We start from the raw sequence: 288,358 nt of genomic DNA on the forward strand, positions 1-288,358 counted from the left end.
AACAGCCCAGTGCACTCACAACAAAACCTCCGTGCAATCGAAAACGATGTACTAATTACACACAGGCCTCGGCAACGTGCTCTTCTCCCGGCTCTTCAGGGTGTTGTGTTTGCATTTTTCTCACCCTCAAGACCAGCATTTGCATCTCTCCAAGTCTCTCCGGGAACGAGTGTGTGTGTGTGTGTGTGTGTGTGTGTGTGTGTGTGTGTACGCACAAACACCATAAACTCAGAGGCTGCAGAATAGGCCCTGAAATATCGTCACAGGAATTATTTCTCTGAATCTACAATAATTCTACAACTCTAGTGTGCACTAGATTTATCAATATGCAGTTGTTTACGTGACTGTGGTTTTCAAGTCCCAGGCCCCATTCTTACATGCGCTGTCTGTCTGTATAAGACTTGTAAGATTGGGCTGTCCTTGAGAGCAGGGTCTGTGTCTCCCCTGTCAGGCTAGAGGCACCCTGAAGGCAGGGGCTATCTCTGCCATCAGATTGGACGCCCTCTGAGGGCGAGGGCTGCATCTCATCCTTAAGGATCCTCCACTGAGTGCTGGGTCTGAGGCTGTGGGCCCAGACACAGTTCTGACGTCATGGAGGTATATCGGTGGTTTCCCAGCACGCTCCGTTGAGATGTCAGATTAACAGATTATCCTCGTTTGCTCCTTTAGCGGCCGAGAGTGGAAGTGTCACCCACACACTTTGGGACATGGGAAAGAAAAATAGAAAAAAGGAGGTACAACAAGGGGAAAGGGACATGGCATCCTCAGGCCAAACATCAATTCCCTACCTCTAGGATGCATTGACTCTGGACTCCATGTCAGCCCTGAACTGCTTTTATCCCCCAGGCCACAGCCCAACCCTTTTCTCTCCCCTGGGCTGGATCTAAAAGCACACAGTATCTGACATCTTTCCCTCGATTCACCCTTAATCCCTCAACTGAGAATAAAAGAAAAACAACCAAAAAACCCTTCCATGGCACAGCTGAGACATTCCTTTTTCAGAATCCTTATGATTTTCATACCCTAAAAGGCTGATGAGGGCAAAGATTGTGTCTCTCTCATTTATTATTTCATCCCCCAGCACTTACCACAATGCCATTCCCTGGTAGGTGCTTGAAATTTTTAGTACAAATAAATGAATGTAATTTTCAGGAAGGAATGCAGGTGGATCTCCTCCTTCTGAGACCTAATTCACCCCTAGGAAAGCACCTCAACCCAAAGTCTGCACTATCAGCCTGTTGTTGGAGAAAAGCGATGTTCTGGGTCTTGGGGCCAGGGGGCAGTATTCACCCATTGGTACAGCCAGAGCATGTGCGTGTGTGTGTGTGTGTGTGTGTGTGTGTGTGTGTGAGTGTTGGTGTGTTGACGCTGATAACTGGACACTAATAAGCTCCGGCTCCAGAGAGAATTCTAGAAGTCCCTCAAAACAACTTAGCTCATCTTTCCACGAGTACCCGCTTCTTAAATATGCCCAGGAAATGTTATTCTGCATATACGCTACTGAACAACCAGGTTTATTTGAAGATTTAAGGTTTTTTTAATCCAGTAAACTTTATTTATATATAACAACAGTACAAATTGTGTCCTTGGCTTGCAAAATAGGAGTGTTTCATATTTACAATAGGTACACAGTAATATATTAGAATGACAAAAAAACCCCAGTTTATTGGAACATTTTAAATACGTAATTTTCTTACAGTTTTTATTCCACAACACCTGTAAAAACAACAAAACTGAACAGCTATCATTCTATTTTCTTAAAAAAATATATAATACAGATTCCAGTGTGTCAAGAGAGTGGGTTTGGGTAGGAGAAGTTGAGGGGAGAGGCAGGTGGGCTCAGGTCCTTAGTCTCGTGGTACAAAGAGCTTGTCCCTCCCTCCCTGACACACTTGGGAACATCTGCTCTGTAGGGGGAACTACGTTCCATTATGTTCTCCACCTGTAATGCCAACGCAGAGAGCACACGAGGCCTGAGTCAGGGCCTTGACTGAAATCCAGACGATGCCTCCCATCTCCTTGAGGTGAGGACGGGAGGCACGGGCTGCACTGCAGAAAGGATAGAGGGGCGAGTCCCTTTAGGGTGAGGGCAATGCGATGGGCATGTCCATGAAAGGCCCAGAATCTCCAGTTTGCTGACAGGGCTGAGGCCCTGGCCCCCAGGTCCTCCCTAATACCAAGGGTGAAACTTTATCTTTTATCCCTGGCATGACGGAGCCCCCAGATGCTAAAACTTCACTCTTGGGGAAACCAGAAGAAAGGAAAGGGACAGGGAACAGAGACTGGGGTGATGAAGAGGAGGCCGCCGTCTTCTCAAAGCGTGTTCCTGAGACAAGGCACCAGAAGGCCCTGAACTTCACCTCCCAAGTCCCCCCAGAGGACCTGCTCCCACAGCCCTGTGTCCACTAAACTCCTCTGCATTTTCTCACCCACAGAGCCCCCATCACTGAGGCTCAGTGCTTTCCTGCCCGTGGCCAGGGCCCAGGAACCTCAGGCAGGACAGCGTGGCTGGGAACAGTGGCCTCCTCGAGGGCAGCTGCCCGCTCAGTATCTACTGGCTGCAGGTTAATGGGGGCAGTGTGGCAACTGGGATGCACCTGGGGACTGATCAGCCAGTGGCTTTCAAACACTTTCAATCTGTGCTGCCCAGACCATTGTAGTCCAGCTCACCCATCCGTCGCTTCTACTTCATGCTCAGCAGGGCCAGGGGCCTCCACTGCTATTTCTTGTCCTCGTTTGGTAGAAATAAAGGGAGGCCAGGAGCTCAAGCAGCAGGGGAAGTACCACCAGAAGAGACAGCGGCAGTGGGAATGAGAAGGGCTCTCATGGCTCTCAGGACTGTCCCCAGAACAAGGTAAGGCAGCTGGGTTGGTCGGCTTTCTTGCTTCTTCTGGCTCCCTTTTCTACAAAACTTGTGCCCTCTGCAGGTCTGGGAGTTGAGCTATGCGGGCTAAGTTGGTGGCAGGAACCAGCAGCCCGAAGAACGTCAGTTTGCTAGAAGAAGGCCCTTCTTGGTCTTGTCTGTTGCTGTTTCTTAGCACCTGGAGCAGAGCCTAGCAAACAGTGTTACGCAGGAATGTTCTCTGAATGAATGAATACAGAAAACAGCTCCCTCCCGCGAGTGAGGTTCCCAGTGGATCCGTGCTTCTAATGACTGAACGTTTCAAGGAGGGGGAGCTCTCTGCCAGTAGTGGATCAGGAATGGTTCTGAGAGATGGGCTGTGGAGAGCTGTAGGAGGGCAAGCACAGAAGCACCTGAGCCCTTGCTGGGCGGTAGGCGGCAGCAGGCCAGCTGGAGGGACTCACTCCACCAAGATGGACAGCTTGTCCATCTCTGTCTTGTGTGTGAGCACCCTCTGTCTTGCCAAGCACATTTCTGGGGTGCTTTTCCTTTCCGTTTTCCAGAAGATTGTCTCTTGTGCAGACCAGTGAAACAAAATGGAGCTGGATCAACCTTCGAGAGAGAGAAGTCCCTCTCTGCCTCCCTCCAAGACGGATGACTTCATGTGGGGGAGGGAACGTGACTTTAATACTTATCCCTTACACAAGGTCAAAATACCTTCACATCATATCGGATAACAGTGAGGACAGAGGCCAATTAACTCCCTCCCCTCCCATCCCACAGGGCATGCGCTCTCGGTGACCCAAAGCCAAGCAATGCTCTCCATCCTTTCACCCTCATGGCCTGACTTGAGTCCAGTCGAGTTTTCCTTTCTCTTAATTCCTTCCTTAGGGATGGCCCTGTGCCACAACCTTTGCCAGCCCACATTCCCCAGCTCTCTCATGGAATCCTGAAAAATGTGGTCAAGCTTCTCAGGCCAGTTCTGGCGCCTCTCCTCTCCACTGTCCAAGCAGCCATGCCTCCATCATTCTCCCACTCCTCCAAAACCTTCAAGGAAGCATCCCCAGGGGTGGTGAATGGTCACCAAAAGTAGCTGCTGGGAGACACCCGGGTAGATGCCTACAGGTCGCAGTTGAGATGTCTAACTTTTACTTCTTGGTGGGGCAGAGCCCAGGATGCCAGTCTGAGCAGTGGTGTGATCAGAAAACCTTCATTCAGAGCTCGGAAGTAAAAGGAGAGTGGGCTGCACTTTTCTGTGGGCAGCACAGAGTCCCCTGCTCGCGTTCCTCTTGCCGTATCGCCTCGCCTTTCATCTCCATAAATCATGGGCTCTGAGCTGGTAAGCTTTGGGTATATGAAGGGCAAACACTTTGGCTTAGTGCAGAAGGCCAGTCATTAGGATTTCTTTCAGGCTATTAATAGGGCCCAGAGAAACGTTAACAGAAGTGGATTATCAGAAGAAAGTGGCCTTCACATGGCTGGTTGTGAATTATAATGAAAACAGCGAGTTTCCTGAGTATTTTGCTGAATGCTTTTCTTCTCCCATTTGTCGGCTGCATTCAGGCAAGAAACTGGAGCTGAGGCCAGGACCGGGCAATGTCTGCTGTGTGGTTAGCACAGTGATGCAAAGCCACACCCCAGCGATGGAAGCCAGCCCTCAGAGCTACCCCTCCTCCGGCCCTTTCCTGGCAATCCAATGTGGTCAGCAGAGCTTTTGGAAATTGGAAGTGTTTGGAGGTAAATCAGGGCCCAGAGAAGCCAGGGCCCAGAGTTAATTACAGCGGAAATGACCCTGGTCTGGTATCGCTGGGGGTGGCTGGACCCGATTCCCAGCATTGCAGCCCCTTGTAAAGTAGGAGGTGGGAAGGGTGGGCTGGTCCTCTCCTGCTGCCTCCCTTCCCACCCCTTTGCCTTTCTCTTGTCCTCCTTCACACTCACTCCGACGCTGCCTGCGGAGAAGTTGGAGCTGGCTGGATTCTTGCCAGGGTGGGAGGCCCGGAAACTCCGGTGGCTGTCCGGTCACTAGGGTCCTGCACCAGCGGAGGTGTCTTCCTCTGGATGCCTCCCACTGCCTTCCATGGGGCCTCAGGACCAGGGTGTGGAACTTTGGTCTCTTTATTTGGAAACTACACTCAGGACGGAGGGTCATCCACGGATTTAGGTGTCAGCAGGAGAGAGAGAAGCTGCCCACTTGTCCTTCAAACTCATAAGGACATGAGAGGCAGAAAGAGAGGCCGAAGAAGACATAACATGGGGATGCTACAGTCATCTCTACCGAGGCCAGTGCTCAGACAGACGATCAGGAGCTTCCGCATACGAGCGAAGGGCTGTCTCCCCTCTCTAGGCATGAGAGAATAAAAGACAGAAAGCACAACAATAAATACTGCAGCTTCTCGAACCTATGCTCTTCAAGTATTGCTTGCTGTAAACAGTGTTTGAGTTTTGTTTTCTTTTTAATTGCAAGAAACCACTGGCGGATTGGAGCAGAATCCGAAGCCAAACACCCACATCCCCAGGTCAGCTCTCAGACGGAATCTCCTGGAGGCCTGGCCCACGCGCCTCCAAGGCCTTTCCCCAGGGTGCCTGGTTTATGACAGCGACGGATGTAAGGCAGAGCTGCCCAGCATCCTCGGGAAGGCCAGGCCTCTGGTCTCGGAGAGGCCCACCTCTGCCCCACTTCTGGTAGTAACTTTAGGGAAACCCAAAGGAAAAGTACCAAAATCAGCTCCTCATTTGTGGAGGTTCGGGATTAAATAAAACAAAACAACCGAACAGTAGCAAAAAGCACTGGTACTCTACAGACACATATGTCCTCTGGAGATGAGAATACACAGGTGTGCGTATGTAAAGCTGTTTCCAGTCAGCCAGGTGGAGCCGCTCGACGGCTTCGCCAGTTGTGCAAAGGCTAGTGAGTCCTTCCCCACCTCTTACGGCTGCCGGGATAATTTCGGGTTTCACTGGCCTCTCTTTTTGCGAAGTGTTTGGTGCCAACTTGTGCTCATTCTTCTCCTCCTCACTTTTTTAAAACAACAATTCCGAAGTTAAGGAAACAATCATTTTTCCCTCTGCTTTCTCTCAGCATCTCTCTGTAGGCTTTTTCCGGCATTGGGAACCAGGAGTTATACGAGGAAGGAGGGACAGGGGTAGAAGAAGGAAGGGGGACAGAAATCAGAATTAAACGAAAGTTGGACGGGATGAACAGGGAAGCTTTTTGTTTTGTTTTATTTCTGGTTTTCCTTTTTCTTAAAAAAAATTAAATAAAGTTCTCATTATTTCCCCAATATACACTGAACGAGTTTTCATGCAAAGCAGCAGTCACAGAGGCAGAGCCGCGCTCAGTCGTGCCTCTCAGCTTGAAGAGCCACCTCCTCTGGGTCCTGGCGTCCCTCTCGTCCTCGCCGCGGGGAGATGGGGCGGATGACACCCCCGGTCTCTCCCTGCAGGAACAGGCTGTGACGGAACTTGGCTGGCGTGGGGAGACGGGTCCTCCCCTCTCCCCGGTAGGGGGTCTCAGGGGACAGCAAGTGCTGGGGCCCGATCCCCTTCACTTGTCCTTCCTTCTGAGATGCCCAGTGTGACAGCTTTCACGGGTCCCTCTTCCCAGGAACAGGAGACTCCATCGCTCAGCTCTCAATGGACATGGCGTTTATGAGCTGTTCCACCTTGTATGCCAGCCGCTGTCGCCGGGCCTGCTCGTCCTGCTGGAGTGCCCCAATGAGCTGAGGAACAAAAGCAAAGTGGGGGGGCAGACTCAGCATGGAAGAGGCCATTTTCCAGAATCCTATATCCTTCTATCTGCCTTTCCATTCTGCCCTCATGAATATAACCGTAAATAATTGAATGTATGTATGACATACAGATGTCATACATACATGTATGTGTGTGTATGTACATATCTAAAGTATTTAAAATGACATTTAGCATATAGCAAGTGCTATGTGTTAGCTATTATTATTACTACGATTATGTTCAGGTACAGTGCTAATGCATGACTTGTGAATCCTCTGGAGCTGTCCTCTTCAGGATCTAGTCATGTCCACCTGTCTGTCTGAAATGTAACTGACAGCATCTTCCCGACTGCAAAGAAGAGTCTGATTCGTTGTTTAAGAATGGATGAAATTAATCGTACACTTTGCACGGAAAAACAATTACATTATCAAATAAAGGTGTTATGTATTGCATGAACAATGAAGGCAAGACAGTGGAAGGTGTAAGAAAGCACTGAATGAATCAGGAGAGGATAGGTTGCCTTCTAAAAGCACGGTGATGACTTTTTGACTCCGTGAATGTGTTTTCTGAATTACCCTCCGTTGCTGTTATTAAAGGATGGAGCCCTGCTTTTTGTTTAACCTGCTTTGCCCCCTGTGTGCGCCCTTCCCGGGGCCCTGACTCACCTCTTCGCTGTACTTGCTGACGTAGGAGTAGATCTCGTTGAGGGCACTCAGCATGTTGAACTCCACGGCGTGCAGGCGGGATTGCTCGGCGAGGTAGGCGTTCATGTCCTGGTCACTGATGGCGGGGAGCTTGGCGATGTCTGCGTAGTATCTGCCGTACAGAGGACAGGCTCCTTGGTGGGGACTCAGCAAATACTGCCTATACCTACCCTGGCCCCAGAACCCTTGAGACCACAGTTGTCCCCAGCTGCTCCTGCTTCCCTACTTCTCTTCTGACGAAGCTTCCTCTGGCCTCTTCCCTCAAGCTGAGGTTGGGGCCTGGAGGCTGGTTTTCCCTAAGGTTGGGGCCTGGAGACTGGTTCTCCCTAACTACTAACTTTCCAGGGTAGTTAAAAGCCCAGACTCTGACCAGACTCCTTGTATTCAAATTCCAGCTCTGCTACCTGCCAGCTGTGTGACCTTGGGTAAGTTATTTTGCCTCTCTGTGCTTCAGTTTCCTCCTCAGTAAAATGGGGATGATAATAATACCTACTTTACCACTCTGCTGGATACTTTAGTGAGGTGATACACACAACATCTTTAGCACAGTGCTGGGTGCTTAGCGTGTGCTCAGTAAATGGTAATTAGAATGCTAATGAGCTGACTTGAAGGGTACAGAGCTTCCCTTTCTTCCCCCAGCAGGAACTTTGGACAAGAGAGAAAAAGGTGATCATGAGGTCCCAAAGGCACCACAAACATGGTTTTGAGTCCTCGGTCAGTGAAACCCAGAGGAGGGAATGCAGCAGGCATTCAGGGCCACGGGCCTGTCCTGAGGGCGCTACTGACCTTTCCACCCAGCTCTTGTAGCTGGGGATGTCCTTGGCATAGAGCAGCTTGTTGGAAGGGGAGTCCTTGCCCAGCCGGTGCTCTGATGTTGAGCAAGAGTCCATGAAGGTCTGGGCCACCACAGAGAGGCAGGCGTCCGTGATGCTGCCCTTGTGGATGTCAAAGACGAACTGGGGGTTCTTGATCACGTTCACCCAGAAGCGCAGAGGGAGGCTGTAGGAAACAGCAGAGCAGAGTCTCAGGGCTGTACCTTGGCCGTGCCCCATGCTGTTCACTAACATTCCTCCCTCCCCCACAATTCTCTCTCGAAGGGCAAGAGAATGAAGTCACAGAAAACTGGTCCAGCCTGGGCTGCCAATTTAGGCTAAGCTGTTACTGATGCTGGGAGAAAAGGAGAGGCACTATTGCGCCCTAATGGGGTGCTGACCCTGTTCTCTAACAACTGAGAGGTGGGCGTGGGTGGCTTTGTTCCCTCATGGAGGTCTTTTCCAAAGGCCTCTGTGTCCCCAGGGAAGCCCAAGTACAGAGGGCTGCACAGTTTTCCCAGAGGTTCAAACAAAGCCCCCAGGCTCCCAGAGTCCCTTCCCAATGCCTGTGGCCATTATCCAGAAGGATGCAGTGGCAGCCCCAGCACGGGCTCCGAGTGGGCACAAAGGGCGCCACCTGTGCTCCCCACCCAGCCCGGCTGCCCAGCCGCTTCCCAGGGCTGGCCCGGCCTGGCTGGGCTGAGGAATGGGCTCCCCTGGGGGCAGCTCTTTCACGACTCTCCCCGGGGCCGTCTCGGATCTGGTCAGGGGCAGAGGAAGAAGAGGAGGCCATTGTTGGCACGCTGGGAATGACTCACTGGGACTCCGAGTTTTTCCCACCCCAAGAGGAACTGATCAGTCATTAGGAGAGTTCTTTCTGCAACTTGGGAATTTATAATCGGAGGAGAATGCTTTTTCTCTGCTCCTTAGGCCATAAGGAGGATAAGCCCATTTACTCCCCTTCAAAACCAGAACAGCTGCTGTTTCTGCTGCCTTTTCCAACTTGGCCCTCTCCTCCAGCTGCCTGCAGGCCCTTAACTCTTTTGGATCCTCTGTGGAATGAGCCCTGTCCCCGGCTTGTCCTTCGGGCCTGAGATGTTTCAGCCATCCAACCTACCTCCCCCGTCTCCTTCATTTTCTCTTGATTCTCCTGGACCCCAAACTTTCCCAAATGTCTCAGTTCACGCCAAGTCTTGGGAAAGATCAGCTGTGCCCACTCCAAGTCCTTCCATTATGATTTCTGCTTATCCTTCCAAATGCAACGGGATCACTCACTTTCCTTAACCCGGAGGGAGTGGCCTGGGCTGAGAGGTGACTCCTCTCTTCTACCTCCCCTTCCCCCGGCAGCTTTGGAAGCTTCTAATAGTCTTTCCTGGGACATTAGGGACCTGAGGTCTGGCTAAGGGGACTCTCCCCACCACAACTCCAGAGTCTGCTCTCCAGGGTATGACTTGGGCCTGGCCAGAAACAAAGGGCACAGAGATGGGGATAATCCAGAACGTTCTCTTGATTCCCTTGAAATTGCCACTCCCAGCGCTGGACTGAGGATCCGCCTAAGCAAAGGGAACAGCCATGGCCCCGGCCCTGGGAATGCAGATGAATGAAAGGCCTGTCCCAGTGACCTGCACTGGAGGCTCCTCACCCCACGACCACCAGAGCCTCTTCATTTCACTCCACTGTGATCAAAGCTGCAGACTTTGGAGCGCTTGGCAACCACAACACCCCGGAAAAGAAGGAATATATGGGGTTCGGGGTTGGGTTTTTCCAAAGTGTTTTGCTGGTTGCTAGGACTTTTGATTCCCAAATAACAGCCGGGGCCCATCTGTGCCGGCTCTGTTTTCCGAGGAGATGGCTGACTCCAGACAGCTGTGTGGGCTGCCTGCCCAACCCAAATGCCTGGACCCCCTCTCTCCCCTCTCTGTGCTCTTTTCCTGAAGGAAGGCTTTTACTCTGGCTCTTGGCCAGGCCCTTTGTGACCTGAAAGTCGGTCTTCAGTGTGGTCTATGGTCCAGGTTCAAAACCCAGGAGAGAAACGTCTTGCGTGAAGAGCCCGCAGGAGCTGTTTCTCCCAGTGCTGGGTTTGGCTGCAGAGGTTACCTTAGGGGAGACAGTCACGCCTGCAGGACGTCCTGCCTGCTGCTTCCTGAAAGCCATGGCGCCGGGGTAATCACTTGGCCTTAAGGGATCACGTTTGCAATGACAACCTCGTAGTTGGTGGGCTCAAGTCTACAGCAGGTGCAAGCTCTCTCCCAGCACTGGCCAACTTCCCCAGGGTCTAAGTTTAATTCAGGGCTTCCCCATTTCAGGAAGCGCCTTAGGTTCTGCCGTGCTTAGAATGCCCCACAACGCCTGTCTGTGAAGCTCTGCTGCTAGGTCTCAGATGTGGCTCTTTGTGTAGGTTCCTCCAGCTCCCTTTCCTAAGAAGTTAGGGAGGACGAGGCACGTCCCGGAGAAGGCTCTGAGCCTGGAAGGGCAGAGCTCTGTCCTGGTGCCAGGCTCTATGCCCGGCAGGGCCCACTTGGCGCCTGGGGACCACATCTGCTCTGCGGAGCATATGTTTGTCCCAGGAACCTTGGATTACTCAGCCACAGCAGAGAACAGGCTCTGCCCATCTCCCTGGTCCCTGCTAGTTCTCACGCCCCGCAGCTTGCAGCCTCGCCAGGCTGCAGCTCTCCCTGGGCTCCCCAGGGGGTTACCAGTTGCTCTTCCAGGTGTGCCGCACATCTGTGTCGTGGATGCTGTGCCTGTCCGCCTGCTCATCCAGGAAATCGAACATGTACTTGATGGCCAGGGGGAGAGCGCTGCCCCGGTGCACGGTGCTGAACAAGGTCTCAAACAAGTCATCCACGAACTTCTGCAGCGTGCCCTGGCGGAGGGGTGGTGGGAAAGTATGAGGTGGGGGAGGGGAACGGGCAGCAGGTGGGCAGACCAGATGGTGCCTTGGACCGATCCTGCCTTGGAGATTTGTCTGCAACGCCAGGCTGTGCAGAGTGTGGTGGGAGTGGGGGTGGGGGTGGGTGTTAGGCAGGTGGGAGGGACTGAATGGGCTGCAGATTCCTGGCCAGAACCTCCTCCAACCTGCGGCCACATGCCACATTTCTGCTTGTGTCCGTGGCAGGCGGGTGTGGGTGTGGGGAGTCTGACTGAAGACAGCAAATGCTCTGAGCCCAGGCTTCCAACGGGGAATGAAGGGCACAGGCCGGTACAAGAACAAAATGGAGGGCTGGACCTTTCCAGCGGGAACAGGGCAGGACTGCAGAGGGTCTCACAGGAAGGTGTGAAGGGCCCACCATGTGAGTGGCCAGGGATAAGCAGTGTCTGGAGTGGGGACTGGGTGAAGGGTCCAGGTCCAAGAACGCTGAGACACAGCCCTGATCACAGGGCCTTGGAGGGAACCTGGGGCAGGGACAAGGCTGGGCCTGGGGCCCACAGTTTGCTGATTCAAAAATCACCTCTGAAGGTCAGGAAAATGTCCAACCTTTTGGTGTCTCTTTGTTGGTCTCTTATTAGCATATTAGGCAAAGCAAAATTTGAGACGCATGGTCTGATGGTGTATTTCTGAGGCACTTCAGGGAGCAAATCTGAGAGGCCACTGTATTAGAATTTCAGCCACATTTTTGTGGGGTCAGTGGGGGACAGTACTGGCAAATACGGGCTGGATGATTGCTATGCATATATAGGCAAACTTTTCTCTGCTAGGGAGGCTAGAACACAGCTTTAGATCATAGCTTCCAGCACTGCTGCTGCCTCGCTTCCATGAGCATCTGGGGTTAGATGAGATGGGATGGGGAAAGGGAAGCCTTCTCTTGGATACCAGAAGGACCAGGCCTTCATGCTTTTCCTCCCACTGTGGCCAGAAAGTGGGTAGAAAAGACACTGATGGAGGAAGTTGGCATATCTGTCCATCTAATACCAATAAAAAACCCCAATGATTTCCTAAGGGTTGTAGAGGCCCGAGGTGAGACCGTCGATCCTCTGAGGAGTAATGGCGGTCCTATAGGGTGAGCTAGGAGGAAAGATGTCATTGTGATTTTTGCCAAAGGGTAGAGAACAGCAGTGGCCTGATCTCCTGGGAAGCCTGCCCCAGACCTGGACCTCCTTGTCCAAATGTGTTACCTTGAAGGACAGACTCCATGCTGTCCTTCCTATGCTGTGGGCTGGGTGGGGGGTAGGACACACCTCTGAGGAGGCCTTCCCTGGGCTGGGCAGGGCAGGAATTACCTTGGTGGCCAATAGCCGGGTCAGGTAGATCTCGGACACCATTTTGCTGCCCCGGTCACCCTCCTTCTGGTCCCCATGGTCGTGGTTCTTCACCAGATGCCACACCTTGACCCCACTCTCCAGGTCTGGGGTGATCATGGGGGCCCGAGACCGCAGGCTGTCGGGACTGCCTGTGTACCTGAAGGAGGAGTCTGAGGAGAAGGGGGCAGCGGAGGCCTGTGAGCGACTAATTGCATCATCCTGGCTTGTAGAATCCTTCTAGAATCCCTGCCCACCTGCTGCACTCACTCAGAATAAACCAGTTTCAATTGGAAGGGGACCCTTGGGGTTTCATATTTGGTGGGTTATTTTATCGATCCTTGGTTGGCATGAGAACAGCCTGAAATCTCTTTGTCAAAAGAGGACCTAGAAATTCTGTGAGCTGGAGTGGCCCTTGGGAATTTGGGAGTCCCTCATTCCCGGATGCTTCCAGCAAAGAACAATCAATAGGGAAAATGTCAACCAGATATTCTCATAGAGGCTTGAATAAAAGTCTGGATCCTAAGGGCTGTGAGTGGAAATGCTCCCTCTCGGGAGTCGACGAGCTCCTTCTTACTTGGGGCCCAGAATATAGAATTGTCTGAGCCCCTTTTGGAGCTGCCAGCTTCAGTCCTGAGGTGTCCTTTAGCTGGACAGCCCAAAGCCTAGTGCTATACAGAACCAGAGGAAACAGAGTCAGAGAGAGTGAAACACCACAACCTCATTGCCCAGAGGGCACTGGGGACCCTAGCACTCCTCAGGGGTGGAAGGGCTAGGATGGCCAATTGACTGCCCAAATTGGGACATGACTGAGAGCTAAAGGGGGCACTGTTAATAATTCAGTCAGGACGATAGCATAAACTGGGACTGGGTTATGTGAACCCCCCCATCCAAGAGCCTCCCTGAGTGTGGGCCCTTCAAACTGCTTCATCAGACCTGGGCTCTCAAAGGAGGGGTGCCGGGTACCACCTGCTGCCACAGCTCTGAGGAGACAGGCTGCTCCGAGGATGACTGGTCCAGGGAGAAAGGGAAGCCTTTGACTGCAGGCTGGCAGCAGTACGGGGCTCCTGCTGTCAGAAGGGACGGTGAGTAGCCCCTGGGGGTCACAGAAGACTCCACTGGCTGCCCAGGCTACCTTTCTGGTCCTCACCGTATCTGCTGATGGACGTCCGGGAGATGCTGGCAGAGGCAGGGATGTTGTAGGAGGAGGTCTGTTTGGGGACCAGAGCCACCACCGATCTGTCTGATACCTGAGAAGGGTATGAGAGATACAGTTCAGGTGAATGTTGGTATCTTGAGGAATAAAACTGTCAAGTACTTCTAGAAAGCTATGGAATGGGTTTAGGTAGAGCGTAAGGAGATCAGAAATGCTACAAATAACAATTCCTGCTTTTCAGTATGGTAGCTACTTGCCACCTGTGGCTATTGGGCTCTTGCAATCCAATCAGTCCAAAGGGAGATGCCCTGTAAGTGTCTGAGCTCAGGTACGCTATAAATATACAATACACACTGGATTTCAATGACTTAGGATGAATAAAAGTACACAAACTGTCTCATTAATAATGCTCATATTGATTACATTCAAATGACAATTATTTTAGTTCAGTTGTGTTAAATAAAACATTAACATTACATTCATCTGCTTATTTTTACTTTTTAAATGTGACTAGTAAAACATGTCAAGTTATACGTGTGGCTTGCACTGTATTTCTATTAGAGGGAGCTAGTGTAGCCCAGCCTGCCTTGAGCTCTGTGAGTTACATACAACTATCCCCATCTTAGAGATGAGGAACTGAAGCATTGAGAAGCTAAACGACACCTTCAAGTTCGCACAGCTAACACACGATAGAGCCAAAATTTGTCGCCCGGACTGTCAGGCTCCAGAGCACATGTTCTCCTCATTGCATCCTAATTTGGGATTTTATTTCAAGACACACTGGTCTGAAGCCCATTTTCCCTTTTGGTTCTGATTTCCTTCTGGCCTGGGTCCTATAATGGCCCAGTCACCTTGAAGGTCTTCACCACAAGACAGCTGCTCTTGGGGAGTCAGCAAGAAAGAAGGTGTCTTGCCTGTAACCTGTGAGGTTGCCCAGGCTCAGCACCCAGCCTGCAGGGAAAGGGCTGATAAATGAGGAGCCATATTGAAGACATTTGGGGCCATTTTCATTTAAGGTTACCCTCCATCCAATAAAAACAGAGAATCCCCAGAATTGTGGCGATCCAATTAAACCCCTAATGCAGAGGGAGTAAAACAGCTATAATAATGTTATGGGCCATAAAACATTCCTATTAAACCATTTTTTACTTTAACAATTTTTATGAACTTTATAAGTTTGATTTATGGCTGCACCAGTCGTAAAACCATCTTTCTGGGTCTTAAATTGTCAGTCCCTCTCTCCCACCAAAAAAAAAAATTAAATTTTGGGAAGTCAAACTGTAAGTGACCATTAGCACTAACGAGATTCCCCGATAGCCCGTTTTAGTAGTGCTGTTTAATTTCACCCTCCCTATAAATCTGCGGGAACCCGGGCAAGTTTTTAAAAATCTCTTTGTTAATTAAGATCATGCAGATTTCTCTCCTGTAGGGGCTCCAAGGACCTTTGACTCCTGGGAGGGTAACAAGAGGTTGACGCTTTGACTTGATGGCATAAAGCTGCAGGGGCCAGGGCTCTTCACAGTTGCCAATGCGTAGTTACTTCCCAGTTGGGGCGGCTCCCCAGACTGCAGGCAGCTTGTACCATCAGCACTAGGTCTGTAAAGGGGGGGGCTCCCCTGGCGGCGCAGTGGTTGAGAGTCCACCTGCCGATGCAGGGGACACGGGTTCGTGCCCCGGTCCGGGAGGATCCTACATGTCGCAGTGCAGCTGGGCCCCGTGAGCCATGGCCGCTGAGCCTGCGTGTCCGGAGCCACCTGTGCTCCGCAATGGGAGAGGCCACAGCAGTGAGAGGTCCGCGTATCGCAAAAAAAAAAAAAAAAAAAAAAAAAAAAAAAGGAGGAGGAACTCCCCACCTAGGACTTTCAGGAACTCTCTTTGCAATTGAAATGATACACGAAAGCCTGGCAGGAGCAAGGGTTTATTCTCCCAGGGAGAACAGATTATGTTATCATTTATGGCTTGTCGTCACCTAAAGGGAGATTCACAAGGTGACTGGAATGACCACAGTTCAACTGAATTCCAGGTCTCATCACTAAATCTCCCTTGTCCTTAGTCTCCAGTCTTTCTCTTGACCAACAGGTGATGCAAACCCGTGGGCAAGATGCCTGGCTGGGTCTGACCTTGCCTCTGCACTTCGTAGCTACATGACTTCGGGAAAGTCACTTAACCTCTCTGCACCTCAGTTGTCTCATGTGTCAAAGGGGATAATAATCGAGTCTAGGTTTGTTGCGAGGATTAAAGGCATTAGGACACGTAGAGGCTGGGAGCAGTGGTGCCTGGCGCCCAGTGACACTCAGTAACTGCTGGTATTACTGTTGCTACTATGAACATCATCATCATCATTGTCTCCCAAAGGGAAGAATAATCCCTCTTGTCCCCTGTCACTCAGGGCTAGCGTGTGGGAAGAGCCTTGCACAAAGTAAAGCTCGGTAAATATTTGAGGAATGAATGAATACATGAATGATAAATGACATCGGGGAATTCAAAGTGCTTTGTAAGATGAGCACTGTTAGAACAGAATATTCCATTCTTCTGATTGGGAGTCATAGGACAGACAGACCAGTAACAAGCATTAGAGCACCAAAGACAGGAGAGCGGCCCCGTTCCTGCCCTGGAGAAACTAACAATTTGGGGGCATAATGCTCATTTCTTTTGCACTTTCTTCTTCGGTTCTAATTGGTTCATTAAAACTGTTCTACGAAGCCCAGTGTGAAGTGGGGTTGGGGGCTGGGGTGGAATCAACAGAGTGATTATAGCTACTATGGAGTGGTATATACATCCTGGTATACCTCACCTGTGGTTTCTCATACTTCCAACCACCTTCACAATTTGGGGTCATATCTCCATTCACTGATGAGGAACCCAAGGTTTAGGGAGATTAAGTCACATCACCAGTGAATGGGGAAGCAGGGGTTTAAATAGAACTCACAAATTCTTTTCTCTGCCCACTATACCACACTTACTCCATTTAGGGAGGGGGTCCAGGCAGAGTGTCAGCATGGGAAATGCAGGCCAGAAAGGGGGATGGAGCCTGGAAGGGAGCATTTTGGGGTTTCCCCAGTGCCCCTCTCTTTCCTCTGTGCCCCAAGAGGCTCCCAGGCAGGTCCTGCTGACTGTTAGGACCCCCAGCCTCCTGGTCGTTGGCAACTCAGTGCTTAAGAACCCAGCCTGCCAGCCCCTCCGCACCCTCCCCGTGTGAGGCAGGGACAGAGGATGATGTTATTAACCAGGCAATCCCACAGGGTCCTGCTGCCCAAGGCGCTTCCTCTGGTTGGTTTAATTTCCCTCACTGTCGCTCATCTCCAGCTTCTATTTTAGTATGTTTTTCGAATCCCAACCAGCCTACCCGTGCTTAATCTTACAGAGACCCCCAGCTGTGAGTGGTTACCATGAGAAGCAAGGGGGGGTGAGAGTAGATACCTCTCGGGATCTTTTGTTCTTTTGCTGAGATTTTTTTTTTTTTTTGACTGTTCCATTCAATGTGTCTGCCTGTGTGCTAAACACTCTACCTACTATATTCAATCTATTCCTCACAATTTTATGGGGCAGGGATCACCATTAACTCCATTTTAGAGATGAGAAGAATGAGAGCTTAAGCAACTTCCCCAGGGACACCAGCTAGTAAGTGGCAGAATATAAGACCCAAGTCCCTGCTTCGTTGCAGGTGAGACGTGTAAGCCGCGTTAGTAAGAAAGCAAAGAGAAAGCAGCAGGAGACTATGCAGCTGTCTGTGAAAGATGCTATGTTTCTGCAGGCGAAGAGCTACACTCTGTACAGGATAGGAATGTCCAGCCCAACCCCACACCAGTTCAGTCAGTTTCTCAGGGTGAGTCTAGACACTCGTGTTTTCGACAGCTTCCCCCAGTAATTCTAATCAGCAGCTGTGGCTGAGAATCACTGCTCTAGACTCAGGCAGGAGGTGGAGAGGGGAGAGAAGAGAACCCTTTTAGGGCTTTGAGGGCCTTAGAGCAAACCTTAGAAGGAGGGGACATTCTGGGAGGGCAGGGGTCCCTGACGCAAAGCCCTGCCCTCACCTGATAGTGCATCAGCGTATTGAGCCGCTTCCAGTCACCCTCGATCTTGGTGGTGATGTCCTCGTCCTGCAGCACGACCCGGGCAATCCGGCCTTGACGCCACTCTGGGTGGAGGGGTGGTGCAGGAGCAGTGTGAGGGGCGGGGGCCGGGACTGCCCAGTCGTGGGGTCCTCTAGGGGCCTGGCAACCCCGGCTCCCTCAAGCTGGTGCAATGACAGTGTTTCAGGCGTCTGGGGCTCCGGGGGTGTCAATGCTGGCAAAAGCATGGGCCTCCCCAGAGGTGGCCACATCTGAGTGGGCAGTGTTTCAGGCACGCATGTCACCTGGCCCCTCACCTGGACGGGACCCAGTCATGCCCCGACGAGGGGCTGTCTGCGGGGCAGGGCTTCCCCCCCACACCCCTGCCGTAGCCCAAATGCCCTCCTGGAAGTTGCCCTCACACTCCAAGGCCAGGTTTCCTACCCAAGTCCATGTCAACAGCCCTCGGCCGCTGGGAGTAGGGCACGTTCTTGTAGACGGCATCGAGAATCTTCTCTTTGACCTGCGTGATGGTGTCACAGTTCAACACCTTCACTGGGATCTCCGGACTGTTCTCGTTGTCAGGGTTGACGCAGTTCAGGATCTACAGATGGCGATGGAAGAGGGACAGGATGCGAGTTGAAGGAGCCATTTGGGGGAGAGGGCGTGAGGCCCTGGAGCCTTCTCTTACCCAGGCTCCCCCTCCTCACTGGAGAAACGGGAGTCCCTCTGTCTGTGTCTCAGTTTCTCTCACCTTCTAGCCATCTGCCAATGACAGCTTGAGTCCTTCTGCCCACCTCTCTTTCTCAGAGAGACAGGACTCTACTTTCTAGCCCCTGATGGCTTAGGGGAGGCTGTCATCCTGGGTGGAGACGTCCTGGGGGATCAGGGGTGCCTCCAGGTGTTGCAAGGGCTGGCCTCCCACTTCCCCGAAGCCTCTATATTAGAGATCAGCAGACTTCTTCCCTGTCATGCTAATTTCCCCACAGCTAATGCTGAGTGATCTAGGGTAAACGCAGGCGATGCAAGCTCTTTAGGCCCAGCCAATGAGATAGGGGAGGAGGGGCCCAGGCCTGTGTGTCCACCCTTGGAACACTTGGCATGCCCCCTGGACTGGCCCCCAGGCCGGCCTCCCAGCCTCTTTATTGACCCCTCAAACTGGCTTTGTGGTGAGAAGGCAGAGCACAGATTAGAGGCAGGAGGTCCGTGCTGTCCCCTGGGCTTCCTGCCTCCTCACCAGGGTCTTGTAGTCGATCTGCTGCCGGATGAGCTTGTCCTCGCTCAGGGAGTAGCGGGCCTCGCCCGTGATGGCATCGATGGGGCCCTTCTCCATCTGCTGCTTGATGGCGCAGTACAGCATGAAGAGCGGCTCCCCCGCACACTCCTGTGGGCGGACGCAGGGCGTAGGTGGCGGGGCACCAGCCTCCTTCCCTCCCTCTCCCGACCCTATTTCTAGGCCCGCTTGGCTTTGGGGCACCCAGCCAGGTAGGTTTCTGTTCCTAAGGGGGGGTCCCCATGCAGCCCTGATGGCCAGGCTCAGAGGGGCAGCCCCCCATCTTGCTCTCAACTCCCAGTTCCTGTCTCACTCCCAGTCTCACCTTCAGGAACTTGTGCAGGAGGAAGGCAAACCAATTGGTCAGCATCTTCTCAGCCACGGACTCTGTCCTGGGGAGGCAGAAGGGATAAGGGCAGTCCTTTATGGAGGGGTCTAAGGGTGGGGGTGTGCCTAGCTTGTTGTGTGGACCAGGGTTCAAGAGAACAAGGGCATGAAAGAAGCCAGGGCTGGGGGCCAGGACACTTGTCCTGTCCCAACGCTACCAGTAATGAGAAGTGAGACCTTGGGCTAGAGGCTTCTTTCTGGACCTCAATTTCCAGCAAAAATGGAGTGGTGCTATGGGTCTGCAGACACAGGGACCAAGAATACCATCCTCTTACCCTCTTCCAGCCTCAGGGTGATGGAGTTTCTATGTCCCTTTGGGATTTCCTGCATGTCTGAATATCTGCATGTCCACAAGGTCCCTGGTACCTTCCCCTCCAAACAGAGTCAGACTGCCTGGGTTCAAATCCTGACTCTGCTGCGTACTGGCCTGTGTGATCTTGAGTAAGTCATTTCCTCTCTCTGGGTTCAGTTTCCCCATCTCTAAATGGGGATGATAATAATAATAACCATCATCATCATCATCATCATCTATCCCACAGGGTTGTTGTCAAGGTTGAATGAATTAATGTATGTAAAGTGCTAAGAATAGTGCATATACCTGCTCGCTGTCATCACTGTCCTGCGGGGTCGTGGATCCCAGACCCTCAGGTAAAGAGCAGTGTGTGCAAGTGTTTAGCTGACAGGGGATCTGCCTCTGTAAGCACCACCCCTTCGTCCTGCCCCACCCCCATCATCCCAGGCTGCAGATCTGGGGACCTGCGGAGGAACGAAGTGGCTGTGACAGACCCGCAGTGATGGGGATGCCGGAGGGGTATTTTAACTCGCTGGACGTGGTGCAAATAATACCTTCCGGTTGCCGTAAATCCCAGGCATTTGCCAGGGCTGCTCAGCAATGCGGGCCTGGGAGAGAGTGACAATGGCAGGAGAAATTGTGGCTCTCTCCCTGGCCCCTCCCAGCACCCTCTCCCTGCATTGTGCCTGAGATTAGCTCTAATTTAAATACAACAGTTCTTAATGAGAGTTTCTAATGCTCAGATTGGCAGAATGGGGGCTCTGTACTCATAAAACAAAGCTATTCTTTCTCCCTCCTCACCCCACATGGGGTCTGGAAGCCTGAGATCTTGCAAGGAGAAGGCTGCCGGGAAGGCAGTGAAATGGAGGTGGCACATTCCAAGCCCTGCTGCCAGCTGAGCTCCAAAGCTGTGCTGGGCTCCCCAGGGCCCCCAGAGAGGGTAGGCTCAGGGATGGATGGCCAAGGTCTCTGACCCTCTTCCCTGCCAGGAAAATGGCAACCGAGGAGGGAGTGGTGGTGGATGCTGGTGATTCAGATCCAGGAAGCCGGGCACTGATGGGAGAGGCCACACCATATCTCCAGCCGGGTGCTGTCCAACAGAGCCCCTGCTATGATGGGAATGGCCTCTATCTGTGCTTCCGATATGGCGGCCACTGAGCACTTGGGATACAGTTAGTGCAATGGAGGAACTGAATTTTACATTTTCTTTTAAATTAATGGTCACATGTGCTACTGTGTTGGACAGTGAAACTCAGGATGCATGGGGAGGGAGACTTCAAGACAGGTATTATTAGTGCCATTTTGTTCACGAGGAAACTAAACAGCAGAGTGGCCACATCACTGGCCCAAGATCACACGACTAGCAGGTAGCAGAGCCGGGGTTCAAGCTCAGATGCTCTGGGGCCTGTGCTCCTGCATCACGCTCAGCACCTGCAGACACGGCACAGCCACCCGGACTGAAGGAAGATGAGACTCTGCACTGGGAGCTGCAGGGACACAGGCCTTCCTGGGTGGGGGCGCCTTCTCGTGGGACCCACACTAACCAGCCCTGCCCCCCCCCCCGGACGTCCCTGTTTAGATGCCTCCCCGCCCCTGGCGCAGGTCAGACCTCCGGAGAAGCAGCTTGGGGTGGTTCTTGTTCTCCAGGTTCTTATCGATGAGGTCGGAGAGCAGCTGCTTGAGGACGTCGGTGGCGTACTCCAGGCGGCCCTGCAGGCCGGTCATGATGAGCGAGGCCACGTTGCCGCGGTCCCGCATGGAGAAGCTGCGCTGCAGCTCCAGGGTGCGGATGAAGGTCAGCAGGAACACCTTGTTGTTGATGAGCTGGGCGAAGAGCTTCAGGGCCTTCTCCACGTGCTGCTGCCCGTTGCCCTGCACCTGGGATGGGTGTGATGGGCGTGGCTTCAGAGGACGAGCTTCCGGCTCTCCGGGAGGGTGTTGGCTGATGACGATGCCAGCTATAGGACCCTCTCCATGACGCCTGTAACCGCCCCACCCTCGGTGATGTAGGAATAACTGGTCCCTGAGGTCTGCAGTCTGCTCTGACTTCCCCCTGGGTTGAGAGGTTGGGCTCCAGGTAGAGACCTCAGAGAGGATGCTATTCATCTGATTTTCCCAAGGATGCAACACAATAGGAGATACTGCAGCAGACTAGCTTGGTTTACTAGTCTCCCCTTAATCTCCTCTGCCCTGATTTATTATCTTTAGTAAAACAAACTGAGAAATGAAAAAACAAGCCTCACAGAATCATAGGTCTTTCCTTAAGCCAGCTTAAATCCATTAGGAAATGAGGCAGAATCTTAATTAATTCAGTCATTAATTAAAAAATGACAAATAATCAGCTTTCCCCTGGAATCATCCCAAAGAGCCTGGGTGCCCCCCCCGGCTGTGATTTTCCTGGTTGGAAAAATCCCCGTTACGGTGATGCTTCTACAAGCTATTTCTCCTCCTCACTCCTGACCTTCTTCTGAGCACTGGGCCCCATTGGCATTTCCTAGGAAACCCAGGCCCCACGTCCCTGCTGGGCAGCTGGGCGAGGGAGGCGGCTGTTACCTCCAGCTCACGCAGGACGGGATGGTCCTCAATGCCAGGGAACAGGACTCGCATAGCATAGGTCCGATAGTCCAGGTAGGGGATTCCTGAGCGGTCCAGGTCACTGGTCAGCTCGTTGATGTCTGTCTGGAGCTCGGCAAAAGCTATGAAAGTGCAGTGGAGACAGGGAAGCTCAGGAGGGGAATGCAGGCCGGGGAGGGGAAAGGCGGGAGAAGTTCGTGGAGGAGGGAAGGGCCAGGTGTAGAGACAGGGAGGGTTATAGGGGTGCGTCTCCAGGGGCGATGAGATATCTCCAGTCTGCCTTTCTTAGGTGGTGGGACTATGGGTGATTTTTATATTATTTCCTCCTCTATGCTTACCTATAATTTTGAATTTTCTTCCTATGTATTATAAGTGTAGTTAAAACAAAGGAAGCCCATGACTTGGGTCATGCAGGTGATACAGGTGCTAGAAGCAGGTGAGAGGCAGTGGTCGAACAGATCAAACAAAGACCAGAATAGGTAGCTTTGCTCCCCTTTTCCAAGCAAGAGAATAAAGCAAGATGCAAAAACCTTGGGGGAAAATGAAAATCAAAACCACCATGAGATACCACTTCATACCCATTAGGATGGCTACTATAAAAAAAGTGGAAAATAACATGTGTTGGCTAGGATGTGGAAAAACTGGAACCCTCATATCTTGCTGGAGGGAATGTAAAGTGGTACAGCTGCTCTGGAAACCAATTTTGTGATTCCTCCAAAAATTAAACATAGAATTACCAAATGACCCAGCAATTCCTCTCCTACATATACACCCAAAAGAACTGAAAGCAGGGACTTGAACAGATGCTTGTACCCTCACGTTCACAGCAGCATTATTCATGATACCAAAAGGTGGAAACAACCCAAATGTCCATTGATGGATAAATTGATAAGTAAAATGTGGTTTATATACCCAATGGACTATTATTTAGCCTTAAAAAGGAATGAAGTTCTCTCAAATGCTACAACATGGATGAAACTTAAAGACATGATGCTAAATGAAATAAACCAAACACAAAGGGACACATACTGTGTGATGCCATTTATATGAGTTTCCTAGAGTAGTCAAATTCATAGAGACAGAAAGTGGGAGAGGAGGATGAGGGATTATTGTTTCATGAGTACAGAGTTTCAGATGGGGAAAATGTGGAAGTTCTGGAGATGGATGGTGGTGATGGCCACACGATACTGTGAATGTACTTAATGCCTCTTAATCTCTTTTTAAATAACCAATTAACTTCTGTGCACAGAAGTGGAGAGAGCACTAGGGTGCAAAGATAAGAAAGTTAAAATGGTAAATGTTATGTTATATATATTTAACATTCACACTCACACATGAACGAAACTGAGAACACCACCAAACCCAGACTTAGGGAGCCCTGACCACCAGGCCCTTGGCCAAACAGGGGCTTCCCCTTGGTGGCAGACCTGTCTCCTGACGCCCTCCTTGCTCCTCCCCAGCCCTGGCGCTGGGAGGAGCCTGGCCCACTTTGCCCCAGCCCAGCTCTTCCCTTTCATCCAGCAGAGGGCTTGTTCTGATCTTGAAGTTTGCAGCAAAAGGAGAAGTCTTTTGATTCCTAATTGAGATGTTTACCCAGGGAGTCTTCCAGGTCCTCAGCCCAAGGGGACACCAGGTAGCTGTGGTTGCTTGGGAGACAGAAGAAACACTGTCTCCACCACCACAGCCTGGGATGCCCTGCAAGTGGCCTTCAGAGGCTCAGCCTGCAGTACTGGCTGAAGTCACAATGTGGGGGAGGGGATGGGGTGGAAGGGAGGGCATGTGCTCTCACCTTTCCTGCTGCTCCAAGGCAGCCAGGCAAAAGGAGCTGTCACTCCTACGTGGGGATCTAGAGTCTGAGGCAACAGGGCCCAGGAGGCTCTGACTGTGGGGAGACTGCGGTCCCGGGAAGGAGAGTAGGCTGGGCCAGACTGTGGGATGAGTCAGGGCACAGGGGGACAGAATAATGGGATCAGGTCTGGGGCCTTACTGTGGGCATTTTAAGGGCAAAGGAAGTTTAAGAGAAAACAGAGGTCAAAGTGGAGCAGGGTGGCTTGTGGTAGAAGAGATGGGAGCAAAGATGAGAGCTATTTTAGGGAGGGGGGTAATAAGGCTGGTGAGGAAAGAGGGTCCCAGAAACGAGGGAGTGCCTCCACTTACCTTCCTTACACTCCAGGGCCACACGGGACTCCAGGTTGTCCATCTGCATTTGGAGCCGCTTGAGAGTGAGGTCATTTTCTCGAGACTTGCGCTTGTAGGCGATGAGCACAATGATGACGATGATGAGCAGTAGGCTGCCGCCTGCCGCGATGCTGACGATGGCTGGCAGGGTCAGCAAGCTATCTGAGATGACACTCACCGAGCCGGGCGAGAATACCATGCCACCCACGTGGACCTGTGCATGGCACACACACGGTCACTGTAGAGCCCTGGCATCCAATCCTTCTTGATTCAGAAAGGGCATGAGAGACCACAACCACACAGTGCAGTCTGGATACAAAACAACTTCCTGCTTATCATCTGCCTTTCTTTTCTTGTGTTCTTAGCTCCTACCCATTTTAATATAGCACTTTGTGATGAGGAGATATGGAGGAGGTTGAAGACCCTTTCTTTATGACAGATTATACATGAAAGATGAGAAGGGGAAGAATAATAAGACGGTTCACTCACCATGACCTTGTGCTGCCCAGTGAGGTTGGGAGGCTCGCAGAGCAGTTGTGTCTCGGACACAGTGACAGTGCATGGGGTCTCTCCAATCAGCACAGTGTAGTTGAGTTTGGCACCTCCAGAAGCAGGAGGGCAGAGGTTTTTGCCCTGTAGGTAAGAGCAATCTTAATAGGAATAATTGACACATGTGCACAGAAGTTAATTGGTTATTTAAAAGGAGATTAAGACCAGTCCCTCCCATCAGGAAGCTTCCACAAGCCTCTTAGATAGCCTCATCCACCAGAGAGCAGACAGCAGAAGCAAGAAGAACTACAATCCTGCAGCCTGTGGAACAAAAACCACATTCACAGAAAAATAGACAAGATGAAAAGGTAGAGGGCTATGTACCAGATGAAGGAACAAGATAAAACCCGAGAAAAACAACTTAATGAAGTGGAAATAGGCAACCTTCCAGAAAAAGAATTCAGAATAATGATAGTGAGGATGATCCAGGACCTCGGAAAAAGAATGGAGGCAAAGATCGAGAAGATGGAAGAAATGTTTAACAAAGACCTAGAAGAAATAAAGAACAAACAAACAGAGATGAACAATACAATAACTGAAATGAAAACTACACTAGAAGGAATCAATAGCAGAATAACTGAGGCAGAAGAACGGATAAGTGACCTGGAAGACAGAATGGTAGAATTCACTGCTGCGGAACAGTGAATGAAAAAGAAATGAAGAAGAATGAAAAGAATGAAGAATGAAAAGAAATGAAGAGAGCCTAAGAGACCTCTGGGAAAACACTAAACGCAACAACATTCGCATTATAGCAGTCCCAGAAGGAGAAGAGAGAGAGAAAGGACCCGAGAAAATATTAGAAGAGATTATAGTCAAACACTTCCCTAACGTGGGAAATGAAATAGCCACCCAAGTCCAGGAAGCACAGAGAGTCCCATACAGGATAAACCCAAGGAGAAACACGCCGAGACACATAGTAATCAAATTGGCAAAAATTAAAGACAAAGAAAAATTATTGAAAGCAGCAAGGGAAAAACGACAAATAACATACAAGGGAACTCCCATAAGGATAACAGCTGATACCTCAGCAGAAACTCTACAAGCCAGAAGGGAGTGGCAGGATATACTTAAAGTGATGAAAGGGAAGAACTGACAACCAAGATTACTCTACCCAGCAAGGATCTCACTCAGATCCGATGGAGAAATCAAAAGCTTTACAGACAAGCAAAAGCTAAGAGAATTCAGCACCACCTAACCAACAAACACTAAAGGAACTTCTCTAACTGGGAAACACAAGAGAAGAAAAGGACCTACAAAAACAAACCCAAAACAATTAAGAAAATGGTAATAGGAACATACGTATTGATAATTACCTTAAACATGAATGGATTAAATGCTCCAACCAAAAGACACAGGCTTGCTGAATGGATACAAAAAACAAGACCCATATATATGCTGTTTACAGGAGACCCACTGCAGACCTAGGGACACATACAGACTGAAAGTGAGGGGATGGAAAAAGATATTCCATGCAAATGGAAATCAAAAGAAAGCTGGAGTAGCAATAATAATATCAGATAAAATAGACTTTAAAATAAAGAATGTTACAAGTGACAAGGAAGGACACTATATAATGATCAAGGGATCAATCCAAGAAGAAGATATAACAATTATAAATATATATGCACCCAACATAGGAGCACCTCAATACATAAGGCAACTGCTAACAGCTCTAAAAGAGGAAATCAACAGTAACACAATAATAGTGGGGGACTTTAACACCTCACTTACACCAACGGACAGATCATCCAAACAGAAAATTAATAAGGAAACACAGCTTTAAATGACACAATAGACCAGATAGATTTAATTGATATTTATAGGACATTCCATTCCAAAACAGCAGATTACACTTTCTTCTCAAGTGCGCACAGATCATTCTCCAGGATAGATCACATCTTGGATTACAAATCAAGCCTCAGTAAATTTAAGAAAATTGAAATCATGTCAACCATCTTTTCTGACCACAACACTATGAGATTAGAAATCAATTACAGGGAAAAAAATACACAAACACATGGAAGCTAAACAATACGTTACTAAATAACCAAGAGATCACTGAAGAAATCAAAGAAGAAATCAAAAAATACCTAGAGACAAATGACAATGAAAACACGATGATCCAAAACCTATGGGATGCCGCAAAAGCAGTTCTAAGAGGGACGTTTATGGCTATACAAGCCCACCTCAAGAAACAAGAAAAGTCTCAAATAAACAATCTAACGTTACACCTAAAGGAACTAGAGAAAGAAGAACAAACAAAACCCAAAGTTAGCAGAAGGAAAGAAATCATCAAGATCAGAGCAGAAATAAATGAAATAGAAACAAAGAAAACAATAGTAAAGACCAATAAAGTAAAAGCTGGTTCTTTGAGAAGATAAACAAAATTGATAAACCATTAGCCAGACACATCAAGAAAAAGAAGGAGAGGACTCAAATCAATAAAATTAGAAATGAAAAAGAAGAAGTTACAACAGACACCCCAGAAATACAAAGCATCCTAAGAGACTATTACAAGCAACTCTATGCCAATAAAATGGACAACCTGGAAGAAATGGACAAATTCTTAGAAAGGTATAACCTTCCAAGACTGAACCAGGAAGAAATAGGAAATATGAACAGACCAATCACAAGTAATGAAATTGAAACTGTGATTAAAAAGTTTCCAACAAACAAAAGTCCAGGGCCAGATGGCTCCACAGGTGAATTCTATCAAACATTTAGAGAAGAGCTAACACCCATCTTTCTCAAGCTCTTCCAAAAAATTGCAGAGGAAGGAATACTCCCAAACTCATTCTATGAGGCCACCATCACCCTGATACCAAAACAAGACAAAGATGCTACAAAAAAAGAAAATTGCAGACCAATATCACTGATGAATATAGATGCAAAAATCCTCAACAAAATGCTAGCAAACAGAATCCAACAACACATTAAAAGGATCACACACCATGATCAAGTGGGATTTACTCCAGGGATGCAAGGATTCTTCAATATACACAAATGAGTGAATGTGATACACCATATCAACAAATTGAAGAATAAAAACCATATGATCATCTCAATAGATGCAGAAAAAGGTTTTGACAAAATTCAACACCCATTTATGACAAAAACTCTCCAGAAAGCGGGCATAGAGGGAACCTACTTCAACATAATAAAGGCCATATACTACAAACCCACAGCAAACATCATTCTCAATGGTGAAAAACTGAAAGCATTTCCTCTAAGATCAGGAACAAGACACGGATGTCCACTCTCACCACTATTATTCAACATAGTTTTGGAAGTCCTAGCCACGGCAATCAGAGAAGAAAAAGACATAAAAGGAATACAAATTGGAAAAGAAGAAGTAAAACTGTCACCGTTTGCAGATGACATGACACTATACATAGAGAATCCTAAAGATGCCATCAGAAAACTACTAGACCTAGTCAATGAATTTGGTAATGCTGCAGGATACAAAATTAAGGCACAGAAATCTCTTGCATTCCTATACACTAATGATGAAAAATCTGAAAGAGAAATTAAGGAAAGTCTCCCATTTACTACTGCAACAAAAAGAATAAAATAGCTAGGAATAAACCTACCTAGGGAGACAAAAGACCTGTATGCAGAAAACTATAAGACACTAATGAAAGAAATTAAAGATGATATCAACAGATGGAGAGACATACCATGTTCTTGGATTGGAAGAATCAATATTGTGAAAATGACTATACTACCCAAAGCAATCTACAGATTCAATTCAATCCCTATCAAATTACCAATGGCATTTTTTACAGAACTAGAACAAAATGTCTTAAAATTTGTATGGAGACACAAAAGACCCCAAATAGCCAAAGCAGTCTTGAGAGAAAAAAACGGAGCTGGAGGAATCGGACTCCCTGACTTCAGACAAAGCTACAGTAATCAAGACAATATGGTACTGGCACAAAAAGAGAAATATAGATCAATGGAACAGGATAGAAAGCCCAGAGATAAACCCACACACCTATGGTCAACTAATCTATGACAAAGGAGGCAAGGATATACAATGGAGAAAAGACAGTCTCTTCAATAAGTGGTGCTGGGAAAACTGGACAGCTACATGTAAAAGAATGAAATTAGAACACTCCCTAACACCATACACAAAAACAAACTCAAAATGTATTACACACCTAAATGTAAGACTGGGCACTATAAAACTCTTAGAGGAAAACATAGGAAGAACACTCTTTGATATAAATCACAGCAACATATTTTTTGATCCACCTCCTAGAGTAATGGAAATAAAAACAAAAATAAACAAATGGGACCTAATGAAACTTAGAAGCTTTTGCACAGCAAAGTAAACCATAAACAAGACGAAAAGACAACCCTCAGAATGGGAGAAAATATTTGCAAATGAATCATCGGACAAAGGATTAATCTCCAAAATATATAAATAGCTCATGCAGCTCAATATTAAAAAAATAAACAACCCAATCCAAAAATGGGCAGAAGACCTAAACAGACATTTCTCCAAAGAAGACATACAGATGGCCAAGAAGCACATGAAAAGATGCTCAACATCACTAATTATTAGAGAAATGCAAATCAAAACTACAATGAGGTATCACTTCACACCAGTTAGAATGGGCATCATCAGAAAATCTACAAACAACAAATGCTGGAGAGGGTGTGGAGAAAAGGGAACCCTCCTGCACTGTTGGTGGGAATGTAAATTGATACAGGCACTTGGAGAACAGTATGGAGGTTCCTTAGAGAACTAAAAATAGAATTACCATATGACCCAGCAATCCCACTAGTGGCCATATACCCAGAGAAAACCATAGTTCAAAAAGACCCATGCACCCCAATGTTCATTGCAGCACTATTTACAATAGCAAGGTCATGGAAGCAACCTAAATGCCCATCGACAGATGAATGGATAAAGAAGATGTGGCACATATATACAATGGAATATTACTCAGCCATCAAAAGGAACGAAATTGGGTCATTTGTAGGGACGTGGATGGATCTAGAGACTGTCATACAGAGTGAAGTAAGTTAGAAAGAGGAAAACAAATATCGTATATTAACACATATATGTGGAACCTAGAAAGTGGTACAGATGAACCGGTTTGCCGAGCAGAAATTGAGACACAGAAGTAGAGAAAAAACAGATGGACACCAAGGGGGGAAAGCGGTGGGGTGGTGGTGGTGGTGGTATGCTGAATTGGGAGATTGGGATTGACATTTATTCATTGATGTGTATAAAATGGATGACTAATAAGAAAAAAAATCTGATAGTGGAATGGACTTGGAATCTTTCATCACCTTACACGGTTCCTTGAACTTTGTAGGTGTCTGAAATAATATTCAATAATTCTCTGCCAGCTGTTGATCTTAATGAACTAAATAAGGCTTTTGTCTTAGCTTTCTTAATAAGTTATAACACAGAGAAAAGTGCATAAGTTTAACTATAAACTTATGACTTATGTGAGTTATCTGAACTCCCATTAGTATTACCACTACTCAGATCAAGAAACAGAATTTTCCCAGGATCTCGGAAGCCTTCCTTATACCATTTCCTCATCATGACCCCTGCTTTCTGCCCCCAAAGTAACCATTATCTTCACCATAAATTTGTTTTGCCCAGTTTTGAATTTTTAAAAAAGAAACCATATAATGTATATCATTTTATGTCTGCCTTGTTTTGCTGAATATTGCTCATGAGTTTTATTTCTGTTGTTGCTTGTAGCAATGCTCACTTATTTTTATTGTCTTCTATATTTTATTATATAAATGCAAAATATATTCTAATGTTGATGAACAAAATAAATAAATAAAAATAAAAAGAGATTAAAGAGGTGGGGTAAGGGGAGCAATGCAAAAACCAATGAGTGACTCCATGGTAAATTTTTGGAGAGGACTTCTAACAGCCACAATTTAGACAGAAAAAGAGAAAACAAAGGGAAGAGAGAATGAAAGGGAGGAAGAGAGTGGTAAAGAGAAAGGAAGCGGGGACCAAACAGTAAACAAGTGAAAGTTTGGGGGAGGATGCAGGGGATAGAAGTGAAAGTGGTAGAGTAACACACACCTGGAAGGATGGTACCAGGGGACCGTGACCTCTTCACATCTGAGGGCAGTTACTGCGGCCACGGATGGGGTCAATAAAGGACATCGTTGCTTCCAGTGCACTGCAGGACTTTTAGGTCCCAAAGCTCACAAGGACACACAGAAATACTCTACGGTGTTCCTTGAGAATCCCAAGTGCAAGATATGTCACTCAATGGGTCGATATGTATAACCAAGCTCCCTTCACAGGGAGGTGACACCCATGTGAGCCCGTGTGCATCGAAGGGAGGCCAGGCCAGGAGAGGGGTGCTCCGGCCACCCCTGCGCGTGGCAGGCAGCCATCCCACCCTCCTACCTTCAGAATGATGGGGGATCCCGGCTTTTGATCCAAGACCCCAGTGGGGCTGAGCAGTTCAAAGGTCGGGTTGGGGTAGTAGATGAACTTGGTGTCGTTGTAAATCAGCAAGGACTGGACATTGTTAAAGACGAATCCAAACTCGTCCGGCCGTTCCACGGTGTCTAGGCCGGGCCGGTAGTCCGTGGTCAGGGAGGGTGCCAGGCAGGTCAGGGTGGTGGTGTTCACAACCTTGCACACCTAAAGGGCCCAAGAGCATGGCGTTCAAACACCCAGCAGGTGATGGTGGGGGTCACACTGCTGCCCTCCCACCCTTTGCTTGTTTTGGCCGGTCTCCAGTGGGCTACTTGCTTGAGGAAAAGGGCTGTGAAATTGTTTGTTTTTTTTTCTTTTTTGGCAGGGAGGGGCGTGTTTTAACTTCATTTATTCATTCACCAACACTGAGTGAGCACCTACTTTGTGCCAGGAATGGTGCCAGTAGTTGGGCCATCCGTGAAACAGTCTCAGTCTATCGGGGAGACAAATGATTTGACAAGCATTACAGTGCAGTCCTGGCAGAGGGCCTGGAGCACAGGAGGGGCACCAGCACTGTTAAATGCATGGATGGAGGTGAGAAACGTCCGGGTTGGGGAAGAACCAGGCACTCTGCGGGTGTCCGTGTGTGTGCACGAGCCTGTGTTTGTGCGCGAGCGTGCATGGCCTGAGGCAGGGTGAGGGTGGCTCATGGGAGCTTTCCTTTGGAAGAGGTGAATGAAATTTAACCTGAAGAATGTGTAGGACTTACCCAGACAGGGGGGATGGTAAGGGATCAAGTCCCTGGCAGAGAGAACAGCAGCAAAGGTCTGGGGATGAGGGAGCATGGATGTTTGTGGAAAAAGTAGGACAGAAGCAGTCTCCCGCGCGCGCGCGCGTGTGTGTGAGAAGGAAGGAAGGAAGTTGTGTGAGATGAGCACATAGTAGGTGTTCAGTTAATGTTTATTGAAAACACTGATGGATGAAAAGGATCCTTCACCTCCTTAAATGTTTTAGTCAGGATCTCTCTCTTCTCCAACCGAGTGCCCCCTAACTCTCCATGGGGGTATAACTTTGGTATTGACACTGAGTTCATAATGTCCTTTCTTCCTTGGTGGACCCTCATCTCCCAAATAACATCCTAGCTGAGGTGGCCCCGTGTGGCATGTGTTGTGCCATTCTCTCCTCTGGTGGTTTAGTTTGAGGGCTTCCCAAGGCAGCAGCCAGATTGAAGAAAGCGCTCTAGGACCCACGTGTGATCTGGGAAGAAAACCTGGACCCCTCCCCACCTCCTCCTGTCTCGCGCTGCGTGGCTCAGTTTTGGCTCTGGGAGTCACAGTGTCCCAGCAACAGCCAAGGGCATCTGTGAGAACCCTGCTCAAGTACACACTGTCCTGGCAGGTCCACACATGTTGCGTGTCTGGCCAACACACACATACCCAGGCTTCATGTTCGGAAAACAAGACCGTGTGTGAAATTGCAAAAAAAGCTGATGCTTGCATAGAAATTATGTCAGAGCTCCAAGTCTTAACCCTCCCTTTCCAGAGGGAGTTGAAGAGTTTAAACCAACAGCTCGCCGAGGGCTTTGTGCCGTGTCGGAGGTTAGTACGCATCCCCGCCCTTTTCAGCTCACCCTTCAGCAGCCCCTTGTGAACCTAATGTCCCTTTCCCGTTCCAGCTGGGGACACCCTGGCATGAGGAAAATGGTGGTGCGGTCAAACAGAGTTGAGCTGGGAGTCCCCTCCCTGGGCTCCACGGGGCAGACCTCCCAGCCCAAGGACCGCTTCCCTGCCCCGCCCCTCATCTTCCTCCCTGCTCACTCCAGTGTCCCTGGATGGGACTCCTCTGTGAATGAGCAAATCACCCCCAGACAAACGGCCTCCATTTGCTCTCTGCCCAGCGCTGCATCGGCACTTTGCCAAACATTCCTTTGGGTTTTGCGGCCTTCGCTTTGGCCCTTCTCACGGGCTGCTTCCAAACCCAAAGGCAGGGGGTAGCCCCCGGGGACTGAGGATGACGTGGAGCCCAGGTAGGGCCTCAGGGGCAACATGGTTCTTTCTCACCACTCCTGAAACAGAGGGCATCGGGCGGAGTTTACGGGCTTCCCATGCTGGGGCCCGGCTTGGTGGAAACCTGCACACCCAGGCCTTTCCTCCAGGCTGCCTGCCAGCCTGCAGACTCCAAGCAGGTCCCTGTTGGAGTTCAGGGCCCCGAATGCTCGAGAGGCAGGAGCTGTCTCTTAACTCCTTGAAGCACTGAGGTCCTGGTGGGTGGGCTGGGAGAACTGCTGGGGAGATTCCTGCCTGGGGCTGCCAACGTGTCCTGGCGGGCGCACAGGACGCCCAGGACCCAGGCCTTCTCAGAAGGCTGCCAGGCGTGGGGAGGCCTGCCCAGCCCAGTCTTCTCTTCAAATAGCTTCCCGGGGACCAATGCTGCAGCCTTTGGAGGTTAATCTTGTCAGTCACGCACTCATCCTCCAAAATTCCCTCTGTACTAGGTTAACCACATCTTTTATTTTCTGTGTTCTGAGGCTTTAACCTCTGGGGCCTTGCTGGTCCTGGAGGGGCTGCCCCTCCCCAGGCTGGCCAACTCCTAGAGACAGCAAACAGATGGAGGTGGCCTGGGGACACTGAGCCTCGGTCTGGAAGTGGGGCGGGGGCCCCCCTCTTTCACTCATGGATCAGGCTCTACGTTGGGATCTGGAGTTGCGTGCTCTTCTAGCCCAAAGAGCTGTGAGCACAATGGGTCACTGGAGGTGTGATCCAGGTGTCTCCACGTCTCTGGCATGATGAAATGTCAAGCCCGCCATCATCTCACGTGGTCTAGTTAGAAGAGTCAGATGTTTGGGATCTAGCTTGGTCCTGCCACCAGCCACCTTCATGACTGGGGGCAAGTCATTACTGCTTTCTGGCCTTAGTTTTCTAAGCTATACAGTGAGAAGTTTGGACTAGATCATCCTTGAGACCTTACAAGATCTAGCCTTCTGGCAGCCTGTCCCTTTCTGTATTTCTCTGTTTCCTAGGGAAGCCTCAAGCATGCTGGGAATGTGTCAGGGATAAGAGGGTAGATCCAACACCATCTCGCCCATCTCCGTCTCCATCTCAGCCTCGTCAATGCCCAGAAGGTCAAAGCAGTAATTCATATGAAAAATAATGGCCGTAACAGCATCTCCTGGACTATAATTATGAATACAATAACATTTCAGAAAATATTGCCTGAAAAGAGAAGGATGGAGCCAGTAGAACGAACTAAAAAATTTATCACAACATAGCAGACATTCTGCTCTTATGATAGAGAACTTTTTTAACATCACAAAAATCCACAGTGGAAAAAAATTAAATTACATGGGTCTGCACAGAGGAATAAAGTGAAATGTTCAGCTTGATCATCTTAGCAACCAGGATGGAAATATCTGCATGCAGTGACTAACGTTTATCAGGTGCCAGCCTCGTTGCAGGTTACAGATCTGCGAGGCAAGTCTTATCATCAGCATTTCTAGCCAGGGAAGGGAGGATCAGAGACGTTAAACGACTTGATCATGGTTGTAGAGCTAATAGATGGTGGTGTTTTGTTTCCAATTCACAGATGTCTGAATCTGGATCCAGAATTTCTTCCCCCTCTCACCCTACCTCTTATCGGACCTCAAAGTGAACATGGCAGAAAACAGGAGCCCTTTTGCACCATATCTTAAGCTCAGAAGCCAGTATGTTTATACACTCATGACATCACCTTCTGACAAGAAATGATTATACTGTAATTATAAAAATCATTGTGAGGCCCAGGTGTTTGGGGCCATGATTCTGGACTCTTCTCTGGCGGTCGAATGTCCCAGTGCCTAACACAGACCTTATCACACTGCAAAACACAGACACAGCCATGTTTCCTGCAGATTGAGGGGACCCGTGGTTACTCACATTGACAGATTCTTTGCCATTAAACTTGACTCGGATCCTTGGCTCCTGAATGACATCCAGGTTGAAGCCTGTGACGGTCAGGGGTGTGTGGCCGCTGGGAACAAGCAGAGTCTGGGTTAGGTGAAAAACCCTCTCAAACTGCTACCACTTGTCCCCCTAGGATCCTCACAGGAGCTGCACTTTGGCAGAAGGGATCAGGTTGCACGGCAGCTGGGTGTATCCCCGCCCGCTCTGCCTCACCTGGCGATACTCCACTCGGGCTCGATGCGCTGCACCCGGGGGTCATCTATGTACTCGAACTGCAGGTTGTTGTCTACACGGGCTCGGTCGACACTCACAGAGACAGGGACGGGCCCCAGCCCATTGGATGAGGGGGGCGAGACACACACGATCTCATTCATTGATCGCCTACAGGGAGACCGCAGGAGGGTGGTGAGCCAAGGCATGGGCAAGAGGTGCAGCCTCTGGCCTGAGAAGGGGTTTGCCCCGGTTGGGGGGTATGGCCCAGGAATGTTCTTCTGTCCTTTTATACTCTAGACTGGGGAACATCCCTCAGCAGTGTGTATCAGTGCTTCTTTTTACCTGAGATCCCACTCCAGATGGACTAGGGAGGGAGCCAACTGGAGAAGGGGGTTAGAGAAGGTGGGGCAGGGGCGGGGCTCCTTGGGCTTTGGGGGAACTCCTCTTTTCTGGATTTTTCTAGACCATGACTATTTAGCCAGTGCTTAGTGTCTGGTCAGTCAGTTAATAACTTGAGCACCTGCTAGGCAGAGAAGCAAATACTCAGTCCTTGCCCTCAGGCAGTTTATGGTCCAGGGAGGAGGTTTACTGGGCAAGTTGGGTTCTCATCCAGGGATCCTTTCAGAATTCTCTCTAGATTCTCTACAACCCCAGGGCTTCATCAGAATATCTGACGAATAGACAAATAGTAGGTGTTCAATTTTTAGCGCATAAGAGATGCCCTGAGGATGAGTCTGTGCTTGCAGAGGACAGAGGCCATGCAATCTCCATGTTTCTCAAGTCACCATGGTGGGGACATAATGAATGCTTGATCCTGGTGGTGACTGAGAGCTCCTGGGAACCCCCCTCATCAGCAGCTCTTATGGTCCTCACTTCTAAATATCTGTAGAAGTATTTAGCCCCTATGATACTCGCGATACAAATTGACTAGTGGTATATATTTCTTACAGTGACTGGAATGGTGTTTGGGCCCAGGACATGACACATTACATGGGGATGATGGGGCAGGCACATATGTGAACATGCACGGGAACATGTGTGCACAGGCCTCACGTGTACAGTCTCCTAGGGCTCCTTTGAGCCCATCTCACCCATAGAACTCGCAGGTCTGGTTGCCCAGGTAAACAGCCACGCTGCTCCCAGCCCCGAGGTAATGGCCCGTGATGGTCACCATGGTGCCTCCGGACTCTGGTCCTCGGATGGGGCTGAGTGACAACACGGAAGGGTTCTTTGGGAGGAAGCAGAGAAAGGATCACAGCTCAGGTTTTACCCAAAGAGAGAAACCCAGGCTAGACTTAAAGACAGAAGGAGGGACTGTGTCCACGCTCAGAGTGAACCCTTTCTAATCCCAAACACTCTTTGCCTACCCTGGAGCTCAGACCCTTTCTAAGAAGAGGCTCCAGGCATATCCAGGGAAGGCAGAAGGGCCGTGTTTTGCAATTAATTAACTCCCCTGGGAGTCTTATGCTCATAACACTGTTGGGAAGGCAGAGATGACACTGACTAATCTATCAATTAGTTTGCAAATTGAGAACAATTTGAAAATGCTTCTCTATCTGGAGCGCATACTGATTTTTTTGGCACAAAATCGATAGGGCTGAATAAAGGATCCCTGCCTGGATTGGGCCACCAAGAGGATCCATTAATGGCCCACGCTTGTGTCCTTCCGTCCCTCCCTAAGCAAGAGAAGGGCACAACAGGTGCAGAGACCTGTCAGTAAATGTTAGATGCGTCTTCCCTGACCTTCACCAGGAGGATGGCCCATCGTTGGCTGGGATTTTCTAGTAAGCTCACTAAATCATAAAATTAAGCCTAAAGCCTAAAAGAAATGTCATCTGGCCTAAAATGCATCAGAAAGAAATTGCTCCTGCCTAGCCGGCAGCGGAGTGGAGTGGAAAGTGCATTTAACTGAGCACCTACACAGGCATGAACTCTAGTCCGCATTAGCCACTCACTAGTGATGGGCCCTGAAGCAAGTTTCTGGATCACTCTGGGCTTTTGTTCCCTCCTCTGTCAAGACAGGAGAGTGGGCTACATGATCTGTAAAGCCCTCCCAGCTCTGACACTCTACAGCTCTCTCCATCCAGTCTTTCTGGGTTTGCTTCTCACACGAGACCCTGTCTGTCCTGCACAGGAGATGGGGTAGGTGGGCTGCAGATATAGGCCATGGTACCCTCCCATCTGAGAGAAGACTGGTACAAGGAAAGGTGGAGATGTTGAGATAAGAAGGCAGAGACTGGAAAACCTAAAACAAGCAGTAAAGTGCTTTAGAGAGAAGAGAATTTTGTGGTCAAATAAATTTTCAATACTCTGAGCAAGGCTGGTTTGACCCCCTCCGCTGGTGTTAACACTTTTCAGTGAAGAACTTGATGTGGCAATGTTGCCTAGGTGTCAGAGAAGGGACTTTGGAGCCCCAGAAGCAGGTTGTTCAGCACAAGAAAATAAAGCCTTTGTGAGTCCACCATCTGTTGCTTGGGCGGGAAGAAGTGTTTCCAGGGCTGAGTGTGTGCATATGTGTGTGTAACCACACCAACACACAGAGCAGCTGACTCGTACATCCCACTCCCATGGTCCTGCACACAGACATGCGTTCCTGCAGGATGCCAAACGGCTCCTCTAAACTCCCACTTACAATATCCTTGGCAGAAAACGAAGTGTGTGGATAAATATAGACCTTTATAATTAGGTCCCTCAGATGATCTGTCCTCATTAGGCTGGAATTAGACAGAGATATCACATTGGTGGGACAAAGGGCAGCCCCTCCCCACCCTGTGTCTAGGATCCACTTTCTAAGAAAGGCCTGATTTTGCTTATTTAGAACTCTGACCTGTGGCTCTCTGGGACGCCAAAGTCTCCAAAGTGTTGTTGGTCATGAACTTGACCCACCCAGGAAAGACAGGCTTTCCCTTTTCTGGTCTCCTACTCCATCTGCAAGAAGCCTGGAGGTGCCGGCTCGGGAGAGGGGTGGGTGGGACTTTCCTGGGAGAAGCCTGGAGCAGAAATATGCCCTTGCTGGAAGCCTGTAGCTCAGCACTAGACCCAATACTCACCACAAACGTGTACTGTTGATGGGATTTGGTCATGAACTCTGGCTTACACTCGCCAATGCACAGGCGCACGGGCCCAGAGGTGGTCCCCACAAGGGCATGGCCCATCTCACAAACGATCCTGAGGAGAGAGCAAACCTTTCCATGAGAGACCTGGGGAGAGCTGCATCCCTGCCCCAGCTTGCTCACCCCGTCACAGTCACAGTGAAGGACTCATCACAGTCTTACAGTAGTGCTGGACCAAGACTCAGCTTGCTCAACCATGTGGCTGTGTGACCTTGGGTAAAGTACTTTCCCGCTCTGGGCTTTAGTCTCTCATTGGTACAGTGAGAGGTTGGATGAGCTCAACTCTAAAGCCCTCGAAACGCTATGCTGCCTATTTCTATGAGCAAGCCTCTAGTCCCCGGTGCCTAGTGCAGGGCTTGGCATTGGGTATCAACCCAATATTTGTGGAATAAACCTAATGTTCAACAGAGAGATCTAGGGGCAGTAATTTAGTGCTCTTTTTTGTGTGACAAGCCAACACTGCAACACTCCCGAGAAGAGGGAGTGAGGACTGATTTGCCAAGCTGATTCAATTGTGGTTTGTTTCCCCGCAGTGAGGGAACAGATAATCTGGTGAGATAGTGAGTTCCCCAAACCGGAGCTCCCAGCTGAATGGGAGGAGTGGCATCCAGTGGCAGCAGGCGAGGGGGTGGGAGGTGGATGAGTTCATTAGGACAGCAATCGACATTGGACTCCCACTTAATCAAGGGCTGAGCTCACAGAGCTGGTGGGCGAGGCGGTGAACCAGCCCTGGGGTTGGAAGTCATGTCTCACAGGAGAACTGGAGAACGGTGGCGGCGGGGCGGCGGGAGGGAGGGGGGAGGCACTCTCTCTCGTGATGTGCAGCTTGATACCCCCAGTGAGGGCTTCCCTGGTACCTGAGATAAGTTACAACAAGCACATTTACAGACGGGTTGCCTTAGCCACAGCAGACTCTAGAAAGAGTGGGCAGCTGGAGGATATGGGAGGGACTGAAGAAATCAGATTCTTGGGGGGATCTCTTGCCTGGAATTTTAAGGCATGGGATGAGTGGGAAAGGGCTCCACCAGGCTCAGCCAAAGGGAACCCAGGGGACAGATGGAAGGCTTTTCTTTCCTTCCCAATGCCATTTAAGAGTTCAGTCTGAGCAGTCTGGTGCCCTTGGTAGGTTGGTTTAGTGGGGAGTCAGAAAAACAGACCCCTCTCCACTAATCCCCAGCATTATGCAGGCACGGTGGGGAAGATCCGTGTTTAACGGAGGACGCTTATCTCAACAACTTCTCTAGGAAGGAAGGTAACTAAACAGAGATTTCATTTTGATGTAATAAAACTTGCATTAAACAAATACATGGCGTGCTCACACACACGGCATGCCACCGATCTCCAGCTCCTTCCTAACAGTTAATCCCAAATAAGTACTTTCACTCCCGGTGAATATTTACTTTACATACAATGACTGTCTTATTACGTTTAGCATATTAGGTTCGACAAGAAAGTACTGAGTGCAGGTCAAAGGACGTTCTCCTTTCCCTTTCTCTGTGAATAAATTAATTATGAACCCACAGTAAAGATGATAGTGATGATCAATTAGTATTTTACATGTAAGCGTCTCCTTAAACCTCATTAGCGGAGCATTTGAGAAGCTTAATTTAAGGTACAACGTGGGGTTATTTCCATGCTGCTACCTGCTTGGAGTGACAACTCTCCCATCCTGCTTCCTGGGCCCCAGCACCTGTTCCCGTTTGGGGTCCCTGTCATCCTGTCACATTGCTCCGGGCTCTCAAGGAGTATCAGAGGATTATCGACTCTCTACTGGGGGTCTGGGGTGTGAAGAAGAGGAGGCAGCAGATAAGTCTCTTTCTCTCTCTTCTAATCAGTGCTTTCTTGTCCCTCACTCACCCCCCCCGGCCACTGTGCTGGAGCCACCCTCGAGAAGAAAAGCAGAAGCAAATCATGGCAGGCTTGAAGTCACGGAAAGAGGAAACATAAGAACACGTGAAGGTCATAGGCATATTTGCTCCTCCTGGGGCCTGTCTAGGAGAAGAGAAGGCTAGAATGGCCTGTTCAGCTGTCTGGGGCGTCTTGGCACACTGTCTTTTCTAGAACATTTTCTTGTTCAGGGTGTGTGGCCCAAAAGATGAGCTTTGCACGTCAAGCACGTGGGAGAAGAGGGTGGATGGGAGATGGCACTGCCCAAGTGTCCAAGGCTGAATGCCTGCAGTTGGCTCTCAGTGTCCTGCTTGGAAGGGTATGATGCAGGGGCCGAGGCTGCAGGGAGGGCCTAGAGCTGGACCATGGGTTCCCTTCCTTGGCACTGCAGCTGACTCCTTTCCCTGCTGGTGGAATGAGGTTCTACTTCATCCAGTGAGTGGGAGAGGAGAAGCAGTCAGCGGTGGACTGTAGAATGGTCTGGGTTGCTAAGTCTAAGAGCTGGGTGAGAGTCCTGAGGACTCAGACCATGTTGTGGAAGAACTCTAATGACCTCTAACTCTTCTTCCTTTTTATTCCTGGGACCCAGTGCTCGCAGTGAAGGATGGAGAGGCCTCCTTGAGTGTATGTGTTATTGGCATTTGTTCTCTGAGCTCAAGGAGATAGAGGGTTAAAGGAAGAAGCAAGGGCAGCTATAGGGAGTGGAGAGGGTTATATTGAGGAATGAGGGTCAGGCCAAAGCAGATTCTGTACCTCAACAATAAACAAGAGCTACAATTTGTCGAGCTGTGTGTGGCAGGCACTGGCCCAGATAGGATCTCGTGTCATCCTCAGGCATCCTACAGGGTGGGTCTTCTCCATTTTTATAGACAAGGAAGCCAAGGCTCAGAGGTGCTAAGTGACTCATCTGTGGCTGGGAAGTGGCAGAGCCACGATTCAAATCCAGGTCAGCCTGGCTGCAAAGCTCATGCCTTTGACCATTTCACTCTACTGCCCCTAGAATCAGTGGAATCTTCTGTGTCTCTTGTGGAAGGGACAGGATGGACATGGTGGCTGTGCTGGGGTGGAGGTGATGTGGCTGTGGGGGGGCTGGGGCGGGAGGAGGGGGAGGTGGGGTAGACCTGGCTGGGTTCCTAAGGCTCTGAGGAACCTGCGCTCCCTCCCTCCCTGGTTGGAGATGACCACAGGCAGCGGTGTGGCCACCACTTCCTCCTTTAGGCTTTACAGGTCATCAAAGTTCCTGTGGTTTGACTTCTGGGGGCCTCCTGCCTCTTCTCGGTGTCCCTGGTAGCTTTAGGCTCCCTGTGTATTATCAGGAGACAACAGCTGGGGATGCCTAAAGTTTCTCCTTGTAAAATGAGAAGTTAGACTAAATAACTCTCTACTAGTTATTTAGCTTCAACATTGGGAGGCTTGACTCCTCCTGATGGACAAGAACCTCTGGATTCACATTAGTCCCACTGATAAGCTTTCTAATGGCGGGAGTTGCAGATTCCACATTGCTTCTGACATCCTAGGGCCACAGAAGTGATTGTAGAGGTCCATTTCTACATACCCATTTCCAGATGAGACATTTGAGGATCAGGGAGCTCATCAATAGCTGAGCTCCTGGCACCCAGCCCAGTGCCCTCGCCTCACACCGCACCACCTCCCATAGATTGGCAAAGATGGTGCCTTTCTCCCCGTGAGTGTGCATCCTTGGGGTGGGGAGCACAAGCATGTAACATCCGTCAGGACATGGCTGACTTCGTAGGTGCAGCAGATGAGAGGGAGGGGGTCTGAGGACCCAAGCTGAGTCCATCTCATACAGAGCCCCTGTCCCAGGCAGGGCTGAGCTGCAGCCTCAACCTGCATCTCATCACCCAGGAAACGTCCTGTGATGGAATCATCCGGCCCTCCATAGACCTGTGGGGCACTGATTGCAAGAGACTAAGCGGGGCCCTTTAACCAACATTAACCTAATTGCTGAGTGATAGATGGCACGGCACAAGCATACAGTGAGTCATCACTGTGCCCGCTAATCCTGCCCGTGCCCGGGACTCTGCACTGGGTCCATTTAGCCAAATTCATCTCTCACAGATATCTATAATGATTGTGCCTGTTGCTCACTGCCCAGGATGGAGGCTTTAATGATGTTAACAAGCTCTCAATAATGAGCCTGACACGGCTGGAAACCAGGGCTGCGTGCAGGCAAGGTGAGGAATGTGCCTGCTGCCTCCTGCCTGCCCCGCGCCTGAGGAGATGATGCGGCTGGTTTTCTAGGGTGATCACTGGCCCTGGTAGGGACCCCTGGCAACCATTCACCTCCCCAGGCTCCTTTTGTATCCTCACTTCCGGTTTTTCTTGGAACTTTCTTCCCTAGGGCCCTGGGTGAGTGTGATGCATTTGATTTCAAAGATATTGAATAGAACAATATTTCCTTACGTTCCTACGGCACGTTACGGTCCTCACGTTTTCATCTCACTGAATTCTCTCCCAAAACCCATGCAGTAGGAATCATGATTTCCATCGGGCCAATGAAGATTAGAGAGACCAAACAGTTTGCTAAGGTCTCAGGGCTGGCAGGTAGAGGAGGCAGGATTTAGAAGACCCTTGGATCCCAATTCTCATGCGATTTCCATGTCCAGCTGCCCAAGAATTTATACTGCTCTATTCAAAGCCTTACCCTTCAGTCCCCTGTGAACCCTTTCCTTTGGAGTCCTGTGGCATCTCACCAAGTTGGAGACTTGACCTGTGTCCAGTGGCCCAAGGCAGCTCCTTGAGGCCAAGGTGGGTCTGGGGTCAGTGTGACTGAGAGTCTAGCTGGGTGTGGCAGGGTGCTGGGCTCTGTAAAGCCATCTGATCTTGAGAGCCCAACAGCTCTCCCCTTCTCTTCTGGCTCAGAAGCGCTACTTATATCATTTCCCCCTTTCCTCTTCCTCATGTCTTTCCTGTAGACCCAGCCAGTCTTCCCTCCATGATTCACTCCTTGAAGGGACAAGGCTGTCAGTGAAGGGTCAGTTCTGCAGGATCTGAATGTCTGCAGGGTCAGGCAGCTCCTTCTTCTCCCCTGCTGGATGTGCCCAAAGTCGGAGAACTCACCCCTCTGACTCTGACCCTGCCCTGGCCACACTGGAATCATGGCCCCTGACCCAGAAGGCCACAGGCTGACGGATAATGGAATTTGCAGGCCACTCTTACCCAGAAGTCCTGCCCCATGGCTGTTAGGGAATGGAAAGAGGCCTGAACCAAAAGTTAGGAGACTTGAGTTCCAACTCTGCCATGGCCACTTATGCACTGAGTGAGTGGGGGAAGTCATTTCACTTCCCAAGTCTTTTACTCTCTCCTACTTTGTAAAACCGTGATAGCAATGTCTACCTCTCAGAGTCCTTACCAATTAAAAGCAAGAGAATGGATGAAAAAGAGTAAGTGCTGATGAAAGATGAAGTGTCATTTTTACGGTTGCCAGTGCCACTTTTCTGGTTGTTACTAAAGGCTGGCTCTGGGGAGGCTGCAAGGGGTGGAGCTAAAGGAGAGGAGCCCTGTTCACGGGCACGCTCCCAGTACCCCCTGCAGAGCTGTGTGCCCAGTGGAACCAGGGTGACTTGACCCAACTTTACATGATAAATCATGCAGAAGGATCTGGCTACTCTCCTCCCTTTCTCCATAGGAGGGGAAGCATCACTCCTTCTACACTCCCACCCCCAGCACACCCCTAGCTTCATGCCCACCTCCTGCCCACCAACTTCACAGCAGCCGCCACTGCCAGATGAACACCCCAAATTGGAACATATGTCACTTCTGGAGCCCCGTTCGCCTGTCCACCGCTACATGCCTATTTTCTAATTTCCAGCTGACACTTCCCTTAGTGAAATAAATGAATTTGCTCTGGCGGAGGCCCTGCTCAGATTAAGCTGCTGTCAGAGCCCCTTGAGCCAAACAAATTGTTGCCTGCAGCCCACCGAGCGGGATGCATTCCAATGGGGGCTATGGAGGGAGGGGCGGGGGGAAGCAAGGAGGAGCAGAATGGACTGGCTGGGAAAGTGGCTCAGTTAGCCAGTGCGCAGGAGAAGACCAACTGCACGAGAGCATTGCACCGGGAGCCCTGATGCCAGAGGAGCCAGGGAATTGGGAATCAAAATGAATAGGGTATTCTAAGAGTGGAGGTGGGCTAGGAGAGGGCCCTGGTAAGGCTTCAGGGAGTGGGGTCCATGGGAGGAGGGACATAGGAGATGGAGGGAGAGGGGAGAGTTCCCCCTACAAGCTCCGGGGTGGGGAAGAGGGTGGGCCAGAGCGGACTGGACTCACTGCTCAGCGATGATATAATCCCCCGGCAGGGGCGTGCAGGGCACCCCAGCCACCTGCACGTGGTGGGCGATCTCGGAGAAGTCCAGGCCCAGGTTCACGCCATGGATAGTCACTCGGGTCCCTCCTTCAGGGGGTCCGGACACCGTCAAAATCTGCGGGAGGGAAATGGGATGAGCAAAGCTGGTCGGTCACAGGAGTAGGGGCAGTGGCACCCATTTCCCTCCCCACGGGAAGGCTTTGGGACACCTGGAATCTGGGGGAACTGGGTGTGTTTTCTCCGCTTTTCAACTTATCTAGGATCCCGACATTGTCATGATGTAGCTATTTCATCGGTTCTTAGGACATTCATCCAATGATTCATTCATTCATCCACTTATGAAAAAGAAATTATCAGAGAGTACTGGCTCAAGGCAGTACTTTTTTTTTTTTTTTTTTTTTTGCGGTACGCGGGCCTCTCACTCTTGTGGCCCCTCCTGTTGCAGAGCACAGGCTCCAGACGTGCAGGCTCAGCGGCCATGGCTCACGGGCGCAGCCGCTCCGCAGCATGTGGGATCTTCCCAGACCGGGGCACGAACCCGTGTCCCCTGCATCGGCAGGCAGACTCTCAACCACTGCACCACCAGGGAAGCCCTCAAGGCAGTACTTTAATTCACTAGCCTGATTGTGATCAAGTCACAGAATCTCTCTGAACCTCATTTCTTCTTAGTTGGTAGGAAGGATAATCATCTCTAACCAACCTCTCCCTGGAAGCTCCCGAATGGAGGGTGTCTGGGAGCATTCTGTAAACTTGAAAGGGCTTTGTCATTGTGACCACGCTATGATTTGCCACTCCTGGGTGCTAGCCTCTGTAGAGTTTACAATGATGAATAGAACAGGAAATCTGCCCTCGAGGAACTTAGTGGTCAAGGAGGAGGAGATAAGGGAGCCATAAATAATGCTGATGCAGGGTACACAGTGATAAGGTGAAAGAAGAGCTGTGGGAGCTCAGAGGAGTTCCAGATTAGGGACTGCTGTGGGGGATGACCAAAGATGGAAAGTATGTTTGACATTGTTCTGCAAAAAAAAAAAAATCCTGTGACACGTGCTAGTACCAAAGAGAAATAGCTTTCTGAGTTTCCAAATGTTGCTGGCTTCCCAGCAGCAAGGATCGTTTATTTATTCATTTCTTAATTCAGTCACCAAATGCCGACTGCCTGATTTTGTTTTGACCCAACAGGAACTGCAGAATCAGGCAGCTCTAAGGTATACATTTCTGTCTGGGAATGGATCAGGCTCCAGGAAAAATGCAGCTCTTCAGGATCCAACAGATCCCAGGGAATAAGCTCCTACTTCGAGGTCCACAGTTATCCAAAGCAGGAGGAAATTAGACATGAACCCAACTGAAGGCAGGAGCATGGAATTTCAGAACTGGAAGGAGATACGGGGTGTCTTATTCTAAGATCATCATACAACATGTATACAAGGTTTTAAAAAAGTCCAGGACTCTTTTCACTACACCATTAGAAGGGCAAGAAGGGAGGGAGAGAGGCAAGGAGGGCTGCTCAAGGCCAAGAGTCCACCAGAATCTTCCAGATACGGCCTCTGGGCAGAGATTGGAGGTGAGAGTACAGGCGAAAATGCTATCGAAGGCTCTGGAGACTCTTCCCCGCTCCTGTCTCCAGCAAAGGGGCACTGCTCTCTTCCAGTAATGTAAGCACCATGAATGCGGCCTCCAACTTGGCCACGAATGCCCAGGTGATAGCAGACACAGAAGAGATGATGGAGGGGATGAGGCCCCGGGACAGGCCTCCTCCCTCACTGCCCACTGACTCCTGGGCTCTTGTGCATTGGCTGCACAGCCAGGTCAGACCTCCTGATCTCCCACCCTCTTCTGCAGACCTTAGATGGTGCAGCCTCCTTCCCTCCTTCAGGCCCAGGCTGGGAACTATCTTATCCGGGGGCCCATTTCACCCAAGTCACCTTGTCTGTGGCTCTGACTCCCTTCTCTGGGAAGAAAATATCCCACCTGATGAATAAAAATAAACAAGATTCATGAGATGAATCAAGGGAGGGGATGGCGGTTCTCAGAGGCATCTTTGTGCACTGGGCCTTGGCGGGTCGGGGGAGGCAGGACAATTTGGAGAGAAAGGAGCTGGCATGAGGAACCGGTAGCCCCATAGCTTTTCTGTCCCTGAGGGTTCTAAAAACAACTGACACTAGATCTTGGCTGTTACACTCTCCCCTGGTGCCACTTCCTCAGGTCCCCAGGCCTCTTGGGCTCTGGGAGATGGATATTCGTAATGAGGAACAGGAAAGGGGTGGCCTCCATGCCCCTGCAGGAGAGATTCAGGAGGAAGGAAGTAGCTTTGAGCAAATCTAAGCACCTGGTTCTCCTCTGATCCCTTGGAATGAACATCACTGGTCCCCCTCCCCTCCTCCAGCCACCTGGATGCCAGGAACCCACCTACTGAAAACCCTGACAGAACTGTGGTGATCAGCTTGCTCTCTTTCTTCCACTTTTATTTTATTTATTTTTATTTTTATTTTTTGGAGTACGCGGGCCTCTCACTGTTGTGGCCTCTCCCATTGCGGAGCACAGGCTCCAGACGCGCAGGCTCAGCGGCCATGGCTCACGGGCCCAGCCGCTCCACGGTATGTGGGATCTTCCCGAACCGGGGCACGAACCCGTGTCCCCTGCATCGGCAGGCGGACTCTCAACCACTGTGCCACCAGGGAAGCCCCTCCACTTTTATTTTTAAAAATACATTCTCTTGCTCACTGCGGTTAATTACAAGCTTTAAGAAAAACTGAAATGAGATCTTTCTGGAAAGTCTAAAAATATTTCCGTCTTGCAGGTAGCACGCGGGGATTGTACTGGGGATATTCAGTGGAGTTGGCAGGCCCACGGGGCAGCCTCCTCCTGCTGGGAAGTCTCTGCACTGTCCCCTTCTGACATTCGAGGGTCTATGGCAGAGACACAGTCATGGCACTTGGGGGGCTGCAGGGTTCATTTGTTAGCACAGAGCTGCCCAGAAACATAAACCAGCTTATACTGTTTAGAGAAGGAAAACTTACAAAAATATTAATATATGCAAGCATTATAATCTTGGCATGAAGACACATGTCAAAGAGATGGGTCCAGCTAACAGCTGGGAGAATTAGCATCCTCATGGGTCACTGGAAAGTGCCTGGGCAATACTGGGTCCACGTGGATCTTCCCCACACAGCACACACACTGTGCTGTGCCACGAGCACCTGGGGAGGTGGTGAAGGAGTTTGGGGGTCAAAGCACTCAGCAGCCCCCATGCCCTGGGGCTTACATGGGATGTAGTTTCCTCTTTCTTGCTTAAGACAAAACTGATGTATAAAAGTCTGGATTTCCAAAACATAGATGAGGTGGTGAGCACTTGATTTGCAAGAGGATTCCCAAGGTCTCCATTACTGATGCCTTCTAAACCTATATCGCTGGCTCAGACCTCTCTCTTGAGCTCCATAGCCATATATCTAATTGTTACTGGACATCTCGACTTCCACACGTATGTCCCTCAGGCACCTCAAATTTCACCATGTCTAGAAACGAACTCTTAATTTTCCCTCCTTCCACCCCCAACCTGATTATCCTCCCAGATCCTTTCTCAAGGTTAATGGAACCACCGTGCACCCAGCCAGGAATCTTGCAAGCATCTTCGACTGCTTCCTTTCCCTCTCCTACCATGTATAATAAATATAGGGACCATTGGTTCTTACTCCCAGGTGTCTTTTTTTTTTTTAAGATTTAATTAATTAATTATTTTTTTGGTTGCATTGGGTCTTTGTTGCTGTGTGTGGGCTTTCTCTAGTTGTGGTGAACAGGGGCTACTCTTCGTTGCGGTGCTCAGGCTTTTCATTGTGGTGGCTTCTCTTGTTGTGGAGCATGGGCTCTAGGTGCGTGGGCTTCAGTAGTTGTGGCACGCGGGCTCAGTAGTTGTGGCACATGGGCTCAGTAGTTGTGGCATGCGGGCTCAGTAGTTGTGGCTCGTGGGCTCTAGAGCGCAGGCTCAGTAGGTGAAGCGCATGGGCTTAGTTGCTCCACAGCATATGGGATTGAACCCGTGTCCCCGGCATGGGCAGGCGGATTCTTATCCACTGTGCCACGAGGGAAGTCTCCCAGGTGCCTTTTGAATCTGTGCCCCACTCTGGTTCCAGCGTAGGTGATAAGCAGGGCTGCATCACCTCTCACCCACACTAACTGCAAGGGCCTTTGTCTTCCTCCATGAGATCTGACTTCTTCACATGGCCAGGTGGGCTTCATTAACACATACCTGCTCTGATTACTAGTCACTTGCTCTAAAGGTCTTCAGTGCCTCTGACCACTGTCCCTAATTCCTGGCCTGGTCCTCCACATTCTGATGTTTGTTACTTCTTCAGCCACATCTGCCGTCTTATACTATATCCACCATGTGCTACCCAGATCCCAGCCGTTTCTATATACACAACACACTTTAAAGATCTGTGCCTTTGCCTGTGTCATTTGTTCTCCCCCAGCTTAAAAATCAGAGAGAGTCAAGGTGGAGGTCTGGGTTCAGCGCGCAAAGGAACAGAGGGAGGAGTCCTCTGTGACACGCCCCGTGCCACCTGAGGGCTTCCAGGTGACTGTGAGGAGGAGCATCAGGGTCTACCAAAGCCCTGCCTGTGTGGTGGTAAAATCCAAGGCACACTGCTTTCCTCATTTCTCCCCAAGAATTGAGGAGAGGCTCTAGAAGGGAGGCTTGAAGGAAAAGAATTTATCCTCCAGAGAGGGAGTGAATAGGATTCTTCAGATACCGCTTCATACCAGGCAGGGCTCTACCCTGGAGACAGCCTCCAAGGCTCTCTCTTCAAAGCAGTGTTAGATTGCAGGGCACCCAGCATGGCACCCAGAAAACTTGGTTTTCTTGGGGGCCACGTCTGTCCTCTCCACGTGGGTCTATAAGGAGGCAAGTCGGTGGAGTCCCATACTACTGCTTGCAGAACTCCCAGGAAGGCCTTTCAGCTCTGGAAGGAGTTGTGGGGCCATAGGGGAGGGAGAGCTAACCTCCCACAGAGATGGGGGTGAAAGGGCAGGCTGCAGTTACAGACGTTCCCCCACAGACAGAGGGGAAACCAAGATACGGCCAGGATGACAGCCAGATCCTCACGTCTCTGCTTCTAGTTTTAGATGGTCCTCGGGCTGCTGGCTGCTCTGTGGTGTGGAAGGGAGACCTTCTGATGCTTGGGCAGTGTCTGTAGCAGGAAGAGAGTAAGCTCTTGAGTGAGACAGACTTGAATTTGAATTCCAGCTCTGATACTTACGAGCTAGGTGACCTTCAGTCTCAGTGTCCTTATCAGAAAACAGATAACAATGCTTGCCTCACAGGGATGTTGTGAAGGTAAAAGAAGACATTTGGAAAGTCCCTAATATGATAGTGGTTTCGAAGTAGGAAGTAGGTCTTGATAATTGGCAGTTTCCTTCCTTGTGTTCCCCCTGCACCTGTTCCTTCCTAGATCACAAAAACATGCGATGGTGGTGTTGGAGGGAGCTTAGAGGTGATGGGGATCTTCCTATTTATCTGGAAGGAGGACACCTGGTTCAGGGATCTCATAACATAGATGGTGTATGGTGGGGTGACCCAGGGCAGAGACAGTCGCTCGTGGGTTGACTGGAGAAAACCTGAGCTTGGACGGGGAGTGGCCGTGATGCCCAGGGCAGGGTCTCAGCGTTGGTGGCTTCTGGGCTCCGCACAGAAGCATATTCTGAACCAGACATCACCCTTTCACCCAGAATAAATTTGGGAGGACACTGGCTGTGTCTAAAATCATCTTCATTCCTCCCTCCCTCCCTCCCTTCTTGCCACTTCTTTGCCCCCAGCTATTAGCCATTCTGGGATAAGGCGCAGCATTTCCCAGTGAACTCAATGGATTCTTTCAGGAAAGTAATTCTGAATGAGACGGCCATGCAAACAAATGGTTTGACAGTTTGGGATGTGTGTGAGTGTGTAGTAGGGGTGTGGAGAAAGGGGGAAGGGAGCTGAAAACCTGTGAAATCAGCTGGGAAGATCTTTCGATATGGCCGAATTTCAGCCCCGTGTTTTTCAGCACATACTGTGGACCTGAAATCTATTTACATTCTCCTCTGTGGACCTCAGAAGGGAAAGCCAGAAGTAGGGGATGAGGGAGAGAAGAGCCCAGAAGCAGCTGCTGAGTTGGGGTGCAGGGGGTGTCTGAGGGTCTCCCCTAGGCTCTCTGCTGACTCTCTCTGTGTGCTCCCCCTTGCCCCCTCCCAGACCTCCGGTTCCCCTCTCTTATGTACTATGCAGGCTCCCAGGGGGAGCTGGGGGTCCCCATGGCTATAGCAGGTAACGCCCATGTGCATTTGACCTGTGGTTCCCTCTGCTGGTCAAGCATGACGCTGACAAATGCTGCAAGGGAATATTTAGTAGCCCCTTTGCCTACACCCCAAGACAGCAACAGCCACCGGACTGTAATTGCGTCTTTTCTCAAGAAGGCACTAACTATATGGGGATAGGGACCTTGCTTTCTCTTAGTAACCTGATACACAGCACACTGCCTGGGACACAGCAGCTGTCAAGAAATATCTCCAGTTCTCTATTCCTGGGAAAAGCTGGTCTCAAGAGGATTCTAGTACAAACTGTGTTCTTGAATGACCACAGTAAGAATGGAGATGCCTACGTGTCGCTTGGGAGTGATGCAGTATTTTCACATCGGAAGCATTAAGAAGTTCTTCCTGCAATCTCTCTTATTTTAATTTAAGCCAGTTTCTTCTGTGATTCCTCATCGAATGGAGGACTCAACAGCTGCCTCCTCATCAAACCTCTTTCAGATACTGAAGACAGCAATTAAGTCGCCTCTGGTCTGCGCTTCTGCAATTCTGTTAGCCTTTTGTTGGAAGCTCTTGTTTTCCAGGTCCTTTGATCATTTCAGATGCTTTTCTTTGGACCCTTGGATATCCATGCATCCTCTGAGAGTGTAGGGACCCCAAGCAGGCTTGTGGCTTGAGCAAAGGTCTGCGGATTTGCAGCAAACGAGGTCTGAGCCAACCATCTCACTTAGCGCATCCCACAGGCCATCAACCAGGCTGGCCCTGGGCAAATCCCAGAGGGAGGGTAAGCCCTTATCTTTCCCAAGTGCTTTTTTTCACTACCTGGAGTTCCTTCCCCCATTTTAGTCACCTTACACTCTACTACTGTCTCTTCTCTAATGAACCCTTTATTTGCATTTAATGGGACATTAAGTTGTTATTACCTTAAGAGTATTGGCTTTCTAACCGGTTGTAGAATTAAAAGTTTGTCTATTCGCAGGATTCAGAAGGGAAATGTGGGAAACATTAGCACAGAGGGCTCAGTCCAGCAGCCCCTAAGCCCTGTCCCAGAAGCAGTCACAGACCACGCCCGGGTAGAGGTGGCTGGTCCCAGTCCAGGCCATGTCCCTGATCTGGTCACCTTAAGCTCGGGTGAATAGGCCAGTAGGATGTGGGATGAGGCTGGCACGTGCTGACGGGAGGGGACTAACCAGGAGACTCCTATCTCCTGCTGGGTCCTCTCAAAGACGCCTGGAGCCCCTGATTTGGGGAGCCGCTTCCCCATCTCCTCAGACCTCACCTGTCAGCGGCACAGCCCAACTGAGCCTGACGCACGCCTGAGCATCCCAGCCAAACCTGTATTCCTGCCAGACTGTGTCATGTTTGTTTTCCACCGTGGGTGCCTTGACCTGGAAAACAGCCGCCGTGATGCTGCACTCGCCCTGATTCTTGCAGCCGCTAATTGAACAGTTCGGAGGGAACTGTGCCACAAAGCCGTCCAAGGGCGAGAGCAGATGCAGCGATTAATTACAGCTGGGGAGCTCCGAAGGGCTGCACCAGGGAGCAGAGTGGGAGACGCTGGAGGCCCAGGGGCTTGGCAGCCTGGGGAGTGCCATTCCTGAACTCAGGCAGAGCCTTGGAGAGATGGAGTTGGGGCTTCCTACAGGGTAGATGGTTAAGGGGTCAAAGGAGAACCCCTTCATGGTGGGAGCCTCACGAAGCCCGGCTCCCATCCTAGAGACCCTGTCTTCCTCTGCTTATATCTCCTGCCTGATAGATGTGATGGCAGAGAAGACAGAAACGGGCATTGGCTCCAGGTTACTGAAGATTCTGATAATGATGCCTACCATTTTCTTTTCATTTATTAAGTACTTATCATGAGCCAGGTATTGTGCCAAGGGCCTTATATATTTTATCTCATTTAGGGCTCACAACAAACAAAATAAGAACAGTAGTATTCTCATTTTACAGATGGGGAATAGTGTCCCTGAGAGGTGAAGTAACTTGCTCAACGTCGCACTGTGAGTGGTCTATCTAACCTGTGCCTCAAGCCTCATACCACAATGCCTGAGTTACTATCCTGCCGGGGACAGCCCCGAGATCACCAGCCATGAGAACTCATGCTCCAGCCTGCCTGTGGGCCCCTCTGCGCAGGTCCTACAGCCCCGCTCCCATGGCTAAGGTCAAGCTTGCTGCTTTCCAAGGAGTCCTGGATTTGGCTTTGCTGGGACCACCATCTCTCCGAACTTCTCAGCTTCCACCCTCCCTCCTCTCTGGCCCTGCCCCTGTGAATGCCCACACACCCCTTGGCCTTGCCGCTGGGTCATCTCTCCCTGTGCATCCCAGTCTCCCCAAATGATGCTTGGGGTGGGGATTACGGCTTGCTTCCCATCTCTGCAGCAAGGCTTGATGAAGAGCTTGGTGCCTGCGCCATTTCCTCCTCCAGCCCTGTGGATTGAGAGTTCTATTTGTCTAAGCGAGCCCAGGAAAGAGATGAAGGATGCTATATGGGTCAAACATGGGAGTTCTAGAGTCAAGTAGCTGAAGGTTAACTCCTAGTTCTAAAACTCACTAGCAGTGTGACATTAAGAAAGGTATCACACTCCATAGTGCCTTAGTTTCCTCGTCTGTAAAGTGGGACTAATGATAATAGCTTCCACCTCATAAAAGTTGTTGTAAAGTCTAAATGAGATAATATACATGAGGTGCTAAGTTAGCAGTGCTAGGTGCCAGGTAAGCATTCAGTGAACGTTATCTATCATTTTTTCTCATTACTATTTTATGATTAAGAAATTTGGACAGAAGCCAGGTCAGTTGAGGTCCAGAGGAAAAGTGGCTTCATTTTTATAAGCATCCCAGGAGGGTGGAGACTCTGGGTATCGTTCTTGGTGGGGCTCAGGGCAGGGGCAGAGAGCCGACCTCCGGAGGGGAAGTGCCGGGTGTGGAGGTTGCCCAGCACGGTTTTGGCTGCCTCTCGGACGGGCCTGTGCAGCTCTTGCCATGTCTCCAGCAGGCTGTCAGCACCCTAGGCTGTGCTCTTAAGAGGAGATGGGAGAGACTGACGTCAGATCCTCCCAGAGCAGCCAAGGGAGGGGGGTCCCAGAGTAGTCGCCCCAGGGTGAAGTATCCCCAACTGACGGTCACGCTTTGTCTGAAAAGCTCCTGTGTCTGAGATTGGGATCGAGAGGGTTCTGCCCTGAGCATCGCCCTAATCAGGACAGGCCAGCGAGGACAATTGTGGGTATGTAGACAGCTAATCCTCCCCTGACTAATCCAGTTACTCCTTTCCTGTTGCTTAGAGTTTTCCTGACTTTAGAGCAGTGATGCCAACTTTGTGCCTGCAGATTTTGATCTCAGCCTGGCTCCCAAAGGCACCTGGATGCTGGATCCAAGATGGCAAACTGTCACATTCTTTTCCAACTTGGTGTGTGTGTGGGTGTGAGCGCGCAAGCACATGTGCATGAGAGCAAGTATGTGCACACTCTTCATGGCAGGCTAGAGCCCAGTTGACGAGCCCTGCAGGAATCTACAGCATCGGCGACACCAGCTCTCCTACCCGGCATGAATCCTTGCTGGCTCTGTCTTAGCCGATAGTACATTCAAAACCTAATTGTTATCTCAGCAGAGCAACTCCATTATTCATCCTGACACCATCCCCCGTTAGCTGTTTGTTGCAGTGATGTTATATTAATGAGCCCTGCAAATAAATGAACGGGAGATCAGAGGGCCGACTTGTTTCTCAGGAAAGCTGGCTGACTTATTTATTTATTTATTGGGAACTTCGCAGTGAGTCACTCTGGCCCTGGGCAGGTGGCTCCCGGCTTTTCCTGCCAGATTCAGTGCAGTCTTATGGATAAATACCTGTAAGCTTCCAGCTTTCCAAACAGTTTCACAAATCCATTTGCATCTGAGAGAATCCAGGAAAAGAATCTACTTTAAAATATTTGGTATACACACTACAATATATAAAATAGATAACTAATAAGGACCTACTGCATAGCACAGGGAACTCTACTCAATACTCTGTAATGGCCTATATGGGAAAAGAATCTAAAAAAGGGAGTGGATATATGTATTGCTGTACACCTGAAATTAACACAATGTTGTAAATCAACTCTACCCCAGTAAAAATTTAAAAAAAAAATTGGGCAAACGGAGAGCAGGAGAAAGCAAGAGCAATGGATCATCTCAAACTACCATCGCATCAACGATTATTTATGCTTGATTTTGGAGGGCAGTGTTGGCGGTTTTCTACAATTGGTTTTCTTTCCTGGTTACGTGTAATTAAGAGAATGTTAAACAGAATCAGTATTCCCTAAACATGGACAAGTGAGGTGTGGGGGAAGTTACTGAAGTTAAATTTATACAGTAAAAGCTACAAGGTGGTCCTAGGTCCCAGTACTCCTAGGACCTGGCAACAGTGTGCTCTTACTGCGCATTGTGTTAGGGGACGTCAGAAACACACAGGAGCGTTTCTTGGTAGCCAAAGGGTGTAGGTTCCTGGTCACTCCCTGAGGACCCCTACACTGGGGATTCGTCCCTTGCATCCCAAGCCTGCTTTGCCTTTACTGCACCCTGATCTCCGTTCTCACCTGCAGGCATGAACCACCTGGGCCTCATCCTTTGGGCTCTCCCATCAGGCTGAGATGCTTGTGAGAGTAACTTTCACTGTAACCATCGTCCCATTGATAGACACACCCAGAAACCAACCAAACCGAGTCTGATAGCTTTAAGAAACACATGTAATTAAAGTAACACATCCCCTGGACAGGCAAGAAGTGATTGCCCTAAGCTCAAAAGTGCCCCCAAATGCTCTTCCATTTTTCTCCCCCACTCATAGGAATAAGTGTGGACTTAATTATCTTTAGGAAGACAGGTGACGGTTATTTTCAGACTTGAAAGAGTAGCCCATGTTCTCAGTTTGTCTGGCATCTCCTGAGACCTTCCAAGGGGATTCAGATCCTGGGCACAGATGTTTTGGGGGTGGGGTGAGGTGGGAAAGTGTATAGCCAGGGAGTACTTCTCCATCCATCTGACCAAGAGAAGTAGCATCAAGTGGTGGAGCACGTCTGTATTCTGGAGTCAGAAGGGTCTGGTTCTGAATTTGTTTTGTCACCAACCAGATTTGCAACTTCGGGCAAATTACTTACTCCCCTAAGCACTGTTTCCCCAGCTCTTATAGCCATCTTGCAGGATTGCAGGGAGGAGTAGGTATGTGGAATCCATGGGTTCTGGCACAGAGTAGTGTCTTGTAAAGAAAAGCTATTAGTATTAAGGCTCCCAGAACTAAGAATATGGCTTGTCTGTTCGTGTCCTTGGCCTGAGGTTGGTGTCCTTATCAGGTGTGGAGGCCTTGGTCCCTGTTACAGTTCTCTTTCCTAATAGAAGACAGCTGCAAAGGGTGTAGATTAGAAATCTCTGTCCGAGGCCCTTTGGAAGAAACAGAGCCGCCTGCAGGGCAATCAAGTTCCAGCCTCTTCCAGGTGGCCAATGTTCAGGGATAGGCTGGTTGCATCCCCCTGCCTCCCCACCCAGGACTAATTTATCCACGTGATAACTTCCAATCTTAGCACAGTGCAGGGCATAGAGCAGTCACTCATGACATGAATATTTAATGGATGAATCAATTCCTTAGAACCATGGCATCTCCTCCTTTTGCTCAGAATGTCCTGTTGCGGGTTGAATTTTATCCCCCACAAATTCATATATTGAATCCCGAATTCCCATTACCTCAGAATATGACCTTATTTGCAGATAGGGTCCTTAGAGAGATAATCAAGTTAAAATGAGGTCATTAGTGTGGGTCCTAATCAAATATGACTGGCATTCTTATTTAAAAAAAATTAACTGGAGACAGACATGCACACAGGGAGAACACCATGTGGACACGAAGGCTTAGACTGGGGAGTTGCTTCCACAAGCCAAGGAACACCAAAGATTGCCCCAAACCACCAGAAGCCAAGAGAAAGGCATGGAACAGATTCTCCTCACAGCCCTCACAACCCTCTGATACCTGGATGTTAGACTTCTGGCCCTCAGAACTGTGAGAAAGTAAGTTTCTGTTGTTTAAACCCCCCGTGGTGCTTTGTAACTGCAACCCTAGCAGACCAATACTCTCACTTTGAGTGGAAACCTCTTTCACGCGAGCTCCAAAGCCCCTTGGTCCTTTCTAAATTTCTTTTCCCAAGAACATGTTCGATCTCTTTCCCCTTTCTGCTGGATGCTGCCCACTCACAGTTTCTTGGGAAATGTTTTCTCTGGGTTTTCCTTTCTCTCTAGGGGATAGCTCCTAACATCCCCCACTTTGATGTCGCAGCAGGTCCTGAAGCACATGCTGGGAAGGACAGAAACATGGCTTCCTGGCATCTCACAGGCTTTCCAAACCTCTGCACGTTGTCTCCTGTACTGGGGGTTGAACAGGTGACAAGTGCACAGACACCCGGGATGACAGCTGGAATGGGAGCAGCCTGGGATGCCTCCCACAGGGACAGCGTCATTATCACACCAAGGGCTGGCTGAGAAGCAGCAGACGGTGAATCCTGAGGGGGTCCTAACCTGAAGATTATGCAAACTGGGAAATTCAATCTGCTGTAAGACTTGTCCTACATGGAGCTGCCATAAGAGATGGGTCTCTAGGGGAGGAATTGGTTGCTATGGAGACAGTTGGGTTAGCAGGGGTTAAGAAAGAACACAGCTGTTCATCCAACTGAGCTTGAGCTCACTCCTTTTCCTAAAGTAGAATTCCTTTGAGGTCATCTCATTGATTTCCCTGCCCCTGGGCAGGACAGCACCATTCCAGTCCCTACTGGTTTCCAGCACTGGACATCCTGCTGCTCCCAGTAGCTGTCATGGGCCATCAGAGAATCCTTCTCCTCTCCCTCAGGAAAGATCTTTGTAGTCAATGGCTTCTGTTTGCACGTGGGCATGCACTGAGGGGGCTACACATTTTGCAGATAAGGAAGGGCCAGAGACAAGAGGGAGGTATGTATAAAAGGGCACAGAGCTCACAGAATTCCCTGTCCCCGGGCAGGACAGCACCATTCCAGAAAAATAAGATCTATGCCAACATCAAGGAATTAACCAAGAAAACTGAGGTAAAGAAAATGAGTTGATTCTTCTTAAAAGTTACTTTTAACAAATTATACATTTTTGGTAACAAATGCCATAGAAATGAGGTTGTCTTCTTCTCAGCGCATCCCACGGAGAGGTGCCTGAGGTTGATTCTTCCCGTAACTGGTGGTTAACTTTGATCACTCGGTTAAGGAACCTTAACCCTTTAACCACTGTCTACCGGGTTTCTTCACTGTAAAGGGTATATGAAAGTATACTGAACTATTTTTCTTGTTGTAATTAATACATATCTTGTGGGGAGATAGCTTGAGGCTATATAAATGTCCTATTTCTCATCATACTTTCACTTGCTAATTTTAGCATTCATTGGCCATTCTTGCCTGAAACAATTATTACTGTGAATTTTGCCAAATGGTGATTTTCTATTTCCCTAAGTCCTTCTACACTTATGAGTTGGAGTTCTAGTATAAAGAGGAGCTTCCTCTCTCCCACGTTAGTTATTAATTTATTATATCAATAAGGACCATAGATTCTTATATCATTCTCTTGAGTATAGTCCATTAGTATTATAATTTATTTTCTTGCTTACATTGCCCCAGATTTGGCCACTAGGGCCAAATCAAGTTGGCTCCTGTGTCCTTTGGACATGCACCCTACAGTTTTTCTGGTGTTCCTTGACAAAACTATATAACCTGAATTTAATCATGAGGAAACATCAGACAAATCCCAGCTGAGGGACGTTCTACAAAGTAAGGGTCCCGTGCTCTTCCACAGTATCAAGGTCATGAAAGACAAAGACTGAGGATTATAGCACTGCGCAGCCATGACAATGGAATGCCACATGTGATCCTGGATTGGAGCCTGGACCAGAAAAAGGACATCAGTGAGATGACTGGCAAATGTGAATAAGACATGTATATTAGATGGCTTTATTCTATCACTGTTAATTTCCTGATTTTGATCATTGTACTGTGGTTATGTAAGATGTTAATTTTGGAGAATCTGGGTGAAGGGTATATGAAAGTTCTTTGTACTATTTTTGTACCTTTTTATAAGTCTGAAATTATTTCAAACATGAAAAGTTAAAAAAGTGAAAAATGACTTTTATAAAGAGAGGAGGATAGATTGGGGGTGGGAGGTGCAGGATGAAAGTGAAGAAAACATTCCAGCCCTGTCTCCTCCAGCTCACATGTGCTGTCCAGAATGCTGTCCCCCAAGCGTCTGGAGACACGGTGTGGGTCTGTCTCTCTCCCAAGATACTCTTTCTTTCTCCACAGCCTCTACTTGAAAAACACCAAGAGGAGACCCAACTGCTCAGGGCCTCCAACTCCTGCTGCTATGTTCCCTGGGAAAATCAATTACAGCCTAATTACCTCAGGGGGTTAATTAGCATCGTGTAGCCTGGGTGTCCTCTGCGAACAGAGCAGCCTGTCAGTCCTCGGTCAGTGAGCAGGGGTGGCGGAGGCAGAGGTTTCTCAGGGAGAAGGCTGCCTCCTGGCTGGGCTGGGGCCCCTGCCAGTCAGAGAGGAGACAGGGCTGGGGCAGCAGCCGGTTGTCGGAAGTGAGAGGGGCTGATGGAAGCAAGTCCTTGCCTAAGCTCCCCTGTACCAGAGGTGCAGAGGCAGCAGCAAGAAGAATTACAGAACAGAGCAAGTTCTCAAGGCAGCCGTTGCTGGAAATCACTAGAATCAGGGAGAAGGCATGGAGCCCTGAGCTGCTCAGGGAGCTAGCTGTCTGAGGGCAGGGAAAGGGACAGTGCATCTGCTCAGGGAAGAGGTAGAAAAGGAGCAGCCCCTTCTGCTTTTTTTTATAAATTTTTGGCCAAACTACATGGCTTGTGGGATCTTAGTTCCCTGACTAGGGATCGAACCAGTGAAAGCCCGAGTCTTAACCACTGAACCACCAGGGAATTACCCCCTCCTACTTTCTTAAACATGCAAATCACAGTGATACTTGCCCTGGCCGATATTCCTAGTCACCATAAGGAACATGCAAGTAGTTTCAAAGCACAAGTGACAGTCGGTGAATAGGGAGCAGCAGAGAGTGATGAGCACATATTGCAACCGAAGTTAAATACAACTATTCCTCTCCCCGGCCATTCAAACTCCAAGCAGCTGCATGTTCATTCACATTACCTATTCATCTTCCTTTGCAATTGACTATTCAGGAAACATCATTTTTTCCAGGGTAGCTAATTACCTATTTCTTTCCATTAAAATGCACAAACAAATTGGGACCGAGGGTAAACCCGGGGAAATGGCACAGTGGCTAATGCAGTGCCTGCTTTCACTTTCTTCCTCCGTTTTCAGCTTTGCAATTCTGAGCTAACTGCAGCTCCTGAAAGCCCATTTCTGCTGAGAAAAGCTAAACCTGTTTTCTGAAACGTTCATCCGCCGTGCAGCTGATTTCTCGTCCCCACCTGGCTCAGCCAGCCTGGCAGGGAGGCTGCACTGGCTGTGCCTCCTCGGTGCCCACTGACGGGCACGCACATTCGTGCACGGGCGTGAGGACACACTTCCATACGCTTGGCATTTACGCCTGGACACAGGCCATCGAGACACCCGTGAGAGGCTTTACACACCCTCACATTAAACTCACTCTATGCCAAGAATTCTTCCGTAAAGGCTCAACTCCCACTGCCCTGGGGTCAGCTCCCAGCCATCCCATCCCACTCTGGGAAACTGGGACACTCACCTCAGTGATTTGGGGGTTGGAGCACTTAACATTGTGGCTGGACCAGTCAAGCCAGGGGCTGGAGGGGCTGCTACAGTGCTGCTGGAGGGTGCACCTGCGCTCACCGCTGCACCAGCCACACTCGAACTTCCGGTCGGCCTTGAGGCAGAGGCCACAGCTCTCCCGCTGGGCTGCACACTTGTAGAGGTGGACTGCAAAGAGAGGAGGGGCAGTCACAGATGGGGTTGGAGAGGACGCCTCACAATTTACCCCCTTCTTGCAGGCGTGATAGAAACCGCCCCCCATCCATGGATAACACCCATGATCATCATTATCCCTGCAAGAATAATTGATGGGGAATTAATAATAAATTGAGCCTCTTAGCAGTCGTTTAAAGGCACTACAAGAAAATATTATTTAAGAGTTCTGGCTCTAGATTAAATTGGATCAGGGCTTTAATTGTGGCTTCACCACTTCCTAGCAATGTGACAAAGAATTTAACTTCTTTCAACGTTCAGTACCTACTCTATAACACGGTGATAATCATTGTTTTTTGTGAGGTTTGAATGAGATGTTGTATATTCAGTGCTTAGCACAGTGCCTGTAACATAGCTGATGTTCTGTACATGCTTATTATCTTTTCTTTGAACTCAAACTACATTCTTACGCTGCTGCTTCTCTTTCTGCCACATACGGCCCTCGCTGAAAGATGTAAGGACTGATTTCCCCATTTCAGGCAAAAAAGAAGCTCAAAGAGAGATGTAATGACTCTTGGAGTTTACTAAGGTTAGTGCCCCAAGCTGGGATTCTGCAGATCCAACTCGCTGTGCCGCTAGCACGCAGGTCCTGAGAGGAGAGAGGCACACAGGGGACTGGGTGGGTCTGGGAGAGGCATCAGCTGGGGCTTCAAGAAAGGCCACATGCCTGGCAGAGTGGAGGCAGAGCTGATAAGGAACGATGGTTGATGCCATCCTGTTCATGGCCCTGTGGATGGAGCGGATATCCCCAGAGAGGGCAAACTGGCTACTTAACAGGTCACTTTTGGAGTCTGCAAATGCTTTTGCTTTTGTCTCCTACCCACTTAGAAGCCCTAGACAGGCCAGTCGGCAGAACCGTTTTGTGAGCCCGAGGCTTGGTAGTTGTCTGCTGGAGTTTTGAATTCAGAGTCCCAAGTAGAAGTCTTCAGAAGCAGAATACTTAGAAAGTCATTTTTCAACTCTTCTGGTCAAGCAGACGTAAGCCCTCAGGCCTGGGCAGCATGCCTCTGGAGCTCAGGTACATGCCCCAGGCTAGAGGTATTTTTTATTCTTCCATGCGGCCCCATTCTACTCCTCTGCTCTGCCAAACATTCCTCAGTCTCAGCTGCAGGGGCTGTACTGAAACATCCTCATGCCTATGGCTTCTTATGGTAGAGGGCAGGAAATGGGAATCTTAAAATGAACAAATCCACATGATGCATTTATTAATATGCAAATGGTCCACATCTAATTTCTCATTTGATCCTCATGGTGACCCTGAGAGGTGGGCATCTTTTCCCCCATTTCCCAGATAATGAACTTGGGACATTGAGAGGAACAGTAATAAGTCTGAGTTCACATAGCTATTGGTGAAAGAGCCAGGATTCGAATCCCAGTTTGTTGGATTCTAGAATCCGCGTCCTTAAGCACTGTGGCCTCCTCCACCCAACACCGTGCCTAATCTCCAGGAACAGCTGGGATCTGGGTGGGAGGTGAATGTGAGATCGCCATGGCCTGTGCATTCAAGGAGCTGCTTAAAAGTTGTCAGGCGTCACAAGGGAGGGTTCCGATGCCACAGCTCGGATGTGGCTGTTTTTTCTCTAAGCTCCAGGTGCAAAGGCAACCTCTGGGAACTAAGCCCAGATCCTCAGCAGGGGAAATGTCTATCTCTTAGCACTGAGAAAATTTGGCCTGGGTACGAGGGGAAATAGAAAAAATCTCCCAGCCTAAGTAGCACTGATTTTCACGGCAGCATCCGGGACAGGGACCGTAGCATCTGGAAGAGATGCTGAAGCGCTTTCAGGTCCTCCTGTGGCCTCAGTCCCTCTTTCTGTGCCCATGGGGTGACCCTTGGGCTGAAGGACAGGCTTGTGACAACCCTAGCTACTTGAAATGTGGTGGAATGTGGCTCATGGTGGGGGGCGGTGATAGGGTTCTACGGGAAGGAGGTTTCACATCCCACAATAGCTGGAGCCACTGGGAGGGAGGACAGTGATGTGGTTAAGCATGTGAACTCCAGAATTAGACTGTTTTGGTTCAAATCCTGGCTCTTACTATTTGACTCTTGGTTCATTTTTTTTCAACTTCATTGAGATGCAACTGACAAAAAAATTGTACAATATTTGAAGTGTATACTGTGATGATTTGACATACATACAAAGAGTGAAAAGATTCCTCCCATCTAGTTAATTAACACATCCATCACCCCCATATCTACATCTATATGTGTGTGTGTATGTCTATATATGTATATATATACACATATATATGTGTTAAGAACATTTAAGTTCTACTCTCTTAGCAAATTTCAATTATGTAATACAGTGTTACCAACTAGAGCCACCATGTTATACATTAGATCCTCAGACCTTATTCATCTTATAGCTGGAAGTTTGTATGCTGTTACCAACCTCTCCCTATTTCTCCAACCCCCCCAAACCCCTGGCAACCACTCTTCTACCCTGGTTCTGTGAGTTGGACATTTTTTTTCAGGTTCCACATATAAGTTATACTACACAGTCTTTGTCTTAAAAACATGGAATGCTTTGTGAGTTTGCAGCATCTTTGTGCAGAGGTCATGACCTCTGCATCGTTCCAATTTTAGTGTATATGTTGCCAAAGTGAACAGTCTTGGTACATCTCTTAACTTCTTTGCGTCTCAGTTGCCTTATCTATAAAATGAGGATAATACTGGTACATACCCTTCAGAGTTGTTGTGATGATTAGGAAAATAATCTCAAATAAACCACTTAGTGAGTGCCTAGCCAGAGTGCTCATCAAACTGGAGTCACTTTTGTCATTCTTGAGATCTGGGAGGAATGCTGCACTGGGGGCAGCCTGCCTGCACCCAGGAGGACCTCCACATGGGTGTGTAGGACACGAATGAGGTGGCCTCATGGAACACCCCCTCCTGCATCAGCCCAGCTCCTTCCTGAGCTTCCTTGCAACAGCTGTGCCCTCGAGTCAGCAAGCTGGTCCCTCCCGTCCACCTCAGGACCAGGGGAGCCGCCTTTCAAACCTCCCTTGTGCAGTGACTGGGGCCAAGGACAGGGGAACCAGAACCTGATTGGAAATAATATCTCCATTTCCAGGGAAACTGGCAGGACATTCCTGCCTGCTGCTCTCCTGGTCCGGTTCCACAGACACTTCAAAGTCTCCGGGAGCCGAAGGAAAACGTGATGAACCGGCAGCCACCCAGCGGATGCTCTGGTTGTAATAAAACAGGTTCCCAACAGGACTGCTTTGATGGCGCCAAATGTTGCTTTAGGATCCTCTGAAGAATTACGCTGACAGAGGCAGTGTATTATTCACGGCACAGCAGCTGGCCGGCTCTGATCCTTCCAGCCCCAGTTTTTCCCAGGGTCACGGAAAGATCAAAACTCTACCTGGGGGCTTCCCTGGTGGCGCAGTGGTTGAGAGTCCGCCTGCCGATGCAGGGGACGCGGGTTCGTGCCCCGGTCCGGGAAGATTCCACGTGCCGCGGAGCAACTGGGCCCGTGAGCCATGGCCGCTGAGCCTGCGCGTCCGGAGCCTGTGCTCCGCAACGGGAGAGGCCACAACAGTGAGAGGCCCGCGTACCGCAAAAAAACCCCAAAACTCTACCTGGAAGTAGCTGCTTACCTTTCAGGTCCTGAGGGTTGTCAATGATGAAATTGCCGTTCCACACCACGGCAAAGTCCACGGCCAGGTTGCTCATGTCCATCCCGTCGTACTGGTACTGTGGGGAGAGGGGCAGAGGTACACGCTCATGAGGCTTTCTATCACGGGGGGGCGGGGAAGCTGCTTCTATCTCAGGGGACCAGGAAAGAAACCAGGGCCTCTGGTTCCCTCTGGGCTGAGAGAGGACCAGAGGGAGAAACAGGAACCCCGTGCACCGTTCACATTATCCCTATGGTGTCTTCCCCCCGACTGCTAGTCACTAATGCCCACAGGATCCAGCTCAAACCCCTTAGTTGGCATTCAATACCCCCTATAATCCCATCCAAACTTAGTTCTCCAACCTTCTCTTCCACTTCTCCTCCAGAATCTTTGAAGCACCTGTCTCCAAGCACACCCACCCAAGCCCCTCTCTGTATGTGTTCAGTTCACGTCTCCTAAGTATTCTTCCCTCCCCCGACAGCCTCCACCCTTCACCACCTTTACTCTCCTAGTCTAGCTCAGACTCACCTTCCCCAGGTGTCTTCTCTGCCATTCCTCCCAGCCCTCCCCAACCTCTCCATCCCCTGGTGTTTCTGTCTTTAACCAGGCACTTCCCGGGAGCTGCTTTGCATTTTTTCACACGGAAGTCTAGTCTCTTTAGAAAGTCCACATGCCGCTCTGTAAATCCCAGAGCCCTGAGCACAGCATGTGTGTAACACAGTGGTGCCTCGGTTGGTTGGCCAGGCCCTGTGGTGGCCCTTTCTTTCTGCACGTGAGCTTTACTTTGGTCAACAGTTCACTAGGGAAAGTGCCCAGAGCTTTCTGGGCACAGATCTGATCAGCTCTGCCATTTAAGGGCCCCAAGCTGTAGCTGGGAGTGGACTTTCTCCCATGCTGATCCCACCGAGGACTCTCAAGCCCTCAGACACATCAGAAACAGCCCCACTGGTGGCCCAGCCCCTGAGCCTCTGTGGGAATCCCCTCTGTGGGGACTGCCCAGCCCGGCCACTTAGCTCCCAGGGCCCGTCACTCCGGCCCTTCCTGCCACCTTCCTCCCTTTGTTGTGCTCCATTGCTTTCTCATCTCCCACCCTCCCCGGGTGCTTGGCGGCCTTCTACCGATTACAAATTTCATCAAGTGCCCATGACCGGGAATCTGACAGCTCTGTGATAAGAGGCCCAGATTCTCTTTATCTCTCCCGGGCGAATTACCTTCCCTCAGCACCTCTGTCACCTTTGTCACATCCCCCCCATCTCCCAGCTGACCCCCCAGGGAGACAGGGAGTTAGCAGATGAAAAGATCTTCTCTGGGCTAGTAGTATAATTAAACACCTCGTGCTTTCTGTCTGGCATTCGGGATTGGTTTAACCCTTGTTGCTCTTGGAGTTCACGGCTTCCTCCTCCTCCCTTCCCCCCTCCCCTCATGCCACTCTACTTCCACTTGCACTGATCTCTTCTGCAGCTCTCCTCCCGCGTGGTGCCCTGCCCTCCAGCGGATCCACTCCCTGAATGCGGACAGGGTTTGGGGTCAAGTTGACTGGCGTTGGCTGAAGTTTCACCAAAGGCCAAGAAGTATTCTTTCAACTCAGAAAGGGCACAAAGCTATCAGCTTATGCCAGGAGACTCCTTTGTCCCTGGAGACGTGGGTCAGCCTGTGGGCCCGGAGGGTTCTGGAAGCCGGGGCACGTCAGGCTGAGGCCGTGGCTCAGGTGTGAGAGAAAGCCCTGCCCTGGTGCTCTTACCGAGCTGTTCTGGCACTGGACGCTGGAGCTGTTGAAGCGCAGGGCGGGGACCCGGTGGACGGCTCCCTGTATGTTGAGGACGCACTCATAGCCTCGCTGGCCGGACTGAGGCTGGGGCAGGTTTCGAGCCTTGAGGGTGATTGGTTTTACTTCCCCGACGGGTATCAGGATCTCCTCCGTGGGCACCAGCTGGGGACAGTCCTGGGGAACAAGCAGAGAGCCTCCGTCTGGTCTGTCCTGGCTCATACCTCCCTGCTCCCCAAGCCCAGGCGGTGGACAGGCCTTCCATGCCAGGCCATAGCCTCTTGCATCCAGGCGGGCTGCCCACAAGGATGTACCTCATTTAAGGGGCACATGGAGTCAGCAGGGAATATGAAATCTATCTCTTAGCTCCCGGGCCTCGATATCATCATCCCCGTCCCACAAGTTGTCCTGTATCTGCTGTGTGTGTTACAATTTAGGAATTAATTTTCAAGCCCCGCGTGGCAGGTTGTGGATTTTATCTCCTGAGACACAGGATAAAAGATGCTCCACGCGTCCCTGTCCCCAGCCTGGACCCCCCACCTCTGGGTTTCATCTGCCCCCCAGCTCCTCTTGCACTGTCCGTGCCCAAGGTGATCTGTTATCGGCAGCCTCAGCTTCCCAGCGCCGATTGAGTGGCCTTTCCAGGAGGTGGCTCAAGCCCTCCCAGCAACGCTCTAAACACTCGCTCTGGCTTTTTATCTCACTTCATTACCAAGCCTTGCATGAAGACCATATCGCTTTGGGAAACAAAACAGAAAAAATAAAGTCTTGGTGTGGAGGCGTTGTGGGAAGGACCATGAGAGAGGGAGGAAGTGAGGAGGAGAGTGGTGCTCCTTAGTTCTTCTTCTAGAGGCTGCTTCTCCACCAGAGGTCAAATGACCACCTCTTGACAGTTCCACCCCCTGCCCATATTCTCCCTCTCCAGGAAGACATTGCCCAGTGGCCTCTGGCAATGAGAACACACAGCCTCCTCCAAGTGCAATCATTTCCCGTCTCTGGGGATCAACTGGGCAACGTCTTGAAGGCACCCCTTTCCCTGTGCCCTTCCCCTCCGTGGTGGTGGCGGTTCTCAGAGGGAGCCTTTGGGAAGGTGTGTGTGTGGGGGGGTGTTGGTACGTTGCTACCCTGCAGAGGGCGCTACTGGCATTTACTGCCGGGTGTGGGGCAGGATGCTGAACTTCCTCAAGGTGTGGGACAGTCTGGAACAATAAATGGTCCCTCTCCCAATGCCAGAGGCATCCCTGGTAAGAAGCCTTTGGTGCCACAGGAAGGTGAAACAATGGACTGCCTTAGCCGTGGGCTTCTCGCTCAGTGTGGGCTTAGGCAGGGGCCGCAGGAGCAAGCCCTTCCCTTCATGATTCGGCCCCTGCCTCCTTCTTACCCTGTGATTCTTGGACATCGTGGTCCAGCCATACCACGGAGGAATTTAAGGTTAGTCCTGAGGGACCATCTCTCTCACTTATCAACCTCTGATCCTTTGAAGATGCTTTTCTCTCCACCAGAAACACTCCCCTTCCACCCCCCGAATCTTCCTCCTGGCCCCTGACTCAGCCCTCTTTAGCTGATTACCTCTTTATTTTTTTCTTTTGCGCGGGCCTCTCACTGTTGGGGCCCCTCCCATTGCGGAGCACAGGCTCCGGACGCGCAGGCTCAGTGGCCATGGCTCACGGGCCCAGCCGCTCCGCGGCATGTGGGATCTTCCCGGATCGGGGCACGAACCCGCGTCCCCTGCATCGGCAGGTGGACTCCCAACCACTGCGCTACCAGGGAAGCCCTGATTACCTCTTAATTAGCCTTCAAACTCAACGCTGCAGCTCCTTCTTTGTAAAGCCATCCCTGACCCTTTCCCTGCACTGGCCCTCAGGATGGGTTACGGATACTCTCCCCGATCGCATTTAGCCCTCAGAATTGCAGTTTCTCATTGACTTGTCTTCCTTATTGGTCTGTGAGCCTTGAGGATTAGGCTGCGTCTTATTTGCCTCCGTATCCCCAGGCTTTATCCAAATTCCTGACATGTAGTTGTTGCTCGTGGGAGGGTAAATGGAAAATAAGAAAATAAAGCAACAGACAAAACGATCTCAAACTTTCTATTTGGCTCCAACTTCCTAGATTTTTTAGAGATGAGGTAAAGTCCTGCCTTCTGAACATCTAGAGACTTGAGCAGGAGTTTGATTCCCGAAGCTGGGCTTGGAAATGGTCATTGTTTCTGGAGTCACAGGATTACTAAATTGGAACATCTATATCTATTAAGGAATCCTGAGGATTGATGAAAAGCTGGGTCCAGGAGAAATTTCCCACAGAAACCTACTCCCACAGAAACCTATCTAGGAGGGTCAGGCGGAACCTCACGGGTCACAGTGCCATCCCTCAGTGACTGCATGTGAGGATATCAAGCAGGCGAGTTTTCCACAGGAGACAGGAGCATAAGGCAACCCCAGAACAGATGGGTCCCTGTTTAGAAATCAGTCACTCAAGCTGCCAACTCATAAACTTGCTCTTTACTGCACTTTTACTTTCAATCCCCACGGGCACTCTTGACAGTCTTTCATACATTTATAGCCAAGGGAAAAAAAAAATGAACACCACTTTAGGGAAACCCAGGCTTCCCTTTGAAAAGGAGATACTATTTCCTGTTAGTGGCTAAAAAACTCCCATTGAGTCTAAAAAATTAGAATTTAAATTTAGACTAGAAATAAGGCTGAGGTATGATGAGGGTGTGTCTGTGTGTGTATGTGCATGTGTGTATGTATACCTGTAGGAGAGAGAGGGAGAGAATAGATATTCAGAATCAGAACTAGTGGATAGGGATTTGGGGATTAATGGGAAAAGTTTTGGCAGGAGCCTGTGGGACGGCGGCGGTGGCGCGGAGGGCAGCCAGGACAGCGTTGCGTGGTGTTTTGGGGTATGCACGTGGTACTCACGCAGTGGCTTCTGTTCACCGACAGATGAGGACAGATGCACCAAGGAGGCGACACAGGTTCGAGCCACGGTCCGGGAAGATGCCACATGCCGCAGAGCAACAAAGCCTGTGTGCCACGGCTGCTGGGCTTGTGCTCTAGAGCCCGAGAGCCACAACTACTGAGCCCGCACGTCTAGAGCCCACGCTCCGCAACAAGAGAAGCCACTGCAATGAGAAGCCCGCGCACTGCAACGAAGAGTAGCCCCCGCTCGCCGCAACTAGGGAAAGCCTGCGTGCAGCAACGAAGACCCAACACAGCCAAAAATAAATAAATAAAATAAACAAATTTGTTTAAAAAAACTATTAAGAAAAAAATTGTTAAGGACCTCAAGAACTTTTGTTTACTGTATTAGAAATTAAAACTGAGGCAGTTTTAAAAATTTTAAAAAAAAAGAACTAGTTGATATACTGTAAAGGGTGACCAGTTGTTTTTTCATCTCTAATGAGTTCAGAGAACAAATTCAAATTTCATGAGCGGAGTCTTAAAGATGTACTTTTGGGAGTACAGTGTCTTAGGTTAGTAAACAAGATTGCAGAATCCTTTTAACTATGACATAAAATATATATATGCATGTGTATATACACGAACACACAAATACACACTCCCCACACACCCTCATCCTTTGGGTTGTGCTGTCTGGTCCAGCCTGGAACTTGGAGAATCATAAGGAGACTTTATGAGTACTTTTATGAGTTTTTTAAAGAGATTCTACAATTTTAGAAAAAATTCCCATGGTCAGACTTTCAGACTTTTTGGGACTAAATTGAAGGATGATGACTAGGGGCTTTCCAAACGCCTAAACAGGCTTCCAAGATTGCCCCAGGAGAAAAGAATGCCTTAGGCTTTGCTTGTTTTTTGTCTGTTTCTCTCAGGCCAGATGGAATAGCATCCTTCCTTCCCTTCTTTAGGGCAAAGGGAAGACATGGCTGGTGCCCAGGTACACTCTCTTCTCCCTAGGAAATACAGGGAGATACAGACTCTTTGGGTTGTGAGATTGTTTTGGTGAATATCTTGAGGGAGCAGCGAGTCTTAGGTGGAATGGCAGTGGTGAGGGCTGAAGGCAGGTGCAGGAGAGCCGGCAGCCTGAACATTGCCAAGCTGTTGGAACTTCGATACCTCTGGGGCTTTAGGAAGGTGATGGGTTTCATTAGCTACAATAAGGCCACTTCCAAGCTGTTTGCTTCTGTGAGTACACACCCATGCATGCACACAGTTCCTGTCCTAAGAACAAGAGAACAAATAATCATGGTAGGCTTCTTCTGCAGCATGTGAAGACTGTTGTGAGCACTGTTAGAATCTCCATTGCTTCTGCAGACCTGCCCAGTCTCCTGAATGACCTCGGTAGGTCATTTTACTCTGCCTTCTGCCTCTAGGCTAACTGGCGGCAGGATGGCCCTCCTTGGCAGCAATCTGAGTTTCTATCGAGATGAGCAGATGTCCTGTTGGGGAACATCCCAGGGGAGGGGTGAGCTGCGGAGGAGGAGACACGACCGGAGGGAGGGCAGGACCCTGGCACAGCAGCCCTGTGTACGGACCTTTGGGCCGCATGAGCCACCCTGTTTAGCTGTGCTTCTCCAGCTTTGAGCGCTGGGGACCCTTCAGCCCTCAGAAACGACTTCTCCCATGTGGAAATGACATTATCTTCACCAGCTGGACTTCAAAGAGACAGAGCAGCCAGCATCCTGGGAAGCTAATCGGATTTATTTGGTTCTATCTTTCCTCTGGGACAGGGCGTAAAGAAGATATGTGTATCTACATCTCACAAGGCCTGGTTTAGCCATGGAGGGAGATGAGCTTCTAAAGCTGAAAGCCATACATACTCCTGTGCACACCCACTTGCAAACACCATGTCACACCTTGATCCGGTCCAGGGAGGCCCAGATTTCTGGGACCCCATCAGAGATCTGCTGTGCTCTGAGTGGGGGAAAGGTTTGGCTCGTTACCTTAAAAGAGCTCAAGAGACGGTTCAATTGAAATTCAGCTTCCTCATCTATAAAATGGGGCCTGTGATACCTGACACCCCTAGACTGCAGGCAAGAGGGACATGAAGGTCTGTTGTAAGTGGTGATAAACTGGGTTAACCACGTTAACATGACTACTGCATACTTCTCGCATGTGTACGTGAACACAGGGTCGGAGGACTTCAACATCCTTAGAACCAGCTTGGGAACATTGAATCATGACTTCTGCATTTATGTGAGGATCATAGGAAAATGATTTAAACGTATCAACTTATTCATCTATAATAGAATCCTCTTCATAGAGTAGTTAAAATTAAATGAGATAAAAATGTGCATGTATAATGTTGTATATATAATAAGCACTCAAAAAATGTTAACTACTAATACTTTTATTTTTAATTGCATTCACTCTAGCACAGTGGTTCTTGGTTATCGGGACTAAGTGTGGGATTGGTCCATCAGCCCTCTGGAAAGAAGTAGGCAGATTCATCTCATGTCCTGGTTGCCTTTGTATCTGGAAGTAGCACTACTGACTTGTATTCCATGGGCAATTTCTGCATCTGTGGGGATGGATTTGTGAGGGTCCCTCATGACCCACGGTGCAGGGCTAGGTTGAGGTTAGACCCACAAGTGTGGCTGCGACCGTGGAAATAGACAAGAGGACCAGTTCTGATTTTCTGGAGAAAGCATCCTGTACTCTGCCTTTTTGGATGCCTGAGTTCTCTGTAGCCTTGGGCAAAACCCCCAATTTTTAGCATCTTGGTTACTACATCTGTCAAATATGAATTATGTGAAACTGAAGGTCTGTTGTGAGAATCAACTGAGATGCCATATGTCAGTGGTTCTCAATCTTCAGCCTAATCTGGGATGAGGCCCGAGAATTTGAATTTCTAACAAGTTCCCAAGCGATGCTGATGCCACTGGTCCCCCCATCCCCCACCCTCCTGTCACATGTGAGAGAAATGCAAATGTGTGATCCATTAATGTTACTATACACACCAATGGAGCTGATCAGTTATACATTGCTTCTAGGAAGAAGACAGATGTAAAAGTTTGATTCAAAGTTGGGGGGCCCTTACTGGAAGTGGAAAAGAGATATTCTAGGAGCCCCAGAGAGGCACCTAAGGGATTTCCAGTCCCCAGAAGAACCTGAGGACATAGGCAGGACTCTTTTTTTTTTTTTTTGCGGTGTGCGGGCCTCTCCCGTTGCGGAGCACAGGCTCCGGACGCGCAGGCTCAGCGGCCATGGCTCACAGGCCCAGCCGCTCCGCGGCATGTGGGATCTTCCCGGACCGGGGCGCGAACCCGCGTCCCCTGCATCGGCAGGCGGACTCCCAACCACTGCGCCACCAGGGAAGCCCTAGGCAGGACTCTTAACTGAGTAAGGGGAACCTCGCTCGAGCCGGCCATGTGCACTTTTGCTGTTCCCCACATTTTCAGGAACGGGGTTCCCCCCCAAAGCAGAGCTTTGGACAGGACAGAGTGGGGTCTGGGAGCTGTTTGCTGAGAAAGGACACGGGAGTGGCTGTGGCCCTGGCAACCTCCTCGGAAGTTGCGCCCTATTTCCTTTCCTGAGTAAACTCAGGAGCCCCAGAGCACCCTCGCCCACACCCAGTCTCTGGGGCCCTGCTGGCTAGTGCATGCCAGCAGGGCGAGGGGGAGGTGACGGAGACAAAGGCATCTCTCTCACCTCAAGGAACAGACATTAAGGGAGGAAATGAAAAAGGAGATGGGAAGCCTCTGGTTTTCCCCGCAGGGCTCTTTCAGTATTAATTTAATCCTGACTTGGGATGGCAACAGCTTCTCCCAGGCCCAGTCCTCTGGAATTCTTGAGTCACCCGTGGCTGAGAGGCAGCTGTGTTCCAGTGACTTCTAAAGGGTGAGAGGGAGGTGGCATGATTTCAATTAGCCTCTGGGCCTCAGCCCTTTGGCCTCCACACGGGACAGAGTTACTGGTCTCGCTCGGGCTGACACCTCTCCTGCCCTCACTCCAGCTGCCCGTTGGGCCCTGTCAGGCTTGGCTTCGGGTTTCTCTTTGCCCAGGGGAGCCGGCAGCCAGATGGAAGTGAAGCAGCTGCTCCTTCTAGTCTGGACCTGCGCATCACCCTCTCCCTCTGCACTCTGTGGTCCTCCTCGATTTATTTTATTAACAAACTTCGGAGGCCACTGTGAAGGTCAGTTTCTGAGACTGTTTACCATGACCTTTCACTGCCCACCCTTCATCTCTGCACAGCCCTGCCCTGGCCTCCTTGCCTCCCTAGGCCGATCTTCTATTGACACCCAAGTTGGGTGTCCTCTCCCACCATACCCTCTCCCACCATACCCTCGGCTCATGCATGGGTCCTTTCCTCTGGGTAAGAAGATTGGCCTGAAAGCAGTCTCATCCTCTTGCAGAATCCCAGGGCTGGGGTTAATTTCCGGTGTCCACTAAGACCAGGCTGGCACTTCCTGGTCAGCTACATCAAAGCATACAGACTGGCCAGAGGAAAAGCCTTCCTTGAAAGGTTTTCAGGGCACTAGGTAACTGGTTCCATCCTGCTGAGGCATCTGTGGTTGGGTCTGCCTTAAATACCGCCTGTGGGCACCATCTGTGTGTCTCTCATTCAAGACAGGCAAACTCCATTTTTTCTGGCTGAATGTAACACATATTGTTTCAGGAGCTCAAAAGAATTCATGGTCACGTGTGTGTGTGTGTGTGTGCGTGTGCGTGTGTGTGTGTCTGGGAAACCTTTCAAGGTCTACTTTCTTCTTAAATTAAAAATTTAAAAAAATGTAGCTTTACTGAGGTATAATTGACAAATAAAATTATAAGGTATTTAAATTGTACATCATGCTGACATGTATATCAAGGCTTACTTTCTCGTGTTTATGCATGGAAGCAACCAGTACTTCTACCCAGATTAGGAGACAGAAAAGACTCTATTTCTTGAAATCTTAGACAAGTAGCTCCAAGGAACACTTCCTATTAATGGCATTTGGGTAAAGTGGTCATTGGTTCCTCTGTGCTTTCATGCATGCCTGCTACAGACTTTCACTGAAAAAGGCACTGAGGATTTAAAGATAATATGTAATCCTTGCCTTTAAGGAGCCTGTAGCCTAGTGCAAGAGGGAGATATATAAAGGCCGTAGCAGTATTTGCAAATGCTACACTGTCACTTATTTACATTTGCGGATTTTCTAAAAGGTGGAACGAGAGGTGAATGTATATTTATACATATGTGCATTTGTGGGAATACATAAGGTCTCTATAGTTGTTCAAACTCACCTACTGGTCACTCTGGGGCATGAAAAACATTAGACACTGACCCAGTAGGCTCCGTTGTCCTAAGGCCTGCTATGAATTTGTAAGAAAGTCAACCTCAAGGAAATATCATTGGGTGTGATATTCATTGGAAAGAGAAGAAATCTGATATTGCACTGTGTTGATGACAAAAGTGGGTCTGGCCTGAGGGATGGCACTTTGACTACACAAGAAAATGGGACTTTTAGCAAGGCCTGGTTCTTTTCACCAGCTGACTGCCTCTCTCTTCTGCAAGGCCACCCACACAGTCATACACCAGAGTCAAAGAATCACTGAATTTTAGACTAGGAAGGGAGGTTGGCATGAAAGAGTGGCTAAGAGTGAATGCTCTATTGAACTAGACGATGTCTGCAGCCAAGCAAAGGGCTTAGACTCAGAGAACAAACGCCATTCACTACACTCTTCTAGACCATGGGGCCTGTTCGGTTGGATATATTTCCTCTAAACTTTCAGTCTCAACCCTCAGGTCCCCTCAAGCTTTTGAATGCACACAGTCTTAGGAGTCTAGCAAATACGGTACACTTCTCCTTCTCTGGGGTATTTGCTGCCACTTTTTTTAGCTCTATAATACCAGGGCTTTCTAACATCTCTGGGAGGAAGACCAACATGGACCAGGGCAAGGAGTTGGCCACGCCGTTGGACGGACCATCTGAAAAAGGAGGACCACTCAGATTCACTGGGGCTGCTGTTGCGCCAGGGTGAGCTATGCTTACCTCTGAAATGTTGATCCGGCCCTCCTGGAAGGAGCAGGTGGTGGGGTCATGAGTACAGAGGTTTCGGTATTTGCACCAATGGCAGCGGAAGGCGCTGTTGACACAAGACAGGCACCTGCAAGGATAGAGACAGTAAGAGGCAAAGAGAAGGCAGCAGACAGGGAAGGTAAGGGTGCCTGGTAGCCCATGCGTCATGATGGAAGTCTGTTATCCTAGTCTCACTCTCAGAGGGGTAGGTTGGTGGGGCATCCCCAGCCCTGAGAATGGTGGCTTATCCCTCTAAGATGTTCACGGGACCAGAAAATTGAGAGAAAAATGTGTTCAGAGCGGGAATCATGTAACTTAGAAACCGGTGGTGTGCTAGAGCTGGTCTGTATCAGCTCATGACAGCCAATTATTCATATTTTCAGGAATTTTACAAGCGGTTGGCATCATGATAGCAGCTGGAAATTAGCCATGGAGGGAGTATTTATGCCATAGAAATTGGAAAATGCCATATAATACGTTTTCCCCCTGATTTCTGGTGGTTAAACATTTGGCAGCATACCACCACTTATAAGACAGAATCGCCGGGGTGGGATGAATTGGGAGATTGGGGTTGACATATATACACTAATATGTATAAAATAGATAACTAACAAGAACCTGCTGTATAAAAATAAATTAAAAATAAATAAATAAAGACAGAATCGCCCAAAGAGCGCAGGGATAGAAATTGGGCAGGTCTGGTTTCAGTTTTGCCTCTGCCACTGCCACTGAGGTCACCCTGAGTAAGCACTTTACCTTCTGACTCGGAATCTCTTCATCTGTCTGTACTAAGACTTTCCCGTCCACTCCATGGGGTGTTTCGTGTCAAATGAGATAATGTATAGGACGTGATTTGGAAAAGTATTAACAATGCTAAATGTATTATTTTTAAGTGCTTAAATCACCTGTTATTTCAAGCTCTTAAATCACATTGGAGTGTTAATGATTGGTTCATACCACCTGTGTTTCTGAGTTTTGGGGGAGTAAACGGTATTAAATGATAACTTTACCCCACTCTCCAGGTAGCCAGGCATAGATAGCAACAGGCTATGTGTGTGGCTTCTGCCTTTCTCCCCAGGGTGAGTGAGCACTTCTTTCTCTCTGGTTTCCCCTGGAGGCTGTGTGTATTATCTAGGTTCTCTGTGTGTGATCAGACCACTGTCAGGCAAACAGGTTTTGCAGGTAGGGTTGTTCTTCCTGCTTCTTGCCAGATCCTCTAGTCTAGCCTCTCACAACTAGACCAACCTGGAAGGGACACGGCCAGGTCTGCAATCTGGCGCCACCTGGTGGGAGCTCTGATGACATTTGGGCGGATGGGGCTTGATCCAGGGGTCACTGGCTAATACTCCACAGTGGATTGGGTGCGTTAGCCCATCTACACTTCTTCTCCATGCCAAATATTTTTATCCCCTTCTAGATATGCCCCTAGTAATTTTGTTCCTGAACCTAGCCCAGATGGATTGCTTCTTGCTAACATCTTATGATTCAGCAAGTAAATCATGAAAATGGACCAAGGATGATGAGATCAGGGTTTTAGAACAGGTTCTTCCATTGGCTAATTTTGTGACCTTCGTTGCAGCACTTATACCCTATGGGTCTCAGCGTACCATAGTAAAAGGAAAGAATTGAACTTGACTCTGTGATTTTTAACTGTGAACGCCAGGAGTAAAGAAGGGTAAGATAGTGTTTTGCAATAAAATGGAATCTTTAGTGTCAAGGATACCTGCTTTGTTTTTCTGCTAACACTTGTTGCCTGTGACAGCATCTCCATTGCCATGGCAATATGGTTGAAAGTGGTGACATCACACTGAGTTGCCATGGAGATGTGGATGCTCTCACAAACAATGTATTCCTTCACTGCTGTGTTGTGGGAAGTTCACTTTCCAAGATGCTTGCATTTCCCAACAAAATGGGATTGGAATGCAGTGGGTAAGGGGCAATTTTGTTCATTTCAGCTTCAGCCACATACTGCCCTGCCTTGCTTCCTCCCAGGCCATTTTTACCACTTGTTCTGTCTTTCTCAGCACATCTATTGATTTGGCCAAATGGGGCTCAGGTACGTCTCTTTCCTTAGCTACTGTGGAGACCCTAGAAATCTAGAAGATGATTCTAATCATGAAAAATCAAGACCAGTAAAGAGGAGACTAAGGAGGCTCATTTGCCTATTTTGATGGCTAAATTCCTTTAGGGCTTAGCGGCAAACAGACCCTCTCCCCACATGGACTGCTGGGCCCATCGTGCCCACAGCCTAGACCCTCAGACTTGATACTGCTGGAGTTCTCAGGTTGTTCCTGCCCTGGGCAATGGGAAGGATGGGTCCATAGAATATTCTCAGGTACTGCTCCTTCTGGCGTGGAGCCGTTGCTTGATCTCTCTCCTTGTTGATTGACCAGGGTCACATGGCCCTTATGTGGCCCTATTATAGAGACGTGTTTCCCTCTTTCTAAATCTAAATCTAAATGGTGCATGAGTTTCCAGATGGTATGGAAGGAGTCTCAGTTTCACTTCGAGAGAGGAACCAGCAGAAACTAAGTATGGGTCTCTCTCTCCTCCACTCCTGGTCCTGCTTTTTACTTATGAAATGCTCCCAGCTTCCTGAGCAGCTGTTGGATCTCACAGCCAAGGGCACTCAGTTGGTAGGCATTCTGCTGCTGGAGATGGCTGGTGAGGTCAGCTGGGCTGCACTTAAGCCCCTCTGAGGGCTGGTGGTTGGGTCTGGTTTTCCCCTCCTCCTCGAAAAGTTGAAGGCTCAGTTTGGACCACGGTATAGTTTAAAGCTTCCTCTCCCTCTCCCAGCCTGAGTCTTTTATTTGAGTGCTGGGTGAGGCTATTTCCCCATCTCTGAGTCCCTTCTTCATGTGGTCATGGATGATGTGTCCAAGCTCCACTGGTTGTCAGTCTCCATGTTCAAATCCACCACCAGTCGGTATAAAATGGAGAACTTTTCTTCTGGGTCCTGAGCCATGACCTTTGTTTTTACTTCAAACCCTCTTTTAACTCTTAGTTTGAGAGTTGAGGGTAGGGTGTGTTGCAAGGGAGACCGAATGAGATCAGAGGCTGTGGAGAGTGAAGCCATTCGGTTTAATATAACTGAATAAATGGAATATAACTGAAAAGTAACCGTTATGGAGAGCTTACTCTCTTCCAGACAATGTGCCAGGTCCAACTGGGAGACTGTGAGGTGAATACAATATGATTCTTGTTCTAAGGGAACTTAGAAAAACCCCACACTCATATCCAGACCCAGGGCAAGACTCCTTCTGGCCTGGCCCTGCCGTTACCTGCTTGCTCACTAATTTCTCCCGACCTCATCTCTATAGAAGGACGTTGGTCTGCGTGATCCTCTGGCTTTGATACTGAACAATTACTAGTGCTGCGAGGGGTGTGCTTACAGTTGGTGGGCGCTGCAGTTGTAGAACTTGAACTCGGTGCCGACGAATATCTTGCCTGTCTCCTTGGATCTAAGCTGCAGCTCTAGCCCAAACCAGTCTGGAAAAAGGAAAAAAACAGGAGAGGGTTACAAATCTGGGGCACAGTGGAGAGACTGAGGGTAAATCATTCAGCTACTCCAGGGCTCCCCTGGGGCACCGATGGTAGATGGAATGTCCTTGAATCTTCTTCCAAGAGACTCCCTTTCATTCTGCTGATGACCAGCCCATCACTGAGACCCAGATGCCCCCAGCCCCTCTCTTAGGGAGGAGGTAATGGATCAGATCCCACAGAGTCCCCTGTTTGGTCAAATATGTACAGTTACTGTCAGAAATATCAGGTCACCGATACAGAATAAGAATTAAAAAAAGAGAAATAACAGAACAAAATTGGGTCATTTGTAGAGATGTGGATGGACCTAGAGACTGTCATACAGAGTGAAGTAAGTCAGAAAGAGAAAAACAAATATCGTATATTAACGCATATATGTGGAACCTAGAAAAATGGTAGATGAACCGGTTTGCAGGGCAGAAATTGAGACACAGATGTAGAGAACAAACGTATGGACACCAAGCGGGGGGAAAGCGTGGGTGGTGGTGGTGGTGGTGTGCTGAATTGGGAGATTGCGATTGACATGCATATACTGATGTGTATAAAATTGATGACTAATAAGAACCTGCTGTATAAAAAAACAAATAAAATTCAAAAATTAAAAAAAAAGAAATATCAGGTCAAAAGCTCTGAAAGCCCCCAGTTCTATGGAGAGAACCCACTGAAAACCACTGGCTGAAACCACTGACATTCCTCGAAGGGAAGGGAAGTCTGGAAAAAATCTTTATGCACTGTGCAGGCTTAACCCAAATGGGAGCAAGGGATTTCCCTCTTCCTGAATTTTGCTTTGGGGCATGACAGTTTGCTTTCAGACTCAAACAAGTTTATAAGCCCTATTGGTATCTGGCATAAGGAGACCTAGTCAGGCAACTGTCAGTCAGTCTGTGCTGGTACTTGCCACCCTGTTCCCTGGGTCCTCTTCTCTTGGCCACCCTGGTAGGGCAGCCCCTAGCATATGACTCTCCTGGCAGACACTTCTTACCTTGATCCAGAGGGATGACAGGGACAACCTTGGGCCCTGGTGAGATGCAGATGACCTGGCTCCCAGATACCTGTCCCTCTACCTCTGTCAGGTTCCCAAAGGCACAGGAGATGCCCGCAGACAGATCAGGAGCATCACTCACGACCAGGCTGAGCTGTGGGAGGAGCAAAGGGATAATGCTGTAGGAAGAGCCCTTGGGGCTCAGGAGACCTGGGCTCCAGGCCCGGCCCTGCCATTGCCCACTTGCTCACTCATCTCCACTGACCCCATCGATAAAGAGGATGTTGTTTCCAGGTGATCTTCTACCTTTGACACTGAACAATTACAGTAGCACTGCGAGGGGTGTGCAGGGCCAATGGTCTTTATTATTAATACCGTTAATTTTTCAGTCTTGTCCAGCAGCAGAAAGCACTGGGGGGAGGGGAAGGGAGGGATGCTAGGGGGAAAGGTCCCAAAACCCATCTCAGACCCAGCTCATTTTGACATGAAATCATGCAAACTTGAAAGCAAGTCATGAGCTGAGCCCTTCACAAATAAGCCTTAGCCCTGGATCATAGGAGAACACGTATCACCAGTCTGCAGGTTTATAAGGAGTTTACCGGGTTGGTGAAAGACAGCTGGCACCTCAGCCTGGCTGTCATTTAGGGTCTGCTTGCCAAGGTGGTGGGTTTCCTAGAGTTTCTATTCTCTGTTCCTCTCTGGCTCTCTGCCCCCTGACAGCTCCCCTAGAGTAGGGCAGTCGCCTCACAAGGAGTTTAGGGGATCAGAGGAAGGCAGGAAGTGAACACTAATGGCTCAGATGATGCCTGCTGTTTCTTAGGGACCCAGTGATCTAGGTCAGTGGTTTGCAGGCCTTTCAAGTTTGAACACTCTCCTTTGAATGGTAAAAATATCACAGAGTATCAGAAGAATCTGTTGATTGAGAAATCATTTAATGGTAAAACGCTGCTCTGAATTCAGTGTACTTGGAAATGGGGTTGTACTAAGTGACCACAATATAGTATCTAAGTGGTATTTGAAACAACAGGTGAGAAATGTGACTCCCAGTGGGGAGTGCCCATGAGGGTCCCTGGTGACAACACCCTGCAGCCTGCAAGTGGCGAGTCCTAGCGGAGGGAGGTCTCCCTTTGTCATCCCACCTGGCAGGGATTTCTTAGTCACAATGGCTATCACCTAGCCTTTCTATACATTTGTTTGCTGCTGAATCTCTGCCCCAGTTTCGTTTCCATGGGGCTGAGAGACTTAGGTACAAACTCTGCTGTTTGTTCCCTCAGCTCCATGGGAGCCAAAACCTCCCGGTGGGGATGAATGAACGCAAGTCTTGGAAGGTTCATTAACTAATTAACATTTGTGAATGCTCATATAACCTCCAGAATGAAATAATCCTGCAGGGCCTGAGGACACGAAGTATTTGGGGTTGCAACTCGACAGGTGGTTAAGGACCATTGTATTCTCTTTAATAGTCTAAGCACATACTGCGAATTAAGTCTCGGTCTCTCTGTGTCTGCCTGTCTGTCTGTGTCTCTCTCATATACAAGCACAAAGGCAACTCCAGGTTTCTGTGAGACACTGTATCAGGTGGACGATTGAAATACACCATATACCAAAGAATGGCATTGGATTGCATTATGTTGTAGCTGTTTGTTACTAAATGCAAAATCTAGATTTACAAAACAGATCAATAGGTAATGAATCTGCAAGGGGCATGGCGAATGACTAGGCCCTTTACAATAAGAGTTACCATAGTTTTCCTACAAAGATCAAGTTTCCTCGGAGCATTTAAAGTGTGAGCCATTTACATTGCGCAAGTGTTAAAGGAACACACCCACACTCGTGCGGGTCCCACACCCCACGCCTCCACCCTTCCGGATGAGTTTACTCACCAGCCGGCTGTGCTCAGACACGGAGATGCTGCTGGGATGTACCTCGAGGCTCATGCACTGGCTGATGCTGGCAGCAAATCGATTAGGTTCCCAGGCCCGCTGACACTTGTCCCTGCGGGAGCACCTGCCACAGACACAGATCCACAGGCGGTCAGGCCTCTGAGACCCATCTGTTGGAGGCTCCAGGGTCCCCTGAAGGTAAGTGAGGAGGCTTTGCTGCTCTGAGGCCTGTGTCCGTCTTCTCATGACAACATTCACTTATCCCAGAGGGCCTGGTGACTCCCAGATGGTCTCTATTGCAGTTAAAGTCAGACTAAGAGAAGTGGGATTGACCGCCAACACAAGAGATGCGGTTTAGACATAAAGAATAGCTCTAGAGGGACGGCACCTTTACGGGAAACTCGGTGAGTGAGGGAGGGAAGGTTGGGGACGTGAGAAGTAGCAAGCAAGAGGCTAAAAATGTGAACTCTGGAGCCATGATGCCTGGGCTCTAACCCCAGATCTACAGCCTACTAGCTGTGGCCCCTTGGACAAGTTCCTTAATCTCCCCTCGCCTCAGTTCCCTCAACTGTAGAATGCCGAGGTCAATCATAACACACTACCTCACAGGCTTGCTGTAAGCATTAAATGAGCTAGTGTTTAGAAAATGGCCTGTTCTTAGCCCTTCTAAGAACAATGTTAATGATGATGATTCTGAATATTATTATTCTCCTCCAGGGATATTTAAGAACCTGGACAGGGTCTTAGCTGTGTGGGACAGCATGCAAGTGATCTTGTGGCTGGATTCATAGCTCTCTGAAGGCAGGGACCATGTTTTATGCATTGAGCTATTCTACCTGTCCATGGTATATTTTCAATAAATGTTTGTGGTGGGAAAGAGAGAGACAGACAGGGAGTCGCAGGCAGGGTTGCCCCTGTCAGAAGGCACGTGTGGCCGCTTCTCCTCACATCTTCATCTCTGGTTCTTGGCTTCTCTGCCTACAGCAGCAGGTGGGCACTGTGATGCCTGCACACAGGGGCGTCTGGTGGCCACTTAAGTCACATGGGAACATGCTCCAGGGCTGGTGCATCTCCAACCAAAGAGCCAGTGGGGACACTACAAGATACCACAGCCAGGCTGAGATTCCCACCCGAGCTCCCCCCAAAGTCCCTCCTCCCTCTTCCTTTCCAGGCACATAATGGATCTAAATATGAATGCTGTCAAAGAAAAGAATTATTGAGGTTTAAGTGAATCCTTAAGATAGCTCTAAAGTGAGCTCTTGACTGGAGCCTTTATCTCATTGACTCACTGAAATGGCTCTTTTTTTTATCATACTATATATGGCAACAGCCCTAACAGAGATAAATAGCCTCTGAGACAATAACGCACTTGCAAGAGCAAGGCATACAGAAGACACAGGAAGGTTTCAAATCCCCCCCCGGACCCAGAGGCTCCTGAGCAATTTCTCTCAGGCCTCTGCCTCCATTAAAAGCCAGTGTGTGGGCCTGGCAGCTGGGGTCGTCCATCCACTCATTCCTGTTACCCAGGCAGGCGGATGGCGACAGGTGGGAGGACACGGCCGGAGGGGCTGGTGAAGATGAGAGGGACCAGAAGAAGAGAAACCTCTGGGTATAACCAGGAGGAAACTTGCTCCCCATGTGCTCTTGGCAAACAGAGCTGCTGGAAGGAGAGGTGTGCCCTGGCAGGTGATGACAGGGAAGGAGCTCAGACAGCAGAGGAAATCTGAGACTATCTTCATGTGGTCCAGTCATTCTAGGAGCCCCAGCTGACCTGGCCCAGGAGGATGACGGGGTGGTCTGGGGCCTCCGGGAGACTTGGACATCGAGGCTAGATTGGCAGGGAGAGCAGGGAGTGGGTAGTATGGCCGGATCTACCCACCGCCGCACAGTGAGAGGGCAGGTAGCCCAGGACAAGGCCTGAAGCTGGGAGTGGCTGCCAGATTCTGTGGAGAAAGAAATCCCCTTGAGGTGAGAGAGCCTTCTGGCTGTCAGGCCAGCCTCACTGAAGGGAACCCAATTGTAGCCACCTTTGCCATTCTGGGGGCATTGTGGGAGCAGCGTCAGTTTCTTTACCACTGGTCTGGCCTAAATGGAGACTCACTGTCCGGGTTCTGGTGACAGCGTTTCTGGCAAGACTTCTGGAGGAGGCCCTTACCTCCAAATCTATGCAGGGAACTCAGTATCTGTGGGCTCAAATCCAGTCCGGAGTTTGCATCTGTGAGGTGCCTGCTTCCCTCCCTCCCTCCACAGCCCTCCCAACACCTGCTGCAGAGGCTGGAAGCCAAGAGCTATTGTGCGGGACCCTGAACTCTGGCCCTCCGCCTCCGCCTCCACCCTAAACTCTGCACATTTTATGGGGATGCTTTGCCGGCTGGCACGGAGCCAAGGAGTTTCCAACTCCACTGGGGAACAGAATTCCTAGCCAGCTCCTGCCTTTGGAGTTTTCACCCTCTTCTCTCCCTCTGGGGCACTTCGAATCAGGAAGTTTAAGTGCGATTTTGCATTTCTATTGAGCTGGTATTCAATGGCAGGGGATGTATCTGAATAGGGATGTGAGGCCAGTTGGAGTGAGATGCAGACTTCTTGGAATCCAGAATTAATGAGGCCAGAAGGGTCCTCCCAAGGCTTCTGTGTCCATAACAATTATTTTGACTTGTGTAGCTTATCCTGAGCTTCCTTATTGCCAAAGCATTTATTATTTCATTTAATCCTCACAGCTCACCTGCGAGGTAGGCATTACCCCTATTTAGCGATGGGGAAATGGAGGCCCACAGCTGGCAGTGGACCATCCTGGGTCACACAGCAGCTAACTGGAGTCCAAGCTTCCCAACTCTAGTGCAAACTCCAGGAAGGAGGCACCTCGTTCAGGCTACACTGAGGAGCCTCTTGGGAAACCTAGAGATTCTACAACTTCCCTTGTGAGCTCTTGCAACACCACTACCCTTCCCTGTAGAAAAGGTACAGACTTCAGAGCTGGCCAGGGGGGGAGGGGGTGGGGGATCAGATTTTGGAGGTGAAATGAAAAACAGAGAGGCAGAGGCACTGCACTTAGAAAGAAAGCCCACACACGGCCTCTTTTCCTCTTCCTGTTCTCAGCACTCCAACCACGATGAGAATGACTGCTCAGAAGAGGGAAATTCCTCTCTCCCTATGAACTGATGTCACATCCCTCATCAACACTCCCAGGAAAGTACCTGGTTTTCTGCATTCCAGGCTTTTTTCCAGAATGCGCCAAACTTACATGTTGTGCAGGGCACACCAGCCACAGTGAGGGTCCCCCGAGCTCAGGCACTCCCCACAAGTCGTGTACTGTTCACAGGATTCCACAGGGACCCTGGTGATCTGGCCAAGAGGGAAAAGAGAGCAGGTTAGATCTGGGAGTGACGCCTCGCAGAGGTGCGTTCAGACTCAACTACACCTAACCACACTTGCACTGTCACCACCCCTAAGAGGTGACAGTGGGGGTGTGTGTGAATCGGTGGCCTCAGTGTTCTCATTTGTTTTCCCTGCACGAGGCAGGTACAGCTAAGAGGCCCCAGGCTTCTTGCCTTTGCTGGAGGTGGAAGCAAATCCTCCAGTTTCTCTTTGCCTGCACTAAAGTCCTCCGGAGAGCTGGCCCTGCTCCTGGCAAAGGCTGAAAATGGTTAACTCTGTTGAAAGGCTATTGAGTGCCACCAACTCGTCTCTGAAGAGCTTTCAGCTGGGCTTGGGCTGAGACATCCTGCCTGCACAGAAAACATTTAAAAAGGGAGAGAAGGAGAAACTTTTCCTATCAAATAATATTCATCTAATGGCATGGTCTTTTTACAGCCAACCAAACATACCACCTGGATCCAATTATCCCATTCTCTGATGCCTGCATTCAGTTTCTCTAGTAAATCTCTCATCCTTTGAAAAGTCTGGCTAAATGGGAACAGAGATGAGCTGCCTGTCTTGCTGGGGAAAGTGGGAATGTACAGATGAAGCCCCTGCCCCCCAGAGGATGTGGCCTCCTCCTGGCTTCCAGGTGGGGCCCTGCGGGGACACGGGCCAGGCCTGTTTGGTCATTACTCACCCTTACCTGCTTAGCAGGTGTGACATTAAGGCCAGGCAAAGGGTCAGAAGATTGAAGTCTTGCATTTGGTATGTCCTAGGTATCTGTTACTGGCTGGGGCTGGAGGCTGCTGGGCTGGGAATGGAATCTCATTTGTCAGGGCAGAGAGGTCCCCCACCTACTGGATGTGCGAACCCAAGTGGAAACACAACCTGCGGTCCAGCGGCACAGTGGTCTGCCTCTAGCAGGGGGACAAAGGATCTGACGGAGTTGCCTTCACAGCGTGCTCCTGAGAGGCTCGGGATGGAGTCTAATACTGCTCACCCGGCAACTGTTTATCAGATGTCACTATGAGAGGCTCCGGTGCTGTGTGATAGAGAAACAGCAGCGAACAGGACCCAGATCCTGCCCCCCGGAAGAGCACGCAGCCCAGTAGGAGTTGATAATTACAAACCGAGACCTGCTCTACACTGTGCTCGACATCCATTGCAGGCAATAGGCGTGTGCCCTGGGGGCCTTGGCACCTTAAAGGAGGGCCGTCCAGCACAACCTGTCTGGAGGAAGGGACCAGCCGAGTAAGGGTGAATCAGGGTAACAGTGGGCCCAATGCAGATGCCTGGAAGGGCATTCCTAGCTGAGAGATTATCACGAACAAAAGGAATCATGGGGCTTCCCTGGTGGCGCAGTGGTGGAGAGTCCGCCTGCCGATGCAGGGGACACGTGTTCGTGCCCCGGTCCGGGAAGATCCCACATGCCGTGGAGCGGCTGGGCCCGTGAGCCATGGCCGCTAAGGCTGCGTGTCCGGAGCCTGTGCTCCGCAACGGGAGAGGCCACAACAGTGAGAGGCCCACGTACCGCAAAAAAAAAAAAAATGTAATCATGGCTAAGTTCAGCCTAACTCAAGTGTGGAGTGTATACTGGATGGGCGGCTGAGAGATGAGGCTGGTGGCATGGAACCAGGGGCCAGACAACGAAAGGTCTTGGGTACCAGCCCCAGGAACCTTCCTTCTCTCTGTTGGGTGCCCCCCACACCCGCTCATTCTCCCCACATCATAAACACTTAACATTCTGAATTACAAAGCTTTTCTCTGAGTGACGTGATCAACTTTAAGCATCCCTAACTTCCCTTTAATAATAAAAATACAAAATGCAGAAAGCATAAATATAAAATCTTGCAATTCAGTGAAAAAAGTGATATTCTAAATGGAGGTTGGGGGAGTAGCTGATTTGAAATAGTTCATGCGGAATAGGTCCGAGGGTTGAATTGACTCTATGTCCAATATGACCTGACAGGGTGATGTCATAGCTAAAGGGGCTAATTCGATCATGGGCTGCATTAATGGACATGGTGTCAGGATGGAGATGATCTGAGTTCCCAGTTCAGGTCTTTGCAACCTGCTCTAAGAGGAGGGTTGTTCAACCAGAGAAACTTTCCAGAGGGTGGTCACGATGGGGTGGGACCCAGGTGTGGCATCTGAGGTACAGCTGATAGACCTGTATGTTTATTTAGGTCAAAGAAGTTGAATGTCAGGGTGGCCGTGGAAGCTATCTGCCACTGTTTGAAGGGCGGCAGTGTGGCTGCAATAAGACTCATGGGTGAAAAGTTCCAGGAAAGCTCGAAAGAAGAAAGTCAAGGTTGTCCACCAGTGCACAGACCTGGCTTCCAGCAGGGACTCCCTTCCGTGGGACGTGTAAGCAGAGTCAAGGTGACATGTGTCTGGGAGGCTGTGGAAGGTATTTCTGCCCCCGGAGGAAGGCTGCCCTCGTCCTTCTAACTCTGACATAGGGATTCTATTTCCCACAGTTTGCCTAACTCCTTCCTGAGACTGTTCATTTCTGTCCTGAATGACTTGGACAGTTCAAAGATCCAGCCACGCCACTAGCCACTGATAGCACCCCACTTTAAGGAGCAACCATTGACCCCTGACTCACGTCCTGTGATTCCTACCAGAAGCACCTTTCCGGCAGGTGCCTGCCAGACGCTCTCCCAGCATGCCTCTCCCGGGCCTGGGACTCTCGGCCCTTCAGGATATCTGTGACCCTAGCCACCTGGGGGGCTTCCGCCAGCCCCCTCCAACCCGCCCTCGGAGGCCTGAGAGCCGCAGCCCAGTGCCCGGCCTCCCTTTCCTGGGTTTCGGGCTCCGTGTGAGTGATGTCTGCATCTGGCTGGAAATTAAAACAACTGTCTGCATTGCATTCGGCCCGTCTGTCAAAACACAGCCCAGCTCTCAGCAGCTGGGGAAGGGGGCCCTGAATGGGAGCAGTGTCTCCAGCAACAAAGCCCACTTTCACGCCAAGTGCCGCAGAGATAGTGAGAAGCCTGTTCTTCTCCAAACGTGAAACCAACAGCACAACTATTTTTCCTGTTTCCTGGGCCCTCCTGGTGGGAATTTTTTTTTAAATACACTGAGTTGAAGAGCAAAGTGAAACAGGAAACTTATAAGGGGGGTGGTTCCTAAAATTTGAATTATTCTCTTCTCAAAGACCTCATAGCCATATGCAAGCCAGAGGAAAGAAATGTCACAGGGACTGGAGGGAGGCCCTCAAAGTCAGGTGTTTCCGTGGGTGCTCTGTCTTTCCTATAATCATGTGTTTCTGTATTCATTCATCAACCCATATTCATAGATCATGTCCTACAGAAAGACCAGGGCTGGGCACCTTAGGGGAATAAAATCAACAGCAACATTAAAACACAGCCATCACCTTCAAGTTGCAAACAGACTAGCAATAAAAACAAGAAAAGTGTTGTGTGTTCTAAGAGAGGTATTGAAAGAGGGCTGAGGCAATTCAGAGCAAAGAAAATACTACTTCTACATCTACGCCGTCCAATGTATGGGCCCGTGTGGTCACCAGCATCTGGAATGGGGTTAGTTCGAATTCTAGTCCTTAGAGATGTGCTCTAAGGACACCGGATGTTGATGGCTGAGCACGGAAAACAAGAATGTAAAATAATTTTTTATTGACACATGTTGAAAGGATAAAAATTTAACAAATATTGAGTTAAATAAGATCTACTATTAATTTCCACTGTCTCTTCTTACTCTTTAATATACGGCTGCTGGAAAAGTTAAAATTACATGCGTAGCTGTGTGGACGGCACTTTGTCATCATGGGAGAGCACTGCTCTAGATGGGAGTCCCAAGAAGGCTTTGTAAGGGATGTGGCCTGGGTCCGGGTCTTCAAGGGTGAATAATATTTATACAGATGAAAAGCGTCCCAGGTGGAAAGAACCACATAAGCAAACACAGGAAAGCAGAGTTTCTTCAGAAAACGTTGCATGAGGGTGAAGAGTGATGGGTATAAATATGGAAAGGTAGTTTTGGGTTAACTTGGGAAGGATGGAGAAGGCCACAGAGCTGGAATACATGATGTCTGTAAGCTCTCCAGCCTGTCACTCCTTGGCCAAAAGAATGTCCTCCATGAAGAGGTGGCCCGAGCTCTCAAACCAACATCCTTGGCATTACCTGTGAGCTTAAGGGGCATAAAAATCCAGAGTCCACTGGGTTAGAACCTCTGGGATGGGGCGGGGCCTGAGAAATTGTTCCAACAAGCTCTCCAGGGGATTTTTTTTTTTTTTTAAAGAAAATGTTGGGGGTAGGAGTTTATTAGTTAATTTATTAGTTTATTTTTGCTGTGTTGGGTCTTCGTTTCTGTGTGAGGGCTTTTTCTAGTTGTGGCGAGCGGGGGCCACTCTTCATCGTGATGCGCGGGCCTCTCACTATCGCGGCCTCTCTTGCTGCGGAGCACAGGCTCCAGACGTGCACAAGCTCAGTAGTTGTGGCTCATGGGCCCAGTGGCTCCGTGGCATGTGGGATCCTCCCAGACCAGGGCTCGAACCCGTGTCCCCTGCATTAGCAGGCAGATTCTCAACCACTGCACCACCGGGGAAGCCCCTCTCCAGGTGATTCTTATGAGAACCACTGGTAAATGGGACCTCATGTCTTGGGAAATCTTTTTAAGTGTCAGGCCCTGGGGCCATGAAGAAATAGAATCAAACTCTGCCTAGGGACTACGAAAGGAACTAGTGGAAGGAATTAGACTGACTCAGGAGGAGGAGAGATGGAGGTTAGCCTGGGGACTGCTTTATAGCCAGGGAGAAATTGGTTCTAATATCTCTGAGTCTATGGAGGCCCTGAAAGACCAAGTTCAAACTTCTGGGGTCAGGGGCCACTTCACTCTGCAGCAGGCGAAGGCGGGCACTTGCTCTAGGACCTGGTGGGCGGGGGAGGATGGGGAGGGGATGGGCATTGTCCCGGGAAGCTGGAGAAGGCAAGGGAGCTTCTCCTGTAGAGTGTCAACCGTGTGAGGCGGCTTTGTCAGGGCTGACTCAGAGTTTAATGGGACACTCAGTGGCACTTTAATTAGCGTTTGTTTATTATGATTGTGCTTTAATTATGCCCGAGGCTCCCCACCCCCTCTGCTCCGAGTGCTGGGATCGGAGGGTGGCTGCATCGGCAGAGGAATGTGGCGGTGAGGCGCCTCCAATGGAGGACGCCCTTCTCCCACCTGCCTCCACCGCCTTCTCCCCAGGACCAGGGGACCGCTCCGCACTGGATTCCCCCCACACGCTTGGCATTCTTCTCTGCTTGATCTTATGTCTTGTAATTACACCTCTAATGAATATAACTGTCCGATTAAGTCATTTACTGAAGAAACACTCTTCATGAAAGGTGACTCGTACTGTGTTCTTGTCTCCTCTGACCCCAAGGCCCCTCACCTCCAGTGCCTCCCTTGGCCTCAGTCTGTGAGGTTGACGTACGTGGGAAAGAGCTCAGCAGGGGTGCAGAGTTCGGAGTGGTTCTCTCCCCCACCCAACTCCCTCCCCTTTAAGGACACTGGTCAGCCCACAGGGTGCAGCGCCCCGCACAGCAAGGGATGTGATATCAGATTATCATCGGCTGTGGGGACGAATCACCAAGGGACCTGCTGGAACCATCCTCCTTCCTGAAGATGTTGAAGGACAGGGCACACCCACAGGGCTTGGACTACCCAGGGTGAGGCCCCAAAGGCCTCTGTGGCCCTGGCAGTTACTATCAGCCTGGAGAGTCACTACCATCAGTTGCAAACCCATCACTCTTCAGAGAAGAGTTCCCTGGTGCTGGACCGAGGGAGGAGCCCTTTTGTGCGTAAACCTGGGGAAAGAGAATCAAGGTTGTATCTCTGCCACCCTGTGTGGACTCCTAGAAGGAGCCACCTTGGTTCTGAGAATCTGGGGGCAACTATCGGAGAAGCAGCTGAGTTGAAAGCAGAACAACACAGAGGATTCTGACCATGGGTTGTGCCTGGGTGCCATGCGGTCCTTCAGTATTTACAGAGCATTTATGTTGTGTTAAGCTCTCCATTAGGCATCGGGTGACATTCTCTGTCCCCCTGGGGCCCATGGTTTGGCTGAGGACAAAGGAAACAGGATCATCTTAATACGGGAGTATAGATGCCGCAATAGAGGTATAATCAAGGGACAGTCGTGGCTCAAAGGCCAGAGCTTGAAGGTTCTCCTCAGGGAGCTTTGGCATGGGCACTCTGTTCTAGGGGCTGAAGGATTCCTTTGCAGTCATGCAAAGAGAGAAAGGGAGAGAGGGAAGGAATAAGGGAAAGCTGTTCCCCAGGCTGGTAGGGCCCCTTGGGGACAGAGCATTTAATCCCCTGCTTCTCTGGAATCTGCTCCCCCCTGCCAGATGGTACACCTGTCCCCACATGTGTCCCCTGCCTCCAGACACAAGGAAAGAAACAGTGGCCTTCTCAGTGGCTGAGAGCCAGGTGGCAGGGGGTGGGAAGTGACGGAGCCTGGGTGGAAGCATGCAGTTGGCCTGAGCTACAGCCTCCTAGTCCCCAGGGCCCGGAGCAAAGTGCACGGCAGCTGAAATGCAACTGGCTCCCCACACCTCTCTCCTTTCCTTTGTATCTTCTCTTGGTGGTCCCTCCCTGCCAGCCCAGCCTCTCTCCCCTTGGAGTTTGTAGGGTCTTAACACCCAGTTTCTCCTCTTTTTCCCAAACCAGATCTGTTTTCAAGAAGCAATCTGATGCTCATTTGCATTCACAGCTGAGGGCAGACTGATGGGAAGCTCCACCAGGGCTGGTGTGCGGGATGAGCTCCGCGGCACAATCACAACAGATGCCGATGCCCAGAGAGGGTTTTAGCACTTTCTGAGCGCTTTCACACCCCTTATCTCATTTGATCTGCACAGTTCCCTTGGGATGAAGGGAGGTTAGGGATCCATTTGTTCCACCAGGAAATAGAGGCACCCAAAGGTCTGGCTTAACCCTGGGCTCTGTCTCACAGTGAGTGGAGGTGGCCAGCTGCAGCGCGTCCTCCGTGGCCCGTGGTGATGACATGTCATAAAGGATCTTTCTGAGGAAAGGAGGGACAGGGGGTTCAGGGGTTAGTTCCAGGAGATGGAGCTGGGGCCAGAGCAGGATTCAGGAGGCGGGAAGCAACCAGAGGGCAGGTGAGGCTTTGGTTTCTCTGACTCCACTCCTCCTAGGAGCTGGCCAGCGCCCGGCAGTTGTTACCTGTTCCCATGGGTGGTGGGAGGAGTCTCTCTTTTTTTTTTTTTTTTTTTTTTGCGGTACGCGGGCCTCTCACTGTTGTGGCCTCTCCCGTTGCGGAGCACATGCTCCGGATGCGCAGGCTCAGAGGCCATGGCTCACGGGCCCAACTGCTCCACGGCATGTGGGATCTTCCCGGACCGGGGCACGAACCCGTGTCCCCTGCATCGGCAGGCGGACTCTCAACGACCGCACCACCAGGGAAGCCCTGGGAGGAGTCTCTCTTCACTGCTTACCCCGAATCTTGTCAGCCCCGTGGCGAACAGGTACAACCAGCACTGGGAGGTCTGAGAGCTTAGGGTTCTGCCTTCCCCGTACACCCGCTGGGGCCAGGGTTCACAGTCCTCCCAGGGAGAGGAACATGGGCAGATGGTCAGGGAGGCCAGGCCAAGGCCCCAGCCCTGGTCAGTTTCTCTCAGGCACCCAAGCCAAAGTGGACCCCCCGGGAACAGGCCAGGCTCCCCTGGCTCTAGACGTGCCTCACACTATGGCCCCTTTGAGTCAGCAAGACTCCACAGAATAATACCTGCATCCTGTCTCCTATCCTTTACAGGCAAAGAGCTGACTGTCAACCGGATGCCTGAAACAGCATCTTAATCTAATTCTCCCCCGCTGGGTGTGCTTGGGGGCAGAAGTGAGATCGCCTCCTTGGATCTGCTCCCCAGGGATAGGGGGAGAAGCGAGGCGGACTGAGGCCTCCTGCCTGGCACCGCCTTCCTCTGAGCCGGGAAGTTGACTGAGCTTGTCCAAGGGAATGAAGCAGCAGGAACCGTTTATCCTGCACCTACTGCACGCCAGGCACTTTCCCTGTGTCACCTCACCTAATCCTTACATCAGCCTTGCAGGCGAGGGATTAGGCCCACCTCACTTATTAGAAAACCGAGTCTTGGGTTAAACAAACTGCCCAAGTTGCGTGCCTTGTAGGTGGCGGAAGCAGAACTGGAGTCCAGGTTCATCCGACTCCCAGGTTGAGGTGGTGCGGTGGAGGCACAGGGAGCAGTAAGGAAAGGCCCCTCTCCTGGCGCTGCCCCCAAGGGCGGGCTGTCAGGGTCCCCTGGCTTTCTCCTGGAGGTCAGGGCCCAGCGCTGTAATTACGCTTCCTTCCTGGCCACTGCCTGCCTCTTTCTCACTTTTCTCTGGTTGCTGACAGCGATTCAGCTGGTGCATCTGGAGCCAGACAACACAAGGGATGATGTGAGAGAGTGAGGGAGGAGATGGGTTGGTGGGGGTGAGGATGCCCTGCTGGATTTTTTTAAAACCTGCCAGGGCCGTAACAGTAATGGACATGACTCTGAATGGGTTCCACAATCTCCATCCTGAGCCTGCTCGGAATGTCAGGGCCCTCAGTCGGCACAGAGTGGGGGCAGTGGAGGTGGCAGGGGCCTCCTGTCCTGGTCTTGCTATCTGTTCGCTGGGAGGCCCTGGGCAAGCTGCTTAACCTCCTCAAGCCTCCCTTCTTTATTTTTAAAGTGGAGATAGCAATTCCCGTCTCACCTGTCCTGCCTGTTCATCAGGGACCAGGGCACCTCTGAGCTCCTATTTTCATCTTCAGTTCTCCCTACGAATCAACTTCCCAGTAATTAATGTGAATGACTCAGTATTGTTTGTTCCCAGGGTTAGGTCCAGTTCTTTAAAAATCAATAGTCATGTGTGAGAGCACCTTAAATCTCCATAAAGTAAACACCAACCCAGCCCCACTGCCCCTCCTGGGGGCTGTGAAAGTCACATGATCAATATCATTAAGAAGGAGACACCAACACCCCCCCACCCCACCCCCGCCCCGCCCCACCCGGCCCCACCCCCAGAAAACCAGCTGGAGGTTCTGGAGCCTGTGATTGCAACCAAAGCAACCTGCAACCTTCTGACCAAAAGCTGACCCTGGGGCCTTCTCCTAAGAACTTCTGACTATCTGGAGACCCTAGGGCAGTGTGACTGTTCAAAGAGAAAATCTATTTTTAATGACTTGGGGGAGAAGAGTGGAGTGGCTGAGTAATTTGGAGTAATTAAAGCTATCTATCACTCCGAGAGTGGGAGCCAAAATTGGTTGAACTTTTCAATGATATTTTTTCCTTCTCATTCATAAAACCCAGCAGAAGGTCACGCAGGAGTCAAAGGGGAAAGGATGATGGGGAAAGAAATTTCTGGCCCCAAAGAGTGGAATTCACCCTACTGATGAGCACTTGGGCAACGATGGCTCCTCCTGTACCCTTTTGGTAGAGGCCATGTTTACTTTGTCCTCGTTAAGAAGCTGGACTTTGGGCTTCCCTGGTGGCACAGTGGTTGAGAGTCCGCCCGCGATGCAGGGGACATGGGTTCGTGCCCCGGTCCGGGAAGATCCCACATGCCGCGGAGCGGCTGGGCCCGTGAGCCATGGCTGCTGAGCCTGCGCGTCCGGAGCCTGTGCTCCGCAACGGGAGAGGCCACAACCGTGAGAGGCCCGCGTACCGCAAAAAAAAAAACTGGACTTTGAAGGAGACAGTCATCAGTTTCAAATCCAGCTGCTATAATTATCGACTGTATGACATTAATAAATGGTCCTTATTGTTCTTCTTGCACCTCAGTTTCCTCCTCTGTGAGATGCTGACAATAATGGTATTAACTTCACCAGGTTGTTTTGAGGTTTAAGTGACATCTGTACACAAAGAGGCTTGCATGCAGTTGGTGCTTAATAGTGGTAGTTATCATGCTCAGTCTCTCTGTGCAGACCCACTGAAAGCGGCAGTGTTTGCGCAGGAAGCTGCAGAGGGCCCTCACCCAGACTCTGCACTCCTGTGTAGGCTGACCTTGAGTAAGCTACCTCGCCTCTTTGGGCTGAGACTGCTGCTGATCTGTCTATCATATGGGGAGAATTAGGTCTACACAGCCACTCAAACTGTTGTCTTTATTCATGACATGATCCCTACTGGAGGCTGAAGAACACTGAAATTCAGGATTCTTGGCTGGAAAAAGTCGAATTGAGCTTAGTCTCTTAAGGAAGAAGGTGGAACTTGGGCAAGGAAGAAGTACAAAGAGGGAAGAAAGCAAATGGGCAAAGCAGATATTCCAAATACCATACCATACTTTCTCAGACAGGACTCCTGTGCCAGAAAGGGCCCTCTCTAGTGCTGTTTTTTGGAAGGTTCTACAAAGAAGCAGAGAGGCTGATACTACGTTGTCTCCATGACAACCATGGATTTATTCAGTTAGGGAAAGCAGGTGGGGTAGGAAATAGGGGACGAGAGGATTTGGGAAATACAGGGTCTATGAAAAAGCTAAATCAGATCTCTCACCCGGAAACCAGATGCCTGGGTTTAGCCAACAGGGCCCACAAAGCTCCCTACAGGGCCAACATCAACTTGTCTGCCCCAGAGGGGAAAAGTGGTGATGGCAAAGGGATAGAGTAACGAAGCAGGGATGCCCCTTCACCTGTCCATTCCCATTCGTTCATTCACACTTCTATTCCTCCAGACTTTCCAGTGGGGCCCCTGGATGCAGAGAGCCCAAGGGTAGCCTTACCACATGGAGCCTGATTTATCTGAGAGCTGGCATCTGCCTAATACGTCCTGGTTTCTGGGCCCCACCCCTTCAAATTCTGGCTCCCCTGCCCTCCAGTCACCAGGAGAGCCAGACAAGAGGGTGTGGCCCTCCCGTTAATCCCAAATCCTCTTTGAAGCATGTATGGCTCTAAAGTATGTAAACTCTAAAAGGTGAGGTTTGGGGAGGGAATCACCAGGGCCCGAGAAGAGGCTGGTCGGAGATCTGGGGTAAGAACACCTTTGCTGTTGCCTCGGTAGGGGATGGGGCTACCTTCAGTGTTGTTTGAGAAGAGGACTCAGGGAGTCGTCTAGGAGGGAAAGTGGGGCCTTCAGGACACCACTGCTCCTCAAGGGGGCCCTAACGAGTTCCCTTTAGCAGAGTTCCTGGCATCGTCTCCACACCAGGCTCCAGTTCCTGCCTTCCAGTGCCCAGCTGCACTTCCGCCTCTGATGTTGCCACTCAGGGTTATTGATGGGAGCTGGTAAGGCCTTGGGGACTCCTTGTGTGCTGATTTTCCATCCTTGATACCTTCTGTGGAATTCTGGGGTATTGAAGGGACCCCAGGTTGAAGTTCCCAGGTCATCTTGATGTAGGGAGAGCAAAATCCTACCAGATGGTGAAAGCTGGAATGGGATCTGGTCAAAAGCTCAAGTGCCCTGGCCCCTCTTCAGTCCACCCCTGTCGACAGCTGTGCACATAAGAAAGCTCTACCCACGGGCGCTGGATCTGAGACGGGCCTCCCCCTCTCTGCCTAAGCTATCGTACAATTCTGAGTAGACAGGAAGCCACTGGACCCTCGTGCTATGAATATTGGTCTCCCGTGGACCCATGGCGTACATCTTCTCCATCATTTCTCAACTTGCCTTTCTAACCATCTGAGATGAGGCCATCTTGTCCTCCCTGACACATCAAATCTGAAAATACTCTCTCTGGTTCTTCTTAGTATGCTAAGTGACTAGCTCCCCAGGGAAGGACAGAGCAGTTTCTTGTCACTCACAGCTTCCTGGGACACGTTAATAGGTAGGTAGACGAGTGTGCATGTGTGTGTAAGAGACAGAGAGAAAGGTGGAGGATATGAGTGTAAGTTAAATCTCTGCCTGAGGAAAATAGTCTCCTACACTTGTATTAAAATTTTTAAATTTCCTTTCTGTATAGAGCTCACTTCTTCATTCATGCCGTTCGTTCATTTAACCTTGGCAAGGTGGTATGAGGCAGGGAGGGTCCCATGCTTTGCTGAATCCCGGGCCTTGGTGCTGCTTTGGGAACTGGCAGAGACTGGCCAATTGAATAAAGACCATTCCACCGAGGCAGCGATGACTACAGAGCCACAGTGCTCTGCCCCCTGGGGACTAGCCAGTACAGGTTGATTGGCATGGCCTCAGGCATCTACATTCATGTAGACTTGCTTTATAACTGGGTGGACCTGCATGTGGTGGAAATACACTTGGTACTTATAAGTTGTTCATTGGTCTATTCATTCATTTACTCATACATTAGTCCATCCAGCTACGGATCCGTCCTTCATTCGTCTACTCATTTATTCAACACACCAGGTATCAAGTCCTGTGCTGTGGTATAGCAAATCCGAGTTAGTCATGGCCCTCCAGTGCCCTCCAGAAGCATCCCCTCTGGTGGGGAAGCTAGAAAGTGAAAGATGTCACATAAGAGTTTCAACGGGGAATGATCACTTCGGGCTGAAGGGACCAGGAAGGTGTCATCATGTGTAGCAGGCCTTGAAAACTTGGCGATATTTTGAGAGGCAGGAATGGAGGAAGGGCATTCTGTGAGGAGAGAAAAGCATGAACGGAGAACAAACATGAAAAGGTACAGGAAGAAGCCCAGGAATGGGCATGTATCAGGACGAGATGGCTGGTCAGAAAAGTGATTCGGGGGTAAGTCACGGAGGGCCAGGGTGGTGGAAACAGAAGAGAAAGGAGGAAGAGGAGAAGTTTTGCATTTCTTCTCTCATGATGTGTCCTAGGTCTGTCCCTGCCATGGCATGCCTGCTGCCTCCCTCCACTGGCCCCAGCTGCAGGTCCCCATCCTCACAGCGGGCTGGTGGCTGATGGCCCATTGGTCTCCCTCTCCTTCTCTCCACACTACATGTGTTCTGCACACCCTCATTTTTTCTTTTCTTCAAAAAGGTGTAGTCGTTGAGGGCATGGGCCCTAGAATCAAGCTGCCTAGGTCCAAATCCCAGCCCCTTTGCTTATTAGCTGCGTGACCTTTGGCACGTTACTCAGCTCTGAGCCCCATTTGTTGATTTGCAAAATGGTGATAATTATAGCACATACTTCTATAAGACTTGCTATCTGCAGATGAGGAAGAAACAGTGAATTTGTTGATAGTCATATAGCCAGTAAGTTGTAGAGCTGGGATTCAAACCTAGGCAGGCTGGCTGCAGAACTCCTCACGAAATTGCCTCTTAGGCATAATGGGTGGCATGGGTTAGAAAACACTTAGCCCAGTGCCTGAGATATATATCATTAATATATTAGGGACTGGCTAATTCTGTATTCTGTGTAGGCATGAAGTTCCAAGATGAACAGACATGGCCCTGATCCTGAAGTACTCATAGTATGGTCAGGAAGACAGATGGACCCCCAGATCATAACGAAACAGCACTATGACCGAGATGTGGTAAAACTACAAGAGCAAAGAAGAAGGGCAAGTCAAGGAAGGCTTCCCAGAGGCAGTGTTTTGTAATGATGGCCTCAGCTAAAAAACGATCAAAAACCAATACCTTCCCCTACAAAAAACAAAATTCAAAAACAACACGAAAAAAATGCTTCTTGGATGAAGTTTATAATCCAAATACCCCAGCCCAATGTTTCAGTCTTTTAACCTCTACTCCCCACCCAGGCTGAACTTCCCACTCTGGACTCTTCTGTCGGCATGAATCCCACCCCTGGCAGGCTGGTCTCCTCTCCTGCTCAGCGTGGTCCTGCCTCCATAACTTTCTTCGCTCATGCATTCCTGCTATCAGAATGTCCTTCCCTCCCCTACACGTGCAAATGACTGCCCCACACAGCCTTCTTCCATCAACCTCTGTGACCCCTCTCTCTGAATCTAGACTCTGACCTCCTGCCCAACTCGCAAGACGCAAACATACTGTTTAAGCTCTTCTGAGGTCTCTCTCTTTTTAGGTTATGCACAGGGCTCTGCTTTTCATTTCTTCATATGGGATATCCCTGTATGTTCCAACTCCAGTTTCCTACATAAAATATGTCTATAAATACCTGCTGAGAAGCTAATCACACTTACTCAGTGATGCAGGTTTTATTTTAAGCTCCTTAAGTAAATGTACTAAGAACTATGCAACGACTCTCTAGGTGTGGCTGAGACTGCTGGCATTCTGCTGGGATCCATTAGGTGATGTGAAGGCTTTATGTGGTTTGTTTAAATAGACGACGTTTCTAACCCAGCAGAGGCGCATGGTGTCACGGAAAGGACACGGCTGCTACCGTCAGAAGAACTTGGCTCAGCCACACTAGGTACTCAGCTGTGCTGGGTAAGCCATTTAACCTCTCTGAGCCTCACTTTCCACATCTGTAAATATTAGCGGATGTCAAAATTAAAGCATCCACCAAGGCACCGAGATATAATGAATGCAGCTTGCTAAAGTACGGTGGCCGACTGTCATGCAAGATTTCAGAGTAGATTCTTAAGATCCAAGTTCATGATTCTTCTACCCTTTATTCTAGATCCCCGACCCAGATCAATGCAATGAAAGGGTGGAAGGAACGACAAAAGGATTTTGTGAGATGTTTGGAGGAGGACCTTGGGATGCTGTGACCTAGCCACCCTTCAGTAGGACCACTTAGAAAGCCTGATGCATCCTCTGGACTGTAGGGGTCAGAGTGGACGGGAGAAGCCAGGAGGCAGGAAATCCAGAGGGTAAGGTGGCGAGCTCTTAGGAGGCAGAGTGAAGGCAGGACCGCGGGAGGCCACTGAGCTCCCCGGTGATGGTGGCAGGCCGAGGATGTGCAAGGGCTGCCTTGCATCACAGCTAGATGTGGACACCTCAGGAAGGAGAGCTGGCCTGGCAGTATTTTACTACTTGTCCAAGAGGAGCCCTGGAGGTGGGGCTAAGTCACTAGGGTGAGCATCTTCACGTGAAGGCTAATGGAGGCAGAGGAGAGAGTGGAGGGATAAGAGGAAGTACTGCCCGCCTGATGGGAGCAGAAGCCAAAGCAGCTTGGTAGAGAGGTGTCCACAGGCCCAGGGAGGACTCAGCCCCGAAAAGGTCAGAAACGCCAGCCTGCTCGGAGAGCATGAGGTTGTCTTGCGACAATTCCAGTTCAAGAGAGAAGGACCTCCCTGACCTTTCCCCTCCTCCTCTTCTAAAGGGGTAACAACAGCTCGAGTGCGGGAAGGTAAGTGACAGAAAGGGAAGAAACACGCCTCCCCACCTCTCATCCCCGCAAGCGGGGAGTGTGCGCCGGCCCAGGCTGGGGGTCGGGGAGAGAAAGATCTGGGCATCGATCAAGGCCAGAGTTTTTCTTCTGGTCTGGAACTGGGCATTATGCTTCTGAATGGAGACTGTGCTTGAGACGTGAAAGACTTTTTATTATCCAAGAGTGAGCTGATGAGCTATGCAGCCTGCCCCACACGTAAGTAAAGCGATGGTGGGAGACAGAATAAAGCTGCGATTTGATTCTATCTCGGCGTACTGATTGGGTGTGCGAATGCTAACAACTGCCGTTCCTAACTCATTTGTTGTCACGAGGATCATGTGAAGTGAGAGCCACAGACGTGCCTTGTTCACGATCAAGTTTATCGCACACACGCTGGGGAATTATTGGTGTTATTTCCGGAGATAGACTGATAACTTATGGATAACTTATGATTTTTTTTAAAAGAAAACTCTGCAGCTCAACTCTCAGATGACTCAGCAGACCATTCTTTCTAAAATTCTGGTGTCCTTGAACAGGGTGAACTGGTGTGAGGTCTCTTTTTTTTCTCTGCCTGCCTCTTTTTTTTTTTTGAATTTTATTTATTTTTTTGAGGCCTCTTTTTTAACTCAAGTGGCTCGAGGGTCAGAAGACTTTGTGGACAGCCACAATGGGAAGGCTCTCAACCCGTTTGCCTCTGCCCTCCTGGAGATGCAATTGAGATCATTAAATAAGGCATCCGAAGCTGGTCTAAGGAAGACAGGGATGTGATCAGGAACCGGCTCTTGGTTAGAAGCCCTTTGGGTGCTCCGGCCTCCCTGCCCCTAGTGCCCAGCCCTGTCTGAGCCATCAGTGCAGATTGGAGCTTTGCAGCCGCCCCTTGCCTGAAGGGTGGTGGCAGGGACTGTTCAAATCTTTACCTTCCTCACTTCTTTCTGTTCGTGGCCTCCTTCAGTGGCGGCCTCTAATGTAACCAATGTCACAGAGCCTCTGGAGATACAAAGGGGTGGAGGGGGAGGTAGGGAGGTGGAAGAGAGACAAAAGATTCTTTTCCTTTTTTTTAAAAAAAAAAAAACCAGGTGCTTAAGAAATTAATTACAGCAAGTAATCACCGAGTTGTCTGAGTCTCTCTTTTATTTGGTGCATGCAGGGTCTGGTGGAAAAAGGGAATTTTAAATAATTTTGGAGTTATAACTGATGTAATTAGGTGTTCAGTGAACACTTAGCATCGAGCTGTGCTTATTAAAATTACTGTTTTAATCAGAACGTTGGAGGAAGATCATTAATAATACAATGGCTTGATTCCCTGGAACTCTAATTAGACCTGGACTTTTAACCACCTGAGCGTAATCTGGCTCCGTCTGGATACGCACCACGGGTGACGCATTATCATTTCAGGGCATGCGGGGATGGAGCATCAATACTGCTATTTAGTGACTTCCTGAATGCTTTATTTTGGAGTGTGAGGGTGGGTTGAGGGAGTACCAATGCTGAGAGGTGGAGATGGAAGTGGAGGGGGTCAGCCAGGGACCCGGGCTTGGAGGTCTTGAGGAAAAAAAGGCAACTTTTCCCACTGTTGCAGGCTAGACACGCCTCACACATTTTTCTGCAGAGGCACAACCAAACCATGCCATAGACCCAGCTAAAGGCCATTTCCTGGGATGCTCTGCCTCCGTGCGGGCCTGTCCCTCATCCAAACCAAACATGCATCTGAAGGGGTACAGCTTTAGTCCTTGCCAAGCCACGGCCCATCAGAAGCCTAATCGATGATTCACTAAGTGATAATTAAAGGTTAATCTGGTGAAGGGCGGGGCCACTTCTTCATTTTCCTGTCCAGTACTTTGGGTCACCCTAGACAGAAACCAGGAGATAAGGCTGAGTTCTTCCAGAACTTTCTAATCCTTAGGAACCTTTTGCAGGTAACTAGGACCAGAGCGGGAGGGAGGCTGAGTAGATGGGTTCTGTCCCCCGAGATGCCCGGCTGAGCTGGTGTTTTGGGAGACGGGTCGATGCCCTGACTCATGGCTCTGAACACAGAACTTTGGTTTCTCTGCTCTTTCAGCTGGTGGCTCAGTGTGTCAACAACACTAACTTGGCCCCCAGTGGGACCGAGTCCTTGGATAGATGTCACAGGGGTGGCCGAAAGCAAATGGAATGCAAGTATGCTCTCCACCCTCCTAAAGCTTGGTAACTAGTTGGAAGGACATAACAAAGATGTGAAAAAAAGATTTAGGACTCTAAAAGGCAGGTACTGAGAAGTGAAAATTAAGCCGGAGTCAGATGAGGGCATGTGGAGCTAAGTGGTGACCGGAGTGTGGTGGGATTACTCAGAGGGGTCAAGGTCTTCTGAAGGAGGGCTGTGGGGGCCAGGTTCATCTGCCGAGAAGTGGGGAAGGAAGGCAGCACTCCCTGTGTCCCTCAGTAAGCACTCCTCCGGCTGCTACTGGGGGCCTTGAGACAACAGGACTGAACTCTCTGGGGCTCCCTGGCCACCTCTAGCCAATAAGAGTCCTTCTGTGCAATTTGGGAAAGGTGCCCCCTCTAGGTGCATGGCTTGGTAAGATGAGTGAAAACCTGGTTTCAGCCTCACTTGGCCCTCAGCCAGATGCCTTTGTACAGTACACAACCTGAACCATCGTATCTGGCGGCCCTGATGCCCAAACTCTCTCGGGAAATAGGTAGCTGAAATGTGTGGTGTGGGTCAACCAGAATTTTACCCAGATGACCCAGAGACAGAATATTTTTAGGTGCTAGGCATTGTACCTCCTATAAGCCCTTTGGGGGGGTCCAGAGAAGGTGGGTGTCAAGCGTGAGTTGAAGAGCAGAGAAGGCTCCATGGAGGAGGAGGGACTTGAGGAGGGGGAGAGTATAGTGTCCTGGGCAGGAAAACATCACAAGCCAAAGCAGAGGGAACGAGCTTTGGTGTGTACTCTGGGGAGAGCAAAGGACACAAAAAAGGATGTCGCTTTTAGATGTCTTTTCTTACTGGTTCCTTGGGAGTAGACTTTTTACATATGAATTAAACAAAGTAAAACAACTCTAGGCCTCCCTCACAAAGAATAGTCCAGTGGAAGAATTTTTCTATAAACCAACAGAGTGGGGAGGAAGGGAGATTTCCATTACTGGGGAGCTCTAAGCAGGAGTTCAAGGTCCCTGATGAGTGACAGGCTGGACTCAAGACTCCCCTCCAACTCCAAGCTTGTCTTAGGGAAGAGAGCCTGGCAGGCCGTGATGGGGGAGGGGAGAACGGCCCCTGTGCCTTGGAAACCAATGGTTAGGCCTCAACTCAAGAATGTGTGTGATTCTGAAAAAATAGGATACAGTGAATGATAGCCCCCTGACATACACATACCCCCTCACTCCACAAACGCATAGTCTCATGCAAACACACTCATGAACACAAACACACATTCATACCATCCACTCACATTCCACACCAACACACTGACAGCATACACACTTCACACGTACTCCCATCACATGCTCACACACATATTCACGTCACACACACTCATGACACACCATGCTTGCCGCCCCCTCGCACCCCCGGCTGCACGCAACTGCAAGAAGAAAAGAGCCATCGGGATCTGTCTCCCTCCAGCTTGTAGTGAAGAAGGATTAGGGCTGTGCCAAATTAAACAGAGGAGTTAAAAATGAAAGGCTTCTAGACAGGATTAGAGTCTTAATGAAAACCATAAAGAATGGAAGCGCCACATAGATATCACCCATAAATGGCCGTAAGTATCGGACCAACAGATGAGATTGTAGATACCGCAATGACTTCTATTATAATTCATCAATGAATAACCAAGCCCAGAGTCATATTTAAGGTCTTCTCATGCTTTGGAGAATTAGGCTCTGAGTCCAGACAGGCCTGGATTTGAATTCTGGTTTTGCCCCTTGGTAAGCTTGGGTATGTCACTCTGCTTGCTTGAATCTTAGTTTCTTCACCCCCTTAATGGGGATGTTGTGCAGATTAAATTAAGTCCTGGACAGCTGTAATAATTTATCATCATACAAATAATTTATTATTATAGTTATGATTAATTTTCACTGTTATCTCTTGTTCCCTCCCTTTCAGTTTCCCGGGGTCAAGGAAAGCCCATTGGCTGGTGGGATCAGTAGGGAGAGAAGGAAAAGGAAGAGGGGAAACAGAAGGAATAGGCAAGAGCAGGAGACCAAGGCAGCAGAAGAGCAGGGAGAAGAAGGGAAGGAAGAAAAAGCAAGAAGGACAGCAGACCCCGCAGATGCCACCCACCGGCATCACCCATGGTGGGGCATCCAGGCCTTCTTGGGTGGTGGTGACCAGAGAGGAGAGGTTATGGGGTAGCCACCAATTATGGCCCAGCCTTCCTATGATTTTTCTTTAAGTAACAGCTTTATTGAGATAAAATTCACATACCATAAAATTCACCCACGTAAAGTGTACACGTCAATGGTTTTCAGTAATATTCAGAGTTGTGCCACCATGACCACAATCAATTTTAGTACATTTTCCTCACCCCTCGAAAGAAACCCTATATCCATTAGCATCACCCTCCGTTCTGCCTGCCCCCGGACCTCTCCAGCCCTAGGGAACCACCTATCGGTTCTTTGTCTCTATGGATTTGCTATGCTGGACGTTTCATATAAATGGGAGCAAACAGTATGTGGCTTTTTGTGGCTGGCTTCTTTCACTAGTATTATGTTTTCAAGGTTTGTCCATGTTGTAGCATGTAGCATTTGATAGCTTCCTAAATTTCTCAATTCAAAGCCAAGAAGGTGGAAGAGCAGAGCTTCATATATACACACATAAACAAGTGTCATATTGGAAACTGTCCAACTGTTCGCCCCATGAAATCTCACTGAATCAAGATTAGTCACTAGTTACAGACTTAGAGATCAGGCAGTTGGAGTTTTTATTTTTACCATTGAGGAGACCAAAGGGTGGTGAAATGATACCTCTTTTTGAGTGCATGTTTTTTGCACACTCCATACACTTATTACAAAGAAAGGAAAACAAAAGGGTCTCCAAATGTAAGAGTCTCTTGTCTGTGGTTTTATGATTTAGATTTAATGTTAAGAGACAAATGAGAGACTCTTGGTATTCTGTCCATATGTCTCTCTCTTACCTCTCAAAAGTGACAATTCCCAACTCTATTCTTACAATGTAAAAGAATGACTCTCCTCTAATGGTTATCTGTCACTGTTTATGTTTCAAGTGATTTTATATGTTAAGACTGTAGCCTTAGGATGCAGGAAAGCGACACCTCTGGGCCAAAGGCATCCCTGAAGTAGGAGGGGCTTATAAGTTGGATTGAGAGGATGAGGCTATTCACTGGACTCAGAAAATGTCAATCACCTTTGTTCTATAACTAATGTGTCCCTGAGGGGTGTGTCCTGAGAGACACAGGGCATCTATTGTATCCAGTTGACCCCAGAGACAGAAAATATTTAAAGACTAAATTGTGTGTGCAGCTTCGGTCTCTGTACTGATGCTTATCGTCATTACACCACGGCCACTAGATGTTAGTCTAGGGCCACAGGTAAAGAAATTGAACTGACACGCAAAATAGAACCAGACATACCATGGACTCATATCTACCCTCCTTCAGGAAAACACAACAAAAGAGGGTTATGTGAGGCCTTCTTTCTTTCCTATAAATTCCAATATTGATTTAGCTTGAGTTACAGGGAGAGGAAATTGTTCACAGCCAGGCCAAGATAGAGGTACAAACTACAGTGTCGTTAGGTGCCGGACCTGTTGGTTGTGACAGTGGCCACAGTCAGAGTAGTAGGGAAGAACTCAGATAATGAGGAGTGGCTGTGAAGTTCAGGTACAATTACTGGTCACTTCCTATCTGGGCTATTCAGTGACCAGTATCCCTGGTGACCTCAATGGACACTGTGAGAGTCGCAAAACCAAATTCTATTTTAGAACTACACTCATTTGAAAACGGAACAATAACTATACCAAATGGCCTGTTGTGTCAGGGCCTATTTCATGAAATAAAATGATACAGTGTTGCTACTCTAAAAAGGTCAAGCATTGTTTATTAACAATGCTCAAAGAATCTCATTAAATCTGGGAGTGTGAGGACAGTACCAACTAATATCATACATGTGAAGTGATTTCCATGGCGGTAAGGACTGCCCTGGGGCGAGATCCACACTCTAGGTCTCCTGTGGCTGCTGCCCAGGAGCCCCGGGCTCCTTGGAGGGCTGCTACCCAGTGCCCAGCGTCTCTCTTCATTCCATCTAGCATAGAGGAGGCACTGGTCTCATTTACTCAGGCCAAGAGTTCCTTCCTCTATTGGAATTTACTCCCTAGCCTATCTTTGGCAAACAAATAGGTGATCCCAGGTAAGGGAAATAGGATTCTGGAAAAAGTGAGTGGACTAGACTTTTCTCCATTACTCTGGGCATGCTCCAATTTGCACTAAGAGCATACATTTGCCTGTTGGATTCCAGAAGCCCCAACTGTAAGAATATTAGCTAAAATAAAATTAATTATTGTAATCCTCTGTGATCATATTCAAACCCAATATTCTCAGCTTGGCTTGCCTGCCTGCTTCCCTCCGTGCTTTCCTATTAAAATTATTTTCTCCAACGCTGATTGAGTTCTGGCTCTACCATCGCCCTGGGAGGGTACGGGGTACCTCTGACCTGCCTCGGGTCCCCTAGTAGCTTAGAGCCTAATGTGGGCGGCACCAAATAGACAGCTATTCCCCAGGTATATGGTTTTTAACCATGAAGTTAGAGAAGCTCAGAGAGCTGAATTCATTCTGAGTGGGGTGAATTGGGACGGTCTGGAGTTCCGTTGGGGGCATGGAGATCAAGGATACAGGAGGGTGGCGGCAAGCAGATACTCTTGTCTTTCTGCAAGTTCAAAATACCTGCATGGTTCTTTAGTCTATACTGTTTCCCCTCTTTCTAGGGAGGCTGTTAATGAAAGGGACAGCTCCTAGAGATGAGATGGCTGGAGGCCAAGCCCAGCAGGCCGCTGAGACTTGGGAAAGGCCCCTGACTATGGGTAATTGCTGGGTGGGCCTGAGACGGTGCGTGTGGCCAGGCTACGACAGAAAGCAGGATGCCAGCTTAGCCCGACTTCCTGCAGAAATCTGGTGGGCCTTGGCAAGCAAGCTTGACATCGAGCAGTGGCTTGGTTCCTTCTGGCTTCTCCCTGAGCTGAGGCTTTTTTCTGTGGCTCTGGAGATGGGAAACAATCATAAAATATGGGGGCTTCCTTTTCTTGGAGAAATAAACAGACTCCCTGTATACCAGTCTCTAGTGATTAGTAAGCTGACGACTGCCCAACACTACCAGGACTCATCCAGGACAATTCAAGATCTTCACCTTGTTTAACCCCTGCAGCACCTGATAAAGTAGAGTCTATCATCATAGACAGCTTATCTAAGAGAAGACTGAAGGTTTAATAAGATTAGATAATTTGGTGAAGGTCGGTATAGTAAGAGGTGGAGCCAGGATTCCAGACGTGCTTAACACGGAGCCTGCCCTTCCCCAAGCTGCTCAGTCTTTCAACAGCAAGCAGGTAGCATGGAGTGTGTGCAGAGGCTGCAACATCCACTTGCCTGTCTGGCCTTCTTGGGGAGCTGCAGGCTTTGCTTTCACTCTCTCCCCTGCTACTCCCCTCCCCTCCCTACCACCAGAGCCCTCCTGTAAGGAAACTCATGAGAAGAGATGCAGGCCCACTGTGTCCTGGGCCCAGGGACAGGTGACCTTTCCAATTCAGCACCTTTATAAATCTTACCTAATGAAGTTAAGGGGAAAAAAGAATTAATGAATAATGAAGGTTAAATCACTCCCTGCAGAAAATTGATGCTGACAGCGAGGGCCAAGAAGAAAGCTTGGAAAGAAGGGCTCTAACTTGCACAAGAGACTTTTAAAAATTCTTTCCCCCAGTGCAAGGGAGCTGTGAGGCTGGCCAGTTCTAAGATGGACATTGAAGGCTTTGGAAGTCCAAGGCAGATGGCCTGAAGGCGATGGAGTAAGAAAGCCATACCCTACCTTGGATCATTTTTTCCAGAAGCCAGTTTGCATATGATATACATAAGTGTGCGTGTGCACACACTCTGTCTGTCTCTCTCTCTCTCACACACACACACACACACACAGACACACACACAGAGGCATGCTGTATGAACAATTAACTCCTGCAGCCCGTGAAGACACAGGGAGTTTGGGTCTGCCTGCCTCATGCCTGGCCTCCTGGGACCTCTGTGGTGTGTCTTCTTGTCAGCGCCCACTTGTTAGCCAACTCTGTCCGCTTGTCACCTCCATAGCGGTCCCCGTCCCCAGTTACTGCTCCTAGGGCTGCACACCTCGGCCCAACTGGCTCAGAGGGGCCTTAGGTGAATGCATAGCTGGCTTCAGGGAGGAAGGAGACAGAAAAGCCAAAAGAGCTTCAGGCCATGGTATCCAGCCAGGCCAGGAACCAGTGCAGGGGGTGGCAGAGGTTGAGGGGAAATGGATGAAAAAGAGGAGATGCCTGGTAAAGCTCAAAGGGCAAAATCTGGGATAAGGAACTGGGAGAAACTTATGTTCTTCTAGGCAGCACTGCTGACTTACTGAGAACTCTGGGGCAGGTCACTTACTGGCCGAAATCTCAGTTTAGCTCCACAGTGAAACTGGGATGGAAGAGGAGGCCTGCAGAAGAGGGTCAGCAGCAGAAATCTTCTCTGGAGGGAGCACTGAGCAGGAACCGTCAATAATTCTGGTTCTCCCTCCTCCCTGTGCCCTACAGGTTTCTAAGACTCTGATCATGAAGACAGGGGGGCTCAGAGGGCCCAGCGTAGCTTGCGCATCCTAAGTGTGATGGAGCACGAGAGGCAGGAGGCCATGCCTGGGGATGGGGATGCTGAGGGTGGGCTGCAGGGTGGGGGTGGGGAGCGGGGAGGCAGAGAGACCTGGAGCCAAGAACTGACACCAGTAAATAAAAGGTCACAATGATTTTTCTAGGTAGCCAGGGACAAGCAGACAGAGCTCTGCTGATGGGCAGGAGCTGACAATTAGTAAATGAGCCTCTGCAGTTATCTGTTTCCCTTCCTTCTTCTTGTTTCATAAGACAGAGGCTAGAAATAGATGCAACTGGCAGGTGACTGAAGAGTGAAAAATGAGCAACCTGTTAGCTGGAGTCGGGGGAGGGGCACTCAGTGGCAGAGAAACAGGACAGTCACGCGTGAACCAGAGGGTAGGGACGGGGCTTAGCTGGGGCCGTTTCCAGGGTCTGGCTCTTGCTCTGTCCCAAGCACTTTGCAGGGATTAGTCATTGCATCTTCTCAGCAACCTTACAAGGCAGGTATTATTGTTCTTCCCACTTTTCAGAAGGTAAAACTAAGGCTTAGAGAGGATAAGCCAGGCCCTACTGAAGAGTGGCAGAGCCAAGAATACAGGCCCAAGTGGCTCCAAAGATGAGCTCTTTATATTATCCTACAAGGCCTCCTTTCCATACACCCTTTTTCTCTCTTTTCTTGTCTCCCTTCTTCCCCTTCCTCTCTTCCAAACCTTCAGCAAGTGTTTACTGAGTACCTAGCAAGGGCCAAACCCTGTAATATCTCTTCGGGGGACAGAAGCAGCCCAGACAGGCAAGGTCTCTGCCATTGAGGAATGCTGTTGGAAGGGGCTCTGCCAGCGCCAGCCATCTGTTTTCTTGACTGTGCTGCGCAGCCCCACAGCCCGTCCAGGGGGCCTGCTGGTGGAGGAGAGACACCGAGAGCTGGGTGCAGGCTTGTTTCCTCCCAAGTTCTGTGCTGCAGCAGCAGGGCTGGGGGAGCTTTTGGCGCCTTCTCTTTGGGCTGAGTCTCCTTTTATCTTGGTGGTGGTAGGTGGGTTGAGTCCACCTGCAGGCTGCTCGCCTGTGTGCTGTGGATGTTCTGTGAGGACTCATGCTCCTAACCCTTGCCTTCAGCCCCAGCAATATCAGATTTGGGGGAACAGTCCCTGAAAAGGCTGAACTCTTTCATGCCTCCATGCTTTTCCTTTGCTTTTTTGTTTTCAACTGAAATCTAGTTGACTTACAATGTTGTGTTAGTTTCAGGTATACAGCAAAGTGATTCAGTTATATATATATGTATATATATTCTTTTTCAGATTCTTTTGCTTTTTTTTTTTTTTTTTTTTGCAGTACACGGGCCTCTCACTGTTGTGGCCTCTCCCATTGCGGAGGACAGGCTCCGGACGCGCAGGCTCAGCGGCCATGGCTCACGGGCCCAGCCGCTCCGCGGCATGTGGGATCTTCCCGGACCGGGGCACGAACCCGTGTCCCCTACATCGGCAGGTGGACTCTCAACCACTGTGCCACCAGGGAAGCCCTCTTTTGCTTTTTATTCCACTCAGTGAGCCCCTCTCTTTTCATAATACACCTAGAGCATCACCCCCTCCGGGAAGCCTTCCTTGACTCTCAGGCTCTGTTGGGTAGCTCTGAGAGGTAACCCTCTCACACATTCCCAGCACTCTGCATACTGTACTGTAAATCTGTCGTCCTGTATGCGTGTATGTGTCCTGAATCTACATATGTGATCTTGTGAGGGTGAGCTCTGCATGCACAATAGGACCTCAAAGGTCGTTGATGAATTACTTCGTGGCTGAGTGGCTAACTAAGACATCGTTCTTGGCTGTGCCCATTTTTCTTTTTCCAATCTTCCTTCCGCCTGACTCTCATCTCTGACCAACTCCCCCTTCTCATCATTAAACAGTACTTGAGGAATGGAGACTGAACCCAGACTGTCTGCTAAGCCACCCACCGCTGATGACACAGCCAGTTCTCCCTGTACCTGGTACAAATTTCAAACCCCAACCTGTTGGCAGAGGTTGCGGGGGTGTAACCGGGGGCGGGAGTGAGGAAGGTGACTCCAGGCAGAGTGGCGGAGGCTCGAGGAATTTAACTGTGCGGCATGCACGCTATGAAGGAAGACTGTGGCTGAGACACTGTGTTCCTGAGCTGAGCAGGCTACGGCAAGATCAAAGGGCCAGCTGGAAAAATGTCAAACATTTTTCTAAAAACAGCAAGCCCCGAGGAGAAGGAGCACGGACCGGCTTCTCCCGCAGTGAGCACAGCCCTGCCCCGTTGCACGGAAGAGCCGTGTTAGTGTAGTTACCCTTCCACACCCCAGAACACAGAGCAATGCTTATTCTCACTCACTCACACCCACGCACCCCTGTCTCACAAGCACACACAGCCCCGTATCCAGGTCAGCCTCCCAGGGCTGTGCGCTTAGACGCTGCTTGAAACGTATTCAGGGCCACAAAGAATGCACCAAATGTCACGGCCGCAGGGGACATTCAAATACATTTTATCGATGGGGAAACTGAGGCTCCAGTTGGCCTTAACTCAGATGCAGTCGTGAGACCCTTTGATGATTAACAGAAGGCAGGATCCGAACTTACCACTCCCCCGTCACTCTCCTGTCATCCCTCTGTCATCCCGCCACCCAGTTCACCCCCTCCGACTCCCTGGCAGTTCAAAGTTGGATTCTAAATTTTGTCCCTTGGACCAGCTCCAGAGAGAAAACGTGTCTGACAGGCAGCATGTGTGAGCTGCTGGTCAGAAGTTACGGGCAGTGAGGAAACCCTCTCTCCAATATTTCTGTAAACCAGTATGGGGGTCCTTTCTGGCTGAGGAGCTCAGAGACTTTTATCTGCAGAAATCCACTAGTGATCAGCTTCCCACATCATGGGAACCCGGTGTTCAAGGGACCGCTCTGGATAAAAGGCCCTCTCGCATGGGCACCAGGAGCCCTGCCCTTGCAGGAAGGAGCCTCAAGTTGCCTAATGCCCAGCACCCACCTCCCTACTCTCTCTGGGGAGACCCTGTAGTACGGGCTGTGAACCTCAGAACCTTAAATCGTGCTTCTTTCCAAGGGTTCGCTGACTCCCCTCTTCTCCCCCCCTCTTCCCTAACAGCCGGTGCATCTCTTGGCACCTCCAAAGCTGCATCTTCACATCACAGCAACTGTCCTAGTCATCAGTGGATGGAAATAACTTTTCACGGCGGCTCCTCTGATGTTGCCATCTTTTGTGTTGATCAAAACCACAAAACGAATCAGACTCTCGGCGTCTGACTGAAGCCTAATTGAAAATACAAAGTGGCACTAAATGTTACGGTCTAAATAAAACACATTCAATTACAGAAACTCAGCTTGGGGAGCGTGAGGGAGAGCTCTGGTAAGGAGCTAAAAAGCAGGCTGCAGGATTCTGAGGCATCACTATGGGGACCCCCGCACTGGCTGGATGAGACTCAAGATGGCAACACAGAAGGCTTTCTAGAGCCCAAGAACCCCTGGGTAGGGCCAGCTAGGGAGCCTATACCCATTTGCCTGGTCCACACTTGAAGTTGCACTTAAGAGGCTGAATCGGCTTCGTGCAATGCCTCTCACGTGTCCTGCACCTGCCCTCCTTGCAAAGGTGTTCCTCTGCCAGACAGGTGGAGCTGCGGATCGTGGTAAAGAGTGCAGGGGAGTCCTGACATCACCCACTGGGCACCTTGAACGGGCCTCCCTGGTTGGGGGGGTGTGGGGATGGCAGGCGGGGCAGGACCTTTGCAAGCACAGGGACCTGCACCTCTGCTCTGGCTCTGCCTCCTAGGCTGTGACCAGCCTTGTTCTGGTCGCTAAACCTTGCCACCCTTGACTTCCTCTCGTGTCACACAGGGGTGATAATACCCGTCTTGCAAGGTTGCCGTAAGGAGCTGAGATCATGCTTGTGAGGGGTCTGACCTGCTGCACAGGACAAACCACATCTTCCTGGGGCGGGTGCCCTCTCGGCCTCCACTCTGACCATCAGAGACATGTCCTGTGACTGGACATGTCAGGCCTGGGCAGGGCTCACTTGCCTTTATTGATTTTCTAAACAAAACAGTGCACGCTCCAGTGTCCTTGAGGGTGTGAAGTGAGGATATGTGAGTCTGAACTGGTCTGAAGCCTTGAGAGCTGCAGGTAGAGAGGGAGCAGTAGGGGTGGTCCTTCTGCACTCACGCGGCCGCCAGGGGGCGACGTCTCAAGAAGCCGCGTTAACAAGGCTTGGGCTTTCAGAAGTTGGGGGGAATCCTAGCCCTGCTGCTGGCCAGCTTGGTGGCCTCGGGAAAATTACTTAGCCAGATTGAATTTCAGTTTTATTATCTGTTAAAAAAAAAAAAAGGTAAGGACAATACTACTTATCCCAGGAGATTGTTGTATTAGCTGAGGTCATGTTTGCAAACTAAAAGAAGAAAAACACACGACCTAAATGTTAGTTAGATTTCAACACATCTTAAATTAGGTAGAGCTGAGAGGCAAGGCAGGGTGGTTAAGTTTCTCTTCTAGGTGTGGCTATACTTGGAGCATGATTTGCATGGCTTGGCCTGGAGATTATGCATGGGGGCACAACCATAAAAATATAATTACTACTACTAACATTTATTAAGCAGGTAATATGTGCCAGGTAACTTTTCAGAGTGCTTTTTAATGTACTAATTCATTTAATTTAATCCTCAAGCAGATGTCATAATTATTCCCATTTTAAAGGTGAGGAAAGTGAAGCACAGAGAGGTGAAGCAACTTGCCTAAGGTCACACAGCAGTAAGTGGTGGAAACAGGACTTGAAACTAGGCAGGCTGGCAGGCAGCCTCTAGAGCCCATGCTCTTCATGGACGCCAGGAAACTGCCCATCATCAACCACTATCTTGTTCTTCACACCCTGGCTTGGTAGATACTCCCATCTCAAGGTCTCAAGAGTTACTTCCCCCTCAGGTCTCCTGTCCTCATCTATAAAAGGAAGGACTGCCTTTCACTAGACAGTCTCTGAAGCTCTACCAGCTCTGGATTGCTGTGTCAGAGAGAGGGTGCGTCCTCTGAGTGACCACAAGTATGGAGGGACAAGGACAGGGCTCTTCATGATTAGTATGAGTTACTTCTGTCACGGAGCACATTGTATATCTCTGCTGTAGCACTGCTCACTCTATATTGTAATTTATCTATATATCGTTCTTCCCCACCAGAATGTGGCCTCCCTGAGGGCAGGGATTATATTTTATTTATTTCTCTATAAAAGCACATTTAAGAAGCACAGAGAGTCCCATACAGGATAAATCCAATGAGAAACATGCCTAGACACATATTAATCAAACTATCAAAAATTAAATACAAAGAAAACATATTAAAAGCAGCAAGGGAAAAATAACAAATAACACACAAGGGAATCCCCATAAGGTTAACAGCTGATCTTTCAGCAGAAACTCTGCAAGCCAGAAGGGACTGGCAGGACATATTCAAAGTGATGAAGGAGAAAAACCTACAACCAAGATTACTCTACCCAGCAAGGATATCATTCAGATTTGATGGAGAAATTAAAACCTTCACAGACAAGCAAAAGCTGAGAGAGTTCAGCAGCACCAAACCAGCTTTACAACAAATGCTAAAGGAACTTCTCTAGGCAGGAAACACAAGAGAAGGAAAAGACCTAAAATAACAAACCCAAAACAATTAAGAAAATGGGAATAGGAACATACATATTGATAATTACCTTAAATGTAAATGGATTAAATGCTCCAACCAAAAGACACAGACTGGCTGAATGGATACAAAAACAAGACCCATATATATGCTGTCTATAAGAGACGCACTTCAGACCTAGGGACACATTCAGACTGAAAGTGAGGGGATGGAAAAAGATATTCCATGCAAATGCAAATCAAAAGAAACCTGGAGTAGCAATTCTCATATCAGACAAAATAGACTTTAAAATAAAGACTATTACAAGGGACAAAGAAGGACAGTACATAATGATCAAGGGATCAATCCAAGAAGAAGATATAACAATTGTAAATATTTATGCACCCAACATAGGAGCACCTCAATACATAAGGCAAATACTAAAACCCATAAAAGGGGAAATTGAGAGTAACATAATCATAGTAGGGGACTTTAACACCCCACTTTCACCAATGGACAGATCATCCAAAATGAAAATAAATAAGGAAACACAAGCTTTAAATGATACATTAAACAAGATGGACTTAATTGATATTTATGGGACACTCCATCCAAAAACAACAGAATACACATTTTTCTCAAGTGCTCATGGAACATTCTCCAGGATAGATCATATCTTGGATCATAAATCAAGCCTTGGTAAATTTAAGAAAATTGAAATCATATCAAGTATCTTTTCTGACCACAATGCTATGAGACTAGATATCAACTACAGGAAAAGATCTGTAAAAAATACAAACACATGGAGGCTAAACAATACACTAATTAATAACCAAGTGATCACTGAAGAAATCAAAGAGGAAATCAAAAAATACCTAGAAACAAATGACAATGGAGACATGACGACCCAAAACCTATGGGATGCAGCAAAGGCAGACCTAAGAGGGAAGTTTGTAGCAATACAATCCTACAATAAGAAACAGGAAACATCTCAAATAAACAACCTAATCTTGCACCTAAAGCAATTAGAGAAAGAAGAACAAAAAAACCCCAAAATTAGCAGAAGGAAAGAAATCATAAAGATCAGATCAGAAATAAATGAAAAAGAAATGAAGGGAACAATAGCAAAGATCAATAAAACTAAAAGCTGGTTCTTTGAGATAAATTGATAAACCATTAGCCAGACTCATCAAGAAAAAAAGGGAGAAGACTCAAATCAATAGAATTTGAAATGGAAAAGGAGAAGTAACAACTGACACTGCAGAAATACAAAGGATCATGAGAGATTACTACAAGCAACTCTATGCCAATAAAATGGACAACCTGGAAGAAATGGACAAATTCTTAGAAATGCAACAAAAAGATTAAAATATCTAGGAATAAACCTACCTAAGTAGACAAAAGACCTGTATGCAGAAAATTATAAGACACTGATGAAAGAAATTAAAGATGATACAAATAATGGAGAGATATACCATGTTCTTGGATTGGAAGAATCAACATTGTGAAAATGACTCTACTACCCAAAGCAATCTACAGATTCAATGCAATCCCTATCAAACTACCACTGGCATTTTTCACAGAACTAGAACAAAAAATTTCACAATTTGTATGGAAACACAAAAGACCCCGAATAGCCAAAGCAATCTTGAGAATGAAAAATGGAGCTGGAGGAATCAGGCTCCCTGACTTCAGACTATACTACAAAGCTACAGTAATCAAGACAGTATGGTACTGGCACAAAAACAGAAAGATAGATCAATGGAACAGGATAGAAAGCCCAGAGATAAACCCACGCACATATGGTCACCTTATCTTTGATAAAGGAGGCAAGAATATACAGTGGAGAAAAGACAGCCTCTTCAATAAGTGGTTCTGGGAAAACTGGACAGGTACATGTAAAAGTATGAGATTAGAACACTCCCTAACACCATACACAAAAATAAACTCAAAATGGACTAAAGACCTAAATGTAAGGCCAGACACTATCAAACACTAGAGGAAAACATAGGCAGAACACTCTATGACATAAATCACAGCAAGATCCTTTTTGACCCACCTCCTAGAGAAATGGAAATATAAACAAAAATAAACAAATGGGACCTAATGAAACTTAAAAACTTTGCACAGCAAAGGAAACCATAAACAAGATGAAAAGACAACCCTCAGAATGGGAGAAAATATTTGCAAATGAAGCAACTGACAAAGGATTAATCTCCAAGATTTACAAGCAGCTCATGCAGCTCAATAACAAAAAAACAAACAACCCAATCCAAAAATGGGCAGAAGACCTAAATAGACATTTCTCCAAAGAAGATATACAGATTGCCAACAAACACATGAAAGAATGCTCAACATCATTAATCATTAGAGAAATGCAAATCAAAACTACATTGAGGTATCACCTCACACCGGTCAGAGTGGCCATCATCAGAAAATCTGCAAACAATAAATGCTGGAGAGGGTGTGGAGAAAAGGGAACCCTCTTGCACTGTTGGTGGGAGAATAGTATGGAGGTTCCTTAAAAAACTAAAAATAGAACTACCATACGACCCAGCAATCCCACTACTGGGCATATACCCTGAGGAAACCAAAATTCAAAAAGTCATGTAACAAAATGTTCATTGCAACTCTATTTACAATAGCCAGGACATGGAAGCAACCTAAGTGTCCATCATTGGATGAATGGATAAAGAACATGTGGCACATATATACAATGGAATATTACTCAGGCATAAAAAGAAACGAAATTGAGTTATTTGTAGTGAGGTGGATGGACCTAGAGTCTGTCATACAGAGTGAAGTAAGTCAGAAAGTGAAAAACAAATACCGTATGCTAACACATATATATGGAATCTAAGAAAAAAAAAAAGGTCGTGAAGAACCTAGGGGCAAGATGGGAATAAAGACACAGAACTACTAGAGAATGGACTCGAGGATATGGGGAACAGGAAGGGTAAGCTGGGACGAAGTGAGAGACTGGCATGGACATATATACTCTACCAAATGTAAAATAGATAGCTAGTGGGAAGCAGCCGTATAGCACAAGGAGATCAGCTCGGTGCTTTGTGACCACCTAGAGGGGTGGGACAGGGAGGGTGGGAGGGAGGGAGACGCAAGAGGGAAGAGATATGGGAACATATGTATATGTATAGCTGATTCACTTTGTTATAAAGCAGAAACTAACACAATTGTAAAGCAATTATACTCCAATAAAGATGTTAAAAAAAAAAAGCACATTTAACAGTGCTGTTGTTGCATTGCAAAGAGCAGAAAGAAATCAGGACAGTACCTATCTGCAGGGCAACCCTATTTATAAGATCTTTTGCTGGAATATTTCTTAGAAAGACTGCCCTGTCTATATCTGCATATGCAAATAACTTGTCAGTGGACAGCTCTATGCATTATACATGGTAGACACTTAACGGTCTGTTGAATAAATAAGTCTGTGTATGCAAATGAGATGCAGATCTTTCCCTATTTTAATTTGACCCTTGGGAACATCTTCAGGGACTCCCTTGGGCTTGGGTTGTTTTAATGTTTTTTAATTGAAAATCTTTTAACCCAACCAGTTTTGTGTCTTGCCTGTGTTGAGTGAAGCTGTTGTCAAGTTGGGAGAAGAATGCTGGGCTGGGCCAGGTTAATTAGGATTAATTCTGGCTCTTCTGGTAATTCAGAACATGAGCTAGGAAGTGACTCCCCTCTCTGGGCATCATTTTCCTCATCTTTAAAATAAGTGGGTTTTCCTTCCAGTACTGAGGTATAGTGATCTCCCATCTTTTGGTCCTGGGCATGTCATTCTGGGCAATCAGAGTCTCAGCATTCAGCAATCCTATCTAGAAAGAGAAATTGCATCCTTTGCCAAGGATTAGAGAAAGAGTCTCCAAGCCCCCTGCCCATTTAGAGAAATGAGTTTTTTAGGCACCAGTTCTCCCAGCCTGGGCATTGTGTTAATTTCTTTCCAAACCAAAGGATTTTTAAATAAGAGGCTGGAGTTTTCTCTCTTGAATACAACAAGCCAAGCGTCTGATTAATAGGGTGGGCTTGCATTTCCTTTTCCTCATATGAAAATATTTATAAAAAATGCTCCAATGAGAATATTAATAGCCAGGGAATCAGCTCCGTGTCAGCTTCTTTGTTCCCTGATAGTTGAAATGGGGGGAAAGAAAGAGGAAAAAAAATCAAATCCAGGCTTGGAGGAGGGTCACCAGTCCCTGAACGCCCTCCTCCACGAGGCAAGATTCCCCTCCTCCTTCGGGAAAGACACTGAGATGCGCACTCAGCTCCTGGGCCACACTGAGGTCCTTAACCAGAAACACATGTGCATCAAAGGCTTGGATTGAAAGTGACACATTTGAAAAAAAAGTACAGCAGAAATTCGCTTATCCTCACTTTCCTAATCCGCAAACTCTGTAATTCTCCCCAAAGTCCCTCAGGCTCTGCTCCAGCCCCTGCCTCCTCAAATTCTCTCCCCCCTGTGGCTCAGCCCAGGCCTCCAGGCTCAGGCAGAAGGGAGAGCTCCTGTTACCAAGACTTCTGACCGCCTTGTAAAAATACACCTTGGCACGCTCTGCCTGCACCCTGGGAAGCCTTATCGCCAGGACTAAACAAATGTGCACAATCAAAATAATAGTCTGAGATGTCAAAATAAATGAGCAGGGGACATCTGGAAGTATGGCTCCCCAGAGTTTTTTCTTCCCCTACCCCTTCCCCAAGTCTTCAGATGCCTAGGGGCTTGGCAGTTCAGTGGCTTTGGTCACAGGTGAGAGACTTACTGCCCTTACGTCACAATAGGCCCTTTGAAAATGCTTCTTATTTTTGGCCCTAGGTCCAGGTTTAGAGTCGACAGGCCCTCCCCCAAACCAAGGACACCAACATTCGTTCTCTAGTGAAGCTGGCTGGACACTGCCAGGGTGGCATGCTAGAGGCGTCTGGTCTGTGTCCTTCCAGCCCTCTCCCCACCCCAGGCAGGGTCTTAAACCAGTGCAAGGAGCTGAGGGGCAGGGATGTCTCTTCTGCACTTGAGACCTTCAGAGAAGGATAGCTTCATAATCTTTCCAAAGAATTCTGATTGCTAATAACTCCAGGCCAAAGTTCTTCTTGCCTCAACTCTCTGAAATTACTTAAGATAGGGGTGATTAAAAAGTTACTTTCCTGTCATCTGTGAGGGTAAAGTCCCATTGCCCTGCATGAGATGGTGGATCCTCCAGCAGGACCATCTTCTGAGTGGACTGATGCAACACTGCACAGGAAGACTGCCCGGGACAGCCCTTAAAATCACATGCCATCGTCTGGGCAATTTCCAGGCAGTGTGTCCCTGTTCCTGATGGATTCCCTCAAAGGCTTCCCAGAAGCACTTTCAGAGCCACCTTTGATGTGGGTCTTGTTTAGGACTTAACACAACCTTCAGTCCATCAACAGCAAGCTTTAAAGCCACTGGCATTTCCCTGTGAGTTCAGAGAAATCAAACCAGCTCTGGTGACTCTGGTCTTAGGTGTCGGGTGTTGTACAAGGCTGAAAGGGCAGCTAGCCTGCTGCATGTCCTATGGGCCTCATACTTCCCATCTGGGGTCAGTATGGGTGAGCTTTGAAGTCCTTACCAGCTCTGATGCTCTATGGTTCATAACTTGGGAGACAGGAAACCATGTATTTACCTTCCCTGTGCCTTGTTTCTCAAAGCATGGTCATGGGCCACACCCATCAGAATCAGCTGGGGTGATGGGTGGTAGAGAGGTGAAGAGTCAGGTAGAAGAGAGAACGAATATGACTTCTAAGGCTAAGTCGTAAAAAAAGGCAATAACATTTCGACCTTATTTGTGGGAATACTCACTCTTGGAGCCCTGAGCGGCCATGTCTGCCATGAGCTACCATGCTCAGGATGTCTGACCATCTTGAGGCCACCATGCTGTGAGGAAGCCCAAGACACAGGGAGAGGCCTTGCCTAAGGTACCCTGGCCGACAGTCCCAGCTGATCCCAGCCTTCTAGTTCCCAGCTGCCAGACATGTGAGAGGACGTGCTTCCAGATCATTCTAGCCCTAATCATTCCAGTCACCCCAGCCCATTCATGCCATCCCAGCAGAGGCTCCAATCCAGATGTTGCTGAGAAGAGAAAAGCCCTCTTCGGTGCACCCTGTCTGAACTCCTGACTTGCATAGTTTTGTGAGCATGTGAAAGTGGTTGTTTTATGCCTGTCAATTTTGAAGTGGTTTGTTACATAGCAGTAAATAACCAGAATGTGTGCCGGTAACTGACATACATATGGGCATTCAGAACTGGGGTCTGAGTGTCCACTGTTTGGAGAATGGCAGCCCCATCTACTGCAATAAGCTTGAGGCCTGCTTACTTACTTGGTGAGGCCAGACATGGAAAGCCCCAGGGATAGCCCCTTTCTGGCCCAGTGTCCACACATGCAGCCAGACAGGGGCCTGGAGTCTTGGGAGATGACCAGGGCTCAGGGTCCCCCTCCCTTCTCTCCACAGATGCCTGGAATACTGGCCTCCCGGGCCTCACACATGAGCCCAGGGCTGCCTTCGCCTGTATCAAGGGGACCAGGACTGTTTAGTCTGCTGGGCACATTCCTGGATTTTAAAAATAAATAGCAGATTATGAGCGACTTAGTCGGATGCTGTCATTAGGCCAGGCCAGAGGCTTCTGAGGTGTCCCTTGGGAGGGAGCAGCAGGAAAGTCAGGTTGGAGGTGTTTGCCTGAGACTGGGATCTCTGTCTCAGCCGTAATTTATAGTGGAGATGCTTCTAGCCCTCTCTGGGGTCTCAGAAGTTCTAATAATACTACGAATGACAATACGATAATGATAATGATCATTACCACTTATTGAAAGCACTGACTGTGTGTCAGACACAGTGCTAGGTAATTTATATATAGTCTCTCGATCCTCACAACAGTCACCATTATTAGGCCCACTATACAGATGAAGAAATCGAGGTGTAGAGAGGTGAAATAACATTCTCAAGGCCATATGCCTAACAAGCGGTGTCAGATTGTGTGCAAGGCGGTCTGACTCCCATGCTCCCACTCTTAACCACTATGCTATCTTGCCTCTCCAGGCCTCGAAATAGACAGCAGCATCCCATGTCCTCAGCCACCCTAAACACACACACGCACACACCCATCACCAGCCTTTCTGCCGTTCCCAAGGCCCTTTCCAGCCTACATGGAGCCATTCTCCACTATGACTCCCTTTTTCCATTTCACCCTTCACTAGATCATTTTATGCCTCTATTCCCTCTGCTAATTCAAACTAATTAAAGTATAAAATAGAATAATTGCTTCCATCCCCATACATTTTTCCCATCTACCCTGAGTATAGAGTTAGATTCCCTTTCTGGGAGTGGCCAGGCTGACAAGTTGGGTGGAAACTGGGGCTATCAAGTTTCTTTTCATCTTGTGACTTGCTTTTTTACTTGGCTCGTCGCCTGATTCTCCCTGGTCCCACCGTCTGACTTCCATTAGACACTGAGGATATGGTAGCGACTTGAATTCCCTCCCATAACATCTGCCGGTCGATTCGCTGTTGAGGAAGCTGGGGTGCACTTTGTAGGGAAGAATCAGGCATCCTATCCGTGGAGCACCTGGGCAATTAGTAGGATCGGGGAATTGGTTCCCAAATGTTCCCCTGGGACTGGCCAGCATTGGGTCTATTAACAGTACATTAACATCGACTTGTTAGGCAGTGGCACTAACGACCCAACACTTATTACTAGTCCTATTTCTTAATTACATTTAATTAACTGAGAGAGAGAGAGAGAGGGAGAGAGAGAGAGAGAGAGCGCGCGCACATGAGCCCATACTGGATTGTTCTAGCTCTGTGGGGAGATGAAAACCTGTCTAGGCAGAACTGGAGGGCAGAGACTTGGTTCTACTCTCTCGTGGCATCAAGGATACAATAGATGCCATGATTTGGGGGAGGGGGAGGGGAACAGGGAGACGAGCTGGGGACGTGGTGAAGGCAGGGGTGAGAGCAGGCTGCCCAGAGATTTACTGGAAAGTGAGGCGGTGGGAAACCCCATTCCCACGGTGTCTTATAAGGTCTTAGGTCTTTTAGGGAACTCCAAATTGTTAAATGACTGCCTCAAAACAGGAATCTGCTTATCCATAGACGCCAGCGTTTCTACCCTCATTGCAGTGTTTACCCTTCGGGGAAGGAGTTCATATGGGCATGCAGGGACTCATAAAACTCGTTAAGAAAGTTCTTTTGGTCTAACCTCAATGCTGTTTCCTGTGCTTTGGGGTTTGTCTTCTGGAGACGGAGAAGAGTCCTGATCCCAAGACCTTAGACAAGTCTCTTTAAGGTCGGAAAGAGCCTCTAGAGAGTTCGATTTATTATCTCCATCCTTCAAGCTGAGGAAACTGAGTCCCTGCGAAGTTCAGGGTCTAGGTCAGCCAGCTGGTTAGAGGGAGGCCAGGGCTAGGACACAGGCCTCCTGGCTCGGCCTGAGGCCTGCCGGGTGTGCCGCCACTTAGCTTCCTCCTAACCACCACCCAGGGTCACCACCCTCCTGAGTAATGGGATCATGAAGGCTGAAAGCAGGGACAGGCCGTGAGGAATCTGAACAATGAGTATTCTCGGTGCGTGAGGTGGTGTGAAAGGAATTCCCCTCTTGCTGTCTCAGCCAAGCCTCACAGCGACCCTTGTAAGACATACTGAAGTGACGTGACTTGTCTAAGGCCACCCGGTTATAAAATGTTGAGAGCTTCAGACCTCAGTTAGAGCAAAAGCTGATCTAGAACCCGTGTCATTTGACTTCATTTCCATTGACTGTTCTCTTGCCACACATTCAACTGTTTCCTTTAAGAGGTCCGAGCTGTCTGTGAACGCCCGGTGTACTCTTGGCCGCTTGGCCTCAGACAGATGGCCCTCCTGAGGTGTTCCTGGCCTTCAACCCTGGACCCAGCCCCTGGTGAAATCACCGGGCTACCTACTGCCCCATGGCCTGCGGCTCTCCAAGTGACAGGCCTCCGAGCTCCACCACCAGTCCCCCTCCGACTCTGCCCGCTGTTCACGGCTCCACCTGGCATAGGGATCTCCCTTGACTAATATCTCACCTGATTCAAGATAGCCCCATGGCATTCAACCCAAATTCTTCCTATATCTGCTCAGCATGACTGGCTACTACTGAGCCCTTCTGTTTGGCGCCAACTGACAGGCACCAGGCAGCAGATGCAGAAGATGAGACCAAAGGAGGGATTATTTAGAAATAAGCTATGCCGACACTTGGTTTAGCCAGAGCTGATGCTCTCAGAGAGGACATCAGATATGGTTTCAAGAGGTCATTGTATTCTCTGAAGGCCACTTATCAGCCTCCAGCCCTCCTCTTTGGCCACGTTTTGAATTCAATTTCAGAAAGCATCTCATTTGACTACAAGATATGCAGCCCAAATATGTGCCTTGGCATCGTCTCAGTTCCACTGAGGTCTCACTGGTCACTTCTATTTGCTGTCTCTGCTTTTCTACTTCATGGGGTTCAGAGAACCCAAGAAAGAATTTTTATCCAGAGTTACCAGCCTGGTCCTCAGCCATACATAACGTCTTTCGAAAATATATTAACGTAGGTCTATTTGATCCCAGTGACTATCCTTTAATGCACCGGTCTAGGGGGCTATCTCTCCACCCACCCTTCTATCTGTAAATATTTCTGCAGAAGCATCTGGAATGGTGTTCATCAAATGTTAACATGGTGTTACATTTGGGGGTGTGGGGTTTGGGAACTTGTTATTTCCTTTTCTGTATGTACTGTTTGAATTTGTATGGTGCCCACCTATCAGTTTTGTTTAAGAAATAACCTTTTGTCTTATAAACAAAGAAAAATAGGAAGGAAAGGCAGAGGATTTATAGCCTCCAATCTGATGATAAAGATTTCCTTGTTAGACTGTAAGCAACTTAAGGGTAGTGACCAAGTCCCATTCATTTTGATGTTATTACAGTACATTGTTCCCCATAAATACATGCCCAGTAATTTTTTTTTTTTAGGGTTACAAGTTTGCATCTGGACTTGTTTACGCCTCAACCATGGGGGTTACAAGAAAGAAGGTAAAAAGACAGGTGGGTTCAAGAGGATCTGGATGTAATTTGCATACAATTAGCATATGGTTTGTGTCATCTCTTCTCAGGAACTAATTTTCAAGTTAAAGTTGCATCCCTGCTTCCCTTATGCCATCATGTGCCCATTCACCTCTTCCTTCCTCCACTCATCCCTTGTCCCCGATTCAGAATTCACACATACAAAAAGGGAGGAGGGAAAGAGAACTCTAGGCAGGGTGAACTTGATGACAGACACCTGGAATCTTTGCAGAGTATTTCGAGAATGACACCTGAGTGGGGAGGTACCCTGAGAAAGCTCACTGGTCCTCCAGCGCCACGTCCTTGTCTAGCCTCTAAGTCAGTGTCCCCAGCACCAAAACAGATTCACAGTCCTTCCCCTTTTTCTTTGGCCTTTATCTTACTTACCATGTTCAGGTCAACGTCAAGATCACCAGTCCTGCTGACTGTTGACCTGCTGACTGAATGAATGGAAGGTACCAGCCTTTCCTAAGGTCTAAGCTTTGCTTCCTGCGCCTCCACTGATTTGGGGGATCCCCTGTCCTTCTCTTGTCCTTCACCATGGCTCTCCCTGCATTTGCCTTCTCTCTGCTCCCACATATTCAGGTCAAATATAACCCAAAGGAATAACATTTCATCCAAGAGGGTGTGGAATCCACTCAGGTGTTACCCAGAAAAGGACAGAATTCGATTTCTCAGGCCTTTCCATCTCTGCAGAAAGAGCTGCAGCTTCCCAGAGCTGGCCAGCTTCTACCCTGCATCAGTCTAAGACTCAGCCCAAGATTTTTATCTCCTTCTGGGGACCTATCTTGGGTCTATCTCTCCAGACCTGGAGAGGCCTGGATTATTTACACCTCTCTGGCTCCCTTGAGCAGCAGACTGTCGGCTCGGGAGCAGTAAATCTACCTCCTAATCACACCAAGCTGCTTCATGCAGTCTGGCCCGTTCTTGTGGGGCTGTTCATCACATGCTGAGACAGGGTCTGCGGCCTAAAGAGAGGCTCCAGGAAGTGGCTGGCCCCAACTGCTTCTCTCTGACTCCCTGCAAAAGCTTCCTAGGACCTCTGAGCAGCAGGCCCAGGGGTCTCTCTTGTTTGATGGAATAGTTTCTGAACAAAGGTCACTGGTTATCTGCTCCTCCTGGGCTCTGGAAAGGAGGGATGTGTGTCAGCACTTACTTGTCTCTCAGACATAATGTATAGGTAGCGCTGATCAATGGAGAAGGCCATGTCCCGGAGGATGGGGCTCCCATCTTTGAGCACGGAGACCATCTCATATTGGACCCCACCATGGGGGGGACCATCGGCTCGAATCTGCAAAAGAAAAAAGGGCATCCTCAGCATCTGTACTCAGTGGTCCCCTGTGGGTTTACCTGCAGGTAGTTTATAGAAGATAATCCCAACATCCTGTCCCCCAAGCGCTACCCTGAAGCAGGCTAGGTTACAGGGAAGACAGAGGTGCTTCTTAATTCAAACAGCCCAACTTCCACCAAGAGGAATCCTTTTCCAAGCAGTCTGAGTGTGCTGGTCTGGGACTTCTGATGGTGAGTTTATTTGTGTGCACGTATATATTTTCAGGTGTGATCTGAATATCCCTATATGGTTATTCTTGTGTGTGTGTACATATATTTACAGCACTGCATGATGAGGGTGTGTGGGAGTGTGTGCTTGTGCACACTTATTTGTGTTTGGGGTAGGAGAATCAACATCTGCACCGAGCGTTTTTGCCTCGGGCAAGTAAGAGAGGATGGTGGGACCAGCATACAAACCATCAGAGAGCTGGTCATCAAGAGATTCAAGATTTTAGGATCTCAGAAAGGTCTTTCTGACCCCAAACATATCCCCTGAATGTGTGCAAATCCACCAGGAGATTTTGGTGAGCCGGGAATCCCTGAGAACAAAAATCTGAGACTCGGCCTCGGAGCCCGTCCCAGGATGAGAAGTCAGAAAGGACTTGGAGGTCATTTAGTCTGGTGCCTCTCAGCCCTGGATATATATTAGAGTGATCTGGGGAGTTTAAAAAAATATATGGCTGGATCCATTCATCAGAACCTCTGTGCCTGGGGCCCTGGCATCTTCGTTGGGTTTCAAAGCTTCCCAGGTGAATCTAGTGAGTGGCCAGGGTCTAAAAGCACTGATTGTAGCCCAGTGGTTTTCAAACCAGCATGCCCTGAGAACCACCTGGAGGGATTGGGAAAATGCACCCCTGGGCCCACCCCAGGGTTTCTGATTCAGTGGGAATGAGGCCTGAGAATTTTCATTTCTAACAAATTCCCAGCTGATGTAGATGCTGCTAGCCTGGGGGTTTGAGAGGTGTTCCTCTAGTCTAAGCTCTACACAGAATTTGGAAATTCAGCGGAGAGAGGTCCCTAAGGACAAAATGTTGATGGCAGGGAGTCCATAATTTGAATGTGCTCTCACCACTAGGTTTCCTGTTCTCAACACAGCAGCTGGCTCTTGACCAATATTGCCAACCCCGGCTTGTTTCTTTGTCCTCCGTCCAACTAAACCCCCTCTAGCTCAAGCTCACTTTCCCCATGAAGCCTTCCCCAGTCTCTCCACCACACTAATTGCTCCTCATCCTGATGGCTTTTTATCCACCAGACATTTTGTCCTGGGATTATAATCAATTGACTTGTTCATCGTATACGCACTAGCTAACGTGTATTGACTACCTACTTAAATTGTTCTCTAATTGTCTCGCATGTGCGTAAGTCTGCCAACATTTTGAAGGCAGGAAGGCTTTCTATTTCTCTGAGGACGAGCCTCTGAGGACTAGAATGGAGCTGGGAACACAGCTGGTGATGGATAAAAGGGAATGCTTGAGAAATGCTTGTTGAAAGGACATGAACTACGAACCAACTGATAAAGTATCGTGGGCTCTTTAGTGCTAAATCAAAGTGAGGTCAAAAGACAATTTTCTGTGGACAATTTTAAGCTGAAGTCTTTCCCTCCTATTCCCTTTGATTTCTCTCTTGGACTTCTAACCATCTTCTTCCCTCTGCCCATTTCTCCCACCCCACCGAGAGCTCCTGAGAGCAAGGACCATGACTTATTCATTGCAAGGGCTAAGCTTGGTGCCTGACGCAAGGATGGATGAATGGATACATGTTCAGTTTTTATTGGCTGAGTAGAGAGGATCAAGAGCATTATTTCTTGCAGAGTTGGGAGGGTAGGACCAGTGCTTCTATTCAATTTTTTCTACCCTCCTGAGAATCTGTGTACTTGAGGGGCCTGAGCCAGGGTGTGATCTGTGCCCAGAGTTGGGCTGGATTGGAGTGAGTGAGAAGCAGACCACGAGCCCATTGTGGGATGGGGCACAGTGGTTCTGGAGTTCCTAGTGGCAGAAACAGCACTTTCCTGCCTGAGGCCCTGGGCCTAGACCCCAAGAGTGGGAATAATGGAGCAGGGCTAAGAGTCAGAGGTACCAGGTTCTCCTTGTCTGCTTTGATGGGTGACTTGGGGAGCTCTGGGCTTAAAGATGAGGAGGTGACCTCAGTGGAACCGAAGAAACTCTGCTCTCAGCCATTCCTACCCCAGTAACTCCCCCCTGTGGGTTGGACTGTCCTTCTCTCCTAAGCTCCTCTTTCAACCTTTTTTCTGCCTTTTTAGTGGCTTCCTGCTGTTCCAAGCTGTTGCCTTGGCAACTGTCACTAAAGCCCCTCCTTCCAGGGGAGGGGTCAGGGGGTCATTTAATTCATTCTCATAGGGCAGAGGAAGACTCTGGAGCCAGGAATGATGGTGTGGGGCTGAGGCTACTGCCTTCCACCCTGGAGCAAATCTCATGATGGATTCAAGCAGAGGGAAGAAGGGTCTCAGTCTGGGAAAATGCCCCACAATTAAAATAGTTCCCCTTAACCTTCAGAGCAGCATTCTCTCTCAGATGGACAAATCCAAAATTTCCATGAGATCCTTCTAGAAATATAGTAGCTTTTAATCACAAAAGTTCTCGGGCTATTGCAGGAGGTAGGGGGAGATGTGATAGTCATGACTTCTTGTTGGCTTAACCTCAATATTCCCTCTCCATAAAATGGGAGAGTTCAAGCTCTGCTTTGTCCTCCAAATGGGAAATGTCCCAGTGCTTCTCACCACCCTTCGTGTGACAGCTGCTCCTCTCCAGGGATGTTTCAGTCTCCTCCGGGCACTGGCTCAGCCCCAGGAACTGAGGAACCATCCTCCCACGCCAGGGCCAGCCCAGGATCTTCCCACCTGGGGAGGCCGGTTAACCCTCTGCCAGGTGAAGCAGCCTCGTCCCCAAGAGCCTGGGCACACAAAGTCAGAAGGAGGAAAGCCATGTCTGGCCCTTTGTGGTCCCCAGGACTAGATGGTACCCATGGCAAGGTTGGAGCTGAATTGAACCAAAGATGATTTATCATCACATACTCTGCTGCATCACAGTTAGGACTAATCCCAGCCATTAACTTTTTCTGAATAAGAGACCTAAACAGTTTTTTTTTTTTTTTTTGTCTACAATCCCAATCTTTCAATAAAGCAGTTGAAGCCAGAATCAAACCTACAGAAACTCTCAGACATCAGAACTGAAACTAAACCAGAAGAGAAAATGTTCTTGGTACTGAACCTGAACTAAGCTATCCTATTTCATTCAGTCTAAATCCCTGGAATGAAGAGTGGTATTGCCTAAGAAGTCTGTGCACCCCTACTTACTCCCTCATCCCATGCTATCTGCCTTGAGCTGGTGCAGCTCTCCAAGATACCAACAGGAGGACAGAGAAGATGGAGAAGGGGGCCAGGAGGCTGGGGGTCAAAGGGAATGAGGTGGGGGCAGGGCTGGCAGGCAGAAGCCAGGGGAGGCCAACTGGATGGCAGAGGTCTTTCCCTTCCCTAATTCCCTTTGCTCCCTCCAGGCAACACACTAAATTGGGACTCAGGGTTCCTGGGTTTCTGCTCTGACTGTGTTCTTGTTTGGGCTTGCTTTATGCCTAATGGTACACTTTTAGGTCAGTTACCTCATCTCCCCAAGGCTCAGTTTTCCTCTCTGAATAACACGAAGGAGCAATCTTCTCAGGGTCTATCACAGGAGAATCACAGACTTATGAAGACTGCCGGAGCTGTAGGGCTTTGGAGCCCATCTCATTCAAGGGCTTCCATTCATGGACATAGCTAGTCAGGGGTGGACCTGGGGCTCCCACCAGCTCCAGCCGGTGTGGTCCAGAGGAAAGCACATGGCTGATGAAGAGAACACCCTGTGACTGAGGAGGGACAAAGGTGGGCCCTACTGTAATTCAAGCACACGAGTCCCCATCTTTCTCTGTCTCGGATGGGAAGTTTTGAGGTTCAATGTTGTTCTCCATCCTTGCCAGACACAGGGTGGTGGTGGAGACTGTGACAGAGTCCCAAACAAAATTGGGATTTTAAAATGCAACACAGGGCTTCCCTGGTGGTGCGGTGGTTGAGAGTCCGCCTGCCAATGCAGGGGACACGGGTTCGTGCCCCAGTCCGGGAAGGTCCCACGTGCTGTGGAGCGGCTGGGCCTGTGAGCCATGGCCGTTGAGCCTGCGCGTCCGAAGGCTGTGCTCCGCAACGGGAGAAGCCACAGCAGTGAGAGGCCCGTGTACCACAAAAAGAAAAAAAAAAAAACTGCAACAGATTGAGTCTATTCTGTGGTATCCCACAAAGTGAGTTCTCTTCAGCTTCTGAGCTTGTGTCTCCAGGGCCAGGTTTCAATGACCACAAGGATAACAATACACTGAAATAGGCCATGAATCTAATCCAAGAGAAGGGCACTATCAGACCAAGTTGCACAGGCCCCAGCCAGACATCCAACCAGGCAGAGGAGGAACATGGAGAAGGGTCAGAGGAGGGAGGTGATGCAGACAGGGGAAAGCCAGTCACTTCAACCCGTCTTTCTACTTGGGCTCCTCCTCTCCTGGGAGGGCTTGACCTCAGCAGACATGCAGAGCTAGTGGTGTCAATTTGCTTGGACAAAGCTCAGAAGGTGGGATAAGGGCAGTATGCTGCAATGGAGGGTGACAGTCTCTACAAAGATGAGCAAAAGACAAAATGTGCCTAAACCATTGTACAAGGAGATTTAGGCTAGCTCTAGTAAGAATTCCTGTCATGAGGAGCCCTGACTACAGAGTGGGTGACCACAGAAGGCTGTATCTTCTTTCTCAGGAGAGTTCTGAACACGGGATGACTTCTTCTTTTTTTTTTTTTTTGGTGCGGTACACGGGCCTCTCACTGTTGTGGCCTCTCCCATTACGGAGCACAGGCTCTGGACGCGCAGGCTCAGTGGCCATGGCTCACGGGCCCAGCCGCTCCGCGGCATCTGGGATCTTCCCGGACCGGGGCACGAACCCGTGTCCCCTGCATCGGCAGGCGGACTCTCAACCACTGCGCCACCAGGGAAGCCCCGGGATGACTTCTTTTGCTTCATGGTTAAATGTGGCCCTGCCTGAAGGTAGTGAGGATGATCTTGGTGGATTTTCAAAGGGCCCTGTTGGCCTAAAGAATTTAATAGCTACCAATTCTATTGCTTTTACCATGTGCTGGGTGCTGTTGAAAGTACTTAACAAAAATGAACTCATTTAACCTGTACAAGAACCCATGAGGTAAACATTGTTATTATTCCCATTGTACAGATGGGAAATTGGAGGCATGGAGAGTTATGTGACTTTCCCAAGATCACACAGCTAAAGGGTGGCAGTATTGGGTTTCCCACATAAAGCCTGATTCTCAGCCACTCTGTGACTCTCCTAAGAGATAACAATGTGTGAACACAGCCGTTCACTGCAGTCGAGAACAGAGTAGATGGGCAGATGAGAGTCCAAATCCTCTCTTTAGCTGCTCTTCCTCTTTCAGACCCCAAAGAAAGAGGAAGTGGCCAAAGTGGGACAAACACCTACTTCCTAGAGGCAACAGTAAACTCAGAGCCTAATTTGGGGGGACCTGCTGGGAGGCTAAAAGGCAGTTTATCAGGGCTGGCTCTGGGGCAGGAGGATGTGAGGTGAAAACCAGGGGAGATTTACTGTCTGGTCCTCCTGGGGGGAGGGGCCTCTTTGAAATGAGAATGAAATAGTAATCCTATTAGTAGTAGCTTTCCTTTAAATCACAGCTAGGTCTGTACAGAAATTAATGACAGCCTCTTTATTTGACTATCCAATTTAAATCAGCATATCCAATTAACTAGCTTATCTGCAGGCCCCTCCAAACTCTTTTTCTTATGCATCAATTTCTTCCCTAGTTAGTCCTAAATTATGGAGTTTTACTTGGGATTTGACACTCTAACATCACTTTATTATTATTATTATTAGTAGTAGTAGTAGTAGTAGTAGCAGTAGTAGTATCTTTTTTTTGCAAGAGCTGCTGAAGAGCAATAGAATTGGGAATCTTCTTGGGCCTTTCAGTAGGAAATACATTGGTTTGAGAGACATCACCACACAGAGGGAGGCACTGGTTTGCGTCTGCAGGGCTGGGATCTAATCCCAGCTTTCTCAATAATTGGCTATGTGACTTCAGGCAAGTCACTTCACTTGTTTGTATGATAGTTTCTGTGGCTGCAAATTTCGGTACTGTCTAATATTCATTCAGGACATGCCTCCTGTTAGCCAGGCCTGTGCTAAGAGCCGGGGACACTTCGAGAAAGGATCCCCTTAGGAAGCCCCAGGAATGGGGAAGCAGACAATCCAATCAGTCCTCACATACACCTGGGCCACCCCGTGTGAGAGGAGGTTTGCATGGGGATCCCAGGGAGGCCGGCATGGAGGGCAGGGCGGCACCTCACCTGGACTGAGGGGAGGGCTTCCTGGAGGAGGTGATACCTAAACTGATAAGTAGGAGGGGAAGGAAATGTGAGTTCTTTGGAAACTTTAGAGTGTGATATAAATATAAAAGTGTTATTGTTATGTCCAAGCCCAGATTTCTTGGAAACTTGGTTTGTCAGACCTGAGTATTTGGAGAGGATGAGGTTTTTGACATGTAGTTATTGAGGGCTCAACAACAATTTCAGCAGGTCTCGTCACCATGTGTCCTAAAATTCCCTTTGGAGGAGGCCTTTATTATTTGATTTTATCTCTGGCTTCAGGATTCTGGGCTTATGAATGTTTGTGTGTGTGTGTGTGTGTGTGTGTGTGCACGCGCACGTGTGTGGGTGTATGTGTATATGTGTGTGTGTGTATACTTTGAGACCTTTAAAGAGGGGAAGGTGAAGAAGGCCTGGTGCTGCTCAGACTGAACTTGGGAATGAGTTAATGAGCAAGTGTATCTGCAGCTGTGCATTGAGTGGCGAGGGCGAGGATTCATGCTGAAGTTTATTTTTGTAAAGTTTCATGACCCGAATTATTTATAGATTGAAGTGTTTGGTAAAGTCAGTCTCTGAGATTCTTCCTCCCTCTATCCTGCACACACTACATGTGCATGCATACATAGATACACACACACACACACACACACACACACACACAGAAGCAGCAGCAGTGACTTCCAGGGTGCCTCTGGCTCATGTCCCCTCTCAACCCCCGAGGTGTGCAAACATTAACTATCCACGCAGAGTCACAGTCCAGTGGGCCGAAGCTCCCTGGAGGACAGCTGGGAGCCTGCCCCTAAATGCTTGGATGATTGGAGAGGAACACAGGAGCCTGGAAAACTTGGCCTGTGGCTTGCACAGAGCCAGGAGAGATGAGGAAGAGGGGGGAAGCCAAGGACCCCTCCTGTCGGCGAGAAGGAAGGAGGTCACCAAGGTGTGCTAAACTTCGAGAATTCTGGCTGCCCTCACCTTTGTGTGCATGTGCACACACATCCTCCCACACACGTGCAGATGCTTCCAGCACTGGTCCCCAGTGCGCTGTCGGCCAATCACAGGGGCTTTGACACTGGAGATTGACATTTCCATGTACAACTATTTCTATTTCTGTGCATGTCAGGAATCTGCCCTAGATATTAAGCTGGGGGTGGGTGAGCTAGCAGAGGGGGTGCACGGGGCTAGAGGCTCCTGGATTTTAGAAGGCCAGCCCACCGTGGGCTTTCTCCTGGAAGGGAGGGAGGGGATCCCTAGAGGAACCACCTGTCTCTGGACTTCTGCATCTTGGGAGAGTCTGAGAATCCTGGCTTATGAGGACCGGGGATGTGGTGGATATTTATTGAGCGTGTACTCTGAGCAAGGTTTGGGGGTTAGCTCGGGGAGGTTGGCTGCAGTGGGATTCCCTTCTAGATCATGGCTTCTTTGCTTCTCATCAGCCAGGGGTAGACGACCAAGCAATCACCATCCAGCGGCCCAAGAACCACGAGGAACAGCCTCTCTTCACACCTTCCTGGGGTGAAGGACAAACTGCACTTTACAAGGGCACCAGCTGCTGTCCCAGGGGCCTCTCCCTTTACGACTCAGGAGAGAGTGACATCAAGTCCCAGAAGCACCAGAATCCAATCTCTTGGTTCTCGCTCTGTCAGGCAGGGCTTGGAGCTCCAAGGCCCAGGACAAGGGAGTAGAGCTTATAGAGCTGAATGACATGGGGCAGCTCTGGAGCACTGGGCTCTGACCCTAGATCAGCCCCACCTTTCAAGGCTGCTTGGGCAGGTCAGGAGGCTCCGGGAACAAGCTGAAGCTGCCAGGGGCAGAGGAAACACTTGATTGTTCTGGGAAACAATAAGATAAACACAGCGAGGGATGGAAGAAGCATTTAGCAGCCTCAGATGAAATCAAATCACGCAGCAGCAAAGCAATAATTCACCGGGAGTGCACAGAGTTGGGGCGAGCACAGAGGGGTAGCAGGAGGAATTCATAAAGAATAATGAGCGTCTCCTGCTCAATCGGAATCTCTGTTTACCCAAAACTCTAGCAATGTTGGACTCTCGGAATCTCCATTCAAGGCATCACACCCAGGTTACCAGCCTGGGGATGCCCTGGCTGTATCGGGATAGAATCTAACCTCTTAGGCTTTTTGAACTGGGAATGATTTAGAAGCAAACTTTAGGGTCCATGTGGAGGCAATGCAGCCTTCACCGAGCTCTGGAATAGGATGCAGGGAAGATGAGGCATATTGACATATGCCCAAGGTTAACTACTACCTTGGAAAATTTCCAGGGGGAGCTGGGGGGGCAAAGGAAACTAGCACTTCCTAGAACTGGACATATAGAGGGCTTTGAATCGCTTATCTCCCTTTATCAATTAGTTCAACGTATTTATGGAAAATCTATTGAGCATGACAACCAGTGTGCAAAAAGTTGGAGATACAAACATGGCTAATCTAGAAAACTCTGTGCAGTAGGCCTTCCCATCTCACAGACTAAGAAACGTAAACTCTCTAGAGCAGGATCACACAGGAAGGAGCCCAGCAGAGCTCCAAGCTGCAGCTGCCTGACTGCAAAGCCTGCACTCATCTCTTTCACTCTGCTTCCCTCTGGGGCCTCGGTTTTCCCTAAGTCAAACAAGAGGACAATGCCTGCACTGGGACTAAAAATTACATCTAAAAACTGCTGGGTGTCCCTGGAGATAACTCCTGGGGAACAAAATAGATCATGTAGCTGTCTCCTCCAGTGTGACAAAGAAGGCCACCTGCAGCTGGAAAAGGAGCAAAGGGCGGGGCGCCGGAGAGGGTTATTACCCTCTTTAATTAACTCATTCTTTTCAATGGCCTAAAATTGCGCCGCATTTTAGAACCTGCAACAGTAATCTCTTGCTTTCATTAACGCTGAGGATGGCATTTCGGGCTGGAAGGATGGGAAGGGAGGTCTAGGTCTGTGAGCACGGCTATGACACTGGGCTTGTGCCTGAATGCAGGAGACTCCCTGAGATTTTAAAAGGAAAAGTCATTTTAAAAAAACGCATGTGGCATGTGTCTACCATGGTGCAGAAAATGCGTGGTAACTGAGAGAAGCACATCCGTGTCACTGTGTTTCTCTTCCCATTGCTAACAGGCTAGGTCTGAGTCTTTATTGCCTCTTATCTGTGTTACTGCGATAACCTGAGAAATTTCCTTGCTTCCAGCATATTCCTGCTCTAATCTCTTCTACCAAACACTGCCAGATTAATCTTCTTAAAACACTTATTTGATCCTGCCTTTTCTGTATGCAAAATCCTTAAATTTCAGGTGTTTGTAATTTTCTTGCTCGCTTATCTCGGTCTATTTTTTTTTTATGATGAACATACACTACTTTTGGAAGACGGAAAAAAAAGGAAATCATTGTATGAATCCATGCACACACACAAAATACCTTTAATTGTCCCTATTGATAATTTAGAAAAGTTCACATGCCTCAATTTGTCACTCAGGGGTCTAGCTAACACGGCCTTCTCACCATTTTCCAATTATGTCCCCAGGTTCTTGGTCTTTATGCCTTTGCTTAAGAATTTATTTTACTTCCTAGATCCTAATCATCCTTCAAGACCCAACCCAAATGCCACCTCCTCCATGAAGCCTGTATTGATCCCTCCTTTGAACTCTGACAGTATCTAGTGTGACTCTTGGCACAGTTACTTGTGAACACGTGCAGTTATCTTTCCTAAGATTGTAAGTCCCTAGAAAACAGACACAATGTTTTGTGCAGCTCCATATGCCTCACTGTACTGGGTACTACTGTGTACAGAGCAGGACCTCAATAACACAGGCTGATGGAATGGATGGATTCTTGTTGCTGAAACCAGGCAGGAGTGGAACAGAAGTCAGAGCCCACATTTATTTAACCCCTATTATTGTTAGATACCATGCCGAGGGCTTTATACACTTCTTCTCATTTAATTCTCACAAGAACCCTATTATCGCATGTTATAGATGAGAAACTGAGGCACAGAGGGGTGAGGAAACTTCCTCAAGGTCACAGAGCTGGTAGGCAGAGAGTCAGAACTCAACTCTCTAGAAAAGAATGGGGAGAGGAGGGAATCTTGTTCCATGCATCCCCCTGCCCCCTGCAACCAAATCTTCTGGAACCTGGAGCACAAACACACTGTATGCATTAGTGTCTGTTGAAATGATCTTTTTGGCTCTCATTGGACTGGTAAGAGCTCTTAGGAGGAAAGTACTATAAACACTCAAGGTGCTGCTCTGAAAAGAACTGCAGGGCCACTAAGCTGGAGCTCTGCTGGCTCAAAGGCAGACGGAGAGCAAGAGTTAAGGTCATGAAGATGGGGTCAGAGTTGGAGTCTGAGAAACAGGGTCAGAGAAGGGAAGGGAAGTGAGGCCAGAAAGCCTCCACCCCCTGAAATCTGGGGCGGCCAGTGCAGTGCAGGGCAGCCCTGTAGGCTTTGGTGTGTCTGACTTCCTGGCAGAGCCCAAGGGCAGAACAGACAGCTGAGGGAGGGTCTAGCTCTTTAAAAGATTCTGTTTGAATAGCTGTCATCTTCACACCTTTCCCCATCTCCCCTCCCAGGAGAGGGACTCTAATAATGAGCTGCTTCATGACAACAGACCCCTAATTAATTCATTGCTACTTCTGGGGCCAGATCATTCTAATCAAGGTGGGATGGGCTGGGGCTGGTGAGCAAGGATTGTCTCATCTGCTCGATCTGCCACGGACTCTAGCTGCACGCCCTGGCATTGCTGCTCAGAGACCCTTCCCGGTCACCAACTTCTCTTTGGCCGGACCCCTGCTTCTCCTCGATGCCCGCCCCCTCCTGTGCTGACGCCCCACAGCTGCTGGGCACAGTGCCAGCACGGAGCCCCTGCTGGTGCCTGGGTACAACAGTGAAGCAGGTGCCAGGAGCTCAGTGGGGGCGGGTAGTGAAGGAAGGAAGCCTTGTACGGAGCAAACCTTGTACTGTCTTTTCTGTGAGCATTAGCAGAACATCCAGTGGGCTCAAGGGTCAGCAAAGTGAAGCCCCTGCCCATCCTCCCGACCCCTGAGAGGATCCCACTACCAGGATGCTATGAACTCTTGGGCTCTGGGCAGCCACACACCATGGCACCCAAGGTGCGGCTGCATTTTCGCAGCTGATAGAATTTTTGTATGAGGATGTGAACAGATGAGAGGTATCAGAACGGCAGGGAACTGCTCTAGGGACAATATGAATCAAAATAACTTAAAAAATACCCCCTGCCCTGCCCAAAGGCAGATCACACTTGCAGATGACGGAAATTAAAGGGCACGCAGGTCTCGTCTCTATGAAGAGGGCAGCCTCTACAGAGGTTTTTCAGTTTCCTTTCTAGATCTTTCAAGCCCCACACTTCAATCTTCCCTTCTGAGAGGTGTTGACTGTCCAGTCAGGGCTGATGTCTTAACTCGCTGGGGGCGGAGGCCACACAGGGGCATTCAGCCAAGGGAGTTAATTCTCACTTTCTTCATCTGCAAAACTGGTAAAAAAACAGCACAGCCTACATGACAAGGCTGTGGTGAGAACAGATTAGATAAGGAATGTGAAAGCATTTGGAATGCTGGAAAGGGCTGCACGGAGATGAAGAATTTTGGGCTGGTTTGCTCTTAATCCATAGACTTGGGTGGGACCAGACTGAGGAGGAAAACTGGGCAGGGAGGGAATTCTTCAGGGGTCCACTGGGGCCATCGGTCACACCCTACTCTCAGTCCTTTCCAAGGGAGCAGCTGGGGAAGGAGGAGGGGTTGTGGAGGGAGCGGAGGAACGCAGGAACCTTTGCATTGTAGGAGCTTGCAGGCTTCTTTTGCAGGCAGCCTCCCTGAGTGCGAAGGGATGGTTTTGCTGGGGTCTCCTACGCTGGGGACACAGAGGGTGGAGGCCCCTGGGCCCGAAAGGATGGCAGAATTCTGATTCAGACCCTTTCTACTCTGTGAAAAAGAGAAAAGTGAGGGGGAGGCTCCAGGCCTTTCCCCACAGAGAGAAGGCCGCTCGGGGCAAACCTCCCCACTTCTAATCTGTTCCTGAAAAAGAGCTAGAAGGAGCTGCAGCTTAGCTTTTGTTTAAAGTACTGAAGCATCCCCCTGTCTGCCCCTCGCACACCCCCAACTCCTCTCTATTTTTTTCTCTTAAAAGAGCGTTCCACCTCTCCAGGGACTGGAATCATTAACTGAACAGCACTTTGCCTCTCATAGCTTTTGACAATTTGGCAGTGAGCTGGAAAGTACCAGAGAAACTGCAGAAAAAAAAAAGCAGAGGGAGAGAGGCTGGGCAAAAGGGATGTGTCCGAAGGAGCAGCCCGGTGTGTGCCTGGCCCCTGGCTCAACACCGCGATGCTCTGGATCTGCCTCTCTCTTCCTGCCCAGCTCTGTGGCTCAGGGGAGCTCTGGGTGCCCGGCTGTCAGGAAGGTGTGGTCGGGGTGGGCGGGGAAACATCATGTGGCTTCCCATCCGACCCCCCACCCGCTTTGCTGTCACTTAGAGGCTGCCTGGGACTGGCTGGCATCCAATCTAGACAAGGATGCCTCAAGGAGAAGCAGGAGGTGGTGCCCCTCACCCTACCTGACACCTGAACCTCGCCGTGACGATCAGAGGAGGGGCCCCTGAGGGCTGAGGTACGGGGAGACCACGGGGCTGGACGGGGAAGGATGGGCCTTCCTTACAAGGAGAGATGAGCCTTCCTTTGCTGAAAGGCCAAGTCCTGGGCATTTCTGAAGAGGAACGAAAACAGGCCAGGGAAAGGAGGGTCACGGGTTTCCCAGTCAAGTTGTGACAGAAACAGAGCAGAGAAGGGGAGAATTCTGGGGCTTCCTGGGAGACAACTTAGGTTGGAGCATCTGCAGAACCGCTCTGGACAGTCCCAACCATTAGGAAGCTGATGGCTTTGAGGGGATTTCTCAGAAGGGGCGACCGGTCCCCAGCAACCCTGGCAAGGACCAGAGAGCTCCTGAGTCTCCTCCCTTGCTCATGGCTCCTCTCCCCACGCTAGGAATGCCACCTTCTTCAGTAACCCTGGAATGGAGTGTAGCTGCCACTAATCGGGCACATGCTACATGTTGGATGGGGCACCAGGCACCTTACACAAAATATCTACATTAATCCCCCAAACCCGTTTCACTGATGAAGAAACTGGGGCTCAGAGAGGTCAGGTAACTTGCCTTAGGTCACACAGCCAGTAAGTGGTAGACAGAGGTTTTGGAACCTGGGTCAGTTTGATTCTACAATCTTATTAAGCCGCATGCCTCCCCAAAATGCGTTCACCTTTGCCTTGCGTATGACGTTAACATCTTACTGTCTACCATTTTAAGGCTCTTTCTTATTCTGCTATCTGAGCCTCTAGAGAAGTGTCCACAAAAATTATAAATTCCCAGATGTAGAAGCTGAATCTATATAGTTCATTTTATTCAACTTAAAGCACAAAGGGGTTGCTTTAAAAATTGCATTCTATCCTTGAATCAAGTTAGAGCTCCAGAAAGCCACAAACGTGGACCACAAAAGCTTAACCAGCAAGTTTCACTTTCCTCAATGGACTTATCTACTTGCTTTTTATTGTTGGTTACTCCACGAGAGTAATTCATTGAATGATAATTGTTACATGGATGTCACGGCCTTGGCACTTTAGCGGAAGTTTATATAAGAAATTACCATATAAAAGAGGCTTCTGATTTTGATGTCAAATTTTGTCCTGGTTTCTGTATAAGTACTCACATGATTAAGTCACTTATGTAATGTCCAGGAATTGTCTCTCCTGAAAAAATAGGTATACTTCTACTGCAGACTAAGAATTCTAGTTCATCTCATTTCCCTTTTTGATTCAGCTGCCAGGATACTCAGGCCAAATTTGAGGCTGGGTGCTGGCGCCCATATTGGCTTTATTCTTAGCATATTTATTTCCGCTCCCCTCTTATGGCTTGAACTATCTAGTTCCATACTGGTTTTCACTACATATGTTTGACAAATCCTTTATAAGTCACCTAATTCCTTATTTGGAAAGAAGTTATGCTCATGCACTCATATACTCTGTACTGCACACGTTTGCATTCTGTTGTCTGTTCCCTTGACGTATTCTCAGGTCTTTGCACTGTGCGCTCATATCTTTTGCCTCTGTGGGCAGGAGCTGGCCAGGGTGTGTTTCTGGACTATTCCCAGGATGGTTTAAGTGTATGTGAGATCTTGGAAGAGGGGGAAGAAATGAGGAGATTATCACTCACAACTTAGAGCCAGAGGTCAATTTGCATTCTTCTGGGCTAATGAAAACCCATAGATCACTGTGCATCTGGCCCATAATACCGGTCCCTAACTATTGGTAAAACGGAAGAATGAATGAATGAATGAGTGAATGCTTCTCTGAGCCAGGAGGTTCTTCTCCTAGGAGAAGAAAGCAAGGGCTGGCAGGAAGCCCCATCTTCAGGCCACAGAAGAGACTCAAGATCACTAGGAGCCCAATGGAGTCCATGCTCCCTGCCCCACCCTTGTCCCCCTACACTTGTCACCTGTGCTGTGTGTGGCAATACTGGGCCAGCGTGCCGGGCACTGGAAGAAGGAGTGGGAAGACGGAAAGGAGGAAGGCAGGAGGGAGGCCTGCCTCTGCGGCCTTTCAGTTCTTCCCCCCTTGAAAGGGAACATGACAGAAATGCTAGCCCACAGCAATTGCGGGACAGAATGCTGGTCCCCAAAATGCCTGCTGTTCACCTCCCACATGCCCATCTCTTTCTCCCTCTCTTGTGTTTCTCCTGTCAATTCCAGTTTCTCTGCATGTCTACTACCTCTCTTTGTCTTTCTTTGCTGTCTCTCTGCCTCTCTCCCTGTCTCTCTCTAACACACATATGCACCTCTCTCCCCGACCCCCAAGGGAGAATCTCTTGGAGCCCTCCTTCTACCCTCATCTCACGGACTCCAGAGACAGCCAAGAGCAGAAGACCCCGGGATGGAGCACGGGGTGCTCCCACCTTCCAAACTGACCTGCCTTCAAACCTGGACTCCAATTCTAATCCCAGTAGCTTTGCCCACATCAGTTGGTCTAATTTTTTCCTGTAATTAAATGGAAGCCCCCCCCCATTTCTAATCCCAGATAATTAGCTCTCTGATTGCCAGTGCTGGGCAGGAAACCTCGTGTTTGGAGAGGGATTTTGGACAGACGGATTAGGCAAACACTACGCAGGAAGCCGAAATGGGAAAACAGGCTGTTCTCAAAGTTTGTTGTGAAAAGAGATTCATGGTGGGCAAAGGGCCTGGTTGCCTCCAGGTGGTCTGAGCTGCCTCTGACCCCGTTAGGTTCTCCAGCAAATGGATAGCTTTCCTCAGCTTGCAGGATCCTCCCTATGGTGGGCTCTGTTTCTAGCACACCAGGCAGAGGGTATTCCGGGGGTGGGGGGCATTCCTTCCTGCTCATGGAGAGGAGTGTGTGTCTCTGCATGAGAGAGAAGAGAGAGCCCCACAGGTGTCCATCCCCACGTGCTGGACGGGTGTGATCAAAGGTTAATCAAATGTGGTGGGTGAGAAGGGTGCCATGACTCCCACTGACCCAGGGGGTAGGGAAGATGCCAGGAAAATGCAGGAATAAATCTCCCTTCTACAGGCTTTGGGAGGCCGCCTCAGAGAGGCAGAGGACAGGGGCCCTGCGGGTCAGAGTCTCCCAGCTGAGGCTGGCTGGCACTTTGGCTGAAACTGCCGTTGTATTATCATCTGCTCTGCAGAGAGTGTGCTTGGTCGATGACATTTTGTTTTTGGTTTCTGTCATCCAAATTTTCCTCTATGATATCATGACCATCCTGCAGGGGTCGGTGTCCTATTAGAGAAGAGGAAACTGAGTCCCTCAGAAAGCAAATGACTCCCTCAAGGTCAAGAGTGAACCACCACAGCAAAGCTGAGGATAAAGTGTGAGGCTGCAGGCAGCCGGTTGTCCCTACTCTGCGCTTAATGCCATGTCTTCCAGCTCTGGGATCCCTCCATTGGGAGAGTTTGGGCATTTAGAATATTGGAGTGATGAGAGATTTGGGACACCGGACATCCAAGGAGATTCAGGACTCTGACAGCCAAGGGCTGGGAGGATTCTGAAAGCCCAGTGCTACCTGGATGCCCATCTGGACGTCTTCCTGACGTGGAATGGGGCTGGCACTCTCAGGTCCCTGCAACGACCTCGGTATGGTCCAAACGCTGAGGCGCCTTCTTTCCTCTGCGCTACTGGGAGCTTTGAGGTTCGCTCACTCTGGTTCTGAGAGGAAGGGGCATGAACTGATGCCGGGGGCTGGTGCAGGGGGGGACCTGTGCTTTCTGAGCTGGGAGGAGCAGCACAGGCCTGTGGGCTGGCACCTGGGGGATCTTCCCAGCCTGCTGCTTAAGGCGTCCGGCCCTGCTTCCCCACGGTGGCTCCTTCAATGAGCTCAGGGCGTGGGGGAGGGAGGGAGGGAGGGCAGGGAGGCCGTGGATGGATTCCAGATGGGCTATCAGGTTTGCCCACAGTCGGCTCTGAGGCTCCTCTGGTCTCCGAGGCTCCCTCAGCTCTGATTCAGCTACACAGCAAAAGCCTGCTCTGGAATGCCAGTGAAACCCAACCTGCCTCTCCCCACAGCCTCCCCCCACCCTCTCTCGGCACCAGAGACAGCACTTTCCTTCTCGGCCCCTTCTAGAAGTAGAAAGGGTTAGAGCTGGGAATTTGGCTGGTGGCCGGCCCCCAGCTCTGGATCTCTGACCTATTCCCCCAGGGAAGAAGTAGCTGTACAAGGTTCTGGGTTCAAATTCTGGATATTCGAGAACAAGGTAGCTGCATGGGGAGCCAGGGGGTAGAGGGCAGAAGCTCCTTGTGTCTCTCTGACTGCCAGCTCTGTCTAGCTGGCTGCGACCCAGTCACGGGAGGGAAGAGCGGAGGAGCCAGAGCCAGGCAGAGCGAGGCAGTCAGAACATCACCGTGCGGTTGACCAACAACAGCTCCACATTCAACCCACTCAACAGCCTGGAGGAAAGCGAAGCTCTCTTTATCTCCATCCTGTAGACGAATATACTGAGGCTCTGGGAGGTCTGGAGCAAAGATTGGACCACAGACATTTCTGAAGACCTTCTAGATGCCAAGGGTAGTGCTTATGCTTCGGGGATAGAGAAACGAATGCGACAGAGATCACGCCATAGAAGCTGCTGTTTTCTTTATGTCACGTAATTAATAGATTAGTTATTCTCATAGAGGGCCCATAGGGTCTCATAATATAATAGACTTTCACACATCCTCACCCACCCACTGCTGATTGAACAAGAAGATCCAGTTCATTTCTGTCTTGCAGAGAGAGGAAGGAAATATTATAAGTGGCATGAGGGGATCACATTGGGACTTCCTGCCTGCCTCAGTTTCCCTTTTGGTGTCAAGGTTCTGCTCTATGGTGATATCATTTTGAAGTTTCCGGAACCTTCTGTCGTGACCTCCTCCATCTGGGACTGGCACTCTTCATTTCTCAGGTCTGCCTTGGGTCGTCTGTTAATGACTGACAGGCTCGAGGTGATGCTACCCTGTCAGGGTTGATTAGTTGGGTTGAAATTTGCATTTTGCTTCTGAAACCCAGTTTGGGATCCGCTGGCAGAAAGCAGCAGGGCTCCAGCTTCAGCAGAGAAAGCCCCGGAGGCCAGGCATTTGAATTAATCACAGAAGCCTTTTCTCCCCTTTCCCTCCACTTCCTCAAGCCCCTTCCTCACCTCTCCCCTCACACCACAAGGCTGGTTAACTGCAGCAAAGGGCTCTCTGAACATGCTGGCAGAAGAAAAGGCCTTTTTTTTTTTTGCTTCTTCAAAGAAGACACGAAGCTCCCTCCAGCCTCTCTGGAGAACTGGCGAGGGAACAGACTGTCTCAAAATGCCATTAAAACATCTCTCAAATTAAAAACAGCCCTGGAATGTGCAACCTCATGAGAGTGGTTCAGTGATACACAAAAGGTGGTCTTTTACCGAGGCGCTGGCCCACACTCAGGTCCCTGCCTCTATCCTGGGAGACACACAACTATCCCCGGGCAAGACATTTTGCCTGCCCAAGGTCCAGTCTCACCCTTATTAATAAAAATATTACAATTGTTCTCTTTCTCCTCCCTCCATAATTTCAGAGAGAAGTGACCCTGTTATTTGCAGAGACAATGGCCTTGGTTCTCATCACATGCCATCTTCTGAGCCTCCCTCCCTTGCCCTTGCTCACCCCACAGCCATGGTGCTATTTTAGGTTGAGGCTTCCAGCCAAAATCTGTACTTTATTAATTACGCACCAACTACTCTGTGTAATGTTTAATGCGTTTTCCAGATTGTATCAAATCTACAGTGAAGGGAGGAGTCTGAATGCGGCCTGGGTGCCTGGCAGGGTGGGTGCCGGCAGGGGGTGGGGTTGGGGGCTGGACCGTGTCCGCTTGACCTGGTCTCCCTCTCCTCTCCTCTCCACCCCTGGAGTCTCCGTGAAGGCCAAGCCCCAACCTGCCTTGCCGCTCCCTATTTAAAGCACACGCAGCACCCTGACTGGAAGGTAGGAAACCCTGCCTCATTAGGCAGGGCCAAAGGGCTTAGGACAACAGAGATCCATTAGCGGGGAGGGTACAAGGCTGAGGGGCCATCTGAAAGGGTGGCTCAGTGATATGCCAAGAGAAGGCTGGAGATGACACTGACCATCTGTTCTCCAAAGAGGGGATAGAAATAGCATTTGTGTTGGCGCAGGAAAGCCTGAGTTAGACCCGGATCTCACGCTCCTGACCGCTAGGTTCCTTCGGCTGCTGGGGACTGGCGGTATGATTTGAGCAGGTCCTTCAGTTCGTCTGGGCCTCAGTTTATTGGTAAGGAAAACTAGCATTTACTCCAAATGACCTCTGCAGTCCTTTCTGGCTTGAGCCTTTTGTGTTTCTTTCTATAAGAAGTTACAAGAGACTATGAGAGAAGCAGAATCTCTTTGGAGGAATACAAAGATGAATTCTGTGTGCTTCTTGACCGCCAGGAATTCACAGTCAGGTGAGAAGGGCAGATAACGATAACAGAGGAAATAAAAATAATAGCAGGCAGGCCCCTTCTGTGTGCTTTACCCATGAAAACGATTAAATGCCCACAACAACCCCAGTGAGACAGGTACCACTATTCACCCGTATCGCTGATGAGAAAAATAAGGCACAGAGAGGTTAAGTTACTTGGCCAAAGTCACACCAGCAAGTGGACAGACCACATTTTAAACCCAGATAGTCCCATCCCAAAGTCTGTGACACCTGTCACCATGCACACTGCCTCAGAGAAAGGAATATAAATAACTCACCTAGAAAGCCGCCTTTGCTAAGTGTTGTCACCAATAGCAAGGACTCGACTGAATGGGAAAATCCACGAAGGCTTCACAGAGGTGAAATCTGAATTGTGGACAAGGAAGGGCACTGAGGAAAGAGCAAGGGGACTGGCAAAACTAGAACCAAGGGGTGTGAGTGTGGCAGAGGTGGGGAAGGGATGTGCGTAGAGATGGAGTGTTCCTCGTGGCCAATGTCAGGATCTTACTCAGGTGTCTAAGCTACATCCTAAAAGCTGTGGGGAACTGTGAAAAGGGTGAAAGAATGTGGCCACTAACTTAAGGGAGGGGGTCCAGGAGCCAGAACAACTTCAAGAGAAGATAGAAAAGCCTCAGCTGGGCTGGGGTAGGAAGGGAGAGAGGAGGGCAGGAGGGGCACCTGGAGAAAGCAGATGGACTAACTGAATGTGGGCAGCACGGAGAGCACGCCTATGCCTGGAATGGCTGGTGAGGAAGGCGGTCGGCGGTGGGGGGTGGCTCTGAACTGCGCCCAGGGCTGAAGCAGAGAGGCTGATGAAGCATTACCAGTTCAGCTTACATCTCGCTGCCCCAGGGAAGCCTCTTCTGATCCCCACCCCTACTCCCCATAGCCCTGGTTCCCTAGTTAGAGGTTCTCACCTGCTTATGGGACCTCATACATCCCTTTAACACGGGTCACCACCGTAACAAGCAGTAACTCCTGCAGTTACTTGCTGGTATCCTTTTCCCCATCGACTGTGCTTTGTTCAGTCCTGTGCCAAACACAGTACCACTGGCGTATGCTCAGTAAATACTAGCTCAGTGAATCGAGTTTTGCCTCTGGGCTGGATGCCCTCCTCCCACCCTTGGATATCAGCGTCGCGCGGCCTCTCATCACCATTTCCCCAGGGTCTGAGCCTCCCGCAGAGCGCAGGACGGGGGATGTATTCATGTGTTCACCTGTCCACTCTCCCTGCACTGATGGGTTCTGACACCTCCATACAGTGTTGCCGGGTGGCCGTAATGAACAGTTTAGCATGGAAACTGGCCTTAGCAGGAGGGGCTGTGTGTGTGTGTGTGTGTGAACGGTTAGAGAGGAGTTGGCTAGGGGACACCTTCAGCCCCATTGAAGAGCTCTTCCCTTCCCCGGACAGCCCCTCCCGGCCAATCTGCCTCTGCCCCTTCTGTGCTCCCCCAAACTCCTCTGCTCCATCACTACCAACTTCTACCTGAGAAGGGTCGAGGGAAGAGTCAAGAGTTCTGCCCTCCCTTCCCCTGAATCCTTTTCCGGACTCTGGAGTTAGTTCCTCATTCCCCTGCCCCAACCAAAGGTAAGGAGTAAGTGGCTCTTCCTCCCCAGCCTCCGTCCCAGGGGTTTAACACCAGTTACCCCTTGGTGGTGCCTTCCTTTGAGGGCCAGTCCCAGGCATCTTCTAAGAAATGCTTTCTTCCCAAATCCCTATGGGATTTTGAGAGGAAAGGGAAGACAAGGGCATCTGATCCACTCTTAGAAGTGGAATAATTTGGCTCCTGTATACACATGGAAAGGGACCATCCCTGAAAACTCCTGAGAAGGGGGGACACAAACTCCTTCTGGGGCCCCGCTGGAGCCTCCTTCGCCTGGGCCCAGAGCCAGCCTGCCTCGCCCTCAGAGTGTCCATCATCTGGCAGGGGTGGCTGGGGAGGCCGCACCTCAGGACATACTTAGCAGGCACTGCCTGACGCTAGCGGCACTAATGGATTCTGTTATCTCGCTGGGACCCTTGTCTGCAGATCGGCAAAGCGGAAGGAGGTGGCAGGTTAAAAATACTCTGTTAGCAAAGAGGCTTAGGTGGGGGCCAGCCATGGGAATTACAGTCACGAGAGGTCTCGGGGACAGGAAGTCAGGAATGGAACCAAACGCGCTGGACCTCAGCCTCTCTTTTGCCTCCAGTTTGAATTTATAAAGGAGCATGGAGATGGAGGGATTCCTTTTGCCTCTTTTATGAGGTCTGGGCAGCCAGGTATTGGTGGGTTCATTGCAGTCACCTGGCCCTCTCTGCTCGAGGTGATGGGTGCCCAGGCTCTGATTCATTTTATAGTGCACATTCTCTTACCCAGGAGAAGGAACCAAGTCCTGGATGGGAGAGCATAATAATACCCTACATGTATAGAATGTTTTTATTGCTCATGAAGTATTTCCATAGACAGTGCCTCACGGCAGCCTCACAACGGGCCTCGAGGTGAGAATTATTATCCCAATTTTATTTATTTTTTATTTTTTTTGTTATTTGTCCAAGGTCAAATCACCAGGATCTCTCAGACACAGAGTGCTTTTTTTTTTTTTTTAAGAAGATGTTGGGGGTAGGAGTTTATTAATTAATTAATTTATTTTTGCTGTGTTGGGTCTTTGTTTCTGTGCGAGGGCTTTCTCTAGTTTTGGCGAGCGGCGGCCACTCTTCATCGCGGTGCGCGGGCCTCTCACTATCGCAGCCCCTCTTGTTGCGGAGCACAGGCTCCAAACGCGCAGGCTCAGTAGTTGTGGCTCACGGGCCTAGTTGCTCCGCGGCATGTGGGATCCTCCCAGACCAGGGCTCGAACCCGTGTCCCCTGCATTAGCAGGCAGATTCTCAACTACTGCGCCACCAGGGAAGCCCCCCAGTTTTATATATGGGGAAACAAAGTTCTGTGAGTTTCTGAGGCTTGCCCAAGGTAACCTATCTAGAAAGTGGCAGAGCGCGCACTTGAATGAGGCTTTTCTGATTTCCAGTCCTGGGCTTATTTTGCATCCTTTATTCTCTCAACTGTTTTGCTCCCATAATCCTCCTATCAGGGAGGAACCCACTGGGCTCTCCCCATCAGACCAGGGCAAACCCTCATTTAATTTCATTTGGCTAAAAAGCCCACAGGCCTGGGCGCTTCTACTAGGTTAAGGGCCGTTCTAGCACTAGGCTGGTCTTGAGGGATTTGTCTCACTCCTGTGGGACCCAGAGGCAAGCTTGTGGCTGGGGCATCCCTCCTTCATCTCAGGACTGCAGAGTCCCAGCACCACGTGGAGCCCCAAGCTTCCAGGTGAGACTTCACCCTCTACATGGGCCAGGGCACCTGGGTCTCATTTTTTGACCAAAGAGAACAAATGTTCCACAGCTTCCACTGGCAAACTGATTCAGTGCTTACTGTACTCCTCCCTCCTGCACAGAAAATTCCCGCCTAAGGGCTCACTTCCTGCTACAGCTGAGGGCTATTTTTGCTGTATAGATAAACCAAGGGTCACTTCCCACAAGAGGGCAGGGCCCACCTCCAGTGGTCCAAGAAGACAGGACTCTGAAAAGGCACCCCATCTCCACCACCCCAGGGAAGGGCACATGACAGTTCTCACATTTAACACATGGTGCAGGAAGAAATCAACCCCAAATAGCACGATTTTGCAAGAGAGAGAAAAAAGAAATCTCAACTGATTGGGAACTCCCATGGAAACGCCAGCAGCAGGTCACCTGAGTGCCAACCCAGTCGCACCTTCTCTGGGTGAGGCCTTTGGCTTGGGTAGCTACGCTAAGAGCTGACACTAGGTTGGCTGGAAGTAAAGCCACCAGCTGGTCACCAGGCTCTGGCCACTGAGATGGGAGCAGGGACTCCAAAGACAAAGGAGACAGGCTCACAGATCTGCTGGGACTTCCTGAAGATCTGATGAGGACAGAATGCATCAATTCAAGCATTGCTCGAATGCCTGCTATGAAAAGCACAGTGCTAGGCACAGAAAGCTGACTGTGATTTGGGCTTTGCCCCCAGCAGCTTGCACTGGGAGGGAGACATACAGATAACTTTGAAGCTTAATGACAAATGCAGGTGGAGTGCTTTGGAAAATGTTCCAGAAGTTCAAAAGAATGAGAGGTAAAGTCCATAGGGTAGGGGGCAAGGAAAGTGAAATCGACAAACATGCAAAATGGTACAATAATGAAATTTTCAAAGAACACAAAATAAGGATTTCATGCACTGACATAATAATTCACCAAAGGTAGGAAGAAGCACAGATTTGGAGGAGGGTGAAGGATACACACCGGCAGGAACTTAGGAGAAAGGGTCTTTGCTCTTTCAGTTTCTAAGTGGATGGATTCCTAACCTGTGGCTTCAGTGCCTCACACCTTACCTGGCTCATTCCCAGAGCTCTTCCTCCTCGCCCCCAAACCACTCAATTCCCAGCTCGATGGGATTCTGTGCAACTCAGCACCTGAGTGAGTCTGCACCTGGGGCTACAGAACGGGAGAGGGAGTTCCCAAAATAGAGAGCAGAGCTTGGGGCTACATTGGCATGTCAGTTCGCTGGTTCCCCGAGTCTCTAGGTCGCTGGGGACTGGCATCAACTAGACAAAGGAAATCCACACGTAATTTCCAGGCTTCACTTACTTCTGTCCCTGTCGAGTTTTAACCCTCTTTGCTCTCTAACTCTTTGACCAGAGCTCTTGATGGAGGCTGCCCTGACTGCTGAGAATGTCCTAGAGCTTCTGGAAGAAAAGGGCTCAGAGGAAGAAAGGAACAAGAAGCGAGAGGAAGCAGGAAAGGCACCAGGAAAATAGCTGGTGTCCTCTCCCCCCACTTCCCCCAACACAGCAAGGTGAACAGCTAATGCATTAATTAACTAAGCAGTTTTGAACGTACTGCATTGCACCTCGTTGTCTGCAGCTGCCATTCCCTGGAGCAGCCATAATATACTCAGCACACTATATAATTAAATATCAACACATGTGTCCCCTGCCCAGCGCTGGGATGCAGATTTACTTGTGTTAATGAGAACTGGAATGGCCCTACTGATGAGGAATCCATAGAGGTAGGAGGGGGTGAGGCACATGTCCTCTGGAGCTGAGGGGCATACGCCCCCATCCCCCTCTCTTCTCGCTTCCCCCCAACTGTTCCCCACATCTTGCCCCCAGAAGAGCATCTCAGGACCCCTGGTGGAAAATTCTCGCCAGACCACAGGCCAAAGCATCATCAGTTTCCCACTTCTCCACTGTGAGACAGCCCAGGCAGCCCGCACGTGGTACACAATGACTCTCTTTTTGCTTAATACAAATTGTGGTGATTTAGCATCCCAAATACCAACTCCCTGCTGAGATCCCCGTTGTGGACACTCCACACACACACACAGACTCGGCAGACACAAACACCAGCACCTGTATGTCGCCCTGGCCCCCACTTGCCCCCCTCTATCCATAGCAGAACTACTCTCTGGCTTTGGGGACCCAGTGTAATTAGTACTTATTCGGGGGACAGAGTGAACTTGCTATATGGACGCAGCTTGGTGGAACCAACAGGGCAGGGCTTTAGAGACAGAAGGCCTGGGTTCATATCCTGGTGTTGCTATCCTCGAGCAAGTGACCTAAACCTTTGGAGCCTTGGTCTTGTTAACTGGAAAGTGGGCACAGTGACACCTACATTGCAGGTGAGGATTAAAAGGTATAATTTATAAGAAATGTCAGTGCTTCTCTTTCTCTCCTTTCCCCTCTTCATACATAGCCGTGCCTGGATGGGCTGTGGAGGCATCTGTCCAGAGGAGAGGAATGGACCACATGGATGGAGAGACGCCTTACACTCAGACTTTTGATTTTAAAACAGGTCACTAGAATCCAACAGGCTCTTCACTCTTTTGTTCACTAATGTATCCCCAACCCCTAGAACAGTGACCAACATACAGTAGGTGTGTTCAGGAAATACTTGATAAATAAATGAATGATACGCTTTCTCTTAGTTAATCCTCATAACAACCCCATGTGGGGGGTTGTTAGATAAGTAAATTCAACCTCAGAGAGGTTGAATGCCTTGTCCTAAGGCACAACAGCTAGCCTAGGAAAATAACCTCGAGTGTCTGGTTCAAGTGCTCTTTCTGGGGCTTTCAGCAGGCTCTAAATGCTTGGGGAGTTTCTATTTTATGGAAAAGGGAAAATAAAGACAGAAAGAAGATTAAGTGTGTGTGGTTTTAAAGAATGACAGGCACTGCTCCTGAGAGGCTAATGCGCCCCAGCGCAGTTCTTAATTGGCCATCTGTGGCCAGGTTTTGGCATCCGAGTAAGTCCCAGTTTCAACCAGGACTGGGGCCAGGGAAAGGGGACCTCTTGGCAGGCGCAAGAGGCGGGATGTCTGTGAAGCAGAGGCTGGACCCCTCCAGGATTATGGACTCTAGACTCCACCCCCGTATTCATTCTAAAAGATACTAAGCCCCTTCAGCAGTTTTCGATTAGGCTAAACTGATCTTCAGCCCATCTTGCACTCCTTAGAGCGAACTCCCTGAAGAGGGTCCTGACTGTCCCCACTCGGGCCAAGTTATTAGACATGGAACAGCTGGGCTGGGTAGAGGCAGGCCCCTCCCTGCATTGTGCTCCCCTGTGTGCTGTAGAGCGAGTCGGAGGAAAGAAGAGGCTGACCTCTGGGAGTCACAGGCAGAAGTGGGTGACAGGCCACACGCTCCAGATCCAGACATGACACATACTAAAAAACCGATAAACAAGTGCAGATTAATGGAGTGACGACAAGACACAGGGAGAGTTCACATGGGTTACATATGATCCGCAACATCTTAGACCATCAGCCTTGTGTGCTGATAAAACTGAAACTCATCATGACTATTTCTCTGTCACTTACAGGGGACTGGATATTGCATGGCCCCAGTACCAGGGCAGATCGGTGCTCCATCCAAAAGGATATTTTGGGTGCATCTGGCCCTGTCTGGAAATAAGCCAGAGCCCCTCTCCTAGAAAATTTGCTCTAGAGTGACCCCCAACTTGTGGGCAAGGGGGCAGGGGCTTGGGGCAACAAGGAGTCAGAGAGACTTGGACTTGGAGGTAACACTGGAAGGGCAGAATCTGGGTGATGGGCGAGGAAGAAGAACTGAAAGAGCATGTCCAACAGGTGAGAAAGGGGACTTAGGTCAGCGGGGGAGGGACTGAAACCCACAGTGCCACGAAAACTGGATTCTATCCTTGGTTTGGGCACTTGCTTTGAGTAAGTCACCTTTCTTTTACAGACCTGAGTTTCTTTACCCCCCAAAAAATGAAGGGCTAGGCTGGATGAACTCTAAAATCTTTACTACTTAAAAAAATTCTAAAATTCCAGACTTATTACTCCCTCCCCAAATGTCTGGATTTTTCTCGTCACAGCCAATCACAGAAACCAGGATGTGCAAGGACTTCTCCAGCTGGGTGTGGGGTGCATCCCTTATTAGCTATTCACCGCCTCTTCTCACTCCCCAGCCCCCCTTCATTTCCCCATATGCAGATGGCTTTGTTTTCCAAACCTGATAGATGCTGACAGGTATATTGTCTCAGCATCACCATACTGCCAGAGGCTGCTTAAGTCAAATGATTTTCTTTCCCCTAATAACTTAGAGGATTTTTTTTCCTACTAAAAGGCAAAAAAAAAAAAATATATATATATATATATATATATATAGTCTTTTTAAAATGCCTCCTTTTTACCGTAAAGAGACAGAGTGTCATTTATCTTCCTCTTTAGTCCAAAGTCAAATGAAAGGAACGTTAAACAAAGACCAGCCTGCCTTGGAGCAGTCATTTGTGACTGGAGGCTGGGGAGAAGGAGGGTGGGCCTTGGGGACCCTCTCCAGAGAGTGGTGATTGACAGGCTGAGGGGAAGCAGGGTGTGGGTGGGATCTGAACTGCCTCCTGGAGGAGGCTCACAGCCACCCACAGAGGCAGATAAGCAGGAGGCCTTGTGGGGTTGGATGCCTGCCAGATGGGGGTAAGGCGCTGGCTAGTAGGCAACAGCTATCCGCGAGGGTGCTTGTAACGGGGCTAGCTGAGCCAAGGACAAGAAGATGGAATGATTCTGGTGCAGCCAAAGTCAAATAGGCTTCATGATATGATTCCATGACCCCCAAATTATTTTGGCCTTTGTAATAGGCCTAGATACTGCCGAAAATTGCCTACAATTTGTACTGTTTTTAATGAACAATTAACCATGATTGGTGATCCTCCAACCAACAAGTTCTTTAAGCCCTTCCTGAGTGATAAATATCCTGCAGTATGAAGCTAAATAAAATATGGTCCTTGCTCTTAAAAATCCCAGGATCTAATGAAGAGGACAAGACAGGGAAAGAAAAGTAACAAGGAGCCATGCCAGTGAGCAAATGCCTGATACTGGCGATAATCGTGCCAGGAGCTCAGAGATCAGTTAGGGCTGAGGAGGGAAGGCTTCCTGGAGGGGGTGTCATTCCCAGGGACACTGTAATGGGTGCTACTATCTCAGTATGGGGTGCAATCTGGCTGCAAGGTGGAACAAAGGGACACAGATTAAAGGAAACTAACTAAAGGTCAATTTGCTTCACACTTGACAAACTTGGAAAGAGGCAAATTGTCCATATCAAAAAAGAGTGGTGATGGTGGTGGAAGCAGGTAGGCTGCCATGTGCTGGTACTGCCACCGTTTGACCCTAAAGGACTATTAAGAATTAAGGATGCTGGGAATGGGGTGGGGTGCTTTCAGTCAGACTTCACGGTAATCATAATCATAATCATAGCTCACTTTTATCAAATGCTTACTACAGCCAAACACTATTTTAAATGCTTTGTATGCACCATCTCATTGATTCTTCAAAATAAAATTAGAAGGTAGTTCCCCCCTTTTAGAGGTGAGAAAACTGAGGCACGGAGCATTTAAGGAACTTGCCTAAGTTGACTAATCTGCTCTCTAAACTTTAATGTCTTAAACTAAATGACGATAATAATAGTTCCCACCTAATAGAATTATGTTGTGAGGATTAAATAAGAAAATGCATGGGAAGCACTTAGCACAGTACCTGGCACAGAGTAGGTACTCAGTCAGTATCAGCATTAGCATCGTGATCACAGCTCTGAGCGAGAGATGCACGTTATGTTCACAGACCTATGTGGAAGCCACTGTTTTGGGCCCCTGTTAACTCACAGAGTAATATTTTTTAGCTGGGGAAAGTTGTAATTGGAAAGGTAGGAGGGATCATATTATGAAAGGCCTGGGATGCCTCTGTGAAAGGGTATGCTCTGTTCTTCCCTCTATTTCTAGCTCTCTACTTTGCTACCAGCTTGAAAAAAAAACCTCCTAAGTACTTGCAATTTAGGGCTGCCCCTCTTTTTCCATTTCTGATGCCTCTGCCTGCTAGATGCCCACAGCACTGCCCTCATCTGCGGGTGACACCCGGGGCTCCCAAGGGTCTGATCTCAGCCTGGGCAGGCTGAGCAGAGCACATGCCCTGACAATTATCTCACCGCTGGGGAGCTGGGGTTCTGAGTTCTTGGGTGGCAACTAACCCAAGGAAGCTGCCTTCTCTTTCTAAAAGATCCTGGTGGGCAGAGGGTGCTGATCTCATCGTGTCCTTGTGGAGTACTGAGTCTACTGCCTCTGCGCAGAAGGGAGGACTGGGTGGGTCCCCTGGAGTCCGCTTAGGACCTGCACGAAGCTGCTCTTTGTGTTCAGGGGACACTTTCTCCAGTAGCAGAGGAAGAAGGGGTAACTGAGTTGCTCTGGGGCTGTCTGGCTGTAGAAGATGGGTCCCTCCAGCACCTTCTAAAAAATGTGGCCAATTAGTTTGAGGCCATGGAAAGAGCTCAGGCCTAGGAGGGAGAAGATTAACAGCTGGGTGGCCCTGATCAAGTCCCTGCCCTTTCTGGGCTGCAGCTGCCTCCCGGGGCACATCCGAGGGCACTGGTGGAGAACGAAGCCTGGAGCCCTTCTCACTCCGTTTGACTCCAGTCTGTACCACGAAGAGCCTGCGTGACCTGGGGCAAGGTACTTAACTCTGATGAGGTGAATTTCCTCATTTGCAAAAGGGGTTGGTGCAGGATTATGAATTAACGCATACACAGCACTCAGAACACGACCTGGTACAGGAAACACGAGAGGTGTTTACTAGGACTGCTGCCGTCCCACTCCTGCACTGAGGCTGCTGGATGAGTGAGCCTTTTCAAGGGCTCTAAAAAGTCTGTGGTTCTCTTTCCCTGCGCTGTGCGCACCATTTAGATTCAGATTTAACTAGCATTTGCTGAGCGTTTACTACACGCGAATATATTATTGTACTTAATCCTCACAACAAGTCCTGCGAGTCCCGTGTTATTATGCTCATTAAGAAATGAGGAAACCAGGGCTTCCTTGGTGGCACAGTGGTTGGGAATCTGCCTTCCAATGCAGGGGACATGGGTTCGAGCCCTGGTCCGGGAAGATCCCATATGCCGTAGAGCAACTAAGCCCGTGTGCCACAACTACTGAGCCTGCGCTCTAGAGCCCACGAGCCACAACTACTGAGCCCACGTGCCACAACTACTGAAGCCCGCATGCCTAGAGCCTGTGCTCTGCAACAAGAGAAGCCACCGCAATGAGAGGCCGGCGCACCACAATGGAGAGTAGCCCCCGCTTGCCGGAACTAGAGAAAGCCCGCGCCCAGCAACGAAGACCCAACGCAGCCAAAAAAATAAATAAATAAAATAAATACACTTATTTAAAAAAAAAAGAAAGAAATGAGGAAACCAAAGCTCAGAGAACTTAGGCGAAGTTCTCAAGGCCACACAGCTAGCACATGGCAGAGCCAGAATTCACTTGAGGCCCCACCAAGTCCTCTTTCCAGTCTACCTGCAGTGGGACAAAGGATCTATCCTTTGGTATCAAGCTGTCACATCTGGCCAAGATTTGAGGCCAAGGCTCTGGTTCCAGGCAGATTCAGTTTGGGGCCTAAGTGTGTATGATGAGCCCATCTCAAGGGCGGGTAGGGGAAGTGCCAATGAAAGTGTTATCAGCTGAAGCAGCATTAGCCAGCCGTACTGGGGCTGAGATTGAGGGGAACTAAAATTAATCCTCTCATTACAGGCCTGACTTACAGAGGGATGGGCAGCACTGAGCCGGGAAGAAGAACTCTCAGCAACATCTGCTGCTATAATCTTGACTTTCATTTCCTCTGTCCTGCCTGGGTGCTACCCAGGATTGCACCGGGATGCCAAGATGAGATGGGTGTACGGACACACACACGCAGGCACACACTCACACCAGGGACAGAATTAGGAGCCCGAGGAGGGAAATCCCTGGAGAGGAGAGAAGTTAGTGGAATACTGGCTTATGTCAAACCCTCTCTGAGGGAGATACTGGGGTCAGAGGCCAGAGTCTCAGAGTCATGATGAGATTCGTCTCTGCAAATGCATCCATGGTTTGCCAGGCAATGGAGGGGCCCTGCCCGCTGACTGGACTCAGCTCCTGTGAGTGAGAGGGGCTTCCAAGTGTAGGAAGGAGGGGAGTGGGGACTTGATAAGGCCTGGTGGCCTGGCGGTGTGTGTGGGGCTGGGGGGTGGGGAAAGAAGGGCAAACGCTTCAGAGAGCCCGTATTTTTGTTCTATTCTTGCAGGGCAGCTGGGGGAGGCAGGGAGGAACACAGAAGGTAGAGTCATAAGGAGACCCAGCGGGTGGGGGTGGGAGGAGGTAAGGGCTGCTGAGGGCGGGAGGAGGCACTGTCAAACTCTCTGGTTGGTCATCGGCCAGATGTGGAGACCATATGGAGGAGATGGGCTGGAGGCGGGAGGGCGAGGAGAAGAGGACAAAATGCGGGGCGGCGGGTGGCTGAGAAGGGTAGAGGAGGCAGGTAGAGAATGCAGCTCACCTAGATAGGCCCGCTCATTGATGCCATAAGAGTGAGAAGCAGGGGTGTCGCCATGCCTCCTGCTAAGCTGGTTAGTATATCAGGACCGCACTGACTGCCAGGCACTCCAGCCGAAGGCTCTGCCTGCTTCCTCTGCTTTAAGTTTCCATGACGACTCACCCCACAGTACACCTCTTACTCTGCATTAGCCTCTATGCCTCCTCTCCTTTTTTACACCCTCAAGTTCACTGCTGCAAAGTGACAACACTGCCAAGACTGCAGCGGTGCACCCAGGAGAAATCCCCTCAAGGAAATTAGTTGGTGTTTCCTGGTCTCCTTCAACACCCCTGGGATGCAGGAAAAATTGGATTTGGCCCCTGTTGATCTGACACCTCCCTGATGCTGGGAACTCTGGCCTGGGCCTGGCCAATTGCTGTTCTGGGGGGAGCTGGGTCAGCTGGGAGCCAGCTTTGTATACTGGCAACTCTGTAGGAGCTCCCAGACCCCTTAGCAAACAGAATTCAGTAGCATATCCACCAGCCCTCCAGCAGTGAGTAGCCTGGCTGATCCTGCAGAAACCTTTGGGAGGAGGTGTAGAGGACCTGAAGAGGACTCAGAAACTAGACTGAGGGATGATGGGAAAGAAGGCTAAGGGGAGAACGTGGTGGGGAGGACGGCGAAGTGCTAGGTGACGGACAAATGTGGGTCTTCCACCCAGGTCCACTCATCCCAGAGCAGCAGCTGACGGTGAACACAGACTCAACTGTGGAATATGGCCAGTTACTGGGCAAGTAGAGCCATTCCTTCTTTTCCCATTGGATGCCCCCAGGGCTGGTGTGTCTGCCACCCCAGCATTCTCTGAATGGGAGGTTCAAAGGCTCCAGCATCCAAGTAGGAAAGGATAGAGGCCACCTAGCCTGAAGGAAGAGAAAGACGTAAGATTATCTCTGAAAAATCCTATCAGGGTGGACAAGGCCTAACTTTGCTTGTGTCCCTTAAAATTCTAGGCAGCCTGGTAAGGACTATATCCTCCTGCTGGAGTCTGTTCTCTGCTGGGAGGTCTTGGGCCAGCTGGCTCCACCCCAGTGGTCACTGCTCTCCTGGGAGATGGGCTGAAAATCTGGAAAGGCTATCCACAGTCCTAGCGGGAGATGGGAGCTACAACTTGAAGCCCTGGGGAGCAGAGGTCAGGCTGGAGAAAGGCAGTCTTCCTAAGAAAGAGCCTAAGAAAACCTGACAGCCCGAGACAGAGGACCCTACAGTTCAAAAGAGAGTTAAAAGGTACCTAGGGACTCCGTGGGACAGTTATAGGGTTGGACACGGGTTGGCCTCCCATTGTGTGGTATCTCTGGGTGTTGTTTGAAGTGAATTGATGGATGGCTCAATTCTATTCCTGTCTGAAGCAACCAGCCTTATGCACCCTCCTTCTATCTCATATTCTTCTGGTGCTTTCCAGTTTACAAAATGCTTCCAAAGTCAGGTTGGATTTCAGGTCACAACAACTCTGTTGAATAAATGGGTAAGGAATTATTGCCATTTCACAGGTGAGAAAATGGAGGTCGAAGGATGTTGCCTCTGGTATTAGTTCCCATCAGCATTTCCAATCAGATGATAAGAGGCAGTTTAGATAGACCTCACGAAGCCTTTTAAATGCAGTGGAGGTGAGCACTGCAGACGGAGTCCAAATGGCTTGCGGTTAACTCTGGGGCCCATCTATTTCCATGGGTATGAGTAGGAGGAAGGGCTGTGACACCTATAGTCCTTGAATTATGTAAGTATCCAAGGATACCTTTACCTGCCCGAGCAGAAGCCTCGGTCAACCTAAGCATAGGCTTTGAGGCTATACAAGGGCATGGCTTGGGGTCATGGAGAATAACACCCACCGATGATTGGTGACAAGGTCAGAATTAGGTTGAAACCAGCTGGAAAAGCCTTGAGAAGGAAGGGAAAGATCAACTAGAAAAACCCCCAAAGCACTAAATAGACAAAGGCTGTTGTCCAGGTAGATAGAAAGTGCTAGGGCAAGTGATTTTGTTCAGGGAAATGTAAGTGGCCAAGGAAGCAGGGGGAGGTTAGCTCTTTCTGTGTCTGGAATGTAGCCCATGGTGGATTCCAAGGCTGAAACCTGGAGTTACCTTTCACAATATTACATTTGATTATGTCCCTGACTTGCGCAAAGACCTTATATGGTTCCCCCTTCATCACCAGAGTCCCGCCTCCGAGCGTGCCATTCAAGATGGCGCACCACCTGGCCTCGGCCTGCTTCTGTAGTGGCTCGCCCTCTCCTTCCTCCCCCTTCTTCCTTGAGCCCCTAGAGCACCGAGCCACTCATAGTCCCTGGATTGTTCTGGTTGCTGCTAGGGAGTGGCCTTTAGCTTTTTCTCCAGCTCAAAACTCCTTCTTATATTTGTAGGCTGAGCTCGAATGCCCACTCTTCTTTGATGCCTTTCTCAGGCCAAGCCATTCATTCTCTCTGCTTCAGGTACTCAGCACTGGTACAGATTTCTGTCTTGGTAAATACTATCCTATGCCATCCCTTCCATCTGGTGATACAAGACAAAATGTGGCATTCATCTTTGTATTCTCCCTACCTAACCCATTCAGAATTCATCATGGTGTCTACCTTATAACAGACAGATAGTCAGGAGTTGAAGATTGGTTAGGAGTACAGATTCCAGACACACACTGCCTGGTTTGAATCCCTGCTCTGTCTCTGATGAAACGTAATGCAACTCATAACCTTAACTTCTCTGTGCCTCAGTTACTCATTTGTAAAATGGGGCTAATAATTACAGATACCTCATAGGACCATTATGAGGACTAAAAGAGTTAAAATAGGCAAAGCTCTAAGACAGTGGCACTTAGTAAGCACTGTGTAAGAGTTTGCTATAATGATTACTATCTTTTGAATGAATGAAGAAACAGCATGGAATTAGCAAGCTGGTCACATTTTTCCTTAGTGACAGAAGAACTTAGAAAGAGTAGATAATCTAATGTAGTGGTAGAAATAAAGTTCTGATGAAGTGAAACATGGAATTGCAATCAGCAAAAGCCTAATCAGTGGGCCGCAGAACTGGACCAGTGGTACTCAGAGTGCGGTCCCCACACCAGTGGCATCAGCCCCACCTGGAACTTGTTAGAAATGTAGATTCTCAGGCCCCACCCCGGCCCAGAGATTCTGAATCAGAGACCCTGGGGGTGGGATGCAGCAGTGGGGATTCTGATGCCTGCTCGAGTCTGAGAACAACTGGGTTAGACTTTGCCCACCTCTTACGATCCAGGTATACTGCGTGCTCTGCTGTTGCAAAAAAGTTTGGGGTCTTCTCCTGACGACCAGAGCAAATATCAGGGAGCAGCCCCTCCTGCTGATGGGAGACCACGTGAAATGAATCCAGCCTGGTCTCTGCCCGGCAGGGGAAGCCCACCCAGTGTCAACTCCCACCCTCTTTCCTCCTTTTCCTACAGAGAAGTGGTCCTACAGGGGTGAAAGAGAAACAGCCCCGCTCCCAGGACACAGATTCTGGAGAATCCCTGAGCTCTGTAGTGGAGGGGAGGGGAAAGCTACGACACAGAATTGCGGGAGCCTTGCTTCGAGGATGTGTGCAGACAGCGGGCACCCCGGGTGCCTGTTTCTCGTGGGCGTGGGGACAGTGTGCACAGGGACCCAGTCACTCTCTGCAGAGCCTGAAGCTCAGCTAGAGGAACAGGTGGGAAAGAATGAGGGAGGACAGCTTGGCTGGGGCCCAGCGATTCCAACAAAGTTTCACACAGTGAGTCAGGCTGGCCCCGGCCTCCCTCGGAGGAAGGTCCGAAATGCCAAATGAAGGAATAAATCTTCAGTGGGTGGGGACGGGGGTGTTGCCTGCCTCTGCCTTTTCTCTAGGGGGTCCTTATGTGTGAGAGCTAGCAATGCTCCCTTACCTCACACTGCACCTGGGCCCTTGGCCCCCTGGCTGGGAACCCAATTTGAGGGTACTGGATGAGGCACAATGTAAACACCTGTCTCTATGAGGATGGGAAGAGAAAAAAGTTCAAGTGACTCACCCCTTAAATATACACAACTGAAGATGATTTAAGGCCGTGGTTTGCAAAGTGTGGTCCCCATGAGGGCATCAGCTTCGTCTGGGAACTTGGCAAAAGCAGCATCTGGGAAATGCACATTCTCAGGCCCCATCTCCTATCCGTGAAATCTGAAACTCTGGGGATGGGGCTTAGCGATCTGTACTCCTATCAGCTCTCCAGGTGATACTGATGCATGTTCAAGTCTGAGAATCACTGGTTTAGGGCCTGGATTGAATCTTCTTGTTTGGAAGGAGAGAGACATATGCCACCCCACAGCACAGGGATCTCCCCCTTGCCCTGGCAGCTAACCCTGCCACATGCAGTGTCCCCACAAGGATGAAGGTGCACTGGACTGGGGCCAGGGAGAGTCTCAGGTGACAGGACAGGAGAGAGGCCCTGTGGGTGGTAAGGAGGGAGGAGAGAGGCGGGGAGGCTGCCACAACTCATTTTCTCTTAACAGAAAAGCCCAGAGGAGGTCTAAGCCTCCCTGCCATTGAAATTGGTAAATTACAGGATGATGATGGTGATATTACCAATAATGATGATAATAGCACCAATAACGTGAGGTCAGACAGGCACTTTCCCGTCTTCGGTCAAGGGGTAAGGTTGCAGAGTTGGTGCATTTGCTTCTGATTTAGAGGAAAACCTGGATTCCAGCCAGCTCCATTTCCGTGCCACAGGGTGTAGTGGAGCTCCTAGCCCTGTCTCTTCCCTCCCTTCTGTTGGATCCTCCCTTCTGCCGGTCAACTCCTGTCCCTGGTACAGGAGTCTGGCCCTGTGTGGGTAGGTGTGGGGCTGGGGACATGACCAAGAGGCAGGCGGTACCGGCCTTCCATCTCCAGCAGACCATCCCCTGGGTACCATTCACAGACAAGATGTCAGTGCTGGAGGTCAGGGGACAGCCCTGAGGATGGCAGCGGTAGAGGCTCACCCTGGATGCTGCCTGCATTGGGAAGATGAGGGCCCTGGGCTCTGCTGGTCCACGGAGAGGCCAGGCAAACCACAGAGAAACTGGAGGCAGAAACCATGCATGTTGGTCGGGGTAGGAGGCTTCAGCAAATCCATAACTACTCTGAGCTAGAGTCTCCCCTTAGAGGCTTGTCCCCTCCCTCCCTGGCCCAGAGAAACAAGACAGCAGAGATTCAGAATCTCAAGGAGAGAAAAGGTCATCTGGTAGCAATCTCCTTCCATCACAGCCCCGACACCCGCCCAACCCATCTTTCTTATTCTTCAAGATCTCTCAGGATGAAATATTTCCCTAAATGCTACAGCGTTTCTAGGAGGATCAAAGGGAACAAGCAAATGCCCAAGCCCTCCATCTCTTCCCTCTTGCTGCCTGCTGCCCCACCCCCATGCTCAGGCTTCAAACACAGGAGGAAATTAGCACGAGGACCCCTGTCAACGCAAGCAGTGACTTGTGAACATGTGCTCGGGTTATTTCTCCTCCACTACAATGGGTCCGGGGCAGCTCACGGGGGGCTTGTATTTTTTTTTTTTTTTAGAACTGTGTGTATGTTAAAGTCATTAAGGTTTGAAAAGGGGTGATGGGTAGGGGAGTAAAGACCATTATATGGGAAGAGAAGAAAAATGACCTGTCTTCAGGCTGTCAGCAGAGGAAACGCCTCTGCTTCATGGAGGGGGAGAGGGGCTTGGTTAGGGGATCTGAGTGGGCACCTCTGCACCTGGGGAAGAGGGGTCATTGCTCGGTCCATGCCTTGGCTACGGCAGTGGCCGTGGCTGCCTGGGAGTGGACGGTCATCATGTATGTGTCAAAGAGCTACCCACAAAGAAGACAGCTAGGAGACAAGACAGAACCAGAAGAGCCGACACTGACCCAGTCCTCCCTATGCGTCCAGTGCTGCGTTGTGCACTCTGCATCTACTTTCTCGGGGCATCCACGTGCATGTGAAGAGGCGCTAGTAATATCCCCATGTCACAGAGGAGGAGGTGAGAGTCACAGCGGTTGGGGACCTTGCCCAAAGTCACACAGTTAGCCAGTGGTGGACAAAGCAATGAAGACACAGGCCACGCGACACCATGGCCCAGTCTTTGGAGACTTGGCTCCAGTTAAGACCTACTCGTGGTATGGAGTTCTTGCCCCTCAGGAGTATTTGCTGCCACTGCCCTGAATTTTGAAGCAGCCAAGGGGAGTTGGGGGTAGAAGACATTTAAGCTGGGGGAAAGAATCGTAATGGCTATGGCCATGGTCAGGTCAAGTTTTTGGTGTCTCCCTTCTGTCCAGGTTTGAGGAGGGCTGCTAGGGGCTGACTCCTCTGGCCTCCCAAGCCCCCAGCCTTCCAAGTCCCCCCAGCACTCACTCAGCAGGAAAACTCTAGCCTCCAGGCCCTGAGCCTGCCACCTCTTCCTTCCTTTCAGACCTTATTTTGTCCGCACAGGAGACAGATTTGCAGGGTGGTGGTCTGGAGTGACACGGCGATGTTGAAAGTTACCAGGAGCATCGCAGAAGTAGCATCCTGGCTGGGGCACTGAGGATCCCCCACCGCCCCGCTTGACTGAGCCTTTCTCATCCTGAGCAGTCCCTTCACAGAGAGGCTGTGGCCTTCCCAAGCACTTTTGTCACCTCCCCAGGCGGAGGAGAGTGGGGGCAGGAGGGGTTCAGGGGAAGGCCGTGACTGTTATCTAATCCTTACCCCAGGTAGCTGGGCCCTGCTCCCCAGAGCACAGTGCCTCCAAACCACCACTCAAGTGACAGCTTTTGTTTTCCTGGAGAGGGAAGCTCTGGAAGGATGAAAGTCCGATCCCACTGGTTGCTCCACAGGCCTCCTTTGCCAAAACATACTGTGAAACGACCCCTGACCTCCCCCTCATACTTTCTCTGCTCTACCTCCCATCAGCCCTGTTTGCCTCCCTCCTCTCTGGGGAGGGTTAGACAGCTCAGTAATTTAGGGGTCACTAGCAAGAAAGGTGCAGAGGTCAGATGTCAGTGAGAGGCTGGGAGGGGAATTTCACCCCTGCTCTCTGGCCAGACCCCCTTCTCCTAGAAGCACCCCCTACCCCCATCTGCAGACCAGCCCCCATGGACCCGGGCAGGAAGGGACAGGGTCTGGGCATGGGAGGTGGTGGTGTATCAATAGATAGGAAGAGAACGTGTACTTTGAAATCATGTCCTGAAAAACAACTTTCAAGATGCAAACTTGAACTTTCTTATTTGGAAACTTAGCTAGGAAAGGAAATGCTACACTCCCCGGAGAATGCACTGATTTAGGAAGTTCTATTACCTCACTCCGTCTCCTCCCTGCTCTAGCGGCTACACAAACAAAAGTGAATTTACTAATATCTGTCCTCTCTCCCCCCAACCAAGGCCTGTTCAGTCTAGCTCAGCGCTCAGCTCAGCTCCAAAGCACAGAGCTGGAGAGGCAGTGAGTGACTCAAAGTCAAAGGGAGAGCTGGCTCGTCTCTCTTCCTTGAGAAATCAGAGCCACAAAAGAGCTGCAAGAGAATGTTCCTGTACTTCCATAGCTATTAAAAGCCCCTTGCTTGGCCCACAGGAGTGGAGTTTTTGGGAAATGACATTCAGGGAAGGTTAGCTCAAGAAAGGCCTTCCCATGCAATCTCCTTATTTTGCAGAGAAAGAAACGGAGGGGTATCGGCCATTGTTCTGCTGGTAGCAGCAAAACGAGGGCTCTTCTGCTCCTCTTCAGGTGCAAGAAAGGGAAGGGGCTCGCACAGCTGCCTTCCAGCTGAGCCGAGCTGTGTGGGGGTCTGCGTCTTGGACTCCTGGGTTGCCACCCACCCTGGGCTGCCTCTCTCCAAGGAGAATCCACTGCTGGGCGATGAATGAAAGCAGCTTCACAGGATGCTCAGCTCTCTGGCTGGGAGAGCCAGCAGAGGCTGGGATCAGAAGAAGGAAGGCTTCCCACCCGCCGGGCTTTCTCCACATGTGGGATCCAGCTGGGGCTGCCAACCTCCTGGCCCAGAAAGAGGGCTTTTCCCCTCTTCCTGTTGTGTACCCGGAGGAAGCGGGAAGGTTGAAGGCAGGGAGGATGGTGGAATTTATTCAGTCTGCGATGGGGAGTGAAGGCTCTTCTGGGGCTTTCTCCCCTTCCAGGGGTGAGGTCAGAAGAATAAAGGTCACAGATGGACCGGCCACATGTGTTCTTGTATGTGTGGGAGGGAGGGAGGGGATGGGGGTACCAGGATTTGACGACTCGGACAGGAGAGAAGTTGCCGATGGCTTATAAACCAGACAAGGTTCGTCCTGAATCCGGAGGGAGGGCAGTGAGCGGCCTACGAAGTCTCTTTCTTGAATGTCACTATCATTTCATTTCACCCACACTCTGCCTTCCTGTCTCCTTTTCCCCTCTTTCCCTCTTAACCTTCCTCAGCAGGGGTGGGGAGCTGAGGATGCCGGAACACAGGTCTGCGGGGCCTCTCTGACTCTGCTGACCAACAGTGGCCAAGAGCTGCTGCTGACAGAAAAGAAATGAAGGGGCAGAGATAGAGGGCGAGCAGATGTCTGCAGCTGCGGCATCGCTCTGCGTGGTGCCCCCAGGCCCCCGGCCTCCGAGGGTCCCACACTGTGGATGGGGAGCCGGGCCAGGTGCAGTGGAGGACCAGGGTGGTTCTCGGTGGGGGCGGGTGGGGGCGGGGTGCGGGGGAGGGCTGGGCCCGTCCTGCTTATTCCATCCCTCCGTTTCTTTGGCCTGGGAAATAGATCATAGAAAGAAGTGTATCTAATGCTTTAGGCTAAAAATGTGGCTCACTCTGGGCTGATGGTAAATACCCTGCCCTGTGGCATCTTACAAAACTGCCCTCTCTTTAATTGGGACTGAGAGACGGAGGATTCTCTTTTAGGCTTGAAAGGTATCCCAGACTTTGGAGTTGTTTCTACTTCATATTCTAAAACTGGACCATCTGGTAGAGTAGCCACATGGAGCTATTTCAATTGAAATGAATTAAAATTCAGGAAAACCAGAAATTCAGTTTTTCAGGTGCACTAATGCATTTCAATCTCTCAATAGGCACTTGAGGCTAGTGGCTACTGTACTGGACGACAGAGATATAAAAATTTCCCTTATCACAGAAAGTTCTTTTGGACAATGCTATTCTAGAAAGTCTCTGACTTGAGTCAAACTTTCATTCGTGGTTTCTCCAGATGTTCACATGCTGTCCTCCTCCTTAGGAATGCAGACTGACTGTCGTTGAGGGTGGGTGTTGGGTAGGGTGAGACACGGAGGAGGAAAGGGAAGTGTAAGAGTGTCACAACTATTATGTTCTTTTCGCCAACCTATATGCCTTCTTTAGACCTTGAGTCTCTTTGCCAGTACTAAGCTACACAATTTGCCTGGGGAGGGGTGGCACTAGGTGTCTGCTGTGGAGGAGGAGTTCAGGTGGCAGCTACAGCCAAACGGGTTTTGCAATAATATCCTGCCTCCCATCCCCACCCGCTGCTTCAGAAACATATCGAGGAAGGTATACCAAGGGCAATGCTAGATAAGGTGGGTGCAGTGTCATTAGCCTGACTTACTCATCATACCCCCGGGCCTCCAATGGGGCAGGTATGGGCAGAGATGGGGATGAGGGACACAGGCTGGAAATGAGGCAAGTGGCCATGCTTCAGTCAATTTTGAGAGCTGTTGACATGACGGAGATGGGATGAGAGATGCAGAAGCAGATACTGGGCCGCCCAGCTAGTCCTCCCAACCAATTCACTCACGGCCCTGGCTGCCTCACCCGCTCTGGGAGGTCCCTTGATGGAGAGAAGTCAGGAAGAGTGCACGCACACACACACACACACACCCCACATCTCCCACCGCCACACATGCGCAGACACATACACACACAAACACATACATGCACACATATCACATACACCCTCCCACACAGGCATGCATGCTTACATACATACATACACACAAACCACACACATCACGTATGCACACACACTCATAAACACATAGTCACACCACACACACATAAACACATGTACACGCACAAACACACACGTACACACACACGTACCACACACATACCCCACATACATCGTGTAGTTCCAGGGAGATTCTGGAAAGAATCTTTAGCCCAACTTCGCAGTAAGCCTCGGCCGTTCCTCCAGGCTCCAAGGGGGCCAGCAGATGGTACCAGCCAAGCAGACAAGCCTCCCAACGCCTGTAAACTCAGGGTCTCGGTCCCTCCAAGGCCGACAGTCCAATTAAGCTTTGCTCCCACAGGTGAAAAGCAATTGAATTCGGAGCATTCCATCCCTTCTTTGGGGCATCAGCCCTCGGCCTCCCACTCCACCCTGCACTGCTGCATTTTCCCATATGGCCTCCTTGCCTCTCACACTCTGCTCTGAAGACTAGGTTACTCAGGGATCACAGAGCCCAGAAGGATCTCCTTCCAAGACGTCCTCTAGATGGCAGGGACCTGCCTGAATAGTTCAAAGGAAAACTCTGGCTCAGAGGCTTGGCCTCCATTAGGAAGCTTCTCTTGGTCCAGGAGGTAGGTCCCTGGGGATTAAGCCCAAAGATCCCAGTACCTCCCATGATGCTCATGTGTCCTTCTCCCAGGGTCCAGAAGAGCTGTAGGGAGACCCTCGTGTTCTCCTCTTTTTCCAGGGCACCTCCTCCTGCTTGCAGAGCTAACTGGCATTACTGGCATGAATATATCCACATATCTCTCCATAAATACACTCATCATTAGCTATATATATCTTTTCTTCTAAAGACTTGGCAAGAATTCCCTAGAAGCCTTTTCCATGACACAATAGAAAACCATCAGAGTCATCAGTTTGATTGTTCCCACAAATACAGCTTCGGGTTGACCTCTGCAAAGCTCCCTTGGACCCCGATTCCAGTAACTCAACCCCTCCAGCCCTCACCAGTCCCCAAACCCCTGGCAACCACAAGACACAACTCAGTTTTCTGAAGCTGCCATTTTCTTCCTCGTTGGCCTCTGTCTGAAAGCAAAAATAAAAATCCATTGCTTTTGACCTATCATCTTAAAAAAAAAAAAAGTAGGCTTTGTATCTGAGCTCCAGCTGGCAGCAGGAGGCAATGAGCCAGGCAGCAGGATCCCATGGCACTTAGGGACAGTGTGGTTAAGAATGGGTTGCTGGGGTTTCCAAGTGGGCTAGACCTCTGTGGGCAGGATGGTGGGAGCCGCTGAGTAGGCATCTACCCAGGCTTAACAACCACTGGGGCAGTGAGCAAAGCTGTCAGGGGTCTCCCTATGAGGCTCCTTGGATAAACAGGAGAAACTCCAGGGCAGAAGCACAGAGAAGGAAAAGGCACCCAGGTAATGACTTTCGAGGGAGTTATTATTAGGCAAGATTCTGAGAACCCCATCTTTATCACCCTGCATCAGCATTTGCTGGAAGGAGGTGGGAGGGAGGGGTGGGGGGGGAGGAGGGAACAGCTGGCTCTTCCGTCTTTTTTTCCCCCTCTACTGTTAAAGGCTTTGCTGGGTGGAGGTAGCCCCTGTGAAAGGGAGGGTGGGAGGGAGACGCAAGAGGGAGAGGATATGGGGATATAGGTATATGTATAGCTGATTCACTTTGTTATAAAGCAGAAACTAACACAACATTGTAAAGCAATTATACTCCAATAAAGATGTTAAAAACAAATTCTTCATTTACAGAATAAGAGAATCAACAGAGGAGTGCAGGAAAAGTAATCTGGCAAAAAAACCAAAACACAGAAAGCCCCCGAACCCACGACGACACCTCCTACAACCTTTCTTGTTTAGTATTCTTTCTTTTTAAAGTTGGGTTGTTATCCTTGCACCGGAGGACGCCAGCAGGTGTTGCTGGTAGCTGTTTAATGACAGTGTCAAGAATGTCTTTCAGGAAGGTAGGCTTGGAGGCAGGAGGCAGTGATAGAGAAAATGGGATGGAGGGAGGAGAAGGGGGCCCCACATCTGCGGAGAGGTAGCTAAGCAATGGAGTGCTGCTCTGGGAATTGCAATGTTATTTTGTACAAAATTCTTCCTGTAGGAAGGAAGGGGGAGGGACAAGAGACACATTTCAGTGTTTTGCGGACCTAAGAATTTTGAGCTGGAATTACGAGCAGCTCACAGTGTCTTTGGGCAAATACTTTAGCTCCTCTCCTCCGCATCTCCCACTTTCTTTATTGTTACTGACTCTCCTGAGGATTAAATAAAAGGACGTGGAGTCCCTTGGAGAGGGATCCCAGCAGCGCCCTCCCCCTCCCGGGGTGATGAGCCCTGCAACTATTCCACAGCTGGAAAAGGTAATGGCTCCCATCCTGGCAGGGGCGTGTCACAGACCAGCAAGAGGAAGATGTTTCTGTTACCTAGCTGATCTCAGCTCCAATGAGCCAGAGAGACTGTGGGAGGCTGGATGTGGAAGGGATTGGGCAGCAGCCTTCACAACGAATGCATTCCTCGTGAACACTCGAAATCTGAAATTCCTTCCTGCTCTGTGCTCAAGCTTAGTTCCCTACAACCGAAGGCAAACCTGAAAACCTCTCCAGTCAGAAGTCTTCCCTGGAGAGACCACAACAGCCAGAGCTGTGGAAAGATATCCTCAGGGTCTTGGTCCTCCCTTAACTGTTGCTCCCCTTCCTGCTGGGACAGTGACCAAGATCTGGTGAAAGTTTCTGGCATTTTTGTTCTCCACCTGCAGGACATGACCAGGCCACGTATTCCTGGGGTATAATCTGCAGAGGTCAGCTTCTCTCTCTAGGGCTTAGCTCATTCTATATTCTTTTTTTTCTAATTGGGAGGAGGGCATGGCTTTGGGGTAGCAGTTGAAACACGCAGCTGTAATTGCCCTGGTCACAAGACATATGGTCAGGCTACAATGGTGACTGGCAATAGAAATGTCTCAGACTGTCTGAGGCTGCTAATAAGATGTAGGGGTTGGGGAGGGGGAACAATGAGAGCACCGACCCTAACATTTGCTTTCACACATATTATTTCACTAAACCTCCTCCTTAGTCCTTCGAGCTAGGAACCAGAATCATCAATGTCTCCATTTTAGATGTAAGGGAACAGGGTAACTTCCCCAAGGGCAATGGCTATAGAGCCAGGGCTGGAGCCCAGGCTACTTGATGTCTGGGCTCCTTTTCTCTAGCTCCACACCACCCCATGCCTGAGCTGCACCGCCAGAACCTCTGGGAGAGGGGGCACAGTATCCTGTCTTCTGGGGAAGTGAGAAGCTAGCAAACACATCCCACACCTTCAAATAGACTGTAGGTACCTGAGGAAAGGCCCATTGCTGTGCTGTCCTTTACATCTCCCGTGGCCCATAGCCTACAGTGTTCCAAGAACAATTTTTAAATGGTTACTTTAGGTAAGATATAAGGAAGAATCCAGCAAGGGAACTGAGGCATCTCGGGGGTTGTGAGCTTTGAACCACAAAAGTAGGACTTATGTCAAGGCTCCAGGGCTCACTGACTGAATAGTCTATCGGGACCTGTTTACCCCATCTTCCAAAAGGAGATAAGAATATCCACCCCTCGAGGTGCTAGCGGAACTAAATGAGATGGGAAATGAGAAAGTACACCGCATACTGTAATTCCTAACGTTGGGTCTTCCTGACCCTGAGGTTCAGGAGGTCCCCAAAGTAAGACAGCAGAGAGATACGGAAGGTCATCTTCTGAGGGTCTTTAGACAGTGCTCATGCACTCCTGCTGCAGGGGGACTGGGTATCGTGCGCCCAGGAGGGGAGGGTGGGCTACGTTCAGGTGGCAAACGGTCTAGTGCATGGTAGGTGCTCAATGACTGGGTTTCCCTTCTGTAGCTGCCCATTCTAGTACATCCTCCATTGTGAGAAGCTGGAGGAGAAGGACCAAAGGATGGTGGTGAGGACCGTCATTTAGGACAAGGCGTCTTGAGGATCCCTCCTAGCCTCGGGGTCTGAAATGACGTCAGCATACATCTTTAAATAGGGTCAACTGGCACCACTGCTTACTCTTCCGTGCCATTCTTTGGGCCTCTGCTGAGTTGAGGGGTGAATAGGAATCACGGATGACTCTCACTCACATGATGTGCTGGGGAGGTAGTGGTGGGTGTGGTCTCAGTAGCCCGACTCACCGCGGGGGCAGGGCGGTCTTGTGGTCGATTTGGGGGCCTGGGCTGACCTATGCACGTGGGCCCCAGAGAAGACCCAGAGCAGGTAGGGAGGCCCACCAGGAGGGTGGGAGGATGCAGTGACTATACCTCGCCATCTGTCTGAGCCCCTGGGAAAAGCCAACCTGGGGCTGAGGTGGAAGATGCGAATACTGGCTTGCATTTCCCGAGGGCTCACTCTTTGCCAAGCACCGGGCGAAAAGCTGAACATGCCTGACCTCATTTAATTTTGAAAGCACCCTTAAAGGTAGGTATCATCATTTCGCAGATGAAGAAACCAGAGCTCAGTAAGGATAATTTTCCCAATATCGCCTACCTAGTAGGTGGCAAAGATTTGAACCAAGATGGTCTGATTCCAAAGTCCACATTCTTCCCACGACACATGCTGGCCCCATCCAAACAGCCCACCAGTCAGGAGCTACAGATAAAATACCACACCTCCTACAGCATGCCCTAAATCAGCAAAAGGAGAAGCTGGAGGCTGGCAGAGAGCAGATCTTTATCAAGACACTTCAGGAGCAGGAGAAATATTTCCACCCTTCTCCCAGCCAAAGAACTGGCTGTGTTTATAAGATGAGACACATTTTGAGGGGAGAGGAAGGAGGGTGTAATCTCAAGCTAAAATCACCGCCCACACCAAAATAAACTTGAAGGCAAACTGGGGCCTCAAGGATTTTGTTCAACTGCTTATGTGTGTGTCTGGGAGCATGTGAGTAGGTGTGGGGAATGAAAGGCAGGAGAAGGCAGGTAAGGAAAAGCAGTATCTTTGTCATACCCAGTGGCATTTATCAACTCTGCTTTCCTCCCCAAACTTACACTTCTCCCGCACTTACTTATTTCCTGTTTCTCTTTCCTGCTCTGGAGCAGAGAGCTAACAGGGTTTAGTGGATGAGCAGACTTCGGGTGGGTTTGCTCTCCAAATCCACCACCTACTGAGTTGTCCAATAAATACATATGACATGAATGAATGGGGAAATAATTTCACCTCCCTGAGCCTTGGTTTTCTCATCTGGAAAGATACGTAGTTCTAGTCCCTGTGTTGCAGGGCTGTTGGGAGGATTAAATAAAGCAACGTGCTTAGCACGGTGACTGGCACAATACATGACGTGATGACCAATACATGTTTGTTGTTTTGCTCAGTTTCTCAACCTCAGCACTACGACATTAGGGGCAGGATCATTCTTTCTTGTGGGGGCTGTTCTGTGCATTATAGGATGTTTATCAGCATCCCTGGCCTTTATCCACCAGATGCCAGTAGCACCTCCTGCCCCCAGACATAACAATCAAAAATGTCTCCAGATTTCACCAAATGTCCATAGAATCACCCCAGTTGAGAGATACTGGCTTCATGTCATTAACGATGATATTAGCAACAAGAAATATATTTGAAAGCACATAGCAGGCACTGATAGTAATATTCATTATTTTGAATGAGCGAACGGATGAATGAACACGCTAAGTAATCATGGGTGTAGTTCTGCATCTTCAAACCCTTGGTGGCAGGAGGTGTACAGTCTACTAAGTTCTGGACTCCGAAAGGTTGATGGAATCACAGAGGGGGATGGGCAGGGCACCACACGGACCACCTTGGTGTCTCCGCTGCCAGCTCTCTTTTGGCATCGAACTAGTAACTACTGGGATTTGCAGATGGAGCACTGACAGGTGGGTGAGGCTGTGAGTTAAGTGAGGCTGAAGGAATTTTCCCCTCTGAGAAAGGGCAGTCCCAAAGGGATCTGTCTGCAGCAACTGATGGCTTGAATTTCTGTGTGTGAGCTGTGATTGCTTGAAGCATGTGCACTCCCCGAAGAATCTCATCCTTTGCCCATGGCCAGCCGGAGACATTGCTAGGAACTTCTGAAGTCCTACCTTACCTGGAGGACACACATGCAAGCCCCTTTTGACTCCCATCAAGAAGATGTCTTACTACTGGGGCAGAAAGATGACTCCTGTCCTAGGAGTTTTTCCCTCCGCCCCCCTCCCCACTTTCCCCCTCTCCTTTCTTTCTTTTTAAACATGTATTGAATCTCTGCTACATTAGTTGGTTCTACAGACAAAGAGATGATAAATGCAGCCCCTATTCCAAAACTGCTGAGTGTACTGAGGGCCGAGAAAAGAAAAAGGGTGATGACAATACATACAAGGATAATAGGTAACATTTACTGAGCCCTTATCCTATTTTGGACGCTTATCCTCTTTTGGACACTGCTCTCTGTGCTTTACCTGTATTGGCTCATTTACATGTAGCTCCACAACAAGCCTGTGAGGCAGAAACTATTATTATTTCTAGTTTGCACATGAGGAGACAGGCACAGAGAGGCGAGGTGATTCTTACTATGCCACCCAGGTACTAAGGAGCAGAGTCAGGAGTGGAATCCAGGACACCTTGGGCTTGGACTCTTCTTAACCGCTATGCTCCCTGCTCTGATAGCCATGTGATGGGGTGCTATGAAGCACACAAAGGGGGGCCTTTCTGGAGGAGGTGATGCCACAGTACCTTGAAGATGAGAAGGCGTTAGGTGGGTAGGACAACACGCGCACAGTCCCGAGGTGAGAAGGCCATGGAGATGCAACAACGTTCTAAAAGCAAGGCTTAGCTCCCGCATGTGCATCCCCGCCCCGACCTCATGGCCGGGTTAGAGCTGTGAATTCAGCTATCAGGACTCCTGCCTCTGGCCTGGGCTGGTTCTCCGGACACTCACTCGGAGCCACCCATTCGGCCCCCTGTCCTAACCTGTGCTGTCTGATTTGGCTTTACAACCAAGACCGGGGCTGATACTCTGTCTCCTGCCTGTGAGGTCCTCAACGATCCACTCCTCCCTTAGGCCTGATCTAGTCTCCATGCTTCAGCCCTCACTCACCTCTTGGTCTTGATCTGGGTTCTTTCTGTCTCACCTTGTTCTGCTGCCGCTTACACCAAGTTTGGGAGTGGGAGTTTGTGTGTGTGTGTGTATGTGTGCATGTGAATGTGTACCTGTACTTGTGTACATGCATGCATATGTGTATCTGTGCATGTGTCTAATATGTGCATGTGTACGTACATGTGTGTGCACAGTAGGTGGTGAGTATGGTGTATGCATGCCTGTTACAAGGGGTACACACCACTCGATGGTCAGGTAGGCCCAACATTTCGTCTTCTGTCATTTAAATCTGATACATATAAAATAGATGAGAGCAAGATGCTTTGATTGAAGGAGGATGGAACTGGGGGATTAGAGTGGTCACCTTAGAGCTCAAAGGCACACTGTCTAAAAACCATTAGACAGACTCAACATTTTAGGGTCAAAGGTCTTTGAGAATCTGATGAAAGCAATGGGCCCTCTACACAAAAATTATAGACATACAAATGTTTGCATAATATTTTGGGGGGTAGATCATGAGCCCCCCTGAATCCAGGAACATTGGTTAAAAGTCCTGTGCATTCAACTTCTGCCATATCCTCCTACTGGGTCTCCCTGCCCCTCTGACTTTGCGGGGGAGAGTTATAAGAGGTTGGCAGCTCCAGCACAGGGAATGATGAAACCCAGACAAGTCCTGCCATTGCTTCGTTTGCTCAAGGAGAGGAGAGGCCCAGGATTTGGAAAGCACAACCTTCTCGTACTCAAATTCCTATGACAAGGGCATGGCTGTTAACATTGCTCCCACATGGCCAGCCCTAGGTGGCTTGGGTGTCAGAGATGACTGTTGCCTCAGTTTCCACACTAGCTTAAAGCCTGTGAGCTCCTATGTCTAGAATGGGCAAGGGATGGACATCCAGGGTCCAACCATAGTGTCATTGCTGGGTGATGCTGGGCAAATCTCTTGACTCCTCTGGGCCAGTTTCCTCAGCCATAAGACCACAGCCCATGGGGTTGTTAGGATGACTAGATGAGCTCAGAACGAGCGCTATATACATGAAAGCTCTTTACATACCTCAAACCATTAAGTAAGTTTAAGGGGGTTCTTAGTATCTTGGCATTCAGAGAATGACTGGGAGATTTATACCAAGAGAGTTGTCTTCTTCCAGACTGGGAACCAGGGAGATTTGTCCAGGGTCATCTCTCGATAAGGCCTGGGATAGTAGGGGAGCTCACAGCTTAGGGCACTTAGCTCCGGACAATCCCAGCAACATCCAGGGGTCCTGGAGTCATCTGCTCCCTCTTTCAAGGCTCCCACCCCTCAGTCCAGGAAAGAGACTCTAGAACAGCCTCTTGCTACAGCTCCCCTGGTCCTCTGGGCTCTGGTTGGGGCTCTAGTCTACTATGAGATGCAAATCCACTTCCAAGTTCACAGTGAGGGAAAAATGAGAAGGTTCTTCATTGGGTCTGCCTGCTGTTAATGAGCTGATCTGGGGAAAAGACTGAGTGAAAATGAACAGTCACTACCCAGAGTCACTGGAGTGTTCCTTGCAGCTGGCCCCGATGTATGTGTTTTATGTGGCGCTCAGGCTGCCGGTGCCTGGGGCCCACAGGCAGGTTTATGAGATTAAAGCCCAGTGCCCAATAAATAATTTAGCAGCTTACTGCAAAAATACAGACACACAGTATAATAGCTACTATCTCCAGCAGCCTGATGTGTACGGACATTTTAAATGCACGTCACTTTCATCTACTTGCTTCCATTTTGATGTGGGGTCCAAAACCAAAGAAGGAAGAGAAAAAGAACATCACCTCCACCCTCTGTCCGTGTCCTGCCACTAAGATGGGGTTGATGAGAAAGAAAACTCTTCAACACACTAATTATTCAGGGCTTTGCTGGCTGTCCTTCCCCACCACCCACCTCCTTCTATCTCTGCTCTATTCTTTGCTTGCGGTTCCTGTTTCTGTGTGCAGAAAGAATCTGAAATCTCCACTAGACTAATTATTCATTCAGAATTTGGTTTTCTTCTCCCAGGGGTGCCTTTGATGGAGCAAAGCTGGCTCCAGGTGCTGGCTCCTGCAGAGTCACAAGTGATTTGCTTGTGGATGCAGCTCAAAGCTGAAATAAATAAATATCACCGCCATGACCGCCAGAATCCTGGCTGAAGTTCTAATGAGGCAGAAGTTAGTGGTGATTGATTGGTAAGACTTGGTCTTAGACATGAGGGAGGGGAAGAGGATTGGAGAGGGAAGAAGGAAGAGGTTGGGGTGGGCGTCACAGGGAGAGAGGGTGGGAGAAGGCAGAGACGGTGGCTCCAAGATCTAGAAGCATCAATGGGACATGAGTGGCACAGAGTAATCTATGTAGCAACATGAGCTAGCAGCAGAAAACGATGCCAAAGGGAACCATCCTCTTCTTATTGGAAAGTTTCCTGCTTCTGATCGAAGTTCAGGGACAAGTGGCTTCAGTGGGAATGAGGGAGAGTGGTAGGATTTCCCTCTAGCTCTTGTAGAAATCTGGGAGGGTGGCATCCACTTCTGTACCAACCCCTTGATTCTCCTTCCGTGGGTAGCATCTACTCCAGACCCACTGGCCACTGGGCTTGTACAGACGCCACCAAGCTTCCCCAAGCCCCCCTACTTTTTTGCCTCCTTGGCCTTGGATACATTTACTGCCAGTGGCTGTGGTTTATCTCCCGTTGTTTATGGCCTGGGACAGGCTGCCTACAAATAGGTCCCCAAAGAGTGGGGAAATGCAGCACCTGCCATTCTTTGAAGCTCTTTCCAGAAATGAAAAGGACAGTCATAAAATGTGGCATGCGGGGGAGGAGGTGGGGTGGGGGTGACATGCATCATAAAAAGCGTAATGGACTAATGCTAATACACAGACTGGCTGCAGCCCAGGGGTGTCTGCTGGGTTCAGACATAAATATCGGGGAGGCACCAAGGAGACAGATTTTTTATTTCTTTGATCTGATGGGGAGAGGCTGGGCATAGTTTTTCCTCTATTTCTCTGACTGTGGCCATTCCTCTGGCGAGACCACCAATCTGTTTGAGACTGAAGCTACTCAGTGTTTTATGGCTTCCAGAGCAGTTAGACTCTTGGAAAGACTGGAGGTGCAGAAGCATTTGTGGGTGCATCCCATTGCCGCACAGGGTCAGTCCACTTGGGGGTTTTGTTGGCGTCATGCAAGATCTTGCAAGTGACAAGAGATCAGAATGGGGTGAGTGTCGCCGTGCTGGATGTATGCTTGAATGCACGTATGAGTAACTAGGTACCTGCCCAACATCAGGCAAATTTTGAAAATTAAAGGGACTGATTTATGTCCTCTGCTTCGTGGGAACCAAAAGAACAGCAACCCCAGCTATAACCCAACACGAATCTCCATCCCCTCTTCACTTCAGGCATAAAGAGGAAAAGAGCTGTTTGTTAACTAGTGGCAAATTCAGGTACTTCTGAATCTGGACTGAACCAAGCACACTGTTTTCGAGGGTTTTCTACACTCTCTGGCTAATGTTGGCCATTGGCCCACTGCTATCTAGCCACACATTTGTCTTGAAGTATGCCCATACATAGAAAGGGTAAATGTACAGTGGAGGTATGGGCAGAGGGCAGAAGCGAGTAAGAATCCTGTATGAAAAGGGCCTCCATTCCAGGTGAGGCTACGGTGCCCTTGCCCCTTTCTTCGTACCTTGAAGCACTCAGCGCCTAGGAGCTGCGCTCGAGCTCTGGGCCCTGAACTCAAGGACGGATTCAGTCCACCTAGAACCCTGGGCTACTTGAGAATAAAGAGAAACAACAGAAATTGTGGTGCCTATGGTGGGGTGAGAAGCCCCGGCTCAGCCTTTCAGCGTGTGCGAGAAAAAGACCGAAGGCGTTTGGAATTCACGGCGCAGTTCACCATTTGTTTGGAAGAGTTAATTTTCCATGTGGTGTCCCTGAGAAGAGGTGGGACATAAAGCGGCAGTCTTCCGAACGCCGTGGGTACCGAGAGCTAGAGGCTTTTGTCCTCTGCATCTGGGTATATGTGAGAGGAGAAAGAGGAAGGGAGTGAGGAATCTTATTAGGTGTGGAAGGCCCATGATAAGCAATTGAGATGCTTCTTTAACCTCATTATTATCCTTATGAAGTAGATATTATTATTCCTGTTTTAAAGATGAGAACCCTCAAATCTGAGTTTCCAAGAGGTTACATAACTTAGCTAAGATCACAAACTTAATACATAGTAGGGTTAGGACTTGAACTCAAACCACTGTCTTCTCACAATGACATAAAAATACGAAAGGAAAAAAAATCAATAAATGTTGATTTGGAGGAAAAATTATTTTCAGTCTGACAGTCAAAAGAGCAGGGACAAGTGCATCTCTTATGCCAAGTGGTGCATATTATTCGCAGTGATAGGGGGGGTGTCACGTGTGCTACTGTTAGAAAAGGATTAGAGGACCCTTGTGTGCATGATGACGTGTGATTACTCAGAGGGTGAGTGGGGCATTGAGTCTCCAGTGCTGACCTGGGTGCCTGATGATAATAAATGACTGGGCTCCCCAGTAAATAAATATGCTGCAGATCTACCTGGGAAAGCACCTCATCGTGAGAGAGAGCTCATCCTTTCCCACCAGGTGTAGCAGTGGGCCCTTTTATGTGTGAGGTTAACCGGCGCTCTCTGGATGGGAACCCTTGGGATCAGTTGTGAGTGGGGGTCTTGCCCAATCATCTACCTAAAAATGAGGCCAATTGGGCCTATCAATAGGGGTTTGTCTCAGCCCCTTCCAACCGAGCTTGGGGCACACCAAGACGTTCCTCTTCCCTCAGTTGGCTCATAGCCACCTGAAAGTCTGAGAAAGAAATCACCAGAGTACCTAGTCTTTTAGCCTAAGGTTAAGGTTAGACTGAAAGAAGACCTTCCTGACTCTGAGCTGTCGGACCCTAGACCGTAAGCAAGCAAACTGGCTCTGGAATATCCTTTCCTAAAGATCTCAAAGAGAGGGAGAGATACCTAATTGCTGCCCACAGCTCTGGGCAAGGGGGGACCTTCCCTCCAGCCTCACCTTTGCTTGCTGATATTTTAGTAAAGGCCCAATACAAATATAGAATGTATAATTTTCACATCATTCTTGGCAAATCCCAGGTGCGCCCCATTAGCAGAGTTCCAAGGATGCCATTTTCTATCGAGAAAAAGATATGCCGCGTCGGAGTGCTTAGCTAAGGGCCCTATTAATAGCGATCCTAATTATATGGCTGCAAATTTAATTCATAGCAATGATTAGTGTCAGAATCAAAGGCATCAGGCATCAATATTGATGGAATTGCATAAGCTCCATAAACAGAGAACAAGCATTCGGGCCCATCCCCCCGGCAGTGGTTGGCTGTTAACTATTATATTAAATGTCTCTTCCAATTTTGCCAGATCGAAATGAGTCCATTTCTCAGTGTCCTCCTCCCCCACCCGAAACCTTTGCCCGGCCAGCTCTGAATGGGTATGACTGGCACACAAAAGATCCCAGACAGCGTCTTTGAAGGAAAGCCCGGGGCCTCCAAGGGATGCACGGGTGATGGGCCCAGGCCCCACGCTTTACACGGCAGCTCTTGGCCTTGTCAGTAACACTCCTTTGTCTCCCCTTCAGAAAGCTCACAGCAAACAATGATGCCTGGAGAAAGGGGAGTCAGCTGGGGACTGTGTGTGGCACAAAGGCTGCCACTCCATCCATTGTGGCCTGGGCTGAGATGGGTGGGAAGGGGAGGAGGAGGCCTGAGGGGAATGACACAAGGCAGCGTGTGCCGAGGTGACAGCTGCCACGTCCCGGTTTTCCAGGGGATCTTGGCTGGAAAGAGTGCAAAGTCAGTCCTTCCACTCTTCTCTCCTGCATCTTCTTGCAGCTCTCTGTAGGGCAGGTGGTGGGTTACAGAGGGACCAACAGAATCTTAGAGAAGGGCGATAGAGTGCTCAAAGTTAGTGGTTCACAAAGCCCAGGTCTGGAGTCAGAGGGATCTAGATTCCAATCCCAGCTGTCCAATTAGTAGCAATGTGACTCGGCAAGTCACCTAACTTCGTTGGGCTTCAGTCTGCTCATATGGAAAACGGATGTAATATTAATCCTTACCTTACAAGGGTATTGTGAGGTTTAACTAAAAAAGTACGTAGCTCAGGGCTTAGCACATAGTGAGTGTCTAAGTTATAATAGGCCTACTCCCTGCAAAATAAATAAATAAATAAAGCCGCATGCCTAGAAAAAGGACTCATATGTAAAACTTGAGGTTCCCAATTCAGTGTTCTTCTGACTTGTCAGAACTTCTTAACCCCAAGGCAAGCATTTTGTGGGTAAGCAGACCTCCTTGCTGGCCAGGCTCTAGAAAGATCCTCAAGTCACGTACAGTGAGGGCTCGGCGATGCTGGGCACCCCAGAGCAAGGCTGCATGGCCAGGCCTGGGATAGGAAGTTCAGCTAGACTCTTGCCCTGGAGAGAACGATCCCCAGACCAATTTTAGGGTCTGCTTAGGGAATGCTTGCATGCTAGGGAAAGGCAGAGGTCAGCCTGAGCTTTTGTGCAGAGGGAACGTTCTTCCATATGATACAGAGAGAAGGGCCCCAAAAGTAAAGTCTAAAAACCTGGATTTTATCTTGCTTCTGTTGCTAAGGACCTGGGTGATTTTGTGCAGATCCCTTAACCTTTCTAGGCCTCAGCTGTCTCATCCACAAAACAGAACAATAAACATCTCACCTGCCCAAAGTCTGTTGGCTGGACTACTTTTCTGAGGGCCTTTCCAGTTATAAAATCAGGGGAACATTCCTGACCTTGTGTGATGGAGTCCACCTTCCCCCTGGGGGGTGGGGCTGACCCCTTTGCAGGGTCCAGACTCCATGGCCTCTTCTCCTTCCTTGGCTGCACTCTCATCCACCCCTAAACACAGAAGTGTAAGAATTCCTGATTTGCTACTAAAGGCTGTTAATACTATTGCCCCTTCCAGGTTAGGTGGGGACGCCCAGCTGGTGTCAGTAGCCTTTGAAATCCAGTGAGGTTTTGGAGAATGATGGCTGATTGGGACAATTCCAGAGGCACCAGCTCCTCAACTTGCGCCCCATCTTGAAGCCTAGAAACCTTTCTGGAGGCTGAGGCCAGGAGAGGAACAGAATCCCAGGAAGAAACTTAAAGGACAGAAACTCAGGGTGACCTTCAGCACCTTGCATCTCCATATATCTCCTGCTTCTCTGGACAGAAGGACACATGATAACAGGAAGAAAAGAAAAGTTCAAGTAGCTGCAAGCTTTTAGCTTCATCATTGTTGGACTATACAGGTGACTGTATACAGGTGAGGTGTGTGCTGCACCATTGCCACCTGAAATATTTGTAGCTCTGATTCCAATCTTCCCTTGATTTACCCTGGGACCCTAAGCAATCCATAATAATCCATAATCTCTGTGAATTTCAGTATCACCATCTGTCACGGAGCAGAGAAATATCTCAATCCTTCCTGTTTATCCTAAATGCTATGGGATTAGTGAGCTAATGGAAACCAAGGGAATCTGGGTCCTTAGAAAAGGATGGTAATGGTGTAGGAGTGGTAGCAGTAACACTAGTAGAGTCACACTTACAGCAATTATGGTAATAGCAGCAATAGCTACCATTTATTAAGCATCTGCTACACACTGGGCTCTATATTAGGTACTTCATATCCCCCAAGTCTGACATGCATAGCAATCTTGCAAGGTAGCATCAGTGGACCAGTTGATGACACTAAGGTCTGCCCAAGATCACACAGTTCATTGAAGGTGGAGTTGTGTAGCCCTAGGATATCACGGTTGGCTTGGGAACATGCAAAGGGCAGAGACTGGCCCCGTTTTAGTTAATTCTGCAAAGCCATAAGAGCCGAACCACCACTTCCCCCAGCCCGGCCCTGAGGAGGGGTCAGTACCTATTGTTTGGTGATATGGGACTCGGAAAGCTCTCACTGGTGACTAATGCAGCTGGATGCCGGTGTCCAGCAGGATTAGATTAGTTCGGCCCAGCTGGTCTAGCCTTCCAAGTATTTTTTTTCCCATGACACAGGGCTGGGGGCAAGGGGCAGGATTCTCTTCCTCCATCTGACCTTGCAAACATGTCACTAAAAAAGAGGCTGATCTGACAGCTCCACTCCCCCAGGGAGCCAGAGAAGAAGCGGGCTTCGGGGGAAGCCTCCAAGATGTTGGTAATAATAATGGAAAGCACTTTTGTTGCCAAGCACCATAGTAAGAACTTTTCATACATGATTTCACTTAGTCCTTCCAACAACTATGCAAAGTGTTTATTACTACGCACTCCACAGAAGAAAAAAATTGAGGCTCACAAGTTAAGTAACAACAGTAGTGATATTTAAATGCATATAAGCTCAGCACCCCACTTTACATAAATGATTTCATTATGCTCTATTTTTTTCATTAGCACTTATTATCTTCTAAATATACTGTATATTGTGCGTTCTCATTATTTTCTTTCCACATTAAGGTATAATCTTCACTAGGGCAGGCGATGTTGACAGTTTTGTTTACTACTGTATACCAAGCAAATGGCGCACAGTAGGTATTCAATACATTTTCGTTCAAGAATGAATGATTTCATTTAATCCTCATTACAATCTCATGCGGGAGGTATTATAACTGTCTTCGTTTTACACATGAGGAAACTGAAGCTCAGAGGTCACACAGCTAATAGACTGGAGTCAGAACTGCATCCTGTAAGCTCATATGCTCTCTGTTATGCAAATAGGTTCCTACCTGAAGACAAGAGGACAGCACCAGCTGGCCTTTGGAGGTCCTGTCCAACCTCAAGATATATGTCCATGCTTTGTACCCATAAGCAGGCAAGGCTCAGTGACCTAAAAGGATGTGCCTCTATGCGGTCTGTATTTTCCTAAAGATGACCGCTCTGTAAACATTAGCACCTTGGCTTCTTAAACATTCTACAGAGCCTATGTGGGTCACCTGGATTCTGTGAGCTTGAAGCATTACGCCTGGGCTTCACCTGCCCTGAGATAAAGCCCCGAGCTCCAAAGGGCTCCCTCTTGGAGTGCAAAGCACCACGCTGAGCACACGGCCTGACTCCTCACACCGGGATTATCCAAGATTGAAGCACACAGGAGCCGCACAAAAGGTGCAAAAAATAAATGCATCTTTAGTTTCTCCCTTTCAGAATGACTCTGGGAGATCAGGGGCTCTTCCCTGGGGTCAGTTGGGGCTCTGGATAGAAACCCACACCCTCTCCCTCCACCTGTCATGGTCGAGCAGGGGGATGTGGTGGTCAGGGGAGGAGGTTTGGAAGGATTCTGTAAATATGCCCCCTTCCCTGTGCCAGCCAAATGCTGCCTTTCCCAGGTTCCAGAAGACCAGTTCTTGGGACCCAAGAGGCCTATAAAACAACAAAACAAACAGCGAGTTTGGCGGCAGGAGCCTGGGCAGGGAGCCAAAGTCATTACTGGGGATGTGGTGGTGAGTTCTAAGCCACCAGCCCACCTCCTCTGCACAGGCTCTGGGGCAGGGGGAGAGGGCATCTGCTGCCCACTACCCCAGCCCCCAGAGCTGCTGAGATGCATCAGGGACACAGAGCATTAGCTCAGCGGTCACAGGTCCCAAGAAATCCGCTAGGTCTCCTAGAATGAGACCCACAGCCCTGGCTGTTTACTCAATCCAAGGTTCACAATGAGAGACGAGTGAATCATTTCCACTCCGAGGAATGAGTGGCTATTGTTCGGTGGTGTTGGCACAGCGAGAAAGGTATGTTTCTCAGCTTTTCACCCAACTTGGCTTTCCGTCCGCCAAGACAACTCCACCCCACAAGGGAGCCAAGTAGCAGGTTAGGAACTTCCGTGCATGTTTTGGGAGGAAGTATAAATGTCAATGTCAATTTTGCCAATGGATCGGCCATGTAACCTTGGACAAGATATTTCATTTAACATCCCGGTGGCTCAGTTTTCCACATCTGTAAAATGGAGTGGAGATGCAGGGAACCATCCCCATACTTAGCTGAAGTATTTGTGGAGGATGGAAAGGACCGTGGAAAGATATCTCATAAATAGTGTTATCAAGTAACTGAGCAATAACCCCAGGGCCTGGGAGAGTTAATACTTTAGTGCTCCCAATGGATTCTTTCCAGTGCCTAAGCTGCTACTGCGAGAGGTTCACAGTTCTCCTGGCCTGGCTCAGTAAATCGTTTGTGAGCTTACAAAGAGAAGAATAAGAATGGGAAGGGACGCCGGCAGGGTTTCCTGTGAGCTGCGGACTGGAGACCTTGGGTTGGTATGTCCCATAGGGAAAGGCAGAAAGGATTTTCCTCAAGCATTTCACAAGCATTCTGGTGGCTGCCTTAGCTAATGGGAAAGAAGGTGGTGGCAAAAGAGGCCCCAGCCCTCCCCAGACCTTGAAAAGGCTAAGTCTCTGTGGATTTGCAAAAATGTCCAGGAGTCCGATACTCCTGGCAGGGGTGGCAGGGAAGGGGTTGCCTGGGCCTCTGTACCTGCCTCTCGGCTGCAGGCAAAACTGCCTCTGATGCAGGTGAGGCAGATAGCTGGCCATGCTCTCCTGGGATCTACGGGCAACAGTGTAAACGCGGCTCCTTCCTCCCAGCTTGGTCAGCATTGCTGAGAGCACTACCCCACCCTCTTCCAAACACTGTTAACCAGAAAACAGGCTCTTTTCCTGTCCCAGCAGTTCTCTTGTTTCCTAGACCCCTCATCCCACGGCCACCCTCCAACCCTCCCCCTCCCCTGCAGACCTATCCACCACATCCTAACTTCCTTCCTTTGCAAACCAGCCACGTCAACAGGAGTCACTCTTGGTGTCTGGTTCTCTTCCAACGCGTGCAAGTAGGTCTCTGGCCTGGAGGAGGTACATTTGAGATAAATTTCATGAGCAACTGATGTGTGAGAGACACTGGATCTGGCTGTGGGGATGGGTGACATATGTGGGAAAGAGGCCCCTGTCCTCCAGGACCTGTGAGTCTCAAGAGAAGTGGACCCCTTATTCTGCAGCTGCCCCCGCACCAGATGCTGTCGGAGCAAAGCGGCAGGGGGTCTGAGGAGGGCGCTAGTCACAGTGCTGGAAGGGGCGAGGTGAGGGACATGTCACCAGGCCTTGAGCATCAGGAGAGGCTTCCGGTGGCAGGGTTGCGGGAGAGGACAGCGAGCCAGCACCTCCTGCTGCTGTGAGGCCCTGGGGTCGAGGGGCCAGAGGAGGCCTGAAGAAATGGGAAGCCGGGGCTGAGGCAGAAGTTTTAGCAGCTGCAAATGGAGGGGAGGAACCAATGGGACTTTGTCCCAAACCCTAGAGAGTCCTGCTTCCCGGTCCCAGCGTCTTCTGCCCTCTCAGCTCAGGCCCCACGACCTGTCTCCTGGACCCCTCCCTTCAACCTGGGAAGTCGTGTTAAATGAGTCTGTAGTCCCTGTTGCCACTACTCTTCCTCATGTGCTTTGCTATTAGCTCCGGGCATCTCTTAGGTGGACTCCCACTGCCTGCCCTTGGCCAGGAGGGATGTCGGCACAGTCAGCCGTGCCCAGCCCCAGGAGGCCCTGCTTTCCCTCCCCTGCCTCTTGCCCCAGGCCTGCCTGCCCTCATCCTCTGGGTCCTGCCTTGCCCTGTCTGGGCCAAGCACCTCCCCGCTGACCCTCAGGGGCTTTCTGCTACACACCCAGGGCCAGCGTGAACCCAGCTGTGACTTCAAAGCCCACCCCCAGGGTGCCTTGGCCTTCCGCGCTCTGCTCCCCTTCTCTGCCCTCCGTTATCTCCCACCCCTACTGAGGGAGTCAGAGAAATAGGGGCGGCATAAGTGGGAAGGTCATGTGCTTGGTGCAGGTGCCTCTCCACAGCTTCCCTGATCGGTGACCACCTAGTCTCTGCTTCAGTATTTCCACTGACTGGGAGCTCATTCCCTCTTGAGTCAACTCTTTCCATTATGGGACAGTTTGGCTGCAAGAAGCTTCTTCCTCTTATTAAGTGGAAAACTATTTTACCGGAACTCCTAGCTGTTGGCCCTCTTCTGCCCTCTGGGGCCACACTGAATAAGTTTAATTCATCTTGCACAGCTTAATGGAGAAGCATGATTGTGAAACCAGACGATCAAGGTTCAAACCCTGGCTCTGCCATTTACTTGCCATGTGGCTCTTGGACGCATTTCTTCACCTTTTCTGGCCTCTATTTCCTCATCAGCAAAATGGAGGTGACAATAGCACCTACCCCATCGAGTTGTATAAAGATTAGTTAGTAGATATCAAGCTCTTAGAATATCACCTGACACATAATAAGTGCTCAGTAAATCACAGTCTGTGAAGAAAGCTGTTTCGTCTCCTCCCTTCTACTTCTTCCCTTAGGTTAACATCCTTTTAAAAGTATTCTCCGTACAGCATGGCTCCCGCATCCTTGCAGGCCTTGTTGACCTGGCTCTTTGGTTGGCTTAAGCCCTCTTACAATGTTATCTCCCGTGGGACGTGGGGCCTCCACTTTTCATGACCTTCTGTTAGTGTGGTGAAGACTAATTAACTTTGTGGATCACACAGTTGGCTCACAAGGTCGGCGAAAGTCCCAAGATCCTTTTCACTTGATCCTCTAGGGCTTGAGCCTCACAGTACTCTACGCCTTGGCTTCCACTTCGCCAAGTCCTCCAAGCCCCTCCGCACACTCTAGACCTTGCTGGCACGTGCTCTGCATCTTCTCAGTGCGGCACCCGAGGTCTAGAGGGCCCTTCTCTCCCATCCCCAACTCATCACTTTGTCTGTCTCATTCAGTCTCAGAGCAAATCTTAGTAAGCTTCCTCCTCCATGAAGCCCTCCAGGTTAATCACACTGTGGCAGCTGATTTCTCTGGAATTGTTCCATCCCCGTGGTGAATCCTGGCCTGTCTTCTTATCACCTCTGATGCCCTGGACCTTAGTCTAGGCAAGTGTTACACCTCTTGGTTCTGAGGTCTCGTCCTTATTCTGCCTGTTCCCTCTGCATGTTTGTGACTCAGAAGGCAGTGGCCTCGTCTGCACTGTTCTCTGCCTGGAGAGCAGAGGGCAGGTATGAGCAAGTATGTGACACAGCACAGAACAACACCTCGTGGTCCTGCCACTTCTAGGCAGTCTCTGCTTCCTCTAATCGTCCCCACTCGGGGACATCCTGTCCTATGGGCTGCCATGGACGGAGGCCGCACAGTCTGACAGACACCTGGTTAGGCAGGGAAGAAGTGAGTAGTCCTGACGTACCCTGCTTCCCTCCCCTCTCCAAACTCTTGGCTAGTTGTTGTTTTTTTTTTTTTTCCTTCCTGTGTTGAAAGAGCTATGCGGCCTGGACCATGGCAGAGTTTCCTGGGGACATTCCATAAATTCCTCATGGGCCGTTTCTCTGGGTAAATGGGAGGCCAGTGGGAGCTCGACTTTAGTATCAGGTGCCTCAAAGGCGTGTGGGTGGAAAGGAAGGGTGAGTCGCCCAGAGGAGAAGGAGGGGTATTATGAGCTCATAGAAACAACTAAAGAACATCGAAGTGAAGAGAGAGAAGGAACAGACAACTGCAGGTCGGAACAAGCTGTGGGCAACCATGCCCCAGCCTCCCCCTTGAATCCTCTGACTTGCCTCCCTAGCAACTTGCCTGCTGGGGTTCCAACAGGGCTAAGAGAACTTGGCTACCTTGAGTGTGTGGCTTGAAAAGAGAGATATGGGAAGGTCAGCCCAGGGCCCTTTGAGCCTGGCTGGGTGGTTCTTCCTTTATTCAGTCCTCGTCCACCCATTTGGCAAACATTAATTCCCTAACTCAGATCCAGGGCTGAAGAGAATGGAGGCCCTAGGCCCTGGCTTAACCCTGTAGCAAGCCTGAACCCGAAGGCTGTTCTCAGCCTCCACCCCCGGGGTTCCGTGGCTGCTTCTTTAAGTAAAACAGGTGTCAACTCGGATTCAGGACAAGAGGCAACTTGTCTTCATCTCTAAGCTTGGACGAGTCACTTTTCTTCTCTGGGCCTCAATTTTCCTGCCAAATAACGCTAGTATTGGGCTAGATGGTCTCTAAGGTTCCTTAGAGCATGGTTTTCTTTTTCGAGACAGTTTTGAGGCCCATCCCAGGTGGGAACACTTGGTGAAAGGATGAGGCAGAAAGAAGGAAATAAATATGAACAAAGGCATGACCCCTGCCTTTAACAGAACTTTCAAGAGAATAAAGGAGACAGAATCACAGGAATGATCCAGAACAGTGACTGAAGGTGCAGGAAGGAGAGGAGAAAATGCTGAGCACTAGCTTAGCTGTGGCTCCTGCTGGCCTTCCAGAGCCTTTGTGCAACTGAGAAACAGGTGGTATTTATGGGCAGATGAGTCACAGCTCCAGGAGCTCCTCTGGGGGTACGTTTATACCCTAGGGTGTATGGCTTGACAAGGAGAGTTCAGATTGGATTTCAACTCCCATAGGCACCTCGGCCCAAAGTCCCTGGGCAAGTCACAATCTACCCAGCTGTATAGATAACCCTGCAGGAAAGTAGCCAGCCTCAGGAGTCCAAGATGAACCCTGTCTTGATAGAATATACCACTTTTTTTTTTTTTTTTTTTTTTTTTTGCGGTACGCGGGCCTCTCACTGTTGTGGCCTCTCCCGTTGCGGAGCACAGACTCCGGACGCGCAGGCCCAGCGGCCGTGGCTCACGGGCCCAGCCGCTCCACGGCATGTGGGATCTTCCCGGACCGGGGCACGAACCCGTGTCCCCTGCATCGGCAGGTGGACTCTCAACCACCGCACCACCAGGGAAGCCGCAGAATATACCACTTTTTAAAAATTGAAGTAGAGTCGATTTACAATGTTGCGTCAGTTTCAGGTGTACAGCAAAGTGATTCAAGATATATATATATATACACACACACACACACACACACACACACACACACACACATATATATATATACACACACACATATATATATCCTATTTCAGACTCTTTTCTAGAGTACACCACTTTTAAATCTTAGTGGAATCTCAGAAGGTCAACTCCTTCCCTCTCCACTTCTGGGAAAGCAAACGCCGGGACCACACTCATCCTCACTCTCCCATACCTGAAACCAAGCCAGGGCCCACAGTCCCAGGCCAAGTGGAGGGCACAGGACAGGTACAGGTGGGCACCTCTCCACAGAGTGAGGAAAGGGTTAAAGGGCTCTGGCATCATGAGAAAGAAGGCATCTCCACATCAACCCAGACCAGTTTTTCTCACCTCCTTTGGCAGCAACTCAGAACAAGCAGAACACGGAAATTCTTCCTCAGGCTCCCTCCCTGCCACCCTCCTTCTACATTCCCAAACAACATCTCTCCTGAGGCTCTAACTGGATTAGGAGGAAAGAGCCACAGGGCTGATGTCAACATCAAAGGGGGAGATGCGGTGAGGTCTGGCCTGTGTCTTGATCCACAGGTGCTGGGACTGGGGAAAGGTGGCAGGAGGGTGAGCTTGGGAAAAAGGGATTAGCAGGGACTGGAAAGAACGTGGCTGCTGTAATTCCACATGATAAACCAGACTGTGCTCTGTCTCTACACCTTAAGTGCTAGACAAGCAGGTACAAGCTTCTGGCTTCAGCCCGCCGCGCAGGAGGCTTCCCGTGCTGCCAGCCCCAGACGGCCTGTGCCCTCCCATGGGCAGAGGTGCTCAGAGCAGGCACAGGATAAGACGCCTACTTCCTCCTGTCAGCTCAGGTCTTGGGGGTGAGGGAGGAGGGGCGGGGAAGAGACTGCGATTGCAGGAAGAGGAAAGACAGGAGAACAGTCCCTTATCCAGGCACCGTATACCATCCCAGAGAGGCACCACCATCGGCTGAGAAGTGAGACCCATAATGTGCTTCAAGCAGCTGCTCTGGACTCAACAAAGACTTTTGATGAGTACAATCACCTCTGTAGACTGTGGGGAGGGATTTATGATGTGGGTGATTCATAATATAGATAATCAAAAAATATAGATAATCAAAAAAATTTATGATGTGGGTGATTCATATTATAGATAATCAAAAAATCAAAAAATTCATAATATAGATAATCAAAAAATCAAAAAAATTTATGATGTGGGTGATTCATAATATAGATAATCAAAAAATTCTACTTGATTTGGAGACTTTTTTTTTTTCCTCCTCTAGACAGATGCACCTTCCTAATTCCTTGGAGTTTGGTCAATATTGAAATATGTTTACATTACCAAGACACTCACTGACCAGTGGGTAGAGGAAGCAGCTAGAAGATAAGGCACAAATTAACCCCTACCAACCCTCCCCACTCTACCTTTCCTGCCCCAAGAAAACTGAGTTGCCTCTAGTTAAATCTCCATCCACAGTAGCCTTCTAGCAGAGGCTCTCAGCGGAGGAGCTGAACAGCAGCGGGCGTCCAGTCTCACGGACTCTTACCTTTTTCAGCTTGCCGCTCTTTGTACCCACAAACACCACGCTGTAGCCATTGTAAACATAGGACGCCACCGAGGTCATGCGGTCCCGGCTGGTGGTGTAGAGGGTCAGGCCCTCCACTGGAATTGAGCCTCCAAGCGGCTGGTTGATGTCCAGTCCACAGAAGTTGTCATCGATGGGCACCGGCTGGAGAGAAGGGGAGGGACCTGGGGTGAGTAGCAGCGGAGGCAGGGCCGCGTTGATCCTCACCAGCCCACCCACCGTGGCCACCAGCCCCAGGACACCAGGCCTCCGAGAAATTCAGGCATGGAGTTCAGGGGCCTAACACACACTGCACACACAAACATCTCACGGCTGACCCATGAACCCCGCACTGACTCCTGGGAAACCAGACAGCTTTCTTCTCCCTCACCTGCTATCACCCACTCACTTTTCTGCCAAGACAACCTGCGACAGGTTGCAAAGCTGATTGCTCAAACTCATTTCCTGGTCATTTACGTGTCCCTGTGGACCACGCCATTTGTGGCGGTCTTTCTATTTAGACAGTGGAGATTCAGTCTAGAGGCAACATCACAGGATTCCTACCAGCCTGGTGGCGCTCCTTATTTGTTTCCTGGACTGCAAAAGCCTGCCTTCGGGCATAAGGAATTTTCAGTCATTCCATTATTCACCACATCCCACACTGGGGATACATTAAAAAGGGTTATCTTGATATTGAACAGTGCCTTATACTTTGGAAAAGTTACTTCATCTACATGAATCTCAGTTTCTTCAGGTGTCACACTACCTGCCCACCTTTGTGAGAGAATCACTGGGGAGAAAAGGAAATAACACGTGCGAAGAGATTCATTAAGTTGTACAATGATTCTCATCACTGTCCGTTAGAGGTCTTCAGTGATGTTTGGGTAGATTCTGGGGTAGATGGTCTTCTTGTTAGCAGCCTTTTGCAGGGAGTGGAGGTATGCTTGTATAAAGAATATCTGTCATTGAATAAATTTTTTTTAAAAAAATTAAAGTCTCTTCTCTCTCAGAAGAGACTAGGGCACCTTGAAAAGACATTGCACCTTGAGCAAGTGGAAAAATAGCTGGACAGAAAGAATTCCAGTCTCTGCTCTTCTTCTATGTGAACTTTGATCAGTAACAGCCTCTTTGGGGACTGTTAAATTGATGATTTCTAAGATCTCATTCAGTTAAAAAAAAAAAGACTGCATGCTTCCTGAGGACAGGGGCTGCGAGGGGGCTGCATTCTCTGCACACTGTCTAGCCTGGGGCTGGGCTATGACGGATCCTCCAAAACATCCCAGTTGATTGCACAACAGGGAATCCTGTGGGCAAAGGTCGCAGACTCTGGGCCAGAAAGAGCCCTGAGCCCTGTGGCAGCTGTTCCTCCTGGGTCTGGAAAGGCATCCTCGAGGAGGAAGGAAGTGACGGTCGTGGGAAGCACAGAAAGCATCATGGAGAGACCTGTTCCCATCACCCTTCTCCTCTCACCCACACCAGGAAAGAGCGGGCTGGTGTGTCGTTCCCTGACAGCTTCATTTCCTTGGAAGAACTGATTTATAAGCTAAATGGGATTTTTTTTGGTAAACCAGGGACTTCTCTTTCATTCCCTGTTCAAATCCAAAGAGAACAGAGGCTCATGTCTTGTGATTCCTTGGTGTTTTGTAGAGAGCTACTGCTCCTACAACTGAGTGGCGGTGCTACCCTTGTGTGTGTGTGTGTGTGTGTGTGTTTATCCTTTAGGAAAGAAAACTAACTTTTGGGTTAAGGATGACCTTGAATTCTGGATTATATGGCGCTCCACACGGCAGAAGGGATAAGCTTCTCAGGCAGGGAGTGAAGCAATGGTATAGTAGAGCCAGCTTATGAGGAATGCCTGTACGTCTATCTCTGCATTCAGTGACATCACACTGGTGGCTTGAAATTATCCATGGTGGGAGTATTTACACCACGGAAATTGGCAAATGCTTCTAATCAAGATCCTCCCACCCCAATCCCTTCCCTGCTACTACCATTGCCTGCATATAGCCATCCATTTAAGATTCACCAGCACATCCCTGGAGCCAATGATGGAAATTTCAGGCTCTCTAGAAAGGTAGGTCAGAGGAATCAGCTACCACTTTTTACATTTTCTACTTCTCTTTCTCATCCCTACACCAGAGGCACAAGTGTCCTGATAAAGAATCAGGAAATCTAGATTGTAGTCCTGTCTCTACCACTAGCCAGCTATGTTATCTTGATATACCACATACCCACTTTGAGTCTGAATGCTCTCATCTGTAAAGGGAAAGGATTAGACCAGGTAATCGTCAAGCTTCCTTTCAGCTCTGAAAGTTCTTGATTTCATGGCTTCAGTTTCTTTCCCACTCTCTCCAGGGACCGCTAAGGTTGCAGAGCCTGGGCTCAGGCATAACCTAAGCCAGCTTCTGAGAAATGATGACAGAAGCCAAAAACTTGCCAGTGATTTTGAATTTCTCTACATCCCTCCTGACTCTAGAATCACCAGACTGTGACGGAAACGGTTTGTTCTGAGCCTAAGCCCCTGGGATTGGCTGGCATTTCCTTTTCTCGTCTCTAAATTGTCAGATATTCCCAAACACCTGCTGCCCCTTTACTTTTGCTCTGAAAGGGAGAGCCTGGTGTATGGCTTTCCTTAGAAGCAGCATGGCTAAATGCAAAGAGTTTGGACTCGGAGGTCATATGGGCTAAACTGAATTCAAATCCCTGCTGTGTCATTTATGGTTGTATGGGTGCAACCAATGTACTTAGTTTTTGTGTCTTTGTTTTTCCATCTGTCAAATGGGGGATGAAAATCCTTGCTTTATAGGGTCATATTGAGGATTAAGTGAGGTAACTCTTAAATTGCCCAGCACAGCCTTTAGGACAATAACTGTTATTCAATGGGTGACGCTCCCCTTCCTCATTTCTCTTCTGGAACAGAGTTCAAATCCTTCATCTGAGAGCTCCATGTTAGTCCAGAGATCACGTTAAAATTAAGCCCCGGGACGTCAGCTACCCTCACTCCTCCCTAACGCCCTCTGAGGCCACCAAAATGTCTCTGGGTCCCCAGGTCTGGGACTCCTTAGATTATAAGGATTTTAAGGGGCCCCTCCTGTTGCAGCCCCACCTCCACCTCCACTATCAAGGCCGCAGCCGAAGAGTGATGATGAAGGGAGGGGGTGGTGAGTGAGGGGCTGTTCTCTCTGAGGTCCTGATCCCACCTGCTGTCACCTCTCTCCCAGTGCCTCTGCTGCTCTGTGGTTACTAGCCCGGGCTTGTCTCTCTGCAAGCCAATGGAGCCCCACAAGGGTGTCGGCTCTTCCTCTTCCCTCTGGCTCAGCAGCAGGCAGGAATCAGCAGTTTCCTTCTGACAAGGGCCCCCTCTGGGCAGTGGGAACCAGGCTGGACTCTGCAAGGACTTAACCCTTGCATTTCCTCTCCACTTGTCTTGATTGGTTGGGGCCAGAGGTTATAGAATTTCAGGACTGTAAAGAACTTCGGAGAATATCTAGCTCAAACTCCTCATTTTATAAAGGTAAAATAACAGCAAATAACTGGTTCTATAATCATTAATATTAATAATTATAGCTGTCCTTTATTGCATGCTTATTATGGGCTAGGTATTGTGCTCATACATACTTGCTCCATTTGATCCTCATAATACCCATAAAAAGAGACTACTATTATTTCTATTTTAAAAATGAAAAAAAATACAGCTCAGATCAGGTACATAACTTGCCTAAAGTCACACAGTTTTAAATGGTAGGACTGATTTTTAAATACAAATCTGTTGGAATTCCAAGCCTACGGCCTTAACTACTATCCTATTGTACCAAGAGGCTGACGGTAGGAACAGAAGCATACCCTAGGCCTGATTTGTCTTTTGCTTTAAGAAGAGGTGTTTGGTCCCGGTAGCAGACACCCTCCATTTAGGGTGCTCAGAAGGCAGCCGTATGGGTCACTTGGTCTCAGATTGTTCCCCAGGCTGCCGATCCAGTGTCCACAGCACTCTGCACAGAAATCTATCTTAGCACTTGTCACATGCGTAACAGTTAACTAATAATGCTCAACCTAACACTCCAGGCATGGTGTTAATCTTGCCACATAGTATCTGATCATCCCATGCGGTAGGCATTATGATTCCCATTTCACAGATGATAATGGAGAGATATTAAGTTACTCCTGAAGCCAGGAAGTCACGCAGATAGAATTTGAATTCTGAATCCCAAACTCTTAGGTACTATATTACACTGCCAGCTATTTTTTCTTTCACTCTTTCTCCCATTAGATTACGAGATATCTGAACGTTGTGATCATGTCTTTTTATGTTTGCATCCCCAGCTGGGCACTTGGGAGATCTTCAATACCTTCTTGTTAAGTGGATGGCTGGAGGGAGGGATGAATGGATGGATAGAGGGATGGGTAGATGGATGGACGGACTAATGGGTGGATCACGGTAACCACCTAGATGGTAGCATCTTGACCCTCTGACAGGACAGTGCTTTCCACTGACTTTCTTGTCTCTGCCATCCTCAGGTCTGGACCCCAAGCTCCCTTTCTTCTCCTTTTTCCCCAGTTTTCAAATTATCAGTCAAGCTCAACTCCCTTCTCGCTCCTCCAGCTCACATATCTACCTGCCTACTTTACTCCTTCACTTGGCTGTACAGTGGCCTACAGGGCCCTGTATGTACAGGATCTGGTGTGTGTTACCTCTGACTGGCTCATCTCCAACCGCTCTTTCTGCCACATGCTCGGGTCCAGCTGTAGTGGCCTCCTCGCTCTTCACGCTCTCCAGGCATGCCCTGCATTCTCTGCAAGAGCTACTCCCTCCCTCTCTCTGGAATGCTTTCCCAGATACCTGCATAGCTTACTTTCCTCATTCTTTGCTCAAATGCTGCTTTCTCAATGCACCAATCCTCGTGGGTACTGCCTCTTCCCACTTCTGTGCTTTATTTTTCCCTACAGCAGTTGTCATCACTTGAGAGACGACATATTTTATGTATTAATCTGTCTTGCCTCACTAATGAAAGCTCCATGAGGGCAAGTAGCTGTGTTGTATGGTTCACCTCTGAAGCCCGGGGTGCTTACAACAGTGGCTGGTGGCGTAGAGGCCCTTGATTATACATTGGGAATGACTCCGCGCATCAGCAAACATGCCTCAAGTGTCTGATATCCTCAGACTCTGTATTATGGGGACCACCTGGTAACGTGAGCCTGAGCACCTCTCTCATTTCAGGCCGTGGTGGTCTGCGGGCAGGGTGTGCAAAGGGGTGTGCAATGCCAGATGCCACATCAGGGGTAGAGCAGGTGGGCCCTCCTTACCGCCTTGGTGCACTGCACGTCCTTCCCCAGCAGCCAGTTGAGCTCCAGGTTGCCCTCGCCCTGGTAGCAGGACTGCAAGCGCTCTTTGATCTGCAAGTTGATGGCCCGGATGGGGAAGGCACAGAGGGCGGAGTCATCCGGCGGGTGGTGATACTGCTTCTGCCCTTTGGAGAAGATGGCGAAGAGCACGTCGTCCTGGCCGCTGATGTTGAAGGCCTGGGCCAGCGAGTCCCCGGGCTTGGCGAGGTAAGCAGCCTGCAGGAGGCGATATTCCACCCCGGCCCGCGTGCAGCCGAAGGGCAGGGACACGTAGGAGTGGAACTTGGGGTCGTCCTTGCAGAGCCTCACGATGCGCGAGGTGTAGAAGAGGTCTCCGGCCGAGTTGATGGCCACGCCCTCGGGGGTCTCAGGCTGGACGGTGAGGAAGTAGACGAAGCCCCCGCTGGCGAAGCCGTAGATGTAGAAGATGTCAAAGTGGGCGACCAGGGCCAGGGTGTCGGATGGGATCTTGATGAGTGAGGAGACGAAGTCGCTGTGGAGCTCGTAGTCGAGCATGGCGGAGGACTCGGGGTCGCGGGGCAGCTTGCGGCTGGACAGGGTGGGAAAATAGTCCTGCTTGCCGTCCACAGCAGTGCCGATGAAGAGCTTGCCGTCCTCGCCCTCGGAGCGCACGATCACCCCGTACATCGTCCCCGTCTTGTTGACGCTGGACAGGTAGTGCTCCTTCTTGTGGGACGGCTCCACCAGGATGAAGAGGTCGTCCAGCCGCAGCAGCTTGCAGACCCCTTGGTACAGGCTGCCGCAGGCCAGCAGCCGGTTCTCGGAGTAGTCGATGATGAGCAGCTTGTTGACGTTGTTGGTAAGCGTGAGCACCTCGCTGCAGGGCTGAACGATGAGCGGCGGGTAGCAGGACTTGTTGTCCTCCTCCGGCCCCGTCTTGTGAGCCACCTGGATGGTCAGGTTGCCCGTCAGCTTGTACACGCGGTTGATGGCCCCCACGTACACTGCCCCCGTCCCGCGGTGCACCGTCAAATGGTTGAAGGTCCAGTCCCGGTTCTCGGAGTGGAAGGTGCTGAACTGGGGCATGCCGGCCGCCGGGGGTGCCAGCAGCACGCAGACGGCGGAAAGCAGGACCACAGGCCAGCCGTCCACCTCTGCAGCCCGCGGCCAGGGCCTCCTCTGTTCCATTCTGAGCCGGGCGGGGACCAGGAGACAGAGCCTGTGAGCGCTCGCGTACTCCGCCTTCCTGGCTTGGCCCTTACATGGTTCTGGAAAACACAAGGCAGAGGGGTCAGATGGAAAATAAATCCCTGGAGGAGTGAACAGGACTGCTTGACCCAGGTCCCAGTGCCGACTAGCTCTGTGAGGCTCTTTCTTCTGTATTTCAGTTTTTCTATTTTTAACATACTTTCTCCCTCTTCGGGATGTTCAGGGAATCCTATTATCTATTTTGGTCTCCAGCCTTTACGCTGTAAAATGCATTTTTTTTTAATAACTTTACAAAGCATCTCTATTTCTGTCCTCTTCAGATATCGTTTTTATCTCTCAGAGAGGTTAAACGGCTGAGTTCACCCAGCCAGTTGATCCTGGTGTCGGAACTAAAGCCGGACTTCCCCACCCAGTCGCTGGGTCTGTCCTCCTGTTCTCTCCCAGTCCAGTGGAAATCTCTCCTGTCTTGTGAAAGCTGGTCAGCAAGGTCCTCTCCCAGGCTCTCCCAGGCAGCTATTCCGAGTCTGATATCACAAATAAAATTCTTTCTTATTTCAGACTTCCAGCCCCTCACACTGCTGGCTTCCTTCTTCTTTCATGCTCTGTTCCCTGTAGGGAAGGAGGAGAGCTGGTCACCCTGAATCACAGTGCCTCTCGCTGCCCCTTGACCTCGTCCTCTCTAGAAAGAAGAATCCCTGATCATTAGCGGTTAAAACTCGTTCAGAGTGTGAGGTGGGACTGGGATCCCCACAGGTGCTGTTCAGGAGCCTGCAGAGCCCCAGGGAGAAGGGCGGACAACCCCCCACCCCTCCTCCTTGGGACAGGAGGGCATCAGCCACTGCCTCCCCAGTAAGTGGGGTGCCAGGTCCTGGGGAAATTGCTTCCACTTCTGCTTCTCTGCAGGTGGAGCACAGGGGGAGGTGGCCTCCTTAATCACGGGGACTGGCTGGCTGAGTCCAGTCTCAGCCACCTGGGCAAGGGTTCCGGGTTTGGGAGATGTGGAGAGGAGCAAAGGGAGGCAAGTTGAAGGTCAGGCTCACTGTAGCCACTGCCGGGGCCTTGTGATTGTTTAAGGCTCCGTGTGGCCGACCTCAGGCTGCCTGCCCCAGCCTCATCAGTCCCCTGCCCCGACTTCTTTCCTCCCTCTCTGCCCTCCCAAGCCCCAGGCTGCACAGCTTTTCCTCCTTATTCCAAGGAAGCTGCCCAGAGGGGCAAGGTGGTGTTCCTGCGAGAGCTTCTCTAGACTCCTAGGCAGAGGGTAGAGAGCGGAGCCTGTCCCATCACTCTGCCAGCGCTGCTCCTGACTTCTATGGAGAGGGAGGGACAGCGGTGGCAGTGGCGGCAGCAGTGGGCAGCAGGCTGTCTAGCAGAGGGATCTTTTCTCCAGCTGGATGGAGTGTCTGACAACTTCCTCGGACAAGTCCAGACAGAACTCTGGGTGATGAGGCAGCAGGAGTGGAAACACTCAAGCCAAGGATTAAGAATGTGCTCCAAGGCGGCTTAGGAGAGTCCTGTGTCCCTTCGCCCCCAACCTGGCTAGACTGGGTTGGAATTAACACAGATGCCATCTGCAGCATCCCCATGGCTTTCGCTCTGTGTCTTTAGAAACTCTCCCTCATCCTCCTCAACTGTGCCTCCCATGCCTGACAGCCATCACGGTGCCAGAGGGAGGCCCCACCTGACGGCTCTCCTCCAACCGGGCCTCACCGGGGTGTTGTTCTGGTGTGACTCATCAGGTCCCGGGCTTCCTTGGAAAGAGGGAGGCGACAGCGGCATGAGGCCCAGGCTGACCTCAGAGACTCTGACACAGCCCTTCCGGCCCCACGTGCTCACCGGCAAAGCCTCCCGACAGACAGAGCTTTCGGTTTGGAGGTTATTTTTAGCTATGTCCTGGGGCCAGTAGCAGGACGTGAATTCCTCAAGAGGAGCCGTGGAAAGGAAATAACAGAATGCTCACATTCTCCAGCTGGACAGGGAACGGCAGGAGGCCGGGCTGTGCGTGCCCCTGTCTCTGGGTAGGAGAGCTCCTATGCCTACAGGTGGAGGGCTGTGTGTCCCCGAGGAGCCGTGAGGATTCTAATCATCACCACTGATGCGCTTGGGCTGTGCCTTTTAGACAGTGCTCTGTGAGACACCCTGGCATCGAGTTTGTGGGCAGTGCACCCCACCTCCCCCAGAACGTACATGCACATACATGCTTAGCCCATGGCTGGAGGGAAAAGGTCCCAGTAGAAGAGGTGACACCAAAGGACACGATTGTGAGGTTAAGATCAACTATCTCACCTCCCTGCCCGATATCCTCCAGAGACACAGTTTGAATAAACAGTGAGTGGCTTTTGTTGTTAGGCAGAATTGGGGAAGAAATTTGGGACCTTGGGCAAGTCCAGTCTCATCCCCCTTTTCTGGTAGGATGGGATAATTACAGCACCAGCCCCTCGAGTTGTCATAGAGTAAATGAGATAACGCGGGGAAACCTCTTAGCATGGGAGCTGGCACTCAGTGAATGCTTAACTTATGGAGTTATTATTATCACTGAAGCCTCCCCAGGAGACTGCACTTCAGGAATCCCGCCAGACCTCCTGACTTCTCTTTTTGCTCGTATTCTTCCTTTCCATGGGAATGAACGCTGTGGGCAGACCTTTGATCCCCCTCCCTGGCCCAGTGAAGGGGCACAGACTGGGAAGCATGAGTCAGAGGAAGGGGGATAGATCCAAGGTGATCATCTCTAGCACACTACTGCACAGGTCCCAACACAGCCTCTCTGCAACCTGCAGGGAGCCCGGCGGAGGTACAGGATCCTGAGAGTTCAAGTATGAATGGCAAAATTGGCCTGGTGGCTAGAAGGTATGCAGTCATGGGGCAGGAGGAAGAGTGAGGGACTCGGCGAGCCCCGGATTCATATCCTGCCTGTGTCACCCATGAGTTGTATAGCTTTAGACCGGTCTAGCATCGACCTGAGCCTATTTCTTGATCTTAACATCAAGGATGTTAGAATTAACCAGTTCTTAAGATTTCTTCATTCAGACAAAATGATACCTTGAGACTTGTCTGCTTCAGCTTCCAGAGTCTATGACTGCAATGGCAGCTGAGGTTCTTTTGTCCTACTGGGTAAGGCTGGTGAAGTTCAGAGTTCTCAACAGACCAATAATTGGGCTATTCTCCTCTCACCCCTCAATCAGCATCTACCCTGGGACAGACTGCTCCTGGTGACCGGCCACACAGATTCATTCCATGGCACTCAAAGATCACCCACTTGGGAGCAGTAGGCACTAGTGCGTCAGGGTCAAGAGGAGACGTGGTCTCTTGCAGTGCAGGGGTGGCAGAGGAGGCTTGCATTCCACCTTGGAATTCACAAAGACAACTGACTTCAACAGCAAGTTGAGAGCCCCTGGCTTTCCAGGCCAAGGCTGATGCTATTAGGTAGCTCTTCCAAAGCAGGGCCCAGCTGGCAAGGATCAAGCCTCCCGTCTGAATTTGGAGTAAGGGGGAAGGGCACCCACCTCTGAACCTCTGACGAGAGGCAATGTGGTGTAATGGTTAGACTCATGAGCTCTGAACTTAGGTGCTTGGATTCAGAGGCAATAATAGTTGTGTCAACTTGGTCAGGGTACTTAGCCATTCTCTGATGCTATCTCACTATTTATATATAATGAGATTAGCACTAGCATCTACCTCATAGGATTATTATGATGAAGTCCTTTAATACATATAAAGCACTTAGAACAATGCCTGGTCTGTTATAAGTGTTCAAGATACATTAGCCTTTATCAGTAATAATTTATTTCTCAATATTCCCAGCTCTTGATTTCCACCCATTCCGTGGTCGGTCTTAGAATGACTTTGGTAGAAGCCAGTGAACACACACCTATGACTCTGTAGACCTAGCATTTCCTCCTAACCCCAGTTTTCTGCTAGTGTCAACCTCAGGGGTTTTCTCAACGATGCCTCCTTCCTGTCCCTTCTCCTCTCTCCGTCTAGTTCATGAAGTCACTGTGTCACATGCATTCTCAAGAGCCAGACTTGCCAAGTGGCTGTCCTCCTACCAGTTTCCCTCTCCCCCACCCCAAGTCTCCAACCAGGACGTGCTGCCCCGGGATGCTCGCCCTATCAGCGAAGCACGCAAAGCATTCCTGATGCCAAGAAGAGGCCACGCTTTCCTCTTTGGGAAGCAAGTGTCACTAAATATTTTATTTGGAGGGCCTGGTGACACCATCTCCCCGATCAGGATTCAGGAGGCAGGTGTTGGTGACAGCTAGTGAAGGCATCTAATACCTTCCTGATCAGCTGCTGTAGGCAACAGGGGCAGAGCAGGGAAGAAACGACAATTAGGCATTTCCAGCTCAGCTCAGTGCCAGAGTCTTTCCTTCCTGTGACCCGCCCTGTGGCCTTTTTTAGGAGATCTGGGGGAATATGCCTCTATGCTTACTTGGCCTCCCTTATTGCAAAAGGAAGGAGGAGGAGGTAGGAAGAGGAGTTAGGATCAGGATACAATTTTGCTAAACTGAGTAAAAGTTCATGATGGTAGAGCTCCCACTCTTGGACCCATCTGTAGCTCTTCCATCATCAGTATCCTCCATCATTCTATCATCACTGTCACCATCATTATCACCACCACCTGCACTGTCATCACCAGCACCATTTTGGCTGTGACAGTTTTCATAACAATAACAGTAAAACATGCCTATTAATACAACCGCACCTACTAGGTGGCTCACATAGCCAGGATCCAAATGGTAAGTATGAGAATGAGGGCTGTGTACTATTTACAATAGCCAAGACATGGAAGCAACCCAAGTGTCCATCAACAGATGAATGGATAAAGAAGATGTGGTATATATATACAATGGAATATTACTCAGCCATAAAGAAGAATGAAATATTGCCACTTGCAGCAATGTGGGTGGACCTAGGGAATATCACACTAAGTGAAGTAAGTTAGACAGAGAAAGACAAATAGTACATGATATCACTTATATGTGGAATCTAAAAAATAAATCAATCCATATACAAAACAGACACATACTCACAGACATAGAAAACACATTTATGGTTACTAAAGGGAAAAGGGAGGGGAAGAAGGACAAATTAGGAGTATGGGATTAACAGATACACAGTACTAATATATATAAAATAGGATTTACTGTAAAACACAGGGGACAATATTCAATATCTTGTAATAACCTATAATGGAAAGGAATCTGAAAAAGTATATATATATATATATATATATATATAAAAAACTGAATCTCTTTGCCATACACCTGAAATTAACACAATATTGTAAATCAACTATACTTCAATTAAACAAACAAACAAAAAATGAGCGCTGTGAAGTCAGAGGAGTTAGCACCTGTTCCTGGGCTTCACCCCAACCTCTTCCCTCTCCCAGGGCAGGGAAAGGTCCATCTTCTCCCCCAGCTTTCCCTTCTAATTAGTGGCACCTTTAAAGCAGGAATTCAAGTCCAGCACTGAAGCAGACTGTAAAATTACTCCAGTCCACTTCTTTTTTTTTTAAATGAAGAAACTGAGGCCTATGGAAAGAAAACAGATTGTCCAAGGTGACCCAACATGACTCAGGGACAGGCTTCCATCAGAACCTAGACCTTGTGACCAAAGGTCCATTGCTTCCTCTGCTGTAGGCAAAAGAGTCCAGGGAGTCAGTTATGTTCTGCCTCGAGGGTGCCCTGTTTTGGGGAAAGAAGGTGCCTTTTGATCGTGGTGGCCCCCTGATGGGCAGAAGTGAGCCTGGGACTGGGCCTGGACAGGGAGGTGGTGTGCAGGGCAGACTCAAGGATGAGCGGATTAAGGGGCAGGGGAGTGAAAGGGACACCAGAATGGCTCCCTTCTGTGTTGGGGGGATGACCTCCTCCAGGCCAGGCAGGTCCAGGCAGTTGTCACACACAAGAATGGCACCTATACTGTGACTTGGGGGCTAAGGTGTCCTGTACCATATGCCTCTGGGTTGTAGACAACCCCATAGACAGGTCAGATGTTATCCAAGCACAGGCACTTTCTTTTTCTCAAAGACTTAGAAATGCAGCCGAAGGGACTAGAGTGAGATATCCAGGGGGACATCCTATCTAGAGAGGATCCCTGGGGCATCCTGCCAAGGAGATTATGGAATTTTCTGACATTGAATTTTCCTGACAGCTGTTGAGGAATATGTTTACTGAGAAGCAGGGGATTGGTCCCAGTGACCCAAAGAGGCTGCCTTTGGTATAGGATTTCTATGAATTAAAGTCTATGAGGATAAAATGTCTAAATGCACAAGGCTGGGGCCCTGGCTCATCCCCTGTGGATGGAACGATCTTGAAGGACCCGTCATAGTGTCATCTTTGGGGTTGTACATGAACATTCCAAGTGTCACTCTGTCGAACAGCGACCTCAGAGGTAGTCCAGGCACGTTGAGTAGCACAAGGTGAATGCCAGGGCAAGCGCAGAGGCCGCGGGTAACACCGACAGCTGGAAGGCCTCAATTAGAGTGAAAGGAGTTATCTGGTATTTAAATAATTATTAGATGGAAGGAGTAATCATGGGTTTGAGCTGATTTTTTCCCCCACTGTCACCCTGATGGCGTCTATAATATATTATTCAAATGCCCATGATGCTCACTGAGAAGAGACCAGAGAGAGGGGAGAGATTGGGAGAGAGAGGTGGTGGTGGGGAGGCAGGGGGTGGGAGAGAGACTCATTTAATCTCCATGTGACAGGGCTGCAGGAGGTACGATTAGTCTTTTTCTTATTTCAGCTGTCACTCAGGCACAGACACCAAGATTGTTATTAGCGTATTTTATGCACGCGATTTAAAGGGAAAAGAGGAGGGGGGGGGGTGGGCAGAGGGAGAATTTCCTACAGAAAATAACGGGACCAAAGGAACAATTTAGATGTCACTGCTATACCAGCTGCGTTTGTTTCATTAATCGAATGTCATTTTTTCCCCCAGACTCAGTGCTGTTATGCGAAGCTAAGTGGCTACACCTCGCCCCAGAGCGAGATGGAAGGGAGGTGAGGGGCGAAAGAGAAGGAAAATGGGCCTCTGCCTACATGGCCTCTTGGCATCTTTCCTGAGAAAGTGCAATAGACGATACAATGCTCCCCACCCCTCCCGCATCCCCCCACGGTATGTCCAGGCAACTTTTGGTAACAACAGCTACCCAGTCACTTCCCTCACCATGAGAAGGGAGATTCCCTGCTTGTCCTTCCATGCAATTTTTTTTCCCACAGGTGGATAAATCAGATCTAATCTCCAATAACCAAGGACTAAGTGAAGGAAATTTGGGGAGGCCCTAACATTGATCAGCAGTAAGGGAAGAACTCATATTCCAGGCGGTGAGAGGGCTGCTGACCAAGCCACTGTGTGTGGCTTTCTGCTCAGGCAGATGGTGGAAGCAAGAGTGCATGACACTCCCACATGAGTGCATGACAGAGATGGGGTCTCTGTGTCTCAGATGGCACGGTGGGCAAGGCACTCCCGCTCTCATGCACCCTCCAAATTCATATGTTGAAGCCTTAAGCCCTGCAACCTCAGAGCATGGCTGTATTTGGAGACAGGGTCTTTATAGAGGTAATTAAATTAATATGAGATAATTAGGGTGGGCCCTAACCCAAATGTACCAGTGTCTTTATAAAAAGGGGACATTTGGACACAGAGACAGATAGGCATGGAGGGAAGACATGTGAAGAGACACAAGGAGAAGACGGCCATCTGCAAGCTAAGGAGAGAGGCCTGGGACAGACCCTTCCCTCACAACCATGAGAAGGAACCACACCTGGACTTCTGGCCTCCAGACTGTGAGGCAATTAACTCCTGGTGTTTAAGCCACCCAGTTGGTGGTACTTGGTGACAGCAGCCCTAGCAAACTAATGTAGCTGGGAGGAGTGATGCATTCCACCATCTTGGCTTGGGAATTGTTCCTTGAAAGAAACGGGTGTTTGTGGCGAGGGGTTGGGTAGAAGCCATCACAGGGCCAACACACTTCGAGATGTAGATCTCTCAACATCTCTGTGAGAACCAAAGGCAGCAAAACATGCTTCCCCTTTCACCCAGCTAAACACAGTGGCCCCGAGAATGCACTTGTTCTGCCTCTCCCAGCTCTGGCCCCGGTGGGACTAGAACTGGGTTTTGCCAGCCTCTCACCTCTCGTGCTTGGCCTGCAGAGTTCCTATCCATTTTGCCTCCCTGCCCCCTCCTCCTGCTGCCCAGAAGAGTCCATGTGTCACCTGCCAGACCCCAAGGACACAGGGGATATTCTGTGACTCCCAGGGAGCCATTGCCCTCCATTCCCACCCCAGCTCCTTCTCTGGCCTGTCCAGGGACCACTGCCTCTTCACATCAGGGAGGGTTTTCTGGTAGCTTTTTTTCCCCAGGTCTCCCAGTGGGCTCTGCTCAAGCCCTGGAAACCACACCAGCTCTCCCAGGGCCTTAGCAAAACATCCAGTGTTTGTCTTCTCCTCTCACAGGTTATAAAAGTTTGGAGTTGTCTCCCTGAATTATGAAGGGTTCCAAAGACAGGCGCTTATTTGAAGGGTTGCAGAGGGGAGGGGCTGGGCTCCTTTCTGGGGTGCTGGCTGGGTTGGCTTGGCCAAGTCAAAACAAGATTCATTACCCTGGGGCCGGGAGCAGGGAGATACACCGCCTGACCCTGCAGACCTGCCCCATATGTCACGGGCCTGTCAGAAATCTCCCAGAATTCCCTTTATTATCTAAAGGTCGCCACCCGGGCAGCGTGGAGAGGGCCCATGGTATAAACTAAACTACAAGAGCAATCAATTTCAAGCAGCTGCCGGCCTGCCCCCCCTCCTCCCTCCTCCTTCCGTGGGCTCTGCCCTCTTCAACCCCCTCTAGGGGATGGTGCAGCCCAGCCTTGCCATGACTACCTCACCCCTGGGGCAGAAAGAATTTCTGCGACTTAGCAGGGCTCTGAGGCTCCAAGCTGTGGGCACTGGGGGCGCGCCTGCCCTCTGCACTATGGGGCCCCTAGAAAGGTGACCCCACTTGTCCCCTGACTGTAGCCAGACCATACGCATACCATCCTCGTGATGGGGTTGCTCTGCTGGTAGGCATTATGGGATTAAAGGACAGGAAGGGGAGTTTTCAGGCTCCTTCCAAAGTCTGGCAAAGGAATAAAAGTGGGGATCTAGCATTGCTAAGTCAAGTCCAAATTTACGTTAGAACTCCTCATACCAGAAGGGTCACGAATAGCATAATGATAGCAATTTCCATTTGTGTTCCACGACAAAAATAATAAAAAGGAGCAGCTATCATTATTATTAATTATTAACCACCTGCTATATGGTACACTGCTAGATTCTTTGCATACGCAACGGGTAATTTTGTGATTATTCCGCAAGATGGGTATTATTCTCCCCATTTCACAGATGAAAAAATGGAATCTCAGGGAGGTTGAGTAACTAGCATCATTCTGCTAGGAAGCAGAACTTTCTGACACCCATGCTTTCCCCACTCTTCCACATCACCTAGATATTTAGAATTTATTTTTCAACCAAACCCTCTTGCCCCTAATCTGGGAAGACTCATGAGAACTTTAAGTAAGACTTGGCAAGTACTTTACTTTAAAGTCAAGACTTGAGGCTCCCATTTTATTTTGGTAAAGAAGCAGGGCTGAGGATGGAGGTGGCCAGGGCTGAGTTATCCATTACAAGGTGGAGTCCATGGGTGTTTTGTGGCAAGAGGTTTGCTGGCTGGCAGTCACCTTTCAGGGGAATTCCACATGATCTTTCCGAGGAGCCTGGAAGTATCTCTCCTGCCTTCTCACCCAATGCTTACTGTACAAGGAAGAGCTAAGGACTTTGAGATAGAAATGGGGCAGGAGAGCAGGAAACAGGGTAGAAAGTACCCAACTAAGGGGTTAAATAAATTACAGTTACTCCAAATAACGGCATATTATGCTGTCATTAACTGCAATGTTTTCAAAGAATAGTGACACAGCTCCAATTCTCACCAGTGGGGGGGAAGGGGGAGGAAGAAAAAGGAGGGGGGAGTAAAAAAACAAAGCCCTAGACATTTATCCCAGCTCTCAGGCTGTGGAATGGCCCTAAACGCCACTTACTTTCCAGGAAGCTGTCCTATCTTTCTCCTCTTGAAGAAGAATTTTAACAGCCCCCAGCAGTCCCCAGGTGAGAGCGCTTCCTGTTTCTCTTGCAGACCCTCATGCTTTCTGCCCCATGGCAGCCACTGAAAGGCTCTAGGGACAAGGGGCACTCCCCATTGCTGCTGCCTTGTCCTTGCGTCAGGGAGAGCAGCCATTAGTGCCAGATCAAGGTGCATTTTTTAACGCTGTTTCCAGAAGTTGGGATTCCCCCAAGTTCAAAAGAGTGGTCCTCTTTACTAGCAAGCCTGGTGTTGCCTCCCTGAAAATGTGCATGTAAGACAGTCACAGTCACCATCCAGGTCTGCCACTGTGATGGACCCCAGTGAAGGCCATTGGCCTCTAAGATGCAGCCATAGATTTCCTGCAAGGTGTGCCTCGTACTGCTTCATTTCCTGTGTGTCAGAGGACTACCTTTGACTAACTTTGCCAGGTATAGGGCCAAAGTATGGTATCCACCTAGAAAACACCTTCCTTGGCTCCCTGCTGTTGCCCAGACAGACTCGGGACTGCTCAGTGCCCAAGTTCAAGTCCTCCCAAGCTGGCTCTTCTGTCTTTCTCTGGCCTCCCTTCCTACCTCTTCCCGGGTGACCCCACTCCTAACAAACTGGTTCATTTGCCGAGTCCCCGAAACACCTCACACGGTTTTATCTCCGTGGTCCCCTCTCCCTGGAATGCCCATCTCCACTTTCTTCTTTGCCTGTCTAAACCCTGTCCATTCTTCAAAACCTCAGGAAGCCTCTAGGCGCTCCCTGTCCCCAACCCCTGTCTTTCCTCCAAAGTCAAAAATTGCTATTTCTAGCACACATTGATTGCATGGTAGTGTAGGCTCTCTTTTTCATGTGACTATCCTATCTTCCCATTGCAGTAGAGGCTCTTTGAGGGCATCTTTGGCATCCTGTACAGGGGTAGCATGATGCCTTTTACTCAGTACTGCACTCAGTCTGAATCATGGAGAGCAGGGGAGAGGGAAGGGGGGATGCTCATATGTTTTTCTCACCTGCTAGGCTGCTCTAAGCCATGGCTGAAATACACTTGGCTCAATGATTTGTCATAACTGATCTTTGGGAGGTAGTGAAGAAGGGAGTGAACCATTTGGGAAGGATCCTGGCTGTGTTGTTCGTCTTGAGCCCACTGGGTGAAGAGCAAATGTCATTGGCTAGGTGGATAAGGTGGGGAGAAGGATGGAGAAGAGTGAGGAGATGCCAGCTCTCCTTTGAAGAATGCCCCATGCAAACAGGGTTGGTGCAGGAAATGTCTTGGCAAGAAGCCGTGAAGCATACGCTATCATCGATCACATGAAAAGCACGTAATCATAAATGGACAACATAAAGTGATCAAAAGCAGAGTGGGTGGGGTGAGATCCCTCCAGGAAGGTTTCGGAGCAGGGCTGTCCTATGAGGAGGTCAAATCGCCGTGACACATGTTGCCGGGCAGCGGATGCAGAGGCTTCGGAGGCAGACCTGGGCGCAAGTCTTGCTCTACCACTTACTAGTTCCCTGACCTTGAACATGTTATTTAACCTTTTGGAGTCTTAGTTTCCTCAACTGTAAAAGGCCACCGCACAGGGTTGTGGTGAGAACTGATGAGAAAAGAGATGTGAAAGTGTTTTGTAAATGCCACAGTTTTGAATAAACACCAGTTACTCTTATTTCTGTTTTTGGAGAAACACTGTACAAGGGCATCATCTCCTTGGCAACAGTGTCTGCCCTGGATGGTGGCGTCAGCCAGGTGACGGGGTGGTTCTTGTGCATGGAGCTTGGGGACCCAGCTCCCAGCTCCCCAGACCCAGGCTTCTGGGGAGAAACTGGGTGCTGCTGGTTCCAAGCAGCCATTCCTCCAGTCCCCCGGGGCCCCATGCTACCCAGGGCACACCCCCTCCTCTCAGGGCCCTGAGAGTGATTTAAGGCCACTTCTGCCACTCTGGGTGATTTATCCAGGTGCCCCTGGAAGGAAAGAGGAAGGAAAGGAGAAGAGAGAAAAGCTGGCCCGTAGGACGAGGAGATGCTGAGAACTGTTCGTACGGGCTGAGCTCCACATTTTGGGGGGCTCTTCCTCTGGGTTTGGTCAGCACGTCAGATGAAATTCCTCTCTGCTATCTTCCCTACCTCTCCTTCTTTCTGGGGCTTTTCTTTTTAATTAATTAATTAATTAATGTTTTGGTTGCGTTGGGTCTTCAATGCTGCACGTGGGCTTTCTCTAGTTGCGGCGAGTGGGGGCTACTCTTGGCTGTGGTGCGCGGGCTTCTCATTGCGGTGGCTTCTCTTGTTGTGGAGCATGGGCTCTAGGTGCGTGGGCTTCCGTAGTTGTGGCACGTGGGCTCTGTAGTTGTGGCTCATGGGCTCTAGAGCGCAGGCTCTGTAGCTGTGGTGCACGGGCTTAGTTGCTCCATGGCACGTGGGATCTTCCCAGACCAGGGATTGAACCTGTGTCCCCTGCACTGGCAGGCAGATTCTTAACCACTGCACCACCACGGAAGTCCCTTTCTGGGGTTTTTCTGAATCAACAGCCTCCCTTCGAATAAAAAGCTGTAACTCCTTTTTATAAGGAAGCTTCTTAAGCAGGCTGTGTCCCCACCCTGTACCTTCCCACCTTCAGTTTCTATTATTTTTCTCTCTTTGTCTGAGACTCTGAGCTTTTGCAGAAAAGATCCTGAGCTGTCAAGCAGCCTCTCTTAAGTAACAGGCGCATTCACACTCGCACACACTCAACGGAGCAAGGGAACTGCGGGTGGCGCTGGTTAAGAGAGACACATGGAGACTTTGGGGCGGCGGGCACTCTGGGCAGAGGTGTGTCCACTTATGGGGCTTGTCTGTGCCAAAATGTAGTGCATCGGCCTGAAGGACCCTTAGCACCTGGGTGAGCAGGGAGGCAAGAAGAGACTTTTCAGGCCCTTGCGGGAGAAGCGGAGGGCACAATTATCGGGGAAGCTGACCCCAGGAGAAGAATGTGCTGGGGGGGAGAGGGGGAGACGCAGGCCAATGTAGCGTGCGGCCACCTGGGCTGGAGATGAGAGACTTTTCGAGTGAGGATCTGGCCCCCGATGATGAATGGGGTGTGAGAGAGGAGCCTGGAAAAGGGTAAACAGCCAGGAGGGAAGCAGGAGGCTGGGAGGTGGGAGGAGAAAGAATGTTGAGGTCAAAGAGCAGAGAAAATGCTCCTGGAGTGATTGATTCAAGATCCAACTTGCTGCCCAGCCTGGTGGGAGCACAAGTGCTCAGGGACGTGCTTGGCCCGTCTCCCCTCCCGTGGCTCCGCCCAGGTACCAGCAAGTCCGCTTCCCCCAGACCCCTGTCACGCCCTCTGGGAAGTCTTTTTGATGTTTTGTCCTGAGTCTCCAAGGGACCCCGCTGTAGTATAAACTAGCATTTGTGCAGCGATCTTATAGTTGACTAAGAATTTCATGTATGTTATCCCATTAATGTACCCCATATGCGAGCCTGTGAGGGAGAGAACAGGTCAGCATCACCACTTCACCGGTGAGACTTAGGTAGACCTGAGGTGAAATATTTTGGAGAAGGTACCTGATGTGGAAGTGGGCCTTGGACTTGGGGCTCCTGGAGTTACACCTGTCTCCCTGCTGCCCTTCTGGCTGGAGTCCAAGTGATATCACCAAGGACAGAGCCCTGACTCCAGAGATCAGCCTCCCTACAGGCCATACTTGGGATATACTGTCCCCACTCTTTCAGAACGGGAGTGCAGTGCAAGGAGCTCAACTCAGGCTTGAGTTCTTGGGGACATCCTGCGAGAGAGGAAGAAGACAGGCTGGGAGCTTGTGGCCCTCCACCGAATGCCACTTAGCTCCTGCCCAGCCCTGGGGAGGAGCTGAGGACTGGAGATGGCCCAAGGGCTGGCATGGGTGGTGGCAGATGGAAAGAAATCAGAAGCAGGGCTTTGTAGGGGGAGAGGCTGGGCTACCAACATCCCCTCCCCACCCAACCTGCTCTTATCAGTGGCGCAGAAAACTATTTGCCGACTCTCCTTCTGAAGACCTTGCTTCCACAATCCCTGCAGCTTGGCCTGAGATCGCAGGCAGCTCCTACCTGCCTCTAACCTGCTGTCCCCCATCTTCTCCCAGCTCTCTACCCTGGCTCTGCGGCGCTCTGATTCCCAACCCTGGCAGATCACTGATTAATTTAGGGCTGTTTAATAACCCTTCTATTTCGATGAAACAAGCTGTCTCGCTTTCTTTATTTTTAACACCGACTTTTCGTTGCTCTGCTAAGCATCTCACTGCCATTTAAATTTCTCTGTCTCCAACCAAGCTGATAATAGACTGGAGTGAGCAGCTGCTTCCGTCCTGTTTATGACAATGATTAGAAGTTAGAGCTTTGCAGGCAGAGAGCTGACCAAGTCTCAGCGCACGCGGGTCTGCCCCTGCTTGTAGACCGAGAGCTCATTTTAACACGATTAGGACAATTCTGGCTCCAGGGGAGGCCAGGGCTTATCCCAGCCCAGCCTTCCTGGCACCCCGCTCCGAGGGGAGTCACGGGGATGAAGGTGTGAGAACCAGCTCTGTTTACTGTGGAATTTAGGCCTGCAGCTGTGGGTCATTCTCACGGACCTGACACTCATCCTCACTTCTCAAAAGAGCCTTTTCCTCCACTGAATTCACTGAGCAGCAAAAAGAAAGACTCAAGGTTAGAGGACTGGGACGTGGGTGGGGACCTCAGCCATCCCTCTTATACCTTCCACACGGGAATCCCTTCTTGAGACCTGGTCATCATCTTCCAGTCTCTGCTTGAATTCCCCGAATGATGTAGAGCCCATTCCCTCCCTAGACGGCCCCTTCTGGGTTGCATGGCTCTGGTTCATCTCTCTCTCCTGGGCTCCTGCAACACTTAACTTGCATGACCATTATTGGTGTGTATCCCCTTTTCCCCTTGCCACACTGGAAGGTTCTCAAGAGCCACGATAGCCACTGGCCTCCCTCCCATAATACTTGCCACATAGTAGATATTCAACAAACATGTGTGCAAAGTAAATCATGTTATGCCAACGTCAATCTCCTTGCAAGTAATGAACAGTACCTTTCTTCTGCCTGGGCAGGCTCCTGGTGAAGCGGCCTCTTTGTCTCTACCTGGACAAGTGTCCTGCCTCTTCCTGTCCTCAGGCCGCAAATGGCCCTCAGGAGCCAGGGCCCTGCTATTTCCTCCAGGCCTGTAGCGACTACACAGCTGGCGGAAACCTTGGCCAAGGAGGCTGGGGGCTTGTGGTAGAAGCCAATCAGGTGGCCTGGACCAGGTCCTCTGGATCCCAATTCCGCCTCGCATCTCCTCTGGGTCAGACACGGCTGCCTGAGAAAGCTCGCAGGTGCGTGGTAGGCAAACCCTGGCCGGCCCAGGCTCCCACCTCCCGCTCTGGCAGCCTCCCAGCCAGCACAGTCTGCAGGCGGCTGCTCGGGTCATTGTCTCACCCTCTTCAACTTGTGAATGCAGAGCCTATAGAGACCGCCACACAAGCAGTACCCACGCTGCCTCTGGGGAGGGAGGGGTGGCTGGGCTTTGCCAGGGCCATTGACTCTGAAAAGAGCAAGGCCTGCGGTGGATGGAGGAAAGCTGGCTGGAGCTACTTAAGGCAGGGGGGCCTTTCTACACACTGCCCAGCGCCACAGAGAGGGATGGGGGTGTCCTAGGGCCGGCGGACTGGCAGAGCAGGGGAGAGGTCACTTCTTGGGGACGCCCGCTCAAACCCAAGGGAGAGAGATGGGGACGGCGCTGAGCACAGGGTTGGGGAATGAGAGAATGGAAAGAGAAGGTGGCCACATGGGCACGTGGAGAGAGTGTGCTGGGCCAGGCCGGGGCAAACAGACCTCCTCACAGGTGGACACCGTGACTGGCCACTCACTGTGTGACGCAGGGCAGTCTACTCTCCCAGGCTGGACTCGGCTGCCGCATCTATGATGTGGGGCTGGGTAAAGCTGTTATCAAATCCTCAGAAACATTTCTCAAGTATTCTACATATAACACCCGTTCTTTTGTAATTCAAACTGTTTTCTTCATAATATTCTAGAAAAGAAACTCAAGGCATCTTGTCACACTCATTTTCCACCGCTGGCTCTTGGACAGTGCTGTCTAAGGCACAGGGCTCCCCTCCTCTCATTGCCCCCTTCCCATGCTCTGTGCTTCCAACAAGGGCAAGGCTCTGTGCTGCAGCAGGGAAGGCCTGGGAGAGTTTCTTGGGCTAGCACAAGAGAGCTGATGCTTCTCCCCAGACATCTTGCTATGTTCTGCCCAGGGGTCAGCGCTGGCCAAGGATCTAATCCCTGAGCTCCAGGGTCCAGCTGGGGCTCTGGCCCCAGTTCCTGCTGATGCTTTTCGTGCTGTGTCCATCCCATTCATATCCATACTCCTAGGAGCTCTCTCTGCAGAGAGATGTAAGCTTGTTTGCAGGCAGGCAGCTAGGGGTCCGTCAGCTCCGCCCCTTGCCCTGCCATGGGAGGCTGACTCCCAGAAAAATGCCAGCTTACCAGTTCTGTGACAGTATCATTCATCTCTCCTCTTAGACTTGAAGGCATCAAAGCCCCAAAGGTAGCAAATTCAGAATTCAAACTCCAGCCCCACTGGTTAGTGCTAACCCCAAACCATGCATGTGGCCCCAGTGCCAGGATCACCATTGGTTTTCCTCTCAGTTTCCAGCCTTCACTGAATCTTTAGCCCATCATCTATTTTTACATATCAAAACCTTTAGCACACAGATTTTCTTTAAATAAAAATCTTATTTTTTCTCAGAAAATTCCAAACAAATTCAGAGACAGAGAGAGAGAGAGGAGAAAAACACCCCTAGCTTGGCTGTACTCCTGCTCTAAATTTTAGAATAATTTTACACATTTGCAACAATTGTCATTTTTCCAAAGGCCCAAACACTATCTTCCCATGCACGGCTTCAGAAACAAGGGCAACTGAGGGCGCTTGGGGAGTCACGGAAAGCATTCATTCCCACTGTACAGATGAAGAAACTGAGGTGCTGGTGCGGGGCAGGCAGCAGTTCTCCCTGAGTGTCTTCTGTCTCCCTCGTATCTCCTTCCCGGGCCCAGGAGCAAATGGAGGGTGAACACTGTTCAACAGGTGAGAAAGCTTTTAGGAAGAGGGAAGAGCTACAAGTGTGAAGGAAGGCCCTTTGTTCCCATGCATTAGGACCTTAACCTGACGCCAGACTCTTCCTGACCATCTGTTCTGACCCCTCCTGGCTGGACTAAGCCTCCTGCGGGAGGGTGCCGGGCGTGACTTCCCAGCTTCACAAGTGGCTCAGATGGTTTTCTCTAAGTCTCTCACAGCTGGGTTCTTGGGCCCAGAACCTGAAGGGCTTCACACCCTGGGGGGTCACTCGGAGGGGGGCATTAGACTTGAATTTTGTTAATTTCCGGATAAACCTCAGGGGGTGTTTGCCTAGCAGAAAAAACCCTAGTGGTGTCAGTTTTAATTTCACAGAGAATCAAGGGACTTGCCAGCAAGGTCTGGGCCGCTGAAGTGAGGGTAGAGGGCTAGTCTTGTCAGGGGACTGACCGCCTCTCTCCTGGAAAACATCACCACCCACCAGCGTGGAGCAGGGACCCAGACCTGGCAGCGCTGGCTGACCCACAAGGCTCTCAGGTCTGGGCACAGGGGAGGAGCCTTGTCCTCCTGTCTGGCTTTGGCCAGGGCTCCCGCTGAGAACACCCAAGTTCAGAGAACAGGCTCTTCTCCCTCAGGTATGTTTGTAGCTCAGGAGAAAAAAATGGGAAGCTGGGGGAACAATCTGGGGAGGTGGGAGGTCAGAGGCCAACGTAATATTTACCCAGCCCAGCTGAGGCCTTTCGCTTTTATGAAGCAGGAAACCACTTCAAAGCGGCAACATCCCCTCTTGTCCCTTCTGTCTGCCCGCTGGTCCTCCTGCCTCTACAGGGCAGGCAGGGCTTTCTCACCCACCTCTTCCTCTCCTCCTGAACCTTCCACCCTCCATCCCTTACAGGGAGGAGTCCTCTGCCCTGCCTCCTGCTCAGAAAAGTGCCATGACCTGTCCATATTTGCAGAGCAATTATGACACCTGGGTTCCCTGACATTCTGAGCCATTTTGTCCCTGGATTTCTCTTGTCTACTCTAAGAGTCAGTCATCTACCACTTGGGGACATGGGGAAGGCACTGGGCTTACAGTTCCTCACCCAAAGCCCTCATTCTACCACCAGAACAGAAAGCAGAAACTGAGGCTAGGAAAAGGCCCTGGAGACTAGAGTCTAGTGGTTCTTTACGTTTCCGGGGGGCGGATCACAAACTCCTTCTCTTCAGAAATACACACACACACACACACACACACACACACACTCATACTTCTTAAAAAGCACAGACTTTCAAAGGTTTCAAAGGCCTCTTTAAGCCCAAGCATGCACCCTGGTTCTGTCCACCCCAGTGCCAGGTCTCCCCCGCCCCAAATTTAATTTGGGGTGGCTCGTGGAGGGCGTTCTCCTGCTCAGCCATGGTGAGGAGGAAAAGCCGAATATTTTTTCTCTCTCAGGTTTGTTCCCTTTAATGGGTTCCTTCAGATAAATGTGGTGCACTAACGGCAGGTTTCCAGACACTTCAATGTGAATACAGATGAGTAATAACGTTTCCTGATGAAGCACAGTGGCGTCCAAGCGGCCAGCTCCAGGGGACCGGAAAGGGATGCAATTTACATAGAATACACGGTGAAAACCCCTTGGGAGGGTGCTACATGGAGATCTTGCTCTAGGATGTTGACTAATAGAAAACAACTACAGTGGTGTCATTTTGAAATCCGTGGAGGAGGATGAGGAAAAAAAAATAGGGGTACTTCTGAGAGAGTGAGGAATATGGGAGAGCGTTAGACAGTCATTCTTGACAGGGAGCTATGAAGTTCTCAGACACCCGAGCCTCTCTCCTGGAAACCTACACCTTCCGTTGACTAGAGCAAAAGCTTCCCGGAGCTCCACTTCCTCTGACACTCCTGACATACTGTTAACTCCATTCTGCCTTACATTAAACTTCTGTGAAGGTACATGGCTTACGTAATACTCCCTCCCCCCAGGATGCTCTTAAGGGTCTTAAAGGTAGGATCTGTTACCTTTTCATCCTGGTACCAAGTGTTACACGTTCCTAGCACTGCATAAGTGATGGATTTCTACTTGATTAAACCCCAATGGATAGCAATTCCTGTTTTCAGTACAAGCGCAACAATTCACGTATGAAGATTAAACTCGGAGGAGTTGTTTAGCTGCTCGACACCTCTTTTTTCTATCCCTCCGTACCCAAACAAGACACTAAGTTGGGAAGGGAAGCTTGTAGATACAAAAATACTAAAAGTTTAGCTCCCCAGACAGCGCAGAGAAGCAGTGGAGGTGCCTTAGTCAGGGCCTCCATCTTCACTCTCAAAGCTTCAGAGAGAAATTGTGCTGGGGGGTCACAGAGGAGAGGGGTTCATTCATCGGCTAGTCACTCTGAGCCCCAGGATTCCTCCGCCTCTTCCTTCTCAAAGACACGTTGAACTTTGCAAGGGCAACTCCACTTTATCTCTCATACTGAAAGTAATTTTAGCCAAGGAAAAGCAGGATTAGACTTTAATAATATGATACATTTATCTTGTTTTTCTTTTTTCTTTGCTCTCTCCTCCCTCCCCTCCCGCTTTGACCTCAGGTAAATTTGAGCCAAAGGGAAGCCATGATTAAATATCAGATCTGAAGAGATGCTCCTTTCTGGCCCACTGCCCATCCCCAAGCTTCAAGATTTTTCCCTTCCCCTGTTAGACAGTTATTATCTCCTCAGATGAGAAAAACCTCTGGACTCTGTTCTCTCCATATTGTCCTCTGCTGAAATGAAAGGGGGAATTATAATTCAGAGAAAGGCTCCCACAGAGAGTATGAAGACGAAGATTAAATCAGTGATACAGCGTTGACATGCTTTCAGTTCCTGAAAGGTCTCTTTTAAAATGTCTCCTCAGGAGCACTTTTGCCACCACCTGAGAGTGTTTTGCAAATTCGCATTTAGGGAGCTGGGAGAAGGGAAGGCCTATGAAGGTACCTTGGGGATGCGCCAAAACTTCTACTGCTGATAAAGAAAGGCAAGAGCCTCCTGGCAGGCCAGGCCAGCAGGCGGGCCAGGACTTCTTGAGAATGCCTGCCCCCTCCTGTCTCCCACCCCCAGGTGCATCCTGCCTGCCACGCAGGCCTCTCCCTGAGCTGCTCACCATGCCGCACCTCCTAATGCTGCAGGCGCCTTTCCCGCTCCCCTGCAACCAGACGGGCCCAGAGGTCCCACCGGCGAAAGGACCCTACCAGTTGTGGTCTCTGCGTAGCGACAGCTGGGAGTTTCTAATATATCTTAACTATTTTTTTCTTCTTAAAAAAAAAAAAAAAAAACCCAAATAAGCACAAAAGCCAGTTTAGGGCCAAGCCTGGTTTTCACGAGTCCCCTCTAGTGGAGATAACCTGCTACTTCAGCTTCCCAATGCAGCCCAGAGGAGCCTCCCCTTAGGGCCTGGGAAGACCAGAAGAGCCCCTCAGGCCTGGACTGTTCCTTCCCACTTGCTTCCATGTCTGTTCTCAGCTCTTCTCGCCACATTTACACTGTCAGCCTTTCCGCCTTTATCTTCCTTTTCTGTCACCTTGCCTCTCTCCGCCTATCTGTGACTTTCTGCATCTTGACTTGGGTCTTGCCACGTATGCCTTCGCTCCTGTATCTTGGTCCGCATCTCTGGTCCGTCTGCTGGTTTTTTTTTTTTTTTTTTCCCGAAGTTCAGGGCTCCAGGTCGGAGGAGCTGGAAATGCTTTGACAAGGCCTTGGAGAGAAAATGGCCTATCTCAGAGGGCCAAGGCAGGGACCCTCGCGGAAATCAGGCATTCCCGGAGAAGAGGGAACTTTGGCCAAAAGCCCCTCCTCGTCTCCATCCCCCAAGCAAACTTTGGCCTCGTGCGGTGATGTATAGGTTTGAAGCAGTCTATAAGCTGAGCTCAGAGCTCTGGCTCTGGAGTCCTGTGTGAGCCCAGCTCAGCCCGTCCATCCACTCTCCTCCCTAGTCTGCCTGTCTCCCCGTGGGACGTGCATGCTGTCAGGCAAACAACTGGCAAAGCCTGGGTGAAGGGACAGCTGGCAGGGTTTGGGAGGAGGATGCCGGTGCCAGGGGAGAGGGAGAGAAAAGGGGGAGTGGGGGCCAGGACTGAGCTGGGGGCCGAAGGGGAGAGGGGAGACATGGCGAATGTCCTGTGGCAGGGAGAGGTGGGCATGGGGATCACCCGCTGCTCCTCTGGGTTTCTGAGAGTATCCTTCCACGCAAGCAGGAGACAGGGCCAGGCCAGGGCAGGGGTTAATGGTTAACCAACTGTGGGAGCAGCAGCCTGTGCACTGCTGGGGCCTTTTCTTTCCTCTCTCCCCCATCCCTTCCCTCCTCTCCCTTTACACTTGCCCTGTAGGGACACTGCTCCCCAACAAAGAACTTTCTCGCCTCTATTTCTGCCCTTGAATCCCAGATGGAACAGTAGGGGTTCCATATGCCCAAAGGCCAGGAACAGGACCCTGGAGAGCCTGAGGGCTAAGGCAGGGAGAAAGGGGGTGTCCTGTTCTTACCATGCATCCCTCCTGGCCCTTTGGACCAGCTGTTTGACACACACAGCCCATCCCCTCCCCGGGAAGAACTGCCTTTCTCTGTCTCCACAGGGCTCACCTTTAGAAATGACCAGACAAGGAGGGGACACACCCCCAGCCCTCATTTACTCTAATCAGGCATGAAATCTTTGTAACTAAGTGAAAAACACTGTTTCCCATAAGGGAATCAGTTCCATTCACTATTGTTGGAACAGAGCATCTGTGAAGGGGAGAAATATTCACTTATAATGAATTGATAACAGACTGGCCCTGGGTGAGGGTGGCAGTGCTGGGGGGAGGGGTGTGTGCACAGGCTGTAAAACTACGGCACCTCAAAGCCTGCTTCTGCCACTTTCCCTGTGGACAATCCTGACTTATCCGTAGTTAACAGACTGTAGTAACACAATGCTACGGTCTCTTTATGAGCAGAACGGGAGTGGGGTGGGGGCTTGGCTTGGAGTTCCTCGCCTCTCGCTGTGCCATGATGGACAGAGTATATTGGGTCCCAGTCTGTGTGTATGGAGACAGCTGTGTGGCAATGCAGGGAGACAGCTGGGGGGGGGGGTCGCTGCTGGAGATGGAAATCGTCTGCCCCCCCCGCCCCTCCCGCACCAAACCCCTTATCTTGGAGAGGCAGCCATAGCAAAGGAGGCAGGATAGAAACTATAAAACCCCCAAACAGTGACAACTCCAGAGCCATAAATATTTCATGATACCTGAACAGGTGAGTTTAGGCTGCTGCCAGCTGCTGCTTTGTGTATTTAACTGTGTCACTGGTTTCCCATCCTGCTTGTGTGTTTCCTTGTAACATGCCCATGAAATAAAGATGAACAAAATCACCAGAAGTATTTGGAAATGGGAAAGGGGCCTGGTAGAGAAGTAGCTCTTCTTCGAAGGGTTTCTCTTTAACCTCATGTTAAGCACAGACTCCACTACAATAGATGGTGAACTTTTACCTCCATCACACCTGCAGCTTTGGATGATCAAAAGGTTGGAGAGGGAATGTTCCCTGGTGCTTTGGGGACAGGGGTAGGTATTCAGGGCAGCTGTGAAAGCAGGGCTACCAACCTTGTAATGACACGGTTGCTTTGGGGTGATGGACATGGGACACCACCATTTACTCATTTAGACTGGGGCTGAGAGGCCAACCAGCTCCCCTCTGGCCTGCTCCAGGCTATGAGGGACCCCGGTCCTGGTCCTTACATCCTGTCAAAGAGAAGGGCCAAGTGGAAACCCCTTGGCAGACTCGTGGTCCTGGGCAGAGGGGACCTGCCTGCGCTCCACCGCCTCGCACCCTGCTGCTCTGCAGCAGCATATCCACTGCACAAGCGCTCCAAACGTCATTTCCATTTAACTGCTTTGCAAGCCAATTTGCCCCATCCTAATGCAATTTGTTGAGGACGGTGAGGGAGCGGAGATGGCAGTCTGCACTGCCCTTCCTTTATCAGCGGGTCCCTGAAGAGGGTTGGCTAGAGGGCTGAGGGGAACCACTCTTTCAGGTAATGCTGGCAGTGAGGGCAGGTTCCGGGATGAGGAAGGGTTGGGCGTAAGCGGAGATGCCAGGTGGAAGAAGGGAAAAGCAAATCAACCTCGCTAGGGTATCTTGACAGATTGCTCTCAGTTTCCCTGGTTCCCTACCTTCCCACCTGACCCCCCACCCCACATGCAGGCCAAGGAGGGGAGATCATAGGTAATTAATTCAAAAGGTGCTAGATGAGGGGAGGGGGAAATTAATGAATTCTTCTCTCCTCTTGCCAGGAGGTCAGAGGAGAGAGGGCTGCTAGCAGCTCCTGGAGTGTTCTGGGGTGTCTGCACAAAAGTTGTCCGTTTCAGTTAGGAATAGCTGAATTCCTCCAGCCAGGGCTATCTCTTCCCTGGGCTCTGATGCTCTGTTGAAGGCCCCAGAATCCAAAACCTGCCCAGAGGGGAGAGTGAAGTTTCAAGGTCTGGGAAAGAAGCCCAGAAGGACAGGAGCCTGCTATTGTGTGGGGACTGGTGTGCGGGGGAACTGAATCTGACTCCCAGCTCCCAGGACGTCCAGCCCTGCCCAGCCCAGATACTCATCTTGATCTGATGCTCATGAACCCCGTCCACTGTGCTCATGGATAGGGGATGAATGGCTCCCCAAATTTCTGTAGTTTCCTCCAAGCTACTGGGTCCCCAAGCCACTGCCTCAAGCTGGTCCTGTCTTATGTCCCTTGTATAGCCACTACTAGGATTGCCACTGTTACCCTAGGATCTTAGAACCCTACAGGAGACCTGATCATATTTCCATTGCCCACTTCATGGGGCTCTCATTTCTAGAGACAACTGACTTTGAACCCCAAGTCTTTTACTTCCACCTCCCCCAGTATCTCTATCCCTCCGAGCTGAGTTTGAGTAGGTAGCTCCTTCTAGGGCAAAGGTCATGCCAAACAGGTGGACATTCGTCAGGGAACTGGGATGGCAGTTTCCGGATGACTTTCTCTCTTTGGCCATCAAGACCATGATTAACATATTTACAGAGACTACCTGTGGGATGGATAAAAAGGGCCAGAATTTTCTAAGATCCCTACATCACTTGTGGGATGGGGCAAGAAGAAGCCCAAGAAAGAAAATATTCTAAAAGGGCTTATAAGGAGCCTCTCGGACCCTGGATAAGCTCGTCCTTCAACACCCAACCCTCTCCTGAGGCTCAGACCAGGGGATCGTGCTTATGGGTGCTTCACCACGAGGGCGCACAGAAGGGGGCATGGGGCACTTATCCCATTCGGTGCCTTGGTGTCGTTCCCTGAGCCTCTGGAAGCCGCGCATATGAGGCATTCCCCTTTGATTCCCAAGTCCCCTGCTCCGAAGGAACAGCCAGCGGCCTCCAGGGACTCCGGCACCAGAGTGAACGTCCCCAAATTGAGCGCCGGCCACAGTGGCCCAGGCCCTCCTGCCGGTGCAGTGCCTCAGAGGCCCGCTTTGGGCTGCAGCTCTCGGGACAGTCCCGCCGCCCCCGCGCTCCCCGAGCCTCAGCTTGCAGGCAGGTGCGCGGTGGAAGCGCGCCGTGGAGCGCCGCCCGCCAGCAGCCCAGCGGGGAAGCGGGGCTCCGGCGGGGAAGCCTGGGCTGGAGGCGGCGGCAGGGAGTCAGCCGGCACACGCGCGCGCGCCGCGCTCCGGCCCGCGAAAGTGGCCGACCCCGCGCGGGGACTCGCCGGCCGCAGCCGAGCCCAGGCGTTCGGGGCCGGGACGCCGCGGAGGAGGGCGCGGGGGGAGCCGCGGCGGGGGGAGCCGCGGCGGGGCGAGCGCGCTTCGGGGGACGGGGCGGAGGGCGCCGCTTACCCAGCTCGGAGACGTCGGTCTGTCCTTCCGTCCCCGATCCGGCCGCTTCGGCCGCCGGCTGCCGAGGCCGGCGCGCTGCCCCTCTCGCTGCCAGCAGCTCGCGATCACGGGAACGACCAAATCCACATGGAGTCCAGATTCATTAAAATCCACGTCAAGCCCCCAGCCACTTATCTGTATTCCTGAAGTGGCCCCTCGGTCTCCTGTCCGCGCGCCGCTCCGTCCTCCGCCGCCCCGTAACAGCCCTGCCGGGCTCTGACGCCGGCTCGCTGGGGGAACCGGGAGGCGCCGAGGGGGCGTGGGGTGGATGGCTGGCGGTGTCTCTCCTTGGGAAGCGGCAGAGCCCCGGCTGTCTTCAGATTTTTCCAGCGCGACTTTCCGGGCTCCTCTGACATCAGCAATCGCGGCGCTTCCTTCCCTTCTTGCTCCCGGGTTCATTCACAGTCCCATTTCCTCCGGGAACCTGGCTCTCCAGATCTATTTCGAGGTTCGCTTCGCTCGCTCCGGCGCCCGCGCTCCACACCGCTCCCGAGCTCGCGGGGTCTCTCTCTGGATCGCCTGCCCTCTCGGCTGAAAAATTCCCAGCAACTGCGCTCAGCCGCCCTCCCGCTCCAGTCTGGCGCGGACGCTCCGCCCGGCAGCTCCGGCTCCCGCGGTGGTGGCGGCGGCGGAGCCCTGAGAGCCGGCCTCCCTATATTACCATGCAGCTCATTATCATAGAGGCCGCGCGCGTTAACCCCCTCCCTGCCGGCCGCTCCCGCCCGGGCTGGGGCCGCGCCCGCCACTGGCACAGCGCGCCGCAGCCAGCCCCCTGCCCCCTCCCCCGCCCGCCCGGTCTTCCTCCTCCGCCAGCTGTCAACAAAGGAGAATCAGGTTGGGCATCGGGAGGCCGCTCCGCTGCCTCCCTGTGCGCGGCTCAGCCCGGACCCACCCGCCACCTTAAGTGGCAAAGGGGGCAACGCAAATCCTGCTGGGGCCTGGGGATTTGGGTGGAGGCCTGAAGAGCCCGGCCGGCTGAACCCCCGGTGCGGGGAGCTCAGGACGCCGGCAGAGTGGGAGAGGTCAGTGGGGACGTGGGCTCCCCCTCCCTGAGCATCACCTGTCACCGCGCACATCCTGCACATCTCTCTCTTCGTCTTTAATCTGAGGGGTGAGTGGGGAAGAACCGGCCTTGGCTGATGAGGTTAAGAAGGGGCTCTCAGAATTTACCCGAGCAAATTTCCTCTGCTTGTGAATCTCAAAAAGCCAAGCTGTCAAATGAGGTTTGAAGTTGTTGTTATTAATTATAATTTTTATAATGCGAAGATGAGCCTTGCTCTGAGTCGCAAGCTTCCAGCTCTGTGAGGGATCCTGGGCATCTGGCAAGCGGGGGAGGCGGGGACCAGTGGGGAGCTTTCTATATCCAGACCTAGGGGGCCTATCTGGCAGGGGAATCAGAGAGACGGCGGTAAAAAAAACTTATTTTAATAGCCTAAGGTGAGAGGTGCCTGGATTCTGAATGGAAATGCCTCGGTGTCTTTATGACCAGTGCTTCCATGTCCTATAGAATCTCAGTATCCCCGTAGACTCTGGACGCGGCTTTGAGAAACAGGCCTGCAAGCTAGATCCCAGCGAGTTCGCAGGATCTGCGCAGTCCCTGCTCCCGATTAGGGCACAGGCGAGTTTACTCAAAACGTCCAAGTATTCTGATGAGCTCCCTCTACTGCCCTCTCGTGGCCACAGTCCTCAGTGGTATAAATAGAAAGAAAGAAAAAAAACCACTCCGGAAACCCTAAAGGGAGTCGCAGGGAATTCTCAGAGCAGCAGGGGCCTTTAAAAAAAAAAAAAAAAAGGGAAAATAAATGAAGACTCACCGGTTGTCTTGCACAATCACCCATTCAATACAGTATTGGGGGGAAATGTAAGATTTACTTCAGTCACAGAAATTAGCTAATTCTTCAAAAGTTCCTTCCTCATTGTTAATCAGCTGACATTTGTCTTACTGTGACTTTCACTGGTTATTCCTTGTTGTGCCCTGTGCAGCCACAAAGAATCTAAGCTGTCTTTCCTGATCCATACCTACTCTTTTCTTTGAACTTCTTTAGCATTTATCGTTGGCACCCCTCCAGGCAATTATCAAAAGTTACCCTATATTATTATTTATTTCTCTTTATAAGTTGATCTTGTCTCTTCATCCAGACAGTCTTGTCTACCATCCTATCTTTGGTTAAACCGAATATAAACCACAATTTATTAAGGAATATAATTTGAAGAAGATGGTAGAAGATTTTGGAACATTTCTCTTATTTGTTTGATACATGGAACATTGATCTGGTCAGCTCCACCCAGGACAGGCAGTGGTAGGGTTGGAAATACCTAACCGATAAAGCTTGAAGCTGAAAATTAGGACCTTCTGGTTCTCAATCAAGTGCTGCGTGACCCTGGAAGAGGTTACATCTCTTCCCTTTGCCACAATTTAATCATATCTCGGGACTATTTTAATACAATACCATTTAAATAATTTTCTAATACTACCTCCCTACATGTGGTTCAGAAATCAACCCTAGAACGAAGAGCAAGGAAGGTAAAATTAAACAGACTCCTCTACTCACCACATCCTTCAACCTAGTCTCCCTTCCCCTTTTCAAATAAATAGTGAAGAGAAAGAGAGGGAGGGAGAGAGAGAGAAGACAGGTAGGAGAACATGTTGCAGGCATGACACAATGTCACCCAGTTTGTACATTGCCACTGAACTCAGGCCTGAGGTCTGAGTCCTGTGAGATTATGGGGGTTCCTGCGGTCAGCATGACAATGTCAAGAACACTACCAGGTCTCCCGGGAGGCACCCTGTTAAGTACCCTTAACATCTCTGGGCCTCGGTTTGTCCATCTTCAAAATGGGGATTCCTACCTTCAATCTTCAGAGAGTTGTGGGAGTTAAAATAGAAATATGTAGAAATGTTAGAAGAATTAATAGTGTCATTAAAATGGAAAGATTTGTTCATATTTTTAGTCCAAATAGGCTAAAACAAATATGGATCTTATTAGTCACGCACATAATTATAACAATATATCTTGGGAATAAAAAAAGAACAACTCAGTTTCATGGTGTGTGTTTAGATATAACATCCTCTGAGGCAATGGCAATATACATGAGCCTTTGATCTTCAAAGGTGCTCTAATAACCACATCTTTTTGATCACTGGGTATCCATTCATTCATTCATTCCACAAATATTATTTATTAAGAGCAACTTTATTCGATTTTTTAAAAACGGAATTGTACATAGTACATGATTATCTCTTCCACACGTATTTTTAGAAAAATTATGCTAATAATCATGCTAATAGGCTCTATGCCCTCAGACCTGTCTATGTCTTTCTGGGACCTGAGTTTTCTGGTATCTAGCTGGTCTTTGATGTCTTCTTTTGCATCCTGTCCAGCTGATAGCAGACGCATGGCCCCTGGGGACTCATCAAGACTCTGCCAGTGCCTTGAAGTTCATCCTCATTTCCATCAGGGGGAATGGTCACAGCCCAGCACCGTTCTGCACACGTGGTGGGTGTTTAATAAGTGTTTATCAAATGGATGGATGGATGGATGGATGGATGGGGAGATGTTTGTCTTATGCCAAATCCTCATCTTTGGAAAACTGTAGCAAGCTCAATAGGGATCTCGTCCATCCCAACCCACCCACCTCTGAAGTCATGGTACTCCTGGAACCTCACCCCTGCAAAGTCATCTGTGGCTGCTGCATTGTCATCCTGAGCCCCAGGCCCCCTCTTTGCTTGTAACTAGATGGGTAACGTGGGGAAGAGGATAAGAAAAGCAGGAGAGAACAGGGCCATGGCACACTCTGGAATGGAGCTGAATTTTTCCCGGGAGAAATAAGTATTTCTCCTGCAGAGGCAGGTCTGGCCGAGCAGATGTCCTCAGGCCTGAGGAAGCCTGAGACTCTGGGGAGAATAGGCCCAAATGGGCACCCAGCCGACCCCCAGGGGAAGTCCTCTCTCTGTCACAGCAGCAGCTCCAGCTCCACAAATAGATGCCAGTACAGTAGCTCCTTGGATCACGGGAGGTATTTTTGGTGCTGGAAGGCAGCCACACTTTGTCAGGCTTTCAGCATTAATTCTGCTCCCTTTCAGAGGTTGGGAGGGTGGCAAGCCAGCAGTGTTTAGCATGGGGATGCTGCCTGCGAGTGTGCTCGAGCATACGTTTAGGGTGACTTGAGTGGCATGGGGGCTGGGCTGGGGGCTGTGTGCCTGGAGCTGTGGGCAGGTGGCCAGCGTCAGTGGGTGATCTTTGGGTGGTGTGCGGTTGTTACCAGCCTTGCATCTAGCTCCCGAAGCTGAGACCACTGATCTACTTCTGCTCTCAGAGGCACGTCCTCTTTCATTTGCCCTGACCCCTAGCCTTCCACATTTCAAGGCAGGGCCGCCTTCCCCCGTGGGTGGGCCCTTCCGTCTCTCATCCCCTGCCTCACCTTTACCCAGCAGATGCGACCAGGCAGGCACAGTGTAGAAACAGCAGCCTCCTTCCCCCACCCACATGGAGGGAAACAAAGGGATTGGTTTGACGGTCCAGCCCTGAGTGTGTGGGCCAAGCCCTATGAAAGGAGGGAGGGATGACTGGGTTGCCAGAGGGCGGGCCTCTGGCTGGGTGGTGGGGACAGCGGTCCAGGACACAGCCGCAGGGCACCTGCTCCAGGATTCTCAGCCCCATACATACAGGTGTCACCCTCGTCTCTCCTCCCCTCTCATCCCTTCACAAAACCCACGTTCCTGTGTACTGTAAACAGTACAAGCCTGTTAAGACTCCAAATCAAACAAGGTGGGATTTCGCTCCTTTCTCACTAGACCTCCCACAAGTGGAGCTTCTGTGCCTCTATCCCTCGCCCTCTTTCCCTAACCCTCCCTCCCTCTCTCCATCCATCTAGAATGTTGCTCTGGGAGGAGAATATTCTCTGGGAGGGTCAGCCAACTACAGCCCTAAACTTATGTGAACAGGTCTCTGGAACCATCTAAAGACTCCTGCGTGTCCCGGGTGAGAAGGCTGCAGGATGCAGGAGGTGAGTGTGGACCACCGGGCTTCAGGTGTGAAATGTGAGGACTGGGTGAAGGTCTCAGTTCGGGGACATGACTCTTGCTGCTGCTCTGTGCCTGGCACTGAAGGTCTGAGAAAGGGCCTTCCTCCCTTATTTTTTCTAAGAGATTCCAAAAAAGGAAACACGCTACCCATTAGGTCGTGTAATCCCTGGCTATGCCTCTCAGTGCCTCCATTTCCTCATCTGTGAAGTGGAAATAATATCCCTGGTTCCCACATACGCTGCTTCACAAGAATCAAACAAGAGACTGGCTGTGAATCGGAAATCATGACATATTTGTATAATGGGGATGTTGTCTTAAGGTTCCAGAAGTTCCTTCCAAAGCCAAACCTTCTTCTTGACTCAGCAGTTCATTCTCTTGTTCGTTTTTTTTTTTTTTTTTTTGTGGTACGCGGGCCTCTCACTGCTGTGACCTCTCCCGTGGTGGAGCACAGGCTCCGGACGTGCAGGCTCAGCGGCCATGGCTCACGGGCCCAGCCACTCCGCGGCATGTGGGATCTTCCCGGACCGGGGCACAAACCCATGTACCCTGCATCGGCAGGCGGACTCTCAACCACTGTGCCACCAGGGAAGCCCTCTTGTTCGGTTTTTGAGGGAATCAGCTGGGTTCCTAAGAGATACCCCTCTGCTTATTGGGTGGCTGCATTGTCTCCCCATCACTTTGGGGTCCCTCCACCTCTCCCACGCCTCCACTGGAAAGTGCTGCAGACCAAAAGATTCTGCCTAGTTACCTTCGACGTGGAACCACAGGGAACACCCAGGCTGGAGCTGACCCTAACGGCTTGGCAGTCCCCATAAGCCCGCTCTTCCCAGGCAGGCAGAGAGGAGCTGAGATGCCTGGGGGAACACCCTCAATTGTACGGGAATCAGAATGGCACGGACTCTCACTGCCTGAGATGCATTATGAAGATGCACTTTTGAGGTCCTTCTCTGCTCAGCAGGCCTCACCAGACACACGCTGCCCTCCCTGGCTCTGATGGCCCAGCCTGATTCAGATGACTGTGCTCTCAGAGCTCTAGCTGGAGCTGGGCTGCCCAGCTTTCCGAGGATGCAGTGTCTCATGGTGCAGGCACAGCCAGGGCCTTCTGGAGCGGGAGTAAGACAGACTGGAGGAAGCCAGTACAGTTTGTTCCTTCAAGATCAGAACCTATAGGAAGCACCCACTTTCATCATATAGTGGTAAGTGCTAACATGCATTGGGTGCTCACCCTGCTTCCGTCACAGTGCTTGGCAGTGTGCCCACATGATGCTGAATCTTCACAAGTCCAGTCTTAGTAGGTATTATCACCCATTTTACAGATGCGGAAACTGATGATCAGAGAGTCAAGCCATTGGTCCCAAGGTCACCCAGGTAGTATGTGGCATAGTCAAAATTTGAACGTAGGCATATCTGACATTCATTTTCTCCAGTTTTGTCCTCTTCTGAGGAGGAAAAAGTGGTGAAAGTGTGGGAGTCCATTCTACACATGGCAGGACACGGGGGGCACCGAGCCTCATCCCTCTTCTTAGCACTGAACCGGCAGTGACCCTGAGCTCCTACAGACTCATCACAAGTCCTGCAAAGCGCTGCTCAGCATTGCTGAGCTTCAGTTCTACTGAAGGTCAGGAGCTTCATTTTCTCTTACAAAGGAGAGCATGTTGCAATTGTTATCATGATTATTATAAACAATCATACTAATGAGCTCAATTCTCCTCTGCTTTGCAGGGTGTGTGTGTTTAACAGCGAGACTTGGCCCAGAGGAAAGAAGTGGCCAACACATGCAGATCTCCACCAGCTCATGTCACCTCTGCCCTGCACAACAGCACATGCATGGCCGCGCCTGCCTTCCAAAATAATGGGATAATGGGTGCAACGTGCGTCACCCACCCCTTAGAGAGAGCACGGCAGTCGGTCTTTATGGAATCCACGGGGAGCAGGGCAAGCAGACACCGGTGTCTGCCTTCTCCTGGATTGCATCTGTACCCTACAAACCCCCAACAGAATTGAATTTACATCTCCTCCTAATTAGGGGAGAAAGGAAGACAAGAATGATAGTAGAAGAATTTCTTCCTACCTCTGACTGCAAGCTCTTCAGGGACAGGACATTAAGCTCTCCCTCTGTCTGCTCCCACCCTTCTCTCTCCTGACTGATACCTGGAGTACCTAACACAGTGCCAGCCCCTCCCTGGGACCGGAGCCGGTGTGTGATGAGAGTGATGAAGCGGGGCTGGTTGGAAAAGCTAGACCGCGCCCGGACGCTTGTCTCCGGTGTGCTGGTCTGCTGTGAGGCAGTGCAGAGCAGTGGCTGGGGGGGTGGGTAGTCTGGGATGCCTCAAGCCAGACGCGTGGGAGCTGGTCCAGGGCCCGTTGGGGGTGGAGGGATTGGGCGTTGCCCGGAGGAGGCTGGTAGGGAGTAAAGTTCGTTGCCCACACTGCTTAAATAAATCAAATGTCCTGGCACGCAGATGCAAGCGCCAGTGCCTGCTTCAGTGCTGTAAGTTTAGAGCAGGGTATGAACTACTAGGGTCTAAATAGAAAAAGTCAGAAACGGCGTAAGTCTTGGCAGACAGGAATCAACGGCGTCATCACCAACATCATGAAACAGTTAATAATCACCAGGAAAAAAAAAAAGACTTAAATGTTGTTTCCTATATTCTGAGTTTTGAATTCCTAGAAAGTAAGATCCACACATTTCCCTCATAGTCAGTTTAAGGTTAAGTTCATTTTTATTCCTTTTGTGAAATACACTCTTGCGGGTTATTCTGGGTGGTGTATGAGATGGAAAGGAAGATCGAGAACAAAAGTAATTCTGTTCCTGTCCTTCTCTTCTGACTCTCCTCCTCTTTCTCTCTGGGGTCACAGCACTGATTTTTGTGTATTTGTGGGGTTTTTTTTTCCTCGTATGGCTTCTATTCACTCAGAATCAGTATTTGAATGGCAAGACTATTATTTCCATAATAAAACAGAGGTTGGACCCCCTCCGCCTTGGGTGACAGGCGACCTGGATTCTAACCCTGCCTCTGCTCTTTCCTGGCCTCCCACAAGTCCTCTCCCTCCTTTTGGTCCTGGTTTTTGCATCTGTAAGAAGCAGGAATCAGGCTCCACGCTCCCCTCTCTCCCCCCGCACTGCCGCCCTGTCCTGTCATCACTCCGACTCTCTCCTTGGAGAATGGAGCGAGGACATTGGACCCTAAGAAGCCTTCTTGTAATAGCTAAGGAAGCCCAGTGCCTAAGACATCACCGAGGGTGTATGCTACAGGGACACAGTTCAGAAAAAGGATCTTGCCTTTGGATTGTCTCGAGGTGGATGATTTCTCTCTCTGCCTGCCTTGATAAACTCTTCTGTTCACGATGCTGGCTGTTATGAATCTGAGTCATGGGTGGCTCCAGCCCCTCTGATCCATTCGGCTGATAATATTTCCTGACGTTTCCAAGGCCAAGAGTATGGGATGATCGGGTATCGTAGATTTACTTTACCTCCTCTCCTCTTCCCCCACCCACCTTGCTCTCCAGCCCCCTCTCCTCCTTGTGGGATTCCTATCTTGTGTCGTTCCGCAACATCCTGGGATGACAGCAAATCCCATCCCTGGCTACCACCCAGGCCTCCCAGAGAAGCTGGAGAGACCAAAGCCTTCTGTGGTCTCTTGGGGACATCGCCCCCCCTGGTGGAATGACGGGGAACTTCCCTGGCTTGGGAAAAGCCGGGCAGCCTGGCAGCCTTACCTCTGCTCCACAGTTTTCCGTGTGGCTAATAATTATTACCCTGTGTTAATCATGACAGTGGAAGAATTGCAGGCCATTATTTTGAAATGATAGGCTCCAGTCAATGACTACTTATGACAGCAAAGGGGAAACATCAGCTCCGGGGAGCCCCCATGTAAATGGGGAGTTGAATGAAAGATCAGGAATAATGGAACATGTATTTAGTTCCATTTTCTTCCCTAAAAGGGCCCTGTCAGAGTAATTTCCCCTTCCGTGCATTATACCTCGCCATTATTTACAGTATCTTCTTGGGAGAATAAAGCAACACCGGCCCCCTCCTTCTGATCTCCCCTTCCCTGCCTGGCCCTCCCCCTCTCAGCCCCACATCAATTGTGTCTCTTTCTGGAGTTTGGCAAACACAGCGACTTCTTCCTGCTGTGCTTTCAGTGGAGCTGAAATGAATGTGGCTCTGGTTATTTTTTTTCCCCCTTAATCATTCTTTTTCTTTTTTTGCTGGAGAGCATTTTCATGAAGCACAATCACAGAGGAACAGAATGTCCTGATGTTTGGGTGAACAGCATACATTGCTTTGCTTTTTCCTTCCCTTGAATAAAAATAACACCCCATAACCATAGCATCAGAGGACTTACAGGCCGTCTTTCAAGGTTCTCCATAACCTTGCCCTACCCTCTATGCTCAGTCTTATTTCTAATAACCCCTGTCCACCCACCCAGGCATACTGGTTCCCTCTGGGTTCCTTGAAATTGCTAAGCTCGTTTTCTCCCCGCACTTCTGCCCATGTTCTTCCAGCTGTCTAGAATGTATTGTTCCCCTTCCTAACTTCCCAGAGCCTGAACAATCTTTAAGACCTTCTCAAGACCTTTTTCTAAAAGGTCTTTTAAAATATATCTTTTTAAATATATCTTTTTAAATATATCTTTAAATATATCTTTTCCAACCTATGCTAAGGGCACTTTATGCCCACAAAAGGTTAATAATTTGTAAACTTGTTTCTATTCATTGTGAGCTTGGCCTAGAGAAGTCCCTGGGTGCGTGTTTGCTGAATTACTTTCACTAGTGGTTTTTGCCATTTATACCCATTTCACAGAGGGTAAATGTAAAGATGTTCAGAAAGCTTAAGTCACTTGTAGATCACATGTCCAGTTACATGGCAGAGAAGACACTGGAACCTGGTTGTTTTCATTTCAAGCCCAGGGTCCTTTCCATTTTGCTATGCTACGTTCCTGTTGCAATCTCCTCTAACCTCTCCTGTTACTCGCCAGTGTGCTTAACTTCAGAGCTTCATATTTTTCATCAGATTGCAAAGTCCTGGTGGGCAGTGGCCAGACTTTCTCTTGTACCTTACCTTGGAAGTGGAAGTTCCTGATCAATCTCCTGTAACCACTTCACCTCGACTTTTCTCCAGTCTGTCAAAACTGGCTAAATAAACATCGCGGAGCCAAACTTTGGAAGGCCTTGGTTCCGATGCCGGAATATTCTGTGGACCTGGATTGGCAAACACCTGTGATCTGTGCTCCTCTGTCCAGCCCCGCTCCACTGATCTGGGTCTCTCTTTCCTACATGGGACATGATGACACAAGGAATGTCAGGAGGCCGAACAACTCCTCCTTTGTGACATTAGAGATGCCTTCAGATTCACTACTACTGGTTCTACCAGCAGGGACAGTCCTCTCTACCCTGTTGACTGATGAGCTTAGAAGAGACCCTTTGACGGAAGAACATGACAAATGGCTTTGCAGTTTCCGTAGCCGCCTCAGCCCAGAACCTGTGTGACTCACCTCTGTGCTTTTGAGGAGCTTCAAAGTCAAACGAATGCTTACTTCTCTTAATGCAATAATATTTAACAGTTACTGTTAATAATTAATGTAATAATGTGTACAGCAAGTCACCATTGGCAAAGTTTTCAAGTACATTAGAAGCAGGTGGACATATACTAGAAAGATGGTGGGGTTCAACTACAGTTGCTCAGAGCATAGACTTCAGAGTGGGCTTTGTTCCCAGCTCTGCCACTGATTCCTCTGTGGTCTTAGCAAAGTTACTTAACCTCTTGCTAATTTCAATCCCCTCAATGGTAAAACAGGAAAAGAATGTGGACATCATAGAGTTGTTATAAGAATTAAATGAGTCTTGTAAACCGCAGTGTCTGGCTCAAGAAAAGCTGCTACCTACAGGGCAGTTACTCCGTATCAGCCCCTGTCACTAATGGGCAGTGTGGACTTGGGGAAGTCAGGTAGCCTCATTTTCCTCCTCTGTAGGGTGAGAAGCATTGGATCCTGATACATTTCAGCCTTCAGAACAACACAGAAAGATAGGAAGGAAGTCAAGCAACGTCCCTGTTTTCCAATGAGGCAACTGAGGTTTAGGAGATCAAATGCTTTGTCCAAGGGGTGTAGCTGATAAATGGAAAAGCTGGGATGAAAGCAAGGTCTCTGAGTCTAGCTCTGTGCACTGTTCACGGAGATGCATGGGCTCCCCTAAGAGTCTCTGGGAGATGCTTTGTCCTTTGAGCATATACCATCTTTACTTTTGGCCATGGTCTCCCTAGAGGAGGACACTAACGTCTGCCTCTAAGAACTCTGGCATTGCTTTGGAACCATCTGTCCCAAGTAACTCAGTTTAGGTTAGGAGATCACAGTGACCTTGAGACTGAGCCCACTATGCTTTGTCTCCCCTTCTTCTCCTCCCCCCAGTGCCTGGGGAGATTCTGCCTCTAATGGCATTATTTTGTGCTGGCTGCAATGTTGATTGGATTATCTTAATTGTTTGGGATTAAACGTGCTCCTGAGTCAGGAATCACTCTTGACAGCCTTAGGGTCTGGTTCCTGTCCCCAAGAGCCAGCATGAAGTATGCAGCTGTTATTCATGTGAGGGGCAGGGAGAGAGCGCATGTGTGAGAGAATTTCACAGTACAAGGAAGTCCAACCCTTTCTTGAGGAAACGGGAGGCTAAGTGAGGCCCTCTTGACAGGATCTACAATGGCTTTCACATTTCCTTCCTTCTCATTTATAGCCATGCTTCCTTCTTTCTCAGGATAGAACTATTTGGAAATCAGTTCAGAGAGATGCTTCTGTATAAATTCCCAACAATGAAAACCCCACAAAATTAGGTCTATGGCCTATTGCAGCTGGAAGAGACCCTCCAGGCTATTTAGTCTTATCCTGTATGAGTTTCCTAAGGCTGCCATAACAAAGGACCACAAACTGGATGGTTTAAAACAACAATTTATCCTCTCACTGTGGCTGGAGTCCAGAAGTTGGAAATCAAGGTGTCAACAGGGTCATGGCTCCCTCTGAAGCCTCTAGGGAAGAATCCTTCCTTGCCTCTTCTAGCTTCTGGTTTCTGTCCACAGTCCTTGGCATTCCTTAGTTTGTAGCTACATCACTCCGCTTTATGCCTCAGTCTTCACACGGCCGTCTTCCCTCTCCGTGTGTGTGTTCGTATGGCCTTCTTATAAGGACACCAGTCATTGGACTTGGGCCTACCCTAATCCAGTATGACTTTGTCTTAACTTGAATACATCTGCAAAGACCTTATTTCTAAATAAGGTCACATTTAGAGGTACTAGGGGTTAGGACTTGAACATATCTTTTTGGGAGACACAATTAAATGCCACTACTCCCTCTATAAAAATATCTCCTACATCAACTCAGTAAGTGGTCATTCTTTATCTCTTTGTATACATCCAATGATAAGGCATTTACCACCTTATAACTTTAAAGAGGGCTAGAATATATCACTAATACTCTTGGTACCTGTTACAGTTTTACAGTACTTTTACCCTGGAAGATTCTTAAATTCTAGTCTAAATTTTCCTTTTGAACTTTAATCCAGTGAAAACAATGATTTTTCCAAAAACCTTGGGCAGAAGGCTTTTCTTCCACCACTGACCTCTATTCCAAAGGCGCCATAGGGGACAGCTGGGAGACTCCTATCCCACAGCACAGTTTTGTGTGCATCCCCGTGAAAGAAAGAGACCCAGAAACATCACAATGAAATACTCACGATTAGCATCCCTATAGGACTCTTGCCTTCAAAGCTCCCTTTCCTGGCACACATCCAAGTTCACCAGCGTGCTTGCCCACCCCCTCTGGTTTCCTTCATCTCTCATAACCCCAACCTTGTGACCTGAATAGATTTTTTGCCTTGCCTCACACTGTGGAAGCCACGGAGGCCAGAGTGAGCCCTTTAGGGTACACTAAGACAGGCGATTGTGTCTGTGTGTGTGTGCTTGTGCATGTGTGTGTGTGCATATGTTCCCTGTGATTGAAAAGGATCTGTTGGGTTTAATTGATGCATTTGATTACTGTGATGACTCCCTCCCTGGAGCTTTCCAAATAGCCACATGTACCAAGGGGACCACCTCCAGGTTTTGCCTTTGGTTCAAACTGTGGGCGGGGGACAGGGAATGGTGAGGATTATGGAGGCTGGCATAATGGAAGAAAAACCTAAGCCCTGTTTCTATAGTGCTCAGCCGCCATCCCTTTCCACCAGGACACCAATTAGACTATCTCTGGCCTATAGAGCCCTGGGGATAAAAGTGAAAAGGCAGACTTGGAGGAAGCCGACTGTGCTGCTACTTCTGGGGGCCCCCTGCCCCCAGCCATCCCACACACCCACTGCCTCTTTTCACTGCTAGATGATCAAGAAAAATCAAATGAGAGAGCTAAGTTAAAGCTATTGTAAAAGGAGGAGATAATCCTTTCTCTACCCGCTCCCTCTCTTCCTCTCAGCTCATGATGGGTGTGACTTTCTGGACACAGGTCCGGCAATGGCTTTGTCACTAAAGCTTAGACAAATAAAGTAGGGTCTGAGTCTTGCCTTCTACATAGTTGCAGAAATGTGACATCAGCCCGTTTGGCTGAGACTAGATGTCAACACCCTAACTTAGCTTCTTTCTTACCCTAAAGCGTTAATGCATGGATGGCATAAGAATAGGCAGGACTGTGGATGCAGCGAGGAAAGTAAAAAGCCTGATCAACCAGGAAGGCTGGACACTGGGTTTCTAGTCCAAGCGCTGCCTTGAACTGTCTTTCTGACTCAGGCCACAGCTTTCTCACCTTAGGGATTGGATTAGATCCCTAAAATCCCTTCTGGCTCTCAAGTCCTGCCTTGGGATGGAAGTGCCCTTGGAGGGATGAGAAGACCTGTGTCATCTATGCCCTCGGGTAATACTGGGCTTGGGAAAGGGAAGCTAATGACAGAGCTCTGGGTCAGAAGATCACGAAGCCAGTTTCATCCTAGTGTGTTGACAAACTGTGTGACCTTAAAAAATAATTAACCTTTATATGCAACAAATTCTCTTTCAAAGACATAAACCCACCCTCCACAGTTCTTTAAGTTTTCTCTGGAGGAAATCATCAGGGTAAATGAAAGGACCAGCTAAGTTTACTCTTGGCTTTGCTGACACAGAATTGCACCATCTTAAACAGGCGAGGGGAGAATCTCTTAAGAAACGCCCCCTGCAGGTGCTTGTATGTGCTCCATTGGGGGCATTTATACAGAGTGGCTGTTGGTCAATGGCTCTCAAACTGGCTGTATAATAGAATCATGCTTTATTATTTAATTCACATTCTTGGTGATCATTTTTGGAGATTCTGATTCAATGGGTCTTGGGTAGAACTTGGCAACCTGTACTTATAAAAAAGCTGAGAAAACTATATGGGTAATTTAGATGCTTATCCAGGGCTAAGAGGCACTGATTTATGCATTCAATTCAATGAATTTTCATTGAGGCTGTGGCTGTATGGAATATAAAAGAAGGATGTAAAGTCTGGGCTGGTCTTGGCTTTCTAGGAAATCCTAGCAACTTTTGCTACTAAGAGAGGCAGATGTGAATGCAATGAACTGTAATCAGGTAAAACTCAGGCACCAATCAATTAGAATAGAGAAGTAAACCATCAGAATGGAGCCTAGCTGTAAACAGTGTGACCATATTGTTAGGCAGGTGACACTTCTGTCTGTAATAGATGATGTCTGTAATAGATGATGAGTTCTCAATTTTTGGTGGTGAGGCCTCAGAGGAGTACTATTGGAGCTGAGCCTTGAAGAATGAGGAGGATACAGATATATCTTTATATTTGTTTAGATTAAAGTAATTAGAGAAGGATAAATCAGTGAAGGATAAATTGTAAAAATAACGTGTTTACCTTTAGAAGGAGAAAGAGAACAGAGTGGAGGAGACCAGAATAAGACTAGATTTCTTTGAATATCACCATGTTTTACAGATTTGTCTTTGGAACTATGTAAATATGTTTACATAATTTAAAAATGCAACACGAAAGAGCAATTCCTAAAAATTTAGAAAGTAAAATGAAATTTTAAAAAGAGAACTTAAATATACACCTAGCTGGAGCATAACCATACTAATAAAGTATTTCAAGTAATTTAAAAATATAAGTATATATTTTTTATATCCCTAGTGGAATATGCCCTAAGAATAAAAATAACTACAAAATGAAACAAAACCTTAAGCTATGTTTACCCATCATATTGACAGTGGTAGTGTTGGTATTGTTATTACAAAGTTGTAGTGTAAGTGAAGTTGTATGTTGCATGCATACATTGTTTTATGTGTATGTGTTGTATGTGAGTAATTATGTGAATGTCATTGAGAATAGGGATTTTTATGATGGGACAAAAGAGATACAGATGTGAGACCAATGAAGCGAAGAAAAACATGTGGTTTTGCATTTGTATTGGAAATATTACAAACTCATGAGCTTTATTATCTTTTAAAAATACATGGTTACTGGCTCTATTGAAAAGACCTAAAAATAATGAACAATTCAGTAGCACAGAGCAGATTATGTTTTCTAAGTACCAGTAGAAAACCAGATTATGTTTTCTAAGTACCATTTTCTCTTAAAAGGAAACAGGATTCCTTGAAGAAATGCTTGATTCCAGATCCAAGGCAGGAAATATACATGATGAGCCTAGAAAATCTTGTCCTACCAGAAAGCAAACTAAATATCAAGCTACTGATGTCATGTCAAAAGGACTCGACTCGGGAGCCTACTAGAATAGATTCTCACTGACCAGAGATAGGATAGTTTAAGCACCAGAAAGGATAGTAACCACAAAGGATTGAAATTCACAACAAATATATTCACATGTGTGAGTTCATAATGATACTTCTATTGATCATTAGAGGACCTATCTCATTATTTTCCAATTGAAAAGGAAAAGGAAAAAAAATCAAATACCTATTTTGATTCTTATATGTAATCTATATTTCAGGGCTGTCAAATAGTTGAGAGGAAGTTTCTCTTTAGAAAAATATTATGACTAACAAATAAAGAAGGAATCATAGAATTAGAATATCATCATTTTGTAGCCCCTTATTAGGGTTGCCAGATTTAACAAATAAAAACATAGAACTCCACTTAAATATAAATTTCATATAAAAACCAAATAATTGCTTAGTACAGGTATATTTGAGATAAACTTACACTCAAAATTATTCATTGTTTATCTGAAATTCAAAAGTAACTGGACATCTACATTTTTGTAGGCAACCTGGCCATGAATTAATAAATCTAGACAATGATCATTGATACTGCTAACATCATCACATAAGAACCAACCAGACATTGTGAACCTCCTGATAGAAATACATACCACAGCCCATGAAGTAGTCTTATCTAATTATTGAAGCTGAATTATTGAAGTAGCCTTGTCAAATTATTAAAGCCTGCAGATCCAACGATCAATGTATAAGAAATACAGAGGGACAGAGGAACATGTTAAATGATAGGTAATCAGCAAAATCCAGACTGTCAGAAACTCTATACAACAAATGGCCTAATCTTATGACTAAACAGTTGCAAGGGGAAAAATAGTTAAAAAGAATTGAAGGAGGAACCTACAAATTAAAAGAGACAAGAGACATATTGACCAATTGTAATGTGTGGACCTTTTTTTCATATCATTTCCAACAGAGAGAGCAGATTAGGACTGATATTTGATATTATAGAATGATTTTATATTTCGGGGGAGGAGTGCGATAATGCTATCATGCTTATTAATTTTTTAAGGAGTCCTGCCCCAGCTATGATTTGCTTCAAAATAATTGGGGCCGGGGGTGAAGTGGGTGGGGTGTAGTTGCAGCTAGATGAGTCATTCATTATACTATTTTGATCTATGAGGGCTCGTTATACTGATATTGATGCTTTTGTATACACAGTATATACAATTATTTATAATAAAAAGTTTTTTAAAAGTGAGGAGGATCTCTGTTGGTTGATCAGTGGAATAGGAATATTCTAGGTGCTTTACTCATATTAGCTCATTTTAATCTCACAAATACCAAATGAGGTCGGTGTTATCATTATCCCTCTTTTACAGATGAGGGACTGAGGCACAGACAGGTCAAGTGAGTTGCCCAAAGTCACTTGACCAGTTAATGGTCAAGTTAATGGCGGGGCCAGGATTTGAACTCAGAGAGTCTAACTCCAGGCAGTCTAAGCCCATGATCTTAAGCAGCAGTTATCTCCTAAACTGGTAAAGTTGGTTCATCTGTCTTTATATCTGGTTACCACAGGGATGATGTGCACTGTGCAGTCCTGCATCTCGAGCTATGCTGTTGGCAGAGACTGTCTTGTCTTTGCAGGTTCCTATGCTGTGAGGCATTCTAGCATGAGATGGGCCAGCTGACTAAATGGATTTTAAGGTCATGTCTAATTATGAGATTTTATGATTCTAAGTAGTTTTCTCTCCTACTAGAGTGACTGTCCAGGAGCTATGAAGGCCACTAGGAGAGAAATCAGTAACCCAGGATGAGGCAGCACAGGGCAGGGAATTCACAGAGCCTACAATTCCTCAAGAAGGGCCCTTCTCTCCCTTATCCAACCCTAGCCCTGCAGAAGGCTGTCTGGGGAACCACAAACCCTCTGTTTTCCAGGTCAGACAATTGGTTTGAATATTTGCAAAATGTTTTCTTCAGCTTCTGGGTATAAACCTGATTCCCTTCATGAAGACCCACTCCGCTCTTCAAGGAGATAGACAGTGCCTGCAAATGCCCTGCTTTCCAACACTGCAGTTCCTCCAAGTTGGACTAAACCTTTCCCAAACTGTAATCTTGCCAGGAGCTCGAATTCAAATACCTCCCCTTCAAGAATACAACTACATTTCTCTATATCCTAGATCTTCCCTTTCTTTGAAATACCCTTTGCTCTTTTGCCTTACAAACTTCTTTGAGTAGAAGGGTTTGGGGGCCACATCCAAAGGAGCTGAGCAAGTGGCTTCAAAGGGCTCTGAAGCTTTGCAGGTGCACTGGCTTTATCAGCTATAGGAAGTAGAGATGAGTTCATGTGCAAGGCTGCTTTTTTTTTTTCAGATTGGGGACAATCTCATAGATTGGCTGACACATATGTACTATTTTTCCTAACTCAGAACTATCTTTGGAGCATGCCAAGAGTCAATTTCAACTCTCTGTTTGGATAAGATGGAGGTTTCAAAGGAAAGTTTTCCTTGGCAAAATGTATGTCTTGGCTGGAACAGTCCGATGATGAAAATACCCAAGACCAAAGGCTAGGCAGGGCTGCTTCCAATTACTGGAGTTGAGCTCTTTGGGAAGAGGCCTCGTGACATGACTTGGATTGGGAGCAGACAGTGTTTCAATTGGCAAGCCAGGGGAAAAAGAAAGAGATCATTTCTCTGCTATTTGGTGGACTTTCCCAATTATGGAAAGGTAATTTAAGTCTTTGGTGATTTTGGAAGTCTTTCCACTGGAAAATTCCCATTGAGTTTTGGTATTTGACTTATTCTGGAGCATTGAGAGTGGTATGGAGGGAGAAGACTCTAAGTTTTCTGGGGGCTTGAGAGGAATTCTCAGGCAAATGGCACTGGAAGAAGGGTTGCCTGGGATTTGCCCAGATGCCTCCGAAGCAGGCTCTGGCTTTTCATGTGACTTGAGCTCATTACCAACCAAAGAAGAGAAACCTGGGCTGCTGGCAAAGAACAAGTCAGAAATCTCTTCAAGGTTGAAAACCCAAAGAAGTTTAAGTAAAGTCAATAGAAAAGGAACTCAGAGGTGGAGAAGGTGGGGGAAGAACAATATTTCTCCCTTTTTGAGCTGGAAGGTGGGACAGGAGGAACAACTCTTTTGAGCTGCTGCCTGGGCATTTTACAGGATGACAACCCTGCTCACTCTGAGTCTGGACATTTAGATAAGGACCCGAGCTTAGGATTCCTGCCCCAAGTTCCCGCTTTGCTTTTCCTGGGGCACCTTTTAAAATAACCACTTAGAGTTGAACCCATGAAAAGTTAGTGACCTCCATCCCAACCGCCATATAAGTAATAGGTGCTTGCTACCCTGCTCTCTATTTTCTGCTCACCTGCCTGTGACCTGTGACCTGGGACACAGGGATGAAGGACTGCCCTTGCCTAGGCTCATTTTGCTCCCCCCTCCCCATTTCTGGGATCTGTAAGTAACAAATTTTGTCACTTTACTTCCTGTGTGTGGGTTTATTGAAATTGCACCTTCAATCAAAAGGACCACGGAGTTCTCACTGCCCTAAAGTGGGAGCTCTGATGCTGAGGGAGCTGCTTGCTGACCACATATAGGTGTCTCCTCCTTCAGCAGGTCATATCTGCATATTTCCAATTTTATTTTATACTTTATTTTATTTTGCTTTATTATTGAGGTGACATTGATTTATAACATTATATAAGTTTCATGTGTACAACATTATATTTTGGCTTCTGTATACCCTACAGTGTACTCATCACCGAAAGCTTAGTTTCCATCCATCAACACAGAATTGACCCCCTTTTTCCATTTCACATTCCCTCTGCCCCAACTTTACTCTCTGGCAACCACTAATGTGTTCTCTGCATCTCTGTGTTTTTGTTCTGTTTTATTTGTTTGTTTATTTATACGTTTACTATTCCACATATGAGTGAAATCATATGGTATTTGTCCTTCTCTATCTGACTTACTCACTTAGAATAATACCCCCCAGTTTCCTCTGCATTGTCACAAATGGCCAGACTTCATCTTTTTTATGGCTGAGTAGTATTCCATTGTATATATAGACCACATATTCTTTATCCATTCATCCATCGATGGGCATTTAGGCTATTCCCATACCTTGGCTACTGTAAATAATGCTGTGATCAACATAGGGGTACATATTTTTTTTGAATTAATGTTTTCATATTCTTCGGATAAACACCCAGAAGTGGAATTTCTGGATCATATGGTTGTCCCATTCTTAATTCTTTGAGGAAACTTCATACTGTTTTCCATAGGGGGTGCACCCATTTACATCCCCACCAACAGTGCATGAGGGTTCCCTTTCTCTGCATCCTTGCCAACACTTGCTATTTGCTGTCTTTTTATGATAGCCATTCTAATGGTTGTGAAGTGATATAGCATTGTAGTTTTTGTTTGTTTGTTTGTATTTGCGGTACGTGGGCCTCCCACTGTTGTGGCCTCTCCCGTTGTGGAGCACAGGCTCTGGACACGCAGGCTCAGCGGCCATGGCTCACGGGCCCAGCCGCTCCAAGGCACGTGGGATCTTCCCAGACCGGGGCACGAACCCGTGTTCCCTAAATCGGCAGGCAGACTCTCAACCACTGCACCACCAGGGAAGCCCAGCATTGTAGTTTTGATTGGAATTTACCCGAAGATTCATGATATTGAACATTTTTTCATGTATCTGTCGGCCGTTTGTATGTCTTCTTTGGAAAAGTGTCTATTCAGAGCCTCTGCCCAGTCTTTAATTGGATTGTTTGTATTTTTGTTGTTGATTTTCATATTCTTAGTTTAATACACCAACTCCAACTTCTGAACACACAAGCCCATGAAATTATTTTGCTTTGCTGGTGATCCTCAGTCGCTGATACGGGAGCTGATGTGCTCTGTCTAGACAACTCATGTCATGAAAGCCACAGGGGGCAGGCCTTGCCCTTTGACCCTTGATACCACATTGTGCTCCCTTCTGAACTTCACACTTGTTGAGATATTTGAAGGGAGAGGAGATGAGAAAACTTGGGCTAAAATAAGTAGTTCCCATTTTTAAAGTTTTTTTCTTCTTTTAATCTGTAAACAGCTGCATGTGGCTGAACAGCTGCGCATGGTCTCCCACCCGGGCTCCCATCTCCTTCAAAAGCCACGGACCTCCCAAACTGGTCTAGACCTGTGGATCTTCTAATTACCATCTGTCTGACCCTGGACAGGCCTCAGCCATCTCAGCTATTGAAAAGGATGCAATACTTTTGTGCTTTGGGGCTCCCTTCCTAGGGGGTGAAAGTATTCTGAATGAACCCATGAATGGTCACCTTTAATAAAATCTAAGATATACCTTTGATAAACCGTACATATTAGGAACACAATTTCCCTTGTCCACTTGCAAATGGAAAATGTCCAGATGAGCTGTCCTGACCATTTTCACATGGGCCGTGAATGGCTTTGTTATCAGTGGGATTACAGCTCCCAGTTCTGCCCTTGGCACAATGGCTACTTAATCAACGTTCCCAATAGAGATATCATCGCAGCCTCTGCCATCTAGATGAGAAAATAGAAGGGACCTTCTGTCTGCCTCTCTCCAGAGAACAGACTTCCTTGCAGCAGGAGGAGTGGGAGGGCAGAGGATCACCACCGATGCAGAGTTGCTGGAATCCATCTTACCATGACTGCTCCACCCACCACACTCCCTCCCTTGCCTACCTTCCCTGCACCCACCTCAGGCTTTCTGCAGCAGGAGGGGGAGAGTGTCTGCGAGGGATCAAACACTAGCAGGGTTGAGCAACTTCAAATTTAATTTCCTGAAAGGACACAAGAAACAGCAGCATCCTGGTGACAAAGCACTCCTCCTGAGAAAGATCCTGAGGGTGATGGTCCTTTAGATACAGATGGGAGGATGATAGAGCAGCAGGTCAGGCTCCTCTCAGCTCCTGTGAAGAGCCCAGCCATCCTGACAGCTCCATCCCTTCCTGCCTTCCCATCTTCCCTCATCCCAGACAAGGGCTCAGAAGCCAAAAGTATTTTCCATGCCCTTTGACCTTTCTCCTTACTCTTCTTCTCTAGGATCCAACCACCTGAAATCTTTGAACATGCTTGACTGGGACATGCCCACTCCCACTTTGGAAGCTTAGCCAGGTTGATTTCCACATTTGGAATGTCCCTGTCATTCCATTTCCCCAAAGCATGCCCTTCCTCTATTCTAAAATCTCTCTCTGTTTCATTTCCTCCTGGAGCTCAGATCACTCTTTCATATCTGCATCTGCAATAGGGCTCAATTTCTTATGACATCCCAAAAAATCAGAGCCCAGGGTGGCCTTGGAGATTATTCAACATACTCCTTTGGGGAAACTGAGGCCCAGAGAGGGGAAGGAACTTGTACAATCATGCGATGGGGGACTGGTAGAGCCCTACTTACAACTCAGGGTTTGCATCTCCTGGTCCAGGACTCTTTCTTCTGTGTGAACTCGTCTTGCTTCTCCTTTTCATGCATTTGACCCATCTTCCCTATCCATCTCTAAGCTTTCTGAGGGCAGTGCCCTCTCTTTCTTCTTTTCCAGGCTTCCCAGTGTCTACCACAATCAATACCTCACGCCCTGGGCACATTACATGTTTTTAGAAGTTATCTACATTATTTCATTCCGTCCTCATAAAGATACTCTCCAACAGCAGCAGAGATAGAATGGATTCCCTTTAATAGATGATGAAACTTGGATGCAGAGAATTCAATGGCTTGTTCAAGGACACCTAGGTACAACGGCTCATGTGGGATAGCAGAAGACCCTGGCACAAAATAACAGTGCAGGCAGTGAAATGGATTGTTACCTAATAAGACCTGTGGCCAAAGGGAACTCTAATGCTCAGAGAAGGTGATAGGGTTCTCATGGATCGGTGCACTGTCTGAGATTTCCCTGTGGTTCTCCACTCACTGGATGCTTGATTCCGTTGTACTATGCTTTAAAAATGGCAATACTCAGCAGCATGGCTGGACCAGGAACAGGGAGGGGGCTTGCCATTAACACTGATTATGTAACAAACCCTAGCTCTTCCCTCCCAGCATCCCCACTCCCACACCATGTGCTTGCCTTGTGCAGATTTTCCGAGGGTTCCTGAGGGAATGCTGTGATCCCAGACAGTGGGGCTCTTCTCCCCTCCCCACTCCAGCCCCATTTGCACTGGGGGAAAGGTAGTCACATCATTTGCATTTATCACTGAGAACATACCGCCTCGTCTGTAGCTTTTAGTCTGACTGAATTGCTTTTCTGCTTCATGAGACACACAGCGCGGCAGCCCAGCACTCCCCTCTCCTCCTCACTTCACCAGCATCGGGCCATAACCCACATTGCTCTCCCTCACATTTATCATATTGATCGTATAAGAAATAGATCATAAGCAGAATGAAATTACCGAATGCAATTATCTGGGGCATCCTATGGACCAGATCAATCTTGGGGCAGCCAGGAAAAAAGTCCCTTGCTGTGATGTTTTCCAAAGTTGATTTTCATTGCAAAAAGAAATCTCCAACAACTGAGGCACCCTGGAGGGGAAAGTCTGCTGTCCTGACAAGGGGTGTGTGTGTGTGTGTGTGTGTGTGTGTGTGTGGTTGAGACAATGAGAAAGAGAGAAAGAGAGAGAGAGACAGAGAAAATAGAAGTTTGATAAGCCTCAGAAGGCTTGTTCATTAGGAAGGAGATTTCCTTAGCTAGAACTCATTTGAGATGGATGTTTGAGGCTCTGGTTGTAACAGTATCCATCTTCCCTTGCCTACTCCAAACTGTTCTTGTGTGTACGTTGCAGGGGGAGGTCGGTATGGAGAAAGTTAAAACTCTTTCATGTTCAGAAGACCATCAAAGACCCTTTCTAATCTCCTGTGAACGCCTGGATTGAGAGCAGCCTGTCTTTGTCACCCTGGCCCCAGTCTGTGAATTTGCAGTGTCAGTGGGGGACTGGAGTTTTAGCAGCACAGTTTATATAAGACAGTGAGGGGTTTATTTATAAACTGCTCCTTGAAAACATAAGCTTGAAGCTTCCCTCCCACCCCTCCCCCTGACCTGAGGCTCCAAACATGACCTCTGCCATAATAACTTTCTCCCCGTCTGGAGAGAAGGTTGGTGAGTTCAGCTGAGACTGGAAACCCTAGTGAACAAGGTCCCCGGAAGCCTGCCACCAGCTCAGACTGAAGCAGAAACCTACAGTGGGAATGTGGTCCAAGGCCCCGGTCACCCCCTTCCCACTGTGAAATCCATCCCCAGACACTGAGACTCAGGGCTATTGGCTTTGGCAACATTCGTCATGCCAATAAACTCATTGAAATTGAAGAAACCAGAGGAGAGAAGGAGAGCAGGGAATGGAAGGGGGTGAGGAGGGAGTGAGGGAGGAGGGTGTGCAGAGAACAGCAGGGAAGAGGGGCTGCCCCAAGCTCTCCTGTGAGCTTAACGGCAGAGACGTCATGGATGCCAAGCAGCTGAGTTCAGGCAGAAGCCAAGTCTCAGCTGTGAGTAGATCCCCCTCCCAACCCCCAAGCCATCTCCCTCTGTTCCCTGTCTCTGCTCAAGCTTCTACACTCACGGAAATATCTCTGGAAACCTTCCCAAGGGGCAAAAGGCCAAGAAAAACCACGTGCGCTCTCTCTCTTTCACACACACACACTTCTATCAGTGAGACGATGAAAAAGAAAACCCCGCAAAATATATCCACCAGGACTACGGAGGAATACACCAGCCACTCAGAACATGCTGAAGCCGGAGGAGACCCAGGCTGGGTTGAAGAGTGCAATCACGGGGCAGAGCCAAACTCCCGCTAGCACCACCTTCCCCATCCTAGTCTGCTTGGGTGCTACTTCCTGCCCTGGGAATAGCCCCTGGACTTTCGTAGCTTCCTAGAGTTACCATGCTTCTAAGAATCCATCCGGGCTAGCTCAGTGTTGTTTTTCCCTGATGGAAGATCGAGTCTCCTGATCTTGAAGACCCCGGAAATGGTGAAAGCCGAGTTTCACAGCCCTCATCAGCAGGGAAGTCCCCTCGTTCGCTTATATTGTAGCCTTGGCCATTTCCTCGTCTCTTCCAGGATTGGTCACCACCTTGCACACCAGCACATCAGAGCCCTGCAAGTACTTGATGAGGGGAGACTGCCGGGCTCACTCTGGTACCTCTGGACAAAACAACTTTTGCTTCCCTAACCTCGTCTCCAGCCTGTCAATTTCAAAAACTGTCTTTCCTTCCCAGAGGTCCTATACTATTCTTCTAGCTCCTTTCTTGCCTCTTGCTTGAGATATTTTTCCATGGCCAGTGACGACCTTGCTTGTCTGTTACCTAAGCCTGTCTCATTCACTCGCTTGCCTTCCTCTCCCTCCTAGAGGAAATTTATACTAATTTTAAGTTAGTCAAAGTGAGGGCATGATAGAGAGGGTGGCAGAGAAGGAGACCACACAGTTTTTGGTCAGTAATGCAAGACCATTGAAAGTTTCCAAGACCTTGGCTTTTTGAAAGCTGGGTTGGGTTAGAAGAGGATATTAACATAGGTAAGAACCATAATATGAATTTAGGAGGGACTGTCTACTTTTCAAAGAGAATTTATTTCATTATTGCTGATTATTCTGTTGGTTCCCCATCAACGATATCATTCCTGTTGCTACTTGTCCCAAGGCTGGTCAAAAGTTTGGGTTTTTCAGTGCAGTCCCATCTTGCCTTCTGATATGCATGAAAAAGTGATGCCTTCTTGGCCAGGGGTAGATTCCTTGACACTTGCTGGCAAACGACCTCATGTTACAGAGGGAGAGAAACATCCTATGCAGGGATTTGGCGAACATGCGTCATGTATAAGCAGACAACTGTAGGTAGTGTTTGCTGGGTTTGCACCAGCTGAGAAAAACTACGTGGACTCAGAGATTAAAAGGCATGAAGGGCCAAAGGTGGGGTGGGGTGCAGGAATATTCCCCAATGACTCCACAGGAACCTTTTTTATCAGCTGGGGTTAATTTGAGACAAAAGGCTGGTACTGTGAGCGTGGATTTTCCGCTCTGTCCTGGGCCTGATGGATCCATTCCCTTAATGAAATGAGCACAGTTTATTTTACCAACCCTAATTATGTGAAGAATGAGCGTCAGATTTCTTTATCCTTCTGCCGGCCCTGAATCCAGGCCAACCTCACAAGCCTTACATGCAGTGAGGCTAATGGAGCTTTTATTCCAATGAGTTGAGAGCCAACCCACCTTCGTAGAGAGAAGAATATTTTTTTTTTAAAAAAGGAGAAAGAAATACTTAATGTTTGTCTGGTGGATGAAAAATTTCACAAGATAAATTAACGTGTTTTCTGGCTGAATGGAGAAACCGGGGCAGGATGGTAGAGATAATTTTCCTAGGACTCAAAATGATTTACCTTATCTCTGTGTTCTTTAGACAAGAGGTTCCATTTATTTAGTCATTTATTTTATTAATTTTCTGAAGATATCCCTCCCTGCAGCCACCACCAACACAAAGCCACAGCACTTGACACAGGGAGCTCGGGATTGGGGAGGAGACAGGATCCCACCTGTCATTGATTCTTTCCTTTAACACTTGTGCCTGGCACCAGGCCACGGGCTGCAGAGACAGCAGTACTCAGATGGAGATGGTCTATGTCCTCACAAAAATGCAATCTAATGGGAGACATAGACTCATAAACAAGTGAGTACCATTCTCTGGGTTAAATGCTATGCTGTCAGAACTCTCTCTATCATCTACATACCCCAATGGGCTTTGAGGAGACCTAGAGAGACCATCCAGTTCAGTAGTTTTCCAAAGGGATGATTCTGCTCCCCATCAGACATTTGACGTCTGAAGATATTTTTCGTTGTCATACTGGGGGAGGGGTATTGCTGGTATGTAATGGATTGAGGCTAGGGACGCTGCTAAACATCTCACCATGCACAGAAAAACTCCCTACGGCAAGGGATCATGCAGCCCAAAGTGTCAAGAGGGCCAGCATTGACAGACTCTGCCCTAGTCTGTCTTCTTGCCTTAAGACTGTCCTGTGCTGTCTTTCCACACTGGAAACCATGCTGCTTCTGTCACACCTCCCTGTTTTATGTGGCTGGTCTCTGCACAGGCACTGCTATACCAGCCTGAGAGAGGGAATTTCCCTCTGCTCTGCTGTCATAACTAGAGATAGAACTATATTTTAAAAGTAGCATCAAGGAGTAAAATTATTTATGTGAGGTGGTAAAAAAAGCCTTAGGAGAGCATCGCAACCTCAGAGCGAGGTAGATGAAAAAATACAATCCTGCCTGCATGCTTCCCATGCCTTTTCTGTGGGACTTTCTACCACACACCCAGAACTCCTCACTTGTAGAGTTTTTGGCAGTAGAAATAATTTGGGATGAGGTTGAGTCCTTAAATAGTTTCCCTTTTGCATGCCCCAACCATTATCTGAATGTTTGTAAAAAGACTGCCAAGGCTTTCTCTTCAGATCTTCATGTAACTGTATGTTACGTACCACGGAGTTATTTTTGAGCAATTAAGGCTCCCCATGCCAGATTTTCTCATCATCTACCAAAGGCATAAAGAGGAGGCCTTATGTCTGGCTTTCCTGGGGAAGCAGATGGCACTCTGAGTACTGGCAGGAGACAGGTGTGATATTTCAGGGGCCGGAGGGCTTGTCTGGCGTCCTATGCAAATCTGGCTCCATTTTGCATCCCTCCCAGGAACTACAACCAAATGGAGTCTGCTCTTACATCCGTGTGTGTGTGTGTGTGTGTGTGTGTGTGTGTGTGAGAGAGAGAGAGAGAGAGAAAGAAAGAGAGAGAGAGTGCGTGCGAGAGAGGGGTTGACTGTGAAGGAGGTGTATCTATGTGTGTATTGGGGTAATCGAGACCAACTATACATTTTGTAGATGAGAACAAAATAATTCTTAGGTAGCAAGGAAAGCTGTTACTTTATCCTGATCTAAAAAAAAACTGCACAAGAAAAGATGGATAAGTCCCTCAGGGTAAGGTCTCTGGGAGTACAGTATGTAATTCTCCCTTTAACTTGATCAGCTTCTGAGTCTGCCCCCAAGTGCTGCACTGGCCAGAGTTTTCTTACTTTCTAACACACAGAGATGAAGGCTCCCTTATCTGCAGGATGCTGAGACCTCTGAGTGACGAGCTTAGCTGCTGAGAGTCACAAAGAGGCTTGTCTGAGCAGTGCTGATGAATTCTTACACGTAGATCATAGGTTAACCAGAGTTGTAATTAGTGATTTGTGTTAATTGGCTTATCCTGGCTTACATGTACTGTATTCCTCTTTAGTGAGGGCACTGTGTGAAGGTGACCTCATGCCAAAGCTTTTTCAGGAACAGCCCCAATTTTAAATGTTTTCTTTTTTTCTTATATTTTCCAAAGTACACTCATACTTGTCAAACCATATGTCCAAGTTTTATATTAAAAATATGTTCCCTGTAACTATCTGATTATCTGTTTTGCCATGGAAACACTCTCTAGTCCCTGATAACCCAGAAACCAGAACAAAGTTTTACTTCTACAGACTTCACAGTTTCAGCTCCAGCTCCACCCAAGCCCACTAATCCGGAGATGTCAGGATGCAGGAGAACTTGAATGTAATTAGCGAAGTAACATCAATTTACATTTCCTCTTTTGAAAGAGCAAGATTGGCCACACCACTATTCATTCTTCCCTCTAATGATTAGGGTTTACTTGCTTTCACTTGAATGCCCTTCCATGGCAAGGGTGGCTTACTCATGGCCCACCACTAGCTAACACATGTTACCATTTGGGCTGGAAAAGGGAATATGTGTGGCTCAGTGGTAACCCATACCAATGGTTTGGCCAATACCATACATTTGTAATGAAAATGACTGCATGTCAATGAGTAGCAATGCATTCTCCTTGGGGAGCTCTCAGGGAAGACAGAGAATATGTGTTATGAACAAAAGGAGTACCATATTTGCTGGGCTTGAGTCATCTGGAGACCTGAAAGCTGTTAGGCAGAAGGCACTGCACAGACAGGCCTGTTGGTCCTCTCACCAGGGGCCGGGACGCCACATCCGTACTCACCTGTCAGTGTTCAAAGTCTAGTTGAGTACTTGGCACTGAAGGACCTCAGAGATAACTGCACAGGGACCAAGTTCCAGGGGCTCGGATAGAGTGTAGACCACAGAGGCAGCAAAGGCCTTCCTCATCTTTTAAGAATAGAATGAACACTACTTTGCTTGCAGGGTGGTTACTTCCTGGAGTGAGGACACAGGTCTCAGGAAAGACAGCAGAGAGCTGATCAGATCAATTGACTCCTCAGGCACCTTCAATGGTACACGCTGCCGGCACCGTCCAACTGAAAGTCCTGGGCTCTGGCAATTTATAGCCCCACATGCTCGGACGCCCCAAACCTCTGGCAACACTGCTTCCCACTATTCTCACTTATCTGCACCCTGTGCAAAGCAGTGTGGGAGGATTCTCCATTCCCTGATAGGTCCCAAGAGCCACTATTCCCATGGAACACTGCCCCAAATCACAATTTCTAATTGAAGTTCGTGTATTTAGATTTGATATCAAGACTGAGAACAGGGACTGGCACTGGGCATCAAGTTTGAAAGTAAATATTAAAGAGTGTAAGATGGGCCTGGTAAGAAAAAATAAGGTGTTACTGGGTGGTATCATCTAGGCGCTGTTCTAAGCATTCCATATTCAGGCTCTCATTTTCTATCTTAAGTTTTCACGGTTATCGAGTGAGTTAGCATTGCTCCATGAATGATTTAGTGGACAGGCATCTTCCCCAGTTCCAAAAAAGGAGGAACCCAAACCCATGTACATTGTTTTGGGGCTTCCTGATTGATTTTTACGGCTCTTGGAGAGCGTACTAGTCCTGTCTGAGTTGTTCCCTGTAGTGGAGGTCATGACAGTGACAGGGGTTCTACAGGGAGACCCCTAGGTCTCACCCCCAAAGTGGCCCTAGTGGCATCTTTCCAAGCCTAGTTCAACTCACCTACTGCACCAGGGGTTCTGATCCTCTTCAAGTGGAATTAATTTCTCCCTTCCCTTAATCCTACAGCATCTCTATTGCTTGTTACAGCTTCCTTAACTTCTATATGGATTCATCTGGTCTACTAGACTGAGAGCTCTATGTGGAGCCATGTTTATTCAGGTTTGTATGCCCTGAACATCGCTCAACACATAGGAGGCCTTAGCACATAAATTAAACTTAATTGACTTATACAGACAACTGAGAAGACTCCAGGTCATGTCACTGTGGTAGATATTTGAGCTTGGTCCCAGGAAATGGAACGTGTGTGTGTGTGTGTGTGTGTTTAGAAGAGAGGCCCCTACTGGAAGAAGGACTGGGAGTGAAGCTTTATGGAGATAAAAACAACTACAGCTGGGCCACTTTTCAGGGAGCTTGGGATTCTTTGGCTTACAGAGAAGACAATTTCAGATAGAAACGTAAGCATTTTCTTGACTCAGCCATGGCCCTCCTTGTAGGGAACTCAGAGTTTGATCACTCTTAGTACAGAGACTTCTGCAGATCTGCCACATCAGGGTTAGGACTGGACATGTAGCGGATGCTCCTCCTGGCATCCGCCATCCCTCCTCTGCTCTCTTGAGAGCTTTTCTTCCTTCTATTTCTGTGTTTTTGTCCCTGTTAACTCCATCAGATCGTCACTTCTCTGAGTTTTCTCAAAGACTCTTGGAGCAGAAATACTGTGGGGCCCCTGAGACTTTAGATCCTAAAGTGAGTTGTAACTGTTCAGGTTGCCTCTGCCTGGTGAGCTCTGGAGGGATGCATGTAGCTGGGAGAGTGCAAGTGGGCCAGTGATGGAGTTTGGATCTGGAATAGAAGGGGATGCTCCCTCTTCTCTTGGGCATAATTGTCATTCATTCGACATCTGAAAGATTACATATCTTTATTGAAAACTTTCATATCAAGTACATTGCTAAAATCTGGGGTAATAGAGCTGAGTAAGACACTGTCCCCGTCCTGGAGGAGCCCTTAGGAAGAGAGCGATGCACAAGCAAGTAACTGCAAAACAAGTGCAATAGTCAAGGTGGGGATCGAGAGCACAAAGGAGGAAGGGAGAAAGCAGAGAAAGTCTGTATGGTGCCTGAACCTGAAGTAGGTGCATTGCATGTCCATGAATGGGACGGCATTGATATGCAGTTAGGATGAGGAAAAGAACATTTGCAGCCTGAAAAGAGAAGTATTTATTGGCTGGGAGCTAAAGAATGCTGAGGAACTGAGTCAGACAGTAGAGATGAGAGGGCTGAATCCTGGCTGTGGAATCCAGGGCCTGGGTTCAAACCTAACCCTTCCATGTCCCAGCTGTGAGCCTTGCACACTCCCTTATATTTTAGTTACTACTGCTTCTAGAACATGGGGACAGTAAAGCCCACTCTGCAGTGTTCATATGGGAGTAAAATTAGGGTATGCATGTAAATGTACTCTGGAATCTATAAGGTGATATGCACGTGGTAGGTATTATTTTTATATTATGGGATGGGTGGGCAGAGAATAAACTATGAAGTTTAAGACTGGTGGGTCCTGCAGAGTGAGGGATGGTGAGTTCCAGTGGGAGGAGTTTGTGATTAATGTGGGTGCTGAAGTTTCACAGATGTAAAGAGCCTGCGGAGCATGCCGCACGTGCCCATCAGCCTTGCCTCGATCTCGAGTGTTCAGAGTTTACATGCTATAAAGTTGGCAGGGTGGCTGTTGACAGTTTAAGAAATGGCTGCCCAGCTTTGAGATTGAGTAGCTGTTGAAAAGGAAAGTATCATTTGATTTTTGCTGTCAGAAAGAGTTAGACCAGGAGAAATTTTCTGAAAAACACATGTGCAATTTGGGGACAGTTTGTCATCATTGTGGCTTCAGGTTTTTACATGTTTTGCTCTTGTCATATTGATGTACAAATTCAAGGTTAGTCCTGACGTTCAGAACAAAGAGAGGCATAATTGTGAGTCATCCTCTTTTTTAAACTTTTTTCCCGTTAGAACGGAGAGCTTGCTGCTATTGATTTAAATGTGTTCAGGTATTACTGACGATAGTAAGTAAAGATACATTCAAGAGCATGAACTTATGCTAGGGTCCCAGTTTCCCTAGAAGGGCCTCTCTGAGCCAAGTGGGATGTGTGGGGCGGCTGTTGCCAGGCAGAGGAGCTCAGCATCCAAGCAGAACCAGGTGGCAGGCAGCCCTGGAAAACCAGAGACAGGGAGTGGGAAGAAGAGCCTGAACTGCAAGCAGGTAAAGAAGCAAACTGAGGGGCTATGGGCTCTTTAAATCTATAATGGGAAATGAATCAGGAGGTAAAAAGTGGGAGGATGCACTTTGTCTTTGGTTGCAGAGTGTGAAATGTGCAAAGGAAAATAGATCTAAGGGGACTAAGGATTAAAGCTGTGAGGAATAGAAGAAATATAGGTGTCTGCTCTGGAGTTTTGGCATATGTTGGGATGAACCTAACTTCCTGGGTTACAGGTAGGGGTGAGTATCTGGTTCTAGAGAATATCTGACATCCCTCCATTAGAGGTACATTCCCTTTAGCCAACATTCCTTGAGCATCGATTATGTGGCAGGCATTATCCTAGATATTTTGGGATACATCAGTGATGAAAAAACTCAAAATACCCTGCTGTCATAGAGTTTGCATTCTAGCAAGGTATGAAGATAAAGGAAAAAGAAACAACAAAAATAATAAGTCAGTAAAGTATGCATTATGTTATAAAATAACAAGTGGTGTGGAAGTAGAAAATATGGTACAGGGTAAAGGGGATTTTGGGAAAGCACAGGCATGGGGAGTGATATAGGAGTGAGTATCCAGTCAAAAAGAATAGCCAGGGCAAGGACCATGAAATGGGTGATTCAGTAAGGAGACCATTTGCTAGAGAGGCATGAATGGGGAACCAAGAGGGCAATCATAAGAAATGAGGTCAGAGAGGCTGGGGGTAGGGGTGGCACATTACAAAGGGGCTTGTAGGACACTGTAATAGGGCCTTCAGCTTTGAGGTTAAACAATGACCAGTTTGAGCATCTTTTCTTAAGTGCAGATGCCCCTAGGACAGGAAACAGACCTTGGGTCACTATTAGTTAATTATGAAAGCATTTTTCAGATAACATATAGCTTTGTTGATAGGATGGAACTAGAATATTCAGGGCTTCCTGCCTGTGCTAAAATGATGAAGTGGGCACAGGTAGGCAACACTGGAATACCTAAATCCATATTCATCTAGCTCACATGTTAGATGAATATCTCTGGATGAGAATGTGTTGAAGCCCTGTTTAAATTTCCTTTCATTCTTGGTTTGCATATGGCAGGATCCTGATTGATAGAATGTTAGAGTTGTCCTTTTGGGGCTGTTGCCTTCTTTCCTCTCCCTTTCTGGTAGGAAAACCTCAGGAGGGCTCTGGGAGGAAAGCAGGAGAGAGAGGGAACATCTGAGGAGGAAACCAGCATCCCAGCCTCTGCCAGTCCCAGGAGTGGAGTGGGACAGTGATACTTGTCTTTTCCTTGGCTGGAGATGAGCTTTCTCTCCACAGCAGGAGGGGAGAGACACAGATAGATGAAGGCCTTTGGGTCTGCTCTTTCCTTTCAAGGGGTTATGTTTGGTAGACGGTCAGGAAATGATTTCCTCCACATATTGGTCCAGAAGGACAGAAAGTCATCTTGGGTTGGGAGACCTGGAAGCCTGGAGGAGGGTGGCAGTTGAATTTCCAAATGTTAATGGTGGGACAACTCATTCTGGACCCAAGTCTGAGAAAATATTTTTTCTTTTCAAAGAATGTGATGGAAGTCTCTACTTTGCTTATCTGATGTTGTTTTAAGGACAGAAAATGTAAACTACATGTGTGTCTTTAGGAAGTCCTGGGAAATAAAATGAAATACTCTGTTAAAGGTTACAAGTTGAGGGCAAGAGTTTTCCTGGGAAATCACCTTGTTCATCTCTCTCTGATCAGGTAGGACTGAACTCCTCCAGGCTGGGGAGTGAGAGCTGAGTGTGTGTGTGTGTGTCTGTGTTGTCATGTGTGTGTTGAAGTCATCTACTAAACTTCCACAGGCTCCTTCACTGGGAAGGCTTTCCTATATACAAACAAAATTTCTCTTGGTTATAACTCCTAATAAACACAGTTTCTATTGAAATAAATACAAAACAATAGCTTCAACCTTCCTTCAGATAGGTCTGGCTTCATTACATTGAGTTGAGAGACACAGTGTTATTTGAGACACACCTGACCCCATGTATTTCGTCTGTGACCTATTACAGTGTCCCAAATAGCATTATAAGCAACTCATTTCATCTCTCATTGAAGCCTCAGTAAGAGATAGGCTATTACTCCATGTAATATCAAACAGCTAAAGCTCTCCCAGAGATCTCCATCTCAACGCTAAGACCCAGCTCCACTCAACAACAAGCAAGCAACAGTGCAGGACACCCTATGCCAAACAACTAGCAAGACAAGAACACGACCCCACCCATTAGCAGAGAGGTTGTCTAAAATCATAATAAGGTCACAGACACCCCAAAACACACCACCAGATGTGGTCCTGCCCACCAAAAAGGCAAGATCCAGCCTCATCCACCAGAACGCAGGCACAAGTCCCCTCTACCAGGAAGCCTACACAACCCACTGAACCAACTTTAGCCACTGGGAGCAGACACCAAAAACAACAGGAAATACAAACATGCAGCCTGCGAAAAGGAGACCCCAAACACAGTAACTTAAGCAACATGAGAAGGCAAAGAAACACACAGCAGATGAAATGCTCCTTCACCAGACTAAACAAATGAAGAGGAAATAGGCAGTCTACGTGAAAAATAATTCAGAGTAATGATAGTATAGAAGATCCAAAATCATGGAAATAGAAGAGAGAAAATACAAGAAACGTTTAACAAGGACCTAGAAGAACTAAAGAGCAAACAAACAGTGATGAACAACACAAAATGAAATTAAAAATCCTCTAGAAGGGATCAATAGCAGAAAAACTGAGGCAGGAGAATGGATAAGTGACCTGGAAGATAAAATAGTGGAAATAACTACTGCAGAGCAGAATAAAGAAAAAAGAATGAAAAGAATTGAGGACAGTCTCAGAGACCTCTGGGACAACATTAAATGCCCCAACATTCGAATTATAGGGGTCCCAGAAGAAGAAGAGAAAAAGAAAGGGACTGAGAAAATATTTGAAGAGATTATAGTTGAAAACTTCCCTGATATGGGAAAGGAAATAGCCAGTCAAGTCCAGAAAGCGCAGAAAGTCCCATACAGGATAAATCCAAGGAGAAACACACCAAGACACATATTAATCAAACTATCAAAAATTAAGTCCAAAGAAAACATATTAAAAGCAGCAAGGGAAAAACAACAATTACCATACATGGGAATCCCCATAAGGTTAACAGCTGAACTTTCAGCAGAAACTCTGCAAGCCAGAAGGGAGTGGCAGGACATAATTAAGTCATGAAAGGGAAAAACCTACAACCAAGATTACTCTACCTGGCAAGGATCTCATTCAGATTTGATGGAGAAATTAAAACCTTTACAGGCAGGCAAAAGCTAAGAGAATTCAGCACCACCAAACCAGCTTTACAACAAATGCTAAAAGAACTTCTTTAGGCAGGAAACACAAGAGAAGGAAAAAACCTACAATAACAAACCCAAAACAATTAAGAAAATGGTAATAAGAATTTACATATTGATAACTACCTTAAATGTAAATGGATTAAATGCTCCAACTGAAAGACATAGACTGGCTGAATGGATACAAAAACAAGACCCATATATATGATGTCTACAAGAGACCCACTTCAGACCTAAGGACTCATTCAGACTGAAAGTGAGGGGATGGAAAAAGATATTCCATGCAAATGCAAATCAAAAGAAAGCTGAAGTAGCAATTCTCATATCAGACAAAATAGACTTTAAAATAAAGAATGTTACAAGAGACAAGGAAGGACACTACCTAATGATCAAGGGATCAATCCAAGAAGAAGATATAACAATTGTAAATATTTATGCAGCCAACATAGGAACATCTCAATACATAAGGCAAATGCTAACAGCCATAGAAAGGGAAATAGACAGTAACACAATCATAGCAGGGGACTTTAACATCCCAGTTTCACCAATGGAAAGATCATCCAAAATGAAAATAAATAAGGAAACACAAGCTTTAAATGATACATTAAACAAGATGGACTTAATTGATATTTATAGGACATTCCATCCCAAAACAACAGAATATACTTTCTTCTCAAGTGCTCATGGAACATTCTCCAGGATAGATCATATATTGGGTCACAAATCAAGCCTTGGTAAATTTAAGAAAATTGAAATCGTATCAAGTTTCTTTTCCGACCACAATGCTATGAGACTAGATATCAATTACAGAAAAAAAAATCTGTAAAAAATACAAATACATGGATGCTAAACAGTACACTACTAAATAACCAAGAGACCACTGAAGAAATCAAAGAGGAAATCAAAAAATACCTAGAAACAAATGACAATGAAAACATGACGACCCAAAACCTATGGTAGGCAGCAAAAGCAGTTCTAAGAGGGAGTTTATAGCAATAAAATCCTACCTCAAGAAACAAGAAACATCTCAAATAAACAACCTAACCTTACACCTAAAGCAGTTAGAGAAAGAACAAGAAAAACCCCAAAATTAGCAAAAGGAAAGAAATCATAAAAATCAGATCAGAAATAAATGAAAAAGAAATGAAGGAAACAATAGCAAAGATCAATAAAACTAAAAGCTGGTTCTTTGAGAAGATAAACAAAATTGATAAACCATTAGCCAGACTCATCAAGAAAAAAAGGGAGAAGACTCAAATCAATAGAATTAGAAATGGAAAAGGAGAAGTAACAACTGACACTGCAGAAATACAAAGGATCATGAGAGATTACTACAAGCAACTCTATGCCAATAAAATGGACAACCTGGAAGAAATGGACAAATTCTTAGAAATGCACAACCTGCCGAGACTGAACCAGGAAGAAATAGAAAATATGAATAGACCAATCACAAGCACTGAAATTGAGACTGTGATTAAAAATCTTCCAACAAACAAAAGCTCAGGACCAGATGGATTCACAGGTGAATTCTATCAAACATCTAGAGAAGAGCTAACACCTATCCTTCTCAGACTCTTCCAAAATATAGCAGAGGGAGGAACACTCCCAAACTCATTCTATGAGCCCACCATCACCCTGATACCAAAACCAGACAAGGATGTCACAAAGAAAGAAAACTACAGGCCAATATCACTGATGAACATAGATGCAAAAATCCTCAATAAAAGACTAGCAAACAGAATCCAACAGCACATTAAAAGGATCATACACCATGATCAAGTGGGGTTTATCCCAGGAATGCAAGGATTCTTCAATATACACAAATCAATCAATGTGATAAACCATATTAACAAATTGAAGGAGAAAAACCATATGATCATCTCAATAGATGCAGAAAAAGCTTTCAACAAAATTCAACACTCATTTTTGATAAAAACCCTCCAGAAAGTAGGCATAGAGGGAACTTACCTCAACTTAATAAAGGCCATATATGACAAACCCACATCCAACATTGTTCTCAATGGTGAAAAACTAAAACCATTTCCACTAAGATCAAGAACAAGACAAGGTTGTCCACTCTCACCACTATTATTCAACATAGTTTTGGAAGTTTTAGCCACAGCAATCAGAGAAGATAAAGAAATATAAGGAATTCAAATTGGAAAAGAAGGAGTAAAGTTGTAACTGTTTACAAATGACGTGACACTATACATAGAGAATCCTAAAGATGCTACCAGAAAACTACTAGGGCTAACCAATGTATTTGGTAAAGTAGCAGGATACAAAATCAATGCACAGAAATCTCTTGCATTCCTATACACTAATGATGAAAAATCTGAAAGAGAAATCAAGGAAACACTCCCATTTACCACTGCAACAAAAAGAATAAAATACCTAGGAATAAACCCACCGAAGGAGGCAAAAGACCTGTATGCAGAAAAGTATAAAACACTGATGAAAGATATTAAAGATGATACAAACAGATGGAGAGATATACCATGTTCTTGGATTGGAAGAATCAACATTGTGAAAATGACTATACTACCCAAAGCAATCTACAGATTCAATGCAATCCCTATCAAACTACCAATGGCATTTTTCACAGAACTAGAGCAAAAAAATTCACAATTTGTATGGAGACAGAAAAGAGCCTGAATAGCCAAAGCAATCTTGAGAAAGAAAAATGGAGCTGGAAGAATCTGGCTCCCTGACTTCAGACTATACTAGAAAGCTACAGTAATCAAGACAGTATGGTACTGGCCCCAAAACAGAAATATAGATCAATGGAACAGGATAGAAAGTCCAGAGTTAAACCCACACACATATGGTCACCTTATTTTTGATAAAGGAGGCAAAATATACAATGGAGAAAAGACAGTCTCCTCAATAAGTGGTGTTGGGAAAACTGGACAGCTACATGTAAAAAATGCAATTAGAACACTCCCTGACACCATACACAAAAATAAACTCAAAATGGATTAAAGACCTAAATATAAGGCCAGACACTATAAAACTCTTAGAAGAAAACATAGGCAGAACACTCTGACATAAATCACAGCAAGATCCTTTTTGACCCACCTCCTAAAGAAATGGAAATAAAAACAAAAATAAACTAATGGGACCTAATGAAACTTAAAAGCTTTTGCACAGCAAAAGAAACCATGAACAAGACCAAAAGACAACCCTCAGAATGGGAGAAAATATTTGCAAATGAAGCAACTGACAAAGGATTAATCTCCAAAATTTATAAGCAGCTCATGCAGCTCTATATCAAAAAAAACAAACAACTCAATCCAAAAATGGGCAGAAGACCTAAATAGGCATTTCTCTAAAGCAAATATACAGATTGCCAACAAACACATGAAAGGATACTCAAGATCACTAATCATTAGAGAAATGCAAATCAAAAGTACAATGAGGTATTACCTCACACTATTCAGAATGGCCATCATTAAAAAATCTATAAACATCAAATACTGGAGAGGGTGTGGAGAAAAGGGAACCCCCTTGCACTGTTGGTGGGAATGTAAATTGATACAGCCACTATGGAGAACGGTATGGAGCTTCCTTAAAAAACTAAAATTAGAACTACCATACGACCCAGCAATCCCACTACTGGGCATACACCCTGAGAAAACCATAATTCCAAAAGAGTCATGTACCACAATGTTCATTGTAGCTCTATTTACAATAGCTAGGACATGGAAGCAACCTAAGTGTCCATCAACAGATGAATGGATAAAGGAGATGTGGCACATATATACAATAGAATATTACACATCCATTAAAAGAAATGAAAGTTAGTTACTTGTAGTGAGGTGGAGAGACCTAGAGTCTGTCATACAGAGTGAAGTAAGTCAGAAAGAGATAAACAAATACTGTATGCTAACACATATATATGGAATCTAAAAAAAAATGTTTCTGAAGGACTTAGGGGAAGGACAGGAATAAAGACACAGGCGTAGAGAATGGACTTGAGGACATGGGGAGGGGAAGGGGTAAGCTGGGACAAAGTGAGAGAGTGGCATGGACATATATACACTATCAAATGGAAAATAGCTAGTGGGAAGCAGCTGCATAGCACAGGGAGATCAGCTCCGTGCTTTGTGACCACCTGGAGGGATGGGATAGGGAGGATGGGAGGGAGATGTAAAAGGGAGGAGATATGGGTATATATGTATATATATAGCTGATTTACTTTGTTATAAAGCAGAAACTAACACACCATTGTAAAGCAATTATACCCCAATAAAGATGTTAAAAAAAGAGGCTATTAAAATGTAAATATCTCCAAGATAGGGAGCTTCAGGTAATGCTTTTTGATTCTATTATGATAGCTAGTTGAGGTTGACAAGATCCTTCAGGAATAAGCGTTTTGAAATCCTACAGACCTGTGTTTGAATCTTGACTCCATCATTTAAGAGCTGTGTGATCTTGGCAACTTCTTTAACATCTCTGTATTATCTCCTGAAAAAATTGGGAGGAAATACCAGGCTTCAGTTTTGCCTAAGAAGTAAATGAGAAAAAGAGGTTAAAATATTTTATCCAATACTTGGAACATAGTTAAGATCAATAAATGACTATTATTATGATTGTTAAGTGCTCTGGGACAGAATTTAGGATGACTGGGGTAGGAATATTGGGAACAGTTAAACAAACTCTCAAGGGAGAAAGACCTCCAGAAAACTTTATTCCACTTTCTCAGCTGACTCTACCCAAAACCCCTTTTGGAAGCTCTTTGCAGGAAAATGAATGAGCAGACTCTTCTCAGACTCTTCCAAAGGAAGAGAAGGAATTATTCAAGGTTGTGTTTCCTCTAAACCCTTCAACTACCTTTTCCCTGATCGTTTTCTTTTCCTTTCTCTCCACTTTATCATGAATTTCTTTACCTACTACCCAGGGTGCATTAAAAAGAGTAACTTGGCTCTCAGCACCAGGCTCCCACCATGTGGGCAGTGAGGCAACCAGATGCCATTCCGAGTGCTGCACCAGAGCGGGTGAGACTTGGGCATCATGGCGCTGGCACAGCCCAGACTCCATTGTGCCAAGGCTCATGCTGCGCGATCACACAACTTCCTCTTTGAAGTCTGCTGCATCCACGGATTTAGGAACCAGCTTGATAGTGGGCACTGGGGAGTTTTGGAGCATCAATCCGGGCATGCCATCTGTAGCTAACTTCATACAGTGCAGGGGAAAGGGACAAATCAGGATGGAATGGTTGGCTTTGTTGACTTCGATGGGAGGGAGGGGGTCAGGAGGAGTGAGGATGCTAAAATTGCCCGGGAGTAGGTGATGACAATTATTTTCTTCCACTACTTTGCTCCTCCACTACTTTAAAACAAATTAACCTGTATTTTCTCTGGAGGGCAAAGCAGAGGTAGCCACATCTGGTGATCTGATGGTCACAGGAGATGGAGATGCCAGCTTGAACTTGTGGATTCTGAGACAGTAGAAAACGTTGCTATTATTGCTGGATAAGAGAGAGAAAGATAAAGAGGCAGATGCCACTATTGGAGATCATCAGTTCAGCCTGTCTCTACAGGTATGAAACAAATGCAGGTAGGTGGAGAACCCTTAGGTGGAGGTTTCTCTTCTTCATGTAGTATAGCAAAAGGACTGCAATCTATAGGGATACCCTTCAAGGGGATACATTTTCTCTTTAGTCTTAGTACCATTGAATGGTGGTCCTCTACAAATGAAAGCGTTAATTCTCTGCCACACAGAAGATAACTACTCCGCCTTTCTGGTGAAGAAATAACTCAAGACAGTTCCAGAAACATGATTTGTGCCTATTTCTATATATGCCTTCCCTACTGGACTGTGCGATCTTGAGGGCAAAGTCTATCTTATTCATCATTGCATCCTCTGTGTCTAAGTCTGTGCCTAAAGGAAGGCAAGTAGCCATTGTCCCATGACTTCCCCAGGATGATGGGGGGCACTGAGGAAAGAAACAGCCTCCATTAAAGCTTGGAGTACCTCTTGCTAATGACATCTCAGTCTTTCAGGAACATCCTCTCTCTGACTAGATAGGGAGTCAGAATTGTTGTTGGTAAATGATCCAGTGATGGCTCTTCTGGGGGATTATTATGAAGTTGGAGGTTTCTCCTGGTCTCTACAATATAACCCTCACCAAGACCCAGCATGGAGGGAAGCTGACCTGGATTGGAAAAATTCAAAGTTTAATTTATTCTGAAAGATGATCAATTTATTCTTGCAACCTCTCAAACCTACTTTGAGAAAGAGAAAGGCATCATATTAAAACTTGATGGAAGGCGTTCCTACGCTCTGTCATGGTTTCTAGGGAAGTTGTTACTTTTCTTTATAAGACGGCTTTCTTGACATTTCTCTCCTTTCCAGGAAGATTAGTGAATCTCTAAGCTCTGGCACGTGCCTCCTGTTTTAGTAGGCTTCCAAAGGAGATAATTATACTCAAAGTACAGCCCAATATCTAAATCAGTAGAGGTAAAACTGGTCTCTTCTTTCCCAAACTTGCTCCTTCTGGGACCATCAATTTCTGTGCCTGGTTGTGAGGAGACTTGTGGTTCTATTCAGGAAGAATAAATTGTATCAGCTTGCAGTGACGCCCTTTGGGCCTTTTGGTATGAACTTGCAGCTCAGCCAGTATGGAATAGGAAGTTGGTGTTAGTGTGAGGAGAATATGTTCAGATCTCTGTACCTTCACCTACTCCCCAGGTGATCTTGGGCAAACCCCTTAACTTCTCTGGACCTCAATTTCCTGCTTCTATATAAAAAAAGGAGCAAGTTCTATACTACCTTGCAGTGACATTGGGGGTTAACCTTGGTGCTTCCCATAGAGCTGGTGTGCACTCTGATGAACAGAGGAGGCACGTGGTGCTGTGTTAGAGGCAGTGTGCTCTGGTGAACCGTGCACGGGTTTTGGACTCAGCCATCAGTTCAAATCCTAGCTCTCCCCTGCGTATTCGCTTGGGATGCCAAGAACCTTCCCTATGCTTCACTTTCTTTGGCTTTGAAATGGGGATAAACGGTATATACCTCTATGAATTGGTGTGAGGATTAATTGTGGCAGCTCATGCCTACAACTGTTTATTTCCAGTACCATCCCATTTGCATCTGTCACTTGAACTTGAATTTCACTAACTCCTTAGATTATAACTCACTCTGTTTGGTGCAGAATAGCCACAGTTTCAGTTTTTAGGGATAATTTATCAACAATCTTCAGGGTACTTGACTGAGTTCTTCCTGTATTCTTTTAGAAAGCACATTTTCTTGGACTCACTACTCTTCCATAGTCTAAATTCACAGACCTTATGAATCACAGGGATCTCAAACTCAAATGCCGATAGAGGCCAGCTGATAATAAAAATGTGTGAATTAGCCCATGTATAAGACATTAGGGAATAAGTTGGGACTGTGGCGGACAAAAGTATCTGTCCATCCAAAGACTTTCAAAGTCAAACTAAACTAAATAAACAAGCAACTAGTAAAATACTTTGCAAGACAGGTAGCCTGATTTGGCTCACAGGATGCTGGTTTGAGACATGTTTTACCCCTCTCAGTCATTTGGGTCAACCTCATTGTTAGAAAGGATATGGAGTGATGGGGATGCCTACACTCTGCTGGTGGGCAGGTAATTTGCTACAATCACTTTATAAAACAGTTTGACATTATTGTGTAAATTTAAACACTCACTTCCTCTCTTTCCTTCAAATTGCACTGCTGATAATACCCAAGAGATACACCTACACGTGTGTACCAGGATATATGCATAAGCGTATCCATAGCAGCACTGTTCAGTAGCAAGAATGTAAACAACTCAAGTACCCACTGAGGGAGATGTGGGTGAGTAGACTGTGGTATATAGTTAGTCATATAATGAAATATTATTTGGCAGGAAAAAGGAATATACTACAGCTGCATTCAACAATAAGAATGAAATTTAGCAATATAAAATTAAGTTTAAAAAGTCAGACACCAAGATATTATGTCGCATGATGCCCACTGCATACAGTTTAAGAAACTAAAATGAAAAAGATGCTTTTTGAAATACATATAAAAGGAAGAAATGGCTTCCTTTAGCGTGGTGCTACAGCGTGTGGGGTTGGGGAGGGGATGGGGTGGGAAAAGACCACAACACTGTCAAGTACCCAAAGTACCAGTCTGCATCAAGGTGCTAATTTTTGCTTTGTTTGTGTGTATGTGGCTGCTTGTTACATTATTTAAAGGTAAAACAAGGCAAGGTAAACTATGCTTCATATCTTTCAGAATGTTGTCAGAAACAAATGAGTCCTTTAATGTAAAAGTGCTTTGTAAACTTTAGCCATGCAACATAAACTTAAGGGGTTACTATGAGAGAGTGAGCATGAACATTGGTAGCTTGTTGCTAAATTCCCAGGGTACTGTGAGTTATCCACTTGGTGGATCGTATGTCTTTGGGTAATTTGTAATACCAGACTCATTTCTTCCAACTTCTTGCAATTTTCTCCCCTTCACTCTCTCTCTCTTTTTTTTTTTAATGTTGAGCCTTCTTTTAATTTATTTATTTTTATTTTTGGCTGTGTTGGGTCTTCGTTTCTGTGCAAGGGCTTTCTCTAGTTGTGGCAAGCGGGGGCCACTCTTCATCACGCTGTGCGGGCCTCTCACTGTCGTGGCCTCTCTTGTTGTGGAGCACAGGCTCCAAACGCGCAGGCTCAGTAGTTGTGGCTCACGGGCCTAGTTGCTCCGTGGCATGTGGGATCTTCCCAGACCAGAGCTCGAACCCGTGTCCCCTGCATTAGCAGCAGACTCTCAACCACTGCACCACCAGGGAAGCCCTCCCCTTCACTCTCTTTGTTAGTGCATATGCTTTAAGTGAAAAGGAACATGTATGCAATCAGCAAGAACAAAGGTCAAATTATAAAAGCAAACCACACATGCCCCGTTCCCCTTCACATATGTACATACAGGTGCATGCATGCACCCGCGTGCGCACGCACACACACACACACACACACGTATACCAGAGCGGCATGCACCCTGAACCAACTAGAAATGACTTCTGGGTCATCTGTTGATTTGAGTTATTGATACCATTCTTTTTGTCTGATAAAGCAGATGATAATCATTTTCAGAATAATTAACTATTGATTCTGTTCCCTTGTTTTTTCCTTTATTGTGATAAAACGGCCTTGCAAATAGTTACATATAAAAATATTTAAACTAAAGGGCAGACTTTAGGTGAGAGAGAGGCATTTATTAACTCTCTATTACGCATCTACCGTGTCCCAAGCACTGTACTAGGGGTTGGGGAGATGGACATAGGTATTCCCAGCCTCTGCCCTAGGGCAGCTCACAGGCAAAGGGATAACTAAATCTAAATGTGATGACACATCCTGGCTAAGGGGTCTCCTCAGTGTCCTGCAAGAGCACTGACAGGGACACCTCAATCCGCCTGATGGTGAGGGAAGGCATCCTGCAGAGGTGATATCTGGCTATGGAGGAATTGAAGTTGGAAATTTGAAAGGGATGGTTGGGCAGCGTGCAATATATTCTGCACCTTGGAGAAAAGAGAAAGAGCATAGCTATTGGGGTCCAGTGGGAAGCCTCTGGTGGGTGGAATGTAGTGTATGTGGCAGGGGTGGGCAGGAAGGGATGAAGCTGGCCAGAGTGGCAGGAACCAGTTCATGAATGGTCTTATTACAAGGCCTTTGGATTTCATCCTAAAGTCAATGGGGAGTCATTTAAGAATTTAACCAGTGGAGTGACATAAGCTGATTTAAGTTTGAGAAAAATCACTGTGGCAACAGTACTGAATTTAAGGGGAAGGGACCAGAGGGAGGCATCGAGACCATTAGGGGATGGTTTCCCTATGCTTTCCAAAACATTACTTCTTCTTTGGGTCATGCAAGTGGGTTAACCAGAAGATTCCGTGGGAAGGCATCTTTTATTTTTCCTTGCTTAAAATATCAGGTATGAGATTGCCTGAGTAGCTGGGTGTCAAACAGTGGAGTTCAATTTCAAACCTTTCACTGCAAACTTGGATAAGTTCTTCTTCTGTGGACCTCAGTTTTCTCTTCTATTAAATCAGGAAAGGCATCTACTTTTTCCTTCTAGAATGAATAAGATGATGGTCACTGTTGACGGTCTCTGAGTTTGTTAGAGAATGGACTCAGCCACACGCCATTTCTTATTCATATTTTGTAGAAACATTCAACCTTGTGCTAAGGAAGGGAAGACTTCTGGGGACATTTTACTCCCCATGCCAGATCACGGAGTCACTTTTCCCTGCTGGCCTCTCCCGACAGCCTCTGCTCCTGGCTCTGAGAACTGTGGGTCCCCTGGTGCTTTGTGAAGTTGCGTTTCTTCTTTTTAATGAGACTGATAGTTAATTAATGAATCTTTGGCCTTACCAAGTAAAACAAGTTTGGGAAGAGATTATTCTGCTTCACGGGTCCCTGGAACATTGATCGGGGATGAGAGCTTGATTTGGCTCTTTAGGTGGCTTTATGCTGTTGGAAGGCAATGCCTCACTGTGATCTTTTGCCCAAATGCCTGATTTTGTGAGGTTTGCTTCATTTACGGTGGCTGTGGTACCCACCAGTTTTCCTAGTCAGAGGGGACTTCCTGGTCATATCCAAGCTCGCCAGCTGTGATGGCAGCCATGGAAAACAGCCACCCCAGGGCACTTCCCCAAATTCTATTATGCGGCACAAACTCCCATCTCTCTGGGACAGTTCAGACAAAGTTTCCATGGGAGCAGGAAAATAGACAGGATGACTCCAGATCATCCTGGTAGCCTAAGGATACTGTGTTTGAATTCTTTGGAGCCAAAATAATAGACTGATTGGTACAAAAGACTGGTTTTCATAGAAAACACATCTAATATTTATGGAGCAATAACCATGTGCCAGGCTCTGTTCTAAGGAGTTTACTTACATTAACTCATTCAATCTTTGTAACAGCCCTGTTATGATCTGTGCTTTACAAGTTAAGAAATCAAGGGACAGAGAAGATAAATGACTTGTCCAAGGCTACTCAGCCAGGATATGGCAGAGCTGATTGTAAGAAATGTCCCCTCTGCATTCTTTGCCACCGCATGCTACTGCCTCTTGTATCCTATTGTAGAGCTCAGACCTTGAAATGACCTCAAGAGATCATCTGGCCCAGTCCCCTGTCTCCAGACAATTAAGGTTTTATTGTGTGTTTTCCCCTTCTCTTTCTACTTACAAAGTAACAAAGACCTAAGTGGTTAAGTAATTTGTCAAAACATGGAAATATGAAATGCATGGATGGAAAGGAGCCACCTCTCTAAAGGGTCAGAAGACCCCCACTCCATCCTGCTGGCTCTCTCCCTTTTATTGCAGACCAAACAAAACATACCCTTCGGTTCTCTCCTCAACAATCCTGCTTTTCCTCCCACCTGAGATTCCACTTCATTTTCTCTGATTTTTGACGGTGGATCACTCAGGTGCAGCTCTGAATTTTTATTTTGTTTTAAAGAAAAGTTTTTAAAGACTTACATCACCCCCCTTTATGGCTAATTGGCTTTGACTAGGGCACGAAGGGGCAGAGCTTCCATGATTCCCTCTGGCTCACGACCTGGCCTCTGTGAGGCAGCACCCCGTCCTCATATGCCAGTGTCCAGCCATCTAGCTGGAGGGGACTGCTTGGAGAGGGGACGTGTGGGACTGGGGAAGGAGTGAACCTGAGTTAGGACAGTCAAATTTTTACCACCCGCCCTCTCATTTGTGCTGCTAATCAGAGACAAGTTCCGACAAGTTCAGAGACATCCAGGATTGAGACAGAGCTATTTTTCTTTCTGTTAATTTGAGGCAGCTAAGGAGTACCCTTTCTATAGATAATTGCAAGCCTGCCTCTGTTCTCCATGTTTTTCTCAACTTTAACCTCAGCTTCCCTACACACACCCCCACACACACCCACACACATGTGCACATCCTGATCTACTACTCATTCCTCACTGATAGGATAAGGTAGATCTGAAATGGTTGGCAAAGCCTTCTTCCAATGTGCTGTGCCCAGCACAACATCACTGGCTTCCCCCAGGTGATGTCAGCCCAGGTGCTCAGAAACTAATGGTGCCGGGAGGCTGCAGGTCCAGTTGGTGGGTCATCCAGGTCCTTGGCTGTCTCTCCTCCCCGCTGTGGTCTGCCTTGGATCACGGTCATCAGCATAAGAGAAGAGCAGGAGATGCCCAGATTGGTTAACTGTGCTTTGCACACAGGGGCATCTCTATTTTATGAAGCTGAACAGAATTCACAAAGAAAAGCTTCAAGTACATAAAAATTGTGATAGCAGAGCACAAATATGTCCTCTAAGTCATCCCCACATCTAATCCATTAGCAAGTTCTGTCAGCTCCATCTCCAGAATAGCTCTTAAATCCATCCAATTTTTTTCACCTCCCCTGTCCTCACCATCATTTCCCACGTTGGTGATTGGGATAGTCATTGGTCTCCCTGCCAGAATTCTGCAGCCTCCTCTAGGTCATTCACCACTCCAGAGCAAAGTGACCTTTTTCATAAAGCGAATCAAGTCTCTCCTCTGCTTAACAAGCTACCCTTGCTCTTAGAATGGAACCAACCTCCTCAGCGTGGCATCCAAAGCCCCGTGTCATTCTGCCCTTTCCTGGCTTCTGCTCTCAAGTGTCTTACCCTACATGCTCCTCCTATTACCCTGTAGCCAGGTGGTGTCTATTAGGTCCCTGCACAGGCCAAGGTTGCTCCTGTTCCAGAGGCTTTGTACTTGCCCTTCCCTCTTCCTGGCACTCTCTTTCCCCTGGTTAGCACATGGATTTCTTTATATCCTTCAGGTCTCAGATCCAATGTCATCTCATAATAGAGATCTTCCCTGAGCACTGTGTCTAAGATCTTCCCATTTCCAAACCTCCCTGCCTCTTGATCAGATCATCCTGTGTGTGCCCTTCATAACATTTATCACCACTCAAATTGTTGTGTTTAACTATTGTTTTATCTACAGTTATCAGGCTCTCTGACCATTTTCTGTATCTAGAAATAAGCTTGAGAAAGCTAGGGTCCATTTCTGTTTGATTCGCTACAAAATCCTGTAGGCCTGGAGCTTAGCAGGCATTCAATGAATGGTTGTTGAATGAATGAATGAATGACTTTGACTCTGGACAAGTTGCAATTCTCAAATTTGGGGACATCCATTAAATTTTGTGTTATAAAATCTAAAAGGTTGCACGTGGTCTATGAAGACTTTTTGAATTTTTTTTGGTGTGAAGTTCTAGAGAGTCCGCAGATGCATTTACTTCTGTGTCTGCCTGGGTACCTCTGTCATTTCCCTTAGGTACCTCACTGCTTCCCTCACCTGTGGACTTGATTCCCTGCTTGATAACACTCCTCACAGGAAAACTGAATTTGTTTCTGACTCCAGCAATGAGCATGATTAATGAGCTCTCCTCTCAGTTCAGGACCTCAATCTAAATCCTCTCCTGTTCAACGCAATCAGGAAAGGTTGCATTCTGGATCTGTGCTGAAACAAATCCCTTCACACACAAACAGTCAATTATTTCTTGCGCCTTGAGGTTTCCAAGCAGAATGGAACATTCCTGGGCAGTGCTGGGTCTGGGTCCACATGATGATATCTTGTACTGTCAACCACAGAGGGGAGAGCTTGACTTTGCTCTTCACTGCCATTGCCCACAGACCTCAAATGGATTTTTTCCGTGTCACAACCTATCCTTAGGTTGTGGCCTTTTCTTCAGCCTACACCTTGTACTCTGTTAGCACACATGGCTGGTTTGGATACAGAAGCATGTGAACCATAAAATACATGAGATTCAAGGAACTTATAGGAATGTAATGGGACATTCTAGTAAGATGTGATCTCAGAGATTTAGTCCAATCTCCTAATTTGCCCTTGTATTGTATTTCAGTCTGGAGGTAGACTGCCTGGGTTTAAATCCCAGATGAGGTCTCTTGGGAAACTTAGTTTATCTGAACCTTTGTTTCCCCATCTGTAAAATGGGAATGATAATAGTAATTACCTCATAAGGTTATTGTAAGGATTAAATAAGATAATATGTCTGGTTCAGAGAAGCTCTGCAGTTTTATCTATTATTGCCATGGCTATAGAAGGGGAAACAGAATGAAAAGTCACCAAAAGTCATTCTGTTAATTGGAGACATGACTGTTAGAATATAAGCTCCCTTAGAGCTGAGATAATCTGTTGTGTTATTTCTTCACCTCCACCATTTTCAACATCTGAAAAATGAATATAAAAGCACTACTCACCCCAATAGATTTTTCTAATATTTAAAGTACTCAACAAATGTGAGTTACTTAGGATGGTACTTAACACAAATCAATCACTCTAAATTTTATTATTACTAACATCATTATATTATTTTTGTTATTTTTTATTATTTCAATTTCTATTTTAAGCTTTCCAGATCTTAGCATGGGGCTGAGAGTCTGATAGGCTCTCAATGAGTTTGTCATGAATGAAAAGATGAACCAGACAGAGAAGGTAGGTCTCCTGATCTCCAGTTCTAGCCCTTTCCTCCACATCACATGCCTTCACACCTTCCAATATGGTGCTGCCCCATGGTTAAGTTAGCCTTATTCAGGGTTAAAATATTACTTAGCCACCCTGGATGTCCCAGGCATTTCACGTGCTCCTATTCTCTAGCTCAGAATCAAACATTTGCTTTTAAGATATACCCCCATCGGTTTCTGGTGGAAAACTAAACTGGTGGCCATCTTCTTCATTCCCTGCCTACTGCCCTCTGGCTTCTTCTAGGAAATCCCATTTGCTCTCCATTCTCTTTTGTGCATTTGGTTACAGGCTGTTGGTTGATTCTGATCCATAAATGTTAAAACTCCTCTCTCCTTTTTTTTTCTTTTTTTTTGCCTCCCTCTAGCTGACCCCATACCAGGATGCTCTATGCTCCATCTCTCCTTCAGGTCCTTTTAGATGGGGGTATTGCTCCATCTAGGCTGTTCTAGCTGACACTGACCAAGCCCTAACCTTCCCGGATACTTACCTGAATCCTCACTGTCTGCTCTGTGTGTCCTTGTTTCTCTAACCATGTACCCATTGGCTTCACAATTTCACCCCATGGCATCACTCACTGTCCCTATCAAAGCTCTCTCTCTCCGTGCTCTCCCAAACCTAAATATCACTTTCTCCCCAAATTCACAGTATGAAATGTGCATGGAAAAAAAGGCAATCCCCATCTGGCTCTTGGAATTTTTCAGAGCTTTTCACTCAAAACATTTAAATGACTTCAAATCCCATTATTCACAGTCACTTTGGGTAGGGGGAGAATTTTACTATTTGGTTCTTTCATCATTTCTTACCTTCTACTCTTGCTATTCAAAGTGTGCTCTGAGGACCAGCAACAGTGACATTATTTGGGAGCTTGCAGAATCTTGGCCTGACTCCAGACCTACTGCACCAGAACCTGCATTCCAACAAGTACTCAGTACTTGTATGGGTATAACTGAATCACACCTGTACACCTGTAACTAACACATCATTATTAATCAACTATACTGTAATCTAAAATAATTTTTTTAAAAAAAATGATAAAAGTAAAGTGCTGAGTAAGCAAAAAAAAAAAAAAAAAAAAAAGACACCCGTTGAATCATATGCATGTTAAAGTTTATGAAGTTCTCCTCCACCGGGTTTCTCACACTTCAATCTAAATGAGATTCCCTGGGGTCCTTGAACTGAAAAAGGGGACCTGAAGGTGGCCATCTTAGTACTCTGGTTGCTAGTCGAGTAAATTAATCCTGTATATCTCACTCGATTAATGAGTGAAATTACGGCAGCTTCCCTGAGATATTTATTAAACATCTATTTTTGTATGGGTTCAGTGTTCTGCTGAGTTCTCCTGCAAGGTAGATACAGGCATACTTCATGTTATTATGCTTTGCAGATACTGCACTTTATACAAATTGAAGGTTTGTGGCAACTCTGCATTGTCAGATGATGGTTAGCATTTTTTAATAATAAATATTTTTCAATTAAGATACATACATTGTTTTTTTTAGATATAATATTATTGCCCACTTAACAGACCACAGTATAGTGTAAGCATAACCTTTATATGCACTGGGAAATCAAAAAAATTTGCATGGCTCTCTTTATGCGATATTTGCTTTATTGTGGTGGTCTGGAACCAAACTGGCAATATGTCTGAAGTATGCCTGTAATGTCAGATAATATGACCAAATCCTTACCATTTTTTCTTGAAAGCCTACCACAAAACTTGAAGGTACGAAGGAGTTTCTACTTCCAGATTTTTGGATTTGGCAGACAGACTCCAGGTCCCCAGAATCCCTGCCTCCTGGTATTTACACCTTTGCATAATTCCCTTACCTTGAGTGTGGGTGGGGCTTGCAAATTCCTTCTAACCAATAGAATACAGTGAAAGTGATAGGATGTCCCCTTTTGTAATCACAAAGCACGTAATGTGATTACATTACATTACCTAAGACTCTGCCTTGATATCAGACTCTAAATACTCTCCTTGCTGGCTTGATGAATGTTGAGGAAGCCTAGGCAGCAAGGAACTGCTGGTAGCCTTTAGGAACTACAGCCAACAGCCAGCAAAAAAACAGCTGCAAAGAATGGAATGCTGCCCAAACCATGGGAGCAGGGAAGCAGATTCTTCCTCAACTGAGCCTCTGGATGAGAACACAGCCCCGGCTGACATCTTGTAAGACCCTAAGCATAGGACCCAGCTGAGTCATGCTCAGACTCCTGATCTGAAGAAACTGTGAGACAATAAATGTGTGTTGTTTAAGTTTATAAGTTTGTGGTAATTGGTTTTCCAGCCATAGATAACTCATACTCTTGTGATGGCTACTAAGCTGATCTGTAAGGAGACAGTTCCATCAGCTGACATAGCAGAAAACAGCAACCAGAGAGCGTGAGGGTGCCCGGATTGGTGTGAACTGTATCCGGTTTGTCATTTCCATAGTGGTTCTCATGAGATTAATGACATTGGCGTGGCCTTTGTAGAGGTGACAGTTCCCTTAACTTGCTCACTGGCTATTTCATCTGTCCTTCCACGCTGCCTCAGTTTCTCCACCTCTAACAGCAATTAAACCTGAAGTTTCAACTTGAGTTAATAGGACCAGGATGACAAGTCATGCATGACAACATTTAATTAATACCCATAACCTGTTTAGAGACTGGGATAAAAACTGCTATATAAGTGAAAGCGTTTTTTTTTTTTTCAATAAATTTTTTTCACATCATTTCTCTAAGCCTGTCAGATGTGTTAGCTTTCTTCTGAAATCCGCTGATTCAGGCTTTCTGGAAAACCAAACAAAAGGAGATACACAGAGATGTAAACACATTTCGCATCCACCAAATAAATGGAGTTTAGAGCAAAGAGATTATCCTTCTTAACCCTGTGAAGACCGCACCAGATGCAATCTATCCCTGGCTGGGAATGCCCGACCCTTGCACGTGTTTGTGTGTGTATGAAAGAAAACTTGATCAATAATTCATTCTGAAATGCTTCTTCTTTCTTGGCACTCCCCTTGCACATTCTTTCAAGACCATTTTAGTCACTGTGGTATGTATATTTAATTGGTTCTAAGACAAGACTTGTTCACCTTGAAGGCAAGTGGCTTTCAGGAGTGAAGGTCAGAGGATGGAGAACAGAGTGGCATCTGACTTTAGCTCTGCCTAGATTCACCAGGATGAAAGGATGGATGCTGCCTGTTGTTCCTCTCTGGCAGGGCTGTGGAGCTGTGACCTGGCTTGACAAAAAATACGTTAGGAATCTGCCTTTCAAGTGGGAAAGGTCAAGTGACTGTGTAATGCCAAGCAAAAGGTTTTGTAATGGATACTTTGGGCAGGAGCATACTTGCTCCCCACCAATCTTTTGCCACCATTTCCCCAGTTGATGAGGAAGACTGAGTAGGTCCTCTCCTTTCCCCCCACAATCCCCTAGAATGTTCTGCAATGAGGAGACAACTTAAAATTCAAGCTTTCCATGAATAGTTTTTTGGCTCTCATAGTTACCTTAGGACATCAGAGTGGCATTTTCTATCATGAATAAAATTTTAATGACACATAGACACAAAGGGAGAAATAGGCTGGTAGATGTGGGGAAGGAGAAACTGTGGCGGGGGAGGGAGCAACTGACACACTCCTGCACATTCTCACCTGCCTGAGGAATGTTTTCCAGTTGCAACCATCACCCACTTCTAGCCCAATCTCTGACTGTTCCCCCTCCTAGAAGGCAAAGCCTACTCCATGTTCTGACAGTGTTGACAACAGCAAATTGCAGAATCCCCTTCCTCACTTTCAGACGCAGAGTTTCAATGGAAACAAAACAAATATAAAGGCATCAAAAAGCCACCCTACACAGGCCTCAGGCAGATTCCTGCCTGTGTCTCTGCTGGAGTCCTTTAGGCTGTGGTCACATCCTGAACCCTCTATGTGGCAAGGCTTTTGTAAGATTCTGTGTGGAATGAGAGAGAAGGGGATGACAGGGAAAGGGAGATAGCCTCCTGGTATGAGAATGTCCTGTCCGAACTGTGGTCTGTCTATGCAGTAGCTAAACTTTGTTCACAAAATGACACATCTCAGATAAGAAGGAATAGTGAGATGCTGGGGAATCTCTCCCTTTATATTTTTAAGATTAGAAAACTAAGCCTCATTTCCCCACCTTTACACATTTCCCAATATAGGAATTTGCACTATGAGAAGTTTTGCAAGTTTTCTCAAAGAGTAACCAACAAGTGGGTGCTTATTGAGCATGAAGTGCTTGTTCCAAACTGTGCGAGGTGTTTTATAAAAGAGAAGCACATGGTACAGTCCACACTGTGGAATCCAGTTCCCACCCTGCAGGAGCTGGGAGTGATGGGGAAACAAGACTCACACAAGGTCAATTAGGACAGGGTATAAGACAGAACAGAGTGGAGACTAATAAGATGCTATATTTCCTCACTCTAGTTGTTTGAGAGGTTCCAGAAAGAAAAGAGGAGGAGATCCGGCAGAGTTAGGGGATCCTGTGGAGAAGGGAGAATGGGAAGATGTACAAGGGTTCATCCCACCCTCACTCCCTGGAGTCAAGCTGCAGGCTCATTGGGGTAATTTTTTTTTCTTTATTCTCCCTCCTCATTTCATCTTTGCTGCTCTCATCCTCTGCTTCCAAACACACTTGGACTCTTAGGTGCTAGTAATTTTGGGCAGGTTACTTCCACTGTCTGGGCACTTCTGTCCATCTGTGAAAACAAGGGGATTAACTGATCTTCTACCTCCAACAGGTTGCAAGTCTCAAAAAGCAGAACCAGGTCAAGAAAAAAGTGAGCAACCTGAAAACTCTAGAAAGTCTACTTCCTCTAAACACTGAATCCCCTCCCCTCCCTCTCCTTTCTGCCCTCTTCCTCCTTCTCTCTCTCTCTCTCTGGGTGGTGAGCACCAGTGACTTAAAGCTTGGCTGGGCTTTGAAATGTGGGGAGAGGTGTGGTGAGTTACAGAAAACTCAAGATTAAGCATCACACCGTCTCTATCTGAGTTTGTCTCTGTCACTAACTAGCTCTGTGACCCCGGGCAAATCACTTAAATGACGCCCTCTGGACTTTGTTTCTTCTAGAATCCAGATGGCCTTGAGTTCTCCAGCCTTCAGAGGTTTTCCAGCTCCCCTTTGTGATTCATGATCGGCACCGGCTCCCTTTTCCACCCAACTATAGAATGGCAAGCTTTCAACCAGGTTCCCCTGCCCACAGTTTTGAAGGGAGGTTTATCTGAGGAATGACTACATAGTCCACAAACCCATCCTGGTTGACCCTCGTCATCTCCATGCCGATTTTGCTCTGGATCTCTGCTATGTTGATCCCTCCTTACCATCTTGTAATTGGTTTGTTTCTCCAGACTGCTATCTCTGAGGTTGACATGTTGAACAAAACTGAAGTTTGAGGGTAACAGAAGGAAATTATACCTGGAAGTAGAAATGTTTAAAACAGCTAAGAAACTTGGCTTCTACTGTTTATAGCACAGGACTCTCATTCTCCCCACCCCCTCTGTCTCTCTGTCCTTCGGTCTGTCTGTCTCTCTCTCTGTGCCTCTCTCTGTCTCTCCCTCTCTCTGTCTCTGTCTTCCGTCATGTCACCAGGGCCAAACGTCGGCTCACTACACGAGTGCCTTTGTCCATATTCTACACTGAGATCCAGGCCCCTTGGACTTCTCGGAGGCTTCAAGGGGAAATAAACAAGAAATTGATTTCCCCATCCTCTCCCCAACACCCCACATTACTATAATGTTATGGAAACATTATAGTAATTTCTGTAAATACAAATCTCCCCAGAGTGAAGGCAGATTTTGATGTTATTTGCAGAACAGATGAAGTTTTCCTCGTTCCAAGCATCTCCATTGGCTTTCTTTGTATGTAGCTAAGAGTTTAATAAAGTGTCCACTTCCTACCATCAAGGAGATCTCAACCCTCAAATATGATATGTAAATATCTAATTTTTGTCTAACATGAATAATTTCTACAACATTGAAATATTAATTTCCTTTGCTTCTGACCATCAGTGATTCAGAAATATTGGGGTCCTTTTGCAGAAAACCCCCTCAATTCGTGGCTATACATCAACCTCCAAGGATCATTCCAGGTATGGCAGCCTATAAACTCTTGGTTTCTGTGAGGTTCTCCATCTGGAAGAGTCTCTCTTTCAGTCTGTTTCTTCATGAGCTTCTTTTCCTAGGGCGTGTAGGGAAGTGACAGAGGATGCTTACTCGTGAGGCACTACAGGCCACTGTGCCCAGGATCAGCCTAAATGAGATGCAGATGTCCAGGTGGCCACTGGGAACCATCCATTCATGGCCATGGTGGTGGTGTGGTCATATGGAGGGTTTGGGGGCTCTCTTCCTCATCCTTTGCCTGCTCTCATTTTCTTTACATCTTTACCTATTCTTGGAGCAGTTAATCTTAGCATCTATTTGCAGCCCCAGCAGGGATCCCATTTCCATCGGAGAGAGGACTCCTTTAATAAATCTAGCTCATTTGTGCAGGAGTAGTGCAGTCATTGATTAGAGGACTGATTGGAGCTGTGACTTTCCTTAGGAAGAAAATTAAGAAAACAGATTCAAGGCAAATGATGGGCGGCTTTGTCTTCTTGGGAAGGGGTGGGGGGTGGTTCTCCTTATATTCTGTCTCACCTGTGCTGACTCAGGTTTGAAATATCCTGCAAGATGAATTAACTCCTTCAGGTCACTGTGCTGCCATCCTGCATGGCAGAGGATCACAGAATCTCCTAGCTGAAATGGACATTGATCATCATGTGTCTCAAGTCCTTTATTTTATAGATTACAGTACCTGAGAACAGATGGAGGCAAGATGGTGAGTGGCTTTTGGTAAGCGTAGTCCTCCTGAGCTGTGGGCAGCACTCTAGATGTGGTTTCCCCCTCACTTCCTTCCTGAAACTTTCCCCTTGTGTCCTTTATTCTGCCATCTTTGTGGTCCTCACCCACCCACACATGAGGTTCATCCTCTCTTTTGGCTCACATGATGAGAGTGTCTTTTATTTTTCAGAGCATTTTGTAGACACTTGGGAGCCTCAAGAAGCCTCTACAGTTGCTCTGCAGTTGTCACTTGTTTATACCAGATTTAACTATAAGGTAATGAGATCAACAAAAAGTAGATGTTAGATGTCTAGTCACTTTGCATTGTGATCTTTTAGACAGAAAGGGGCTATGTGCATTTGACTTGGTGTTCCCTGAGTCTAACACAGCTTGGCATTTCTAGGTGCTCCAAGGACATTTGTCAACTGGCTGACTAAATGAATGCACTGTATAGATATGGGTTTGGCCATTTCAGGTTGTCTTATCAGGAGCTCTACAATGATGGTAATTATCCTTGCTCCCATTATAATGACTTTTAAGTTCCATTATAAGAACTGCCTTCAGATCTAATTTACTAATCACTCCACATCTTTTATATTTAAAAAAAAAAAGTGTTTTAAAAATTTACATTTAGATTTTATGGCCTAGAGAACATTTTCACATATACCATTATCTTTTGGTCTTCATAAAAATCCTATTGAAGGGATTGTTATCATCCCTATTTTATAGATGAGGACACTGAGGCTGAGAGAGGTTATGGACTTCCCGAAACTCACAGGACTAGTAAGTATGTGAGCAGAGAACAATCCAGATCTTCTGACACAGAATCCTGAGCCATTTTTCTATACTGCCCTGTCTCCGCATACCCGGAGCTGGTGTCCCAGGCTTGTTTCTCATCTTTATTTTCCAGAGCTATGAAAGACTTTTTGGCTGTAACCAAAGATCAAATCAATTCACACTTAGAGAATGAAGAGTTGCTACTGTCAAAGTTATACTGAATTTGCTAGAGCCCCTGTAATCATTCTGAGGGATGAGTTAGTTCTGAAAAGGAGTCTTCTGAATAATGGCAGCTCTATTGTTATAAAAGTGTAACTTCCCAACCTCATGCATTATTTTTCATAGGTGTAAGTGTATAAGAGGGTGTGTGTGTGTGTGTGTGTGTGTGTGTGTGTGTGTCTTCTCTTTGGTTTGGGAACTCTGAGAAGCAGAGAATAGGGAGTTTGCTAGTATACCATATTTCAGACCTTTATTTTCTATTAACCAATTTAATCCTCATATTGCTGCAAGTAAGTTAACTGAGATTCATGGAGTTTATGAGAGAACCCAGATCTCCCAACCCCCAGTCCACAGTTCTTTCCTCTGTGATGTACCTCATGTCTAACCATCCAGTCTTTATTCCCACCAGAGAGTCAGTGGGAAAATAGAAGGAAGGAAGACAATCTAAATGCATCTACCTGCTAGTGTTAGATGTAGACAGTGTTCCCCAGTTTGGCCAGGATGCCTGAGTTCTATCTGCCTTCTGCGAATGATGCTGGGGTTGGCACAAAGCCTGTGTGTGTGAGAGAGAGAGGAGCGAGAGGGAACAAGTTACCCTTATTCTGTTTATATTGGATAAAATCTTCGATGCTTGAGAGTAATCTGTATCTCAGCTCTATTTACTTTGCAAATAGAATAAAAGCCTCCCTACTTGTGCATCAGAGACATGGGAACCAGTGGGGAGGAAAGGGGTTGGGAAAATAGAGGGTGGAGAAGGATTTTTATACAGGCAAAAAGGCCCATGAGCCTGGGATTCTAGCCTTGCTTCTGTCACTATTTATGTGTGATGATGTGCAGACCACTTTCCCTCTCTGGGCTAGTTTCGCTGTCTGTAAAATTTTAGACTAGAACCAAGGTTCTCATATTGGCAGCCAGCTGGCAGAATTTGACCTAAGGACATTTTTTTAAAGCAAAATGTTTTTTAAAAATAAATGTAGGCTGCTCTCATATTCCCCAGTTCACAGACCATACCATCCTTTGCCAGATGTTACTTGCCCATTTATATAGGCATTTGAGAGAGACAATTGAACTTGTTCCTTTAGAAGACCCTAACGTTATTTGATTCTATGCATATACGCAGCCCGTTCGCAATAGAATCTTGTTTTTTCCCTCTTTAAATTTTTTTTTAATTTAACTTTTATTTTATATTGGAGTAGAGTTGATTTACAATGCTGTGTTAGTTTCAGGTGTACAGCAAAGTGATTAAGTTATACATATATACAGATATCTATTCTTTTTCAGGTTCTTTTCCCACGTAGGTCATTACAGAATATTGAGCAGAGTTCCCTGTGCTGTATAGTAGGTCCTTGTTGATTACCTATTTCATATATAGTAGTGTGTGTATGTTAATTCCATAACAGGATCTTCATGAACAGAAATGTAAGATGTAGCATAGTGTCCCAGCTAAGTGTCTGGGCTCCACAGCCAGTCTGTCTGCATTTGAACCCTTGCCGTGCCACTTACCAGTACATCACTAACCTGCTTTGTTGCCGCCACTTCTTCATCTGAGCAATGGACATAATCCTGTGAGGACTAAACAAATCAGTTTCTCTAAAGTGCTCAGAACACTGCCAGACGCATCTTAAGTGGTCAGTGGTAGTTAGTTGTCACTCTGATTATTATTAGGCCTCTTTATGAAATATCTACACAATCCTGTCTTAGTAGCAAATCATCTTAAAATGTCTGGTTAAAATTTCCAGGATAAGACTGAGTGCCTGATATTATGAAATGTGTTTGTGTTATAAAACACAAGGGCCAGACACAGAGGAGCATTTCAGAAAGGTTCTCCAAGCTAGTCATGTAAATAAATATGAAACCAATTGGTTTCTGGAATTCTTTTTATCTACAAACTTTCATTTGCCTGTGACTCATACAACCCCTGAGATGCTGGGAAAGGCTGAGCGTATGGCACTCTCCTGGGCCTGCTGGCTGACTTACCGAGGGCCCGTTTCTTATTTCCATGAAGAGCTGGAGCCCCCAGTTCTCCTGGGTCTCGGGTGTTGGTTTTGTCTTTGTGGCGGGCCTGGCCTGGGGTGAGTGGTTCTGAGAATTCTGGTGTCACTCTCACCGGAACAGCAGGTCGGGGGAGAATACTTACAGAGAAAACTCATCAAACATAGCACGTAGCACCCCATCCATTTTTCATATGGCATGAAATAAAAGTAGATACGATTAGGAAACGAAGGCGAAAATGATGTGTGTGAACACTCTCTGCGTGTCATCGTCCCTCTCGGGGCTTCAATAATAAGCCTGTTTGTTTGCATACTTTGTTGATCATCAATTCTAAACTTCAGACATATTTATAACCCTGCTAATATGGCCAGATACTGCAATGTGTGCAGAATTAGATGACTGAGCAACGGTTCTGGGAATACTTGCTTCCATCCCTAGTCCCCTAAAGGCCAAAGGCAAGGCAAACTCACCTTTTTTGAAAGCAGGAAAGGATCAAGGGGGTGGGTGTGTGAATCTGGCATTTGTAGAAATTCTCCCTTTGACACCTTTGGTCCTTAAGCAGAGGGGCTGACAGAGAGAGTCCTGGGCACAATGACAGGCAAGCAATTAACCTCACAGAGAAGAATGCCAGTCCTCAAGAAAAGGGAAAGAGGTAAAGAAGAAAGGGAGGTAAGAACTCCCAGGTAGCTGACTGCAGCTTTCAGCAGAAATGACCTGCAGCCGGCCATGCGGACGCCTCTGCCTGTGCTCCTCTCTCAGGAAATGCTACAGGCTGCCTGACTGCTGCGCTCCTTCTGGAGCTGGGTGCTCGATGAAGCACTCGGAACATTGCCTTGCTCTACAGGGGTATGTGTCTCCTGGGTTTTTCAAGGTTGGGCCAAAGGTTCCTTTTGGTGGGGCTGTAAACTGGATATAGTTATGTTTCTTATCAAAAGTAGCCAGGCATTCATGCCTGGGTCACATATGCACGCGTAACCCATCAATGCTTTCAAATTTTATCTCTAAAAATTTCTCTCACTTGTCATTCAGACATAGCACTTGCACCTAAACTCAAATCATGGCACTTATAAGTACATTTGATGGTCTTGTTTATAACTTAAAGTCCATAGGTTTTACCCAAGACAGAGATGGCTGATGGCTCCCAGGAGGAGAATCTTAAAAGCTAACCTGGAGAATGCAGAGCCCACAAGGCAGATCTTCCCTAGAATCCTCGCTAATATGAACAGACCCATCTTTTGTGTTTACTTAACCGACTTGGACGGATGCCAGGCCTAAACTGTATGAGAAACCCATCTAATTGTGTCTGCTGTGCTAGAGCCATGGTATTTCGTAGATATCCTCTGTGTGTGCAACCTAATCAGATTCACGGAGTGAGTCAGGGCTTCTGTGACCAACGTTACCTTCTGTAAGTATCACACAGCAGTTCTATCTTTCTCCACTTCTCTTTATTTGTTTTTAGAGATAAATTACTGGTAATGGTATTTTTTGGACCACACTGAATAAAAATTTGAAGTTCGCTATTCATTTGTTCAAACAGTGTTACGTACTCCCTCACTTGGCTACCTTCTTTCTTTCCGTGCATTAGGGCTCCCAAGCTTTTCGGCTGTTTCCTTTCCACCTCAACCTCCAGCTGCCGTGTCGGCCCCTCATCCATTAGCTCCCTTATGCTCAGTTGCCACTTATCCTATTAAAGCTGCTCTGTCTTCCGTCCCATTCCCTTAGGGTCCTGCTTTCTGCTAACATGATGATATGTGGCAGTATGTTTGCATTTGGACAAGACCAGCTCCTAAATGTTCCCTAAGCTGCATGCTCAGGCCTCTTGCCTTGTTTCACATTCTGTGAAATGTCGCTGTGGACAAGAGATAGGCAAATGTATTCGCTTTGCAAATGTAAATTGAATAAACATACATATAAACATAAATTTACATTTGTTCAAGAAAGGAAAGGGGAAAATAAAATGATTTTTTTTTCGAGATGAGTGGGAGAGGAAACTAGAACTCAATGTGTGGATGGAGATGTCTGGTGAGGGGAACCTACACAAGAATAAGGAAGAATAGGAGACTGAGAAACAAAATGTGAGAAGGTTTACTAGAAAAACCAGAAAGGTTTGGGGTTATGGATATCATGTAGATAAAGGGAAAAGCATGACTTTGGAATAAAATAAAATAGGCACGACATTTTCAGTTTACTATATAGTAGCGCTGTGATCTTGGGCAAATTAACTTCTCTGAGTCTCTGTGTTATCTTGTATATTAAAGGGATACTGAGAGTCACTTCATGGGTTATTAAGCAATTGGATGAGACAATGTATATGAAACACTTAGAAGAATGACTGACACAGAGAAGGGACTAACTAAATGCTATTTTTCTCTTCTCTCTGTACCAATTAAGTTCAAGAGTCACAATGACCTTGATTTAAAAAAAAAAAGGAGTTATAGATATAGTTAAAGAAATGCTGGATGTGAGAACCAGAGACAAGACTCATCAATCCATAGTATCAGAGTGTTGAGGAGAAACTAACTTCTGCCTGAGATTGGGGTTGTTTTTGGGAACTGCCATTAAGGTTTTGCTCCTTAAGACGAGAACTTAGTTGGATTAAGAGGGAAGCAGAGTGGAGCTAAGATCAGACGAGAGTTAACTGGCAAAACTGGTGCCTGTAGCTGAGAAAGACAGTGAACTCCAGAGATTAGGTGCATGAGCGTTGGAATTAGACCAAGGTTGTTTCAAATCTCCACTTGACAATTAGTTGCCATTATGGCCTCATTCCTAATCTTAGTTTGCTCATCTGCAAAATGGGGACAACTGATGTCCCTATCCTGTAGGACTGTTGTGAAAGGCAAATGAGATAATATACATCATACTCATATATTGCCTGGTACATTCCAAATGATAAACTATAAGCTATTGTTATTATTTGCAATATACTTGTACATTGATGAACCCTGTGTAACTCTTCCCTTGGCTGCAGCATCTGGCCATAGAATGATTTATTCATCACAACCTGATGGGTGAGTGCAGGGTCTGCTAAAGAATCATCAAAGAGAAAGAGTTCTAGACTTGAGGGTCTGGAGTGGGAATGGGGAACAGGAAACATGGGTGGTAAAAAGGTACACTGGTAATGAATTCCACTTTGGACAGCCAGTGTCTGTCTATTCATCTATTTATGCTTTGATTCAACAGATATTTTTGCATCCATATTTGTGTGAGGTGCTTGGGATGCAGCGAATAAAAAAGCTGTGATCCTGAGAGAGAAAGAAAAAGTAAAATCTTGATCTGGACCATAAGGGGCATGAAGGAAAAATCAGGGTGATGTTAGAATAAGAGATGAGGAAAATCTTTCTTCAGAAGAGACATAAATAGAGACCTGAAGGATAAGTAGGAGTTAGCCAGGCAAAGTCTGGGGGAAGAGGAAACATCATATGCAAAGGCTCTGAGGCAGGAAAGACCCTGGTGGATTGGAGGGAATTAGGACCAACTTGCATGGAACAGAGTGAAGGAGGAAGGGAGATGTGTGAAAATACAGCTGGTGAGGCAAGCATGACCAGACCCTATCAGATCTTGCAGACAACATTAAAGATTTTAGATTTATTTCTAGAAACCACAAGGAGCTAATGAAAGGTTGACAGGAAAAGATAATGCTCTCTATTTAGCTTTATTTACATGCCCCGATTTACTTCAGTCAATATGTTGAGTGTTGTCCCAGGAGGTCCAGCCAGCTAAGCTGTTGTAGAGGGCACGAAGGTCAAGGTCTTCGCCACTGATTCCCACTGATGCCAGGCCCTGGGTGTCACGGGCAATGTGGTCAATGAAACAGTTGGTGGGAGATTCTTATCCTCAGGATTAGATATGGATGGTCCCCTATGATGACTGGCAGGGTTCAGACAAGGAGCAGGGAGCAGATGGAACTTGATCTGAGTTGGGATGTCCTCATGATGCTCTATACACAGAAGTCTAAAATGATCCTGGAGAATATTTTGAATCCATGCAGAAAATGCATCAACAGGATAGCCAGCAATTGTTAAAAAGCTTCCTCTGTATCCATAATTTGATTTTGAATGACCACCCATGGTAAGAGGCATGCAATTTATTCAATAACCGATTTAAAGAGTGATTAGCCATCTGTTCAACCACTTCTTTTGACAGATAGTAAAAATAGTAACAACAGTCCCAATTTTTGGAATAATTACTATATCCCAAGCATGGTAGTAACTGGTTTACATACATCATTTTACTTAATTTTCACAGAAATCTTGCAAATTAATTGTTATTAAGTCCTTTCCCAGAAGAGAAAACTAAGGACTAAATCAATTAAATAATTTAAGAAGAAATAGCTCATAAATGGTAGAGCTGGACTGAAACTCAGGTTTACCTGGTTCTTTGGGCCTTCCTGCTATACTGCTTCCCAGATGAAGAAGAGGAGACCAAGAGGTTAAGGCACTTAGAGGAAATGGAAACTAGAACCTAGGCCACCTTAAAAAAAAATCAGAAGAAGCAGGTGAAATTAATTTTAATTGTATATTTTATTTGACCTAATATTTCTAATGAATCATTTCAATGTGGAATCAATATAATAATTATCAATACAATATTTTACATTCATTTTTTATACTTACTCTTCAAACTCAGTAACTATTTATACACTTACAACACATAAGACAATGGCCTGGTCACATTTCAAGTGCTCAGCACTTGGAAGCCCCTTTGTAAATTCTCTCTCTCTGATACCTAACCTTCAATCAAAAAATATTGAGGATATTAAGGATTAATCTCCAAAATACACAAGCAGCTCATGCAGCTCAATATCACAAAAACAAACAACCCAATTCAAATATGGGTGGAAGAACTAAATAGAAATTTCTCCAAAGAAGACATACAGATGGCCAACAAACACATGAAAATATGCTCAACATCACTAATCATTAGAGAAATGCAAATCAAAACCCCAATGAGATATCACCTCACACCGGTCAGAATGGCCATCATCAAAAAATCTAAATAAATCCAGGAGAGTGTGCGGAAAAAAGGGAACTCTCCTGCATGGCTGGTTGGAATGTAGATTGATGCAGCCACTATGGAGAACAGTATGGAGGTTCCTTAAAAACTAAAAATAGAACTACCATATGACCCAGCAATCCCACTACTGGGCATATACTCTGAGAACACTGTAATTCCAAAAGATACATGTGCCACAGTGTTCATTACAGCACTATTTACAATAGCCAGGGTATGGAAGCAACCTAAATGTCCATCAATAGAAGAATGGATAAAGAAGATGTGACATATATATACAATGGAATACTACTCAGCCATAAAAGGAATGAAATTGAGTTATTTGTAGTGAGGTGGATGGACCTAGAATCTGTCATACAGAGTGAAGTAAGTCAGGAAGAGAAAAACAAATACTGTATGCTAACACATATATATGCAATCTAAAAAAAATGGTACTGATGAACCTAGTGGCAGGGCAGGAATAAAGACACAGATGTAGAGAACGGACTTGAGGACATGGAGCGGGGGTGAAGGGGAAGCTGGGATGAAGTAAGAGAGTAGCATTGACATATATACACTACCAAATGTAAAATGGATGGTTAGTGGGAAGCTGCTGCATAGCACAGGGAGATCAACTCGATGCTCTGTGACAACCTAGAGGGGTGGGATAGGGAGGGTGGGAGGGAGGGTCAAGGGGGAGGAGATATGGGGATATATGTATACATATCTGATTCACTTTGTTGTACAGTAGAAACTAACACAACATTGTAAAGCAATTATGCTCCAATAAAGATGCGAAAAAAATATTGAGGATATTTACTTCAAAATCTTTTAATTATCCACAAGAAATTCAGGAAACTTAACATGTACAATTTACAAATTTATTTCCATTTTGTTTTGTTATGCATTATATAGTCGGAGGGAGCATATTTCTTTATCTAATTACATTCCATAGATAATAATTCAGAAATGAATTTTCCTTTTCTGACTCATGGACAGAGGAGACCCTAAAACACCCTGAATGGCAGGCTGAATCCAGCCTGGGGAGACAGACAGAGAGGCACGTTGCTTCTTCACTGACATCGAGTGGATGGCACATCTACCAATGAGGACAGAGAAGCACTCAGCTCTGTGTGCACCGAGAAGCATTCATTGGTTTTATGGATCTTATTGTCAGAACAATTACAAAGAGGCAGCCAATTTATTTGGGAGGGAGATCTGGTTCCAAGTGGAAAAGAGAATGAGTAGATAATATTGCCTTTATTAGATTATTAGGTTTTTTTTTTTTTTTTTTTTTTAGCTTTTAAAATTATAGCAGAAAATCAAGATGGGGGTTGGCTTAGGTTGGAAACTGAGCTTGAAAATGTTATTTTGGTCTTTCTGCCCAAATTTCTCTGGGCAGCACTGCTCATCACCCTTCATTCCCTTGTTCTTCTTCAATTTTCCTCCTTTTTGGAACCATCTCCACTTCATTTGCGAGCTGATTTCATGATGGGGCAGAAATGCCAATCAATTGTTTGGCCATCAGTAGGAGAGCATCCCCAATCTACATTAGCCTGCTGGGCTGACTTCCAGAGCATCATCTCCTACACATGAATTATTGCCAAAACATTACTGCTGTCAGCACATTCTGCTCTAGACAACTTCCTGTTATTATTTTTTTGGCGGACAACACTGAAATTTTAAACCCTTCAATCTTGCTTAAGTAATGTGAATTTGGTAGCTCTAGAAACTTTTTACCTCATCAGTGAGAATCCATGCACAACAGTGGTTGG

The 288,358-nt window shown here is 48.3% G+C and overlaps 1 protein-coding gene and 1 long non-coding RNA gene across 4 annotated transcripts; one reads left to right on the forward strand and one right to left on the reverse strand.

Annotated features, from left to right (window-relative positions):
• Positions 1-6,039: 6,039 nt before the first annotated feature.
• PLXNA2 (plexin A2) lies at positions 6,040-222,711 on the reverse strand. The gene is made up of 32 exons (XM_030872914.2): positions 222,022-222,711; positions 195,829-197,096; positions 190,510-190,692; positions 125,813-125,947; positions 84,925-85,025; positions 81,684-81,807; positions 79,801-79,954; positions 78,671-78,767; positions 75,252-75,366; positions 66,293-66,493; positions 64,534-64,630; positions 60,698-60,888; positions 44,638-44,789; positions 38,401-38,518; positions 36,442-36,578; positions 35,351-35,518; positions 35,111-35,204; positions 31,185-31,424; positions 24,728-24,871; positions 24,218-24,452; positions 22,040-22,182; positions 21,096-21,364; positions 19,133-19,199; positions 18,772-18,918; positions 17,979-18,138; positions 17,517-17,620; positions 13,477-13,576; positions 12,309-12,499; positions 10,784-10,953; positions 8,062-8,274; positions 7,237-7,387; positions 6,040-6,561 (listed from the first exon to the last, which is right to left on the reverse strand). Exons 2-32 carry the CDS (start codon positions 197,014-197,016, stop codon positions 6,466-6,468), a joined length of 5,685 nt encoding a protein of 1,894 aa, XP_030728774.1. The 5' UTR covers positions 197,017-197,096; positions 222,022-222,711; the 3' UTR covers positions 6,040-6,465.
• Positions 222,642-232,819, forward strand: LOC132596841 (uncharacterized). Of its 3 annotated transcripts, none has more exons than XR_009562963.1 (4): positions 222,642-223,171; positions 225,443-225,557; positions 226,936-227,067; positions 228,809-232,819. It is a non-coding gene; the product is annotated as an uncharacterized lncRNA (long non-coding RNA). The 3 variants fall into 3 exon arrangements; XR_009562965.1 differs by having other exon boundaries at positions 222,642-223,082; XR_011376744.1 differs by lacking the exon at positions 225,443-225,557 and having other exon boundaries at positions 227,006-227,067.
• The last annotated feature ends 55,539 nt before the right edge of the window (positions 232,820-288,358 follow it).

This window comes from Globicephala melas, chromosome 1, assembly GCF_963455315.2.
Source record: "Globicephala melas chromosome 1, mGloMel1.2, whole genome shotgun sequence".
NCBI classification, from domain to species: domain Eukaryota; kingdom Metazoa; phylum Chordata; class Mammalia; order Artiodactyla; family Delphinidae; genus Globicephala; species Globicephala melas.

What these genes read in the sequence shown, in the direction of transcription:
- PLXNA2 (XM_030872914.2), bottom strand. Translation starts at nt 197,016, where the DNA reads ATGGAACAGAGGAGGCCCTGGCCGCGGGCTGCAGAGGTGGACGGCTGG. An exon ending in TGTCATCCCTCTGGATCAAG is followed by an intron (nt 78,768 to 79,800) that starts GTAAGAAGTGTC and finishes TCCTTTTTCCAG; the next exon opens with ACTGGTTTGGGCTAGAGCTG. An exon ending in GCCGGATCAACATTTCAGAG is followed by an intron (nt 66,494 to 75,251) that starts GTAAGCATAGCT and finishes CTTGTTCCCCAG; the next exon opens with GACTGTCCCCAGCTGGTGCC.